The following is a 286,523-nucleotide window of genomic DNA, read 5'->3' on the forward strand; positions in this document are numbered from 1 at the left end:
AGAAAAAGAAGACGAAGAAGACGAAGACGAAGACGACGAAGAAGAAGATAAAGAAGAAGAAGACGACGAAGAAGAAGAAGACGAAGACGAAGAAGAAGAAGATGAAGAAGAAGAAGACGAAGACGAAGAAGAAGACGACGACGACGACGACGAAGACAAAGACGAAGACAAAGAGGAGGAGGAGGGTTGGATTTATATCCCCCATCTCTCCTGTATGGAGACTCAAAGGGGCTTATAACTCCCTTCCCTTTCCCCCCTCACAACAAACACCCTGTGAGGTAGGTGGGGCTGAGAGAGGTCAGAAGAACTGTGACTAGCCCAAGGTCACCCAGCTGGCGTGTGTGGGAGTGTACAGGCTAATCTGAATTCCCCAGATAAGCCTCCACAGCTCAAGCGGCAGAGCTGGGGATCAAACCCGGTTCAGGACACCTGCTCTTCCTCACTACGCCACTGCTGCTTTTTTTAAGAGTCCGTGTGTCCTCTGTTCTTGGTCTATTTAAAATGAGCTCAACACATAACATTGTTACAGACAGAAGTGGACGACCTGATGCTTATCAAGACACGTCCCACCATCGGAGGCACCCTGAGGTCACAGAGCTGGAAAAGCAAACAAAGGAGCTGGGATTGTGCGAATCTGCCGGCTTCCCATTCTCGTTGATGTTAAGAATTCCTTTCCCAGAAGCCCCTCTGTTCCCCCCCTTTGTTTTTTGGCTCTGTTCTCTGTGTTCACATATAGGACAATGTGAGGAAATGACGTGGCCTCTCCCCCCCAGGTGTGTGCGCGCCTGCCAGATGGCTCAGCGTGGAACCACGAACAATGAGAAGTCAAGTGGAGTCTTCAGACGCGTGGGACCTGGTTGGGAGGGCAGGCGTGGGGGGTGGGGGCCTCCCAGGATCCCGTCCCTGTCCTTGGAGGCTTTTGGCAGCGAGTCAGAGGAAGGGGCAGCAGGCCAGCTCTTAAACTGGATTTCATGCGTTTCCAAAAGACACTCGAGTAGCTTGCTCAGACCGGTCACGACCAGGGAAGTTGGCGTTAAACAGCAATCTGGTGCGTTCTGCTTTGACCAGCAGTGGCTCTCCCAAGGACTTTGGCAGAGAATGTGCCTCCTAACACATAGTGGGGGTGTAGCACCCACAGGGTTGGGGGGGTCAACTATCCCCGGATGCAATGGTGGGGGCGGCGCAAAACACCCCCTCCTCCCCTGCACCAACCCTAAAGAGCTGGGTTGGCGTGGGAGCAGTGGCGTATCTGCCTAGGGACAAGGGGTGCCCCTTGTCCCCAGGCACCACTCTTCTGGTCACTTGGGGGGGCGCAAAATCGGCCCCCCACGTGAACAGGAAGTCCTGCTATCTCGTCGTTTTCGCGTGCCTCGACCCGTCCCGAGGCACGCAAAAAACGACGAGGCAGAAGAACTTTCTGCTGCCTCCAAGCGCCCTCAACCCCACCCTGGACTCCCCTCTCCCTTCCTTCCCCCCTGCCGGCTGGGCTTCTTCCTGCTCCCCAAGCCCCACCCCCAGCCTCAGTGCTTATAAAAGAAGGTCTGCTCGGCCGGGACTGCAGTCTCTTCTGGCCTGCCCGGAGGGGTGGTCAGAAGAGACTGCAGGCTGCCGGCTGGGAGCCCAGCCAGCAGGGGGAGTCTGTGGGGGGGAGGTGGGCACCCTAGACCTTGCCCATGTCTATGGTGACATGGGCAGGGTCGAGGGCAGTGGGGGTGGAGCCTGGGGCATCAGGGGGCGGAGCTAGGGTGGTGTGGGGGCAGGGCCTGGGGGTATCCTGGAGACAATTTGTCTCCGGGTGCCATTCACCCCTGGTGGGAGAGGTGCCTAAAGACAGAACTGTGTGCCCGGCAGAGGTGCAGGGGGCCCCACCACGTTACAAAATGGCATGCACCTGGGCCACACACGCACACCCCCGAGCCTGGCCCCCGGCCTCCATGCAGGCTGGCTTTTGCCCCCCCCCCAGGCCTTGGGGACCGCAGGAGCTGGTCCGCAGAGAGGCAGGGACTAGACCCTGGGCTAGTCACAGTTCTCTCAGAACTCTTTCCGCACCGCATGCTTCACAAGGTGTCTGTTGTAAAGAGAGGAAGGGAAGGAGTTTGAGATTCCTGAAAGGTTGACAAAAGTGAGATATAAATCCAAATTCTTCTCCATGAAGCCCTTGAGATCTCCATGTTGAAAATCACTCCTGAGCCCATGTGACCCATTTGTGTATCAAAGTCAGACTGCTGGTATATTTATCTCAGACTCTTCAAACCAGCATTCGGCATCTGTGCTCCATGGGGACACCGTCCCGTTGTAGATGTCGAGACAAGTTTCTTAACTGTTTTGGACCCGAGGGGAGCCTTGAACCTCAGGTGGCCTTTCCCCTTTCCTTCCTTTCACCAAGAGACTTGCTGGAGCCCTCAGGTACGAAGAAGTTCTTCTGGCCATATGAATCGGAGCTGCTGCACAATTTGAGCTGCAAAACACACAATCACTGTTTCCTGGCTGAGAACAATATCCTGTGCTTCTGTGCAGCAGCACAATGCGAGGTTGTATGTTTTTCAAATCACAGACACCAGCATGTATTCCATTTATCAGCGGAGCTGGAAGTGGGGAAGAAGAGGCTGTCCAACTCCATATTTTAATTCCTCCTGATTCAGTTCTGTGAGATTTGTGGGTTGCATACAGATCCAGATCAGGGGAGCTATCTCTGGTCGAATCCCCACTACCGTCTTAGCCAGGTTTCAGAACACAAACTAACCAGGTTTGAGGGACGACCTCCCCATGGCTTGCGTGGCAGATTCCGTTTCCGGTGCTCGTTCTCCCCGTTAATCTGCATTCCGGCAGGACCTGGTTGCAAGTGGCACAGACCCCATTGACACGGTTCAGAGCTGATCCGAGGGGAGGGATGAGGGTTGAATTCCTGACTCGTTTCCCGCCCTGGAGTGTGACGCAGAATTCAGGCAACCAATCAGCGCTGCGATGCGCGCACAGCCTTTCCTTGGTTTTGTTTCCGCTTTTGCGATCAGCCAGCAGAAGGGGACGCAAACATTAAACAGTCAAACACATAACTTTGAATCGTTCATGGTTTACACAGGTAACGATTCACTGTTTGCACAGTTAAACAGTTAAACATTAGACTTTTACACGCTGTTTTTTTTTGATCACGCCCCTACAATGTCCTTTTCCGCAGTGGGAAAAGGTCCCGCCCCATCCAGGCACGCCAGCCAATCAGGGGAGACTGGCGAATCCCACCACTGGTCTTTCCCCCTACATGTAATAGCTAGGGAAGACTATCGAAATCTGTCGGTCCCGGGTTCAAATTAGACAAGGCTCTGAGAATTTTATATAAGATGTTCCCAAGTATGCTTTTAGTAAGAACATAAGAACATAAGAACAAGCCAGCTGGATCAGACCAGAGTCCATCTAGTCCAGCTCTCTGCTACTCGCAGTGGCCCACCAGGTGCCTTTGGGAGCTCAAATGTAGGAGGTGAAAGCAATGGCCTTCTGCTGCTGCTGCTGCTGCTCCTGAGCACCTGGTCTGCTAAGGCATTTGCAATCTCAGATCAAAGAGGATCAAGATTGGTAGCCATAAATCGGCTTCTCCTCCATAAATCTGTCCAAGCCCCTTTTAAAGCTATCCAGGTGAGTGGCCATCACCACCTCCTGTGGCAGCATATTCCAAACACCGATCACCCATTGTGTGAAGAAGTGTTTCCTTTTATTAGTCCTAATTCTTCCCCCCAGCATTTTCAATGAATGCCCCCTGGTTCTAGTATTGTGAGAAAGAGAGAGTACACTGTTGTGGAGAGGCCAGATTGTCGTGCCCCTGTTCAATGCATATTCAGTTGATTTCTTTATTATGAAACAGCATCAGAAATAAGCATTTAGAATTCTATTGCCAGAGCTAAGCATGACTGGCAATGTGGCCTCCATTCTACTCCACGTCATCCGCCATGTCACGTCACCCCACCCCTGACTACCAGTTCCCAAGGGGGGAAGGCACCCATCTTGGTCCAGAGATGAAGAAGCCGCCCTTGAGGTGGAGACTGACATAGACAAGCCTTTATTGGCATTCCAAAATACAATAAAACAATTGTCCATAAAAGACAGATAGATACAACTACCATTCAGAGTCTTATCAATAGTTTAGTCCAAATGGACTCATCAAAAGTGCCATTCCTATACACCTCTCCACAGACCAAACTGAAAACCCACCAACAGAGCCCAGGCATCACAACAGCATACAGTATCAACACTCCACTATAAAACACAGAGGGTCATTCCGCACATGCAGAATAATGCACTTTCAAACTGCTTTCAGTGCTCTTTGAAGCTGTGCAGAATGGCAAAATCCACTTGCAAACAGTTGTGAAAGTGGTTTGAAAACGCATTATTTTGCGTGTGCGGAAGGGGCCAGAGTTTGTTAGAGTGGCACCTAACACAGAACAAGGGATAGGGGGCAAGGAAGTGGGCGAACAATTGATTTGACTCCAATAGGTTGCCACAGCCTTCAGTTGTCACTCCATCTGGCAATCAATAACAAAACTACGACATCTCTCAATGAATCACCCACAGGTTATTTGACTTTGGGTGACCGTGAACCCACAGGTTACTGGCAGAGGTAGGCACTGTATACCTGTAGCAAATAGTTGATGTAACCAACGTTGTTATGATGATAGCAATCTAATGCTTAGTATCCATCTAGCGTTGCGTCTATAATCTTCAAAAGATACTTTGCTACGCTTTCGCAAAAGTAAGGATCTGGTTTCTCTTCAGATCACCCTCAAGGTCAAAACAACCAACATTCCACACTACTGACAGAGCGACAACAGCGGGTATCTAATGAACGGATAAGGCAGTGCCTGAGAAGCAAAGTGGAAAAACCTAAGCACAGCAGGGAGGGTGGGAATGAGGTTCCCACATCCTGGACAGGAGACAGAGACATGTCAGGATTAAACAGCGGCTAATCATGACACAGGAGCCACGTGGCATAGTGGTTAAGTGCTTGCACTGCCACTTAAACGGTCAGGAGTTCGAGCCCCCTGTGGGTCAGATATCCTGGCAGCTGGCTCATGGCCAACTCAGCCATCCATCCATTCCCTGGTCGGTAAATGAGTACCTAACTCATAGCTAGGGGGTAAAGAATAGTTGGGGAAAGCAATGGCAAACTACCCCACAAAAAAAGGCTTGCCTATGAAATCACTGCTTGCAGTGGTACCCCAGGGTCGGCCACGACTGAAGGGGAAACTTTACTTTAATCATGACACAGATTTGGTCCTTCCAACAACCCTGTAAAGTAGGTTAAAAGGGGGAGGGACTCGCACTACCTCTCCCCACATTGACCCATTTCTGAGGTCTGCTCAACTTCTGCGGGGTGGTCCTTCTTTTAGGGCAATCCATTAAGACTCTGTCAGAGTCACAGTCTTCATAGTGGTGCCCCCCCCTTTCCCCAGTGGTCTGCCAGAAGAGCTTGTGTAAAGTATTGTCTCTGGTTAGGTTCAGGAACTCATCTAAGATTATTCTGTTCCAGCATGGCTTTGGAGGGTAGCCTTCTGGCAGACAGTAGCATGTCTCAGGGTGTCAGAAGATTTGTTTTTCCCATGGGGTGTCGTGTGTTTATGGATATTTATTGTTTCGATTTATTGTTTCAATTTATAAACCGCCCCATCCCCTGGGGGCTCTGGGATATTGGGATATAGATTCTGAGTTGGACATGGGCAGTTTCTGTGCTGACTTGGGGTATGATTATCCACTGTTTGCTGTGTGTTTGCGTCATTTTTGTTTGAAAAAAAAGGTGCAGTGTTTATATTTAGACGCAGCAGCACATAAATATTTTATTTAGAATCATGGTGAGTGGTACTGTGAGATAAAGTGATCTTGCTCTGCCACCATTTTGCATTTGCTGTCACATACACACACACACACACACACACACACACAGACAAACACACACAGACACAGAGAGAGAGAGACAAACACACACACACACAGATAGAGAGACAAACACACACACGCACACAGAGAGAGAGAAACACACACACACACACACAGGCTCATTCCGCACATGCAGAATAATGCACTTTCAAACTGCTTTCAGTGCTCTTTGAAGCTGTGCGGAATGGCAAAATCTACTTGCAAACAGTTGTGAAAGTGGTTTGAAAACACATTATTTTGCATGTGCGGAAGGGGCCATAGAGACAGAGAGAGAGAGAGAGAGAGAAACATACACACACATAAACAGAGAGAGAGAGAGAAGGCCCGGTGGCGTAGAGCAATCACCTTAGCTAGGTGTAATGCCCTGCCTTCTTCCTTTAGCCTTGGACGCCACCTTGGAATCCCACATAAAGAAAGGAAATGCCCGTGTGGCATGGGTTCTGTGGAAACAGTATCTCATATGCTGTTGGATTGTCCCTTTTATGAGATAGGTAGGAAGAAGCACATAATCCCCTTCCTGCATGGAGTGAAGGCATTACAGATAAACAGAGAAGGTTATATATCTTTTAAGCAATACAACTACAGGCTGTTGGAGCCCGGTGGCTAAATTTTTAAATGGTGTTATTTTAACTCGTCAGAAATTGTAAAGTTGTAAAGGCTGTTATTATCTTGCTAAGCTAATCTTAAACAATCTATATGCCATTAAAGGTATTCGAAAATCGAAAAATCGAGAGAGAGAAGGTCTGCATGCAGAGCAATCACCTTAGCTAGGTGTAATGCCCTGCCTTCTTCCTTTAGCCTTGGACGCCACCTTGGAATCCCACATAAAGAAAGGAAATGCCCGTGTGGCATGGGTTCTGTGGAAACAGTATCTCATATGCTGTTGGATTGTCCCTTTTATGAGATAGGTAGGAAGAAGCACATAATCCCCTTCCTGCATGGAAGTGAAGGCATTACAGATAAACAGAAGGTTATATATCTTTTAAACAGCCACAACTACGAGCTGTTGGAAGCGGTGGCTAAATTTTTAAATGGTGTTATTTTAACTCGTCAGAAATTGTAAAGTTGTAAAGGCTGTTATTATCTTGCTAAGCTAATCTTAAACAATCTATATGCCATTAAAGGTATTCGAAAATCGAAAAATCGAGAGAGAGAGACAAACACAGACACACACACACACACAGAGAGACAAATACACACACATACACACAACTGAAGCCAGGGTATCTAGCTCTCCTTCCTTCTTTGTTCCTCAAGTCTTTTTTAAACACAGAACAGCAAGTATGTGGCGTAGCTAACATAGTGCAGTGGTCAGAGTGATGAACTACGATCTGGGAGACCCCGATTCGAATCCCTACTCTGAGATGGAATCTTGCCAGGGGACCTTTGGCCAGTCACACACTCTCAGCCTAAACCCACTCCGCAGGGTTGTTGTGAGGATAAAGTGGGGTAGAAATGAAGTAAGTAAATAAATAAAGCCTTCGTTAGAAATGAAGGAAATAAATAAATAAATACAGCCAGGTCGTGTAGTGGTTAAGAGCAGGTGCACTCTAATCTGAGGAACCGGATTTGATTCCCCACTTTGCCACTTGAGCTGTGGAGGCTTATCAGGTAAACCAGATTAGCTAGCTGGGCAGTGGCGAAACGCAAAGGGGACGGGGGGGGTGCGGAACGCACGGGTGCATGCCCCTGTGAAGGCGTTCCTGGGACGTTCCGGAGGTGTTCCAGGGGTGGGGTGGGGCATCCTGGGGGTGAACGGGGGGCTTGGAGGGGCGCAGGGCACGTGCACACTCTAGGTGCAGTTCCCCCTCACTCTGTCCATGCAGCTGGGTGACCTTGGGCTAGTCACAGTTCTTCGGAGCTCTCTCAGCCCCACCCACCTCCCAGGGTGCTTGTTGTGGGGGGGGGAGGGAAAGGAGATTGAAAGCCCCTTTGAGGTTCCTCACAGGAGAGAAAGGGGGGATATAAATCCAAACTCTTCTCTTCTTCTTCATGCACTGACCGAAGCTTGCGAGATGAGAGGGAAAGGGCATCATCGGTTCTGGCTGTGGGTGGTGCAGCAGGAAGGAGAGCGGAGCGGCCCACGCAGAACCCTCTTGCTGAACCAGCAGTGAACAAATAGGAGCGGTCCTCCCTTTTCACTTTTCCATCCAGCCAAAGAGCTCCTCTTCACCCTGTTGGGACAAACGCGTGGGCTGGTATCTATGGCTTTCTCTTCTGGAGCAAACAGTTCTCTGATCTACTCTTGAGGTTGCGAAAACCGGATTGGGCAGATGGATCCCGATCTTCCCTCTCCACCGTCCTGTTTGGAAGCCGTCCCGAGCACAGGTGTGATTCACAGAGAAAAAAACTATTACCTGCCAGCACTCTGGTTGTTTCGTCACGCCAGGAACTGGGGAGAGCCGCCCCGGGAAATTGGCAGACTATAGATTCGGGGCTGACTGGAGGACAGACTCCCGTGGTGGGGCTGGGGACCTTCTGGAATCATAAATGATCTCCAGACAGCCGAGAAGAAGAAAAACGCACAGTCATCTTCCCTCTGTTGAAATTTCCTCAAGGCAAGGACTTGGTTTTCAAAGGGTGTTGTGTACGCAATCGTATGATAATCACGTATGTTGACATGTTCCATTTTGTAGAGCTAATTGTCAAGAGACAACCCTGGCGATGGCAGACGAGCGATCTAATTTCGATGACTCGGTCTAATGCAACTACGTTTAAACTATAGTATTCCGGGAATTCTGTGGGGCGGATATGAGACTTGAGAGTCAGCGACCGGCTGGCCGAGTGTTACTCACGGGGGTCACTCCCATGGGGGTGTTACTCCCACGGGGTTAAGTGAGACAGTCCTTAGCAATATCCCAACTATGCTCAGTGTCAGTGGTGGGATTCAAATAATTTAACAACTGGTTGTTTACAAGCACTGTTTTAACCACCGGTTCTGCCGAGGTGGTGCGAACCGGCTGAATCCCACCACTGCTCGGTGTGTGAATGATAGTTTTCGAAAGTTTTGTAGAAGAAGAAGAAGAGTTGGATTTATATCCCCCCCTTTCTCTCCTGCAGGAGACTCAAAGGGGCTCACAATTTACTCCTTTCCCTCCCCCCCCCCGCAACAAGCACCCTGTGAGGTAGGTGGGGCTGAGAGAGCTCCAAAGAACTGTGACTAGCCCAAGGTCACCCAGCTGGTGTGTGTTGGGAGTACACAGGCTAATCTGAATTCCCCCAGATAAGCCTCCACAGCTCAAGCGGCAGGGCAGGGAATCAAACCTGGTTCCTCCGGATTAGAGTACGCCACTACACCACTGCAGGTGGAACAAGTAGGCGGAACATCAAGTTGCAGCTGATTTATGGCTACCCCAGAGGATTTTCAAGGCAAGAGATGTTCAGAGGAGGTTTGCCTCTGCGTAGCAACCCTGGACTTCTTTGAAGGCCTCCCATCCAAGTCCTAAACGGGGCTTAGCTTCTGAGTTCTGAAGAGGTTGGGAAATAAATGGAGATTTTTGTGGGCGGAGCCTGCGAAGGATAGGTTTTGGGGGGAGGAGGAAGCTCAGTGAGATACAGTACTGTAGAGCCCACCCTCCAAAGCACCATTTGCTCCAGGGGAATTGATCTTGGTTATCTGGAGATCTTCAGCTACCGCCTGGCAACACTGCTCCTCCGCCACCTCTGCCATTAGGCCTGATTTTGAATTCATTATATCTGCCATCGCAACAGAGGTGGGACCCAGCAGGTTCCCACAGGTTTCCGAGAGTAGGTTATTAACTATTTGTGTGTGCCGAGAGGGGGTTACTAATGGGTGATTTTGCCACGTGGTTTTGGCCTTAGTGACGCCCCTCCTCTCAGCAGTAGCGCGCAGAACTTGGAGCAGTCTAGCAGGAGGTGCACCGGCGTGCGTGGCAGCCTGCGCCTGCGTGCATTCGTTTCCCGCCCAAGGACCGGCACAGCGGCTGCGTCCTTGCCACAGCCCCGCCCAGGAATGCCCCGCCCCCGGAATGCCTGGCCACACCCCCGTCATGCCCTGCCCAGCCCCATTGGTGCTACGCCACAGTTTGAATCCCACCACCATGGGAACCTGTCACTAAAATGTTTGGATCCCACCACCAAGGGGCACTAAGTTTTCATTCCTAAAGACTTGAGCAGGGAAAATACCCTCTGTTGCCAAAAGTTTCATTTTTCAATAAATGTGAAGATATTTCAGAACATTCCCCTCTGCATCTGATTTATAATCAGATCTTTTTGACTTACCGTACCGTCTAACGATGCTCTTAAATGTCTTTTTTGCAAGCAGCTAATATTCCGGGGGGGGGGGGGGGGGTTCGCTTTATATTTGCACACAGTTAAACTGACCTTATTAGAAACAAGCACTCGTTGGCAAGACTTTCCCAAACTCATTAACAGGAGGCAGGCCCCCATCGTGCCCCGCCCAGCCCCATTGGCGCTACGCCACTGTTTGAATCCCACCACCATGGGATCCTGTTACTAAAATTTTTGGATCCCACCACTGGAACCATCCCCTCCACAGCCGCGACCCCAGATTCATTGGAACTTCTGAACTGAGGGAGTTGCCTTGTCCCAGATCAGAGCATTAGTTCATTCAACTTGGTATTGGCTGCTTCAACTGGTGGCAACTCTCCAGGAACTTGGGTGGAAGAAGATCTTTCCCAAGGTCCTCCATGGGATAATGAACCCATAAGAAGAGCCCCACTGGAACAGATCAGTAGTCCATCTAATCCACCACTGTCTCTGGTGGTCCAACAGGGCACAAAGGCCGAGGCCTTCATTAGAATATAAGAAGGGCCCTGCTCAATCAGACCAGTGGTCCATCTAGTCCAGCAGCCTGTCTCACACAGGGGCCAAACAGTTTATCGGGAGGCCCAACAGCAGGGCATACTGGCCAAGGAGGCCCTAAGGTTGCCTCCTGGCACTGGGATTCAGAGGTTTACTGCTACTGAATGTGGGCATTCCCTTCAGTCACCACGGCTAGTAGGCACTGATAGACCTCTCCTTCATGCATCTGTCTAATCCTGTCTTAAATCCACATACGCCTGTGTCGATCACCACATCCTCTGGCAGTGAATTCCATATTTTAGTCCAGTGATGGCGAACCTTTTCGAGACCGAGTGCCCAAATTGCAACCCAAAACCCACTCATTTATCGCAAAGTGCCAACACGGCAATTTAACCTGAATACTGAGGTTTTTGTTTAGAAACGCGTTACTCGGGAGTAAGCTTGGTGAAGCAAGCGTGCAATGCTTCAAATGGGTGAATCACGACCCTGGGAGGATTTACTCAGAAGTAAACCCCATTGCCAGCTTACTCCCAGGTAAACAATTGTGCCCAGGCCAGCCTAGATGTGTGTGTGGGGTGGTGGTGGTGATTTTCCGCCCCTTCACAAGACTCTGTGCACGTGTGCCCACAGAAAGGGCTCTGAGTGCCACCTCTGGCACTCGTGCCGTAGGTTCGCCACCGCTGTTTTAGTCACTCATTGTGCAGTAAAGACGTATTAACTTTTGCCCACTCTGAATCTACTGCCCAGTACCTTAATTAGATGCCCTTAAATTCTGGTATTTAGACTACCCACTGTGGACAGCGCTTAGTGGATTCTAGTTTGAATGTTTTCCATTAAAAACAGTAACAACCTGCAAACAGAAAATCATCACAGCAGGGAGAAAGATTCCTGTTGAGCTGATTTGCTGTTAGCAGGGAATTTTTGCCACACGGAAGCTTGCCGACATGTGATGCTCTACCTATAGCCTCAAGTAGCCCTGCCACTCTGCGAACCAAGCTGTCTTCCCGTCAGAGGAAATCTAGCAGCAGAGGCGTATCGGGGGAAACGGCAACCAGAGACAAGTCCTTCTCCAAGGAGCAGCAGTGGCGTAGGAGGTTAAGAGCTCGTGTATCTAATCTGGAGGAACCGGGTTTGATTCCCAGCTCTGCCACCTGAGCTGTGGAGGCTTCTCTGGGGAATTCAGATTAGCCTGTGCACTCCCACACACGCCAGCTGGGTGACCTTGGGCTAGTCACAGCTACTTGGAGCTCTCTCAGCCCCACCTATCTCACAGGGTGTTTGTTGTGAGGGGGGAAGGGCAAGGAGATTGTCAGTCCCTTTGAGTCTCCTGCAGGAGAGAAAGGGGGATATAAATTCAAACTCCTCCTCCTCCTCCTCCTTCTCTTCTTCTTCTTCTTCTTCTTCTTCTTCTTCTTCTTCTTCTTCTTCTTCTTCTTCTTCTTCTTCTTCTTCTTCTTCTTCTTCTTCTTCTTCTTCTTCTTCTTCTTCTTCTTCTTCTCCGGGCCCGACCCCCAGTGTCCCCCGCTCTCAGGTTGGGGCGCCTTGCTGAGCTCCTCCCCCACCTCTGTGCTGCCCGGATTTTGAAACCATGGGTGCTGGGGGCGGGGCTTAGGGGAGCGGGGCCACGCCCCAATCTCCACGTAGGCTAGCGGGTGGGGCTTGGGGGCGGGGCCATGCCCCAAGCCCTGCCCCCGGCCTCTGTGCAGCCGGAGCTTTTGAAAGCATGGAGGCAGGGGAGTTGGGGCTCAGGGGCAAAGCCCTGCTCCCCACCTTTGTGCTTTCAAAAGTCGGCCTGCAGGGAGGTGGAGGGGCACTTGGTGGTGTGCAGCTGGGGTACACTCCGTTTGGTCAAGTGGGGGTGCCAGGTGCCCCCCACACATGACCAAAAGGCATGCACCCAAGGACACGGGTGACCCCATGTCCCTAGGGCAGTACACCCCTGTCTTGCAACTATGGTGAGAAATGTCGAAAAGGCTAGAAAAGAATTGCAGCCACTCTTGAGAGTTTCACACTCAAAGTGCTCAGTAAACGGATCCCCTGAAGCCCTCCGTCCCCAGGACGCAAACTGTTGGCACCGGCCTCATTAAATTACACGCAGATTAAACAGACTCTCATTCCCTCCCCTTGAAATTTCAGATAACCTCTAACCCAGTGCTGAAGTAGCAAGAAACAGACACCCCAGGAGGGAAAATTTCACTGAATTATTGAGCGGGATCAACGTTCTGCTGACTCGGAAATGTTCTCGAGCTGCTCAGATGATCCCCGATGAACTTGAAAAGATCCAGCGCCTTTGAAAAGATTTTTCTGCCTTGGTTGGGATGGCATAAGTCAGTGGTGGCGAACCATAGGCACGGGTGCCAGAGGTGGCACTCAGAGCCCTTTCCGTGGGCAAGCGCAAACAGAGTCCCCCCCCACCCACATCTAGGCTGGCCTGGGCCGCTGGGATCGATTATTAGCATTAAAACTAAGACCTAGTTTTGGGGAAGCAGTGTAGGTATCCCTGTTAAGTGCTGTTAAACCCCACTGATTTTCATGCGAAGAACTAAAACACGATCCTTTACCTGGGAGTAAGCTCGGTTGCTGGCAATGGGGCTTGCTTCTGAGTAAACCCTCCTAGGGTAGTGATTCACCCGTTGGAAGAGTTGCACAGTTGCTTCAAAGCAAAGCCACCGACTACCACCAAGCTTACTCCCGAGTTACGCATGCTTCGGAGCCAATCGTTTTTTTCTAAACTAAAACCTCAGTATTAAATTGCCGTGTTGGCACTTTGCAATAAATAAGTGGGTTTTGGGTTGCAATCTGGGCACTCGGTCTCGAAAAGGTTCGCCATCACTGGCATAAGTGGATCTGAGGGGGCCGTGAATCACTGAACCTGGAAAAGTGACGGGCCCCGCTTCAGAATTCTTTCCCTCCTCCAAAAGCAGGCTTTTAAAAAAGAATGATAACATTTCATTTTGGAACAGTTGCAGTTAAAAACAATCACACCCCACCCCAAGTAACATTGCTCCGAACGCTATCTATCTGACCTCCGCAGCGATGCCCATCCAAGATTTCTCTGGATGAATTTTTCCAAGGCTTTGTCATGTTTACACGATCCAGGAGGGAGTGAGGTGGAATTCTTTAAGATAACCACGGCAGTGAGCATGTTTGGGTGCTTAAGGTAGCCAACAGGAGTTGTTATTGATTTGAAGAAAATGTGGATCAAAGCTTCTGATCTCAAAACATAACTGTAAATTTGTTATTTATGTAGTAAAGGTGTACGTTCCTGATGTTACAGTTCCTAGACACACCCAGAGAGGGGGAGGGAGTGAAAGAGAGTCATGGCACAGTGAGAGATTCCTAGAAGATTCTAGATCTGAGTCCAGGAGTGCAGATCAACTATGTCCCCTTCTGGACACACAAGGCGACTCAGGTTCAACTCGTGTCGGCGGAATCATACCTCAGCTCGAGTCCTCCCGTTCCTCCGCACAGCAGCTGACTCGTGTCTCTGGAGCCGAGCTCAGAGGGCGGGACCACCTCCCTGCGCTGCATTCTGATTGGTTGCTGAGTCCCCCGTTCTGCACATGCCCAAAGCTTTTCGCCGCCGCCACGAGTCTCCCGTTCTGCGCATGGGCAAAATACTGAGCTGTGATTGGCTAGATGGCAGAGTCGAGTCGACAGAGATTCCGCACTCAGCCGGATTCGGCTCAAGCGCAACCCGAGTTCGCCAGTCGACTCGACCCCCCAGTCAAGCTCGGAAATTCAACGGCGAGAGGGGGTGAGTCGAGTCAGACACGAGTCCGACGCTACGTCTGTGCGGAGGACTCGGGTCAGACTCAAGTCGATCTAAGGTTGACTCCTACAATGCGGAAGGGGCCAAGATTTCCCAGCTATAGGTTTTCAGAGTAAGATCTGACGAAGGGAAAGCTCATACCCCCCCCCCCAATCTTGTTGGGTTCAAATCTAACTGTTCAACTGCAGACCAACACAGCTACACCCTGAAACTAAAACATTCTGTTGATTATGAAGTTGCTCCGTTGCATTTATTTCCTTGAGACTTTGGGTAAAATGGCATTTTTAGTTAAGGGGCTTCAGGTACTGGGAAAAACCTTTCTTGGTCTAAGTGTAAGGGTCTGTTACTCCAGTCATCAAACAAGACTCAAGAAGGTTTCAAGAGCTTTATTGGAACTGTGTCAGCCCAAGGCTCAGATAGCCGAAACTGAAGTTTGGCTCTCTGGCCTCTGTATATACCTGTAAGTTGCAGAAAGATTCAACCCGTAACCCCCCTCAGCCTGGCATTCCCATAATATCAGCATTAGAAAGGACGGTGGGAACAGAGGCATTGTTTAGGACGGACAGTACACTCCTTCGGAGAAAGGCAGATAAGACTGAACAGTTAAGCTCTATTGACTAGTTACATGCGAGCAGGGGAGGCCTCCTTAGCCTCGGGCGATGATAATGGCCGAGCCATCTGTGACCTTGGTGTGGACGTGCGAGCTGCCAGGCCGAGCATGCCGCAGGCCTGACACTTAGGCCCCTTCCGCACACGCAAAATAATGGGTTTTCAAACCACTTTCACAACTGTTTGCAAGTGGATTTTGCTATTCCGCACAGCTTTAAAGAGCGCTGAAAGCAGTTTGAAAGTGCATTATTCTGCATGTGCGGAATGAGCCTAAGTGTCTAAATAGCTTCTGCTAGGCAGAAGACATATTCTTGAGCTAGATGACCAATTGGTGTTCTGACCTTGTAACAGGCAGGTCACGGTGTTTATGAGAGAGAACTGAACATGTGGGTAGAATGCATCCCACACGGAGATCCAAAAGGCCTGAACTGCCTTGTGAAGGGCACGTGTGCCCAAGAATATGACTGACAATCACCCATAATGCAGATCCATGGCAAATGTAAAATGGTTGCTCAGCCGGCGAGTTGGTATGAAAGAAGGAAGACCGGAAAACATTGCTCTAAGACAGGGGCCTTCAAACTATGGCCCTCCAGATGTTCATGGACTACAATTCCCATCAGCCCCTACCAGCATGGCCAAGTGGTAGGGCTCATGGGAACTGTAGTCTATGAACATCTGGAGGGTCATAGTTTGAAGATCCCTGCTCTAAGAGCTTCCTTTTCTGTGCGTCCTTTCGGTCTCCTATCACTTGTGCTGTTGGCAATTGATGGATGAATATTCTCCACGGATGAGAACTTTGTTTTGAAGGTGGTGCTTCTTGGCCACTTCCTGATTCTTTCAGAGATGCAGGTCATCTCTGGAGGCCACCCCCAACGAGCAACTGTCAGGCTCATGTGAACCAGCCTTCCAGAGTCTCTAAGTCATGCTGTTTCCTACGATATTGACGTTATTTCTGTCTCTTGCAGAGTGGTGCTACGCGTCGCAGCTGTGTCACAACCCAGGATGTAGAGGTAAGTTGAAAGAGTTTTGCCTTTTTAAAATCTCCCCTTGGTTAATCTGCCCGGTCTTGGACTAGGGCTAAATAATCCATCCTTTGTGGGACAGTCAAAACTATACACGTGCATCCGTCCCTCATACGCAGGCATGCATCAGGGGTGGCCAACCTATGGTGCTCCAGATATTTATGGACTACAATTCCCATCAGCCCCTGCCAGCATGGCCAATTGGTCATGCTGGCAGGGGCTGATGGGAACTGTAGTCCATGAACATCTGGAGCATCATAGGTTGGTCACCCCTGGAAGCTGAATAAGTGCTCCTGGGATAAGCCGTCCCACACCCCTCTCCACCCAAAAAAAAATCTGGGTCTGGGTGGAGCTAAATTGTATGTTATCATATTTATAAAACTGTGTTTTATTGTATTTATTTAGTGTTTTTAATTGTTCTTAATGTATTGATTGCATTTTAATTGTTGTTAGCCATTCTGAGCCCCGCTTAGTGGTGGCAGGGTGGGATATTTTTATCAAGACCCATACATCAACAAATAAAAGGAAAAGGCATTGAAAGGCTACCATGCTTTGGAGAGACATTGTAATGAGTGGACAGTGGTAACTTGGATTGTATTTATTTTGTGTTTTTAATTGTTCTTATTGTATTGATTGCATTTTAATTGTTGTTAGATACTCAATTCCAATTTATTACAGTCAAAGACTAGCAAATTACAGTCAAGGATCAACAAATTCTATACACACTCTCAACCTTGTAATTCCCAGTGTAATTGTAATTGTTAGACACTCTGAGCCCTGCTTTGTCGTGGGAGGGTGGGGTAGTTCTTTCAAGATACACAAACAAATAAATAAGTGGAAAAGGCATCAGGAGACCAACCATGGCCATTTCCCCACTTTGAAAAGAAAAGCAAGGCTTACCGGGCTTCGTTAACCGCGGGTGTTTCTGAGTGCACAGTCATGCTCCCCACTGCGCGCGCTCTGCGTGGGGTTTTGCAAGAAATGATGCGCGCTGAGGGGTCGCGAGGGCGGCAGAATTGGGGCGGCTGCGTTGTCGCCGCTCCGGTCATGGGGAGTGCCGCTGGACCCCACGTTACTTGGAGCGAGTAGCGTGCAACAAAAGGCGAGCGGGGAAACGGCCCATAACTTTGAGGGGTATCGTAATGAGTGCTAACTAAAGGGGAAAGAAAGAAGCCAAGAGGAGGATTGAAGTCTGGAATTTCAAGATCTTTGGCACGTTTTGGAGCCTTGTAAGGTGGGAACCTCTGGGTGGTAGATGAGCGATGAGGAGCGATGAGACAGAGTTGAAGTGACTAGTTGGTAGGAAGAGTCTTCTGTAACAGCTAATTCCAGCTAATTTCCTTTAAGAGCAGGAATCACTGTGAGCTCTTTACAAGCTGTCCTGGGCCCTACACCCTAGACCTGCCTAATTTTTTTTTTGCCTGGCAGGAAAGTAGAATCTGCTCCCAGGGCAAGGAAACAAGAACAAAGATTTCCTCTGTAGTCAAGGTGGGAAGAACTCCTACCTGTCACAGAGGACAATTATGGCATGTTTTAATTATGCCATTAAAGGTTTATATATATCGATGGCATCTTGAATCACACCCAAGGCTGAGAGCTTCCAGTAGAACTAACTCTGCTCTGACTTGTGCAGGGTGGGTCTCAGTAGGACTCTCCCATTCCAGAGGACTAGCACTTGTGCTAATTGTTCATGTTTGACATTCCTTCAGATTCTGGAATGTTCTTTGCGTTAATTAAACTGCATTGGAGTCTCTGAGACATCGGGTTGAGCCCTACTCTAGATGACAGATCCTGGCCATTGGACAAAACCTTTTTAAATTTATTTTATGTATTTATTTTTCGATTATATCCCGCCGTTCCCAACGGGGCTCAGGGTTGCAAACATCAATAAAACCACACAAATAATCATACAGTATAAAACCAATACCGATGCAACGGTATCATTTACACCCGGGAGTGACATTACAATGCTTTAGGAATTGCTGAAAAGTCGCTGGTAAAGCAGAGTTTTTGCACTGAATTTCTTACAATTCTAGGCCCCTTCCGCACACACAAAATAATGCGTTTTCAAACCACTTTCACAACTGTTTGCAAGTGGATTTTGCTATTCCGCACAGCTTCAAAGAGCACTGGAAGCAGTTTGAAAGTGCATTATTCTGCATGTGTGTGTTTTCTGCCAGAAGTAACATCATGCCGTTAGCCTAACACTCACTGACAGACATTTTATAACCTGTCAGCCCCCTTTTTCTCCCACTGACTCTCTGAGTTGTGGGGGGTGGGGATTCCCTGCCACTATCAAGGGGCTGGTAGCCCTCTAAACCATTTCTGTTTTGCCCCTGTTTGTTCCCCCTCCCAAACAGACCCCCGCAACTGGTTTGTGGTGAACAAAGAATGCGGAGGGAAGACCCAGTCCCCCATCAACATTGTCACCAACAAAGTGGAAACGGATTGGAACCTCACGCCCTTCAAGTTTGAAAACTATCAAAACGTACAGGAAAATAAATGGATCCTAAAGAACACTGGCCATTCTGGTAAGGAGCATTTATTTTCCTTTCTCGTCAAGGTCTGCATTGAAGCCGGGATATCAGGCAAAGGTTTTCAGCTTGGAAGTTCTGGGTTCGTATTTCACCTTTGCCTTCCGTGGCTTTGACCTGCAGGCTCTATTCCACCCGGGTCTCCCCCAGGGGTTCCCAACTTCTCCTAGAAGGGGTTTTTCTCTCTCTCTCAGGTAACTGCCACCACCTTTGTAGGAATTTCCCACTGGGGAGGGTCAAAGCTCCCCAGCTTCCTTTCCAGCTCTGAGGCCTGACCTCTACATTTCTCGATTCCCCTCTCCTGGGCACAACAGGAAAGATTTACAGCCACTTGCGCCTCTAGAGGAATAGCTACTTGCCAACTGCCAGCCTCCTCCTGGTACCAGAAGCGGAGTGAGGGGAAACTGCGCCCAGGGCACGTGCTCGCCCTGTGCCCCTGCCGCAGCACCGCCCGCCCCCACCCCAGAACACCCTGGAGCGCCCCCGCCATGCCCTGGCCATGCCTCCGCAGTGGCGCATGCCTGGGGTGTCGCTCCCCCCAGTCCCGTTGGTGCTACACCACTGTCCTGCACCCTCCTTTTACAATAGCGTGTCCAAGATGGTGAAGGTGAGCTGCTACCGGTATCCAACATTGGAAAGTATTTATTGTACTTGCTTGTACTTGAAGTGGATTATGTCTGTACTTGTTTTAATGAATTTTTGTCACACTCGGAAACTAATAAAGTTAATATCAATTTTTTTAAAAAAGAAAGTATTTATTGAAAAGAAAATGTTTACAAGCATTATTTGGAGTGCACAAGCTAATCTGAATTCCCCAGATAAGCCCCCACAGCTCAGGTGGCAGAGCGGAGAATCAAATCTGGTTCCTCTAGATCAGGGGTAGGGAACCTGCGGCTCTCCAGATGTTCAGGAACTACAATTCCCATCAGCCTCTGTCAGCATGGCCAATTGGCCATGCTGGTAGGGGCTGATGGGAATTGTAGTTCCTGAACATCTGGAGAGCCGCAGGTTCCCTACCCCTGCTCTAGATTAAAGTAAACCTGCTCATAACCACAACGCCACTCTCTGGGAGGGGCGATTGTCAACCATTGTGTCTCCCTCGGTCAGTGGTGGGATCCAAAAATTTTAGTAACAGGTTCCCATGGGGGTGGGATTCAAACTGTGGTGTAGTGCCAATGGGGCTGGGCGGGGCACGACGGGGGCGTGGCTGGGCATTCCGGGGTGGGGCATTCCTGGGCGGGGCTGTGGCAAGGACGCAGCCGCTGTGCTGGTCCTTGGGCGGGAAACGAAGGCACGCAGGCACAGGCTGCCACCCACGCCGGGGCACCTCCTGCTAGACTGCTTCAAGTTCTGTGCACTGCTGCTGAGAGGAGGGGCGTAACTAAGGCAAAAATCACGTGGCAAAATCACCCATTAGTAACCCCCTCTCGGTACACACAAATAATTAGTAGCCTACTCTCGGGAACCTGTGAGAACCTGCTGGATCCCACCTCTGTCCTCGGTCCTCCAACAGAAAATAACTGAGTACCTTTACTCTTTTTGGCCTCTGTCAGTCCAAGTGGACCTCGATGAGTCAGCAAAGATCTCATCCGGGGGCCTCGAGACAACATACAGAGCGGTTCAGTTTCACTTCCACTGGGGGAGCAACCACAGTCATGAAACGGCACCCGGATCAGAGCACACCATCGACGGGGAGCGATACGCCATGGAGGTAAGGGAACAAGTTATCGACAGCATGGGCACAGAACTCTTGATGTGTGGGGCGTGACAACTAGCTCAGGGTTCTACTCCATTTATTTCAACTTACAGTCAGAGACCAGCATATACATATACATAGCACGCTGTTTGATGTTAAAATATGATAAAAGTTAATAAATATTTGGTAAAAGTTAATAAATATTTGGTAAAAGTTAATAAATATTTGATAAAAGACTTGCGGAGAAGGTAAAAGCGTGCTTCCCTCACGCCTGCCGGAACCGGACGATGTTAAAATATAAACGCTGCTAACATCAATTCAAGAAAAAAATAGTTCCCTATTTACCTAAAATTCTCAAATCGCAAGTTACAAGTCAAGTCAATAACGTTCCAAGTTTATGTCAAAGTTAAAGTGTATATAAGTATAACAGAATTTTGTCTTTAATGAAGTAAAGAAAGAAGAAGGATGGATGGATGGATGGATGGATGGATGGATGGATGGATGGATGGATGGATGGATGGATGGATGGATGGATGGATGGATGGATGGATGGATGGATGGATGGATGGATGGATGGATGGATGGATGGATGGATGGATGGATGGATGGATGGATGGATGGATATACAAAATTAGGAATTAATTTGAGACTTAAGTTTAAGATTGTAATAACGAGGAAGCAAAATAAGTTGACGAAATGAAAACTATGTGATTCATGTATTTTTTTAAATATAATTTTGAAACTAATCAAGATTTATACCTGAAAAAAACACAATAACGTTAAAATACAAATTAAATAAAATCTATAAAAATGTTGGCCTTTTTATAAATTTAATTTTTTTCTTTCTTTTTTCTTTTTTTCCTTTTACTGGACCTCCAAGCAAACTTGGTTACTTTTTACCATTCAGGGCTCTACTCATTATTAATATGAGTAGCTCCAATTGTGTGCGAATGGTTAATTCATTGTTACTGAGGAACAGGTGTCAGGTTTCCTTCCGTGGACTATAAGCCTTTATCATCCCCTGCCAGCATCATGCCGGCAGGGGATGATGGGAACTGTAGTCCATAACATCTGGAGGGCTGCGAGTTTGACACCTATGCACTATGGAGACCTCTGTAGTGTTTTCAAGGGAAGAGATCTTCGGAGGGGGGTTGTTATTACCCGCCTCTGTATAGCAAGCTGGGATTTCCTTGGTAGTCTCTCATCCAAGCAGAGGCGTATCTAGGGAAAATGGAGCCCGGGGAAAACCTGGATCCCCCTCCCCCCCCGCAGGCAGCCAGGTCTACCACCCAGTGGCCAGGTCTACTGTCTGGAGCCCGTGCCGGCATCCAGGTCTATCACCCAAAGCTAGTGCTGGCGCCCGGGTCTATGTGCACCCGGGGACATGGGTTACTCCATGTCCCCATAGGCCAGTGATGGCGAACCTCTGGCATGGGTGCCAGAGGTGGCACTCAGAGCCTTCTCTGTGGGCACATTCAAACAGAGTCCCCCCCCCCACACACACACACATCTAGGCTGGCTTGGGATTGATTATTAGCATTAAACCTAAGACCCAGTTTTGGGGAAGCAGTGTAGGTAACCCTGTTAAGCGCTGTTAAACCCCACCGATTTTCATGCAAAGAACTAAAAGCCGCATCCTTTACCTGGGAGGTTCGGCTGGCAATGGGCTGCTTCTAAGTAAACCCTGCTAGGGTCCTGATTCACCCGTTGGAAGAGAAAGGTAACGTTGCTTCAAAAGCAAGCCACCAAGTTACTCCTCTGAAAGTAACGACACCTTCTAAACGAAAACCTCAGTATTCAGGTTAAATTCGCTTCTGGTTGGCACTTTGGCTTATAAATAAGTGGGTTTTGGGTTGCAATTTGGGCACAGTCTCGGTGTTGTTCGCTTATCACCGCCATATAGGCAGTATGCCCTGCATCTTTGGCTGATCTCAAGATAAATTCAAAACAGTGGAGGTGAAAACGGTGTAAACCCTTTACACCGCCACCGCTTTTAAACCCTTTACACCGCTACACCGTTGTTTTGGGTCTGGGTATGAACCTTAAGCACCTGGCATATCCAGAACCAGCCCTGCTTGGATTACACCAGTCTGGACTCTCCAAGTCAGGTCAAAGCGACATTAAAAACAAACAAAAAGAAAACCCTTGGGAAACTGATCTTTTTTTCTCCCTTTTTGCTTTTGTTGTAGCTTCACATAGTCCACATAAAGGACCAACACAAAGATATAGGAGAAGCCCTTTCAAATAACGGAGTGGCCGTATTGGGATTCTTTATACAGGTAAGGAAGGAAGGAAACACTTGTTTTAAAACAGGCAAAGGATCTGGTAACCTCAGCTGCCTCAACGTCACTCAGCACTGCAGATATCCTGGGGTTCGTGTGTATGATTCATAGCTATCATCTCTACAGAAGGTGATGTCAGGGGATGCCCTCAAATTTTCCTTGGAATATACTCAAAGGACCAGGTAGGAAATAGACAGTGTGGTATAGTGGTTCGATTAGTTCCAGCGTCACATCCTCACATCCAAAAGCGCCATTCCTCAGGAGTTGTGCTCGCGATAGTACGCGAGCTGCATCGCAGCTGCAATCTCACTTGTTTACAGCTTGAAGCCGCTGTTCTCTAATCTCGCTTCCCCAGCCAGGTTTTGGGAAAACAGCCGCTGAAGGCTTATTCCTCCCTTTCAAACGCCACTGATAATTAGCTAGCCGACAGGCCAGGGGACACGTCCCCTTGCCCTGCATCTAAGCTGTCGCTGCTGGCAGGCGGTCCCCTGGCTCGTAGCGACACCGAGGCCAGAGGACAAGGTGGGCTGCTGGGGTACGGCGAGTTCCGCGATGCTGCTCGCCCCCCGTCAACCGACCGCTCGCGGCGACGCATTACGTAACGCCGCACTCCACCCCCATCGTACCGCGGCGAAACAGCCTCCATGAGCCACAAGATTGTTGACCAGTCAGTCTCCTCCTCAGAGAAACCTACTCCACAGAGTCGTCGTTGTGAGAGAAAAGTGGAGGCATGCCACAGGACTCCTGGAGGAAAGATGGGATAAAAGTGGAATGGATAAGATTTCAGAAGTGATTCGATAGAAGTTAGATTGTTATGGGCACAGGATTAGAAACCAGTTTGCCAAAAAACTGGCATTTGGATTTTCAGTGGAAACCATAAAGGCTAGTTTGTGATTCTTGCAGATGGGAAAAGCCATGCCCAAGAACCAATTATAAAAAAAAACCTGGCAACCATTCAGTCAGTTCTGGAATAAACTAAAACCAGATGGACATGTTAAAAGATTAAATTGATTTTTAGATTAATTGATGATCATTAATTACGAGCATCTTTTCCCTTTCCTTTGCTGCTGTGTAAATTGATATTAAAATAATCTAATAGTTAATCTGTCTAGTGGTTGGGGATGAGGCTGTTGCTACTGCCGCAGATCCTTGCTGTGCCCATTGATCAAGAAAAGGAAAATAAATCAGTAGCACCAAGTATATACAGCCGGGATTAGATCAGACGTTTACTAAGTACAGTGTTTGTACTGGCACTTTATTAAATCTCATCGCATTTGCTATGGCCATTTCTGCACAGCCAGAGGCATGCCACCGGCTTAAATGAAGCCGTGGAGGTCAGACTGCACGCGATGATCCCGCAGGCAGCGCCTAACACTGTCACTGTTCAGTGTTTAATAGCTCCAGGGATGGTGTTTTTTCCACCTAAGGCGCTGTTATTTGGCCATGCGGAAACGGCCCAAGAGTGTTTATCTGTTTGCCTGGGCAGCAAGTAGGGATACAGACGGTGGCCTTGGTTGTTTTACCTCTATACACTGTATCCCAATGTCATTGTTACGATGGCCTTTGGCTATACACAATAAATGATCAGCTGGACTTTTATGAGAATCAGCAGTATAGAATTCCGCGGTTTCCGGTCTAATTGCTTTCTACCAGCATGGCCAATTCGCCATGCTGGTAGGGGCTGATGCCAGTAGTTCCTGAACATCTGGAGAGCCGCAGGTTCCCTACCCCTGAGCTAGAGAGAGGGAATCCACGAACCCGCACCACGATTAGCTGAATTTCATATGGGAAAGGTGAGGAAAGTTACAGCTGATTGATTGATGTTATTTATTTTTGTTCTTCTGTAGACTGGCGATGAGAACAAGGATTATAATAATTTAATTTCGAAGTTCCAAGACGTTCCCTACCATGGTAAGTAGCTGAACAGATCTGAAGTTACTTTGTTAAAGAAGAACTCCCGGAAGGGTGGACTGCAGCTACAAAATGGCAGCCACAGGAGGAGGAGTCAGTGACAAAGGGGTCCTGCAGGAAGGAGAGGGCCATATGCACAAACACAACCCCAGATGCAGAGGAGAAGAGTGGCAATATGCCTCAAACAACACAAGAGAGGAAAAAAAGATTTTTTCCCAATCTATATTAGATTTTCAATAAGGACAGATAAGGATCTTTGGAGACATGAATGGGCTAACAGATAAAAAAGTTAGGTCCAAAAAACCAAAGAAGGCAAAGTTTCTAAGAATGTATTTCATTACGTGGAACTGCTACAACTGGAAAACGTTTGGAGGACCACAAATCTGAATACTGAGGAATATACTTTCTTTTCCGACAGACACCAAACATAGTCAAGGGCTGATAGATGCTCAATATCAAAAACTGCAGTTATCCATCTAGAGAATGCAAAGATGCAGCCAAAAAATCTTTGTAAATCACAATCCGTTAGTAATAACTTTGCAACAGAACAGAGGCAAAAAGGGGAATATGGAGATTAAACGACAATCTTCTATTACAAGAAGACATAGTAAAAAATTTAGAAAAGATATAGAAGGTGCTCGCAGAGGCGTAGCAAGGGAGGGAAAGGGCCCGGTGCACCCTCCACCCCGTCCTGCCCCGGAACGCCCCGCTACCACACTCATTAAAGACACCCAGAAAGCATTGCGCATCCCCCCACCTCTGGGTGCTCGGGAGCAGCAGCAGCAGCAGCAGCAGCAGAAGGCCCTTGCTTTCACATCCTGCATGTGAGCTCCCAAAGGCAGGTGGGCCACTGCGAGTGTAACCTCAGCTTGTGGGTTCTGTGGGCAGTACTTGGAAGGAGCGTAAAAGAACTGTAAATTTAAACAAAACAGCTTTACTTCTTTACAAATAACATTAACCATCAACATTTAACATTACAATTCAAGGTCCTGTTCAGTTTGCATTTCAAGTCCTTCTAGTTACAGTCAACTGATACTGCCAAGTCCAATCTTCTTTGCAAGTGGGTTGGCTCCTGAAGACTCCAAGGGCTTGATGAACAGGATGCAACATGATGAAGGTTTCCAAGAGAACTCTCACCCATTACAACCACAAAAAGAAACCCTGAAACAATAAACTCCAACATTTACAACATAGCAAAAAATAAACTACCTTCCCAGTAAGTTCCCAACAATATTGGGTAGCTTACCTTAACAAGGTGTCAAGGGCTTATACAACCAAGGTCCCCGAGTCTGGTAGCCTTGTTCCTCTTGAAAAGAGCTCTCTGCAGCCTTTCTTGCTGCTCTGAGCTCTGAATTTTACTGGTTCAACCTTATTCTGGCATGGGGTTAAGCACGAAAGCAGCAGGAGTGCTGGTGTAACGAACCAGTAAAGTCCAGTCAAAAGCAACCGTGTTGTTCTTTATTGAGCTGGCATTCTTAGTCAGGAACAGGCAATGCGAGAACTAACACCCAGATCTCAAGCAACCGCTTATCCAGGGCATCAGACAGGCTCCCACCCAAAAGAATATAAACAAGGCAGGTTTTCACAGAGTTTCACACAGGCAAGCAAGCAAGTAAAGATAACCAAAACAGTAAAATTCCCCTTCCTGGGCGTTAAGCCAAAACCTCCGGCGAGAACCTCTCCAAGGTTGAACTGCAACCTTACACCTGGACTAGATGGACTCTGGTCTGATCCAGCAGGCTTGTTCTTATGTTCTTATGTTCTTAAGAATGTTTCAGCTTATACAATACAGCTGATATCCCTGTTGCAATGATTTGGGAAACCAGTAAGAGTTATTTGAGAGGGAACATAATAGCCATAGCTTCAAGCAAACAAATGAAAGAAAAAGAAAAGCAGAATTCAAATGCTGGAACAACAGCATAAAAATTGCCTTACAATTCTAATTGATATTAAGCAATTAAGAAATCAGTTAGTTATGCTAGACACTGGGGGGATATGAAGGAAATTAAATTTTGAAGGCTAAAGCATTTTGAATTTGCAAACAAACCTGGAAGATATCTGGAACATTATTTAAGGAAATAAACTGAAAAATGAATGATAACAGGAGTGAGGAAACAAGACTGAATCACTCATATAGAAAAAAAGAGATACAGGAACAGTTTGCTCTATTTAGAATTACAGTGGAACCTCGGTTTTCATTGCCTTCGGTTTTCATCGGTTTCGGTTTTCAACGATTTTTGCGAAAAATTTGTCTCGGTTTTCATCAATTTGCCTCGGTTTTCATCAGTTTTGGTTTTCATCGATTCTTTTTGGATGGATTACCCACAAAAACCGAGGTTCCACTGTGTACAAAAAGGATTCAGTAACAGAATAACAGGAGTATATGAACAGAACACATACTGAGAAGTTCACGTCTGAACCCAGGGATACATTGGATCAAACTATTATGGTTCAAGAAATATAACGAGCTACAACAAATGGAAAAAGACCAAGCAACGGGGCCAGATGGACTTGCAGCAATGTATTACAAGTCCTTGAAAGAAAAATTAATGGTATCATTGAAAAATGTAATGAATGAAATACTGAGAAAATACTGCGCTCATCTTGGCAGGAAGTCTACATAACACTGATAGACAAAGAAGGGACTGCTACAATCTGAATTGCCATTCCCATCCCCTATATTCCAACTGATCTAAACTGGACTGCCATCTTGCCATCTATTTGTACTCTATTTTATATTGTATTTATTAATTTTATGTTATCATTGGGTCTATATATTTGAATTTTATATGCTGTACACTGCCCAGAGCCCTTCAGGGGTGGGCGGTATAAGAAATCGAATGAATGAACGAACGAACGAACGAACGAACGAACGAACGAACGAATGAATGAATGAATGTACTGTCGAAGGCTTTCACAGCCGGAATCACTGGGGTGCTGTCTGGTTTCCGGGCTGTATGGCCGTGTTCTAGCAGGAGAGAATGCTGCTAGGACATGGCCATACAGCCTGGAAACCAGACAGCACCCCAATGAATGAATGAATGAATGAATGAATGAATGAATGAATGAATGAATGAATGAATGAATGAATGAATGAATGAATGAATGAATGAATGAATGAATATTGTTGCCAAACTGATTTTCAGGAAAAAAAAACATGCAACAGGGTTAAATCCCACAAATCATGTTCCTAGGAAATAAAACAGAGATGGCTTCTTTGCCCCTGTCTTCCTTCATCCCTAAAGAGGAGGATCTGTCCGAATACTATCGGTATAATGGTTCTCTCACCACACCTGGCTGCAGCGAGGGTGTCATCTGGACCTTATTTAAGGAGCCCATTATACTTAGCTCAACACAGGTGAGTCAAACCGCAAGGGGCGGAGTTACTTAGGGCAGGACCAGCCTGCAGCCGTTCCCACCTTTTTAAAGCCCCTGTCATCAGGGCTGCTATTTGTTAAGATAGGTGGTTAGTTTGTTGATGTTCAGAATTATGGATCATTCCCATCAGCCCCTGCCAGCATGGTCAATTGGCCGTGCTGGCAGGGGCTGATGGGAATTGTAGTCCACGAACCTCTGGAGCACCCTAGGTTGGCCACCCCGTTTTAGATCAACGAGTTTCAAGCAAATCAATAGCACCACCTTTCCGCGGTTTACAACCTCATGGGGCATTTTAGCACAATTTGGTGCTGTCCAATTAAATCGAAGTCAAATCAAGCCTGAACTGTACCTGGGAGCTAAAGTGTTGAAACACGCAGCTCAGTCCACAAGCCTCCGGCAGCCAGGGACAGCACCACTGCCGGGCTATCACACCGCCTGCAGAGGGCATTCAGGTGATGCGGGGAGGCAGAGAAAATAACCCAACCACCTTAAGGAAAATAACCCATTCGGGAAAATAACCCATTCGGGAAACGAACGCACGCAGGCGCAGGCTGCCACGCACACCGGTGCACCTCCTGCTAGACTGCTTCAAGTTCTGCGTGCTACTGCTGAGAGGAGGGGCGTAACTAAGGCCAAAATCACGTGGCAAAATCACCCATTAGTAACCCCCTCTCGGCACACACAAATAATTAGTAACCTACTCTCGGGAACCTGTGAGAACCTGCTGGATCCCACCTCTGATTTACACGCACAACTAAATCAAAAGGGGAATTCTTTGGGGGAAACCACTTCAGCACTTAAAAACTATGGAATGAGGTTGGCCCTGCATTGCAGTATGTCTTCTTAACCCTCCGCTAGTGGCCCAGGAAGAGGGGAAACACTTTAGCTATGAAATTTGGGATTTAAGGAGGAAAAACACAGTAGGAGTAGACACACTCTTCTCCAACCCCCTCCAACCCCCTCAACAAATCCAGTGGTTCCGAAGGGAAGGAAATAATTTTCTGATTGTCTGGTGGTTTTGCAGGTACAGGAGTTCTGGATGAAGCTGTACTTCAACAAAGATTTGCCTATGGAGGACAACTTTCGGCCAGTTCAGTCTCTGGGTGCCCGAACAGTCTACAAGTCAGACTCGAATGCCCTCCTGCCTCGGGCAAAGACATTACTTCTGCTTCCAGTGGCTTCGTACCTCTTGCTTTCTTTTACGCAATGAACCGTTTGATTTTGCTTGTTTAATTTGTCTCTGAATCCCGAGGGCACCAGTCTTTAAAATAGATGGCAGGAGCACGGCAAACACGCATCCACACACTTGGAAGAACCGGGGTCCCTTTTGGCCAGCCAGAGCTATAAGCTCACAGCTAAGATGCAGAACAAGGAAGCATGCTCCTAATTCCCCTATGCAGCAAAACTACGGCCATTTGAAGAGCCGGACATCAGAAACGGGGCCATAGAAAAGGAGGGGAAGGCGGCTCTAAACCAAGTCCTTGAAATGTAAAATTGCACATACATACATTTACGCACACGTGCAAACACGAACAGAAAGATTTAAAAATCAACCAACCCAAGCAACTCGGGAGCGCAGGCCCTATCCGAGATCAGTTTGCAAAGCGCTTCTTTATCTGGATCGGTGTTTCCCAACCGTTTCAACGTCACGGTACCCTTGACCTCGCTCTTCCTATTTCAGGGTACCCTTGAGGTTCGTTTTTTGCATTTTTTGCATTTTTTTTAGGGGGGAGCGGCAAGCAGGGGGAGGGGAGGGAAAGCAGCATTGACAACCACGTTGTTTGTTTGCCTAAACTCAACATGGATTGGGCGGATTTAAAGGGAGCAGCAGTGGCATAGGAGGTTAAGAGCTCGTGTCTCTAATCTGGAGGAACCGGGTTTGATTCCCAGCTCTGCCGCCTGAGCTGTGGAGGCTTCTCTGGGGAATTCAGATGAGCCTGTGCACTCCCACACACGCCAGCTGGGTGACCTTGGGCTAGTCACAGCTTCTCAGAGCTCTCTCAGCCTCACCCACCTCACAGGGTGTTTGTTGTGAGGGGGGAAGGGCAAGGAGATTGTCAGCCCCTTTGAGTCTCCTACAGGAGAGAAAGGGGGGATATAAATCCAAACTCTTCTTCTTCTCTTCTTTAAATCGATCCCCCCCAATGCACACCAAATCTAGGCAAATAAAACTATGCTGTTTTTCAATGTTGTTTAAAGGGAGCCCGTGAGGCTTCCAACCCCACCCCACCCTCACTTCAAAATCCATTTGATTCCGGTGGGGGGGCAGGCGGTAGCATTGTCGTGGTACCCCTGGGACGTGCTCATGGTACCCCAGGGTACCACGGAACCCTGGTTGGGAATCACTGATCTGGATTATTGTTTCCTTGCACCAAGATGATGGAAAAGTGGTGATCACGTTGATTTTTTTTTAAAGCAAATTGGAAATAGGGTCTCTCGATTGCTAGAAATGCTGAGCCGTGCCTCCTTCGGACAACCACTGTCCCATTTTCTGCACACAGCCCCATTCGAGGCGAAATCACCCGGGCTTTCACACAGCTTTAACGGCAGAAAAGATTATCTCTTGCTCGGCTCTAATTTTATAGCAAAAAGCTTTGTTCAAAAGTCAGGGAACGAGAATCCATTATGAAAGAAGTGAAATGGATATTTATACTCAAGGCGAATTCAAAAGACTGTATCGGTATTTTTGTATTATTTAAAAGCTTCGGGGGAAGTTGTTTTATTTTGGTCTGGGAAGCAATAAATAAATAACTGGAAGAATGCAACAGACTCCTGCTGCCTGGTTTCTGTCACTTTACATTCCTATTCACCCATATTTGATGTATAATAACAACCCAGTTAAAGAATACCTGCCTGGGTGTTGTGTTGTGTTGTGTTGTTTCCAGGCTGTATGGCCGTGTTCTAGTAGCATTTTCTCCAGACATTTCGCTCGCATCTGTGGCTGGCATCTTCAGAGGATCCTCTGAAGGTGCCGGCCACAGATGCAGGCGAAACGTCAGGAGAAAATGCTACTAGAACACGGCCATATAGTCCGGAAACCTCACACCACCCCAGTGATTCTGGCCGTGAAAGCCTTCGATAATACAATACCTGCTTGGTATGCAGAAAGGTACTGAGTCAATCGCTGTTATTGTCAGTTAATGGTTCTTAGATCTGGAAAGGGCCACAGATAGAGTACTATTGCCAGTTAGGTCAAAAAAAATGTCCCGAATAGCTCAAGAGCCGCACCAACTAGCCACAGAGTGAACTCCTCCAAAGTAGCCAGCCATTTTCTTCCAGGAAACTGATCTCTGTCATCCGGAGATCAGTTGAATTCCAGCCGATATCTTGGTCCCGCATGCAAGTTGACGGCAACCCTAGTTCCTTCCCCTCTTACACACAAACTTTCCAGCGAGAGCATGGGAGCATGGACACTGGCGTACCTGCATAGGGACAGGGGGTACCCTATGTCCCCGGGCGCCCCCCATTTGGTCACGTGGGGGGGGGTGCCACCATCTCAGGGCCGTTTGTGTGTTTTTAACATTTTTAGGGTTTTTTACGTTTTGGCCTGCAGGGGGCACATTTTTAAGGCTAGTGGCACCAAAATTTCAGGACACCATCCAGAGACTGTCCTGATCATGCCACCCAATTTTGGTGATTTTTGGTTCAGGGGGAGCAAAGTTATGGACCCCAAAAGGGGGTGCCCCCATCCCCATTGTTTTCAATGGGAGCTAACTGGAGATGGGGGCTACCCATTTGAGGGACCATAACTTTGGTCCCCCTGAACCTAACTTCACCAAACTTGGGTGGCATCATAAGAATAGTTACCAGATGATACCCTGAAATTTTGGTGTCACTAGCTTTAAAAATACACCCCTTACAGGCACCCCAAGAAATTTGCCCAAGATTCTTTGTTTTGCAGTGACTGCATGGAACTTCAGTGCCCAGCATTGTGTCTCTTCAGATCAGCAGAAAGGAAAATGTGAAATGGGGTTCCCCTAATACTAGTTCTGCAACATCAAAACCTTCCCTTGAGCAACTGTAACCTCTATCTGTGGGTTCTGTGGGACAGAGCTTGGAATGAATTTGTAACAACAACATTTAAAAACAAAACTGTTTACTTTCTTAACATATAACCTCAAACATCAACATTTAACATCACACTTCAAGGTCCTGTTCAGGTTGCATTTTCAAGTCCTTATATTTACAGTCTACTGATACTGCCAAGTCCAATTCTTCTTTGCAAGTGGGTTGGCTCCTGAAGACTCCAAGGGCTTGGTGAACAGGATTCAACATGATGAAGGTTTCCAGGAGAACTCTCACCCATTACAAACACAAAAAGAAACCCTGAAACAATAAACTTCAACATTTACAACATAGCAAACAATAAACAACTACCTTCCCAGTAGTTCCCAACAACACTGCAGTTACCTTAACAAGGTTAAGAAGCCCTTATTGGCATAGACAACAATACAACAATAATAAAAAACGGATTAAAAAGCATATACAAAACAGGAAACAAATGTTAGGTCGAAGGAAATCTACTGGCGTTTAGTAATTTCCAGGAGAAAGTCTGCCACTATCATACAGAGAGAAGGATCAGGGTTGTCCAACAAGTAGTGTAATCTAATTAAATCGGGGAGATGGGGTAAATGTAAAGGAGTAAGATTCACATACTTGGATCTGATTTCCTTGAATCTGAGACAGTGTAGTAATTGGTGGGCCAGAGATTCAACTGAGCCATTGTTACACGGGGACAATCTTTTAGCCTTTTCTTGCTTATTCAATCTGCCATGTAACAAGGCAGAAGGCATAACATTAAACCTGGCGAGCATTATGGCTCTCCTTTGAACGGGGTTTATTAAGCAATACAGGTAGTGTGCCAAGTGGCCCCGTTCAAATGGGAGAGAAAAATACAGGGGGGGACACGTTTTCTTGGCTGCGGTGATTAGGGTAGAGAACTCTCTATCCAATAGTTGACCTTTTACTTTCCTATAAGCTTCTGAATAGGACAAAGGGCAAAGTGAATCCACTGACAGTCCAATAGAGGCCATTTTTTCTTCAATTATGGAAAACCAGGGGGTGGAATGGGTGTCAGAGAGCAGACGGTGGACCAGGGAATTACAGTCCGAGAAAAAATGAATTCGCAGCCAGAATCTAAAAGTCCTCAGCCAAGCGGCTGATTCCAAGGAGTTTTGACCAGACAAAGGGCTGCATAGGGCACGCAATTTGGGAGTCCAGTTATCTTGTGAAACCTTAACAAGGTGTTAAGGGCTTATACAAATCAAGGTCCGAGTCTGGTAGCCTCGTCTCCTCCAAACTACATGAGCTCTGCAGCCTCTTGCTGCTTTGAGTCTCCACCCCTTTCTGGGTCAACCCATTATGAGCATGGGGGTTACACAACCACGGTACGAATTGGTGATGGTGATGTAAACGGCAAACTGGTGATGCAATTTGAATCATCATTGCAAAAGTCACCGAATCAGTATTGCCCACTGGAAACAGAACACGCACCCTATGCTCACCCACGTTTCCCCACAAGTCTTTGAATGTTGGAGGCAAACAGGAACAGAGTCTGAGCTCTGATATACGCCAAGAATTGGCTTTCGTTGTTGGTGTTGGTTGCATGCTGTTTCACCCAGCCAAGAGACGGGCACAATTCTTCAGAAAGTATGTTTAGACTTCAATCCACCGTCGGAACAGCCCACCTCGAGAATACAGCCAGCTCATTTATTTTATAAAGAATAAACTTCCTGTTCTGGGCCATTCTAATTGGCGCCAATTCGGGCCTTCGAAGGGCAGGTTGCGTGCGTGTCTTGCATCTCGTTTCCTTAGGACGTTTCCCCTGAATAACTTCCATGCGAGATACAATGTGAGATACAACTGGAACCAGGGATGAATCATCCCTCTCAAAGCCACGGTTAAAACAGAGACAGACGGGCAGGAAAATACCACACCTTCCCAGATAAGTGGACAGAAAAAGCTACCTTGCAGTGAAACAGAGCAGGGATCATCCTTCTCAGGAAAGCAGCAGTGGCGTAGTGGTTCAGGGCAGGTGTACACTAATCTGGAGAAACCGGATTTGATTCCCCGCTCTGCTGTCTGAGCTGTGAAGGCTTATCTGGGGAATTCAGATTAGCCTGTACACTCCCACACACACCAGCTGGGTGACCTTGGGCTAGTCACAGCTTTTCGGAGCTCTCTCAGCCCCACCCATCTCACAGGGTGTTCGTTGTGAGGGGGAAAGGGCAAGGAGATTGTAAGTCCCTTTGAGTCTCCTGCAGGAGAGAAAGCGTGGATATAAATCCAAACTCCTCCTACTCCTCCTACTCCTCTTCTTCTTCTTCTTCCTCCTCCTCCGCTGCTGCCGCCGCTGCTGGAACATGGACAATATATACCCCACTAAACATTCCCTTCTCGCTAGACAGTGTGTAACAGACTTCTCTCTGTGATACACCTCTGAAGATGCCAGCCACAGATGCAGGCGAAACGTTAGGAACAAGATCTACCAGACCCTGGCCACACAGCCGGGAATTATCATGTTTGTGGCTCTGCTAACGGGTGGGCTAAGCTGGGGAACTAAGATTAGCTTGTGCACTCCCCAGCTGGGAGACCTTGGGCTAGTCACCGCTCTTCGGAGCTCTCTCAGCCCCACCCACCTCACAGGGTGTTTGTTGGGGGGGGGGGAGGGAAAGGAGTTTGTAAGCCCTTTTGAGTCTCCTACAGGAGAGAAAGGGGGGGGGGATATAAATCCAAACTCTTCCATTGCCTACACTGACTTGCAGCAGCTGTCCAGGTCTTGGGCTGGGGTCTTCCATATCGCTTGTGACCTGATCCTCAACTGGATCTGCTGAGGACTGAACCTGAGATTTCACATGCTAAGCAGATGTGAAACCAGGGGGCATCCATTGAAAATGCTGGGGGGAAGAATTAGGACTAATAAAAGGAAACACTTCTTCACACAACGTGTGATTGGTGTTTGGAATATGCTGCCACAGGAGGTGGTGATGGCCACTCACCTGGATAGCTTTAAAAGGGGCTTGGACAGATTGATGGAGGAGAAGTCGATCTATGGCTACCAACCTTGATCCTCCTTGATCTCAGATTGCAAATGCCTTAGCAGACCCGGTGCTCGGGAGCAGCAGCAGGAGGAGGAGGAGGAGGCCATTGCTTTCACATCCTGCCTGTGAGCTCCCAAAGGCACCTGGTGGGCCACTGCAAGTAGCAGAGAGCTAGACTAGATGGACTCTGGTCTGATCCAGCAGGCTCGTTCTTATGTTCTTATGTTCTTATTTAATCAACCAGTCTATATTACAGTTGTAGACCAGCATAAGGTAGATAAGATACAAACGATTAAAAAGATAAGATGTTATTAAAACAATAAATATATCTCTAAAAGAGTCTGCTGGGAAAGGGGGGGACACAAGAAAGGTATAGGGACATAAAGAAAACGGAATAAGAACGTAAATACTAAAAAGAAAAATGTTTAAACACTAAAAAGGGTGGGTAGGCATTAAGGGACCAATGAAATTGGCAAATAGAGATGATAACTATAAAATCACAGTACATTCTCGTCAGAGAAGACCAATAAACACCGGCATAAAGCAATGAAATAGTACAGCAGGCCAGCTGTAAAAGGAAATAAAACATATCAGCATCTAAAGCAGGTAGAGCATGGGGGGGGGGGGGGCAGGACCGACGTCACCTGGACAGTCAACAAAGACGTCCTTCTGCACAGCTCTCGAGAGTGGACAGGTAAGGAGATTAGCACCATCTGCTCGTTTAGAATAACCTTGCCAGATGTCGTGTCGACGCTGTTCCTCAAAGAGGCAGACTCAGTTTTATTGAGAACTCACTGTAGATACACAACTGGCTGCTGCAGAAAGAAGGATTTCTAGACATTGGTAATACTGAAAAATTAATAGACAGTTGGGAAAATATAAAGATTGAGAAATATATGGAGTTAGAAAGAAAAGTGATATTGAAAGGATCTGCATTCCCCAGAGAAGCCTCCACAGCTCAGGTGGCAGAGCGGGGAATCAAACCCGGTTCCTCCAGATTAGATACACGAGCTCTTAAACTCCTACGCCACTGCTGCTCTCCCAGAAGCCCAGGTTATGACATCTGGTTCATACCTTCATGGTTCCTAGATTATGGTCTAGGAATCTACCATTTTGACCATTGTTCGGACTTAATTACCGTTTGATAATCAACAGAGCTATGGGTGAAAATTCAAGGGAAGGAATATCTCACCGAGGTCCCACGGCTGAGTGGACCCTCTGATACCACAACCACAGGAAAGATTTGGCAGCCTCAGCAAAATCACTTTACATCGTGTATTGTCGGAGGCGTTCACGGCCGGAATCACTGGGGTGTTGTGTGGTTTCCGGGCTGCAGGGCCGTGTTCTAGTAGCATTTTCTCCTGACGTTTTGCCTGCATCTTCAAAGGATCGTCTGAAGATACCAGCCACAGATGGAGGCGAAAAGTCAGGAGAAAATGCTACTAGAACACAGCCCTACAGCCCGGAAACCACACCCCAATTTCCATCATGTTTAATGTAACCTGCCATGTGGCAGAGCAGCTGCCGTGACCCCAACTGAGCTTCTGTTTTTAAACCTTAAAAGGAAGGAAGCTGGATATTCTCTTTAGCAGTGGCGTAGGAGGTTAAGAGCTTGTGTATCTAATCTGGAGGTTTGATTCCCAGCTCTGCCGCCTGAGCTGTGGAGGCTTCTCTGGGGAATTCAGATTAGCCTGTGCACTCCCACACACGCCAGCTGGGTGACCTTGGGCTAGTCACAGCTTCTCGGAGCTCTCTCAGCCCCACCTACCTCACAGGGTGTTTGTTGCACCAGGACATTGGTGCCTGCAGGGGGTGCATTTTTAGACATATCGGCACCAAAACCTCAGCGTATCATCAGGAGACTGTCCTTATGCTACCCACAAGTTTGGTGCAGTTTGGTTCAGGGCGGACAAAGTTATGGACCCTCAAAAGGGTAGCCCCCATCTCCTTAGCTCCCATTGGAAAGAATGGGAGATGGGGGCTAAGGCAGGTGAGCTAAGGCAGGTGTACTAAGGTGTGCTAAGGTGTACTAAGGCAGGTGTACTAAGTACTTAGTACTAAGGTGTACTAATGTGTACTAAGGTGTGCTAAGGCAGCTGTACTAAGGTGTGCTAAGGTGTACTAAGGCAGCTGTATTAAGGTGTATTAAGGTGTACTAAGGCAGGTGTATTAAGGTGTATTGAGGTGTACTAAGACAGGTGTATTAAGGTGTACTGAGGCAGGTGTATTAAGGTGTATTAAGGTGTACTAAGGCAGGTGTATTAAGGTGTATTAAGGTGTACTAAGGCAGGTGTACTAAAGTGTACTAAAGTGTGCTAAGGCAGGGGTACTAAGGTGTACTAAGGCAGGTGTACTAAGGTGTACTAAGGTGTGCTAAGCCAGGTGTACTAAGGTGTACTAAGGTGTGCCAAGGCAGGTGTACTAAGGCAGGTGTACTAAGGGGTACTAAGGTGTGCTAAGGCAGGTATACTAAGGGGTATTAAGGCAGGTGTACTAAGGTGCATTAAGGTGTACTAAGGCAGGGGTATTAAGGTGTAGTAAGGTGTAGTAAGGCAGGTGTACTAAGGTGTACTAAGGTTGGTGTATTAAGCGGTACTAAGGCTGGTGTATTAAGGTGTATTAAGGTGCACTAAGGCAGGTGTACTAAGGTGTACTAAGGCAGGTGTATTAAGGTGTACTAAGGTGTACTAAGCTAGGTGTATTAAGGTGTACTAAGGTGTACAAAGGCAGGTGTATTCAGGTGTATTCAGGTGTACTAAGGCTGGTGTACTAAGGTGTATTAAGGTGTACTAAGGCAGGTATATTAAGGTGTATTAAGGTGTACTAAGGCAGGTGTATTAAGGTGTACTAAGGTGTACTAAGGCAGGTGTATTAAGGTGTACTAAGGCAGGTGAACTAAGGTGTACTAAGGTGTACTAAGGCAGGTGTACTAAGGTGTATTAAGGTGCACTAAGGCAGGTGTATTAAGGTGTATTGAGGTGTACTAAGGCAGGTGAACTAAGGTGTACTAAGGTATACTAAGGCAGGTGTATTAAGGTGTATTGAGGTGTACTAAGGCAGGTGAACTAAGGTGTACTAAGGTATACTAAGGCAGGTGTATTAAGATGCATTAAGGTGTACTAAGGCAGGTGTATTGAGGTGCATTAAGGTGCACTAAGCCAGGTGTATTGAGGTGCATTAAGGTGTACTAAGGCAGGTGCATTAAGGTGTACTGAGGTGTATTAAGGCAGGTGTATTAAGGTACGTTAAGGTGTACTAAGATGTGCTAAAGCATGTGTACTAAGGTGTACTATTAAGGTGTATTAAGGTGTACTAAGGTGTACTAAGGCAGGTATTTAAGGTGTATTAAGGTGTACTAAGGAAGCAGTATTGAGGTGTACTAAGGCAGGTGTACTAAGGTGTATTAACGTGCACTAAGGCAGGTGTATTAAGGTGTACTAAGGCAGGTGAACTAAGGTGTACTAAGATGTACTAAGGCAGGTGTGCTAAGGTGTATTAAGGTGCACCAAGGCAGGTGTATTGAGGTGTATTGAGGTGTACTAAGGCAGGTGAACTAAGGTGTACTAAGGTATACTAAGGCAGGTGTATTAAGGTGTACTAAGGCAGGTGTACTAAGGTGTACTAAGGTGTGCTAAGGCAGGTGTACTAAGGTGTACTAAGGCAGGTGTACTAAGGTGTACTAAGGTGTGCTAAGGCAGGTATGCTAAGGTGTATTAAGGTGCACCAAGGCAGGTGAACTAAGGTGTACTAAGGTATACTAAGGCAGGTGAACTAAGGTGTACTAAGGCAGGTGTACTAAGGTGTACTAAGGTGTGCTAAGGCAGGTATACTAAGGTGTACTGAGGTGTATTAAGGCAGGTGTATTAAGGCAGGTGTGCTAAGGTGTATTAAGGTGCACCAAGGCAGGTGTATTAAGGTGTATTGAGGTGTACTAAGGCAGGTGAACTAAGGTGTACTAAGGTATACTAAGGCAGGTGTATTAAGGTGTACTAAGGCAGGTGTACTAAGGTGTACTAAGGTGTACTAAGGCAGGTGCATTAAGGTGTACTGAGGTGTATTAAGGCAGGTGTATTAAGGTACGTTAAGGTGTACTAAGGTGTACTAAGATGTGCTAAAGCATGTGTACTAAGGTGTACTATTAAGGTGTATTAAGGTGTACTAAGGCAGGTGTATTAAGGTGTACTAAGGTGTACTAAGGCAGGTGTACTTAGCACTAAGGTGTACTAATGTGTACTAAGGTGTGCTAAGGCAGGTGTATTAAGGTGTACTAAGGCAGGTGTATTAAGGTATAATAAGGTGTACTAAGGCAGGTGTATTAAGGTGTATTAAGGTGTACTAAGGCAGGTGTATTAAGGTGTACTAAGGCAGGTGTACTAAGGTGTATTAAGGTGCACTAAGGCAGGTGTATTAAGGTGCACTAAGGCAGGTGCATTAAGGTGAATTAGGTGTACTAAGGCAGGTGTATTAAGATGTATTAAGGTGTACTAAGGTGTACTAAGGCAGGTGTATTAAGGTGTATTAAGGTGTACTAAGGCAGGTGTATTAAGGTGTGCTAAGGTGTAGTAAGGCAGGTTTATTAAGGTGTACTAAGGTGTACTAAGGCAGGTGTATTAAGGTGTGCTAAGGTGTACTAAGGCAGCTGTACTAAGGTGTGCTAAGATGTAGTAAGGCAGGTGTATTAAGGTGTGTTAAGGTGCACTAAGGCAGGTGTATTAAGGTGTATTAAGGTGTACTAAGGCAGGTGTATTAAGGTGTGTTAAGGTGTACCAAGGCAGGTGTATTAAGGTGTATTAAGGTGTACTAAGGCAGGTGTATTAAGGTGTGTTAAGGTGTACTAAGGCAGGTGTATTAAGGTGTGTTAAGGTGCACTAAGGCAGGTGTATTAAGGTGTATTAAGGTGCACTAAGGCAGGTGTATTAAGGTGTATTAAGGTGTACTACGGCAGCATTTTTGATGTATCAGCACCAAAATGTCAAGTATCATCTGGAAACTGTCCTAATGGGACCCCCCCCCCCCTAGGTTTGGTGCAGTTATGGACCCTCAAAGGGGGTACCCCATCCCACATTCTTTGCTAAGGAGATGGGAGCTACCCTTTTGAGGGTCCATAACTTTGGACCCTCTGAACCAAACTGCACCAAACCCAGGGGTGGGGGGGTGCCATCATGACAGTCTCCAGATGATACCATGAAGTTTTGGTGCTGATTCATCAAAAAATGCCCTCCCTGCAAGAACATCTCGAAATTTGCCCAAGAATCTTTGTTCTGCATTGAGTTTTCTGCATCGCTGTCTCCTGTGTAAATCTTTATTAGTTTCAAAATTATAAAACACATTAAAAACACATAAATTACATAGTTACAATTTCTTCCATATTCTTGTATAACAAATCTTGACTTGTTTAGCTTCCTCATTGTTACATTCTTCAACTTAAATTTCAAATTAATTCCTAATTTTATATAATCATTCTTCTTTTTTTCTTTATTTCATTCAAAACTTGAAGGCAAATTTCTAATATACTTATATACATATTAATTTTGACATAAACTTGGAACTTCATCGTTATTTCTTCCCGCTATGTATATTTCAGCAGTGGGTCCCCACCTTGTCAGATATCTATCGCATAGATTTTTATTGATTATAGATGACAATTTATCATATCCAAGATATTCTATTAGTTTGTTCATCCAGTCTCTTTCCTCTGGTAACTCTTCACTTTTCCATTTTTTTGCAATTAATGTCCTTGCTGCAGATATCATATATTGAAAAAAATTTCTATGTTCAATTCTTATCCCTGGATCTGTAATATTTAATAAAAAAAGTTTCTTTTTTCAAATCAAATTGATATCCCAATATTTCTTGTATTTTTTCATGAATTCTCATCTAAAAATTTCTAATCTTACAGCAATCCCACCATATGTGATCATAATTGCCTTTATCCTTTAAACACCCCCAACATAAATCAGGTATATTTGGGTACATTTTTGCAAGTTTAGAAGGACATAAATGCCATCGATAGAACATTTTATACACATTCTCTCTGAGATTTATATTTTTAGTAAATTTTATATATATTTTTTCCATAATTGGTCCCATTGTTCTAATAAGATATTTTTTTCCAATGGATTCAGCCCATACTATCATATTTTTCTTAATCCTTTCGGGTTCCGTTTTTTGTGTTAATAATAAATCATATACCCTTTTTATCATGCCTTTCTCTTCTTTACATAAACTTTCCCACAATAGGTTTTTCTCTAGATTGAATCCTTTCTTTCGGTCTCTATTGAATTTTTCTTTTAATTGTAAGTATAAATACCAGTCGAATATCTCACATACTCTTTTAGCCAAACCATTCCCGCTGCTTCGAAATATAGTTGGAGATCAGGTAATCCTAATCCACCTCTTTCCATTTTATCACATATATTTGTGTAACTAATTCTCGGCTTTTTTCCTGCCCAAATGAATTTTATAATATCTTTTTTCCATACTTCAAAACTTTTTTTTGTGATGACAATTGGAATGTTTTGAAAATAAAAAAATCATTTTCGGGAGGACGTTCATTTTAATTATCGATATTCTTCCTAACAATGAAAATTCTAGTTTTGACCATTTTTCTAAATCTTTTTTTATATTATCCCAGGTTTTTTCGTAATTATTTTGAAATAGTAACGAATTGTGTCTTGTCAGTCTAACTCCTAAGTATTTTATAGTTTTTTCTTTTGTGAATTTAATCCCTTGTAATATCCTTTCTTGTTGTTTATTTGTCATGTTAAAAAACATGATTTTAGATTTGTTTTCGTTCACTTTCAAATTTGATTTTGCACTAAATTCTTCTAGTATTTCTTTTAATACTTTTATTGAGTTTTCAGGATCTTCCAACATCATGACCAGATTGTCAGCAAAGGCTCTAAATTTGCATTGCTGTCAATGGGGGTTGCAGGCGGGGGGGCACATTTCTGAAGGTACAGTCTCAAAACTTTCAGGGTCTCATCAGGAGACTGCCCTAATGATACCCGCCAGGTTTGGTGCAGTTTGGTTCAGGGGGGCCAAAGTTATGGACCCTCAAAACTGTAGCCCCCATCTCCTATTAGCTCCCATTGGAAACAATGGGGGATAGGGGCACCCCTTTTGGGAGTCCATAACTTTGGACTCCCTGAACCAAACCTCACCAAACTTGGGAGGTAGCATAAGGACAGTCCCCTGATGATATGCTGAAATTTTGGTGCCACTAGCCTAAAAACTGCGCCCCCTGCAGGCCAAAAATGGAAAACCACTAAAATACCCAAAAACGAACCCAGCATTTTGATGCCCCCCACAAGGTGATGCCCTGGGCAGCTGCCCACCTTGCCCAATGGGCATTACACCAGTGGGGTTGCGACAGTGTCCACTTCTGCAGGCGTATCTGCAGCTTTATTACACGGAGTGATCCAGACACAACTGGCACTCTAGCATGCCAGAAATACCTAATCCCAAACAGGTCGGTTGGATGGAGGAAAGCGCAGAACAGCGACTCCTGAAGAGACTCAGTGGGCAGCCTCTTTTGCAGGTGGGTGCTTTGCTAACTGGAGACATTCCCAGGGATGTGCTTTGCTCTGGCACACAGCTTGGGAACGGCTGCCTTTATCAAACACAACAGACACTCCCAGTTTTAATCAGTGAAGATTCCAAGCAGAGAACATATCCCTCTCTGAGATTTGCTCAGCCATCGATCAAAGGATTTGGATGTCCTGTACTGGTTTGAAACGTCCTAGATACACAAAATTTAAAGGGGGCAGAGATTGCACCATAAACTGCAGATTGCTTCTGGCTTCTTGTTGACACAGCAAGAAGAATTAGGTTGTCCTCGTCTGATGGTTTTATCCATCATCATAAAAATGTAAAGATACAGCGCAATTCTTCGGTATCACAGTAAGCGGAAGTCACAAAAAGTCCAAGGTTTTTGAGGGTTTTTTTTAAATGCTGAGGAAGAAAACTGCCCTGGGTCTGTCCTACAGAGCCCTTCGGGGGTTGAACATGAATATACAAATAGAGCACAAAATAAAATCAATAAATCTCAGATCATTAAATAAATCATAGTAAATGGCTCTATAGTCTTTGAATCATTAAAACCCCATTAAAAGCAGCGTATTAATATCAAATACAATAAATAATACAATAAGAGGCGACCTACTAACCAATCCCCTAAAAGAGGGGAGGGACGGCAGGATCCACAGATGTTAACGGGGGGGGCATCAGCGGCCAGCCTCCCCAAAGGCCCGGTGGAACAGCTCAGTCTTGCAGGCCCTGCGGAACTCGTTGAGATCCCGCAGGGCCCGCACAGCTGGAGGGAGAGCGTTCCACCAGGCCGGGGCCAGAGCTGTAAAGGCTCTGGCCCGGGTAGAGGCTAGCCCAGGAGTCTGCAACCTGCGGCTCTCCAGATGTTCATGAACTACAATTCCCATCAGCCCCTGTCAGCATGGCCAATTGGCCATGCTGGCAGGGGCTGATGGGATGGGGGGGGGGGGGGGCGGGGGGGGGGGGGGGGGGGGGGAAACCTGGGTGGGAGGGGGGGGGGGGGAGCGGGTGGGGGGGGGGGGGGGTGGGGGGGGTAGGGGGGGGGGGGGGGGGGGGGGGGGGTGGGGGGTGGGGGGGGGGGGTTTGTGGGGGGCCAGGGGGGCTGGGGGGCTTGGGGGGGGGGGGGGGGGGGGGGGGGGGTGGGGGGGGGGGGGGGGGGGGGGGGGGGGGGGGGGGGGGGGGGGGGGGTGGGGGGGGGGGGGGGTGGGGGGGGGGGGGGGTGGGGGGGGGGGGGGGTGGGGGGGGGGGGGGGTGGGGGGGGGGGGGGGTGGGGGGGGGGGGGGGTGGGGGGGGGGGGGGGTGGGGGGGGGGGGGGGTGGGGGGGGGGGGGGGTGGGGGGGGGGGGGGGTGGGGGGGGGGGGGGGTGGGGGGGGGGGGGGGTGGGGGGGGGGGGGGGTGGGGGGGGGGGGGGGTGGGGGGGGGGGGGGGTGGGGGGGGGGGGGGGTGGGGGGGGGGGGGGGTGGGGGGGGGGGGGGGTGGGGGGGGGGGGGGGTGGGGGGGGGGGGGGGTGGGGGGGGGGGGGGGTGGGGGGGGGGGGGGGTGGGGGGGGGGGGGGGTGGGGGGGGGGGGGGGTGGGGGGGGGGGGGGGTGGGGGGGGGGGGGGGTGGGGGGGGGGGGGGGTGGGGGGGGGGGGGGGTGGGGGGGGGGGGGGGTGGGGGGGGGGGGGGGTGGGGGGGGGGGGGGGTGGGGGGGGGGGGGGGTGGGGGGGGGGGGGGGTGGGGGGGGGGGGGGGTGGGGGGGGGGGGGGGTGGGGGGGGGGGGGGGTGGGGGGGGGGGGGGGTGGGGGGGGGGGGGGGTGGGGGGGGGGGGGGGTGGGGGGGGGGGGGGGTGGGGGGGGGGGGGGGTGGGGGGGGGGGGGGGTGGGGGGGGGGGGGGGTGGGGGGGGGGGGGGGTGGGGGGGGGGGGGGGTGGGGGGGGGGGGGGGTGGGGGGGGGGGGGGGTGGGGGGGGGGGGGGGTGGGGGGGGGGGGGGGTGGGGGGGGGGGGGGGTGGGGGGGGGGGGGGGTGGGGGGGGGGGGGGGTGGGGGGGGGGGGGGGTGGGGGGGGGGGGGGGTGGGGGGGGGGGGGGGTGGGGGGGGGGGGGGGTGGGGGGGGGGGGGGGTGGGGGGGGGGGGGGGTGGGGGGGGGGGGGGGTGGGGGGGGGGGGGGGTGGGGGGGGGGGGGGGTGGGGGGGGGGGGGGGTGGGGGGGGGGGGGGGTGGGGGGGGGGGGGGGTGGGGGGGGGGGGGGGTGGGGGGGGGGGGGGGTGGGGGGGGGGGGGGGTGGGGGGGGGGGGGGGTGGGGGGGGGGGGGGGTGGGGGGGGGGGGGGGTGGGGGGGGGGGGGGGTGGGGGGGGGGGGGGGTGGGGGGGGGGGGGGGTGGGGGGGGGGGGGGGTGGGGGGGGGGGGGGGTGGGGGGGGGGGGGGGTGGGGGGGGGGGGGGGTGGGGGGGGGGGGGGGTGGGGGGGGGGGGGGGTGGGGGGGGGGGGGGGTGGGGGGGGGGGGGGGTGGGGGGGGGGGGGGGTGGGGGGGGGGGGGGGTGGGGGGGGGGGGGGGTGGGGGGGGGGGGGGGTGGGGGGGGGGGGGGGTGGGGGGGGGGGGGGGTGGGGGGGGGGGGGGGTGGGGGGGGGGGGGGGTGGGGGGGGGGGGGGGTGGGGGGGGGGGGGGGTGGGGGGGGGGGGGGGTGGGGGGGGGGGGGGGTGGGGGGGGGGGGGGGTGGGGGGGGGGGGGGGTGGGGGGGGGGGGGGGTGGGGGGGGGGGGGGGTGGGGGGGGGGGGGGGTGGGGGGGGGGGGGGGTGGGGGGGGGGGGGGGTGGGGGGGGGGGGGGGTGGGGGGGGGGGGGGGTGGGGGGGGGGGGGGGTGGGGGGGGGGGGGGGTGGGGGGGGGGGGGGGTGGGGGGGGGGGGGGGTGGGGGGGGGGGGGGGTGGGGGGGGGGGGGGGTGGGGGGGGGGGGGGGTGGGGGGGGGGGGGGGTGGGGGGGGGGGGGGGTGGGGGGGGGGGGGGGTGGGGGGGGGGGGGGGTGGGGGGGGGGGGGGGTGGGGGGGGGGGGGGGTGGGGGGGGGGGGGGGTGGGGGGGGGGGGGGGTGGGGGGGGGGGGGGGTGGGGGGGGGGGGGGGTGGGGGGGGGGGGGGGTGGGGGGGGGGGGGGGTGGGGGGGGGGGGGGGTGGGGGGGGGGGGGGGTGGGGGGGGGGGGGGGTGGGGGGGGGGGGGGGTGGGGGGGGGGGGGGGTGGGGGGGGGGGGGGGTGGGGGGGGGGGGGGGTGGGGGGGGGGGGGGGTGGGGGGGGGGGGGGGTGGGGGGGGGGGGGGGTGGGGGGGGGGGGGGGTGGGGGGGGGGGGGGGTGGGGGGGGGGGGGGGTGGGGGGGGGGGGGGGTGGGGGGGGGGGGGGGTGGGGGGGGGGGGGGGTGGGGGGGGGGGGGGGTGGGGGGGGGGGGGGGTGGGGGGGGGGGGGGGTGGGGGGGGGGGGGGGTGGGGGGGGGGGGGGGTGGGGGGGGGGGGGGGTGGGGGGGGGGGGGGGTGGGGGGGGGGGGGGGTGGGGGGGGGGGGGGGTGGGGGGGGGGGGGGGTGGGGGGGGGGGGGGGTGGGGGGGGGGGGGGGTGGGGGGGGGGGGGGGTGGGGGGGGGGGGGGGTGGGGGGGGGGGGGGGTGGGGGGGGGGGGGGGTGGGGGGGGGGGGGGGTGGGGGGGGGGGGGGGTGGGGGGGGGGGGGGGTGGGGGGGGGGGGGGGTGGGGGGGGGGGGGGGTGGGGGGGGGGGGGGGTGGGGGGGGGGGGGGGTGGGGGGGGGGGGGGGTGGGGGGGGGGGGGGGTGGGGGGGGGGGGGGGTGGGGGGGGGGGGGGGTGGGGGGGGGGGGGGGTGGGGGGGGGGGGGGGTGGGGGGGGGGGGGGGTGGGGGGGGGGGGGGGTGGGGGGGGGGGGGGGTGGGGGGGGGGGGGGGTGGGGGGGGGGGGGGGTGGGGGGGGGGGGGGGTGGGGGGGGGGGGGGGTGGGGGGGGGGGGGGGTGGGGGGGGGGGGGGGTGGGGGGGGGGGGGGGTGGGGGGGGGGGGGGGTGGGGGGGGGGGGGGGTGGGGGGGGGGGGGGGTGGGGGGGGGGGGGGGTGGGGGGGGGGGGGGGTGGGGGGGGGGGGGGGTGGGGGGGGGGGGGGGTGGGGGGGGGGGGGGGTGGGGGGGGGGGGGGGTGGGGGGGGGGGGGGGTGGGGGGGGGGGGGGGTGGGGGGGGGGGGGGGTGGGGGGGGGGGGGGGTGGGGGGGGGGGGGGGTGGGGGGGGGGGGGGGTGGGGGGGGGGGGGGGTGGGGGGGGGGGGGGGTGGGGGGGGGGGGGGGTGGGGGGGGGGGGGGGTGGGGGGGGGGGGGGGTGGGGGGGGGGGGGGGTGGGGGGGGGGGGGGGTGGGGGGGGGGGGGGGTGGGGGGGGGGGGGGGTGGGGGGGGGGGGGGGTGGGGGGGGGGGGGGGTGGGGGGGGGGGGGGGTGGGGGGGGGGGGGGGTGGGGGGGGGGGGGGGTGGGGGGGGGGGGGGGTGGGGGGGGGGGGGGGTGGGGGGGGGGGGGGGTGGGGGGGGGGGGGGGTGGGGGGGGGGGGGGGTGGGGGGGGGGGGGGGTGGGGGGGGGGGGGGGTGGGGGGGGGGGGGGGTGGGGGGGGGGGGGGGTGGGGGGGGGGGGGGGTGGGGGGGGGGGGGGGTGGGGGGGGGGGGGGGTGGGGGGGGGGGGGGGTGGGGGGGGGGGGGGGTGGGGGGGGGGGGGGGTGGGGGGGGGGGGGGGTGGGGGGGGGGGGGGGTGGGGGGGGGGGGGGGTGGGGGGGGGGGGGGGTGGGGGGGGGGGGGGGTGGGGGGGGGGGGGGGTGGGGGGGGGGGGGGGTGGGGGGGGGGGGGGGTGGGGGGGGGGGGGGGTGGGGGGGGGGGGGGGTGGGGGGGGGGGGGGGTGGGGGGGGGGGGGGGTGGGGGGGGGGGGGGGTGGGGGGGGGGGGGGGTGGGGGGGGGGGGGGGTGGGGGGGGGGGGGGGTGGGGGGGGGGGGGGGTGGGGGGGGGGGGGGGTGGGGGGGGGGGGGGGTGGGGGGGGGGGGGGGTGGGGGGGGGGGGGGGTGGGGGGGGGGGGGGGTGGGGGGGGGGGGGGGTGGGGGGGGGGGGGGGTGGGGGGGGGGGGGGGTGGGGGGGGGGGGGGGTGGGGGGGGGGGGGGGTGGGGGGGGGGGGGGGTGGGGGGGGGGGGGGGTGGGGGGGGGGGGGGGTGGGGGGGGGGGGGGGTGGGGGGGGGGGGGGGTGGGGGGGGGGGGGGGTGGGGGGGGGGGGGGGTGGGGGGGGGGGGGGGTGGGGGGGGGGGGGGGTGGGGGGGGGGGGGGGTGGGGGGGGGGGGGGGTGGGGGGGGGGGGGGGTGGGGGGGGGGGGGGGTGGGGGGGGGGGGGGGTGGGGGGGGGGGGGGGTGGGGGGGGGGGGGGGTGGGGGGGGGGGGGGGTGGGGGGGGGGGGGGGTGGGGGGGGGGGGGGGTGGGGGGGGGGGGGGGTGGGGGGGGGGGGGGGTGGGGGGGGGGGGGGGTGGGGGGGGGGGGGGGTGGGGGGGGGGGGGGGTGGGGGGGGGGGGGGGTGGGGGGGGGGGGGGGTGGGGGGGGGGGGGGGTGGGGGGGGGGGGGGGTGGGGGGGGGGGGGGGTGGGGGGGGGGGGGGGTGGGGGGGGGGGGGGGTGGGGGGGGGGGGGGGTGGGGGGGGGGGGGGGTGGGGGGGGGGGGGGGTGGGGGGGGGGGGGGGTGGGGGGGGGGGGGGGTGGGGGGGGGGGGGGGTGGGGGGGGGGGGGGGTGGGGGGGGGGGGGGGTGGGGGGGGGGGGGGGTGGGGGGGGGGGGGGGTGGGGGGGGGGGGGGGTGGGGGGGGGGGGGGGTGGGGGGGGGGGGGGGTGGGGGGGGGGGGGGGTGGGGGGGGGGGGGGGTGGGGGGGGGGGGGGGTGGGGGGGGGGGGGGGTGGGGGGGGGGGGGGGTGGGGGGGGGGGGGGGTGGGGGGGGGGGGGGGTGGGGGGATATCTATCTATCTATCTATCTATCTATCTATCTATCTATCTATCTAAGCCCCACAGTGCTTGGGATCACAATGGTCATATTCTTATCACTGGACCTGTCTCATTTTTCTCAGAGGCACAAGAGTCAAGATGGGTTAAAGTAAATGTCGAAATGTTGAGGACAGCTTAGAATTTACTCCAGATAGTAACTTGAAGAGCTAATGCTGCCACCTTCTGGCTACATTGCTCCCTGTAATTATGGCCTTGTGCCTTTTCGATGACTTTGTGGTCAATCAAGTTTTGCAAAGGACAAGAGCAACGCATCCCAGCCCCAACTGAGCAGGGTAATTCAACAGGTGGAGACTGGAAGTATTTAGAACCTTCACTGGTGCAGAATGCTGAAGCCAGGATGCTGACTGGAGTGGGGAGAGCCAGTGCGGTTTAGTGGCAAAGCGCCAATCCCCTGATCAGACGGCAAACCACTTCCAAGTTTTCAAGGATCTTATTGACAAACATGCAGGGAATAAAGGAAGACGTTTCGTGCTTAAATACATTTTGGATTGGTCTGGATTTTCTGATCTTAGATTGTATCATTTTGGACAATGTACCAGACACTCTCCCACATATCCCTCCCTCCCTCCCTCTCCCTCCCTTCTCTCCCTTACATGCCACCCCTCCCTCTGCTAAGGTGGGTGGGCCATGTCCAGATGCTGGGCCCCCTCCCTTGCATGCCACCCCTCCCCTCCTTCCCCTCAGGTGGGTGGGTCATGATTAGATGCTGGGCCCCCTCCCCCTCCCTTGCATGGCACCCCTCCCCCTCCTTTGCATGCCACCCCTTCCTCACCTTCCCTTCCATGGCACCCCTCCCCCTCCTTCCCCTAGGGTGGATGGGTCATGTCTAGATGCTGGGGCCCCTCCCCTCCCCTTGCATGGCACCCCTCCCCCTCCCTTGCATGCCACCCCTTCCTCCCCTTCCCTTGCATGCCACCCCTTCCTCCCCTTCCCTTGCATGCCACCCCTCCCCTTCCCTTGCATGCCACCCCTCCCTCCCTCTCCCTCTGCTAAGGTGGGTGGGCCATGTCCAGATGCTGGGCCCCCTCCCCCTCCCTTGCATGCCACCCCTTCCTCCCCTTCCCTTGCATGCCACCCCTCCCCTTCCCTTGCATGCCACCCCTCCCTCCCTCTCCTTCTGCTAAGGTGGGTGGGCCATGTCCAGATGCTGGGCCCCCTCCCTTGAATGCCACCCCTCCCTTCCCTTGCATGCCACCCCTCCCTCTCCCCCTCCCTCCCTATGAGACAACTAATGCCCTAATTTCCACAAATATATGTCAAAGCATACAATCAGTCAACAATCCACATCAATGAAAGCTTCTCTAAGCTCAGTAGAAAATCCACAACGTATCCAGTAGTGTTTGGCTTCGGTAAATCCACCAGATAAATCTGTGAAGACTTGTGGGCACACATTGTGTACTGATATACGATCACTACTAGCGAATACCTTCATTTCCGGAAGGTTAATTCAGGATTACAACCAAATAACCTGGTAGCTGACAAGATACACGAGCTCTTAACCTCCTACGCCACTGCTGCTCCTTTCTCACCTTTCTTCATCCACCCAAAAGAGGAGAGGCGGATGCCCAGGCAAAGACACCCAGACGGAGCCCTTGCATTGCTAAGAGTTGGATGTTCCTGTATTTAATGTAAATTTATTTGTTATCTAGTAAACTTTTACACAACAACTCATTTGCATTTCTACCCTATTATTTGCGTTGCTAATTCATTGCAATACAACAGCCACTGATCCAGTTAAGTCACTTTGTAACTAGGTCAGTAGCTTTGTTCTGATCCAGTCTTACTAAGGACTTGCACAGTGTGCTGTGTGTTTTGTATATTTTGGTTGTGTTTTATTTTCGTTAACAAAAGGATTGTGTGTATGTAGTCTCATTATTATGAACAAAAACAACTATGGCACATAATTGCACTCCATTAGCCAATTAATACTACAACCCAAAAGTTCAGGATTATATATATTCCTATATAATCACATACTACAAATCAGTCTAAATCATACCCAAACAATAATGCAGAAATATACAAAACACACTAAAGCAATTTAACAACTCACAAAACAAAATCCAAAAATCCAAAATAGATTATTAGTTAAATTGATTTGCAATATATACGATTATACGATTCATTGAATTCTGGCTTATAGCATTAATTTGCTCATGGAGTGCAATTATGCACCATGGTTAATATTTGTGTTCAGTCATGGGACTGTATATATTAAAATGGGCTTCAATGTTAAACTATAATTAAGGCGTAGATTATTTCGTTAATGGTTCCTACATTGTCAATCACAATACATGTTTGGGAGTGTAACGGCAGTGGTAATATCACAGGCCTCTCCCTGATTACTGGGTTACTTTCCCTCCGCTTTTGCCTGGGAGACCCCATGTGGCCTAGTGGTTTGGGCAGTGATGGCAAACCTATCAGACCAATTCAGATGGGGAAGGGAGGGGGCTGAGTCTATCAACCCAATCCCAGACCTTGCTATCTTCATTGTTACTCCCAGGCTACAGACTTCTTTGTGACTCACATACCAGGCTACTCCATTCAGAGGGCCTCACCTTCTGACCTCATAGTATATATACTCCACTTGCTTTCCATTCCTACTATCAGATCCTCTGAAGATGCCAGCCACAGATGCAGGCGAAACGTCAGGAGAGAATGCTGCTGGAACACGGCCATACAGCCCGGAAACCACACAGCACCCCAATCAACGTAAAGTTCTTAAAGATACAGTATAACTCTTCCAACATTTATAACTAAACATAAATATCCACATAGTCATCCACCTAGTATCTTTAAGAACTTTGTAAGAGAAACGGATGATATGTAAAACAAATAGAAGCGTTACATTGATTGATTATGTGCAAAATCAATATATAACATTGGTACACAGCCAGAGTGCCACGTGTGTATCTCTTTGTTTATTTAGGCTACTGTTGACGTTGTACTCCTAGAGATAGTGGACACATGTCAAAAGTGACATGTCACATACTGTTGGGAGACATGCCAGCCCAAGAACTATTCTTCCTTTATTGGAGTTTGCCATTTTTGCAATTATTTGACATGTGATTGGACTGGTGTTGTTTTTTTTTAAAAAAAAAACAATATGTAAAGGATTGTTTTTCTTTTGTTCGGGGGGGGGGGCATGTTTGACAAGAGGAGTTTCGTCAGGCATTATCCAAACTTTTGACGCACTGAGCCCAAAAGGTTCGCCGTCACTGGTTAGAGTCAGACACAACCCAACTCAACCCAACATTTCCTTTCAGAGTTGTTGTGAGAATAGAGGGCATCTCAGCGCCTTGGAGAAAGAAGAAAAAGAAGGGAAGAGTTTGGATTTATATCCCACCTTTCTGTCCTGTAAGGAGACTCAAGGTGGCCTACAAGCTCCTTTCCCTTCCTCTCCCCACAACAGACACCTTGTGAGGGAGGTGGGGCTGAGAGAGTTCTGAGAGAACTGTGATCAGGCCAAGGACACCCAGCAGGAATGCAGGAGTGCGGAAACACATCTGGTTCACCAGATAAGCCTCTGCCACTCAGGTGGGGGAGTGGGGGAATCAAACCCGGTTCTCCAGATTCTCCAGAAGCCACCGGTTCTTAACCACTACACCACGCTGGTGAGATAAAAACCAAACGAAACATGAGGGTAACAATTTCTGGATGAACTTCCTGGCCACAATAAAGGTTGTTGTGATGCCAAAAGACTTATCGTGGTTTCCAGAGACAAAACTTCCCAGCGGAATTAGTTCACAACACAACAGCTGCATCCACAGTATTTAATTTGCTTGAATAATATAGGTACAGATAAACGGGCTCACTCCATATACAGTTAACTTGTACTCTCTTTTATACAGTTCATATCTCAATACATTAACACTTAAGCTTTTCATTTATTTACATGATACTTATGTACATTATCTTTCTAAATTCAGTGCATCGTCAATAAGTTTTATACAATAATTTACAAAGTGAATGTGGTTAATAGTTTTAACTTAATAAATTCACCTGCTAGTTTAGGAATTAATTTAATTTTTTAAAAAAATATCTCAACCAAAGGTAACAAAAGAATGACGGATTAAAACGACATTAGTAGTTCAAGCTACCTGTTTTTTAAAAAATTTGGGGGAGGGGAGAAGGACACGTTTTGAGAGGAAATGAAATCCGAAGAACATGTTCAGAAGAGAAATCCACAAGGGCATGAAAAGGAGGCTCGGGGTCACATTGAATCGAGAAATTTCACCATAAACGAAAACAATAAAGGTTGGCTTGTCTCCAAACCCACAACTGTCAGGGAGAAGATGGCATCTTGGGGTCAAACTGATATGAAAATGATTTCCTCCCTCAGGAAGAGCGTCCACACAAGCAGCAATGAAATCACTAAAGGTTGCATCCCTAGACTAAGTTTTGAACTGATGTTAGAAAGTGCCTGACAGATGTGTGGAATCAGTTAAAAAGAAAGAGAGAGACTGGTGTCTGGATGGGAGCCCAATTTCATTCCTGAAAGGACACAGAATCCCTTCCAATGAGTGGCTCCGATATTTACCCTTGCCTTCCCTGATGGAAACATTTTGCATGGATTTTGCGTGTTTTTGCGTGGAGAAATGTTTGACTGTCTTGCAGTCTGACCCACGGCAGTCCAGAAACGATTAGTTGCCTCTCCCAGTCTGCAAAATTATGTCTAACCCCGACTTCTCCCACTCCAGAACTCCACAGAGTAAGAAACTGTAATCCTGGAAAGGACTGTTTGCTCAAGAGTAATCCTTTTCAATAAGCGGCTTTTAAATGTGTGTTTTAAAAGAACAGGGGGGATATGGAGTAAGCAGATTAAGGAATCAAGTCCTTAAGGTTTCTAAAAAGGTGGCTGGAGAACTTACCTGAAGAGTCAGGTCGTAACTGACCTGGATTTTAGGGGAAGATTTTGGGGCAAGAACTAGGAGGAGTCAAACGTTCTCTGTGCGATCCTTCCTTGTAATTTGACACTTTCGACTCAAGCTCTTTCCCATTTACTCCTCCAAGGAAATGGCCAGACGTTTATCTGAAGAACAGAGTTGGCTGCTATGTGTTAAAAATTTTCTTTTTATATAACGTTGCATAATATTAATGCTAATCACAGTATAAAAGTGCTGACCGACTCCATTCCTTCTCCTGAAATATGGGCGACCCCTTTCGCTGCCAGATGGAATCCCGTTTCACCCGGAGTCTGACAAAATCTCTTGCCCCTTCAATCGGAAATAACCTTCCCAGTTCTTTCTTTTTTTAAAAAAAATAAGTAAAACCCTTTAGGCTTCAACGGAGGGTTCTATTTTCCTTTTGTTATTTCCAAAGTGCTTCAAAGGTGAACACAAATCTCGGGTGTTTTGCCGCTTCTCTTCGCCACGGCTTAGCAGTTTGGAACGTGAGATAAAACCTCACGCTCTGCGCCCTCAATTGCCCCTCCGACCGTGACTGCGATCAAAGGCTGCATCAACGCTAGCCAGGATTTGGGAAGGGGGTATGTAAACGGGAGAGACTGGAGAAGAGGCAGGATGCGTTTTGGCTTCCCAATCTGCTTAACTGTGGCAAGAGATCACAGCCACTCCACCAGTGTGATCCCAGCATTGGCTTTGAAAGCAAGGAACATTGGTGTGGTGGTCACAAGAATCTCCCATTGGAGCCACGGGGCTGGCGCCCCTTCAAGGGGGAACCTTTCCCATAGATTTCAGGGGATGCTTGCTACATGCAACCTGAAATTAAAGTGAACAGAAAAATCCTTCATTGTAAGCACGCCATTACACATGGGTGAACGCTCCACACAGACCTTTCCTCTTGGAGTTTAGGATTACCAACGCAGGTGATAGTTCACTTCCTCCCCCCCTGCACAGCTCTCGGGCTCCCAAAGCAGAAAAGATGAGAAAGCAGATCCCTCTGGCCACTCCTGCAGAGATACTACACAGCCCAAATGTCTAGAACATTCTCCACAGAGCAAGTCTGCTCCCGGACATTAACAGGTTGCCCACGACCGCAAGAGGAAGAAATTGGAAAGGTGGAAAACCGCGTGGGGAGCGACTCCCCAGCCCAGACGTCGCCTAATTTTGCCGTCCTGATCTGGCCACAAAAATTGAATAAGACTTCAGAAATAGGAGGTAGCCATTTCATGCTGTCAGCGGACAACACTACGAGTTCATCGTCTTGAAGCTAAACAGAGCCTGCTATTTTCCCTTTGCCTAAGAGCAATTTCACTGAAACCAAAAGAAAATCTCAACGTTACTCCCGGTCAGCACTTCTTTGAGGTTGTTTAAAATTTAACTAATTTTGGTCCCAGTTCGATGACATCAAACCAGTTTAAAGGCCAAAGGCAAGTTGTTGTTGTTTTTTAAAAAAAAAGACAGAAAGAAAAAGTCGACAAACGGATTTCGAGCACGCAGCGAGAGATCTGAACAAAACCAAACGCTACCTCATGATGTAAATTGCTATTTAATTTTAGCTACTTTGTTTTTCTTTTCTTTCTTCCTCTCTCTCTAGTTGTGCTTTCAGGTCACAAGAGGGAAAATTAAAAAAATAATAAAAACTACATTTAGCTCTTCTGTTTAGCCAAAACCGACTTCCGCCAAGAGGTACGGTCAGGGGACCGGGGGGGGGGGGGGGACGCAACCCCAGCAAGCCCCGCTCCGCTCACTGCAGAACACAGTACTTCCGGTAGTCCGACTCAAAGTCCTCGTCCATACTGCTTGTGTCTGCCATGTTCTTGCCGTCGATCTTGGGCAGGAACTGTGCGTAGTCCACCCCCTGCTGCTCGTAGAAAAGGATGTAGGCAGAGTCCGTGTCGATTTCATCGGGATGCAGTTCCTGCAAGAAAGGAAGCGTGGATTATTCTTCCCCCTTGCGATAGAAACGTTCACTTGCAAAAGATAATGCTACTCTTCTCAAACTTAAATTTATGCAGCATAGCAGGCATATGTGTGGCCTTCTCTTCCATGCCTTCTGACTGGCCCACCCCACTCGTTCTGAACAGAGCACTTTCAATCAACCTGAGCCTTGCTGGGGAAGGAGGCGTCTCGTTCTGCAAAGGGCGGAACCTCTTTGAGCAAAAGGCGTCCCAGCTTATGTAGCAGACCGGGTCGGGGAAAGGACAATCGTCATTATAGGCCCGACAGCTGGAGAACGGCGAGGGGAAAAAAGATAAAATCTGGGACACCCGCCCCTCAAAATTTTGTCCTTTGGGATTCTCTGAGCTGGTCTGCTGGCTTCCCTTCAACTACATTCAACATTCTGTACTCTTCGGACCACACACAGACCACTATCGGCTCTTTAAGGGGCCAAACCTCTCCCCCCGCCCCTGCTTTTCTCTTATGGTTACTTTACAAATGAATGTTTTCCTGCATACCTGGACTCCTCTCAAGTAAGAAGAAGGAGGAGGAGGAGGAGGAGGAGGAGGAGGAGGAGGAGGAGGAGGAAGAGGAGGAGGAGGAGGAGGGGAGTTTGGATTTATATCCCCCCTTCCTCTCCTGCAGGAGACTCAAAGGGGCTGACAATCTCCTTGCCCTTCCCCCCTCACAACAAACACCCTGTGAGGTAGGTGGGGCTGAGAGAGCTCCGAGAAGCTGTGACTAGCCCAAGGTCACCCAGCTGGCGTGTGTGGGAGTTCCCAGGCTAATCTGAATTCCCCAGATAAGCCTCCACAGCTCAGGCGGCAGAGCGGGGAATCAAACCCGGTTTCTCCAGATTAGATACACGAGCTCTTAACCTCCTACGCCACTGCTGCTCCAAAGCCCCTCTGAGGTGAACTCTATCAGGAAGTCTCTGGGGAAAGAAAGCGCTTACCTTGCAGCTGCTGTCGTTGTAACAGTACCACTTGTCGTTTGGGTTTTTGGCATAAGTGACATAGTGACCTCCTCCCATAATTCCTGAATGGCACTAGAAAAAAAGAAAGCCCCAGGTTACAAGGAGGGAAGAACTCTGTCTGACTTCCTCAAACTGACAACACCCAGTGCGCTTTCAGAATTGGTTCGACGCTTACAATGCAGCTGTTATGCCCTGCGGAATGGCCAACCTACGGTGCTCCAGATGTTCACGGACAACAATTCTCATCAGCCCCTGCCAGTGGAAATTGTAGCCCATGCACATCTGGAGCGCCGTAGGTTGGCCACCCTGAAATCCACCTTTAACGATACAAAGATAAAAAGAGCTCTGGTGGATACGTGGTCTCTTCATGAGATTCTTTATAAGCTTCTTAAAGATCACGCAAGGTCTACCTGGGGTCAGGCAAGAGAGAAAGAGAGAGAAGACACAAGTGACGAATGTTGAGACGCTGACCACTGGGAAATAGGGCCCACCCAATGGTGGGATCCAAAAATTTTAGTAACAGGTTCCCATGGTGGTGGGATTCAAACTGTGGCGTAGCGCCAATGGGGCTGGGCAGATTGACACGGCCGGGGTGTGCAGTGGCGGGCATTCCAGTGCCAGAGGGGCATTCCTGGAAGGCTGAGGGCTGTGGCAGGAGCAGCAGCCCTTCACGCTTCGATCCTTAAATGCCGGGGAAGCTTAGATGCACCTGGCGCCAGGCTGCCACGCACGCCGGTGCACCTCCTGCTAGACTGCACCTCCTGGTCACTGCTATTTAGTAGACGCCTTCAGTGATACGATGGTGGCCGAGGTCTTCTGGGTCAAAAGGCACTTCTGGAAAGCCTGGTTAATGCAGGGGACACCTTGCAAGCACAACACAAATGTTGCAGGGACGGCAAAGGGCTCAACCGGAGGCTTGAGGAAAGGGTTAGAACGGAAGAGGCTGGCAACGGGGAAGATGGCAGTGCCCTTCCACCCTCCCTTCCTCACTTCGAACGCATCAGACATCAAAATCTGTCATCTGGTTGGGTGTGGATTTGGGTTCCCTCCTTTCCAAAAGCCAATTTTTGCAGTTCTGTCAGGCAGACAAGAGTCCTCCAAGATTATCCAATTCAGATAAATTTATTGGATCCCGTAAGTAGCTCCCCGCTTTCCGGATTCGGGGTGGCTAATATCATAGCAATAAAATACATATAAACAGCTAATATAAAAAAATCTAAAAACATTCCAACAAACTAATCAGTCCAGTTAACCGAAGAGTCAGTATAAACATCCTATAGGATGTTGTCACTAATATCTCACAAAAGAAGAGAAAAGGCAGGGGAAAAGAACGGGAAAGAGGGAAAGGCTACGGGAAGGCCCGGTGGTATTTCAACTGCCTCAACCACAGGCCTGGTGGAACGCTCCACCTTGCAGGCCCTGCGGAATTGTGTGAGATCCCCCAGGGCCCTGATCTCATTATTAAGAAGAAGACGATGAAGAAGAAGAGTTGGATTTATATCCCCCCTCTCTCTCCTGCATCGAGACTCAAAGGGGCTGACAAACTCCTTTCCCTTCCCCCCTCACAACAAACACCCTGTGAGGTAGGTGGGGCTGAGAGAGCTCCGAAGAACTGTGACTAGCCCAACATCATCCAGCTGGCATGTGTTGGAGTGCACAAGTTAATCTAGTTCCCCAAATAAGCCTCCACAGCTCAAGTGGCCGAGTGGGGAATCAAACCTGGTTCCTCCAGATTAGAGTACACCTGCTCTTAACCACTATGACATTGCTGCTCTGGCTTGGCCTTGGTTGAGGTTAACCAGAAAACTCTGGGGTCAGGGATGACCATCAAATTGTTGTTACCAGACCTAAGTGCCCTTCAGGGAGCATAACAGGAGAGAGGGTCTCTAAGGTACATAGCTACTAGAATGTTGAGGGATTTGTACATACAAGCACCTTGAACTTGATCCATAAGAACATAAGAACAAGCCAGCTGGATCAGACCAGAGTCCATCTAGTCCAGCTCTCTGCTACTCGCAGTGGCCCACCAGGTGCCATTGGGAGCTCACATGCAGGATGTGAAAGCAATGGCCTTCTGCGGCTGTTGCTCCCGAGCACCTGGTCTGTTAAGGCATTTGCAATCTCAGATCAAAGAGGATCAAGATTGGTAGCCATAAATTGACTTCTCCTCCATAAATCTGTCCAAGCCCCTTTTAAAGCTATCCAGGTGAGTGGCCATCACCACCTCCTGCGGCAGCATATTCCAAACACCAATCACACGTTGCGTGAAGAAGTGTTTCCTTTTATTAGTCCTAATTCTTCCCCCCCAGCATTTTCAAGGAATGCCCCCTGGTTCTAGTATTGAGAGAAAGAGAGAAAAATTTCTCTCTGTCCACATTTTCTACCCATGCATAATTTTATAGACTTCAATCATATCCCCCCGCAGACGTCTCCTCTCCAAACTAAAGCGCCCCAAATGCTGCAGCCTCTCCTCATAGGGAAGGTGCTCCTCAATCATCCTCGTTGCCCTTCTCTGCACTTTTTCTATTCAATGCTCCATCTGGACCCAATGCAACTGGCAGAACATGGGTTGGATGTGTGCCCACCACTGGGTCCCCTGTCAGGACCCACGCTGACCAAATTATGTTCAATACACACGGCCAGCATTACTCATTGCGAGTCCTAGAAAAAGGGCGCTCTCCTCCTTGCTGGCTCAGAGGAAGAAGAAAAGTTGGATTTATCCCCCCCCCCCTTCTCTCCTGTAAGGAGACTCAAAAGGGCTGACAAACTCCTTTCCCTCCCGTCACAACAGACACCCTGTGAGGTGGGTGGGGCTGAGAGAGCTCCGAAGAACTGTGACTAACCCAAGGTCACCCAGCGGGCGTGTGTGGGAGTGCACAGGCTAATCTGAATTCCCCAGATAAGCCTCCACAGTTCAAGCAGCAGAGCTGGGAATCAAACCCGATTCCTCCAGATTAGAGCACACCTGCTCTTAACCACTACGCCATCTGTACACTCCTTTGGCACCACGCCCCTAACTTACCCCTGCCCTTCGCGCAGCTACACAACGGCAGAGACCCCTCCCCCTGCAGCCATTCTACGAGTCTCTGGCTTTCGGGCACAGTTGTGACTTTTGCGTGCACACACCTACCGAAATTGCATATAGGTTGTAGATGGGGTTGTTACAGACTTCTCTTTGGTTGTCTCCAAGCTCCTCCTCCCCGTAGGCTTCAAGCTGACCGTTGATGCTGCCATCGCTGTGCGAGTTCTGAGTGCAAAGGTAGCCGTTGGCTAAAGCCACTTCATTGTCCTGGGTGGGACAGAGGTCGTCCCGGCTGCCTCCCAGGATGTGCCCCCGGCTCAGGTTGTCTCCTTGGTCAGGGGTGACCTTCTGCTCTGGGTCGATGCCGTTCTCGCGCCCAGCATCCAAGTTCTCTTTGCTACTGGACAGTTTGCTCTTATGCAGCTGAGGAAGCCGAAGGCGCCCTTTGCCTCTTCCCAAAGTCCTCGGGCTACCGGTTGGGCTCATGGCTTTACTCGACTGGCAGCCAGCTACACATTTCCTCCCAGAAGATGGAGACGCTGGGAAAAGAAAGAGCACAAAGAGGCTGAGATGGACCAGTCACTGCCCCACTCTCCACACACACACACCCACACACACCCACACCAACCAACCAACCAACCAAACCATCCAACCAACCAACCAACCACACACAACCAACCAACCAACCAACCAACCACACACAACCAACCAACCAACCAACCAACCAACCAACCACAACCAACCAACCAACCAACCACAACCAACCAACCAACCACACACAACCAACCAACCAACCAACCAACCAACCAACCAACCCAACCAACCAACCAATCAACCAACCAACCAACCAACCACACACAACCAACCAACCAACCAACCAACCACAACCAACCACACACAACCAACCAACCAACCACACACAACCAACCAACCAACCACAACCAATCAACCAACCAACCAACCAACCAAACCATCCAACCATCCAACCAACCACACACAACCAACCACAACCAACCAACCAACCAACCAAATCATCCAACCAACCACACACAACCGACCGACCGACCGAACCATCCAACCAACCAACCCACTTACCCACCCACCCACCCATCCATCCATCTAACCAACCAACCAATCACACACAACCAACCAACCAACCAACCAACCAATCACACACAACCAACCAACCAACCAACCAACCAACCAACCAACCAACCAACCACAACCAATCAACCAACCAACCACCCACCCACCCACCCACCCACCCAACCAACCAACCAACCAACCAACCAACCAACCAACCCCACAGTTATGAGGGCATACTGGTCACTCTTGCAGTAAGAAAAATATTCGAGGGGGCTCTGAAAAAATATATACAAAACAGACAAAAACTGAAAAAACCAACCCTAATGACTCAACCAACAGCAGAAAGAGCCAGACACCGAGTGGGAAATCCTGCATACCTATCTCTTGCCCCTTCTCAAGGGACTTCAGGTTCATGGCACCTGCCTTCCCTGGAATCAAACCTTTCAGGTCTCAAAGTCACACCTGGTCAGGGGGAATGTCCCTTCCTATACCTATCTGCCATATGCTAATGAACCTTTTGTTCTCAAACTCTGTGCGTGGTAACACAGCTAAGTAGGCAACCACCCCTTGGGCTTCTGTGGGGGGGGGGGGAGGAAGGAACGGAGGCTCCAGGCAGAAGGCCATCACTTGGCCTTGAGACACTCAGAACTCCATCACAAAGCTTTCCACACCTTGTTGTCCTGCTAATCTGTGGGAAGATGGGAGGGGGTGCTCAAGGGGGAAAAGGAGGGAATAACAGCGTCTACAGGAATCAGGACACCCAACTCTGGCTTCCTGCAGTTTGAGTCCTTACTGACAACCCAATAAAGCAGGGGTGGGCAATTATTTTTTTCATGGGGCCGCATAAGAAACAGAAAATATTGTGGAGGGCCGGGCCAAAAGGCTGAACTCAATTCTGCATAATAGGGGCTTTAGTATTAGCGTGACAGAACCGGGTGCACAGATCAACTTGGAATCGAGTGGCGATGTATGCAGTTCTGCGTACAACACTATTTGGCACAAAGAATTAACTGCCCTGCATGGTTAGCTCCACTGTGACGAATCCGAAGCAAGTGGGAGACTTAGAGGTCCCTTGACCACCACTTTTCATCGGCTGGTGTTTTTTGAAAGCCCGGCAGAAGCAGGCAGCCAAGACATGCCTGGCGGCTTCTCGCTTGAGGGCTTTCAAAGGAGAGGAAACGCCCCAGAAGCCACTCTCTTAGCGAGGAGTAGCGCCTTTCTCAGAGGAGCCCTTTCGGTACGGTGGCAAGGTGAGGGGAGAAGGGGGAAGGTTAGCGGAAGAATGAGCAGCGCGGTTCTAAACAGGTCCTCTTAGGCCAGGGCCAGGTCTGTCATACGGGCCAGTCAGGGTCATCTGGCGGGCCGGATGATGCCCCCCGGGCCGTATAATGCCCAGGTCTGCAATAAAGGCTCCTGATTTTATATCCAGAGTCAATTTATTGATCACTGTGCCAAGACCTAACAGAATGGTCTCATCTACCCCGCTGTCAAGCCATGTATTTTGCATGGGAGTTGGGAACCTTGGGAGACTGCTTTGCTCTGCATTTCCAGGTGCCTTATCCCTGTCTGTGTTTTTATGCGAATTCCTGCCTGTTGCTCTTTTTACAGGGTAAGGGGGTGAATCGCTGTTCATACTGTCTCTGTATGCTGTAGCCCAGGGGTCTGCAACCTGCGGCTCTATAGATGTTTGTGGACTACAATTCCCATCAGCCCCTGCCAGCATGGCCAAGGGGCTGATGGGAATTGCAGTCCATGAACATCTGGAGAGCCACAGGTTGCAGACCCCTGCTGTAGCCAACCCCCAGATTCCTCTTTTCCAACCAAGCTTCAGCAACTTCCAACTCCCGCTTCTGCAATGAAGAAACCTTTGTACTTTTTGAAAGTGTTTCATTGTCTGGCCAAGGGAGTCTTGACGCCTGCCCCACTCCTTACTGTATTCCCACAACGACCCTGCAAGGCACAGAAAGCTGCTCCTGCTGCTGCTATGAATATTCGGGAGACTCGGGCAGGAGTTTCGCAGAACGCAACCAGGGACAACGTCTCTTAGAAGAAGATTTCAGCGTGGCAGAAGATGGGTAGAATGGTTTCCAGTTCAAATAGGAAGTACATCAACAATTCATTCAACAGTTGTGTTTAGCCCAACTGTGGCTCTGGCCGAGAGGCAGTCGCGCATCTTTAGCACACTGTTCACAGTCATGCCTTGTAAGGACTCCACCTACCTTTGATGGTGTTTAAGACGCTCGAGGGGTTGAGGGAAGAGGGGCTGCGGGTCAGAGCATCGCCCTCCCCCGCCCCGTTGCTGTGCTGCGTCTCTGCCCGCCGACACTCCTCCTGCAGGGTCTGGGGCAAGGCAAGGCTTTCTGTCGGTGGCGTCCGCGCCTTCTGCGACCAGCAGCTGGGATCTCGGGGCACCAGGAAAGCACTTGGGTCAAAACTCTCCCGGGGAAACTTGACGATTTTCTGGGATTTTATCCAGCGGCCATTGACAAACTGGAAGCGCTTCAAGTGGATTATCTGGGGGGGGGGGGGGCAGAAAAACAAACAAATGTTTTGTGGAAAACATGCTCCCCCCTGTATTTTTCTATCCCATTTGAATGGGGCCACTTGGCACACTACCTGTATTGCTTAATAAACCCCGTTCAAAGGAGAGCCATAATGCTTGCCAGGTTTAATGTTATGCCTTCTGCCTTGTTACATGGCAGATTTAATAAGCAAGAAAAGGCTAAAAGATTGTGCCCATGTAATGATGGCTCAGTTGAATCTCTGGCCCACCAATTACTACACTGTCTCAGATTCAAGGAAATCAGATCCAAGTATGTGAATCTTACTCCTTTACATTTACCCCATCTCCCCGATTTAATTAGATTACACTACTTGTTGGACAATCCTGATCCTTCTCTCTGTATGATAGTGGCAGACTTTCTCCTGGAAATTACTAAGCGCCAGTAGTTTTCCTTCGACCTAATATTTATTTCCTGTATTGTATATGCTTTTAAATCAGTTTTTATTATTGTTGTGCTGTTGTCTATGCCAATAAAGGCTTGCTAAGCTAAGCAATTGAGGGGCTGATGGGAATTGTAGTCCATGAACATCTGGAGCACCATAGGCTGGCCACCCCTGGTCTAACAGATCTGGCTTAGAACAAGACAGATTTGTGTATTATTAAAGGAAGGAGCTTTGTCTGCAGAAGGAGCCGCAGAAGGATCCCGAACACCAGGGGCAAGAAAGGCCCCTGCGTGTCTCCTGGGAGGGCTGCTCCCGGAAAGTACGGGGCTGGAGATCCCAGCGGCCCGACTCATAACCAGGACGCCACTTCGCGTGTTTTTGGAGCCCCGCGAAATGAGACGTGCTTCCAGGTGAGCTTCCGGGATTGCAAACGGTACCAGGATAGGGGGGAGCCTCCAGAGGTCCAGCTTCTTGGTGGCCAGGCAGTGAGTCTTGCACTTGGAGCAGTAGTACATCTCGTCCTCGCCGAGCTCCTCCTCACTGGTGAACGCCCGCAGGCAGCTGTCCAGGTTGATGGGCTCGGCCTGACCCCGCCGGCTCTGCTCCACACTTCTGTGCTCCTCCACAATCTAGTGTAGGCGCAGAAGGAAGAAGAAGAGGGGTTTAGTTTTAATAAGAAAGGCTTTCTCCTTTCTGGAACCCTGCCCTGTATACCCTGCCTTATGAAATATTGGATTTCATATAGTTTCTTATGCTATGTGCTGAAAAATGCCAGCTTCCTTGTTTGTATGGGTGGTTAGCAGAGTGTCCAAGCTGAAAGCAGGCCTCAGGCAAAAGGTCTGTTTAGCAAGATTAAATCAATGAATGAGTTACTCCAGAATAACTTGGAGGTCTCATTTTGTTTGTGGGCATGATCTTGATTACCACACCTTGCAAAGATACTGTTAAGACAAAGAATATGGAAAGCCACCTCAGTATCAGATACTACATTTCCCTATCTCTTCTGGAAACCAAGCCATCAACAAAGGGTTGCTTCTCTGCATCTCCTCTACCTTTGTCATGACTCTCCTAAAACCACTCACCTTATCCTGATCTAAATGTCTCAGCTAAATCTGAATATCCTGGGCAGTGACTCTCAAGAGTTAATCTGCATGGAAGCCTTTCAGCGTTTCCTCGTTTAGCTTAACAAAGCAATTCAGATTATCTGGGGAATTCAGATTAGCCTGTGCACTCCCACACACGCCAGCTGGGTGACCTTGGGCTAGTCACAGCTTCTTGGAGCTCTCTCAGCCCCACCCACCTCACAGGGTGTTTGTTGTGAGGGGGGAAGGGCAAGGAGATTGTCAGCCCCTTTGAGTCTCCTGCAGGAGAGAAAGGGGGGATAAAATCCAAACTCTTCTTCTTCTTCTTTATATTCCTGTGGAGCACAAAAAGGTTTGCAACAGGGAACCCCTGCTACAGATAAACACCCAGGAGACACACTCTGATGAAAACTACAGAAAAACGCGATCTTGCTTTATGTTTCTTTCGTACCCTTTCTTGCGATGTCTGGTAGCGGAGATGAAGCGCCGTAGGGTCCCAGTCGACAGCTATGTACGCGTTCCCAAGGAAAGCGCCCTCTTCAGTGCAATCAATTTTACAGCCTCGGCAAAACCTGCGCAGGAGAGAAGAAAGGGGCAACTCTGAACAGGAAGCACACAAGAGACGACAGCTGGACATTTTGGCCAGAGGTGGGATCCAGCAGGTTCTCACAGGTTCCCGAGAGTAGGTTACTAATTATTTGTGTGTGCCAAGAGGGGGTTGCTAATGGGTGATTTTGCCACGTGATTTTTGCCTTAGTTACGCCCCTCCTCTCAGCAGTAGCGCGCAGAACTTGAAGCAGTCTAGCAGGAGGTGCACCGGTCTGTAGCCTGTAGCACTTCTTTGTGACTCACATACCAGGCTACTCTATTCAGAGGGCCTCACCTTTTGACCTCACAGTATATATACTCCACTTGCTTTCCATTCCTACCATCAGATCCTCTGAAGATGCCAGCCACAGATGCAGGCGAAACGTCAGGAGAGAATGCTGCTAGAACATGGCCATACAGCCCGGAAACCACACAGCACTCCATATTTATTATCATTATCATTATTATTAAGGTGCTCATGGATTTGAATTTTGCCTCCCTAGGACAGGGGTCTGCAACCTGTGGCTCTCCAGATGCTCATGGACATCTGGATAGCCGCAGGTTGCAGATCCCTGCCTTAGGAAGACTGGCACGAAGGGTGGGGGGAAGGGGGGCTGGGGGGGGAGATTTACCTGTACCACGGACACCAAGCACACGAGTTGCCATCCTTCTGAACCACTCGTAGCGTAAATGGGTATTGGTACCCCATGCTGTCATCACTGGGAACAGACAATTAGATTATGTTATGATGGTTTTATCTTCTAAGACACGACAATGCTCAAGAAAGCGGCCCCTCCCCCATTTCAGCTTTACACCAGCCCTGCAAGGTAGGATCAGGCTGAGTCCCAAACTGGCCCCAGGTCATGGAGCAAGTTTCAAAGCGGAGTCAGGATTTCTAGAGGAACAGAATCTACTTGCCCTGTGCTGGTTCTTCCTTGCCACACTGATCCATGCAAAGGTCACCTCCAGATTGGACTACTGTAATTCACTCTACATAGGGCTACCCTTGGAAATATTTCAGAGATTGCAGATGATTCAGGATGCAGCTACCATGTTGCTAACAGGAACATCATGGCCAGTTCACATTTTTGCAGTTTTGGGCCAGCTGCACTGGCTACCAGTTAGCCTCCAGATCCAACGAAAGGTGTTGGCGTTGACCTTTAAATTCCTTAACGGTCAGTGACCCTCATACATATGGGATTGATTCTTCAATTACAGCCCCCTGCTCTCCCTTTGGTGATCCTCTAGGGCAGTGACGGCAAACCTTTACGAGACCGAGGGCCCAAATTGCAACCCTAAAACCCACTTATTTATTGCAAAGTGCCAACATGGCAATTCAACCTGAATACTGAGGTTTTAGTTTAGAAAAAACGGTTGGCTCCAAGGCGTGGTAGTCGGTGGCTTTGCTTTGAAGCAACCATGCAACTCTTCCAACAGGTGAATCACGACCCTAGGAGGGTTTACTCAGAAGCAAGCCCCATTGCCAACAACCGAGCTTACTCCCAGGTAAAGGATTTCACTTTAGTACTTCGCATGAAAATCAGTGGGGTTTAACAGCGCTTAACAGGGTTACCTATACTGCTTCCCCAAAATTAGGTCTTAGGTTTAATGCTAATAATCGCGCTCAGTGGCCCAGGCCAGCCTAGATATGTGTGGGTGTGTGTGGAGGGGGGGCAACTCTGCATGTGCCCACAGAGAGGGCTCTGAGTGCCACCTCTGGCACCCGTGCCATAGGTTCGCCACCACTGCTCTAGGGCCCTTCTCCGGGAGCCTGGCCCTAGGATGGCTCAGTTAGCTGTCTTAGTTGGGTCCCTATACTGTGGAATGCACTCCCAGATGCCGCCTGTGCTCTGCCAGACTTGTGTAGTTTCTACAGGGAAGGCAGGGCCAAATGGTTTAGGTTGGACTTTGGAGCGTACTCCACAAGTTCGTGGTGTCTTATAAGTAGGATGGTGCAAGCTACATTCTTTCAATGGGCTAATGGGAGCAGCAGTGGCATAGTGGTTAAGAGCAGGTGCATTCTAATCTAGAGGAAACGGGTTTGATTCCCCACTCCGCCACTTGAGTTGTGGAAGCTTATTTGGGGAATTCAGGTTAGCCTGTGCACTCCAATACATGCCAGCTGGGTGACCTTGGGCTAGTCACAGTTCTTCGGAGCTCTCTCAGCCCCACCTACCTCACAGGGTGTTTGTTGTGGGGGGGAAGGGAAAGAAGGAGGAGGAGGAGGAGGAGGAGGAGGAGGAGGAGGAGGAGGAGGAGGAGGAGGAGGAGGAGAAGAAGAAGAAGAAGAAGAAGAAGAAGAAGAAGAAGAAGAAGAAGAAGAAGAAGAAGCAGAAGAGGAGGAGGAGGAGTTTGGATTTATATCCCCCCTTTCTCTCCTGCAGGAGACTCAAAGGGGCTTACAATCTCCTTGCCTCCTTTGAGTCTTCTTACAGGAGAGAAAGTGGGATTTAAATCCAACTCTTATTCTTCTTCTAATATTTTAATGTTAACATTTTGTTAGCCGCCATGTTGTTTTGAACTTGTTTATACTATTTTAATATTGTATGTTGCCACGACACCTGTCGGGTGAGCAGCATCGAAATAAAATCTAATCAACAAATAAAAATGAATACTCTACGGAGCAGGTTCCCTTGCTGTCTCGGGCACCCATTTTAACAGCTCTGCCTCCACCCCTACTCGAGGTGGGGGGGTCCACTCACCAGTCCTGAGCATGGTTACTGGCTTCCTGGGGCGGGAGGGGACTCGCCAAGCGAGAAACCTGGATCCAGATGGCGTCGTACAAGTCCTTCTTTCGCGTGTGAACAGTACAAGGGACAATCAGGGGCATTCCGAAGAGGCTGGGCCGATTCTTCTGAGAGGAGAGGAAGTACAGTTCCGTCCGCATCTGTGTTTAAAATTGAAAAGATATACAGTGGAACCTCGGTTTCCGTTGGTAATCCGTCCGAAAAGAACCGATGAAAACCGAAACCGATGAAAACCGAGGCAAACTTTTCCATAGGAATCAATGTGAATCCAATTAATCTGTTCTAGGCACTCCAAAAAACATACCAAAAACACATTTTTTGGCGAATAAACATAGTGTTTTATGCTGAAAACAATAACAAACAATAACACTAGGAGCCGCTTCAGAGCCAGTGGACCAATGTTGACCAGAAAGCTGTCCAAAGAGGTCTATTTCTGACGCCTCTTTAAGATTTGTCTGAAATGGGGCAAGACATTGTCATTAAACAAGTTGCAGACACGGCCTGCAACAGTTTTGTCCGGGTGATTTTTCTCCACAAACCCCTGCACCTTACTGCAAATCGATGAAAACCGAGGCAAATCGATGAAAACCGAGACAAGTTTTTCACTGACAAAATCGATGAAAACCGAAACCGATGAAAACCAAAGGCAATGAAAACCGAGGTTCCACTGTATACATGTACAAGAAGATTTCATTAGGAAATGAAAAGAATGCATAAGGGATGGCACACGCACACATACTGTTTAGGTGCGGCTCTTTCTTGACAATCGTTCGGGGCAAAAAGGGCGCACGACTTGCAAGTTTGCCACAACACGGCCTTCCTCGAAACACATGAAACATTTCTAATGTCCATCGTTCCGGGCTATTTTTGAGCTGCGTTATGCGCACTTCTTAAAAAGTGCCACACTTATCCAATGCAACCAAACCAAACGAACCTCAAACTCTTCTGAGCTAATTACTTTTTTCTACTCTCTCCACAGAACAAAGCTCAGAAGACATTCCCACTTCATGGCAGAGAAGAGAGAAGAGAGGGGAATTGGTTGGGAGAAGCTGTTAACTGAAGGGATGAAGAGGGCTCATGATGGAGGGGGATGGGAGCATTCCTCGGAAAACAGATTGTAAAATCTTGGAAGATCATTTTTCCTCTGTCGCAAGCCCATGTGGGACTGCGCAGAGCCCACGCAGACGAACCCATTTGTTTCCGGAAAAACAAGAAACAAGTAAGGGAATAGCTATTGCCTGCTGCTGACCGTTCTAGAGAGAGCCCGCTAAGGAGGTTCTTGCGATATTCTCACACTCTGTGGATGAACGAATTTGTGAAACTACTTCCTACTGAGTCAAGCCACTGTTCGATCTAGCTCTCCCCGATGCAAGTTCAACACAACACAAGTTCAACACGCTATTCGAGCGGACTCCACTTACTGAAACTGGAAGAAAGGCCACTAGAGAAAGCAGTGGTCACAAACCAGAATCCTATTAGCCTAATCTCAAGGGAGCCTTAAACTCTTTTGAGAGGTTTATTCTGCCCTAGCTGGATTTGACTGCAAAGAAAACCTGGGATTGCTTGAAACTCATCACCGGGATATGCATCTATGAGGAATTCTAACCACTGAAAAGGGTGCATGCATGCTCACGACCATGCAAAAGCTCTTAGGAATGCACATATGCAGCCACTTTCTCAGGGGCGGAGCGAGGGGGAACTGCATCTGTGGCATGCACGACCCTGCTCCCCTGCAACGGCGGCACCCGCCCCCGCCCCCTGCGTTCCTACCGCAGCACCACCCACTCCCACCACGCCCCAAACTGGGGCACGCCCGGGGTGTTGCCCTCCCATCCCCGTGGGCACTACGCCACTGCTCTTTCTACTAACCATCTTTCTGTGGATGGCAATTATGTAGCCTATGAAGGGGCTGTCGGAAGGAGAGGGCCGGTGACCATTCACCACCCCATTGGAGAGGCCGTTCTCTGTCCTGCATGGCACGACTGTGTTTGGCACCCCGTTCGGGATCAGGGTGGGCCGGGGAAGATCGCCGTTCAACATCAGCATGCTGATCATCCCGTTAGCTGCTGGCCCGCTGCAGAAATCTGTGCCCAGGTACAAAAAAAACACACAATGTTACTGACTTTAATTTACCAGGCTGGTGCTAATTAAGAAATGCAAGGTGAGAAGTTTGATTATCATCCAGCTATGTGTGCTCCAGGGAGCCAGTGTGGTGTTGTGGCGAAGATCAGGTGCACGCTGACCTGGAGAACCGGGTTCAATTCCCCACTCCTCCACATGAAGCCTGCTGCGTGATGTTATGGCCCTGATCACCCCCCATATTATTATTGCCATAATATATTTTCCTTTAAAAATCATACTGGCAAAAGCCAGTTGCCAAAAGCACTCCTATGGGTGTAGGTAGCCGCATGATCACCTGACCACAGCCAAAAGGTCAAAACTACTTTAACACAAGCTAAGATAATGAGTTACTCCAGCATAACCTGGAGGTCTCATTTTGTTTGTGGGCATGAGCTTGATTACCTCACCTGGCAAAGATACTGTTAAAGACAAAGAATATGGAAAGCCAACTTGCTATCAGATACTGTCATTTCCCTATCTCTTCTGGAAACCAAGTTAGCAACAAAGGGTTGCTTCTCTGCATCTCCTCTACCTTTGTTATGACTCTCCAAAACCACTTAACCTTATCCTGATCTAATGTCTCCAGCTAAAATCCTGAATATCCCTGGGCAGTGACTCTCCAAAAGAGTTAATCCTGCATGCGGAAGCCTTTCAAAAAGCGTTTCCTCAGTTTAGCTTAACAAAGCAATTTTGGCCCCATTGTCCCCAGGTTTAGCAGTAGATGAGAGCTGACTAGATTTACCTCAAGAGCCCCCCAAACCCAGCACAGATGCTTGAAACTTAGTGTGATTGGTTCCTTTCCCACCAAGGAACGACCCACCTTATAAAAGTTTAGTTCACCTGCAACAGTTTGCTCATTGCCACATGTTTCTTGCTGGGGTGTTGAGACATGAATTCATCCCTTCATTTGGGTTTCTGTGTGCTGGCATGGAATCCCCTGCCTTCTACTTCTACTCTTCTAAGGAGAATGCGATTAGAGTAACGTTATTACCCCACAACAACCCCCATTCCCTTCTCTATCATCCAATCTATCTTTCAAACCGGTTTATATCCTAGGAAACTTGAATGTATGTGCCCTTATGTCTTACTGTGTGTTTGTATTTTTGAACAAATGTATATAAAACATTTAAATTCAATTTGGACTCTTGCTTCTCTGTGGAATATTCATTGCCAGAATTCCTTCCCCGTATTATACAGTCTAAAAGATCTCCTCTTGGCCCCTCTAAATGTAAATTTCGTTGTGCGTGCACAATGACAATAAAATGCTTATGCTTATGCTTATGCTTATGCTCTCCTGATCTGCCAATGTGAGTGTTCATTCCCCTTTGCTCCTTTTAAAACTATATGTGTGCTGTTACACTTTTAGCAGCTGGTGGAGAATCCCTTTTATAAAACCCTTGCCCCTGTTAAGGCCGTAACAGTGACCTTGACTCAAGTTATAGTTCTCTCCGACTCAGATCACACAAAGGCAGATGATGATAAAACAGTGATGGCGAACCTTTTCAAGACTGAGTGCCCAAATTGCAACCCAAAACCCACTTATTTATTGCGAAGTGCCAACATGGCAATTTAACCTGAATACTGAGGTTTTAGTTTAGAAAAATGGGTGGTTCCAAGGCGTGCGTTACTCAGGAGTAAGCGTGGTAGTAGTCGGTGGCTTTGCTTTGAAGCAACCGTAAGTTTTTCCAATGGGTGAATCACGACCCTAGGAGGGTTTACTCTGAAGCAAGCCCCGTTGCCAGCATCCGAGCTTATTCCCAGGTAAAGGATCGTGCTTTAGTTCTTTGCATGAAAATCAGTGGGGTTTAACAGCGCTTAACAGGGTTACCTACACTGCTTCCAGAAATCTAGGTCTTAGGTTTAATGCTAATAATCGAGCCCACCGGCCCAGGTTAGTTGGATCATGTGGGGGGGGGGCACTCTGTGCGTGCCCACAGAGAGGGCTCTGAGTGCCACCTCTGGCACCCGTGCGATAGGTTCGCCACCACTGTGATAAAATGATTGTGCACTTCTGCATTGCAGGGGGTTGCACTTGATGGCCCTGGTGGCCTCTTCCAACTCTACGATTCTATGACTACCAAGGAAGCTACTGGACATACTCTCTGAGGGGGGGAAGCAGAGAACTGAGGGACGCTCCCTCCCCATCATGACTGTTCCCCGGGGGGAGGGAGGGAAGGAGCACTCCGTTTCCAGGGAAGAAACGCTTGTGAATCTTTCTCTGGTGGCAGGACTGTACATAAGGCCACGACAATGAACAGGAATCTACCTAAGCAGGTTGACTTGGAAGTAAGCCCCATGTCATTGGATAAGGGTTATAGTCAGAAAAGTGTCCACAGGACTGCGTCCAAACTGATGGCTATTTAGTACTGATTTGCTGGGTATTTCCTGTAGCATTTTATGTGTTATGGGTCACTGCTCTGGGTGTTTCCTTAAGGACAGAGAAGCAGGACTACCAAGGTCCAACCCTCTCAGCCTCCGGGCGGAGCAGCCCCGTTCAACCATCCCTTGGCTTTGGAATGCCCAACAGGCAAGGAAATCCCTCTGCTTTCATTCTTTTAGGGAACTGAATTCAACCATTATTTAGAGTTGTGTGGTTTCCGGGCTGTATGGCCGTGTTCTAGTAGCGCTTTCTCCTGACGTTTTGCCTGCATCTGTGGCTGGCATCCTCTGAAGATGTCAGCTACAGATGCAGGCGAAATGTCAGGAGAAAATGCTACTGGAACACGATCCTCTGAAGATGCCAGCCACAGATGCAGGCAAAACGTCAGGAGAAAATGCTACTGGAACACGATCCTCTGAAGATGCCAGCCACAGATGCAGGCGAAACGTCAGGAGAAAATGCTACTGGAACACGATCCTCTGAAGATGCCAGCCACAGATGCAGGAAAAACGTCAGGAGAAAATGCTACTAGAACACGATCCTCTGAAGATGCCAGCCACAGATGCAGGCAAAACGTCAGGAGAAAATGCTACTAGAACACGGCAATGCACAGGCTAACCTTTGGCAATGCATTATTTAGAGTGATTTCTGCCCCGTGGCATACAGCCCTGCAGGTACGTTGATGCCACCTGCTCCCACGTGGGCTCCTATCTCACGCTTTTCTGTCAAGCCCTGTTTTTTCCTCTCTTCCCCCTTTTTCCAACCTGCATTTGCACAGCGTTAAGTGTGACACTGGCGAGCGTCTGAGCGTGCCCTCTCTTCAAGCAGAAGGTTCAACCATTTTATTTTACCTGTTTGCACTGGACTAGGAGAAGCCGACGTGGGGGATCCAGGGATCGGGACCTCGAACGCACACAAGCCGCTCCCTGAGCGAACCTTCTGGTTGTCTTGAGGGAAGTTCTTTGGGGGGGGGTGGGGAGGAGATAGGTGAGATAAGTCAGTATTACAAAACACTGGATACTTTTCATGTTTTCAAGTTCTGTGCTAAAATCTGGTCACCTGTTTCACGTGGGCCAGCTAGTACCTGGCTAGCACCTTGAAAAGCCAAGTGCCATTATTTACAGAAGAGATTTCTACCAGGCCTTTCTACTAAGTGTAGATGACATAATCCTTGAAACAAGACATAACCAATTGCCAAGCAAATACATTAAATCAGCGGTCTGCAACCTGCAGCTCTCCAGATGTTCATGGACTACAATTCCCATCAGCCCCTGCCACCATGGCCAATTGGCAGGGGCTGATGGGAATGGTAGATGGGGTGGTGGTGCCATTGTGAAGACACAAAGTGGCACCGTGGGGGTCTTGGGGTCCCTCCCTCTTCATCCCTACATAAGAACATAAGAAAAAGCCTGCTGGATCAGACCAGAGTCCATCTAGTCCAGCACTCTGCTACTCGCAGTGGCCCACCAGGTGCCTTTGGGAGCTCACAGGCAGGAGGTGAAAGCAATGGCCCTAAGAACATAAGAAAGAGCCTGCTGGATCAGACCAGAGTCCATCTAGTCCAGCACTCTGCTACTCGCAGTGGCCCACCAGGTGCCTTTGGGAGCTCACAGGCAGGAGGTGAAAGCAATGGCCCTAAGAACATAAGAAAGAGCCTGCTGGATCAGACCAGAGTCCATCTAGTCCAGCACTCTGCTACTCGCAGTGGCCCACCAGGTGCCTTTGGGAGCTCACAGGCAGGAGGTGAAAGCAATGGCCCTAAGAACATAAGAAAGAGCCTGCTGGATCAGACCAGAGTCCATCTAGACCAGAGTCCATTCTAGCATTGTGAGAAAGAGAGAAAAATGTCTCTCCGCCACAGTCCAGCACTCTAGTCCAGCACTCTGCTACTCGCAGTGGCCTACCAGATGCCTTTGGGAGCTCACATGCAGGAGGTGAAAGCAAGGGCCTTCTGCTGCTGCTGCTCTTGAGCACCTGGACTGTTAAGGCCTTTGCAATCTCAGATCAAGGAGGATCAAGATTGGGAGCCATAAATCGACTTCTCCTCCATCAATCTGTCCAAGCCCCTTTGAAAGCTATCCAGGTGAGTGGCCATCACCACCTCCTGTGGCAGCATATTCCAAACACCAATCACATGTTGCGTGAAGAAGTGTTTCCTTTTATTAGTCCTCATTCTTCCCCCCAGCATTTTCAATGGATGCCCCCTGGTTCTAGTATTGTGAGAAAGAGAGAAAAATTTCTCTCCGCCACAGTTGGGCCTTCTGTTATCACTGCCCGAAGCTGGGAAGGTTTTCTTTGCTTGCATGTAACTAGTGAATAGAGCTTGCCACTTCTCCTTATCGGCTGTTTCCTGGAGGAGGGACGCGTCTTTTGTTCTCGCAACAATACCTCTGTCCTCGCCACTGATCTTATGCTGATGTTTTGGGCATGCGAGGGAGGGGGGAATCTGGGATGAGCCAAGTGGCCATGTTCAGGCACATACTGAGGTTCAGGAGACAAAGCGCCAGCTGACAACAGTTCCAATAAAGCTCTTGAAACTTCCCTGAGCCTTGTTTGCTGACTGGAGCGACAGACCATTTACAACTTGCAAGCAAAGAGCTGTGATGTTACCTTGATGTTTGAGTTGAGCACTTCCGCCAGGAGGATTTGCTCCGGCTTCAGCCTGCACAGCTCGCTCAGCTGCTTCTTCAAGCCGGTGTACTTTTCATCCATGTTCAGCCTCAGTCCATACCGAAATGGGGTGGTGCCGTCTAGCTTAATTACTTAGAGAATGGGAAAAAAGAGTGTGTGTGTGTGACGAAAGGCACGTTTTTATAAAGACATTGTAACAGCAAAAACTGGGCTGGTTTGCCATTTCTGGGAGACCAGCAGGCGGCTGCTCACCACTTATCCAGTTGGAGCAGAACATTACACCCAAGACAGTGAGTAGCCCATGGATTGAACCCCTGATAATCCTGTCAATGTCAATTTACAGTTTTTAAAAAAGTTACGATGCAAAAAGTAAAAAGATGCAAAAGATGCAAAAAGCACCAAGAAAAAAAATTAGCAGGGCTTTCTTTCTTTCCATCCATCCATCCATCCATCCATCCATCTATATCCATCCATCCATCCATCCATCCATCCATCCATCCATCCATCCACCGATCGATCGATCGATCGATCGATCGATCGATCCATCGATCCATCCATCCATCCATCCATCCATCCATCCATCCATCCATCCATCCATCCATCCATCCATCCACCGATCCATCCACCGATCCATCCATCCATCCATCCATCCATCCATCCACCGATCCATCCACCGATCCATCCATCCATCCATCCATCCATCCATCCATCCATCCATCCATCCATCCATCCATCCATCCATCCATCCAAAGGAGTTTGTAAGCCCCTTTGAGTCTCCTTACAGGAGAGAAAGGGGGGATATAAATCCAACTCTTCTTCTTCCCGGCAGACATCAGGGCTCGATGGAACATTAGTCAATTCTGCAGGGACTGTAAAACCAATGTTTTCTGCCAGGCAGTCCCTGAGGACACTGGTCCCAAACTCCAACATCTTGGCCTCGAGTCCACACCCCTCCCTCTCATCCATAAGAATCATGGTGAGATGGATATAGATGGATGGATGAAAAGAAAGAAAGAAAGAAAGAAAGAAAGAAAGAAAGACAGAAAGACAGAAAGAAAGAAAGACAAAAAGAAAGCCCTGCTAATTTTTTTCTTGGTGCTTTTTGCATCTTTTGCATGGGTAAAAAAAACAGTGGGTATGGTATGGATACGCTGCCAGCTCTGTTATTTTGTATACCGGTAGATTTTAATCTATTAATTTATCACTATGTAATGACATGATGTCTTAAATATGTGTGCTGGCCACCCGAGCCCGGCTTTTTGGCTGGGGAGGGCAGGATATTAAATAGAACAACATAAACATTGAGACTCTTGAGTTTCATCATTTAACTAAAATCACCTGTAATCTCCAAGTGCATGTAGCTGTCCATCGGGAGGGGCAAAGATAAAAAATTAAAGGGGTCGAAGCGGACGCTGACGTGCCCACACGTCTTGCACTTCACTTGAGACCGCAGCTGCCCGTGGAAGAGGTCCACCACAATGGAACGGTTCCTTCGAAGGTGATTTTCCCAGGCCTGGAAGAGAGGGAAGGGCCGGGCAGAAAGACAGTTCAGTCCCGATGAGGAGATGCCAGAAACTTTTTAAAGGAGAAGGAGGCATGGGTAAAAATGGGTGTCCCCAAATGGGTTTTGGTAGAGGATGAAAGCAGGGTGATGGGGGGGTGGGGTGTCTGGTTGAGTAGGAAAATTTCAAGGGGGAGGGGGCTCCTAACTGAGTGGTCCTTCAGACCTGAAGAAACCAGTCCTGCCCAAGGAAAACTAGCCATTTTAGAGCTTCAAAGATGGATCTGAATAAAGGTTGTGTTTGTATTTCCATAGGGGAAGTGTCCGTGGCTTCTGTATCCCAGCATGCCTTGCTACAACCAGACAGTTTTCTTTTAAGTGTAAGAGGCACAATCTGACTTCAGCAGCAGTGGCGTAGGAGGTTAAGAGCAGGTGCACTCTAATCTGAAGGAACCGGGTTTGATTCCCAGCTCTGCCACCTGAGCTGTGGAGACTTATCTGGGGAATTCTGGGAATTAGCCTGTGCACTCCCACACACACCAGCTGGGTGACCTTGGGCTAGTCACAGCTCTGCGGCGCTCTCTCAGCCCCACCTACCTCACAGGGTGTGTGTTGTGGTTGGGGGGGGGGAAGGGCAAGGAGATTGTAAGCCCCTTTGAGTCTCCTTACAGGAGAGAAAGGGGGATATAAATCCAAACTCTTCTCTTTCTTCTTCTTCTTCTTCTTCTTCTTCTTCTTCTTCTTCTTCTTCTTCTTCTTCTTCTCCTTCTCCTCCTCCTCCTCCTCCTCCTCCTCATCTCCTCCATCTCACCTTAGAACTGCCGACAGAGCCTTCTACTTCATGTGCCAACTCTCTTCTTCTCCTCCCTCCCCCAAGTTTGGCTTTGGCTGACTTTCATACCTGAAACTAAAGCTCTGGTGAACTCAAAAGCAGACACAGTGCTTTGTGATTTGGGGGGACGATCCTAATAAGACCAAAAATGTCCCCATTCCCTCTCCTCCAATAGTTTTGCATATTCTGCTGCTTGTTGCCCAGGGTCATGAAAAAACCAGGGGCCCAACCTGATATTTAACACCCTTCATAATGCAGCTAAAATGACTCTGATGGGTTCTCTTGAGCAACACCAAGGAAGGCCACAGTCAAGAGGCTGGGGAAGGCACGAGACACAACAACCCTGCAGTCACGTACCTCTGCCGCTTCCCCCTCCATTTGGGGATTTCCTTTACCAACTGGATTGTTGCTAGCGGCCTCCACGTTTTAACCAAGGTCAGATGGCGCAGAGCTCTGACCTTGGCCAGATGTAATGTGTTACCTTCTGCTCTTAGACAGGGGGAAGGCTTGGTAATTCCCCATCATGAAAGAACGTGGCCCTGTGTAATTGGGGGTGAAAAGTCTGTTCTTCATGTTCTATTGCAGGGGTTTGCAACCTGCGGCTCTCCAGATGTTCATGGACTACAATTCCCATCAGCCCCTGCCAGCATGGCCAATTGGCTGATGGGAATTGTAGTCCATGAACATCTGGAGAGCCGCAGGTTGCAGACCTCTGTTCTATTGTATTGCCCCCTTTACAACAGGCCTAGGGCAAATATTTAGAGCCTTACAGGAGCAGCAGTGGCGTAGGAGGTTAAGAGCTCGTGTATCTAATCTGGAGGAATCGGGTTTGATTCCCAGCTCTGCTGCCTGAGCTGTGGAGGCTTCTCTGGGGAATTCAGATTAGCCTGGGGCACTCCCACCACCACGCCAGCTGGGTGACCTTGGGCCAGCTCATCACAGCTTCTCGGGAGCTCTCTGAGCCCCACCTACCTCACAGGGTGTTTGTTGTGAGGGGGGAAGGGCAAGGAGATTGTCAGCCCCTTTGAGTCTCCTGCAGGAGAGAAAGGGGGGATATAAATCCAAACTACTCCTCCTCCTCCTCCCCTCCTCCTCCTCCTCTTCCTCCTCCTCCTCCTCCCCCCCTCCTCCTTCTCCTCTCCTCCTCCTCCTCTTCATCTTCTTCTTCTTGATGGGTCTTGAAGAGCATGCTGACACTCAAATAATTATATTTTTGTTGAATGGGAATTGTAAGGAGATTCTGGAGCCTGTAGCAAACATTTTATGCTTTGTCACTGACAAATGTGCATAAATATTGTGTTGTTAGGCCAAGAAAGGTTAACTGAATTGAATGTACCTCTGCCGCTACTTCCCAATCTGGCCGGCCATCGCTGTCTTTCAGTTCTACATACGGCTTATCGTGAACTCTGTTCAGATCTTCGTGAAGGCCATCCAGGAGAAAAGCCAGGAGCTCCTGTGAGTCTTGTTGCTGGAAGCCATTAAACCTGGGTGCGTATTTAGCTATCGTCCACTGCAAAATGAAGCAAACGCAACCAAGGTTCTGGTTGTTAAGCTAGCCTGTCCTCTGCAATTCATTCAGAATAAAATTCAAAGGCAAGGTGATCGCTTTTGGCGGGACAGTCCCGCCTTAAACCAATTTGTCCCGCGGGGTTTTTTTTAACTGTCCCAATTTTTGGAAGGCTGCCGCACTGCCTTCTGGGGCGCTTCTGGTTCCCACCCTGTCACAGGGCGGGAAACAGGGGCAGTCTTACTTCAGAAAGGCAATCGCGGCAAGCCTCACAAGACAGCTAGCAGGGAGGCACTGCCTTTTGGGCGCCCCAGTTTCCCCGCCTCTGTGACAGAGGCGGGAAACGAGAACGCCTCAGAAGGTAGTGCTTCCCGCGGCCGCGGCGCATCCGCTCACTTCGCTCGGCCAGTCCCAGTTTAAAAAGGTGAAAATCTGGTCACCTTATTCGAAGGCCAATTCGAAAACACATTTCCCCCGCAGCTTTGAATCTGAAGTGGCACATTCCACTCTGGACTGTATCACATCCCCCTTTCCTTCGTGTGAATTACAGTAAAAGCCGCTTTGAAATGTTTTGGCCGCAGCATTGCATACGAGCTGCTCCAATTCAGGATTCTAGAATCTATATATATAAAAATCTATCAGTTCGTTTTTCTGCTGACAGGTAATCTCCCAAACTACTGGACCAATTGCTTTGAAATTTTCACACAACGTCGCATTCACATGTGGCCAGGTTTCCATACTGTTTCCATACCTCCTGTTGTGTACATGTCACAACTGTGCTATTTATTGTGTGCATGCCACACCTGTGACAGTTGGAACCACAGTTCTGTTCCGCAACAGCGCCATCTGCTGGCCGTCAAAGCAGCACCCTCTGATACAAGGGAACCAACCATGCCTTCCTTGAAAACCACTGCCTTATGGAGTGAAAGGGACGGGGTCCGCCATCTGGACATGGCCCACCCACCCTAGCGGAGGAAGGGGAAATTGAGGGAGGGTCCAGGGGTTTGCTGGACCAAACCTCTGAAATTTGAACACAACTTAGCTCATACCTCCCAGCGTGTTTTACGCTAGATCAGGGGTAGGGAACCTGCGGCTCTCCAGATGTTCAGGAACTACAATTCCCATCAGCCCCTACCAGCATGGCCAATTGGCCATGCTGACAGAGGCTGATGGGAATTGTAGTTCCTGAAGCTATCTGGAGAGCCGCGAGGTTCCTACCCTGCGCTAGATAATTGGCCTGCAAGGAAGGAAGAGTAGAAGGGACTTCAGGACCAGGCCCACCTGTACATGGCCCACCCACCCTAACAGAGGAAGGGGAATGTTAAGGAGGGACCCCGCAGGATTGCCATGCAAGGGAACGGGAGAGAGGGAGGGGAGCGAGGGGCCCCTTGCCTCTCCCCTCCCTTGCAATCAATGACACATGTTTGAACCGTTCACTTTCCCTTTTCTTCCTTTTCCACTTCACCAGACTCAGCCACAGCAACGCGTGGCCAGGCATGCTAGTTAAAACTAAAATGTGAGCCAGTGGGAAGAAGGGTCCCCAATTTTACAATTTGCTGTATGTGAATCACATAGAATTCTCACCCGTAATTTCAAGGGAGCAATGTTCTTCTGAGTTCCACTCCATAGCTCTTGAATTAGATCTCCGTAGCACTTGGCCATGTGGCCCTTCATACCGATCGGATTAGTCCTAGAATTGTGAAGAAAACGTAAAAAAAAAAGCATTAGTTTTGAGCTGCGTTTTTCAAACAAGGAAGAGACTGACACAACGAACCAACCTAGGCACTGTGTATTTAACCATTTAAAGAATTTACTGGCCACTTTTCTTCCTTATAGAGCTCAAGGCAGTCTACGATATATAAATAAAATACGGTACAAAAAGCAAACATAAAACCAAAATTTGAAAACAACAGTTTAGAACTGCTTTCGTCAAGTGAAGTGCTAAATAAAAGTGTCTTCAGCTGCCTACTGAAGATCAAAAGTGAGGGGGCCAAGATCATCTCCCTGGGGAGATTGTGCTACAGAACAAGGAGGTAAAATTCCAGAGTGTACCTCTTCAATCTCCAGAACTAAAAATGGTCATTTAAAACAAAGGGTGGGGGGAGGGTAGTGTCGCACATCAACATCCCCTCTGCATGGGAAAAGGCTATATTAGTTTTCTTGTGTGCAGATATATATATTTTTTAAAAAATGTGCACAAGCAGTAAAAATATATGTAATTACCTCTCCTCCCCAGTCTGCGTATAATCCAGCATTAAGCCTACGCAAGACAACACGAAGGAAACAAAGAACTCATCTGAGCTGCTAAGCCAGCTTTTAGAATCAAAGGAAGGCATATTATTTGTCAGGGAATTTTTTTGTTAACTAATTAAGACATTGACTCTCTGTGTATCTTTTTAAAAAATTGTTTTTATTAACTGGTTGTGGTGGGTTTTCTGGGCTGTGCGTAACAGTGTGTAACAGACTTCCCTCTGTGATACACCTCTGAAGATGCCAGCCACAGATGCCGGGGAAACAAGATCCACCAGACCACAGCCACACAGCCCGGAAAACCCACCACAATCAGTTGAATCCGGCCATGAAAGCCTTCGACAATACACTGTTTTTCTTAAGTTTAAAGTAGCATACAAAGAAGTAAAGTAACAATAAAATGACATGTAACTAGGAACAATGTGATTCGTAGCATCACACGATGCTACCCGTCTTACAAAGATTAAAATATCAAAATTCGGTTTGCAGTTAGAATTGTGAAAAAGGAAAAAGATAATTAAGCAGTGTGGCTTATAGCTAGTAAGAAAGGTGGAATATAGCAAAGAGAAAAGCATAAGGAAAAGAAAAACATAAAAGTTCATTAAAATTCATCAAACATCAAAATTAATTCATAATTTGATTCTAGGAATGACTTTCTAAATTATATAGGTTGTAGGTTACTAATTAATTCAATCTATCAGCTTATTTCATTTAATGATATATAATAGAATTTGTCTCTAAGTGTTGAATTGGGCTCATTTCTTAAACCATGTTTTGAATACAGTTTAGCACAGGGGTCTGCAACTTGCGGCTCTCCAGATGTTCATGGACTACAAATCCCATCAGCTCCTGCCAGCATGGCCAATTGGCAGGGGCTGATGGGATTTGTACATAATCCATGAACATTCGGAAAACTGTATGCCGGTAGACTCCTGGCTTTAACACTATATTACTTATATGTATTCTTGCTCCATTTAACATTTTTAACTCTCAGTGTATCTTTAGTGCATATTTTTGTGGTGTTTCAATACCTCCTTTCAGGATTTCAGAAACACAGAGCAACTTTCCCTTATTGCCCGGAGCCTTCCAAATTGTCGTTTACCCAACATCGCTTTTCATCATGGGTTAGCATGCATTTCATTTGTGTCTGTGTTCACATGTCCAGAGGTGGGATCCAGCAGGTTCTCACCAGTTCCCAAGAGTGGGTTACTAATTATTTGTGTGTGCCGAGAGTGGGTTACTAATTGGGTCTGCTTTTCCGTTAGAAATTCCACTAGGTCCAAAAAATCATAAAAGTCCTGTTGTTTCCTATGTGGCTGGTTAGCGAAGGTGGAAAACGGGGTAATTCTCCCTGTTGGGCTGTTTTAAAAACATGTTTTAGAAATATGGTCAAGTTCCTTGTTTAAGGAAAGTCTCCTCCTTTTGATTTCTAGAAACAAAATTAAGTATTCGAAAGTATTAAATATTTGACAGGCAGTCAATTAGAGAAGTAGTTGTTTCTGTTGCCGGTAGACGATAGGATTTGCTATAATGAGTTTAAATTTTCGACAGAAAGATACCAGCTGGAAATTAGGAACTTTTTTTTTTTACAGTAAGAGTTTTTTACAGTAACAAATTATTAATGCCGCCTCACTGGAATCCTCGGCCACTGTCATGCTCCCTACTTCAGGCTCCATTACGCTTAGCCACTGTTTGAATCCCACCACCATGGGAACCTGTTACTAAAATTTTTGGATTCCACCACTGCACATGCCCGTAAAATAACATACCGTGAGCAACATTAAATGGCCCATTGTGGCAGAAAGGCGGCTGACTGTTTGCAGTGAACAAATCCATTTGATAAAATCTCCCGTCCCTTTGGGACTTTTGGATTGTTGGGATAAGGTCATTTACCTGTTCAGCTCATACAGGTGTCTGCCCGAAATGAAATACTTTGTGAGAGGCTGTGTGTTGCTGACACACTGAATGCTGGAATTCATGAAGCAGGTGTTCCCGAGGTTGCTCAAACCGGTGGCACCCTTCTCAGTAGGGACTGGACAGAAAGAAAGAGAATTGCTGGCAAGGGAGCATTTGGCCACGGGATAAGAATTGGGGAAATGGAGGGAAAGTCAACAGAGGGGAAGGGGTTTGGGGTAGACACACAAGCACCTCAGGCTAAACAGACTTTCACAACCACAACCACACAATCTTTATTAGGCATTTAAAATAGAGCATTACCAGACATGTATAAAGTACAAATCAAGAGTACATTCAAAATGCAGACAGAAAGACTGTATGGCCTCTCGACACCTGCAGTCTGAGGTGGTACAGTCCGTTCACCTTGACGTTCCGGTTCACATGTAGACCAGTCCAGCGTGTTTAATTGGGGATGGGGCGGGGGGTTACTTAGTATACATTACTTAGAAAGTTCTGTCACTTAGAAATGTATACATTACTAAGTAAACATTACTTAGAAAGTTCTGTCACTTGTAAAAGAGATTTTGCTACTTTTTCCAAGAGCACGACATCTGCGTTGTTTAACAGAAGCCCCACAACAGAACTGTCAGAGTCTCTTTCCAGATTTTGTCTAGGGCCAGCCTGGGAGAGAAATTCCTAATGCCCACATATCTCGGACAGTCGAGTATAATGTAAACAGACTTTCTTTATAGCGCTCCACAGATGCTACACAAAGTGGTGTCACCAAAACCTGGAACTCTGCTTTGGACAGAACAAGCCCACATCAGGAAGCATGAGGTCTCTGCATCTGCTACGTGCAGGCAAAGGCTGCAAGGAAGACCTCCACGAATGGCCATGTGCGTCCATGTGTGTGTCGCTATCTCCCTCTCTCCTGCAACTGCCAACAAGCGGCTTAAACTGAATCAAAAGTGATATGGAACCAGAAGAGAAGAGACACACCGGCAGTCTGAATTTGGCTGAGGGGAAGCACCCACTTCCTGCATTCCACTGACCCTACTAAAAGAGCTGCAACCATCCCCCCGCCCCATCCCCAATTAAACACGCTGGACTGGTCTACATGTGAACCGGAACATCAAGGTGAATGGACTGTACCACCTCAGACTGCAGGTGTCGAGAGGCCATTTGTCAGTTTTAGGTTTTGTTTTAATATAGACAAGTTTAAAAAAACTTATAACCTAGCAAAGCCGTGGGGCAAAGTGGTTAAGACTGGTGGACTCTAATTGGGTTTGCTTCCCGACTGCTCCACATGAAGCCTGCTGGGTGACCTTGTACCAGTCACAGTTCTCTCCGAACTCTCTCAGCCCCACCTACCTCACGAGGTGTCTGTTGTGGGGAGGGGAAGGGAAGGAGTTTGCAAGGCCCTTTGACTCTTCTTACAGTTGAGAAAAGCGGTGCATAAAAGCCAACTCTTCTTCAGAGCAAAGGCGAGGACGGGCTAGACCAGTGGTTCTCAACCTTCCTAATGCCGTGACCCTTTAATACAGTTCCTCCTGCTGTGGTGACCCACAACCCTGACATTTATCCATTTTATAGATGGAGAACACTGTTGCAGAGAGTCTTGTGGGCTTACCCCTGTAGAAAGGTGAACCGCTCACTCCCCTGGGGGTGGGGTCATGACCCACAGGTTGAGAACCACTGGGCTAAAAGAATAAGTCTTCCTGTTTTGTTAGTTTTCTGCTTTCATTCTTTTAAAAAGGATGCAGGTCAAGTGTTCAGAAGTACAGTTCCCCACTCGCAGTCTGCAGTAATACAGTCCACTTTACTGCTAGCTGTATATGTGCATGTCAACCAGTCCCTAACTCCTGATTTGTTTCATGCTAACTCTTACCCTTGTGCCGATCAATTTTGCTGCTGTTTGCTATGAAGGACATCTCTTCTGGCCAGCTCATATCTTTGTTTCGGACTGAAAGAGACACACAATGCAGACAGTTCAGATGATGAGCACCCGTTACAATCCAGAACATAGTTGCAGAATGACTTCCGACCATCTCCCCAATTCCCCTTTGCAAAAAGCTACAAGGGCTCCCAGACCCTCAAACTTTCATGGACAAGAATGTTTCTGAACCAGAGCTCTCAGCTGCAACACCAGCAGGATTTCTATGCCTCAACTCTGAAAAGGGCTCACAAGAAGCTCTTATGAAATGAAAGGAAATATATTCCCTACGGTAGGGGTGGCCAACCTATGGCACTCCAGATGTTCATGGACTACAATTCCCAATTGGCCATGTTGGCAAGGCAATAGGGAATTGTAGTCCGGGGTGGAACATCTGTAGCCATAGATTGGCCACCCTCGCCCCACAGTCTCTTCTAAGAACTCCTAGGTTTTGAAGTCCAAGTTAGCTAGGGCCAGGGAGTGCTGATCCTTTGGCACTCCAGATAGCCCATGGACTACACTTCCCACTGGCCATGCTGGCAAGGGCTGATGGGAATTGCAGTCCATAACATCTGGCGTGCCAAAGGTTCACCACCACTGAGCTAGTTAATGACAGGTTGGACCTATGGAGAAGCTGTCTTCTCTTCAATGGGGCAAAGTCACCCGAGCTGGATAGGTCAAACCTATTACTTTCTATGAATTTTTTTTTACCACTGTCCTAGATTGTAGGGGGCAGTCCCTTTCAGAGCCTTGCTCCACTGGCACAAGTTTCTCATCACTTCAAGCCATAACCAATTATTAATTTTTTTTTACCTCCCATCTCAATGCCAACTTAAATATTACTCTCCGGGTGGGAAGTGGGTGACTTTGCCCCCCTGAAGAGAAGACGGCCTCGTGGTCAAGTCCAACCAGTTGTTCTCCTTCAGTGAGCGGCCACATCATCCAGAGCCTCCCTACTGTTTGAAGTGGGGCTATGCAAATTTTCTGCTACTTTCCCAGATTGTAGGGGGCCGACCCTTCCTGTTCGGATAGCCCTGAAGTTCAGCCAGGTGGCTGGCTCTGGAGCTCCACTGAAGTAGAACTGTTAAATTTGTTTGTCTGAGACTTTTATGGAAACAACAACTGAATGGAAAACTCCTGGCGTCCTTTTACCACTGTGCTATAGAGAGTGTCTTAACCTACTGCATCTGTGTATGGTTCTCCAGCGTAATAGTGGCAGATGGGCTACGCCTCCAAAGGGTGATCACTACTTTAACAGAGGGACAATCAGCTGCCCCTCTCCCTCCTTTAAAGAATTCTATAATTCCCCTGAAGCTTCCAAAGAAAGCCCGAAATATTCCTTTATGAGACCCGCCTCATCCAGCACACACTCTTTGAACTGTTACCATCTGGCAGACGAGATACAAGGTCTATCAAAACTAGGACAAAGAGGCCAGCTTGAGACAAATTCTACTCTAGAGCTGTGGCTATGCTAAACTCTGACCGGCTTGCAGGTTGATGTGAGCTTACAGGGCTGTGGAGGGATGGGGTGGAGTGAAGGGGAGGAAAGTGAGGATGGGGTATGAGTCTGAATCTGCGTGCATCGAGGGAATGCTGCTGTGAAATTTTAGTTGTGCAAGAACAATGTTTAACAATAAAATGCTTATGCTTATGCTTATGCTTATGCTTGTTTGTTTGTTTCTTAAATTTCTATATTCCTGATCCTCGGCGGCCCTCCGGGAGTATGCATGCAACATAAAATCTAAACAGTGGCTGAACGAGGAGCAAATCATACAACACAATAAACAACCACATAGGCTCCCATCCAATTAACAATCAATAAAACATTCTAAAACTTTGTATAAAACAGCGGTTAATAATTAATTAACAAATAAATAAATAAGCAAAGGAGGCATCCAAAAAAACCCCATTTAAAACTCACCTCTAAGAAGGAGGACGCATGAGCCCCTCAATACAGGGCACCCTGGTGTAACAGCGCAAAAGCAGAGAACAGAGAGTTAGTAACCGAGTTTTACCTCTCAGGTTCCCTTACACTTCATTCTTTCCTCCCGCTCGCCCTTTGCTCAACCAATCCCCCTAGTTTGCCCTCCCGCGTCACTGGATCCCTTATCCTTTCACTGAAAGGGTTTAACTAGGAATCAGTACTAAAGATGGACCTTTGCTTAAAATGCATTTTAAAAGTAATTTGCAATACAGGTGAACTTAAAGAACACCACCACCAAAATAGCAAAATATATTTGAACAAGTATGGTCTAAGGGTAATAACTGATGAGGGAAACATTTCAAAAGGTCTTGAAAAGAATGTGACAAATGAGGCCAGGTCTACTCATACTAATTTCAAAGGAGGGGCCGATCTGTTGCCCGGAGTCCAGATCTACTCCCAGCGATTCCCAGATAGTTAGACTAGCCCACAGCAACTCGCGGCTCTCCAGATAGTGCTCATTATGGATTCACAATTCCTATCAGCCACTTGGCCATGCTGCCAGGGGCTGATGGGATTTGGCAGTCCATGAACATCAGGAAAAGCCGCAGGTTGCAGACCCTGAGTTAGACCAATTGTCTGGAGGCCAGGCTCACCAGCATCAGTTCCAACACAGATGTACTGCTGATATATTGACTAAAACTAGTACGTGTCTCAGAATCTGGGACTGGGGCCTTTATTTTACCTTCTATGCTACCAAATATTTGCTCATCTCCTGTATGTTCAAGGTACTCCAAATGCGTGTGGTCCTCATCAGTCCACAAAAGAGTAAGGTAGTTCCTGTAAAGGAAAAGCGTGCAATCAAGCTAATAACTGCTTTCATGAGCTTCAAAAAAAGCAAAAACAACAACAACAAAAGAACAGAAGCAGTGCCTATAGAAGCTCTGGTGTAAGAAGTATTTGGGGGGCAGAGACAGACACGTGCAGAACCCCAAAAGAGGTTTCTTCATCGATATCCTGTTGTGTGGGCCAACACTGACCCTACATCAGTGGTTCTCTTTGTCCTTCCAACGCCACGCGACCAGCTTTTAATGTTAAAGTCTCCTCGCGTTGTGGCAGGACCCACAACCATATAATTGATTATAGAAACCCTGCTCATTGGCATAGACAACAGTACACAACAATAATAAAACAGATTAAAAGCATATAAAATACAGGATATACATGTTAGGATCTAAGGAAATCTACTGGCGCTAGTAATTTCCAGGAGAAAGTCTTTCACCACTATCCTACAGAGAAGAGGATCTGTATTGTCCAACAAGCAGTGTGTAATTCAATTAAATCGGGGGGATGGGGTAAAAGGAGGAGAGACTTCATGCATACTGACCCGATTTCCCTTGAATCTGAGACAGTGAAGAGTAATGGTAGGCCAGAGATTCAACTGAGTCATCGTTACATGGGCACAATCTTTTAGCCTTTTCTTGCTTATTAAATCTGCCAACCATATAATTATTTCTCCAACCATATAATTATTTGCGTCTCGGTTCCTAAGACCATCAGAAATATGTGTTTTCTGATGGTCTTAGGCAGGGGTCTGCAACCTGTGGCTCTCCAGATGTTCATGGACTACAATTCCCATCAGCCCATGCTGGCAGGGGCTGATGGGAATTGTAGTCCATGAACAACTGGAGGGCTACGAGGTTGCAGACCTCTTAGGCTTTTACCCTCTCCAAGTCGCTCGACTCTCAAAGGGTCGCAGAACCTGCCAGGTTGAGAATAAACTGCTGCCTTACATGATCTGAATCTTTGACGTGATGTGTACATCATCTGAAGCGGAAAAGAAACAAACAGCAGCGGCCTTGGCGCACAGACCCTGCAAGAATTTTGTTTTGTTTATTTTATAGGAGGAACCTGGGTGGGAAGGGATGACGTAGAGGCCCTTCCAGAAAATCTCCTTTTTATTAAGGATCGAGAGGAGAAATAACACAGTGATAGCTTAACCTATCGCATCGGCAATACCAGAGGTGGCACTTCAGAGCTCCTCTCTGTGGGCACGGTGCAAACAGAGTGCTCCCCCCCACATCTAGGGCTGGCCTGGGTTGCTGGGCCGGACATTAGCATTAAACCTAACACCTAGTTTTTTGGGGAAGCAGTGTAGGTAACCCTGTTAAAAGCCGCCAAGTTAAACCCCACCTCTGATTTTCATGCAAAAGAACTAAAGTACTCCATCCTTTATTGTGGGAGTAAAACAAGGCTGCTGGCAATGTGATTTCAGCTTATGGAATTAAACCCTCCTAGGGTCGTGATTCTCCCCGCTCGCGAGTTGCATGTAGTTGCTTCAGAAAACAAAGCCACCGTTATCGGATTAACACCAGTAATTGGTGCTATTCGAAGTAATTGATTTCAATGCTAAAACCTTATTATTCAGGTCCTCAGACGTTACCACGTTGGTTCTTTCGCGACAAATAAGTGGGCTTTGGGGTTGCAGTTCGGCACCGGGTCTCGGGGCGCGTCTCACCGTCACTGAAATAACATCTCAAGAAGCAGTGTGAATTCCTAAGCATCTCGGGTCACATTTGGTTGCCACGAGACATACAAGCCTGCTACCAAAAATGGCAGCACGTATGTCTGGTACGTCTTACAGAGTCTTGACGTTCCTATGATATCGAAGTTTTCTTTCCAGCTTTGCTTTATGTTGTTCATTTTGAAGGGCAGTGTGACGGCAAGACGCAGATAAACAATAGCAGGGCTGTGGCCGCCAGAAGTTCAGCTAGAGGTCATTCAGGCCTCCCAGCCGCTGCCCTAGCCTGGAAAGGCCACTGCCACACGGCCTGATGGGGTGGCCTTCCCAGGCTAGGGAACCGGCTGGGAGGCCTGGGTGACCTCCAGCCGGGCTGCGGCCGCCAGTGCCCCCTCCCCCCCCCTTCCCAGCTCAAGAAGTCTCCTCTTCACCCCAGGAGCCCAGGGCGGGGAGGAGAGCTGAGCCAGAGCTCTCCTCCCCACCCTGGTCTTCAGGGTAATGAAAGCCTTCCTCTTCCAGGGTAGGGGGAGCGAGCGGTTTTTTCAACAACTGGTTCGGCCGAACCGGGCCGAACTGTCAGAATCCCACTTCTGCCCTGGCTGACATGTTAACCGGCAGTCAAGTTTACATGGTTATGTCGAAGGCTTTCACGGCCGGAATCACTAGGGCAGTGGTGGCGAACCTTTTCGAGACCGCGTGCCCAAATTGCAACTCAAAACCCACTTATTCATCACAAAGTGCCAACACGGCAATTTAACCTGAATACTGAGGTTTTCGTTTAGAAAAAAAGGTTGGCTCCGAGGTGCGCGTTACTCAGGAGTAAGCTTGGTGAAGCAACTGTGCAATGCTTCAAATGGGTGAATCACAACCCTAGGAGGGTTTACTCAGAAACAAACTCCATTGCCAGCAACCGAGCTTACTCCTAGGTAAAGGATCGTGCCCAGGTCAGCCTAGATGTGTGTGTGTGGGGAGGTGATTTTCCGCCCCCCCCCCCATGATGAACTCTGTGTGTCTGTGCCCACAGAAAGGGGCCCATAGGTGTCTGTGCCCATAGGTTCGCCACCACTGCACTAGGGTGTTGTGTGGTTTCTGGGCTGTATGGCCAGGTTCTAGTACACTGATGGCGAACCTTTTCGAGACCGAGCGCCCAAACTGCAACCCAAAACCCACTTATTTATTGCAAAGTGCCAACACGGCAATTTAATACTGAGGTTCTCTCAGTTTAGAAAAAACCAGTTGGCTCGAGCTACGTGAAGCTTTACTTCGGAGAATATAGCTTGGTGGTAGCTTTCTGTGGCTTTGCTTTTGAAGCAACCGCGGCAACTCTTTCCAATGGGTGAATCAATGACCCTAGGGAAGGTTTACTCCAGCTCAAACAAGCCTCCCAGATTGACAGCAACCGCAGCCATTCCCAGGTGTAAAGGATCGTGTGCTTTTGTGCCCTCTCACATGTGAAAATCAGTGGGGTTTAACAGCGCTTAACAGGGTTACCTACACTGCTTCCCCAAAACTAGGTCTTAGGAGCAGCAGTGGTGTAGGAGGTTAAGAGTTCGTGTATCTAATCTGGAGGAACCGGGTCCACTCTGCCGCCTGAGCTGTGGAGGCTTCTCTGGGGAATTCAGATTAGCCTGTGCACTCCCACACACGCCAGCTGGGTGACCTTGGGCTAGTCACAGTTTCTTGGAGCTCTCTTCAGCCCCACCCACCTCACAGGGTGTTTGTTGTGAGGGGGGAAGGGCAAGGAGATTGTAAGCCCCTTTGAGTCTCCTGCAGGAGAGAAAGGGGGGATATAAATCCAAACTCTTCTTCTTCTTCTTAGGTTTAATGCTAATAATCGATCCCAGCGGCCCAGGCCAGCCTAGATGTGTGGGGGGGCTTAATTCTGTTTCATGCTGCCCACAGAGAGAGCTCTGAGTGCCACCTCTGGCACCCGTGCCATAGGTTCGCCACCACTGTTCTAGTAGCATTTTCTCCTAAACGTGGTATTCTGGGTGGTGTTCACCAGCCCTTTGACTGCTTACTGCCTGGAGACATCCTTTGTCTGGGTGGTGTTCATTACTCACTACCTTGATTATCGTGTTTTTCACCACTCTAGGCCTCTTGCCTTGAAAACTCTATGGGGTTGCCATAGGTTGGCTGCAGCCTGAGCCAAAAATAGGGGGGAAAGAAGCTGATACCTCCCGAGCCTTCATCAGCCCCTGCACATCCAATCACTGTGCGCAGTTTTCTGAAAACCCGCAAAAGCTCTGCTGTTACCTCACTGTTGTACAGCCACAAGCGCATGTCCTCCTCCTTTATCCGCAGCCTCTGCGACAGGTATTCGTGAATCTCCTTGATGGTCTGGATGCGGCTGAAGCATCCCGTGTAGGCCAAGACTCTCTTCAAGGGTGCGTTGGGAGAGGGGACGTTCCCTGCGTTGGCAAGAAGGTGAAGGCGGTCGTTATCGAAGGATGGGGAAGAGGGTGCCGAGGTGCTCGACTCAGCGGCTGGCAACAGACTGAACCTCCCCAACCCCGGTTTTATATATCCAGGTCTTGTCAGTTCCTCCTGTCTTAAGAGCGGCTTCTGACGGTCCCTTTCTTCCACCTCATCACAAGCAAGCAAAAACTACTGGAGCAGGAGTCTGCAACCTGTGGCGCTCCAGATGTTCATGGACTACAATCACTGGTGGGATCCAAACATTTTAGTAACAGGTTCCCATGGTGGTGGGATTCAAACTTTGGCGTAGCGCCAATGGGGCTGGGCGGGGCACGATGGGGCGCACGGCGCATTCCATTTAGAAGCGGGGCGCTGTGGTAAGACGCAGCCGCCGCGCCGGTCCTTGGTGGCGGAAACTTGAATGCACGTTAGGGCGCAGGAGCTGCCACGCACGCCCGAGTGTGCACCTCCTGCCTGTTGTGATCAAGTTTGCTCCTGCGTTCTCGCTTACTGCTGAGGAGGAAGGCGTGCAATCTAAGAGCGCAAAAAATCACGCGGCAAAATCCCCAATTAGTCACCCCCTCTCGGGGCACACAATACAACAAATTAGTAGCCCTGCACTCCGCCGGGGAACCTGTGAGAACCTGCTGGATCCCACCTCTCACTACAATTGCCAATTGGCCATGCTGGCAGGGGCTGATGGGAATTGTAGTCCATGAACATCTGGTGAACCAAAGGTTGTAGGCCCCTGTACTGGAGGATACACAACCACAGAAGCGGGCAGATGAGAGTCTCACCCAGAGCTTCCAAAGAACGTGGGAGTTGGTGTCACACGATCTGTAAGAGCGTGACTGAGGCACCAACACACTCACCAGATGCCCACTCTCACCAGCCTCAGTTTCCCTTCTGTAATATAGGGATAATCATACAAGCCTGCCTGGGAGGAGGGGAGGCATAGCGGGAGAGCAGCACCGACGGGCCTCACCAGCAACGATGAAGATGGAACGAAACAAGGTGCATAAAGAATCTTCTAATACGTAAATGATGTTTATTCAATGATCTGAATGCATTTCTCACCAAAACTCTTCCTCGGGGATCAAACCTGGCTTTCAGCAACAGCTCAAAAAGTTTCTTGGAATCACTCCTTATGCTCACAAAGGTGGAAGCCTTCAGACTAGTTAAGAATAGGCTCTTGGATCTTGATTTTCATAATTTGACTCGTGTGCTGCCAAGACAACCTGTTCTCTGGACTACATTATTAATCCCATGACAGCTGATGGAATTATGGCAGCATATCTTCGATCTTGCTGATTAATCCTTAACCCAGAGGAGAGCCTTTGGCTACTGCAAGATGCAATGTGCTGCCATCAGCTCTGCTGGAGGAAGAAGATTTAAGAATATGGAACGCTCTAAAAAGAGTTTGTTCTGTGGTGATAGGACTACAGTTGAAACACTTGACCATTCTCTGTTTCTATGCCCTAAATACAAAAAGATACGCATGAAATACATGAATTCCATCTTCTTGCAATGTTCTCAGTGGCAAGAGTGTTATAAGATACTCAATCTCCTGAACAGCTCTGATGTGCTCTTTTGTGAAACTGTTGCAAATTTTATCCTGGAAATTAGTAGTTTTAACTGCATTTCTTAACCTTGTTTTGTTTTCAAATTTTGTCCTGCTTTGTATGCCAATAAAGGCTTGTGGTGGTGGTAAGAAGTTTCTCCAACTGCGATAAATTGCTGAAAGCCCGGTTTGATCCCCCAAGGAAGCGTTTTAACATGAAACACATCAGCGTCGTTGAATAAGCAGTGGCGTAGCGGTTAGGAGCAGGAATACTCTAATCTGGAGGAACCGGGTTTGATTCCCCGCTCTGCCGCCTGAGCTGTGGAGCCTTATCTGGGGTATTCAGATTAACTTGTGCATTCCAACACATGCCAGCTGGGTGACCTTGGGCTAGTCACAGTTCTTCTGAGCTCTCTCAGCTCCGCTCACCTCACAGGGTGTTTGGGTGGGGGAAGGGAAGGGAAAGAAGATTGTAAGCCTCTTTGAGTCTCCTTGCAGGAGAGAAGGGGAGATATAAATCCAAACTCTTCTTCTTCTTGTGGGAGCAAGAAGAAAGGTAATAGGTAATTAGGAAGATATTTGATTGTACTGTAATTTTTAAAACACAAATAAAGAAACCGTTTCTGTTGTTAATTAAAAGTTAAAGGTGCATTACAGCTATCTGAAGGTCATTTCTTGAAGTCAAATGTGTTTTACAAGCTGAACCTAAAGAGCAGAAATTAATGCAGTCATTTCCTATAAACTGATTTGTGTGATTTTAACAACAATTTGTTCTAAATGCCTGCGTTTTTAAGGTGGACTTTTTAAGCAGTGTGCTAAGCAGTGTGCTAAGTATTATACAATCCTAAGTGGCATAACTATAGGTTTTATTTGGGGTCATGACTATGGACACTGTTCTTAATTGCCTTATACTTGCTTACAGGAATCTGAAGTTAGAAGAAGATAGTAACTTATCTGAATTCTCTACATTGTCCCACCTCCCTAATGGCAATAGAGCCCCCTTCCTGTGATGTCACTGACTCCTCCCTATGATGTCACTGGGCCTCTGTCCCAGCCCCAGCTCTCCCCTCCTCCAGGAAACTGGAAAGTTTATGTCCCTTTTTAGTCCCAGAGTAGTAGTCTGGCCAAGTCAAGAACCTTTAGTAGTAGTAGTCTGGCCAAGTCAAGAAAAGTAGTAGTAGCTAACTTGACCCCCTAGATCCATGGTGGCGAACCTTTGACACTCCAAATGTTATGGACTACAATTCCCATCAGCCCCTGCCAGCATGGCCAATTGGCCATGCTGGCAGGGGCTGATGGGAATTGTAGTCCATAACATTTGGAGTGCCAAAGTTTTGCCACCACTGCCCTAGATGGATATACTCAAGAGTAATATTTACAACCTAATCCTTGGTAAAAAGAAGTCATATTGAAGAAACTGATGGGTTGTACTTTTGTATATAATCCAATCCCTAACGATAAGATGTTGAGGACATTAATGGGCATATTTTAACATGGTTTTTATGACCCAGTCTCATGCAATAAGAATTTCAAATAAAGATGTTATGGGTATACTTTACAGTACTTTTACAACTGAATTCCTATCAAGGAACTACATTGAGGAAGTTGTTGGACATAAAGTTTATAACCTGGTCCCTACTAAGGAGCCACATTGTGGATGCCGAGGACAAGGTTTAACTCAGAGCATTATTTATAAAACGCTGCATTAAGGACTTCAGAGTCTTGGTTTATTGTTTTTTTTTTTTTAAATGAGTAGCATTTATTGAAACATTTCACGAAGCTCTGTGGGTTAAACACCCACACTGATAATGTTTATCTCCATGAACACACTCAATCGTATGTAATTTAATTCCACATGTTAAGTCACCTTTGGGATACACCCAGTGGTGGGATCCAAAAATTTTAGTAGCAGGTTCCCATGGTGGTGGGATTCAAACAGTGGCGTAGCGCCAGTGGGGCTGGGCGGGGCACGACGGGGGCGTGGCCGGGCATTCCAGGGGCGGGGCATTAATAATTTCTCTGTTACTGCAAAAAACTCTTACTGTAAAGTTCCTAATTTCCAGCTGGAATCTTTCTGTCCTTAATTTAAACTCATTATAGCAAGTCCTATCGTCTACTGCCAACAGAAACAACTACTTCTCCTCTAATTGACTGCCTGTCAAATACTTCATACTTTCAAATACTTAATTGTGTTTCTAGAAATCAAAAGAAGGAGACTTTCCTTAAACAAGGAACTTTACCATATTTCTAAAACATGTTTTTAAAACAGCCCAACAGGGAGAATTACCGTATATACTCATGTATAAGTCGAATTTTTCAGCACATTTTCAATGCTGAAATAGCTCCCCTCGACTTATATGCGGGTCATTAAAAATTTTGTGTTTTTACTTTGCCGGCCTGCAGGGGGCGCAGTTTTTATGCTAGCGACACCAAATTTTCAGGGTACCCTCATAAGACACTCCTGATGATACCAGCCAAGTTTGGTAAAGTTTGGTTCAGGGGGTCCATAACTTTGGACCCTCTGAACCAAACTTCACCAAACCTGGCTGGTCGCATCAGGAGAGTCTCTTTATGATACCAGCCAGGTTTGGTGAAGTTTGGGTCAGGGGATCCAAAGTTATTGATCCCCAAAAGGGTGCCCCATCCCCCATTGTTTACAATGGAAGCTAATAGTAGGTTTTTGTACTTTTAAAGTTATTGTTGAAACCATATTGTTCTTGTTGACCCTCTTTTGCACTTACAGAGCCAGTTTACTGTTTTTCTTTGAAATAAATATTCAAAAACATTGAACCTACTGATACCTCAATTGATGTAATTTTATTGGTATCTATTTTTATTTTTGAAATTTACCAGCAGCTGCTGCATTTCCCACCCTCGACTTGCTACATAATGCTGAAGTCAATATGTTTTCCCAGCTTTTTTGTGAGTAAAATTAAGGTGCCTTTCAGAGCTTATATCTTAAAGATGCGAGTCAATTTATACACGAAGTATATCAGCCGGGTATCCCGTTTCCTACCTTCGCTAACCAGCAACATAGGAAACAACAGGACTTTATGATATTTTGGACTGAATGGAATTTCTAACGGAAAAGCGGACCCAATTAGAAACCCCCTCTCGGCACACACAAATAATTAGTAACCCACTCTCGGGAACTGGTGAGAACCTGCTGGATCCCACCTCTGGATACACCTGTTGAATCTCCTGTCTTTTTTATATTGTTCGGGTTAGCTAGGCTTCTAGGTTGCCCTTTTAAGGACACTGGTGCACAGAGTGTTCCTGGCAGCCAGCTCTACAAATAAAAGAGAAAAGAAAGGTGGTTTTTGGTCTTTTTAAGCCTGCAAGCTCTTGGTATAAGCTTTTAATGAGGTCTGATATAATGTGTTATGAATTGTTGTGTAATATACTTTACCATGAGTTGTGATTTTTTTTCTAAATCAAGGCTCTGTAGAAGATTCTTTCAAACAGAGAACTGGGATTCTGTTTGGCTATAATCTTCATGCTAGAACAAACTGTGCTACAAAAGTCTTCAAAGCAATGCTTGCCTCTTACAGAAAAAATTCTCCTATACTGTTGTTGCTACAATAGGTTAAAAAAATATTGCATACTGTTAAAGATTTTTGTACTATAGGCTTAAAAATATTCTATGTGGTTAACATATAAGCAGATTTTGATATTTTAGCCGTTTCCGTGTGTTTATTTTGTAAGCTGTCTCGTCGTATTTGGGACTGTTTTGATCTTGATCTGATTTTAGCATGTTTAATGGCTAATATAATAGATGTCGCTTTAGCTGTACCATAAAATGGTAAAATATTAAACAATAAAAACAATGTTATAAGGCACACCAAAATAATAATACAGAAGAAGAAGAAGAAGAAGAAGAAGAAGAAGAAGAAGAAGAAGAAGAAGAAGAAGAAGAAGAAGAAGAAGAAGAAGAAGAAGAAGAAGAAGAAGAAGAAGAAGAAGAAGAAGAAGAAGAAGAAGAAGAAGAGGGAGGGGGAGGGGGAGGGGGAGGAAGAGGAGGAGGAGGAAGAAGAAGAAGGGGGAGGAAGAGGAAGAGGAGGAGGAAGAAGAAGAAGGGGGAGGAAGAGGAAGAGGAAGAGGAGGAGGAGGAAGAAGAAGAGGAGGAGGAGGAGTTTGGATTTATACCCTTCCTTTCTCTTCAGTAAGGAGACTCAAAGGGGTTTACAATCTCCTTTCCCTTCCCCCCCACACAACAACCTGTGAGGTAGTTGGGGCTGAGAGCTCCGAAGAACTGTGACTCGCCCAAGGTCATCCAGCTGTGTTGGAGTGCACAAGCTAATGTAGTTCACCAGATAAACCTCCACAGCTCAAGTGGTCCTTTTAGGTGGAGAAGCCGGGGATTGAGCTGGGGACCAAACAGATGCTGGACCACTGAGGCACAACCCTGCCCTTTATATAAGGAGTCGTCGTCGTCGTCTTCTTCTCCTTCTCCTTCTTCCACTGGCTACTTTGCTGGCAGCAGTTCCCGAAGACTTCGGCGAAAGGCCTTTCAACATCCCCTACTGCTTGATCCTTTTAACTGGAGATCTTGGGGGTCTTTCAACATGCCAAGCAGGCGCTCTGCCGCCACCACAGCCCCACCCATCTCCAGCCTCCAACCCAGACGTGGAGCTACCAGGGGACCGGGGGGATCGCACCGGGCGCACGCCTGGGGGGGAATTGCTCCCCGCCCCGCCTGCATAGTTCCCCCTGCCCCCCCCCCACACTGACCTTAGTTCAGCCTGAAAGTGCAGGCTGGAAAAGCGGCCTGTTCACTTGAGGCTGAAAAACGGCCTGGTGGGAACTACGCTTCCCAGGAGACCTTGCGAGCCCCAAGGTCTCCTGGGAAGTGTAGTTCCCACCAGGCCATTTTCAGCCTCAAGTGAACAGGCCGCTTTTCCCAGTCTGTACTTGCATGCTGAACTAAAGTAAGTGTGTGTGTGGGGGGGGAGTGCGCACCGAGCGAAGTATGGCCCAGCTACGCCTCTGCTCCAAGCACTTTCCGGTTTTTCTGGTTAATGGCAAAGCATTTTACCATGTCTTACATTTTGATGATCCTATTCTGAAGGGGGAAATGAATGCATGGTGCATTTCTGGGAAGCTGCAGAAATTGCTCCCCGGGCTGGCTGAACCATGTGCATCCCTTAAAGCCAAGGATCTGGGTGATGTTCACTCCTCTCCTTGCACATCCCCTCCCCCATGCTCCCTTAGCCATCAGTGGTAGCACCAACTTCGGCCATGATTCACACTAAACAGGGTTCCACTCTTCAGCACATTCCAACCTTGGTCAAGAGCAAGGCCTGGTGCACACTGAACATGGTCGATGATGGTGAGGAGAATAGAGGAGAACAGATTGACATGTGTGGAAAAGGATGGAGCTCACAGACCCAGAGTGATGCTGAATCTTCAGCCACAACAAAAGGGCCCTTTAAGGCCCTTTACAGCCTGGGGCCCTCATACCTACGGAACCGTCTCACCCCATATGTCCCGAGTCGTGCCCTCTGCTCTGTGGAGGCGAATCTACTGGTGGTCCCCGGCCCCTCCATGATGCGGCTGGCCTCCATGCGGGCCAGGGCGTTTACTGCCCTGGCCCCTGCCTGGTGGAATGCCCTTCCCCCAGCAGGTAGGGCCCTGCGGGACCTTGGAGAGTTCCGCAGGGCCTGCAAAACTGTGTTGTTCCACTGGGCTTTTGGGGGGGGGCGGCCGCTGAGCCCGCCCCTCGTGTTGTCCTGCACACTGGCTATTTATTGGACCATATGCCAATCCCCTCCTTTCCCAGGGTTTGATCACTGGGGTTGGGTGCCAGACGTCTAATCAATTATTTATTGAAAGCTACTGCTGCTGCCATAGTTTTATAGTTTTAAGGTTCTGTATATTTTAACTGGGGACATTCGATTTGTTTTATTGTATTGTTATTTCGATTCGATTTCGAATACCTTTAATGGCATATAAATAGTTTAAGATTAACTTAGCAAGATAATAACAGCCTTTACAACTTTACAACTTCTGACGAGTTAAAATAACACCATTTAAAAATTTAGCCACCACTTCCAACAGCTCGTAGTTGTGGCTGTTTAAAAGATATATAACCTTCTGTTTATCTGTAATGCCCTCACTTCCATGCAGGAAGGGGATTATGTGCTTCTTCCTATCTATCTCATAAAAAGGACAATTCAACAGCATATGAGATACTGTTTCCACAGAACCCATGCCACACGGGCATTTCCTTTCTTTATGTGGGATTCCAAGGTGGCGTCCAAGGCTAAAGGAAGAAGGCAGGGCATTACACCTAGCTAAGGGGATTGCTCTACGCCACCTGGCCTCAACCAGGAGATAAAGGTACTGGGCTACAATTAATCTATCCACAGGTATTCCCAGAGAGATCGGGGAACAGGTTTTATTAGCTTCCTCGTATTGTTATTTGTTGTACACCGCCCTGAGCCCTTTCGGGGTAGGGCAGTTTATCAAACCGAATGAATGAATGAATGAATAAATAAATAAATAAATAAAGGACTGCCTGTGTCCCTAAATGAAGGAAGGCAAGCAGGGGCCATGCAAGAACATTTTGACCCAGAAGCTGAAATGCCACCCAGCATCCTGTGTTTGCTCCTCCAAAATGTTGGCGAGAACCGCAAGTTTGCAGCCAGAAACTGATTTTTGTAAAGAATCGACATTTGCAATAATCAGTCTCTTATTGCATCGTGAACAGAATCGTGAACAGAGAAAAGTTTATGCAACAGGAATTTCCACCTCCCCTTCTCACAGAAGTCGACTGTGTGTCCTGGTACACAGCCTCTCAGGTTTAGGGCAGCCTCAAAAAACAGTACTTCACCGGGAGAGGAGAATCAGTTGAAATCACCCTCTGTTGGCAGAAGCAGTTTTCCAAGGATAGAAAACAACCCGATACGATTGTTTCTGATAGGAGACACAAGCTGATAGATTTTTGTTTATGCCATGCTGGCAGGGGCTGATGGGAAATTGTAGTCCATGAACATCTGGCGCACCATAGGTTGGCCACCCCTACCTTAAACGATCACTATCAATGTACGGTTTGACACACACGAGAGCCAACTGAAAACAATGTTGCGTGCAACTGTAACTCAAGGGCAAAAAAGTCTGCTTTGAACGTCGGCAAAGCAGTTCTCTTTTACCTGGACACATCAACGAAAAGATTCTTTCAATAACAGATGCGCACGTGCGCACACACACACACGCGCACACACACGCGCACACACGCACACACGAAGCATTTTTCTGCAATTAAAGAAGAGAGGATTAGGAATAAGATTACAGCAAGAAAGCATACCGGGTAGGGGACGCTCGAGATTAATCGTTGATTTTTTTTTTTAACAATCAGTGCAGAGCAAAACAGCGATTTCAAATTGTGATCCGACGAGAGCCCGCAAAATTTGAATTTGGAGACTTGACGGGTTGAGCGCAAAGCACACCTTCGATGCAGAGTTAAAATTTCGGCGGCTGGCTGGCAGGTTCTTCCATACAAATTTGATCACGCAAACAGTTGCTGATGATAAAAGGCTTGGGGGGTGGGGGGGAGGGGTGCTTGCAATGGACTTTTTCCTGTTGCAGGCCGTCAGAACGTTAAGACAGACACCCGGGGAGATTTGGCGCGAGCACAGAAGCAAACTCTTATTAAAAAGGTCCGTGTGTCAGCAAATGCTTCCTTTCCAGGAGCCCTAACAGGGCTAATAATTACAGGAATCTAGCAGGTCTTTCGTGCCAAAGGTGCTGCGAAGAATAGAGAGGGCTGGCTGGTAGGCAGACCGTGTTTCTCCTCGTGGCAGGTAGAAGTGCACTGAGGATGACAGGGCAGGGGTCTGCAACCTACATAACACCACGGTGTTTCAGAAGAGATAACCCTGCTCATCTTTCACCTGGGATGGGAAAGCCTCTTCTAAGATGGTATCTGGCAGCCTAACAATCCCCCGCCAGAGAAGAGCCATTCCTCCTCCTCCTCTTCCTCCTCCGCAGTGGTGTATCTACCTAGGGACAAGGGGTACCCCTTGTCCCCGGGCGCCACTCTTCTGGTCACGTGGGGGGCGCAAAATCAACCAGGAAGTCCTGCTGCCTCGTTTTCACGTGCCTCAACCCCGTCTGAGGCACGCAAAAATGAGGAGGCAGCAGCACTTCCTGCTGCCTCCAAGCGCCCTCAACCCCACCCTGGACCCCCCCCTCCCTTCCTCCTCCCCCCCCCCGCTGGCTGGGCTCCCAGCGGGCAGCCTGCAGTCTCTTCCAACAATCCCCTCTGGGCAGGCCAGAAGAGACTGCAGTCCCGGCCTCGGAGACCTGCTTTTATAAGCACTGAGGCTGGGGGTGGGGCTTGGGGAGCAGGAAGTCACACCTCTTCCTGCTCCCCAAGCGCCCCCCCCCCCTTGCCTCATTGCTTATAAAAGTAGGTCTCCGAGACCAGGACTGCAGTCTCTTCTGGCCTGCCCAGAGCCCAGCTGGCAGGGGAAGTAGGGAGGGGGAGGGGGGCACCCTAGATCTTGCCCATGTCCATGGTGACATGGGCAGGGTCGAGGGCAATGGGGTTGGGGTGGGGGGCAGAGCCTGGGGGGCGTCCTGGAGACAATTTGTCTCTAGGTGCCATTTACCCCTGGTATGCCCTCTGCTCCTCCGTGTTTGCTGTGAGACAAGCTAGTAAACCATCTCCCACCCCATTAAACTTGATTATTATCTTTTCAAAACTACAGACTTGGTATTTTCTTTCTTTCTTTCTTTCTTTCTTTCTTTCTTTCTTTCTTTCTTTCTTTCTTTCTTTCTTTCTTTCTTTCTATCTATCTATCTATCTATCTATCTATCTATCTATTTATTTATTTATTTATTAGACTTGATAGACCGCCCAACCCCCGGAGGGCTCTGCAGATTTATTAATAGTTTATCCAGTTTATGCTGATCAGCCTGTGTTTCCTACTGGTACCTGGGACGGCTTGATCTCAACAGATCTCAGAAGCAAAGCAGGGTCGGCCCTGGTTTGGACTTGGATGGGAGACCACCAAGGAAGTCCAGGGCCACTAATACAGAGGCAGAAAATGGCAAACCACCTCTGAACATGTCAGCTGCAACTTGACTGCCCCGCCCACCAGCCACAGCAGCTTGCCATACGATGATATCAAGTTGTGCTTCTGCAGCCGTGACTCGTGTCACCTACCGCGATCCATTTCAGGTCACTCAAAAGCAACTGCTTGATTAAAATCTAGGAGCTTGGCTGTGTGCGCGTGTGCGGGGGGGGGGGGCGGTTTGGCCCGGGTAAGCGTAACAAAGGCTATCTCGGGGGTGATGCCTTTGATACGAGCAAAAATCGCTGCACGTTTCATGAGCCACAAAGCAATCAGTGGAGCAACTTCTGTGATTTCGTGACATCAAGGGGCGGATAGGTAGACATCGACTTGAGACTGTCAGTGGATTCACTTTGCCCTTTGTCCTATTCAGAAGCTTATAGGAAATTAAAAGGTCAGCTATTGGATAGAGAGTTCTCTACGTGCTCCCCCCTGTATTTTTCTCTCCCACTTGAACGGGGCCACGTGGCACACTACCTGTATTACTTAATAAACCCTGATCAAAGGAGAGCCAGAATGCTCGCCAGGTTTAATGTTATGCCTTCTGCCTTGTTACATGGCAGATTTAATAAGCAAGAAAAGGCTGAAAGATTGTGCCCCTGTAACGATGGCTCAGTTGAATCTCTGGCCCACCAATTACTACACTGTCTCAGATTCAAGGAAATCAGATCCCAGGATGTGAATCTTACTCCTTTACATTTACCCGATCTCCCCGATTTAATTAGATTACACTACTTGTTGGACAACCCTGACCCTTCTCTCTGTATGATGGTGGCAGACTTTCTCCTGGAAATTACTAAACGCCAGTCGATTTACTTCGACCTGTATTGTATATGCTTTTTAATCTGTTTTTTTTTTATTACTGTTGTACTGTTGTCTATGCCAATAAAGGCTTGCTTCTTCTTCTTGTAATGTTGGGTCACGCACACAAGAGAAGGTAAGAGGACTGGGGGAGCAGAACTCCGAATGGGTAGAATGGCTCGCAGGAGCAGGATTTCAGGTTTGAAGGCTCCATTGCGCAGAAGACTCTGCACAAAACAAAAACGACGCCCTGCAAAATTTTCACGTGCTGCCTTTCTATCTGCAGGGTGCTTTTGATACAAAGGATATTCCAAAATCCCATAATCCTCTCCTAGCAGACCATACAGCCCATCCCAGCACTCTCTTCTCCTGCATGTGTGGATCCGGGCCCTTTTCTCAAGAACGGAGACATCTGAATAAACTGACCAAGATAATTTTAGGACATTCTAAGTCTGCCTGATACTGGGAATAATTAAAACTAATAAAATTAGGAAGAATGAGGACTAATAAAAGGAAACATTTCTTCGCGCGCGCGTGGGATTGGGGTTTGGAATATGCTGCCACACGAGGTGGTGATGGCCACTAACCTGGATAGCTTTAAAAGGGGCTTGGACAGATTTATGGAGAAGTCGATTTATGGCTACCTATCTTGATCCTCTTTGATCTGAGATTGCAAATACTTTAACAGTCCAGGTGCTCGGGAGCAGCAGCCGCAGCAGGCCATTGCTTTCACCTCCTGCCTGTGAGCTCCCAAAGGCACCTGGTGGGCCACTGCGAGTAGCAGAGAGCTGGACTAGAGGGACTCTGGTCTGATCCATCTGGCTTGTTCTTATGTTCTTATAAATACCGCCCCAGCCCTGACAGTCCGATGTGGAATAGTTCATACTTCCACTTCTTTGGGTAATTCAGCCCTTAGTCCACAGAGGAGGCACAGCCAATTCGGCACCTTTGCCATAAAGAGCCCAAATAGCTCGTGACCTGCTAGTCTTCTCTGCACAAGATGTCTGTGGTTGAGCGTTCCAAAATGCAACCTGGCGCCTGCAGCGGAACAGTCAACCAGGAAGAGGTCGAGCCAGCCAATTGGGCTAGCAGCGGAACGTCGTGTGGTTTTGTTAAAAGAAGAAAGCGAAGCGCCATGGATGTCGCGCGACCTTTGATAAGAGTTTTATGTTGGAGAGGCGTCAGGTGGGGAAAGCAAAGGGTTTTTTCCATCACCAGCCCAGCTTCCGGGTCTCACGGGAATCCCTTGCAAGCAGCCCGGGAGCCGGGGCCACAAGGGCGGCGGGGGGGGGGGGGGGCAGCCTCCCCACAAGGGCGGCGGTGGTGGTTCTTGCTGTATTCTTACGTTACCTCTCGGCAAATGGTGAGGAAACAGCCTCAGGCTCATCATACCCAGGTTCACCCAGATGTTGGACTGCTGCGTCCGGGTGGCCGGCTGCTGCCTCAGGAAGAGCAGGTAGCGAGGGAAGAGCTCGAGCTCGGGTTTGTTGTTCCGGCTGTTTTGGATCACCTGGGGAAGGAAGAGCGAAGACTGCTTTATTTCGAGAGCGCCGCGGGTTTTAAGACATTTGTCATTGTCGAAGGCTCTCGCGGCCAGATTCGACTGGTTGGGGTGGGTTTCCCAGGCTGTGTGGCCGTGGTCTGGTAGATCTTGTGCCTAACGTTTCACCTGGATCTGTGGCTTGCACCTTCAGAGGTGCATCACAGAGAGAAGTCTGTTACTTCTAACTAGACCAGTGGTTCGCAACCTGGGGGTCGGGACCCCTTTGGGGGTTGAACGACCCTTTCTCAGGGGTCGCCTAAGACTCTCTGCATCAGTGTTCTCCATCTGTAAAATGGATAAATGTTAGGGTTGGGGGTCACCACAACATGAGGAACTGTATTAAAAGGTCGCGGCATTAGGAACCAACCCAGACCTTTGCCAGTCCTCTGTGTATGCCCAGATACACCCAACGAACACGCAGCAAAACTGCTACATGACAATATCCAACGATCTGTCCCACAGCAGCTGGCTGGAGCCCCACCAGCAGACGGCTATCACCCACTGAGAACATTTGGATGACAGGAGAAGGGATCGAACGAGGAGCTGTCTCCAAGCGGCAGCATCTGCTCTGCTGCTGGGGTTCCCTCCCCGCACTTAAGACGGATTTGGTGTTTCTCGCCTGCAAAAGGTGCTTGTTTCCATGGAGAACGTGTGGGAGAGATCGCCGGGCAAAGCTAGGTCCTTTGGTGCTCTAGAGAAACAGTCAACCTCAAAGCATCAACGAGCTGCCGGCGTCCGTCTTTCCTCGCCGGATAAATATTGTCTGGCTCTGGGCAATTCTCTCCCTGCTCCCCATTTCAAGGCCCCCCATGAAAGATAGTGACACGCAATTCTATTTTATGCTGTTGTTTAAAAAAAAAAGGGAAGGTGTCTTCGTGATTCAGAACCAGTCTGCTAAGGGGTGTTGGGGGGAAGGACCTACCAAAAGTCTTGTCGGAATTGCTTCAATGACAATTACAGAGTTTCCCTGTTGTTTGGACAGAGCCTCTGGCTATCTCTTCTGGAAGGAGGGAGAGGGGTAGACATCAGCTCTCCTACATATTCAGAGGTTCATGCCATCTCTCCTTCCCCAGGAAACACAGACATGGATCCACACACCCCCACATACACATTCTAACATACTCCATCTACCCCCATTCATTGCTCAGTTGTTATAAGGGAGGGGTGGCCAACCTATGGTGCTCCAGGTGTTTATGGACTACAATTCCCATCAGCCATGCTGGCAGGGGCTGATGGGAATTGTAGTCTGTATACATTTGGAGTGCCATAGGTCGGCCACCCCTGTTATAAGGTATTTCACACCATCTTTATTTCTTCAATTTGAAGACTTAACTAAAAAACCGGATTAACTGTGCACATGCAGCAGAAGTTGTTGCAGACAGACGTTTCATGCTCTTTTGACCTTACATTTTGCCCACATTAGCGTTCCCATTTCCGCCTTCTACGCACATCTGTGCGCAAGCACACAGATGCCCCCACACTGATGCCAACCAAGAAAAAATACTCCCTGGTCTTCAAGGTGCCACAAAACACTAAAGAAGAAGAAGAAGAAGAAGAAGAAGAAGAAGAAGAAGAAGAAGAAGAAGAAGAAGAAGAAGAAGAAGAAGAAGAAGAAGAAGAAGAAGAAGAAGAAGAAGAAGAAGAAGAAGAAGAAGAAGAAGAAGAAGAAGAAGAGTTGGATTTATATTCACCCCTTTTCTCCTGTAACGAGCCTCAAAGGGGCTTACAAACTCCTTTCCCTTCCCCCTTCACAACAAACACCCTGTGAGGTAGGCGGGGCTGAGAGAGCTCCAAAGAACTGTGACCAGCTGGCGTGTGTGGGAGTGCACAGGCTAATCTGAATTCCCCAGATAAGCCTCCACAGTTCAAGCGGCAGAGCGGGGAACCAAACCCGGTTCCTCCAGATTAGAGTGCACCTGCTCTTAACCACTATGCCACTGCTGCTCAGCCACTGCTGAGAGAATGACTATCCCGGCCCCCAGCCCCCTCCCAGCACGGGAGCTCAAAGGGCCTCAATGAACAAAGTAGATAGGAAAGCGGATAGGATTTAGAGCAGATGAAAAAAATATACTGCTTCACTTGACAACTCTCCTCCCTTATTGTCCAGACCACTAGCCAAGGTCCACCTCCTTGCCCCAGTCTTCCATGTGGCAATCGAAGACCGGACTTTTTAATATTATGGTACCCTGCGTGTGGAATGCCTATCTGCTGGAGGACTGCCTGGTGCTTCCTTTATTTTCTTTTAGGCAGCAGGCCAAAATGTTTTAGTTCACCCCAGGCTTTTAATTATGGGATCGATTTCTTCATGCTATTTTCGTCCAGAAATGGATATATTTAGATTATCAGTGGTCTGTGTTTACGGACGATGGCGTTACATCGGGTTGGATTTCATTAATGATGCATTTCAATTAATCCCTTTTCACGTTTTGTTTTTATGATGCGAGACGCCTCGCGCCAGCTCTTGAAGAGGCAGCATCAACAATCACTAAATTTCACATCTCAAAAAGGATATCGAAGAGATAGAAAAAGTGCAGAGAAGGGCAACGAGGATGATCGAAGGATTGGAGCACCTTCCCTATGAGGAGAGGCTGCAGCATTTGGGACTCTTTAGTTTGGAGAGGAGACGTCTGAGGGGGGATATGATTGAAGTCTATAAAATTATGCACGGGGTAGAAAATGTTGACAGAGAGACATTTTTCTCTCTTTCTCACAATACTAGAACCAGGGGGCAAACATTGAAAATGCTGGGGGGAAGAATTAGGACTAATAAAAAGAAACACTTCTTCATGCAACGTGTGGTCGGTGTTTGGAATATGCTGCCACAGGAGGTGGTGATGGCCACTAACCTGGATAGCTTTAAAAAGGGCTTGGACAAATTTATGGAGGAGAAGTCCATCTATGGCTACCAATCTTGATCCTCTTTGATCTGAGATTGCAAATGCCTTAGCAGACCAGGTGCTCAGGAGCAGCAGCAGCAGAAGGCCATTGCTTTCACATCCTGCACGTGAGCTCCCGAAGGCACCTGGTGGGCCACTGCGAGTAGCAGATTGCTGGACTAGATGGACTCTGGTCTGATCCAGCAGGCTAGTTCTTATGTTCTTATGTTCTTAAAGCAAGGTCCATTAATGACTATTTATTTCATTCATGCCTGTCAGGGATTGTACCTAGTTGACTGAGATGTATTCGTAACTCAATGTATTCGCTACAAGTTATATGTAACCAGCCTGCTATATGTTACCACTGCTGTAACGGGACATACTTTCCTTGATCTTTACTTTATGGCTTCACATGCTGAGCAGCCTACCCCCGACACTTCTGGTCCCGTGGGAAATGGGATGTTTCTGTTGTCCCGTGGAGGCAGGAGGCCAGGTGGCTTTATCTCTATCTATCGCCGACCTTGGGGCGCCTCGGGTCCAAAATAACTTTCCAGGTGCTCAGGAGCAGCAGCAGCAGCAGCAGAAGGCCCTTGCTTTCACATCCTGCATGTGAGCTCCCAAAGGCACCTGGTGGGCCACTGCGAGTAGCAGAGAGCTGGACTAGATGGACTCTGGTCTGGTCCAGCTGGCTTGTTCTTATGTTTTTATGTTCTTATGCCTCTCTTAGCTACGGCAGCTCAACGAAATCTCTGTGTGCCAAAGGCAGCAACTGGTGCTGGGCGGCGGGGAGACAGCATAACGAGCCTCCAAGTTCTACCTGCAGAGCCTCCCAAGCGCATCTAACTGCTCTCTCTGTACGGCAGAAGTCGGACCACCGGCCTGATCTAGCAGGGCTGCTCCTTATGTACTTACTGGCCTTGGTAAAGACAGGTTTGCAGTGTACCAGTTGTAAAGCGCCCTCCAGACCGGCTCTGGCACGATTTCATAATGCTTCCCTTTAATTAACTGGGGGGACTGCCGGAGTCGGCCGCCTTCCAATGTCAACGATGGAGCCTTTAAAAAGGAAGAAAAGGGAAGATCAGGTCCTGGAGGAACTAAACCCCCAACCCACCCCCAAACCCCCAAAATCAAGCATGGCACAAGCGCTGGAGTTACAACATTACTGGAACCCCTACTGTACACAGATGGAAACGATGAAATGCCCTCTTTGTGAGGTCAAGTTGGCCCCGGCGTGGCCACCTTGTGGAGGAGAGGTAAATCTTGCTTAATTCTGGCAAGCTTCTAGGTTAGTCTATGGCAGACCTGGGCATTATATGGCCCGCGGGCCACATCCGGCCTGCCGGATGACCCTGACTGGCCCATATGACAGACCTGGACCTGGCCTAAGAGGACTTGTTTAGAACCGCGCTGCTTATTCTTCTGCTAACCCTCCCCCTTCCCCCCTCCCCTTGCCACTGCGCCGGAAAGGGTCTCTGAGAAAGGCCAATCCCCTCGCGCAGTGGCGTCTGGGGCGTTCCCCTCCTTTGAAAGCCCCGCAGAAGCCGGTTGCCTTGGCTGCCGGCTTCTGCGGGGCTTTCAAAAGCGCCTCGCCCCCCCTGCCTTGCTGGGGAGCGAGGCGCTTTTGAAAGCCCCGCAGAAGCCGGCAGCCAAGGCAACCGGCTTCTGCGGGGCTTTCAAAAGCACCAGTCGATGAAAAAAGTAGGTCAAGGGACTTAAGTCTCCCCACTTGCTTGATTGTCACAGTGGACAACTATGCAGGTAGGTTACGCCTGTGAGTCTTTGTGCTGAATAGTATTGTATGCAGAACTGTTGCCACTGATTCCAAGTTGATCTGTGCACCTGTCTGTCACTTATCAGCCCCTATTATGCAGAATTGAGTTCAGCCTTTTGGCCCGGCCCTCCACAATATTTTCTGTTTCTTATGCGGCCCCATGGAAAAAATAATTGCCCACCCCTGGTCTATGGGGTTTTTTGCCCTGACTGGAACAGGCCAGGCTAGCCTGACCTCATCAGATCTTGGAAGCTAAGAAGGGTGGATCCTGATCAGTACTTGGATGGGAGACCATCAATTCAATTCAATAAGCCTTTATTGGCAGATACACGATAGTATAAAAATACAGTTCCAGTTAAAAAGTGAATAGTAAAAAACTTCGCGTTTGTCATACATTCAGTTTGCAAAAACATTCTGACAAAAACTGTGCCACTATAAGGCAACAATGAAAATCCTGACAATTTAAAAGAGTAACTAGTTTATCTGATTCAGTATAATCAATCATAGAGTCTATGGCAGGGGTCTGCAACCTGCGGCTCTCCAGATGTTCATGGACTACAATTCCCATCAGCCCCTGCCAATTGGCCATGTTGGCAGGGGCTGATGGGATTTGTAGTCCATGAACATCTGGCGAGCCGCAGATTGCCGACCCCTGTTCTATGGCTTGGGATAACAGACTGGATCGGAGAACATGAGATCCTGATATCCAGAGAGAAGAACTATTTAAAGAAGAGCCATTGAAGTGAAACTTGAAATTCAGTTTGGAAACTATCTAGTGCAGGGGTAGGGAACCTGCGGCTCTCCAGATGTTCAGGAACTACAATTCCCATCAGCCCCTGTCAGCATGGCCAATTGGCCATGCTGGCAGGGGCTGATGGGAATTGTAGTTCCTGAACATCTGGAGAGCCGCAGGTTCCCTACCCCTGATCTAGTGTAAGAAAAAACAGTTGTGCTCCTAGAGGAGTAAGAAAAAGAATACTTTGCACAACAATTATTGGCTTGACAAAGGGCAAAACCTAATCTAGCGGTTTTATAGCCATACCTGACGGTGTACTTACTAAACATTTTTTGTATATTTGTGATAGTAAGATAATGTTAAAATGATACTCACTTAGTGAGTTGGAGTACGCATGGGTGTAATATTTGTGACAGTACCTGTTGTACACCTGCCTTGATTATTATGGTGGATTTATCATGAGAACTGGCGTCAGCTGAGAGTCCCTGTCCCATAAATCCCTATTTGTGGCTGCAAGTTTACCTTCATTGCCTCTTGAGTGATAAGAGGCAGGTTATCAATAGCTCCGGGCGGCTGGGGATTCAGTTGCGCTAACATGCTCCCGTTGGATCCAAGCAGGCACTGATTGTTATTATCTGAAGTGTTCAGTTGCCGAGGAAAACACACGTCGGGGCTGGAGGCGGAGCCATAGAGGAAGCCTGAAAAGGAGACAGGGAGATGGGGTGGAAACACAGAGGTCGGCAACACAGAACCGCCTTTTGGCGACGAGACGTTTCCATTTCGTTCAGAGACGTTTCTACAAGCTAAGTCTGAACCTATGGCGACCTCCTTCGAATCAGTGAGCAGGGAAAAAAAACCCTGAGTGATTTGGGCATTCTAATAATCCAGGTTGGAGGTAAGCAAATCTGCAAATAATTTTGGCGTGCCCTATGCAGCCCTTTGTCTGGAGTTAGGTCAAAACTCCTTGGAATCAGCCGCTTGGCTGAGGACCTTTAGATTCTGGCTGCGAATTCATTTCCTCTCAGACTGTAATTCCCTGGTCCACCGTCTGCTCTCTGACACCCATTCCAACCCCTGGTTTTCCATAATTGAAGAAAAAATGGCCTCTATTGACTGTCAGTGGATTCACTTTGCCCCTTGTCCTATTCAGAAGCTTATAGGAAATTAAAAGGTCAACTATTGGATAGAGAGTTCTCCACCCTAATCACTGCAGCCAAGAAAACGTGCTCTCCCCTGTATTTTTTTCTCCCATTTGAACAGGGCCACACTACCTGTATTGCTTAATAAACCCCGTTCAAAGGAGAGACATAATGCTCGCCAGGTTTAATGTTATGCCTTCTGCCTTGTTGCATGGCAGATTTAATAAGCAAGAAAAGGCGAAAAGATTGTGCCCATGTAACGACGGCTCAGTTGAATCTCTGGCCCACCAATTACTACACTGTCTCAGATTCAAGGAAATCAGATCCAAGGATGTGAATCTTACTCCTTTACATTTACCCCATCTCCCCGATTTAATTAGATTACACTACTTGTTGGACAATCCTGATCCTTCTCTCTGTATGATAGTGGCAGACTTTCTCCTGGAAATTACTAAACGCCAGTAGATTTCCTTCGACCGAACATTTATTTCCTGTATTGTATATGCTTTAAATAATTTTGGCCCTCTTTTTGACCTTAGCCAAAAGAAGGCTTGAACTGTCTTTTTATGTTAAAAAGAAAAAAGACTGGGAATTCTCTGAGACCAGCAATTGACACCACTAATGCCTGCTGTTCATCCATGATCTACCCCAGAGATCTTCAACGTCAGTGCAAAGGCGTTTGTCGAAAGTGGATGGGGCCAGGTCAGGCTTTTGCCCAGCAAGGCTTCTGATTGGCCACTGGAGCTCTGACTGAATGTGCAGATTTTTTTTAAAGGTTGCTTTGTCCGCAGTTGCTGTTACGGCATAAAGATCTTCACAGTGTGACCGACGGGAAACTGTAACGGCCATTTTGTGACTGTACTCACTGCTGTGTCAGAATCCCAAAGGGATTCTGCGAGCTGAAAAAGATGGGGCTCCCTGATTTACACAAGCAGCAAAAATATGAGGCTCATTTCAAACCAGCTAAATGCTCCTTGTCATGCTGCATGAACAGCATAAGGATATAAGGAAGAACATAAGAACGAGCCTGCTGGATCAGACCAGAGTCCATCTAGTCCAGCACTCTGCTACTCGCAGTGGCCCACCAGGTGCCTTTGGGAGCTCAGCTGCAGGATGTGAAAGCAACGGCCTTAAGAACATAAGAAAGAGCCTGCTGGATCAGACCAGAGTCCATCTAGTCCAACACTCTGCTACTCGCAGTGGCCCACCAGGTGCCTTTGGGAGCTCACATGCAGGAAGTGAAAGCAATGGCCTTCTGCTGCTCCCGAGGGCCTTGGGGTGATACTGAAGTGCAAAGGAGCACCTGAAAAAGTGGTTGGCCACCTGTACGTCTAGGCAATTATTTCCCAGGTGTTTCAGATGCGTCCCTCTCAAAGATTTAATTTCAAATAAACCTGGCTTATTGTGTCCGTTGGAGAACTCCCTAACCCGAAGAACATCAAATGCCTAACCCAGATTTATCTCACACATTCGTATCCTTCCCTTCCAAGTAGGAGCAGCCGTGGCGTAGTGGTTAAGAGCAGGTGCATTCTAATCTTGAGAACCGGGTTTGATTCCCTGCTCTGCCACTTGAGCTGCGGAGGCTTATCTGGGGAACCAGATTAGCTTGGGCACTGCAACACACACCACCTGGGTGACCTTGGGCTAGTCACAGTGCTTTGGAGCTCTCTGAGCCCCACCACCCCACCCCCACCACCACCTCACAGGGTGTTTTGTTGTAGGGGGGGAGGGAAAGGGGATTGTAAGCCCCTTTGAGTCTCCTTACAGGAGAGAAAGAGGGGATATAAATCCAAACTCTTCTTCAAACTCTCTATACAGGGCAGAGTCTGGGGTTCTCCCTTACCCATTTAAGAACATAAGAACATAAGAACAAGCCAGCTGGATCAGACCAGAGTCCATCTAGTCCAGCTCTCTGCTACTCGCAGTGGCCCACCAGGTGCCATTGGGAGCTCACATGCAGGATGTGAGAGCAATGGCCTTCTGCGGCTTTTGTTCCCGAGCACCTGGTCTGCTAAGGCATTTGCAATCTCAGATCAAAGAGGATCAAGATTGGTAGCCATATAAATCGACTTCTCCTCCATAAATCTGTCCAAGCCCCTTTGAAAGCTATCCAGGTGAGTGGCCATCACCACCTCCTGTGGCAGCAGATTCCAAACACCAATCACACGTTGTGTGAAGAAGTGTTCCTCTGATTAGTCCTAATTCTTCCCCCCAGCATTTTCAATGGATGCCCCCTGGTTCTAGCATTGTGAGAAAGAGAGATTTGATCCTTATAACCACCTCGTGAAGTTTCTTCAATTCAGAAAGCCACCCAGTGAGTTTTACGGAAGAGCTCCGGTCTCCCAGATCCTAGCCTGGAAGTCTACCTACGACGTTGCACGGGTGCACTTCAAACCTCTTTTCAAAACAATCGCCATGCTTACTCTTGCTAGTGGTCTCTGAGGCTTCTGTTGCCGTGGAAATGTTATCTGAACACTTTTCCTCCGTGGTACTGAAGCGGTTTAAACTGCCTGTTTTGTCTTCTCTCGGCTCTGGCGCAAGGGATGCAGGAGCCAGGAGCCAATTCTTACCTCCGTTTAAGATGGACGAGGGCGCTATCACAACAGGGTTGGCTTCCTGAAATTGGCAGAGAGTGAGAGAGAGAGAGAGAGAGAGAGAGAGAGAGAGAGAGAGAGAGAGAGAGAGAGAGAGAGAGAGAGAGAGAGAGAGAGAGAAAGAGAGACGGGAAGAAAAAAAGGGAAAGTGAACTACAGGCCAGAAAACGCTGAAGATAAGGCATCCCTATCCATAACCATATTCCATTAGGGATGAGGAAGTCTTAGTTCCAAAAAACGCAACTTGTTCTTGAGAAGGTGGCTACTGCGCCATCTAGTATTTCCTCCACCTCCCAAAGAATGCTGCTTCTCATTTCTGAAGAGGAAAAAAAGATCAAGTCACCAGCAGTCATGATCGGGGAAATGGAGTAGAGGCAACACCGCAGGGAGGTTGGCGAGGGAAGCATTTCGGACCCCTGCTGTTACGGCACCTGCCTCGGAAGGAGGAATCCTGGGACATGAAGGACAATAAAATAGCTGGAAAACCCCTTCCGGCCGCTGCAAAACCTTTCCTTGAAGATACCTCCACCAAAATCTGCCAGTGGTTACACTTCCTTCAGGCATTCATCCCAAGAAAATCTCTGAACATAAGAAGGGCCTTTTGGACCAGATCAGTAGCCCATCTAGCCCAGTATCTTGCCTCACACAGTGGCCAACCGGACCCTCTGGGGCTCCAGCAACAGGGCATAAAGGCGGAGGCCGTTGTTAAACGTAAGGGCCCTGGATCTAGTTGAGCATCTTCTCTCAAACAGTGGCCAGCCGGACCCTCTGGGGCACTTTAATTGGAAACCCTCTTGTGATTCGCTCTATCAGCTTAGCAGTTCAGCAGTAACCCCATCTCCCACACTTCAGCCTGACTTACATATTTGACATATTCCTTCCATTGCTGCCACCACTGGGATGCAATAAGAAACCAGTTGTGCCCCGGCTGGAGACCGTACCGGCTCTCTCGTTCTAACCAGCCCCTGAGCCAAAGAAAAAGAAAACATCCAATGGGCACAATAAGCAAACTTCATACTTGTAAAAAGTAACCGATTCAGTTCAGAGTCCTGGTTCACACAAGCAGGAGAAACAAGGCAACAGGAGGGCTGCGCTGTTCGAGACTGCAGGCAATGGATCCCACCTTCAAACAGCTGCGTCGCATCACATACTCCACAAACATAGAAAACTATCATATGTGGGGGGAAACTTCCACTCCTTGCCCCATGGCTGGTGATGTTGTAGAAGAAGAAGAAGAAGAAGAAGGTGGAGGAGGAGGAGGAGGAGGGGGAGGAGGAGGAGGAGGAGGAGGAGGAGGAAGAGGAGGAGGAGGAGGAGGAGGAGATGGGGATGGGGATGGGGAAGGAGGAGGAGGAGGAGGAGGAGGAGGAGGACGAAGAAGAGGAAGAGGAAGAGGAAGAGGAGGCGGAGGAGGAGGAGATGGGGAAGGAGAAGGAGGAGGAGGAGGAGGAGAAGGAGAAGGAGAAGAAGGAGGAGGAGGAGGAGGAGTTTGGATTTATATCCCCCCTTTCTCTCCTGCAGGAGACTCAAAGGGGCTGACAATCTCCTTGCCCTTCCCCTCTCACAACAAACACCCTGTGAGGTAGGTGGGGCTGAGAGAGCTCCAAGAAGCTGTGACTAGCCCAAGGTCACTCAGCTGGCGTGTGGGAGTGCACAGGCTAATCTGAATTCCCCAGATAAGCCTCCACAGCTCAGGAGGCAGAGCGGGGAATCAAACCCGGTTCCTCCAGATTAGATACACGAGCTCTTAGCCTCCTACACCACTGCTAAAGAGAATATCCAGCTTCCTTCCTTTTAAGGTTTAAAAACAGAAGCTCAGTTGGGGTCACCATACCTAATGATCTGACCTTCCTCTTCTGGAGTGGCTGGCCTTAATCCTAAGACTATATGGCAGACCTAAATGGGGGGAAAGAACAGGATGTCAAACGAACACCAAGTGCAAACACATAACAGACCTGATCATTTGAAAAGTGACTGTGAGTCCGGTTATTTCATAGGCCCAGAACCACTGTTCTCCAGATAAACCATTCATGAGCCCATAGTCCCATCAGCCCCTGCCAATTGGCCATGCTGGCAGGGGCTGATGGGAATTGTAGTCCACAAACATCTGGAGAGCCGCAGGTTGCAGACCCCTGCATTAACTGTTCTGCATTATCACTGCAGCCACTGGCTGAGCACCTGAACGATCTTCAGCTTCCAGGGGACCCCCCCCCAGATGTGGGGGGGAATTGGCCTCTGCGACACATGCGTGCGCAACTGTGGTGGCGCCCCAAAGAAAGGTTCGCAGGAAAAAGTTCAAATGAAAAGGTATTCCCACATTGTGCAGATTTCACTGCAAGTGACAGATCTACCTAGCTGAGGATTAAGGCTCAGCAATTCTGTGTCCTGCAAGGCATCAAGGGGACTGATCGCTGCGTGGATCAGGGTAGGACCAAATTTCTCTATGCCCTGGGCACCACCATAAACACAGAATAATATATCATACAAGCCTTTTAACGACTCTGAGCATCTAGAGTTGCCTTTCCCCATTACTGGGAGATTTTGTTTCGTTTTCTAACAGGCTAGCGTTCAGCAGTGGTATGCCTCATTTCCACCGCCTCATTTGCATGTTCACCCAGCCTCAAACAGAAAACCAGTGGTGGGATCCAAAAATGTTCGTAACAGGTTCCCATGGTGGTGGGATTCAAACTGTGGCGTAGCGCCCATGGGGCTGAGCGGGGCACAACGGGGGTGGGGGCGAGCATTCTGGAGGCGGGGCATTCCTGGGCGGGGTTGTGGCAAGGACGCAGCCGCTGCACCGGTCCTTGGGTGGGAAACGAATGCACGCAGGCGCAGGCTGCCACGCACGCCGGTGCACCTCCTGCTAGACTGCTCCAAGTTCTGCGCGCTACTGCTGAGAGGAGGGGCATAACTAAGGCAAAAATCACGTGGCAAAATCACCCATTAGTAACCCCCTCTCGGCACACACAAATAATTAGTAACCTACTCTCGGGAACCTGTGAGAACCTGCTGGATCCCACCTCTGCGGAAAACCCCTGCAACTACACGACTTCGGTATAATCTGCACAGGCAAGTTGTATTGTATTTTGAAAATAAAACTGCTTCATCTCGGGGCCCCAGTAGTATTGACAATTACTCCAGTTTCTAAAGAAGTTGCCCACTTTTCTAAAATTTTGGGGAACAGTGCCGAGAAGGGCCTTAGGCGGCGCGTCAGAGAGCCACACGTGGCTCCCGAACGACTGATTATTTTTATCTATACATAAAATGTGCATTCTTCCTTTATGCAGCGCAAATAATGGATCAATCAGTCCTCTGTTTACAATCAATTGCACATTTTAACATAAATGGACATTCACATACAACAATAAAAGTCTTGAGCTCATTCCGCACATGCAGAATAATGCACTTTCAAACTGCTTTCAGTGCTCTTTGAAGCTGTGCGGAATGGCAAAATCCACTTGCAAACAGTTGTGAAAGTGGTTTGAAAACGCATTATTTTGTGTGCGCGGAAGGGGCCTTGGTCAGGCTTCCTGATTCTATGTCTGTTTTGTAAGCCAGGCAGAGATGGAAACGTTCCCTCCCCCCTTGCTTGGCCAAGATATCCTCCCCAGCTTCCGAGGAAACGGCTGCTATTTAGAACACAGGTTTTCTAACATAAAAGTTAAGAGAAATCGTAACTGCACAAATTGCCCCAATCCCACCCCCCACCCAAAAGAGACAGATTTACGTTTTTAAGGTTTGGGGAGGTGACAAGTGAAACTCAGCACTAGTCAGGCAAGAAGACGGCACCCTGCTCAAGTTTGTGCTCCAGTGAAAGGAGAGGGAACTTGAAACATGCCAGGGCGCAAGAGCCAACCCAGGCCTTGGCATTCCACAACCGCAAATATGTCGGCAAAGTCGGCACGGCGGCCGCACAAGAGAGGCTTCCGATGGTGCAAAACGTACCTGGAAAAGTAGGTTTAAAAATTCGTTGGCAAGAGCGCTCTTCACACTCCAGATCTGGTAATCCTCCAGAGTGAGATGGCCGAGCTGAAGCAACAGACAGAAGGCGGAGTGTGAGCGTTTCGTCAAGGATTTGCCCCGGATCTCCCTTCCTGCCTCTTTCACACCTGTGCAGTCATGGCCCATAGGAACCTGGCCCCACCACTGAGGTCTCAGCAGAGGAACAGCACTATGTGCTCCCCTCCCGCTGAGGTGAAACGACAACCAATAACACAGGGCCTGTTCTGTCTTGCTTTACTTTCAAGAACAGCCCGTTTCCTAAGAGGTCATGAAAACAAAACACCCTGTTTACAGTGATGCTGCTGGACCAATATCACTCATGCAGTTGAACATTCCTTAATTCAGGAGTCTGCAACCTGCGGCTCTCCAGATGTTCATGGACTACATTTCCCATCAGCCCCTGCCAGCATGGCAGGACTGATGGGATTTGTAGTCCGTGGACATCTGGAGAGCCGCAGGTTGCAGACCTCTGCTTCAATTAAACACAATTTTAGGCCATCTTTCATAGGGTGCCTGAGGCAGTTGAGTAAACAACACAAATGTTAAAACAAGTTTTGAACCACATCTAGATATATACAAAATGACTAAAACAAGACACACAACTGAAGTCCGCGACCTACATTTCTATTAACCCAGAGAACCTCATCATGGTTAAGTTCCAGCTGGTTCACCCTCATCCTGCCCAATAACTGACCCCTAAGCGCTGATTCAGAAAAGCAACAGCATCATTAGATACATTGCTGAAGGCTTTCACGGTCAGATTCAACTGGTTGTGGTGGGTTTTCCGGGCGGTGTGGTCATGGTCCGGTGGATCTTGTTTCTAACGTTTCGCCTGCATCTGTGGCTGGCATCTTCAGAGGTGTATCACACAGAGAAGTCTGTTACACACTGTGTCCAGTGACACTTCTTTTCTCAGTAACACACTTCTCTGTGTGTGGCGTAGGAGGTTAAGAGCTCGTGTATCTAATCTGGAGGAACCGGGTTTGATTCCCAGCTCTGCTGCCTGAGCTGTGGAGGCTTATCTGGGGAATTCAGATTAGCCTGTACACTCCCACACACGCCAGCTGGGTGACCTTGTGCTAGTCACAGCTTCTTGGCGCTCTCTCAGCCCCACCCACCTCACAGGGTGTTCGTTGTGAGGGGGGAAGGGCAAGCAGATTGTCAGCCCCTTTGAGTCTCCTGCAGGAGAGAAAGGGGGATATAAATCCTCCTCCTCCTGCTCCTGCTCCTCCTGCTCCTGCTCCTCCTGCTCCTGCTCCTCCTACTCTTCCTCCTCTCTGTGATACACTTCTGAAGATGCCAGCCACAGATGCAGGCAAAATGTTAGGAACAAGATCTACCAGACCACGGCCGAACACCCCAGAAAACCCACAACAACCAGCATCATTAGAATTTGCTTCGAACTAGAGGAAGTGGAACCCTGAACTAAGCAGAACTGAGCCAGCAGGTCAAAATTCATGGTCTTAAGAGTCAACTTGAACATAACACAATAAAATGTTCACGACATGACGGCCATGGCACTCAAAGGTTTCACTGGTTGTATCCGAACCATGAAAATACGGTTTAAAGAGCAGATGGTCCTTCTGTGACGAACAGGGAAAAGTACATAAGCAGCTTCCTACCTTGGTGGTGTCGTGCATCTTCAAGACACCCTCTACAATGTCAGGTGGATTCATGTGGAGCTCCTTAGAAAGAGGAGAAAAATGATCACAAGGATACGAGACCAAGAGTTTCAAGAGTCAATCCTGTCTACATTACAAAGCAGAAATATTCTGACTTTATAGCATCTCTGGATAATCCAGATTCCAGTCCAGCAGCAACCCAGAGACGAACAATATTTTCGGGATTTAAGTTTTCAAGAGAGAAAGCTCTGAGGTGCTGTGTGGTTTCCGGGCTGCGTGGCCGTGTTCTAGTAGCATTTCCTCCTGATGTTTCGCCTGCATCTGTGGCTGGCATCTTTAGAGGATCTGATGGTAGTAAAGCAAGTGGAATATATGGAATAGAAGAAGAAGAAGAAGAAGAAGAAGAAGAAGAAGAAGAAGAAGAAGAAGAAGAAGAAGAAGAAGAAGAAGAAGAAGAAGAAGAAGAAGAAGAAGAGGAGGAGGAGGAGGAGGAGGAGGCAGGACGAGGAGAGGAGGAGGAGGAGGACGAGGAGGAGCGACAACTTTGGATTTTTACCCTGCCTTTCTCTCCTGTAGGAAACTCAAAGGGGCTTACAATCTCCTTGCCCTTCCCCCTCACAACAAACACCCTGTGAGGTGGGTGGGGCTGAGAGAGCTCCATAGAGCTGTGACTAGCCCAAGGTCACCCAGCGGGCGTGTGTGGGAATGCACAGGCTAATCTGAATTCCCCAGATAAGCCTCCACAACTCAAGTGGCAGAGCTGGGAATCAAACCCGGTTCCTCCAGATCAGAGTGCACCTGCTCTTAGCCACTGCTCTTAGCCACTACGTCACTGCTCTTTCTACCACAACTGCTCTTTCTTGCCTTTGCGTCAACGAAGGAATAATTAAAAAATCTCTTCTTTGCTTAGTCGCCTCAAGGCAGAGGCGTAGCTACAAGGGAACTGGGGGGAGCACGTTGCACCCGGCGCGCGCCTGGGGGCAGCAAAAAATTCAGGTTTTTTTGTATTGTTTAGTACTTTTTAGTTTTTGGCCTGCAGGGTGCGCAGTTTTTAGGCTAGCAGCACCAAAATTTCAGGGAGGTTTCGGGGGACTCTCCTGATGATACCAGCCACGTTTGGTGAAGTTTGGTTCAGGAGATCCAAAGTTATGGATTCCCAAAGGGGTGCCCCCATCCCCCATTGTTTCCAATGGGGATGGGGGCTACACTTTGAGAGTCCATAACTTTGGACCCCCTGAACCAAACGTCACCAAACCTGGCTGGTATCATCAGGATAGTCTCCTAACAATACCCTGAAATTTTGATGCTGCTAGCCTAAAAACCGCACCCCCTGGAGGCCAAAAACTGAAAAAAACACTAAAAAATAAAAAAAACGCAAACAAACATGGGAGGGCAGCAAAACTCAGATTTTGCACCGAGCTCCATTAGAGCTCTATTTTCCCTAGCTTAGGGATGGCGAACCTTTTTGAGACCGAGTGCCCAAACTGCAACCCAAAACCCGCTTATTTATCGTAAAGTGCCAACACGGCAATTTAACCCGAATACTGAGGCTTTATTTTTAAAAAAACCGGTTGGCTCTGAGGCACGCGTTACTCGGGAGTAGGCTTGGTGGTAGTCGTTGGCTTTGCTTTGAAGCAACCATGCACCTTCTTCGAATGGGTGAATCACGACTCTAGGAGGGTTTACTCAGAAGCAAGCCCCATTGCCAGCAACCGAGCTTATTCCCAGGTAAAGGATCGCGCTTTAGTTCTTTGCATGAAAATCAGTGGGGTTTAACAGCGCTTAACAGGGTTACCTACACTGCTTCCCCAAAACTAGGTGTTAGGTTTAAAGCTAATAATCGAGCCCAGCGGCCTAGGCCAGCCTAGATGTATGTGGGGGGGGCGATCCCCCCCCCCCACGATGAACTCTGTTTGTGTGTGCCCACAGAGAGGGCTCTGAGTGCCACCTCTGGCACCTGTGCCATAGGTTCGCCATCACTGCCATAAGTCAAGCAAATAAATAAAAATGTGTGCAGTCTAATTTTCTTGGATGTTTCCAGGGCTGTGTACACTCAGTTCATTATTGTGGGAGCTAGCGTAGCAGAGTGGTTAAGAGAACGGACTGTGATCTAAGAGAGGTCACTGATTCAAATGGCACTTTAGCCCCAAATTCACCCGGTGGCCCTTGGCAAGCCACGCTCTGCCCTGTCCCTTTTGTCTTCAACAGCATTGTGCATTTTCCTGGTCGCCTGTACCACACACAGATCACCTTGAGGCAGAGGAGTAGCTAGGGCAGTAATGGCGAACCTATGGCACACGTGCCAGAGGTGGCACTCAGAGCCCTCTTTGTGGGCACGCATGCCGTTGCCCCAGTTTGGGCACTCGGCAGTGGCATAGCTTCAAGGGGGAGAGAGGTGCGCGATGCACTGGGCCTGCACCCCTGCGGGGACATGGCGAGAGCATTCCAGGAGCATGGCGGGGGTATTTTGGGGCGTTCCGGGGGCATTCTAGGGCAGGGTGGGGGTGGGCGGGGGCGTGGTAGGGGCGTAGGGTGCACGTGTGCCCTGGGCGCAGCTTCCCCTCGCTCCACCCCTGGCACGTGGTCTCTAAAAGGTTCGCCATCACCGGCCTGGCATTATTGAAAGTCTGAACTTAAAGGGAAAGTCCTGGATGTTCAATGACCTTACAAAGTGGGGGGAAAGGAAACCAATTAATTCAACAGAACCCAAACTATTGAGCTGGTGTGCTAACTTTCAACCGCAACAACCCCCCCCCCTCCTTCCCCGGAAAAACATTTATAGTTTAAATGAAATGGAACAACATTTGATTAAAAATGGCAAGTGTGTGCAACTCTGTGTGACTTTCAGAAATTCCCTTTGCAGTTTCGGGCCTGGAAAACACAATTATAGTCATCTGCCTTCCACCACATAAATGTTATTTACAAGTGAAAAAAAAATTATAATTCTTTTTTATGTTGTTTTCAATAACTTGGGTCGTTAAGCAAATTTAAACGGAGGCACCGGAGGTTCACAATAATATGTTTGCTGTCTGCCGTTCACCCCACCACACTCCCCAAAATTAATAACTTTTTGCCAGTTGTTAAACAGGGCTATTTTTCATGCCTATGTCAGAGTTACTCAGAAGGGTTTTAATAAAGAAGCCAGCAGAAGTAAAAAAAAACACAGCAAAGTCGACCAGCAGGGGGCGCCACACAACGAAACACTCCTGCGATCTGTCTTGTGGAGTTTAAAGCACAGGTGTCAAACTCGCGGCCCTCCAGATGTTATGGACTACAGTTCCCATCATCCCCGCCAGCATGATGTTCGCAGGGGATGATGGGAACTGTAGTCCATAACATCTGGAGAACCGCGAGTTTGACACCTATGGTTTAGAGCATTTGGCTTTTTGAATGATCATCATCTGAAAGTCATCTGTGTCTTTAAAAAAAAACAACCCTCCACATTTGTTGAAACTTTAAAAAAGAGAAACAACAGAGTGATTTTCAGGGATTAGCCAAAACCTTGCTCAACTTCAAGGGGGGGGGGGAGCGGAGGAGGGGGGGAGGAGGAGGAGGAGGATGGATTTATACCCCAGGTTTCTCTCCTGTAAGGAAACTCAAGGTGGCTTACAAGCTCCTCTGCCTTCCTCTCCCCACAACAGACACCTTGTGAGCAGCAGTGGCGTAGGAGGTTAAGAGCTCGTGTATCTAATCTGGAGGAACCGGGTTTGATTCCCAGCTCTGCCGCCTGAGCTGTGGAGGCTTCTCTGGGGAATTCAGATTAGCCTGTGCACTCCCACACACGCCAGCTGGGTGACCTTGGGCTAGTCACAGCTTCTCGGAGCTCTCTCAGCCGCACCTACCTCACAGGGTGTTTGTTGTGAGGGGGGAAGGGCAAGGAGATTGTCAGCCCCTTTGAGTCTCCTGCAGGAGAGAAAGGGGAGATATAAATCCAAACTCCTCCTCCTCCTCCTCCTCCAGGGGTGCAGAAATCTAGAAACGAACCTCAGCCCTGGGCAAGCTTGGCACCCACCATCTGGCCCTGCAAACGTCTTGGGGCCGGCTCAGCTATTCATTCTGGGAGCAAGACTACAAAGGGTAACATCCCTGTCCTGCCTTTGGCCCTGTGCGCTCTCCGTGTGTCCTGCCTCTCCTCTGCTCTCCGTGCCTGCCGAATTTGTGCCATGCATGTCATAAACCGACTTCTTTTGACGACTTGCCGAACACAAGAGAAATCCGAGGCACATAATGAATGATAAAACTCCGCAGAGGGAGGGGGAGAAGAGACTCTCCCTCATAATTCCCTGAGCCCCCTAAGGCCTTTGATAGAAAATTCGGGGGGGGGGGGGGGGGGAACAGCAGCTGTTGCTTGGCAACTGGCTTAGGCCTTTTGCAAGCAGGGTCATCGATGTCTGGGGGGTTATTGGCACTGGTTTCCAATCTGAAAAACTGTAGACGAGAACGTCCGCCTCTCCAAACGCTTGGGGCAACACTATTCCTCCAAGCAACAGTCTGAAGGGCAAGAAGAACATTTTGTTGGTCACGCTAGGTGGTCAGGCTCTGTAACGGGAAGGGCAGAGCAGTTCTGTAGCACACGCCAGAGAGTTACATCGCAGGCCCCAAACTAAAAGATTTCAAATTGAGTGTAGAATCTCCTGACCACATTTTCTCTCTTACAAGTGGAAATGATGGGCAAACTTCTTGCCACGCCTTAACCTACGTTTGGGGAAAGAGGACGAAGAAGAAGAAGAAGAAGAAGAAGAAGAAGAAGAAGAAGAAGAAGAAGAAGAAGAAGAAGAAGAAGAAGAAGAAGAAGAAGAAGAAGAAGAAGAAGAAGAAGAAGAAGAAGAAGAAGAAGAAGAAGAAGAAGAAGAAGAAGAAGAAGAAGAAGAAGAAGAAGAAGAAGAAGAAGAAGAAGAAATAGTAGTAGTAGTTGGGATTTATATCCCCCCTTTCTCTCCTGTAAGGAGAGTCAAAGGGGCTGACAATCTCCTTGCCCTTCCCCCCTCACAACAAACACCCTGTGAGGTAGGTGGGGCTGAGAGAGCTCCGAGAAGCTGTGACTAGCCCAAGGTCACCCAGCTGGCGTGTGTGGGAGTGCACAGGCTAATCTGAATCCCCCAGATAAGCCTCCACAGCTCAGGCGGCAGAGCAGGGAATCAAACCCGGTTCCTCCAGATTAGATATGTGAGCTCTTAACCTCCTGCGCCACTGCTGCTCCTTAGGGTGACCCGGTGGGGTTTTCAAGGCCACAAACATGGTTTGCCACTGCCTGCCTTGGACTTCCTTGGTGGTTTCCCTTCCAACATCTGACAGATCAGGCATCACTACTCTAAATCCATAACTCCACAGAAGCAATTTGATCGACTCAGGGACTGCCAAGCTTCGTGAGTTCAGCCGGCATGAAGTTTTGCTTCATGCAGGAGCTGAGAATTATCGGGCGGCTGAAAAGGATCACCCTCATCCCGCCCCCCGCAGCAGCGATGGCGAACCTTTTCGAGACCGAGTGCCCAAATTGCAACCCAAGACCCACGTATTAATCGCAAAGTGCCAACACAGCAATTTAACCTGAATACTGAGGTTTTCGTTTAGAAAAAACGATTGGCTCCGAAGCATGCGTAACTCGGGAGTAAGCTTGGTGGTAGTTGGTGGCTTTGCTTTGAAGCAACTGTGCAACTTCCAACGGATGAATCACGACCCTAGGAGGGTTTACTCAGAAGCAAGCCCTATTGCCAGCAACCGAGCTTACTCCCAGGTAAAGGATCGTGCTTTAGTTCTTCGCATGAAAATCAGAGGGGTTTAACAGCACTTAACGGGGTTACCGACACTGCTTCCCCAAAACTAGGTCTTAGGGTTTAATGCTAATAATCGAGCCCAGCGGCCCAGGCCAGCCAAGATGTGAGTGGGGGGGGGGCGCGACTCTGTGCATGCCCACAGAGAGGGCTCTGAGTGCCACCTCTGGCACCCGTGCCATAGGTTCGCCACCACTGCCCTACAGGCAGAGGCGCACTGGTTCTCTGTTACTTCAGTCCGCCCAAAAGACAGATATTCAATACAACGCAAACAAAACACACGGCCACAGCCTCCTGTCAAATCATTCTTGATTCAGGGAGGTCATGGGGGCCAGATAAGCGGCATCAAGGGGCTGGCGTTCTACTGGTCACAATCTGGCCGCACAAAATTAATACACTTTAACAGCAAACGGATCTGTTCCAAAAGATGGGTCTCTAAATAAATCCACAAACACACAAAAAAACCCCAAGAACAGAAGCCAACCAGCTAGGAAATATTTGTTTCCCTCTTTCCCGGGCCTCATAAATTCCAAGACAAATTGCACTGTTTCACGGCACTTACAATTCCTGCCGAAACAGCCAGCAGTGACTGTAAATCCCATGACAAATACAGATATTTCAGAGAGCCATAAAGTTCTACAGGTTTTGGCAGAGCAACCAGCCACACTTCCCATAATGCGAACCCAAATAATCAGATTTTCTCAGCTTCCTTGCAAAATAAAAACAGACGGGATTGGTTTCTTCTAACAATGCAATTAAACAGCAATATAACAAACCTTTTAAACTGAGATCAGCAGCACATGTACATAGGACCGTGGTGGCGAACCTTTGGCACTCCAGATGTTATGGACGACAATTTCCATCAGCCCCTGCCAGCATGGCCAATTGGCCATGCTGGCAGGGGATGGTGGGAATTGTTGTCCATAACATCTGGAGTGCCAAAGGTTCGCCACCACTGACATAGGAAAACACAGAGGCAAGAAAAAGTGTTGAAACAGAAATCAGGGGTACGGTGCAACCAATACAACTGCAGCCTGGAAATTTTCCATCCCAGCCTCTGAGGCTCCAAGGGTCAGCTGGGAATCTGGTACCACGTTCACTTGCAAAACGTGAAGGGATGTCACAAAATCCAGCACGATGGACAACCATCTGAAATATCCATCACGGAGGCTGAAGCCAATGTAGGATTGGGGTGTTGTGTGTTTTCCGGGCTGTATGGCCGTGTTCCAGTAGCATTTCCTTCTGACGTTTCGCCTGCATCCGTGGCTGGCATCTTCAGAGAATCTGATGGTAGTAAAGCAAGTGGAGTATATATACCTTTACTACCAGAGCAGCAGTGGCGTAGGAGGTTAAGAGCTTGTGTATCTAATCTGGAGGAACCAGGTTTGATTCCGAGCTCTGCCGCCTGAGCTGTGGAGGCTTCTCTGGGGAATTCAGATTAGCCTGGGCACTCCCACACACGCCAGCTGGGTGACCTTGGGCTAGTCACAGCTTCTCGGAGCTCTCTCAGCCCCACCTACCTCACAGGGTGTTTGTTGTGAGGGGGGAAGGGCAAGGTCTAAAATAAAAATATCAACATCAACTTATTCACAGTTATACAGATACAACTCACTTTCTCTCAATCTCAATTTTAGACTGACAAGGTTCTCATGTAGCAGAAATGGATTTGGAGCTGGATTACTCATGTCACCAATGAGTGTAAATGACTCTTCCTGAAGCTGAGGTGGTCTCATTTAGCAGAAATTTATAAAAGAGCATGTAGGTAACAATTAGGTCTCTATATCAGGTTAGGATGAGATATTTCAACTCAGATTGAGAGAAAGTGAGTTGTACATGCTTAACTGCGAATAAGTTGATTTTTACTTGAGACTGACAAGGTTCTCATGTAGTAGAAATGGATTTAAAGCTGGATTACTCGTGTCACCTATGAGAGTAAAAGATTCCTCCTGAAGCTCAGGTGTTCTCATTTAGTAGAAATTTATAAAAGAGCATATAGATAACAATTAGGTCTCTATAACATGTTATGATGGGATATTTCAACTCAGTTTGAGAGAAAGTGAGTTGCATATGTACGGAACATTGTTGAAAACTCATGGTGTGAATATTATATATTATAATAGTGATAGATTTATTTGAATGTTATTTGAATTTACCTTTACAGAGTACCCATATGAAGCCAATATAATTACATCTACAACGTGTGAGGCTGATGAAGCCATCGAAAAACGCGGATTAGGCGCAATGCGTTTTCGACAAGAAATGATTGTATTTACAACCAATGAAATATGTAAAAAGTATGAACAGTGATATAAACTCATGTATATAAACTTGTAAATATACGTATTTGAAATATTGGTTATAGCCAGAGTGCAACAGTGGTGGTACTCCCCAGGAGGATGCCATATCATTGTCACTCCTTATGTTTCTCACCGCTATGTGCCCGCAGGTTCTCTTCGTCCACTTCCTGGCTGTCTATGAGTGAAGTTTGCCAGGATAGCTCAATAGGGACAGCCGGCATTGGCTTCCAGTCGAGTTCCGAATCATCTTCAAGGTATGGGTGTTGACCTTTAAGGCCTTGAATAGCCTGGGACCCTCGTACCTTCGGGACCACATTACCCCATGTGTCCCGGCTCGGCCTCTGCGTTGAGCAGAGGCCAATTTACTGAAGGTCCCTGGCCCCTCAATGACGCGGCTGGCCTCCACTCGGGCCAGGGCCTTTACGGCTCTGGCCCCGGCCTGGTGGAACTCTCTTCCTCCAGCTGTCCGGGCCCTGCTGGACCTTGGTGAGTTCCACAGGGCCTGTAAGACTGAGTTGTTCCACCGGGCCTTTGGAGAGACCAGTTGCTGAGTGTGCCCCCCCACCCCCACCCACTCCATATGGGTCCCTTAACATCATTGGGACCCACCGTTCTCCCCCCTCCTCCTCCTCCTTTTTGGGAGGGTTTAAGTAAGGGTTTTTCGTGGGATGCCAATGTTATGAAATAATCGCTGTTTTAATGGGATTAATTTTTATAGTTCACGGGGCTTGAGTATTAACTATAGGTTTATTTGTTGACTAGTTATTTATTCGCTCCTCTTGTGATACTTGTGTTTTATGATGATTTTATGTATGATGTTGTACACCACCCAGAGCCCTCTGGGGGTAGGGCGGTATACCAAATCAAATTGATGATGATGATGATGATGATGATGATGATGATGATGATGATGATGATGATGATGATGATGATGATGATGATGATGATGATGATGATGATGATGATGATGATGATGATGATGATGATGATGATGATGATGATGATGATGGAGGAGGAACACAAAAACGGACTCCGCATTCCGATTTGCAAACTTATTTAAATAACTGACCATAAGTGTTTTGGGGGAGGACGTCACAAAGTGATGGCTACTACCCCGTTTCCCCGAATATAAGACATCCCCTGAAAATAAGACATAGTAGAGGTTTTGCTGAAGTGTGAAATATAAGGCATCCCCCGAAAGTAAGACGTAGCAAAGTTTTTGTTTGGAAGCATGCCCGACGAACAGAACACAGAAAAATAAGACATCCCCTGAAAATAAGACATAGCGCATCTTTGGGAGCAAAAATTAATATAAGACACTGTCTTATTTTCGGAGAAACACGGTACCCCAGCTTACAAAGCACAGTTTTAAGAACTGAACTCACAACAGCTGAACTAAGTCTTATCGAATATCCAACATTCTCCCCAGCATCTATTTGTACATCCAGAAAATATATTGCTTCTGGCTTCTCCAACAGACAACAGAGTTAAAAGGGGATTGGCGGACTTGGCCCTGTCCGCCCCACCTATAATGCCAGAGTCGTCCAAAGGTACTGAACAGTACAGGCAGCTGACTGAACACCGCATGATGAATAAAGAAGTCTGGCTGCAAGTAATTTAGAAGAGAAGACATTTGGTGGCAGAACAAGTACTGTACAAGTAGAATTCTGGCTGCAAGTAATTTAGAAGAGAAGACATTTGGTGGCGGAACAAGTACTGTACAAGTAGAAGTCTGGCTGCAAGTAATTTAGAAGAGAAGACATTTGGTGGCGGAAATAAACCTATAGTTGAAGAACAAGTACAAGCATCTATATTTGCAGCATCACAATATCCAGGAAGCCTTAAGGACTGCTCAGTTACGCGGCAGTGACTTACAGTGCGTGACTCCAGCCAGAGTCTGGTAGAAGGTGGGGGTGTCGCTGTCATCCGTGAGGGTCACGTACACTCCTCCAGACAGCAGCCAGCGGGAAAACGTAAAGGACTCTTTGTTGTGCAACAGCCAGTTCCTGAATTTGTCATAATTTACCTTCTCACCCTGTAAAACAAAAACACATTTAAAAAAAATTAAGCAAGGTAGGTTATGTTAGGGCACTTCCACAGAAAACACACGGCCAAGGCAGCTCATAAGACAAGCAAATACAAGGGAACCAGAAACATCACACATAAAAACCAGGGATGTCCTAACTGTCAGGGTCGCCCGGGTCTAACGGAGTCAGCTTCAGACAGTGAGAAATCGTTGCCAGGCAAGCAGGAAGTGCCGTTCTAGGCTGATCTACCTTCATTTCTGCCGCTCTGCTACCAAAACACATCTCTGAGGTGAGAAACTGCCCAAGTCCTCAACAGGCTGACAGTTCAGTATCAATTCTGTAATATGCCTTCAGTCTAATGCAACTGGACGTAGCCTGATCATGGCGCAGCATAAAAGTCAAATGTGCAACCTGTGAGGCTGTGGGTCCAATTTTGCCTCGACCCACAAGACCGCTTGGAGGCTTTTGACAAGCAACTTAGTATATATGGTTACTATTGTGACCCTTGTTATATATTGTATAGATCAGGGGTCGGGAACCTTTTAGACTCAAAGAGCCATTTGGGCCCATTTTCCCCGGAAAAGAAAAAAAATTCGGCGGAGCTGCACCCTGGGACGACCTCTGTGGGGGGGCGGCCGGAGGCGCGGAGGCCGTTTTTTTCCTCTTGGGGGGGAGGGCAAAGCGGAGGCTGCTGTTTGGACTCTGCTGCTCTCTTGTTGCTGTTTCGGTTGGTTTCACTTCTTCACCGCTGTTGCGGCTCCCTTCCTTCTTCGACCTGTCAAAAAACTCTGCGTTGCCAACCCAGGGCTGAGCTGTTTCTTTGGGATTTTGGGCGAACGGCTGGCGCTGGCTTTTCTCTTTGGGCGGCGTGGCTCGAGGCCACTTTCTTCTCTTTCCCCCAGCGGCTGGCAGGTCGCTTTTTTTTCCGGGCGGTGAAGGCGAGGTCAGCTTTCTCCGGGGGCTGGCACGGAGGTCATTTTACGGCTGGAGTCACAAGGTATGGAGGCCTTCCATCTACGCACGGGCGCAGTCTCATGCTGGGGAAGGGGGCTGAATCCCACGCTGCCTGGTGGGAAGGGGCGTGGAGTCAGCACCACAGGCTCTAAAGAGCCGTTTGCGGCTCGCGAGCCGCAGGTTCCCGACCCCTGGTATAGATAGTGTTGTGCACTGCCCAGAGCCCCTTGGGGATTGGGCTGTCTATAAATTTAATGAATGAATGAATGAATGAATGAATGAATGAATGAATGAATGAATGAATGAATGAATGAATGAATGAATGAATGAAACTCTCTGTCTCTCTCTCAGTCTGGCAGATGCACCTCAATGTGGGGAAGTGCATACAGTGATCTACCTCGTAAGGACATTGGAATGATTACCAAGATACCTTCTCACAGTCACAGGGCTATTGAAATGCTGCCTTGACCTTCCAAGCCAGGCTGCTGAGTCATCTACGTCTGCCTACTCTGAGGGCTGGTGCCTCTGCAGGGTCTCAGACGGTTATCTTCCACAGACTGGAGATCCTTCAACGAGACACACCAGAAACAACTTTCTGTTGGCAAAACAAGATGTCTGCTCACCCCAACAATAACCTGATTATATTTTGGAAACAGCTGGGAAGCCTTGGGTGGCTGAGGTCAAGCAACGCGGGGCCTCTTCCATTCCGTTCGTCATCAGCCTGATCACGGAGCTGGGTTTATCTGCTGCAAAACTACACAAGGCCAAGGGAGTTGCTGAAACTTTCACTGCTCCAGTGATGCGAGTTCTCCAGAAATATATGACTCAAAAAAACACATTTCCAGAAAATTCTCCAAAGCCTTAACTCGAACAAGATTTGAGATTGGGTGGTCTTAGCCAACAGGGTGAACTGTCCTGGGCCCTGTGCTTTCGAGGCAGGGGACAACTTCATAAGAACATAAGAACAAGCCAGCTGGATCAGACCAGAGTCCATCTAGTCCAGCTCTCTGCTACTCGCAGTGGCCCACCAGGTGCCTTTGGGAGCTCACAGGCAGGAGGTGAAAGCAATGGCCTTCTGCAGCTGCTGCTCCCGAGCACCTGGACTGTTAAGGCATTTGCAATCTCAGATCAAGGAGGAGCAAGATTGGTAGCCATAAATCGACTTCCCCCAGCCCCATCCGCACAGACATGGAGAGGGAAGAGCAGACTTCTGTTACCATTTGCACCTGCACTGTCTTGGGCTCAGGCAGCTGGCTTCTGGTGCCAGCGGTGGCTCTCACCCCTGCACAGGGGGGGGGGGATTCCTTGCTTGGCTCCAGTGGGGGTGGTGGCAGTGATTCTAGAACCCCACCCAGGACTTTTGCCCAAGACTCCAGAATCACGGAGTCACCTCCGCCCTGCCCCGGATCTGATTTAGCATGTTTATTATTGTTGTTGTTGTTTTATTGATACAAAAACAGTTATACACAGCAAACAAGACCAATATGCTGGATTTTGTATTACATCACACGTCAGACACTTCCCAAGCATCTAGGACTGTGTGATGTATCGACGAATAATGCGTGCAGAGCCGAGTAGGGTGGCCTTTTGCAGCTGACATATGGTGATTTTGTCAGCACCGATTGTTTTTAAGTGCCATTATTATTATTGTTATTGTTATTATTATTATTATTATTATTATTATTATTATTATTATTATTATTATTATTATTATATAATTCGATTTGATAATGATAATGATAATGATGATGATGATGATGATGATGATGATGATGATGATGATGATGATGATGATGATGATAATAATAATTCGATTTGATAAACCGCCCTACCCGAGAAGAATCAGAGTGATGTACAACTAAAACAACAACAACCATAATAAAAACAAATCGAGATAACCCCAGTTAAAAAATACAAAACCTTAACAACTATAGCGCAGCAGCATCCTACAGTTAAATAGTTGAAACTACTTTAATAATAGAGGTGTCTGGCATCACACCCCAGTGGTCAAAACCTGGGAGTGGTCAAATTCTGGGAGGGGGCTGGCAGATGGTCAGGTGTACAACCAGCGAACAGGGCAAGAAGAGGGGTGGAATCAGCGGCTGGTCCCCCCACTTCCTACTACTTCCTACTACTTCCTACTACTTCCTACTAAAAAAAATTAGTAGTACCCATGTTTATATTATACCCCGCTAGCAACAAATAATTGGACTGAAATGTTTGGATTAGGAAAAAATAAAGTCAATCAAGCTTCGTTTAAATGTTACATTCAAAGGCAAAGGTTTACACTGAAACTGTTTTCATTGGAATAATACTTGGAAAAATTTTTTAAATGCAATAGAATGTGTTTCCATTACATTGCATAAAAGGTAAAGCTAGTCCCCCGGGCAAGCAATAGTCTGCAACCTGCGGCTCTCCGGATGTTCAGGAACTACTATTCCCATCAGCCCCTGCCAGCATGGCCAACTGTAGTTCCTGAACATCTGGAGAGCCGCAGGTTGCAGACCCCTGCAATAGATCATTACTGACCGATGCGGTGACGTCATATCACGTTTACGAGGCAGACTATGTTTATGCCCTTGCTGCTCATCTACACTTGACCTCCCGCAAGTTGGGCCCTAATTTTACCAATCTTGAAAGGATAGTAGGCTGAGGCCACACTGAGTCGGCCTCCTGAAGCCGACTTCCATCGGAATCGAACTCAAATCAGGAGTGGAGCTTTAACTGCAGTACTGTAGTTTACCACTCGGTGCCAACGGGCGCCTATGTTTAAGAAAAAATACTCCATTACACTGAAATCTGTGGATACACTAATAGTAGCACAAAAGACAACTGCACATGATAATACTAAGGACCGGGCTCATGTATTTCATAAGAACATGACAGAGCCTGCTGGATCAGACCAGAGTCCATCTAGTCCAGCACTCTGCTACTCGCAGTGGCCCACCAGATGCCTTTGGGAGCTCACATGCAGGAAGTGAAAGCAATGGCCTTCTGCTGCTGCTGCTGCTCCCGAGCACCTGGTCTGCTAAGGCATTTGCAATCTCAGATCAAGTAGGATCAAGATTGGTAGCCATAGATCGACTTCTCCACCATCAATCTGTCCAAGCCCCTTTGAAAGCTATCCAGGTTAGTGGCCATCACCACCTCCTGTGGCTGCATATTCCAAACACCAATCACACGTTGCATGAAGAAATGTTTCCTTTTATTAGTCCCAGACAGAATTTTAATTTTCCATGATAGCCAGTGCGCACATCAGTTTCACTGTCAATCACCACAGAATCACCTCCATTATGGGTTACTTCCATACCAGTTATGATGATTTCCGTATCCTTTCAACATGAGAGAAGACATATAAAATTAGAACTTTAGTTTGGGTTTTTGATTTGTCCTGATTCATAGGACTTCTTGACATGATTTTTCCTTTTATGGCTGTAAGATTTATGGCTACAGATTTGAGGGTCCATAACTTTGGCCCCTCTGAACCAAACTGCACCAAACTTGGCGATTATCACTAGGGCAGCCTCCTGATGAGACCCTGAAAGTTTTGAGACTGTACCTTCAGAAATGTCCCCCCCCCCCAGCCTGCAACCCCCATTGACAGCAATGCAGAAAACTCAATGCAGAACAAAGATTCTTGGGCAAATTTCTGGGATGTTCCTGCAGGAGGTGCATTTTCGGACGTATCAGCACCAAAATTTCAGGGTATCATCTGGAGACTGTCATGATGGCACCCCCCAAGTTGCTGTCAATGGGGGGGCATCCAACTCAGGTTTTGCCCAGGACTACAGTTTGCCACGTTACGCCCCTGCATACTCCCGCCCCGCGTAACACTCACTGTGTTTCGGGAAGAACCCCTTCAACGCAAAGCTCTCCCCCACCCCTTCATTATAATCCACACACAGCTGCAGACGCCCTGATTAAATCCTCGCATCTATTTTCCCAGCAGACCAGGTAGCTTGCTTTTCAAACGCAGGGTCTGCCGCGCGCTCAAATTAAATCCCAGCCTCTCCCCCACCCAACCCCCACCCCAAAAAGAGCAGCCCTCAGCAATAAGAGGCTGCACGCTCTTGTTTCTAACCCTTTGGCACAAGGTGCTCAAACTGTGCCCGAAAAACTCTTATCAGTAACATGCAGCTTCGCTAAGCACTAATGCGTTCCACGCAGCGAGCAATTTAGCTGCTGTATTCCCTTTAATGCAATTATGTCAACAAAGTCCGACAGGTACTTCTCTCCTTCTCGCTCTCTATTTTTTTAATTATTTATTTATGGATATTAGAAAGCCTGCACTTCGCCCGGGAGAAAGAAAATGGGTGGGGGGGGGGGGGATATGCATAATGTGAAGGAAATCTTCCCCACTACATGAGTTTGATGGCTCTTAATTTGTTACCTGTTGGAGCTCTTGAAATGGTAGAAAATCTTCGTGTTTCACAGGTTTCAGTCTTTAATGGGGCTCTTGAAACAAGCAAGAGCTTAATTTATGGGGAAGGAGGCAGGAAGGAAACTAGGCTTCCCAACGCAGCGTGTTGTCAGGAGGAGCTCTCAAGAGGATGGCACAGGAAGGGAACGGGTGCTGCCCTCAAGACACAGTTGAGTTACGCAGCTCTGTGGGGTTTCCAAGGGGTCACGACCCTGGTATTCCTTGGTGGTCTCCCATCCGAATACCAACCAGGGCTGACCCTACTTAGCTTCTGAGATCTGTTGAGATCAGGCTAGGCTGAGCCATCCAGGTCAGGGCACCCTTGGGAAGTCCCAGATCTAAATGTCCCCTTCCTCTCCCAGCTGGTACCAAGCATCTATAGCAAGGGTGTGCAACCTGCAGCTCTCCAGATGTTCATGGACTACAATTCCCATCAGCCCCTGCCAGCATGGCCAATTGGCCATGGCCAATCAGGGGTCTGCAACCTGCGGCTCTCCAGATGTTTATGGACTACAATTCCCATCAGCCCCTGCCAGCATGGCCAATTGGCCATGGCCAATCAGGGGTCTGCAACCTGCGGCTCTTCAGATGGTCATGGACTACAATTCCCATCAGCCCCTGCCAGCATGGGCAGGCCATGAACATCTGGAGAGCCGCAGGTTGCAGACCCCTGATCTATAGCTTAAATTCCTAAGGAAAAGGGAGAAATGAACAATATGGGGAACTCCACATCCAAATCAGCAGACTAGAGACCTCTGCTGACGTGTAACTTCCCCCCAGCAGTGAGCAGAGATTTCTCTGTGGCAGGTAACAAATGAGTAGCCTCTTCAGTTCCTATCCGCTCGGGCTCCAGGGGAGGGGGACGGGACCAAAACCTGCCGTCACACATGGTTCTGTTTAAGAAAGAAGTGTGGTGGGGGGGCGGGGGGATAGCAACCCTTGTTTTTGATGGACAAAACAAAATAATCTCCAAAGGAAACGATGAATTCTTTCCCACCAAACTCACACAAGCAATGCAGCAGATACAGCTGCTTCGGGCCTCCCCCGGAAGGAATACACACAACAGGAACATAGAATTTCTCTGCCATCCACAGCTGGAGACAGAAACGTCCTCCTGAGATTAAGAGGCCGTTGAAATCCAGCAGAGAAGGTTACAGCGGTCTGTTTTCGTTTCGACAGAGGATGCCGTGGGATATTTCTGTAGGACAGAAGACTAGGGATGCGTATGTTAGAGAGGCACCACTTCACCTCCTCTGGGATTCTCGCCGAAGCTGAGCAGGGCTGACATTTTGAGCCGGTTTTTTCATTAAGATGCACAGCCGTGGCTCTGCATGATGGGAAACCGAAATGCTACAAAAATCCCGAGAACTGATTCGGCCACCTGCTTTCCAAGGAGCAAAAACCTTCCTGTTTGGTTGAACGCAGTGGATGACTCTTTGAATACGGTTCAATCAAAAAATTTTCGTACAATCATGGGCCTTCCAAATTGCGTATGTTATGCAGCTCTCTGCTTAGAACTGGGCCGAAATTCACGGGTCTACAGGGCTTGGTCGAGGGCCTTTAAATTTTGGCTGCACTTGCATTATACACATAACAAGCACTCTCTGGTTCACCTAATACTATCAGATACCCAGAGTAATTCATGGTTCTCACTGATAAGAGGGGAAGATCGAATCAATTGGTATACCCCTTGACTCCCTTCTACCTTTAACTTGTTCAGAATCATATAAACTATTAAAACAAAAATTGTTGGTGAGAGAATGGAACTATTTAACTCTGGCAGCGAGGAAAACTTGTTCACCTTTACATCTATCAATCCCCTTACAACAAAGGAAAGAAAGAGAAGAATGCAAAGGGCAGGAGCAGCCATTAAGGAGGGCTGGCCTGTGGCCCACTTTTAAAAAGATAACTATAGAAGGAATTTATGCCTTTAAAGAGACAACTCTAGAAGTGTGGTTTGGAGTAAACAATTTGTATAGTTTACGGCCTTTACAGCCTTGGCCCCAGCCTGGTGGAACACTCTCCCTCCAGCTGTCCGGGCCCTGCGGGACCCTAATGAATTCCGCAGGGCCTGCAAGACAGAGCTGTTCCGCCGGGCCTTTGGAGTGTCCAGTCGCTGATATGCGCGCGCCCCCTTTACTCATTTACTTTTACCATTCTTTTGTTTACATCTATGCTACCCTCCTAAGGAGGAGTCTGGCCGTTCCCTCTTTTCGGGGAGGCTTTTTAATTAATCGGGTTATGGGACGCCTGTTATTATTGTATTGACCGCTGTTTTAATGATTTTAATGGATTTTAATACATGTAATAATTGTTTATTTCGTTGCAAGCTGGATATATGTTGATGTTGTTGTACACCGCCCAGAGCCCCTAGGGGATGGGGCGGTCTACAAATCTAAACAATAAATAAATAAATAAATAAATAACAGAATGGCCTCCTATCTGTATAGTCTGACCAATCCAGATCAGAGAAGAGTTTTTTCACTCGCTCGCTTCGATGTTTTATCTTCTGCCATACTACGAGGTAGATATAACAATCTAGAAATGTGCAAAAGGGTGTGCTCATGTGATGCAAATCAATTAGAAACATTAACTCACCAATTATTCCGTTGTCCTAAATCGGCAAGTATTAAGAGTCAAATACTCTAGGTTGCTTTCTATGATACCTAGCGAGCTGGACGAACTAAGCAGACTATTGTTCTTATTAAATAATTCTGATGCTACATTCTGTAAAATGGCTGCGAACTTTCTGCTGGAAATATCCCACAAGCAACAGTATGTATGAATCAACTTCATTTGTTATATGTTGCAAGTTTGCATTTTGATGCAATTTAGATGTGATTTTATACTGTTTATGCCAAATAAAGGCTAAATGAAAAAAAAAGATTTCAGCAAAAGGATTCAGGTAGGTCAGTGGCAAGGATGGAGGGCAGAATGGAAGAACGTCAAAGATGGTTGAACCAGTGAGCCCTGACTGAGAGGTTAAGAAGAAGGGTTCTGTTTATTCGCTACCTAGAACCTGGCTTCCATTTAAGCCTTTTGTGAGATCCAAAATAACCAGACTGAGGCTTTCACACTTTGGTCACATGATGAGAACGACAGCTGGATACTTATCGGGAATGGTCCTTCTCTTCTGAGCCAAGAAGGACATCTTGTGGGTGTTTCTTACCATCCAACCAGGGATAGGGCACTAAGTTCCCTTGAACAAGGCTCTCTATAGAAGCCTTGCTGTAAGCTTGCTTCTGCCTGGGGGCAACAGGTGTATTTCCTGTTGCTTCTGTATGCCTGGTCTACTGCCGATCTCCAGCCTGTTTGCCTGATCTCCTGTGCTGCGACCTGTTGGACTGACCCATGACTACATCTTTGCCTGCCGCCTGCCTTGACCCATCGGACTGCCTTCTGACTACACTTTTGTCTGCCGCCCGTTCTGTCCCGCGAGACTGCGCCTGACCACGCCCTGCCTGCCTGCAGCACACATGTAAGCCTCCACTGTGAAACCATCCTTTGTAGATGAGACAACCATTACATCAATAGAAGGGGATCTTTAGGATCTAACTCCCTAAGAAGAAGAAGAAGAAGAAGAAGAAGAAGAAGAAGAAGAAGAAGAAGAAGAAGAAGAAGAAGAAGAAGAAGAAGAAGAAGAAGAAGAAGAAGAAGAAGAAGAAGAAGAAGAAGAAGAAGAAGAAGAAGAAGAAGAAGAAGAAGAAGAAGAAGAAGAAGAAGAAGAAGAAGAAGAAGAAGAAGAAGAAGAAGAAGAAGAAGAAGAAGAAGAAGAAGAAGAAGAAGAAGAAGAAGAAGAAGAAGAAGAAGAAGAAGAAGAAGAAGAAGAAGAGGAAGAGGAAGAGGAGGAGGAAGAGGAGGAGGAAGAGGAAGAGGAAGAGGAAGAGGAAGAGGAAGAGGAAGAGGAAGAGGAAGAGGAAGAGGAAGAAGAGGAGGAGCAAGAAGAAGAAGAAGAAGAAGAAGAAGAAGAAGAAGAAGAAGAAGAAGAAGAAGAAGAAGAAGAGTTTTGATTTATATCCCCCCTTGCTCTCCTGCAGGAGACTCAAAGGGGCTTACAATCTCCTTGCCCTTCCCCCCTCACAACAGACACCCTGTGAGACAGGTGGGGCTGAGAGAGGGCTCCGAGGAAGCTTTGATTCTTCCAGCCTCAGGGGAATTTGGGAACTCCATGCGGGCTCGAGAGCCGCATCGCGGCTCTTCTGCCCTTGCACTGTGGCTCTCCATCTTTAGCTGAGCCGCCGGCCCCATCCTTGCCCGCCATGGTCAGGCTTCTCCCAGCCTCGGCCGCTTGTTGGAGCTGGGCCGGGCGCTTTCCCGGAGGTCGCCGGCAGGGCCGAGCCGCCCGGCCATCCTTGCCTGCCCTGCAGGCAGCAGGGCGGGCGCATCCATGCACTTCTCAGAATTAGAAGAGTAAAAGGTAAAAAAAAACAGATATACATAGTGTTATCTTTATTTTAAATGTCAAAAATTATTTGCGGCTCCAAGTGTTTTCTTTTCCCATGGAAAACGGGTCCAAATGGCTCTTTGAGTGTTAAAGGTTCCCTACCCCTGGACTAGCCCAAGGTCACCCAGCTGGCATGTGTGGGAGTGCCCAGGCTAATCTGAATTCTCCAGATAAGCCTCCACAGCTCAGGCGGCAGAGCGGGGAATCAAACCCGGTTCCTCCAGATTAGATACACGAGCTCTTAACCTCCTACGCCACTGCTGCTCCTATGCTCCTATGCTTCAATGAGGACGAGAACCCTCTTCATACTACATACCCACTACCCGCAGTGTAGCATTTATTTGATTTTAGCCCATTCTTGTATCGGTTTTAGTTACTTTTGTAGGCTGCCCTAAGCTTGGGTCTGGCTGGGAATTGGCCAGCGTGTAAATCAGGGGACTGCAACCTGCGGCTCTCCAGATGTTCATGGACTACAAATCCCATCAACCCCTGCCATGCCAATTGGCCACGCTGGCAGGGGCTGATGGGATTTGTAGCCCGTGAACATCTGGAGAGTGTTGGAAGAAAGGGACTTTACGCTGTTTCCTGCCTCATCCTACAGAGGGGGGTTTTACTAGCGAGCTAGTGGCTAGATAGGGACTTGGGAATTTGTCACCTTTACTCTATCATGCTGACTCTATCCCTTTGATGTAGACTGATACTCTTAGGGACTTCCTTTCCTTACTCCTCGCTCTTCTTCTCTGAACCTCTCCATCTTACCTTCGCCATGCCTAGGGAGAGGACGTGTCTCCTACGCATCCGCCTCCATCCAGCTAGATTAGAATAGATCCATGGTGGCGAACCTTTGGCACTCCAGATGTTATGGACTACAATTCCCATCAGCCCCTGCCAGCATGCCCACTTGGTCGTATTGGTAGGGGCCATGGGAACTGTAGTCTATAACATCTCGAAGCGTACTTATCAAAGGTTCACACCACTGTACCGAAATAGATAGTGAACCTATCTCTCCACCTTTCTATCTAGAATGGAGTTCACTAATAAATACTCTTTTCATTACATTGGAAACTACAAATGACTCTGACTTTCTTTTGCGTCTGAAGCTCTCTCTAGCAAGCTCAGCCACACGTGTGTGCCCAGGTAAGCCTCCCTGTGTTCAGCCTCTGTGCTGCTCTGCTACTTTTGCGAGGGAAACACACGCACCAGGTGTGGTTCTCCCAACAGAGAGCAGACCTCTGGTGTAAAAAGAATGGAATGGATTAAAAAAAAATAAAACCCAAAAGCTGAGCACTGAATTCTGAATTCTCTACCCTAATCACCGCAGCCAAGAAAACGTGCTCCCCCCTGTATTTTTCTCTCCCATTTGAACAGGGCCACTTGGCACACTACCTGCATTGCTTAATAAACCCTGTTCAAAGGAGAGCCATAATGCTCGCCAGGTTTAATGTTATGCCTTCTGCCTTGTTACATGGCAGATTTAATAAGCAAGAAAAGGCTAAAAGATTGTGCCCATGTAACGATGGCTCAGTTTAATCTCTGGCCCACCAATTACTTCACTGTCTCAGATTCAAGGAAATCAGATCCAAGTATGTGACTCTCACTCCTTTACATTTACCCGATCTCCCCGATTTATTTAGATTACACTACTTGTTGGACAACCCTGATCCTTCTCTCTGTATGATAGTGGCAGACTTTCTCCTGGAAGATTTCCTTCGTCCTAACATGTATGTCCTGTATTGTATATGCTTTTTAATCTGTTTTTATTATTGTTGTACTGCTGTCTATGCCAATAAAGGCTTGCTTCTGAAAAACTAGGTGACAGATTCCATGCTGGGTGGGTGAGCAGCAGACCCGTGAGAAATACCAGCAGCTCTCCGTACACTTCAACCATTTGTTATCGGCCGCCTGCCTGAACTGATTAAGCTGGAAAACTCTCCGTTAGGCTTATGAAACTAAGTGCGCTGCATGCTGAACCTTTGGTAAATAAAGTGCTTTCTGGCCGAGTGTGGAATTAATGGTGCCGGGATATTACTTTTATTGACGTTCTCAAGCGCTATGATTTCAAAGGCATTTGTCGGCTGAATGGCTTACCTCTTGGCAGGGCTGACGTTCAAACGTCCCCCGACTTTGTGTTGTTGGGAATTCATTTCTCTCACTTAGACACTACATGGCCACTAATCACGCCAGCCCAACTTGGGGAGCGGCGAGGGGGGGGGGGTGACTTCTCCCTCTAGAAGCTAACAAGCTATCTGCAGCTGCTGTTTATAGACCACCTAAAATTGTGCTGGGTGCTATATGAATTAACGCCCACAGGGAAGTCACACCGCCAAGGGCTCAGCATTTTACGACACGAAACGCCCAAGGGAAAACGGATAGGAAGGTGGAAGAATGCCCAGGGACCTCAGCTTTTGGTTTTGAACAGAGCAAACATCCAACTCTCACGCCTGCAAACCTCCAACTCTCACACCTTGAAGAAGGCAGACGAAAACGCGGTAATCAGCGCGACGCGTTTGGGAAGTACAACGGAGCGGATTGAAATATATACAACTGAAAACGATGAGAAATTTGACTGCCCTTCAATTGGGACGGTATTTATAAGAAATTCAAGCCACCAATCCAGGATTTTCACTAATTGTTATGAACTTGTATCACAGTCACAACGGGTGACATGGACGCAATAATATTTACAAGATTGTGGACATTGTTGGTTTAACAAATATATGATGATGGACTTGAGAGAAGGTTGTCTTGTAATAAATTGTGGCATGAATTGGATTTAAAGTGGAGATATATATGTGTTATGGAGATATAATAGTTTGAGAAGTCTAACAGCCAACAATTTGGCATACTTTACAAGTAACTAACAGGTAATATAAATTGTTTGAGCCAGCGCCGATGTGCCACGCATGTTTGTGTATCTTATATTGTTTTGAACGTAGCACATTCATTTCATAGATTGTCCATTCTTACAATGCACACGCCTGGAATAAATTATTTTGCTTCACTCCTGTAACTGTTGCTGCTGCAGAAATATTTTATTTGTACTGTGAAGCTCACACAGCTTTGTTTGTGAACTAGGCTCCGGGGGGCCTTGCTTAAAACTGGAGCCAATCTGGTGTGGAAGTAGGGGTGGGTAGCGTGGTGGCCAAGTTTGCAGATGATGCCAAATTATGCAGGGTGGCGAGAACCGCAAAGGATTGCGAAGAGCTCCAAGCGGACCTTGATAAATTAGGTGAGTGGGCTAAGAAATGGCAAATAAGAACATAAGAACAAGCCAGCTGGATCAGACCAGAGTCCATCTAGTCCAGCACACTGCTACTTGCAGTGGCCCACCAGGTGCCTTTGGGAGCTCACATGCAGGAGGTGAAAGCAATGGCCTTCTGCAGCTGTTGCTTCGAGCACCTGGACTGTTAAGGCATTTGCAATCTCAGATCAAAGAGGATCAAGATTGGGAGCCATAAATTGACTTGTCCTCCATAAATCTGTCCAAGTCCCTTTTAAAGCTATCCAGGTTAGTGGCCATCACCACCTCCTGTGGCAACATATTCCAAACACCAATCACACGTTGCGTGAAGAAGTGTTTCCTTTTATTAGTCCTAATTCTTCCCCCCAGCATTTTCAATGGATGCCCCCTGGTTCTAGTACTGTGAGAAAGAGAGAAAAATTTCTCTGTCAACATTTTCTACCCCATGCATAATTTTATAGACTTCAATCACATTGCAGTTCAATGTCTTGCCCCATATCCCCTTCAGGGATAGGACGGGATACTAATCAATCAATCAATCAATCAATCAATCAATCAATCAATCAATCAATCAATCAATCAATCAATCAATCAATCAATCAATCAATCAATCAATCAATCAATCAATCAATCAATCAATCAATCAATCAATCAATCAAGATAGATAGATAGATAGATAGATAGATAGATAGATAGATAGATAGATAGATAGATAGATAGATAGATAGATAGATAGATAGATAGATAGATAGATAGATAGATAGATAGATAGATAGATAGATAGATATAGTAGGCTTCACAGGAAGGAGCACAATCGAACCCAGATCGCCAGATTAGAGTCTGTTGCTCTTAGCGGCTATACGACACTGGCTCTCACGTTCAATTTGCTGTGTGCAAATGAAGTGCCAACAAGTCAAGTCTGATGCCATGGCACCCTTATGAATCAACGTCTTCCCAAACACCTATTGTTCAGGATGGCTTTTTCCTATTTGAGATTTCACGATCTGCTACCAGTGATGTGTATCAGCGCATTCCTCTCTCAATGCCTTTGTATTTTCAGAACTGGGGCAGTGGAGGATGCACTACGTATCAGATTGCCTGCTTTATGATAGCCTGAGGAGCAACTTCATCAATAGGTTATTGCCCAATATCCTAGAGATGACAAGATACTAAATTTGTTGTTATCCGACATTGAACCATATACAGTGGAACCTCGGTTTTCATTGCCTTCGGTTTTCATCGGTTCTGGTTTTCATCGATTTTTTCCGTGAAAAATTTGTCTCGGTTTTCATCGATTTGCAGTAAGGTGCAGGGGTCTGTGGAGAAAAATCACCCGGACAAAGCTGTTGCAGGCGGTGTCTGCAACTTGTCTAATGACAATGTCTTGCCCCATTTCAGACAAATCTTAAAGAGGCGTCAGAAACAGACCTCTTTGGACAGCTTTCTGGTGCGACGTTGGTCCACTGGCTCTGAAGCTGGTCCTAGTGTTCTCTGTTACTGTTTTCAGCATCAAACACTATGTTTATTCACCAAAAAATGTGTTTTTGCTATTTTTTTTGGAGTGCCTAGAATTGGATTTACATTGATTCCTTTGGAAAAGTTTGTCTCTGTTTTCTTCGGTTTCGGTTTTCATCGATTCTTTTCAGGCGGATTACCAACGAAAACCAAGGTTCCACTGTATAACTGAAAGAGTTGTGCTTTTTGCATAGGCCGCCAGAAAATTCAGATTGCAGATGACCTGGTAATTGTTATCGGATACAGAGATTTGGAGTAATCTTAATTTTGTTTTAAAGGCTGAAATCTTGGTTTGAACCCATATTTACCACTGTGAAGTACATACATGTTGTGTATTTAAGTTTGTTGTTTGCGGATTGCAAAGGCCAATGCAATAAAATTTTCCATTACATTACCCAAACATAAGACTTGGGCCAGAAGATAAGCCGAGGCACTTGCAGAAGACCAGAGAACGAGAGATTAGTTACAGGTTATGCAGGAATAAACAGAAGCAGTGGCATTTTATAGCGATATGTGAAGTGTCCCAAGCTTTTATGTACCTATTAGGCAAAGCTCCAGCAAAGATTTTGGAAGATGGACAAGGCAGTAAAAGGGGTTCAAAAATATTTCTCTTTCAATTCACAAAAACCATAGGCAATACCTCTGAGAAGCATTTCTTGACCGTTTCCGGGACTTTTCCATCGACCCCTTGGAGCATCTTCTCCATCTCTTCAATGCACCCACATAGCTGCCAGATTCGTTTGCAAAAAGGCTGAAGATGTCTGGGGGGGGGGGGAAGCGCAGAAACAGGTAAACCAGTCAAGGTCGAACTGCGGAGGTTAAAATCTCCTAAAAACTCGGCATCCGTATAAAGGACCTGCTTTGTTGAGTATGATTTCTCAATGATTTCTACCCGCATCGGGGTCATTTACATCCCCGAAATCTTAGCTGTGCAGAATTTCATCTCCAATGTGACTCCAATGTGACTGTGACAAAAGTGATACATTTCTCACTCTCACACACACACACACACACACACACACACACACACACACACACACACACACACACACACACACACACACCCTCTCTCTCTCTCTCTCTCTCTCTCTCTCACTTGCTTTCTCTCTGTCTCTCTCTCACACACACAAACACAGAGGCCAGTTATGGATGGGGCTCCAGGAGGCGCGGGGTGAGCACTGAGAGCTGCAGCGCATCCGGGCAAGATTTCTTGTCCCAACACACTTGCCCCCTGCTGCGCACCAGGAGTGGAAGCACATCGCAACAAGATTCCTTGTCCCGACGTACTTCCTCTCGCCCCAGTGGTGTTTCTCGTTTTACCTGTGGAAAGCAAGAGTACATCTAGCGCCGGGGTCTGCAACCTGCGGCTCCCCAGATGTTCAGGGACTACAAATCCCATCAGCCCCTGCCAGCATGGCCAACTGGCCAACTCTCCACTCGCCGGATGCACTGTCACCATCTTTCCTCTCTTTTGGCCATGCTGGCAGGGGCTGATGGGATTTGTAGTCCAGGAACATCTGGAGAGCTGCAGGTTGAAGACCCCTGATCTAGCGTGACTTTTCACGCTAGAACAAGGCAACAGCTGGCTGTAGGCAACCAGCCAGAGAGAGACAGAGGCCCGTTCCGCACAGGCCACTAAGACGGGCGTGGGGCCAGTAAAAATGCCATTGTGAGGAAGAAGATCGCACAGCGGCCGTCGCTGCAGCAACGTTTTCCCACAACGGTGTTTTCTCGACTCTCTCATTGAGCGAGTCTTTTTGAAAACGCCGTCTTCCATCCGGTGCCGATCGAACGGCATCATGTGGAAGTCGGCGTTTTCCCCGCACTGCTCCCAGTGCCCTTTTACCTCCTGCCGGCTCTGGTTGCTCTGCGGAGGCTGGGGGACATGCCTCCCGGCCTGCAACCCTGGAGGCATCGCCACGGGGGCATGTCCTCTGGCCTCCACAGAGCGACCAGAGCCGGCAGGAGGTAAAAGGGCACCGGGAGCAGCACAACCCATGCGGAGGCCACGCCGCCAGCTGCTGGGCCAGTGCACCCCCACTCACAAAAGGCCAGAGAAAGACAGAGAGAGGAGGAGGAGGAGGAGGAGGAGAAGAAGGAGAAGGAGAAGGAGAAGGAGAAGGAGAGGAGGAGGAGGAGGAGGAGGAGGAGGAGGAAGAAGAAGAAGAAGAAGAAGAAGAAGAAGAAGAAGAAGAAGAAGAAGAAGAAGAAGAAGAAGAAGAAGAAGAAGAAGAAGAAGAAGAAGAAGAAGAAGAAGAAGAAGAAGAAGAAGAAGAAGAAGAAGAAGAAGAAGAAGAAGAAGAGTTTAGATTTATATCCCCCCTTGCTCTCTTGCAGGAGACTCAAAGGGGCTGACAATCTCCTTGCCCTTCCCCCCTCACAACAAACACCCTGTGAGGTAGGTGGGGCTGAGAGAGCTCCGAGAAGCTGTGACTAGCCCAAGGTCACCCAGCTGGCGTGTGTGGGAGTGTACAGGCTAATCTGAATTCCCCAGATAAGCCTCCACAGCTCAGGCGGCAGAGCTGGGAATCAAACCCGGTTCCTCCAGATTGGGGGGGGTGGGGGGGGGGGGGGGTGGGGGGGGGGGGGGGAGGGGGGGTGGGGGGGTGTGGGGGGGGGGGGGGGGGGGGGGGGGGGTGGGGGGGGGGGAATACAGAAGAAGAAGAAGAAGAAGAAGAAGAAGAAGAAGAAGAAGAAGAAGAAGAAGAAGAAGAAGAAGAAGAAGAAGAAGAAGAAGAAGAAGAAGAAGAAGAAGAAGAGGAGGAGGAGGAGGAGGAGGAGGAGGAGGAGGAGGAGGAGTTTGGATTTATATCCCCTCTTTCTCTAATGCAGGAGACTCAAAGGGGCTTACAATCTCCTTGCCCTTCCCCCCTCACAACAAACACCCTGTGAGGTAGGTGGGGCTGAGAGAGCTCCGAGAAGCTGTGACTAGCCCAAGGTCACCCAGCTGGCGTGTGTGGGAGTGTACAGGCTAATCTGAATTCCCCAGATAAGCCTCCACAGCTCAGGCGGCAGAGCTGGGAATCAAACCCGGTTCCTCCAGATTAGATATATGAGCTCTTAACCTCCTACGCCACTGCTGCAACAACAAACCTTTTGCTATGGGTTAGTACACACATTTTATAAAGTAACCCAAAGGAAGAGTGCAAGATTAAAAGTCTGAGAATCCATCAAACAGCTTCCCTCCACAATTAATTTCTACCGTTGTTAAAAACTTTTTATGCTGCCTTTCCATGTTCGCGTATGCCACACTGCAACTTCCTTGTTGCCTTCACTGCGGCTGATCCGGGATCATTAAAAAATGAAAAGATTTGCGTGGTGATTTGCGCCTGTGCAAAACATCGCTTGACGTCACAGTAGGCGTGGAGAGGTGTCAGAACTCATTCCCGTTGCAAGCAAGAAAGTGAAGCAGAAAGCGAAACGAACAAAAATCTATTGCTGGAAAATGGGATTGGGTCCCATCAATGGCAGGAATTCAGGATGGTCACCTTTGTGGAACTGGGATCGGGCGGGTAGGGTATTATACATACAGACAAGAGTCAAGGCAGCCGCATGCGCGCACCGCCTTCTGGAGGGCTGCTGTTTCCCGCCCTGTCACAGGGCAGGAAATGGCAGCGCCCCAGAAGGCCGTGCTCCTGTGGCTGCCGCACTGCCTTGCGCCCCAGAAGGTAGTGCGGCAGCCTTCCAAAAATCGGGACAATTGAACTAACCCGTGGGATGCGGGACAAATTGTTTGAAGGCGGGACTGTCCCGCCAAAAGCGGGATGTCTGGTCAGCCTACACTAATGACAGTGCTCTCCTCCAGCGTAAGGAGACTTCAGCTGACACTAGTGGAAACATCTATTGTCAGTAGCACAGTCTGCTGTACCTAAACCCTATCGAACATTCTTCTTAAGTAAAATCTAGGATTCTTTAAGAGAGACCAGAGGCTAAAGGAACAGAGGTTATGATTACACATAACCATAACATTAAGTCATCACATTAGAGAAATCTTTGGCACTTTCTGATGATCTGCTTCTTCTCAGGTTAGACCTTTTAAAAAATTATTCTGTGCACTTGTATGTAAAAAATGCAGTCTTTTGATAAAAAACAATGTGTAAGTATTAAATTGCCGAGGTTTTATGCATCTTAATATTGCCATTTGAACAGTAGTAGTAGTAGTAGTAGTAGTAGTAGTAGTAGTAGTAGTAGTAGTAGTAGTAGTAGTAGTAGTAGTAGTAGTAGTAGAAGAAGGAGGAGGAGGAGGAGGAGGAGGAGGAGGAGGAGTTTATATTTATAACCCCCCTTTCTCTCCTAAAGGAGACTCAAAGGGGCCGACAATCTCCTTTCCCTCCCTCCCCCTCACAACAAACACCCTGTGAGGTGGGTGGGGCTGAGAGAGCTCAGAAGAACTGTGACTAGCCCAAGGTCACCCAGCTGGCATGTGTTGGAGTACACAAGCTAACCTAGTTCGCCAGATAAGCCTCCACAGCTCAAGTGGCGGAGTGGGGAATCAAACCTGATTTTGTAATTTTGTTCCTTGAGATATAAGTTGTGATGTTATGCAGATGTAATTTTTTTTATGCCTAATAAAGGTTTTGGATTTGGATTTGAGCAGATGTAATTTATTTTTATTTTATTCTGGCCTAGGGCCGTATAAATAAATTCATTGATTATTAAGAATTTCAAAAACTAAAACAGAGGAAAAACCCAAAAAAATACTTAGCAAGGGGAAGACTCCTGATTTTGCTTGCACTAAGTATAATAAACACACTTAAAACATTACTACTTGTTTCTTGATTCAATTATAAAATTAATTCTTAATTACTATTACTAATAAGCTTCACACTTTGCTCTATTATATCTATGTTATTCTTCTCCTCACAGCCACAAATCACCAATTCATTTTTTCTGTTTCGTGCAAAAAGTCTACCAAGGGGGATCCAATTATCCAAGAATTTAAATAAGTTCTTTTCACAATCTGGAGAAGTTTAGCCACCGCCACCAACTTCACAAGTCATTCTTCTGTTGGAGGTAGAGATGAAGTTTTATATACAATATTCTTGCTGCTGGTGTCATATGTAAAAAACAAAGTTCCAATTTCTTTCCATGCTATCTGTCCATTTGCGTATTAGCCTGTTTTAAGTGTGTTTAGGAGCAGAAGTGGCGTAGGAGGTTAAGAGCAGATGTACTCTAATCTGGAGGAATGGGCTTGATTCCCTGCTCTGCTGCTTGAGCTGTGGAGACTGAACTGGGGAATTCAGATTAGCCTGTGCACTCCCACACACGCCAGCTGGGTGACCTTGGGCTAGTCACAGCTTCTCGGAGCTCTCTCAGCCCCACCTACCTCACAGGGTGTTTGTTGTGAGGGGGGAAGGGAAAGGAGATTGTCAGCCCCTTTTGAGTCTCCTGCAGGAGAGAAAGGGGGGATATAAATCCAAACTCTTCTTCTTCTTCTTAAAACCTTCTGAACGGTTGAATCAACTCCTTCTCAACATTACTTACATTTTGCCTTCTCTTCATCTCGGCCCCGGGTCAGGAGGACTAAGCCCACGATCAAGTTATTGAAATGCAGTCCTTTGTTTGTGCCGCCAAAAGAACAGTATATGACCTGTAAGGAAAAGACAGAGCAGAAAGATTCATGTGGGCAATTCTGTGCTGTTAGAGGGTTGCAGAGGAGTTCCATGTGGCCGCTACAGTCCCCCAGATCATAAACATCATAAGAACTGATCCAGAAGATCGGATCAGGACCCTGCTCCACCAGAAGACGGAAGATCCGCACAAGAAGAGTACTGAGCTGATGCTCAGCCATTCCCACATGCTACAGCCAGAGGTGGGATCCAGCAGGTTCTCACAGGTTCCCGAGAGTAGGTTATTAATTATTGGTGTGTGCCGAGAGGGGGTTACTAATGGGTGATTTTGCCACGTGATTTTTGCCTTAGTGCCTCCTCTCAGCAGTAGCGCGCAGAATTTGAAGCAGTCTGGCAGGAGGTGCACCGGCGTGTGTGGCAGCCTGCACCTGCGTGCATTCGTTTCCCACCCAAGGACCGGCGCAGTGGCTGCGCCCTTGCCACAGCCCCGCCCAGGAATGCCACGCCCCCGGAATGCCCGGCCACGCCCCCGGAATGCCCCGCCCAGCCCCACTGGCGCTATGCCACAGTTTGAATCCCACCACCATGGGAACCTGTTACTAAAATTTTTGGATCCCACCACTGGCTACGGCGCTTCTCACACCAATGTCTGCTGCGCCCCATACATGAAATGTTCTTTATATGTACCAAGGTTAAATCCAATAAGAATACTTTTCCTGACACTAACTTGCCAGGAAGTTATTTACAGCTAATAGCCCTCTTGTTGAGAACTACGAGCTGCAAATAGTTCAAGAGGGAGATTGTTACGAAGAGGTTTCAACGGAGAATTTGTTACTGTAAACTCAAATAATAAGAATTATATTGAGGAGCTTGAAGAAGAAGAAGAAGAAGAAGAAGAAGAAGAAGAAGAAGAAGAAGAAGAAGAAGAAGAAGAAGAAGAAGAAGAAGAAGAAGAAAGAAGATGATGAAGAAGAAGATGAAGATGAAGAAGAAGAAGAGGAGGAGGAGGAGGAGGAGGAGGAGGAGGAGGAGGAGGAGGTGGAGGAGGAGGAGGAAGAAGAAGAAGAAGAAGAAGAAGAAGAAGAAGAAGAAGAAGAAGAAGAAGAAGAAGAAGAAGAAGAAGAAGAAGAAGAAGAAGAAGAAGAAGAGTTTAGATTTATATCCCCCCTTGCTCTCTTGCAGGAGACTCAAAGGGGCTGACAATCTCCTTGCCCTTCCCCCCTCACAACAAACACCCTGTGAGGTAGGTGGGGCTGAGAGAGCTCCGAGAAGCTGTGACTAGCCCAAGGTCACCCAGCTGGCGTGTGTGGGAGCGCACAGGCTAATCTGAATTCCCCAGAGAATCCTCCACAGCTCAGGCGGCAGAGCTGGGAATCAAACCCGGTTCCTCCAGATTAGATACATGAGCTCTTAACCTCCTACGCCACTGCTGCTCCCTTGAGAAGGCATCACGAGGTTAACCAGAACTGGAGGTCAACTAGCCCCACCTTTTGTGTTTATTTTGAAACAGCTGCTGATTTATGAAATGCTATCTTGCACTCATTTCAACATTGAGTATAACTTTATGAAATTCTGCATATCGTTATGTAAACTATTCTTTATGAAAGTGTTTATGAAATTGTTTGTTTCACATTGTGGTCAAAATCACCCACGTTGTTGTGGTTTAAGCCACTGGATACAGACTGTATTATTTCACTAACTTGCAAGCGGCATAAGCCAGTGGGCTATGGTGGTTGGACAAGAGGCAGGGAATCCAAGGTTCAAATTCCCACAAACCTCACAGAGCGACCCAAGGCAAGCGACTGAATTGTCATCTAAGCTACTACACAGGGTTGAAGTGAGGGTTCAAAAGAGGATAGAAGACCTGTGTGCCCTGCCCTCGGTTCCTTGGAAGTCTGGATGAAGTTGTAATGAAAGAACTACCAAGCAAGCTGCCCAGGCAAGAGAGAGAGAAAAGAGACCTCATTGCAAACTGCCACCCCCTTCCCACAGAACCCAAGGAATTCGGGCTGTTGTGGGTTTTCCAGGCTGTGTGGCCATGGTCTGGTAGTTTTTGCTCCTCGTGTTTCACCTGCATCTATGGCTGGCATCTACAGAGGCGTGTCACGGTAAGTCACAGTGCCTCTGAAGAGGCAAGCCACAGATGAGGCTGTGAAAGCACTACCCTGGAACGCCCCTGCCATGCCCCCGCACTGGTGCACGCCCGGGGAGTCCCCGCCACCCTGCTAGCAGTTCACCGCTTCTCCCCTCTTTTGCCTGCTAACTGAAAGCCTCTCTTCCCTGCCTCCCCACCAGTGGCACCCAGAGCGGGTCGCAATATTTAAACAGTCTAAAAACACACACAGCGATGACAACCATTTTAACAACCAAGCCCACAAACAGCATTCCAAGCCAAGAAGAACCTCAAGACGAGATTATAGGCCAGCGGTGGCGAACCTTTGGCACTCCAGATGTTATGGACTACAATTCCCATCAGCCCCTGGCAGGGGCTGATGGGAATTGTAGTCCATAACATCTGGACTGCCAAAGGTTCGCCACCACGGTTATAGGCCAAGGCCTGAGAGAACAGAACCAAACATTAGGGTCAGAAGTAGGTTCTGGTGCAGCCCAGAATGGAAGGGGCATCTCCACCAACTTCGGCAGTGTCACAAGTCATTCTTCGGTTGGAGGTAGAGATGAAGGTTTACATACAACATTCTTGCTGCTATTTATAGTTTGTAAACATCACATATATCTCATTTCCCCCCCAAGCTGTCTATCTGTTTGTATATTAGTCTTTAAAAGCTTCTAAATTGTTGAATCAACTCCTTCTCAACTTTGTTTGCGTTTTGCCTTCTCTTCATCTTACAGGTGGAAGCAAGTGACCCAAGTTCCAGGGGAATGTGCTAGGCCAGGAGTCTGCAACCTGTGGCTCTCCAGATGTTCATGGACTACAATTCCCATCAGCCCCTGCCAGCATGTCCAATTGGCCATGCTGGCAGGGGCTGATGGGAATTGTAGTCCATGAACATCTGGAGAGCCACAGGTTGCAGACCCCTGTGCTAGGCGACATGGAAACAGGTGGTATGTGGGTGCCACACCCTTTCAGAACATCACAGGTTTACCTGCACTCTGGATTGATGCTGTAAAGAAGCTGAGAACCAGTGAAAACCTTTCAGGGTAGACCAGGGCCGGAGTGAGGGGGCACGCGTGCGCCCTGCGCCCTCTCCACACCCCCTCCGTTACCACCACCACGCCCCCAAATCGGCGTATGCCCGGCATGTGGCACACACACCCGCCCAGTGGTGGGATCCAAAAATTTTAGTAACAGGTTCCCATGGTGGTGGGATTCAAACTGTGGCGTAGCGCCAATGGGCACGATGGGGGGCGTGGCCGGGCATTCCAGGGGCAGGGCATTCCTGGGCGGGGCTGTGGCAAGGACGCAGCCACTGTGCCGGTCCTTGGGCAGGAAACGAATGCACGCAGGCGCAGGCTGCCACGCACGCCGGTGCACCTCCTGCTAGACTGCTTCCAGTTCTGCGCGCTACTGCTGAGAGGAGGGGCGTAACGAAGGCCAAAATCCCGTGGCAAAATCACCAATTAGTAACCCCCTCTCGGCACACGCAAATAATGAGTAACCGACTCTCGGGAACCTGTGAGAACCTGCTGGATCTCACCTCTGCCCCCGCCCCCTTGACGTTACGCCACTGGGGCAGACGAGATGCCCTGTTAGCACTCCTGCCTCCCATCGCTAGGTGAGGGGACTACTTAAGCAGTCTTTAAAAGAAAGCTCCACCTACAAGAGGAACCTAACCTCAACATGACCAGCGCACACATGTTTCTGGGGATATAATCACTGGGCAAGGACAGCTGTTGCTGGTTCCCCAATGAGCACGCTCGTGCTCCCATCAGCTCCATCTTAACCCAGAGCAACAAGATTTTCTTTCCCCTGAAGAAGGCATGACTCATTTGCGTACACACACACACACATACACACGCACACAGCATATTACTTTTCAGGTTGACGCTAGGTAGTTATTTATAGACCTGACAGTCAAACAAGAAGTCGCTGCAGGACAAATCTCTCCGGCTTTTAATAACTTTTTGAGCGGCTGCCTTGCTTATCACAAAGCAGCCAGCAACGGAATCATTTCGGGTACCTGAAGGCATAATTATCCCAGGCAGCCACCTAGGACTTTGGTTTGGGGGGTGGGGGGGGGTTGCACCGTTAATGGGAGCGGGTGGCTGCTGCTGCTGTTGCAAAATTCAGGGCCGGACTCCCTGAAATATCAGAACTGGCACATAAGAAATGAAGAAACCTTTGTAGCCCTGGCAACTGTAAACAACTAATTTTTGCAACTCCATTCCGCCCCTGATTTCCTGTGGCTGATAAACATCGACTGCAGGCAGCAAGGAAAAGCCCTCACTTTGGAACAGACTTGCGCACGCAGCCGGCGGAGAAATTGGGGTGGATAAAAATCGATGATGCTTTGAAATTAACAAAGTCGGATCTTTTATTTCAATTGGATTTGGGGGGGGGGAAATCTATCGGAAATAGTTTTAAACCAGGGGTCTGCAACCTGCGGCTGTCCAGATGTTCATGGACTACAATTCCCATCAGCCCCTGCCACCATGGCCAATTGGCCATGCTGGCAGGGGCTGATGGGAATTGTAGTGCATGAACCTCTGGACAGCCGCAGGTTGCAGACCCCTGATTTAGAGCCCGGGACCACTAACAGACTAGATGCGGCTGAGCATGAATGTGCTTGAGCATAAAGCTCTCTGCCACAGCCGGCCAAGGGTTTAACAGCTCACTCCCCAGAGCACCCGTCTCCTGTTTGTGGAGAAGCACCACGCATCAACGGGCACCACCCAGTCGACACTTCTGCCAGATGTGCAGGTCCAAGTCTGAGCAAAGGCAAGTGGACGCTTCTCGCTTGACTTGCGCAGTGGGATCTCCTGCAGTCTGCGTGGAGATTGGGGCAGAGCGCATGAGGGGCTGGCCAGCCCCGAACCAAGCCGCTTTAGCTTACTGCAACTACACAGTCAATTCAATAAGCCTTTATTGGCAGATACACGATAGTATAAAAATACAGTTCCAGTTAAAAAGTGAATAGTGAAAAACTTCGCGTTAGTCATACGTTCAGTTTACAAACTTCTGACAAAAACTGTGCCACTGTAAGGCAACAATGAAAATCCTGACAATTTAAAAGCGTAACTACTTTATCTGATTCAGTATAATCAATCATAGAGTCTATGGCAGGGGTCTGCAACCTGCAGCTCTCCAGATGTTCATGGACTACAATTCCCATCAGCCCCTGCCATCATGACCAATTGGAGCACCATAGGTTGGCCACCCCTGCCCTACATCACCCTCTTCATTGGGAGACAGCGTAGTATAGCAGTTAAAGGCTACAATTGGACTACAATTTCCAATTGGCCATGGTGGCAGGGGCTGATGGGAATTGTAGTCCATGAACATCTGGAGAGCCGCAGATTGCCGACCCCTGGTCTATGGCTTGGGATAACAGACTGGATCGGAGTTCTTGGTACAATAAGCAGTTCAGGAGAATGTGTGGGATGGAATCCAGCTGTCCTATACTACAGGTACAAAACCTCTTATCGCTTGGGAGACCTTTAAGTCTTCCTCTGTGTAGCGGAACATAAGAACATAAGAACAAGCCAGCTGGATCAGACCAAAGTCCATCTAGTCCAGCTCTCTGCTACTCACAGTGGCCCACCAGGTGCCTTTGGGAGCTCACATGTAGGATGTGAACGCAATGGCCTTCTGCAGCTGTTGCTCCGGATCACCTGGTCTGTTAAGGCATTTGCAATCTCAGATCAAAGAGGATCAAGATTGGTAGCCATAAATCGACTTCTCCTCCATAAATCTGTCCAAGCCCCTTTTAAAGCTATCCAGGTTAGTGGCCATCACCACCTCCTGTGGCAGCATATTCCAAACACCAATCACACGTTGCGTGAAGAAGTGTTTCCTTTTATTAGTCCTAATTCTTCCCCCCAGCATTTTCAATGAATGCCCCCTGGTTCTAGTATTGTGAGAAAGAGAGAAAAATTTCTCTCTGTCAACATTTTCTACCCCATGCATAATTTTGTAGACTTCAATCATATCCCCCCTCAGCCGCCTCCTCTCCAAACTAAAGAGTCCCAAACGCTGCAGCCTCTCCTCATAGGGAAGGTGCTCCAGTCCCTCAATCATCCTTGTTGCCCTTCTCTGCACTTTTTCTATCTCCTCAATATCCTTTTTGAGATGCGGCGACCAGAACTGGACACAGTACTCCAAGTGCGGTCGCACCACTGCTTTATATAAGGGCATGACAATCTTTGCAGTTTTATTATCAATTCCTTTTCTAATGATCCCCAGCATAGAGTTTGCCTTTTTCACAGCTGCCATGCATTGAGTTGACATTCCCATGGAACTATCAACTAAGACGCCTAGATCCCTTTCCTGGTCTGTGACTGATAGCACTGACCCCTGTAGCGTGTATGTGAAGTTTGGATTTTTTGCCCCTATGTGCATCACTTTACATTTTGCTACATTGAACTGCATTTGCCATTTCTGAGCCCGCTCACCTAATTTATCAAGGTCCGATTGGAGCTCTTTGCAATCCTTTGTGGTTCTCACCACCCTACATAATTTGGTATCATCTGCAAACTTGGCCACCACGCTACCCACCCCTACTTCCAGGTCATTTATGAATAGGGCACTGGTCCCAAAACGGATCCTTGGGGGACACCACTCCCGACATCTCTCCATTGTGAGAACTTCCCATTTACACCCACTCTTTGTTTCCTGTTTCTCAACCAGTTTTTAATCCATAGGAGGACTTCCCCTCTTATTCCTTCATTGCTGAGTTTTCTCAACAGTCTCAGGTGAGGAACTTTGTCAAAAGCCTTTTGGAAATCCAAGTAGACAATGTCATGATGGAGATGGCATGATGTTAAATCTAGCCAGCATATAGGCTCTCCTGTGTATGGGATTTGTGAGCGCTGTAATATAATAGGCTGGGTATCCCTGCGTGAAAGGAATTGACATATTCGTTGGCGAACAAGATGTATTTGCCAAGCTCTGCAGCAACTACACAGTCAAGGAATTTAAGGAATGGCTCATGTGCCGCCTCTCGGTGCCACCCCCACCTTGCTTTCCAAGAACCAGACTGTGGGGCAAGGGGGAGAAACACACTCTAATCTGGAGGAACCGGGTTTGATTCCCCGCTCTGCCACTTGAGCTGTGGAGGCTTATCTGGGGAACTTGATTAGCCTGTGCAGGTGGAGTCTAATCTAGAGAACCACGTTTGATTCCCCACTTCTCCACCTGAGTGGCAGAGGCTTATCTGGTGAACAAGATGTGTAGGAGCAGCAGTGGCGTAGTGGTTAAGAGCAGGTGCATTCTAATCTGGAGGAACTGGGTTTGAGTCCCCGCTCTGCCGCTTGAGCTGTGTAGGCTTATCTGGGGAATTCAGGTGGTCCCACACACACCAGCTGGGTGACCTTGGGCTAGTCACAGCTCTTTGGAGCTCTCTCAGCCCCACCCACCTCACAGGGTGTTTGTTGGGGAAGCGGATTGTAAGCCCCTCTGAGTCCCCTTACAGGAGAGAAGGGGGGGTATAAATCCAAACTCTTCTTCTTCTTACAAATAAGCACTCACTGAAACACGAGTACTGGCTAATTCACATTCATTTAACATCATTTATACCTTGCCTTCCCAAAGCAGCTTGTACCATCCTCCTCTGTTTTATTCTCACAACCCCCCTACCAGGTAGGCTAGGCTTCAAATCTCCGTTCATCCGCCAAGCTTGCTAAGCGCCCTCCGTTCTATTCCAGCATCCTGATCTACCTGGCAGGGCTGTTGTGAGCAAGAGGAGAGTCAGATATGCCACTCTGCGCTCCATGGAGACGTTTGAGCGATGCATCGACGTGGGGTGGGCACAGAAGGACGCACATGCAGTACGGACTTTATCAAAATCAGCACAGGTGGCTCTCCCCTGTGACCCGTGCTGTGGATGCGCTGAAAACAAGCTTGCTGCAGGGATGCAAACGGTGTTCCCCTCCGTTGGCTTCAGAAGCAAGCAGCACTTTAAAAGTTAGGCATCGATACCCTCTTAAGATTTCCCTGCACTGACAGAAAAAGCTGACGCCTTTAAAAGAAAAAGAAAAACCAGCCGGCGCTGCAATTAAATGCGGTTGCCCGTTCACAGTTGCGGGAAAGGGAAGAGCAGGAAGCATCCAAGCACCCTTGTCAAGAAGCCACTGCCGAGCAGAGTGCTGGGAAACAGCCGCCTGTGAGACAACAACGCCTCTAAGCAACCTGAACACAAGGCTGCCTGCTGTACCTCTGCATGAGTCACTGTTCTGCCTTGGCTTCCCTCCCACCAGGACCAGTTGCGGGTAGTGTAAAGTTGCTGCTTAGCCTTGGAAGGTTTTCGTCTGACCAGGTTGGCGGGACGCCCAGATTGGGGAGTATCTGTAGTTTCTAGTATCTGTATCTCCTGTTTCTTTTGCCTGCCTGCGTGAAAGTGTTTCAATGTGGTTTTCGGATTGGGAACTGCAGGTGTTTATCTTACTTTGGCGGGAACTGGTGGGGTGCCCGTAAAAGAGGCTGTTCGAACGTTGGGAGGTCAGTTCCCGCATTGCTTCTGATCGACTTAGAATGCCAGCTCAATAAAGAACTTGAAAAGTTACTTTTGTCCTGGACTTTACTGGTTCTTTACAGGCAGCCAAGCCTCCACTGGTTATGAGTTGATTCTTCATTTGCTACCTGCTTGCAGAGACTTCACACCCAGAACAGCGGCCCGCAGAATCGCAAAAGGCACTCCCAGAGGGACACACGGTCAGTATTATCTACTCCAGGGGTCTGCAAACTGTGGCTCTCCAGATGTTCATGGACTACAGCCCCTCCCAGGAATGCCCCGCCCCCGGAATGCCCAGCCACGCCCCCATCGTGCCCCGCTCAGCCCCATTGGCGCTAATCTACAGTTTGAATCCCACCACCATGGGAACCTGTTACTAAAATTTTTGGATCCCACCACTGATCAGCCCTGATGGGGATTGTAGTCCATGAACATCTGGAGAGCCAGTTTGCAGACCCCTGGTCTACTCGGACTGGCCAGCAGCTCTGCAGGGTCTTAGGCAGAGAGAGGTCTTTAAGATCACCTGATCCTTTTTAACTGGAGATGCCAGGAATGGAACCTGGGACCTTCCGCAGGCCAAGCAGTTGCTCTACCCACTGAGCCACGGCACTGGGCAACTGCAGTCAGAGCCGTAGCAAGGGAGAACTGCGCCCAGGCCACCCGTGTACCCTGTTCCCCTACCACGCCCCTGCCTGTCCCGGAACGCCCCTGCCACACCCTGTAACGCCCCCTCCACGGTGCGCCCCCAGTGCGACACACACTCCCTCCTGTCCCCTTGGTGATACGCCACTGACTGCAGCCTTTCAGCTGCAAGAGTGAGCTGTGTCTTCACTTACTCCAGGAAATTTGGGAGACCTTGCTTTTAGAGCAGCAGTGGCGCAGGAGGTTAAGAGCTTGTGTATCTAATCTGGAGGAACTGGGTTTGATTCCCAGCTCTGCCGCCTGAGCTGTGGAGGCTTCTCTGGGGAATTCAGATTAGCCTGGGCACTCCCACACACGCCAGCTGGGTGACCTTGGGCTAGTCACAACTTCTCGGAGCTCTCTCAGCCCCACCTACCTCACAGGGTGTTTGTTGTGAGGGGAGGAAGGGCAAGGAGATTGTCAGCCCCTTTGAGTCTCCTGCAGAAGAGAAAGGGGGGATATAAATCCAAACTCTTCTTCTTCTTCTTAGTAGATGAGCACAGTTTAAGATATACTGCACTCCCAGACCTATTCGCCTCTGAATGGTATCAATTACTCAAATAAAAAAATCTACCCCCAGGTTAACTATTTGAAGATCTTTGTATGTTGTCACCCAGAGAGATATTCCAAACCTTAAAAAGCAAACTTTTAGAACAGGAATTCCATATCTTATTGGGGCAAGCAAATAAATCATGCTCACCCCTTTCTGTCAGAATAGTACCTGAATGGGGGCACATGGCTGAATATCTCGAATTATTAAGTGAACTTCAACAGAGACGGATTGTTACAAGGGCCAGATGCAATACTTTCCCATCTGCCATTACGAAGGGTGGCTATTTATCTATCCCTTCCCAAGATCGGGTTTGTCCACACGGTAAAAACCAAGTGGAGACTCTTGCTCACATTATACTCAACTGTCCGAGATACGTGGGTATTAGGAATTTCTCTCCTTGGCTGGCCCCAGACAAATTTGAAAGAGACTCTGACAATTCTGTTGTGGGGCTTCTGTTAACACAGACGTCATGCTCTTGGAAAAAACAGCAACATTTCTTCTACAAGTGACAGAACTTTCTAAGTAACATCTAATGCCAGATGCAGTTTCTCTGTGTTTTGATCATATTCTTGCTTTGTGCATCACAAACGTCTGGTAATGTTCTGGAGCTTATTTTATGTGCCTTATAAAGGTGGTTGTTGTTAGTGGATGGAGCAGTAGGAATAAGTCACGGGGACTTCTCAGACAGACAAGCTATTCCAAGGCAGGCAAGTTCCAGCCCTTTGTCGACTAATTCATTTTATTTTATTTATTTATTTGTTAGTTTTATATACCGCCCTCCCCCGAAGGGCTCTAGGCGGTGCACAACATATAAATCAAAGTAGAGCACAGTTTAAAACATAACAAATACAACTATAATAACATATATATGGCTCTAAAGGATTAAATACATCTAAAGGATTAAATCTGGACCACTCTGACAACCACTACGTCGGACTACACAGAGAAGCCACTGAAATCCACAAACACATGGACAATTTCAACAGAAAGGAAGAAACCATGAAAATGAACAGAATTTGGCTGCCAGTGTTGAAAAACTCTAGAATCAAGACAGTGACTGATCAGCTCCACACAAACACAGGACAACTATAGACTATAGCAATCAAAGGGAACAAAGACCAGGATACTTCTATTCAGATCCATTCACCTATTGACCTTGCTATCTTCATTGTTACTCCCATGCTACAGACTTCTCTGCGACTCACATGCCAGGCTACTCTATTCAGATTGCCTCACCTTTTGACCTCACAGTATATATACTCCACTTGCTTTCCATTCCTACCATCAGATCCTCTGAAGATGCCAGCCACAGATGCAGGCGAAACGTCAGGAGAGAATGCTGCTAGAACACGGCCATACAGCCCGGAAACCACACAGCACCCCAACAATTAAATAGTTAAAACACAGCATTACAGTAAGTTACTAAGACTGACAGAGGAGCACAGTGACAACATTTTGGTTCAAGCTGAAGAAATCTGTTGCACCGATTCACATAGTACAGAGAAGAACTTTGGGTGAGGAAGCCTGATCCAAACTGGACTACTGCAGTGAGCCTGGTATGGGGTTGCCCTTGAATCTTGCTTAGAAGCTGATGCTAATGCAAAATGTCAAACAGCTAGAATGATCATAAGAACATAAGAACGAGCCTGCTGGATCAGACCAGAGTCCATCTAGTCCAGCTCTCTGCTACTCGCAGTGGCCCACCAGGTGCCTTTGGGAGCTCACAGGCAGGAGGTGAAAGCCTTCTGCTGCTGCTGCTGCTCCAGAGCACCTGGTCTGCTAAGGCATTTGCAATCTGAGATCAAGGAGGATCAAGATTGGTAGCCACAGATCGACTTCTCCTCCATAAATCGGTCCAAGCCCTTTTTAAAGCTATCCCGGTTAGTGGCCATCACCACCTCCTGTGGCAGCATATTCCAAACACCAATCACACGTTGCGTGAAGAAGTGTTTCCTTTTATTAGTCCTAATTCTTCCCCCCCAGCATTTTCAATAGATGCCCCTGGTTTCAACGAATGCCCCTGGTTTTCAATGAATGCCCCCTGGATCCTCTGAAGATGCCAGTCACAGATGCAGGAGAAACGTCAGGAGAAAATGCTACTAGAACACGGCCAGACAGCCCGGAAACCACACAATGCCCCAGTGATTCTGGCCGTGAAAACTTTCAACAATACACAGATAGAATGATCTGTAGCATTAGCCGCAGGGAACAGAGAGAATGGGTTTTCATGAGCTTGATCTGGTACCCATTTGCTCCTGAATGAAAGACGCTCAAGGTTTGAAGGTAGGGAGTTCAGGTGTAAATCAGGCAGGCGCTCTCTGCAGTGGCCACTAAACCAGTGGTGGGGTCCAAAAATTTTAGTAACCGGTTCCCATGGTGGTGGGATTCAAACAGTGGCGTAGCGCCCATGGGTCGTGGCCAGGCATTCCGGCGGCGGGGCATTAATAATTTCTCTGTTACTGCAAAAAACTCTTACTGTAAAAAAAAAGTTCCTAATCTCCAGCTGGTATCTTTCTGTCCATAATTCAAACTCATTATAGCAAGTCCTATCCTCTACTGCCAACGGAAACAACTACTTCTCCTCTCATTGACTGCCGGTCGAATACTTAATACTTTCAAAGACTTAATTTTGTTTCTAGAAATCAAAAGAAGGAGACTTTCCTTAAACCAGGAACTTTACCATATTTCTAAAACATGTTTTTAAAACAGCCCAACAGGGAGAATTTATCCCGTTTTCTACCTTCGGTTACCAGCCACATAGGAAACAACAGGACTTTATGATCTTTGGACCTAATGGCATTTCTAACGGAAAAGCAGACCCAATTAGTAACCCCCTCTCGGCACACACAAATAATTAGTAACCCAATCGCGGGAACTGGTGAGAACCTGCTGGATCCCACCTCTGCCCTAAACCGTGGAATCGGCAGTCTACCCAAGCGCATCAGGACAGGGAGCCGGGCCTTTTCAGTGGGCCGGAAAGAGTGATTCACTTTTCAAGGCTGCCTTTCGCGAACTGGTCTTTGAACTGTGGCATTTCTTGGCTGCCGCGCCGAATCTTCCGCTCTTTGCTTTCTAGAGGGCTTCTCGGATGCTTTGGCTGCCTGGAGAGTCGTTGCATCCCAAGGCGAGTTTGACGTTTCCTAAGCAAAGAAATGGATCCTCGCGCTTGGCTGGCATTCGTGCGAGCAGAATCACTCCACATGCTCAGCTTCCCACCCGGAAGGCCTTGTCAAACAGCCAGGCTAGATGCTGCAAGCAGCAACGCGAGGCAGAAAAATCTTCTGAGGTTGTCATTTTTCCACGGACAATTTTCTGCCCCCTCCGTACATAAACACAACCTCTTTATAACTGTCATGGCTGTTGTGCTGTTAATCAATCACGATGAATAGGAGCAGCAGTGGCGCAGGGGGTTAAGAGCTCGTGTATCTAATCTGGAGGAACCGGGTTTGATTCCCCGCTCTGCTGCTTGAGCTGTGGAGGCTTCTCTGGGGAATTCAAATTAGCCTGTGCACTCCAACACAGGCCAGCTGGGTGACCTTGGGCTAGTCACAGCTCTTCGGAGCTCTCTCAGACCCACCTACCTCACAGGGTTTTTGTTGTGAGGAGGGGAAGGGAAGGGAGTTTGTTAGCCCCCTTGAGTCTCCTACAGGAGAGGGTATAAATCCAACTCTTCTTCTTACTACTACTACTACTACTACTTTTTGTTTTAAGAAGAAGAAGAAGAAGAAGAGGAAGAGGAGGAGGAGGAGGAGGAGGAGGAGGACTTTGGATTTATATCCCCCCTTTCTCTCCTGCAGGAGACTCAAAGGGGCTTACAATCTCCTTGCCCTTCCCCCCTCACAACAAACACCCTGTGAGGTGGGTGGGGCTGAGAGAGCTCCGAGAAGCTGTGACTAGCCCAAGGTCACCCAGCTGGCGTGTGTGGGAGTGCCCAGGCTAATCTGAATTCCCCAGATAAGCCTCCTCAGCTCAGGCGGCAGAGCGGGGAATCAAACCCGGTTCCTCCAGATTAGATACACGAGCTCTTAACCCCCTGCGCCACTGCTGCACCTTGTAAAAGTGGTATATGAAGCTCTGACAAACCTCAGTCACCCAAGGGGGGGTGGGTCTGAAAACGAGACCGCCTCCCAGTGCATAATGCAGCAGGACGCAGGATCCAGGTAAGACTGGCCCGGATTGGTTGGCTGGGCATTTGCTTTCTTTGGCTACCTTTCAGGAACAAGCCGACGGAAAACTGGAACTTAAATTGGGATGACTTTTCGCTTTCGCTTTCCTCAAGAGTATAGAGCAGTTCCTCATTTTTCTCTCTCTCTTGCGTGGAGAGTGGTGGAAGTGCTTGCATCAGACTTGTTGGAGTGCTGCTGGCAACTTCCTCAAGCACTCAGAAATGCAGTCACAGTCCCGTGCAGGCTGGGCACTTAAGGCTTCAACACAGGTTCCAAACCAGGGGTCTGCAACCTGTGGCTCTCCAGATGTTCATGGACTACAATTCCCATCAGCCCCTGCCACCATGGCCATTTGGCTGATGGGAATTGTAGTCCATGAACATCTGGAGAGCCCCAGGTTGCAGACCCCTGTTCCAGAGGTGGGATCCACCAGTTCCCGAGAGGGGGTTACTAATTATTCGTGCGTGCCGAGAGGGGGTTACTAATTGGGTCTGCTTTTTCCATTAGGTCCAAAAATCATCAAGTCCTGTTGTTTCCTATGTGGCTGGTTAGCGAAGGTAGAAAACGGGAGAATTCTCCCTGTTGGGCTGTTTTAAAAACATGTTTCAGAAAGATGGTAAAGTTCCTTGTTTAAGGAAATCTTTTGATTTCTAGAAACAAAATTAAGTATTTGAAAGTATTGCCATTTGGACAGGCAGTCAATTAAGGTAGAAGAAACTGGTTGTTTCCTAAGTTGCATGTATACGATAGGACTTGCTATAATGAGTTTAAATTATGGACAGAAAGATACCAGCTGGAAATTAGGAACTTTTTTTTTACAGTAAGAGTTTTTTACAGTAACAGAGAAATTATTAATGCCCCGCCCCCGGAATGCCCGGCCACGCCCAGGTCGTGCCCCTCCCAGCCCCATTGGCGCTACGCCACTGTTTGAATCCCACCACCATGGGAACCTGTTACTAAAATTTTTGGATCCCACCACTGCCCTGTTCCAAACAAAGCTCCATCTACCCCCCCCCCACCCCACCCCCCGCAGTTTCACACCCTCCAGCACACTCTCAAAACACAAATTAGGGTTGCCAGCCACCAAGACGGGCCTAGAAATCTCCCAGAAGGACAACTCCAAACAATACAGATCAGTTCTCCAGAAGAAAATGTCCGCTTCAGAGGGAGGACTTCATGCCATTATCTGCTGCTCCCCGTGGTTCCACCCACAGATCTCCAGGAATTTCCTACCCTGGAGTTGGCAAGCCTGATACTAGGCCAAATTCCTTCTCAGATTTCCCCCCACTCAGACACTGCCCACAAATCTCCCAGAATTTGGCAGGCCAGAGTTGGCAACCATAAAGCACGTATGGCGTCACGCCTCTGCCTTCGTTCAAATCCTTCCTCAAAAGTCATCTCTTCTGAAAAGCCTTTGGCTCCACGTCACGTTCCTCCTTTTGAAGAAGAAGAAGAGCTTGGATTTATATCCCCCCTTTCTCTCCTGCAGGAGACTCAAAGGGGCTGACAACCTCCTTGCCCTTCCCCCCTCACAACAAACACCCTGTGAGGTAGGTGGGGCTCAGAGAGCTCCGAGAAGCTGTGACTAGCCCAAGGTCACCCAGCTGGCGTGTGTGGGAGTGCACAGGCTAATCTGAATTCCCCAGAGAAGCCTCCACAGCTCAGGCGGCAGAGCTGGGAATCAAACCCGGTTCCTCCAGATTAGATATGCGAGCTCTTAACCTCCTACGCCACTGCTGCTCCTTTTGACACTTTTCTCACATCATAAGTTCCTTGGGACATTGACCGGTTTATGTAAACAACCACCCGGGGAGTTTGAAATATTATTCCAGCCTTCTGTCAAACACCCTTCTCGTCCAGGACTATTTATAACCTTCACCAAAGATCCCACGTTCCGTGGCTGGCAGCCAGCAGGCGCAAGCAAAGCTTCATGTGCACGCTGGGTCTTTCCCACCATCTCATTATCCCCAGCCCCACTGCACAAGCAGAAAGGCAAGAACAGGTCCAAGCCTTGGCCCAGAGTTTAGAGGAGCATGCAAATTCTTTAATGAAAAAAGCATACTGAGTTATCTATGAAAATAGGAAGGTACCGGCTGTGGATCTTTCTTGCAAGACATTAGCAAGAGATGTGGCACAAACTGCCAAGGAGGACCGGCAAGGAAGGAGCGGGAAGGGGGAAAGAATCTGTTTCATTTGTGAGACATTCATCCCATCCTCTTCCAAGGAACAGTGCAAATGGTTGATACGCACACATTTTCATCCTCATCCTCCTCACAGCTATTTTTCGAGGTCTGCCTGAGACCAAGCAACTAGCCCAAGGTAAGTTTCAGACCCTAAAACACAGGGGTCGGCAACCTGCGGCTCTGGAGCCACATGCGGCTCTTCGTGTCCTTGTACTGCGGCTCCCTCATCTGGCGCCTGGGAAGGAGGGGAAAGGACGCAAGAGGGAGGGAGGGAGGGAGGGTGGGTGGGAGGGAGGGGAGAAGGAGAGAAGAGGGAGGGAAGAAGGAAATGAGGGAGGGAGGGAGGGAGGGAGGGAAGAAGTGGGAGGAAGGGAAGGAAGGGAAGGAAGGAAGGAAGGAAGGAAAAGGAAGGAAGGAAGGAAAAGGAAGGAAGGAAGCAAGGAAGGAAGGAAGGAAGGAAGGAAGGAAGGAAGGAAGGAAGGAAGGAAGGAAGGAAGGAGGCACGCTCGCCGTGTCCCAAGTGCAACTTGCCATTGTTGGCGTCGCCGCCGCTGTCTATCCCGCCCGCTTGGGTGGGATACACGGCAGTGGCGATACCAATGACAACAAGTTGCACTTGGGACACAGCGAGCGCGCCTCCTTCCCCACCCCTTCCTTCCTTCCTTCCTCCCTCCCCCCTCCCTCCCTCCCTCCGGTGTCCTTTCCCCTCCTTCCCTCGTCTGGTGCCTGCTGTCACCTGCCCGGCTGGGGGCGTCCTCCATAAGTGCAGCCGCCCCTGCAACTTACTCTGTCCTTCAGCTTGAATGGTTGGCTAGCAGGCTGAAGGCGGGGCTTGGGGAGGGCAGGGAGGGGAGGGGCTTGGGGAGGCGGGGCCACGTCCCTATGGCTCTAGCAGGTGTCTGAACGCCGGTCTTCCTGGACCTAAAGACTATACTTCACAGGATCATACAGGGATTCTCACAGCCGCTTCAGGCTGCTGAAGCTCGCCCGCCCCCACAGATCTCCTTTTCATCACCTTGCCCAAACGTATCACTCAAACCATAAGATCTAGAAACCTGCTTTGCCTTTCAGGAGGCCAAACTCTACGCCACAGATCCGACTCAATGTGGAATGGAAGAAGACGGCGCATCCCTTTGCTCAGAGGTGGGATCCAGCAGGTTCTCACCAGTTTCCGAGACGGGGTTGCTAATTATTTGTGTGTGCCGAGAGGGGGTTACTAATTGGGTCCGCTTTTCCGTTAGAAATTCCATTAGGTTCAAAAATCACGAAGTCCTGTTGTTTCCTATGTGGCTGGTTAGCGAAGGTAGAAAACGGGATAATTCTCCCTGTTGGGCTGTTTTAAAAACATGTTTTAGTAATATGGAAGAGTTCTTTGTTTCAGGAAAGTATCCTTCTTTTGATTTCTAGAAACAAAAAAAGTATTTGAAAGTATTAAGTATTTGACAGGCAGTCAATTAGAGGAGAAGTAGTTGTTTCTGTTGGCAGTAGACGGTAGGACTTGCTATAATGAGTTTAGATTATGGACAGAAAGATACCAGCTGGAAATTAGGAACTTTTTTTTACAGTAAGAGTTTTTTACAGTAACAGAGAAATTATTAATGCCCCACCCCCGGAATGCCCGGCCACGCCCCTGTCGTGCCCCGCCCAGCCCCACTGGCGCTACGCCACTGTTTGAATCCCACCACCATGGGAACCTGTTACTAAAATTTTTGGATCCCACCACTGCCTGAGCTACTGGCTCAGTTCTCCCTGCAGACTGTTGCCTTCTCAAACCCAAACATGCGCAAGAGGCAAGACAATCATAATTGCTTCTCAGGCGACAAAAAAAAATAAAATCATTAGCCCATTTCGCTTGAGATAAATAGGCTGCGCTTAGATCTGACTTCAGTTAATGGGAAATGCCAAGATACCTAATCATTCATACCAGAGAAATCGATAGCTGTGTACATCACAGATGGCCTCCAGGTTGGAAATGGCTTTTTTTTTTTAAAGAAAAAGATCCCATAATATGAGCAGCTGTTGTGTTTTTTTTTCAGAGATATTATGAGAAGGTGCCGGTTCCTTCTGAAGTTCTTCTGCGGCAGCCAAGAGGGCTTGTTGCTTCCCTTGAGTAAAAGCCCAACCATCGAGGTATCTGCTTGGAGGACAATTTCCCATCAGAACTTAGATTCAGTGCTGCTACTGAATGCATTCTACTATCAGATTTTTGAGGCTTGGACTAGACCAGGAGTCTGCAACCTGCAGTTCTCCAGATGTTCACGGACCACAATCTGACTAGAGATGCTTGGAGCTGAACTGGGTTGAATTTTGGACGCTCTGCATGCAGACGGCCCTCTCTGCTACTGAGTCATGTACTGGACAGCCTCTGTTCATTAGCCTGTTTGGGAGCCCCTCAGTGCCTGTGACAGCCACAAGAAGGGAAGTGGCCCAGCCCCCTGGAAAGCCAAAAACAAGTTACTCATTCAGTAACTTGCTGACTTCCTTGTTCTGCTCATGGTCCAAAAGGTTCAGCCTTCACATGTGATTGTAGCTTGTGGCCGCCATTCCCCCCTACACACACCAACAAGCAGATTGTTATTGCGGCGCTTGCTTCTCCTGCTAAGTAAGGGGGGAAAACAGATGCCACCAGAGCAAATGAGGTACTTCTGCAATGACAAAAGAAGGAAAGGAACTACATGTTTTCGCAGAAGGACGCTGGAAGCACCAAACATCCCATTTTCAGCGATCGCCGGCAATTTCTTTGAGTCGCAGCTAAAAACACACCAAGGTCACAGGCAAGAATCCAGAGCCCTCAAGCAGCGAAGAAGAAGAAGAAGAAGAAGAAGAAGAAGAGGAGGAGGAGGAGGAGGAGGAGGAGGAGGAGGAGGAGGAGGAGGAGGTAGGTGGGGCTGAGAGAGCTCCGAGAAGCTGTGACTAGCCCAAGGTCACCCAGCTGGCATGTGTGGGAGTGCCCAGGCTAATCTAAACTCCCATGTCACCAACCTAGGAATCCCACAAGCCACACATTCGATCTGGGTACTCCAGTGGCATAGTGCTAACGGAGTGTGGGGGGTGCGCACCAGGTGCGTGTCGGGGCGGGGGCATGGCTGTGGAGTGGAGGGGGTGTGGAGGGGCGGGAGTGGGTGGGGGGTGTGGCGGGGCGGGGCGGGGCGTAGGACGCATGCATGCCCCGGGCACAGTTCCCCTTCGCTCTGGCCCTGGCATACCTTATCATATATTCCCACTTGGTTCCACGTAAATATTCTAAGATAATGCATATAATGAAGCCAACTGAAGCTAAAAAAAAAAAATTGAGGACATTTGTGGGAGAAAGAAGAGTTGCAGTTCTTACCCAGGAGCAGCAGTGGCATAGGAGGTTAAGAGCTCGTGTATCTAATCTGGAGGAACCAGGTTTGATTCCCAGCTCTGCCGCCTGAGCTGTGGAGGCTTCTCTGGGGAATTCAGATTAGCCTGTGCACTCCCACACACGCCAGCTGGGTGACCTTGGGCTAGTCACAGTTTCTCGGAGCTCTCTCAGCCCCACCTACCTCACAGGGTGTTTGTTGCGAGGGGGAAGGGCAAGGAGATTGTCAGTCCCTTTGAGTCTCCTGCAGGAGAGAAAGGGGGGATATAAATCCAAACCTCCTTCTTCTTCTTCTTCTTCTTCTTTGAGGCCAATAATGTGGAGAGAAAGCTACCGAGTCCCGAGGCTACCCAGAGAGCTTCACGTGGGATCAGAACCCAGCCTAACACTCTTAAGTATGCTGGCTCTTCAAAATTATATGGGAGGGGGGGAGTCAGAGGGGGAATTTCATAAACGCAATAAAAATTAAAAGAGCCTACAATGACAACTTTGTGCATGGAGGACTTTAAAATTAGCTCTCACCCTCAAGGCAAGAATGTGACGTGAACGTTTCTTCATCCAGATAGCACATAAAGTAGAAAATGCAAAGCTGCCTCCGTTCAAGAGCTCCTCCTTCGTTTTGTCAGCTAGCCATTTCTTGCACGCCTCCCAGGCATGGCTGCCACCTGGCCGAAGAGATTCTGGACCATCATCTTTTGCTCACAAACAAATCTCTTCTGTCTTTACAAGGATTTATAAAGCCACAAACCCCCTCACCAGTTCTCACGGGCAGGTGTACCTCCCAGACACTAATATCCTCTCCTGAGTGCTCGGAAGGACGGACGGACGGACGGACGGACGGACGGACGGACGGACGGACAAAAGAACGAAAGAAAGAACGAAAGAACAAACCAACGAACGAACGAACGAACGAACGAACGAACGAACGAACGAACGAACGAAAGAAAGAAAGAAAGAAAGAAAGAAAGAAAGAAAGAAAGAAAGAAAGAAAGAAAGAAAGAAAGAAAGAAAGAAAGAAAGAAAAACCTTGAAGGCGAGCAGGGAAAAGGCAGAGAACGTCTCAAGCCCCACAGCATGGGCAGAGAACTGGAGAAGAGGCAGGAAAGGGTTCGGAAATGGCATCTCTCCCCCCATGCTGCACTGCAGTTATTTAAATATATGTTTGTATCCCTCCAACTCTCTTTGCCATGACTCACAAGACAACTTCCAAGTCAAATGAATATGAAAATGGGTTATACAAGCACGAAGGCAGCAGCAAGAAAGCAAAATCCTATATCTCGAAGAAAGTATAACATTTATAACAAGGGAAAACTGGAAAAATTGAGAAATACTTCTGCACATTTACAGGAACAGTTATCACTGTGATATTCCTTATTCTATTTTACCACCACTTATCTTACAATATTGGTAAACGTAATTACTGTTTACTAAATATTGTACATAATATCTAATAATTAATGCTAAGATTTATTAAGATAATTACCACTTAATGCTTCTTCTATCACTATTCAATGCTCGTAATGGTCATGATCATCATACATTGTTTAGTGTCATTATACTATTGTCAATAATATTACATGTATACTTATTCTTCTCTTTTTATTTTAACACAACTGTAAATGATACATTATGGTTCCTATTTCTCTTAATTTTCTGTTCTGTTTATGCTTACAAAAATAAAATAAAAATAAATTGGGAAAAAAAAGAAAGCAAAATCCTTCCAAAATATCTACCCAGATAAAAGACTCACTGAAAGGAGACAGACATCAATATGAACCCAAAGCATGGAAAAACATCCAGAATTAGCTGGCTGTTAAAGGTTTTCTGGGCTTATCTAAGGCTGGCATCTTCAGAGATCTTCAGGTGACTCGCAGTGACATGCCTCTGAAGATGCCAGCCACAGATGCAGGCAAAACGTCAGGAGAAAATGCTACTGGAACACGGCCATACAGCCCGGAAACCACTCAACCCGCCAGTGTATCATAGCACTTTCTAATACATGCGCAGATGAACAACCTTGAAATTTACTATTCCCAAATGTAGCATGTTGCAGAGTTCCATGAACTTATCTACTGAACTGGTTGTTGTGGGTTTTCCGGGCTGTGTGGCCGTGGTCTGGTAGATCTTGTTCCTAACGTTTCCTAACGTCCCTAACATTTTGCCTGCATCTGTGGCTGGCATCTTCAGAGGTGTATCACAGAGGGAAGTCTGTTACACACTGTGTCCACCGTGTCACACACTGGACACAGTGTGTAACAGACTTCCCTCTGTGATACATCTCTGAAGATGCCAGCCACAGATGCAGGCAAAATGCTAGATCAGTGATGGCGAACCTTTTTGAAACCGTGTGCCAAAATTGCAACCCCAAACCATTTATTTATTGCAAAGTACCAACACGGCAATTTAACCTGAAAACGTAGGTTTTAGTTTAGAAAAAACGGTTGGCTCCGAGGCGTGCGTTACTCGGGAGTAAGCTTGGGGGTAGTTGGTGGCTTTGCTTTGAAGTAACCGTGCAACTCTTCCAACGGGTGAATCAAAACCCTAGGAGGGTTTACTCAGAATCAAGCCCCATTGCCAGCAACCAAGCTTGCTCCCAGGTAAAGAATTGCACTTTAGTTCTTCCCATGAAAATCAGTGGGGCTTAACAGTACTTAACAGGGTTACCTATACTGCTTCCCCAAAACTAGATCTTAGGTTTAATGCTAATAATTGAGCCCAGCGGCCCAGGCCAGCCTAGATGTTGGGGGGGGGGCACTCTGTTTGCGCGTGCCCACAAAGAGGGCTCCGAGTGCCACCTCTGGCACCTGTGCCATAGGTTCGCCACCACTGTGTTAGATCTACCAGACCACGGCCACACAGCCTGGAAAACCCACAACAACCAGTTGAATCTGGCTGTGAAACCCTTTGACAATACATTATCGACTGAAATTTGTGATTTGGTCTGACATCTGATCCATTAATTCACCTGCTCGGTACAGAGGAAGACAGAGCCAGGAAACATTTTTCACACTCCTTGACATTTCACACTCCATCATGTCAAGGCCCGGGGATCTCCACTCCAGAGAGGTCAAAAGTGATCAGGGCATTTTCTCATTAAACATTCGCAAGCCCTCAAGAGCCACTAATAAGAGGTTTCAAGAAGCAGCAGCTCCAGATGAACCAAGAAGAAGAAATGAGCAAGAATTACGTAAGCAAAATGACCTCTTTCCCTCTCAGCTGTGTGGGTGCTTCATTTTTTGAGAGGAGGACGAGAATGTCACACTACATCTTCTGGCGAGAATGACTATTAATTACAGGTGAAATATCCACTATTAAAATGGGGAGGTAGTCTTCTATCCTACGAGGAACTCAGAGGAGTGAAGTGCAAGTTGGTCACATAGGTACCGTATATACTCGCATATAACCCGAATTTTTCAGCACATTTTTTTGTGCTGAAAAAGCCCCCCTCGACTTATACGCGAGTCAGGTGTATTTTAAAAAATATTTTAGGGTTTTTACTTTGTCGGCCACCAGGGGCGCAGTTTTTAGGCTAGCGGCACCAACATTTCAGGGATCTTTCAAGAGACTCTCCTGATGATACCAGCCAAGTTTGGTAAAGTTTGGTTCAGGGGGTCCAAAGTTATGGATCCCCAAAGTGGGTGCCCCCATCCCCCATTGTTTCCAATGGGAGCTAATAGTAGTTGGGCTACATTTTGAGGGTCCATAACTTTGGACCCCTTGAACCAAACTTCACCAAACCCGGGAGGTATCATCAGGATAATATCTTGCTGATAGCAGCCAGGTTTGGTGATGTTTGGTTGAACTAAAGTGGGATCCCCAAATTTGCCCCATCCCCCATTGTTTCCAATGGGAGCTAATAGTAGATGGGGCTACATTTTGAGAGTCCATAACTTTGGACCCTTTGAACCAAACTTCACCAAACCCGGGAGGTATCATCAGGATAATCTCTTGCTGATTGCAGCCAGGTTTGGTGATGTTTGGTTTAGGGAGTCCAAAGTTATGGATCCCCAAAGTGGGTGCCCCCATCCCCCATTGTTTCCAATGGGAGCTAATAGTAGATGGGGCTACATTTTGAGGGTCCATAACTTTGGACCCCCTGAACCAAACTTCACCAAACCCAGGAGGTATCATCAGGAGGATCTCCTAAAGATACTCTGAAATGTTGGTACTGCTAACATAAACATTCCTCCCCTGTCCAAAAATCCAAGCAAAAAAATTTGAAGGATTTTAACTCTTGTGTTTTAGCTTGGTTGCTGGTTGAGCTAAGGTTTTTGTACTTTTAAACTTATTGTTGAGACCGTGTTGTTTTTGTTGACCCTCTTTTCCACTTACAGAGCTAGTTTACTGTTATTCTTTGAAATAAATATTCAAAAACATTTAACCTACTGATGCCTCAATTAATGTAATTTTATTGGTATCTATTTTTATTTTTGAAATTTACCAGTAGCTGCTGCATTTCCCACCCTCGACTTATACGCGAGTCAATACGTTTTCCCAGTTTTTTGTGGTAAAATTAGGTGCCTCGACTTATATGCAGGTCGACTTATACACAAGTATATACAGTATTTCACTTTCCTCTTAAGAACCTAAGAAATCACACTTATTTTCCCCACTCCCCCATATCCTCACAACAGTCCTGCGAGATAGACCAAGTCGAGACAGCATGTGCAGCAATCTAGAATAGATGACGCCCAGGCAAACCCTCTCCAAAATATCCTTTTCTGCAGGTCTGCAAAACATAAACCAGGTCTGGCTAGACTAGAGTCACAAAACCACAGGGAATACAACTGGGATGCTGAGGTGTTCCCAAGCCCGGCCTGACTGTCAGTGAGTGATTGCTTCCTTCTGGGGAACTTTCTAAAAAGCCCATCTACAAACTCACACACAGACACACACACACGCTCACCCCCATAATCCTACAAATGATGGGAGAGCTTAAGCCAGAACAATTTTTTTTTCCAGAAAAGAATAAACATAACCCAACATAACTTCCCCCTACATGCACACACAAAGGATTGGGGAAGAACAGATGAATACGGAAGGCAATAAGGCAACAGGCACTCACTCACACTTAACAAAAAAGGGACGGAATAAGACAAAAACACAGGTTCCTGACTGGTCTATCAAGGAGCGGCTGGAGTTCCTTGCTCTCCCATTTTTGAGGTAGAAAGAATACTGGCTAAGATGGAGTCCAGGGACAGGAAGTAGAAAAAAGTTAGTTCCTGCCTCCCAGAGATAGGGGTATGAAACCACCCACCAAGATGGCCTACGCTTACAGGAGAACAGCAAGGTTTTAAAATCTGGGAGAGCCAGTGATTGTTTAAGTAAAGACCTGGGTTCTTTTCTCCAATAACTCCAACCAGCTGAGGTTGTTATTGAAAAACAGAAACCAATCATTGTTATTGAAAAACAGAAACCAAAGAAATAAAACATAAATGCAGTTAAGAGACTGCTTGGCTGGTTATATTCCTTTTGGTTCCTTTGGTCCCCATTCCGGGAACCCATGGCCCAGAGATGCTTCTCTGACCACGTCTCAAGGTGGAATTCAAAATCCTGTTTTCCCCTTCTCAGGAAAACTCTGTTCAGGCCACGAGGTAATTTAGGCCTGTCTCCAGGAGATCAAAAGGCAAAGATGCTTTTTCACAGTCATTTGTGACTTCCCTTTGCTGTAGGGATAGCATCGTTCCATGACAGGCCCGTTCTTTTTCCACTGAGGGGTGCAGCTCTAGTCAATCATGGACACTACCTTCCATCAAACAGCACCCCTGAGAAAAATTCCGTTGGGCAACCAAGAGTTAAATTCTTACAAGTAAAAGATGAACATAGGAAATCCCAGCTCGGAGGGTACTTATCAAAGGAACATATTACTGTACCAAAAAGCAACTCGGGCTCTGGCACGACTAATCCGCAGTTAACGCAATGAGAGATATTTCGGATGGTGTCAAGGAGTTGGCTTAGAATAGGATGCCAGTGTGTTACCCTAATCACCCCAGCCAAGAAAACATGCTCCCCCCTGTATTTTTCTCTCCCATTTGAACGGGGCCACTTGGCACACTACCTGTATTGCTTAATAAACCCCGTTCAAAGGAGAGCCATAATGCTCGCCAGGTTTAATGTTATGCCTTCTGCCTTGTTACATGGCAGATTTAATAAGCAAGAAAAGGTTAAAAGATTGTGCCCATGTAACGATGGCTCAGTTGAATCTCTGGCCCACCAATTACTACACTGTCTCAGATTGAAGGAAATCAGATCCAAGTATGTGAATCTTACTCCTTTACATTTACCCCATCTCCCCGATTTAATTAGGATTACACTACTTGTTGGACAATCCTGATCCTTCTCTCTGTATGATAGTGGCAGACCTTCTCCTGGAAATTACTAAACACCCGTAGATTTCCTTCGACCTAACATTTATTTCCTGTATTGTATATGCTTTTTAATCCGTTTTTTATTATTGTTGTACTGTTGTCTATGCCAATAAAGGCTTGCTATGCTATGTGTTGCTGCAAAGAATTTTGTTTCAATTTATAAGTTTGACTGTTCAATTCTCATATGTTCTGTTTAGAAATCTTGCAAAATGGTAACATCGCTGTTAACATCTAATGATTTTTTCCAAATTTTTTAAATGTTTATGATCTGCTGAGCCGTCAAATGCAGGGCAGACAAGTCCATAGGACAGCTGTGAGCAGTTTGGCCATGGACAGGAATGCACAACCTTGCATGATAACAACTCCCAAACTTCAACTGGTAGTTCATGCATCCAGTCATTGACAGATTGCCCTCTCTGTCTGTCAGCCATCCATCATCTTTTGGACTGGGTACACTTGGCAGGTTTTGCAACCTGGCTTCAAATTCCTGCCTACCAGTTGCCTAGAAATGCTTTCCTTCTTGGTTTTCATCACTTTTTGTTGTACTGTTGTCTATGCCAATAAAGGCTTGCTTCTGAGGATGCCAGTGTGAAACAACTGTTTCCACAACAGATTTAAAAAAACCCGTGCCCGAGCCCCACCTGCCCTCTCGGAAAAACAGTAATTACCTCTGCCACCTTTGGAGGGACGCCATCTCCGAGCACTTCCCTTACGAAGCAATGCTGGCTCATGTAGAACGAGAGTCCGCAGGTCCTCTTGAAAGCATCTTTCAGCCGCTTCAGCTCGATATCCGTCACTGCGTTGAAGAAGAAAGGACAGAAATCGCCGTCAGTGAAGTGCCTCGCTCACAAAAATAAAGTTAGCTGCTTTTTAAAAGGAAAGCATTCTTTGCCCAGCGCCCTGCAACCAGAAGAAAAGGTTCAGAAAAGAGTCTCGGCAGGGAATAGGTGATACCGTCGCCCTCTCGCATGCACGGGAGGCATCGCTGGTTGGTCAGCTCGCGAGCTTCCTGACAGCTCTGCTATTTTGAAGCAGATTATGAAACTATCTTGCTCGCTGCACTGTCAAAAGGCTTTCATAACCAGAATCAACTGGCCGCTGTGGATTGTCGAAGGCTTTCACAGCCGGATTCAACTGGTTGTTGTGGGTTTTCTGGGCTGTGTGGCTGTGGTCTGGTACAGGGATCTGCAACTTGCGGCTCTCCAGGTGTTCATGGACTACAAATCCCATCAGCCCCCGCCAGCATGGCCAATTTGTAGTCCATGAACATCTGGAGAGCCGCAGGTTGCAGATCCCTGTAGCAGACCACAGCGACACAGCCCAGAAAACCCATAACAACCAGTTGAATCCAGCTGTGAAAGCCTTCGATATGGCCAATTGGCCGTGCTGGCAAGGGCTGATGGGAATTGTAGTCCATGAACATCTGGAGAGTTGCAGGTTGCAGATCCCTGTACCAGACCACAGTCACACAGCCCAGAAAACCCATAACAACCAGTTGAATCCGGCTGTGAAAGCCTTCGACATGGCCAATTGGCCATGCTGGCAAGGGCTGATGGGAATTGTAGTCCATGAACATTTGGAGAGCCGCAGGTTGCAGACCCCTGGTCTGGTAGATCTTGTTCCTAATGTGGTCTGGTAGATCTTGCTCCTAACAGTGTGTAACACAGTGTGTAACACACTTCTCTCTGTGATACACCTCTGAAGATGCCAGCCACAGATGCAGGCGAAACGTTAGGAACAGCATCTACCAGACCATGGCCACACAGCCCGGAAAACCCACAAGAACCACCTGGCTGTTGTGGGTTTCCTGGGCTGTGTGGCTGTGGTCTGGTAGTTTTTGCGCCCAACATTTTGCTCGCATCCACTGCTGGAATCTTCAGAGACAAATCACAGTGAGACGTGTTTCTCTTTGTGGTTATGTTTCTCTCTCCACAGCACGCCACACAGAGAAATACATCTTACTGCGACATGCCTTTGAAGACGCCAGCCATGGATGCAGGCGAAACCTGGAGAGCAAAAACTGCCAGACCCCAGCCGCACAGCCCGGAAAACCCACAACAGCCAGTAACTCACTCATTCACATAAACACACACGCCCACAGAAACAAGGACAATGGGATTTTGAATTGGGTGGAGAAAAGATTCACAACTTATTTTTTTTTAAGCTTCATTTTTTTCTTCAAATTATGGTTTTCTCCCTCACAGTACTACACTTGGAGCTGCAGTCATTCAACACCAACAAGTGTGGTGTAATCCAGAACTCTCAACACAGGAATGTCAACCTTCCAAAGAACTGAAAATGTCTCGATTTCCAGTATTCGCTGCGTGTGAGACGAAGACATTCAACAATACAGCATGTCAGCCCTCTAACCTGGAGGGCATATCACCCATCTTCCCCATGGACAGCACTACAATGGCTCACAACAACCAGGACTACTAGAGAGATTTACGGCCAAGACGCAGGCTTCCGTAATGTTAAGGAAACACAGAATCTGATTTAAATAATGATTTAAGGCCTTGCGCGGCCTGGGACCTCTGTACCTGCGGGACCATCTTGCCCCATATGTCCCAAACCGGCCTCTGTGCTCTGCAGAGGCAAATTTGCTGGTGATCCCTGGCCCCTCCATGATACGGCTAGCCTCTACCCGGGCCAGAGCCTTTACAGCTCTGGCCCCGGCCTGGTGGAACGCTCTCCCTTCAGCTGTGCGGGCCCTGCGGGATCTAAACGAGTTCCGCAGGGCCTGCAAGACTGAGCTGTTCCGCCGGGCCTTTGGGGAGGCTGGCCGCTGATGCAATCCCCCCCCCCCCGTTAACATCTGGGGATCCTGCCGTCCCTCCCCTCTTTTAGGGGAATGGTTAGTAAGTCGCCTTCTGTGTATTATTTATTGTACTTTGATACTGATACGCTGCTTTTAATGGGGTTTTAATGATTTAAAGTATATAGAGCCATTTTATTATGATTTATTTAATTATTGAGATTTATTGATTTCTTTTGTGCTCTATTTATACATTTATGTTCACCGCCCTGAGCCCTCCGGGGGAGGGCAGTATACAAATATAATTAATTGATTGATTGATTGATTGATTGATGTTCATGGGTGTAATGGAAGACAGAAGGGTGGACAAACAATATAGTTATATGTATAAAATAATGATCAAAGCAGCCCATGCAACAATAGCCTTGGGCTGGAAAGAAAAGAAAAAATGGACATTTTAGAGATGGTTAGAATATATCTGGGAACAAGGGACACTTGATATTTTCGATATATTAACCAAAAAATAAGATGTGGCAAGAGAAACAGAATGAAATTTTGAAGATATGGATAATATCTGTGGACTGGATGAAAGAAGCTCGAGTCGACGAAGAAATATGGGAGAAGAGGCTACAGAGAATGAACTTACTGCTGGGGTGCTGTGTGGTTTCCGGGCTGTATGGCCAGAAATTTAGTACCAAGAATCCTCTCCTGGCGTTGCTTCGCCTGCATCTAGAGTTGGCTGGCATCTTCAGAGGATCTGATGGGAAGGATCCCATCAGATCCTCTGAAGATGCCAGCCACAGATGCAGGTGAAACGTCAGGAGAGAAATGCTAGAAATAGAACAGGGGTAGGAACCTGCTTGACTCTCCAGATAATTAGGAACTACAATTCCCATCAGCCCCTACCAGCATGGCCAATTGGCCATGCTGACAGAGGCTGATGGGAATTGTAGTTCCTGAACATCTGGAGAGCCGCAGGTTCCCTACCCCTGTGCTAGAACACGGCCACACAGCCTGGAAACCACACAGCACCCCAGTGATTCCGGCCATGAAAGCCTTCGACAATACATTGAACTTACTGCTGTTTGTGTGACAAAACTATGAAGAAGAAGCAACAGGGGGAGGGAGAAACGGGGGGGAAAGTATCGTTTGAAAATGTATGAAGAAGAAAATTACTATAAACTGTAAAATTCAAAGGATACAATAAAAATTAAATTAAAAAAAGGAAACAGAATCTGGGGTGGAGATACTGACCACACGAAACAATTTTGGGGCAATAATTGGGGTTTAATTGGCGGGGGACAGAGCGAGGCTTTCAGAACCACCTGATGTAGCACACTAGCAATTTCACTTAGGAACAAAAGTCCACAAGGCATTGCATGCAACCACAGCCTTGAGTGCGCTCAAAATAGATTACTGCCATGCACAGAAAGAGACGGCAGGCAACTCCTTGGGCACAGCCACCGCGCCTGCGAGCTCTTGTCTGGATTCTGAAAACGTTTGCTTTTCGTGCCGAGGCAGGACAGCCATTTGAAAAGCCCCCGAAATGTTGTTTGGCAGGGTGTTTTGAACGGAACCAGCGCGCAACCTTTAAAAGCGGGGAAGAGCCTGGAGCTTGGATCGGGACGAGAGAAATACTGGACCACTGCCCAATGTCGAGGTGCTGGCTCTGCTTGGCAGAATACTATGAGGAAAGCGACTGCCAGTTCTTAAAGGGTGGCATCCAATGAATCGGTTGCTGGAATAGTCTAGCCCAGGGGTCCGCAAGCTATGGTTCTCCAGAAGTTCATGGACTACAATTCCCATCAGTCCCTGCCAGCATGGCCAATTGGCAGGGCTGATGGGAATTATAGTCTGGAGAGCCATAGAAGAAGAAGAACAAGAAGAAGAACAAGAAGAACAAGAACAAGAACAAGAAGAACAAGAAGAAGAAGAAGAACAAGAACAAGAACAAGAAGAGGAGAAGTAGAGGAGGAGGAGGAGGAGGAGGAGGAGGAGGAGGAGGAGGAGGAGGAGGAGGAGTTTGGATTTATATCCCCCCTTTCTCTCTATAGGAGACTCAAAGGGGCTTACAATCTCCTTGCCCTTCCCCCCTCACAACAAACACCCTGTGAGGTAGGTGGGGCTGAGAGGGCTCTGAGAAGCTGTGACTAGCCCAAGGTCACCCAGCTGGCGTGTGTGGGAGTGCACAGGCTAATCTGAATTCCCCAGAGAAGCCCCCACAGCTCAGATGGCAGAGCTGGGAATCAAACCCGGTTCCTCCAGATTAGATACACGAGCTCTTAACCTCCTACGCCACTGCTGCTCCTCTGCAGGCCACTGGTCAAAAGCAAAATACGCACTGACATCCCTCCCAAGCTAGCTGCCTCTTCTGCAGTGGCATACCTAGGCAAACTGGCATCCTGGGCAAAACCTGAGTTTGATGCCTCCCCCCCAAGGGCAGAGCAGCCAGGCCACGGCACTCACCCTTCCTGGACGGCCCCAGCAGCCCAAGCTCACCGGAGGCAGAGCTCCCCCGTCCTCCTGCTCTGCCTCTGGTGGCTTGTGGGCCACCGTACAGAGTGGGTGTGGCTTAGTTAGAGTGGGTGTGGCTTAGAAATCAGACGCCCCCAAGTGACTAAAAATTTCTGTGCCTTGGGCAGCTGCCCACTATGCCCAATGGGCGGTACGCCACTGCTCTTCTGTGCGCTGTTCAAATATTTTTGTTTTATTGGAGCAGACGTTCAGATGCTAGCAGTGAAATTCCACCACTACCACCACCACCCCGATACAGACTCAATTCAACCAGGAAGGCTGATCTTGAGAGTGTTCCTGCTGGCACAGATGGACGGAGGCTGGCTGAACAAATTAGATTTTTGTCCCCGGGAATTGAAATCTTTCCATTCTAATCGCAGACGGTCTCCCGGGAGCACGAGGGAACACACGAACTCTGCAGTCTCCACTGCCATTCCCTGATCCCCCGAGAGACAGTCGACAAGGCGCTTCAAGAGCCGGTGATAAATGCCTCCAAATGTATTCCCAACCCCACTCGCAATATTTATGAAGCTTCAATTTTTAATTTGTTGTAAGAGCCTGAGCTTTGGGGACGCAAAGCATTGTCATGAAGCACCGCAGCTCAGGGCCGAGCAGATAATTCAGCACCGAAGGCCAGCGTTAAGAGATGGATTGCAAACAGAAGGGGTTGCTGCTCATCTGCATATCTGGAGTTTCGGGAAAGGGATGCATCAAGAGCATTTCGTTTTCGCAAACCCAGCCAACACCAGACTGCAGGCAGAGGTCACACAGGGCCCGCCCCAAACTGGCAGGCTTGCAAACCCCTGTTCCAGTTTCTTGAGGAAATGCGGACGAAGTGGACGTCCGGGCCCTGCAGGACCTTGGTGAGTTCCACAGGGCCTGGAAGACTGAGTTGTCAAGCCGGGCTCTTGGTAAGCCTGGCCGCTGAGGGCGTCCCCTCCCCTCCTACTTCAGGTAGTCCCTATTACATCTATGGGACCTGTGGTGGGATCCAAAATTTTTAGCAACAGGTTCCCATGGTGGTGGGATTCAAACAGTGGCGTAGTGCCAATGGGGCTGGGCGGGGCACGACAGGGGCGTGGCCGGGCATTCCGGGGGCGGGGCATTAATAATTTCTCTGTTACTGTAAAAAACTCTTACTGTTAAAAAAAGTTCCTAATTTCTAGCTGGTATCTTTCTGTCCATAATTTAAACTCATTATAGCAAGTCCTATCGTCTGCTGCCAACAGAAACAACTACTTCTCCTCTAATTGACTGCCTGTCAAATACTTAATACTTTCAAATACTTAATTTTGTTTCTGGAAATCAAAAGAAGGAGACTTTCCTTAAACAAGGAACTTTACCACATTTCTAAAACACGTTTTTAAAACAGCGCAACAGGGAGAATTATCCCGTTTTCTACCTTCGCTAACCAGCCACATAGGAAACAACAGGACTTTATGGTTTGGGGACCTAATGGAATTTCTAATGGAAAAGTGGACCCAATTAGTAACCCCCTCTCGGCACACACAAATAATTAGTAACCCACTCTCGGGAACTGGTGAGAACCTGCTGGATCCCACCTCCGTATGGGACCCTCTGTTCCTCTCTTCAGGGGTGTTTTTTTAGATTGTTGGACGCTATCTATGATATCTTGTATGCTGCATTTTTAACTGGGTTTAGCTATTTTAATGTTAGGAGCCATTTTATATTTTATATTTTATATTTATTTTTTCTGATCGTGCTCCTTCTGTTTGTTATGTTGTTTCGGCTGTACCCCGCCCAGAGCCCTTCGGGGGTGGACGGTATATAAATTCAATTATAAATAAATAAAATAAAATGAATAATCCGAAATGCCAAACATGGTTTTAGGACCCATTGATTTCAGAAGGCCTCTGGGAAGAAGAGCTCAGTCCAGATGTAAGTGCGGGCCAGTCTTCATGGCACAAGCCACGGGAGGCCTAGTCGACCTGCGTCCGAAAGCCTCTTTCAAGGAAGAGAAAATCCTGATTGCACACAAAAGGGAGAACTGCTCTTGCAGGCAAAACATACCCCAGTTGCCCAAATGCTCCATACCAGTAGTCATAGACATGAAAGCATTTTCTTCTCAGACTTCTGCAAAGTCAGGAGCCTAACTATACGGCACTGATGCAGCACAGGTTCTACCATGTAGCTCCCTGAAGGGGGTTAAATTCTCTCGAGCACATGGCACCACCTAGCAAAACCACCCCTTCCCATACTCAAGAAGTTGATAACATAGAGGCTTCTACAGCCCCCGCCTTGTTTCCTCTACCACACCACCCGTACGCCTATCTTTTGGTAGGCTGCAGCCTTCAGTATATGTCAAACAGAGGTGACCCTTCAAGCCCACGCTGAGCTCAAAATACATTGTTCTACTTCTTCTTGGGCTGTATTCCCCTTGAGGGGCTCGCACTGACATTTTGTTCACCAAATGGCTCGATTTTGGGCATTTTCAGGGGTAAGGTTGACAGCACGCATGTCCTCAGCATTCATCCATCGTTTCTTTGATCTTCCACGTGGGCGGTGGTCTCCAGGGTCAAAGTTTAGGGCACTAGCACACTAAATTAAGGAACCTAGGAAAGAGCCCTGCTCTTCCTGCTGAGGCAGGAAAAATACTGGGGGGAAATGGCCACCTGAGTCTCCTACAGGAAGTGACAAAAAGGTTGTTCCTGCCTCCCTGAGAATGGGTTGGGAAATCACCATCAAGATGTCCTCCGACTCCAGGAGAAGAGTCGCCCAAGCATCCACCGGAGCATCTTCATTTCCATCACATGAAGAGTCTGTTCATGTTGGCGGGTTGCTGGCCAACATTTTGTTCCATATAGGACCACAGGGTGGATAACTGTGGTGCCCATGTTTGCCTCCAGGTTCTCTGTTCAAAATCACAAGGAACGGAGTTGGCACATCTCATCCACCAGTTGCACAAGAAGTCAAAGAGGAATGTAATATACAAAATGATTTTAAAAGTATATATGAATGGGGTTCAGGCTCTCCTCCCACGTGCGGACACACCTTTGATGTCCCTAGCCCACCGGCGGATTCTTGAACAAGGGCCTGAATCCGGCTCCTGGGATTTAAACTGAGCTAGACAATAAAATCGTTTTCTCTGCACCCGTGAAACACCTTCTGATTCCTCAATCCGGCAGCCGCTCCACCTTCAGATGCACCAACCTTAATTATTAATACAATTCTCGCCAATGCAGCCAACTCGGCTTTGCATATCAAACGGCAGCATCTTTCATTCTGAACGCTTTACAGATGATATATGAGAATGGCTGGAGGACAAGGGTCTCGTCGCGGGACAGCTCCCAGAGAAACCCTGAACTCGATTCGTGGGACGGGGAAGAGTTCAGTCTTTCTTTCAGCGCAGACAGCATGATATCCTCAGAAGAAGAAGAAGAAGAGTTTGGATTTATATCGCCCCTTTCTCTCCTGCAGGAGACTCAAAGGGGCTTACAATCTCCTTGCCCTTCCCCCCTCACAACAAACACCCGTGAGGTAGGTGGGGCTGAGAGAGCTCTGAGAAACTGTGACTAGCCCAAGGTCACCCAGCTGGCGTGTGTGGGAGTGCACAGGCTAATCTGAATTCCTCAGATAAGCCTCCACAGCTCAGGCGGCAGAGCGGGGAATCAAACCCGGTTCCTCCAGATTAGATACACGAGCTCTTAACCTCCTACGCCACTGCTGCTCAGGGAGCAAGTTTCTGTGCAACAGACGAACGAATGAATCCAAAATGAGGAGCAACCAAGAAAGAGCTACAGGTCTGCAGCCAAAAGAAGGGGACTGATTAATCAAAGTGCCATTTTTCATCTTCTCCGCAATTTCTGATCATGTGACGTGTTCCAGCTGGTGGTCTTGCCTCGTTCCTCTAAACCTGAGTACCGCCCTCGGCTTGCTAATCTGGAGAAACCCTTTCATCCTTGTCTAGTGGACTTATAGCAGTGGTGGCGAACCTATGGCACGGGTGTCAGAGGTGGCACTCAGAGCCCTCTCTGTGGGCACAAGCAAACAGAGTGCCCCCACACACATCTAGGCTGGCCTGGGCCACTGGGCTCCATTATTAGCATTAAACCTAAGACCTAGTTTTGGGGAAGCAGTGTAGGTAACCCTGTTAAGCACTGTTAAACCCCACTGATTAAACCCCACTGATTTTCATGTGAAGAACTAAAGCACGATCCTTTACCTGGGAGTAAGCTTGGTTGCTGGCAATTGGGCTTGCTTCTGAGTAAACACTCCTAGGGTCGTGATTCACCTGTTGGAAGAGTTGCACAGTTGCTTCAAAGCAAAGTCACCAACTACCACCAAGCTTACTCCTGAATAACGCACGCTGGAGCCAACCGTTTTTTCGCTAAAGCCTCGCTTTCAGGTTAAATTGCCGTGTTGGCACTTGGCGATAAATAAGTGGGTTTTGGGTTGCAATTTGGGCACTCGGTCTCGAAAAGGTTCGCCATCACTGACTTCTAGGGACAGCATCTTCAACCTTACTAGAAAAACTATTTAGTGACGCCCCATTGCAAAGCATCATTTCCTGCGACCCCCCCCCCCCCCCGCCAGACCCCATTGCACGATTTCTGCCCCCTCCCCCACCATACTTATCTGGTTACCAACTTAGTCTGAATTAAAGCCAGCCAAAATCTGTGATAAACTCAGCAACGCACAAAGCTAACCATCTGCAAGGCTGCGGTCTTCATGGATAACATTTTCAATCCGGCACAGATCTTCCATTTCAGATTCACTGGCTAATAGAATCGTATCGGTTGCTGTTCGGTAGGATGTTACAACCAATAGTTGCAGAATATTGCCAGCGATTGTATCTAGTTGATTGAGATGCATTCCTACCTCAATGTAGAAATATATGCAACCAGTCTGCTGTAAGTTACCACCGCTGTAAAGGGACATTCTTTCCTTGATCTTTTCTTTATGGTCGGAGGCTTTCACGGCCGGATTCAACTGGTTCGGGTGGGTTTTCCGGGCTGTGTGGTTCTGGTTCTGGTGGGTTTTCCAGGCTGTGTGGTTCTGGTTCTGGTGGGTTTTCCACGGCCACACAGCCTGGAAAACCCACCAGAACCAGTTTTCTTTATGGCTTCACATGCTACATAGATAACTGGGCTTACCCCTTACATTTCTAGTCTCATGGGAAACGGGATGTTTCCGTTGTCCTGTGGGGGCAGGAGGCCAGATGGCTTTATCTCTATCTGTCGCCGACCTTGGGGCGCCTCGGCTCCAGAATAACTCTTTCTCACATTCTTTGGGAAAATGGGAAGGGGGATTAATTCTGAATAAAGGGGATAGAAAACACCAGGCTTGCCAGAACTGGCTTCTTGCAAGCTGGGTGCTTCATTGCCTTCCAATAAACGCTGCTCATCAACAATCCAGAGTTTGTTTATTGATTCAACTACGAACACAAACCAGCTTTTCTTTTTTGAAAAAAGAAAGGCTGGGCCTGCTGCTCCAGGCTGATTAGCAAATCTAAACAGTTGGTTGTCACACAACTGTTGTCACACAGCCTTCCAACCACGAGCCAAATACTCCAATGAAAGGTAAGCGTAAGATGAGATATTCCTCATCCTCCTGTCTCTCAATTTGCCGCAATGTTAGATTTCATATTTCTGACGGCAGCAAAGTTCTTAAGGACTCTGTAGTCATCCTGAAGATATATATATTGCGGGGGGGGGGGGGGGAGCCAAAGTGCATCTGCTTTGAATGCAGATACATCCCCTATGGCAGTGATGGTGAGCCTTTTTGAGACCGAGTGCCCAAACTGCAACCCGAAACCATGAAGCAACCATGCAACTCTTTGAACAGGTGAATCACGACCCTAGGAGGGTTTACTCAGAAGCAAGCCACACTGCCAGCAACTGAGCTTACTCCCAGGTAAAGGATCGCGCTTTAGTTCTTTGCATGAAAATCAGTGGGGTTTAACAGCACTTTACAGGGTCACCTATACTGCTTCCCCAAAACTAGGTCTTAGGTTTAATGCTAATAATCAAGCCTAGTGTTCCAGTCCAGCCTAGATGTGTGTGTGTGGGGGGGGGGTGATCCCCCCCCCGATGAACTCTGTTTGTGCGTTCCCACAGAGAGGGCTCTGAGTGCCACCTCTGGCACCCGTGCCATAGTTTCGCCATCACTGCCCTATGGAGTGTTGTGTGGTTTCTGGGCTGTATGGTGGTGTTCTAGTAGCATTCTTTCCTGATGTTTCGCCTGCATCTGTGGCTGACATCTTCAGAGGATCCCCTATGCTTTCAGAACAAGAGATGAAATATATATACACATATATACACATATGTATATATACATATATATATATACACATATCCCCTATAAGAACATAAGAAAGAGCCAGCTGGATCAGACCAGAGTCCATCTAGTCTAGCTCTCTGCTACTCACAGTGGCCCACCAGGTGCCTTTGGGAGCTCACAGGCAGGAGGTGAAAGCAATGGCCTTCTGCTTCTGCTGCTCCCCAGCACCTGGTCTGCTAAGGCATTTGCAATCTCAGATCAAGGAGGATCAAGATTGGTAGCCAAAGATTGACTTCTCCTCCATAAATCTGTCCAAGCCCCTTTTAAAGCTATCCAGGTTAGTGGCCATCACCACCTCCTATCTTTTCATCTCTTCTCAGTTACGGGGCCGTCACACCGTCACACACATTATCTTTCTCTTTCCAAAAAAAGCTTAAGGCATTCTCCACTTGACAAGCTACCAGAGCGATTTAAAGGTACCACTCCCCTACAGACCAAGTGGCAGTCTGGAACAGGAGGCTGACACTGATTTTGCATCAACGACCCACGGAATCCACAGGTCTTACGTAGTACGCATTAGAAACCATCTCCCCACCCCACCCCCACCCCCATGCATATAAAAGGCTATCTAGTCACAGCCAAGGTATGGTAACCCCCTAGGGTTTTCAAGGCAAGAGACATTCAGAGATAGGTTGCCATTGCCTGCCTCTTTGCAGCAGAGGTGGAGTGAGGGGGAACTGCGCCCAGGGCATGCACGCACCCTGCACTCCTGCCATGCCCCCACCCCGCCCCGTTGGCGCTACGCCACTGCTTTGCAGTGACCCTGGACTTTCCTTATTGGTCTCCCAACCAAGTATTAACCAGGGCCAACCCTCCTTAGCTTCCAAGATCTGACGAGGTTGGGTTAGTCAAGGCTATCCAAGTCAGGGCTCTCTTCTCAATACCTGGAGGAAATTAAATTGGCCTGAGGCCAAGTTGCTTTGTTTTGCTTTTGGCCTTTGAATTCTGCTCATTTCCTGAAGACACTGAGGTGGTAAGTGGGTGAGCACACTTTCTGTGTGACGGTGTCACACACACTGCGACACAGAGACACAGAGAGTGTGCTCACACTGTGTTGCGCGCAGAACAAAAGTGCGCCGTGTGTAGCTGTATAGTCCCCAGCCAGCAGATACACAAGACTGTCACACACATGCTTGTGTGTGTGCTGTGTGGGGACTACACAGCTACACACAACAACAGTGACTGATGTGCAATAAAAAGCCATGTGTGCAGAGGTGGGATCCAGCAGGTTCTCACCAGTTCCCGAGAGTGGGTTACTAATTATTTGTGTGTGCCGAGAGGGGGTTACTAATTGGGTCCGCTTTTCCATTAGAAATCCCATTAGGTCCAAAAACCATAAAGTCCTGTTGTTTCCTATGTGGCTGGTTAGCGAAGGTAGAAAACGGGATAATTCTCCCTGTTGGGCTGTTTTAAAAACATGTTTTAGAAATATGGTAAAGTTCCTTGTTTAAGGAAAGTCTCCTTCTTTTGATTTCTAGAAACAAAATTAAGTATTTGAAAGTATGAAGTATTTGACAGGCAGTCAATTAGAGGAGAAGTAGTTGTTTCTGTTGGCAGTAGACAATAGGACTGGCTATAACAATGATGGCGAACCTTTTCGAGACCGAGTGCCCAAATTGCAACCCAAAACCCACTTATTTATCGCAAAGTGCCAACGCGGCAATTTAACCTGAATACTGAGGTTTTAGTTTAGAAAAAATGGTTGGCTTCGAGGCGCACGTTACTCAGAAGTAAGCTTGGTGAAGCAACCGTGCAACGCTTCTAATGGGTGAATCACGACCCTAGGAGGGTTTACTCAGAAGCAAGCCCAATTGCCAGCAACCAAGCTTACTCCCAGGTAAAGGATCGTGCCCAGGCTAGCCTAGATGTGTGTGTGTGGGGGTGGTGATTTTCTGCCCCCCCCATATGATGAACTCTGTGCACGTGTGCCCACAGAAAGGGCTCTGAGTACCACCTCTGGCACCTGTGCCATAGGTTCGCCATCACTGGGCTATAATGAGTTTAAATTATGGACAGAAAGATACCAGCTGGAAATTACAGTAAGAGTTTTTTACAGTAACAGAGAAATTATTAATGCCCCGCCCCCAGAATGCCCGGCCACGCCCCTGTCGTGCCCCGCCCAGCCCCATTGGCGCTACGCCACTGTTTGAATCCCACCACCATGGGAACCTGTTACTAAAATTTTTGGATCCCACCACTGCATGTGTGCAATAGTCCTGGGGAGCCCTCATCCTGAAGAACTGCCCAAACTAAGCATGTAAGGATCTGGATCAGCGAATGGGTGGGCGACCGCATGGATGCTCGCTGAAGCTGGTGTGAGCATTCTGAAAGAAGAGAGAAATATTTTCAGAGCCTGCGTGGTAGAGTGGGAGGTGTGCAAGATGTACAGGCTAGCTCATTTCGCAGAACGATCGCAAGGATAATACAGAGCCACCCGCACAAAGGACGTTCTGAATTCCTTGGAAGAAAGGCGGGGCACAAAGGCAAGGAATGGCAGGGATGTGCCATTTAGACATAAGTTAATAAAAGGAAACATTTCTTCATGCAACGCTTGTTGGGAATTTGCTGCCACAGGAGGTAGAGATGGCCACTAACCTGGATAGCTTTAAGAGGGGCTTGGACAGATTTATGGAGGAGAAGTCGATGTATGGCTACCAATCTTGATCCTCCTTGATCTGAGGTTGCAAATGCCTTAGCAGACCAGGTGCTCAGGAGCAGCAGCAACAGAAGGCCATTGCTTTCACATCTGCTCGGGGGGAGCAGCAGTGGCGTAGGAGGTTAAGAGCTCATGCATCTAATCTGGAGGAACCAGGTTTGATTCCCAGCTCTGCCGCCTGAGCTGTGGAGGCTTATCTGGGGAATTCAGATTAGCCTGTACACTCCCACACACGCCAGCTGGGTGACCTTGGGCTAGTCACAGCTTTTCCCAAAGGAACCTGGTGTAGCAGAGTGCTGAACTAGATGGACTCTGCTCTGATCCAGCAGGCTCTTTCTTATGTTCTTAAGGCCATTGCTTTCACCTCCTGCCTGTGAGCTCCCAAGGGCACCTGGTGGGCCACTGCGAGTAGCAGAGTGCTGGACTAGATGGACTCTGGTCTGATCCAGCAGGCTCTTTCTTATGTTCTTAAGGCCATTGCTTTCACATCCTGCCTGTGAGCTCCAAAAGGCACCTGGTGGGCCACTGCGAGTAGCAGAGAGCTGGACTAGATGGACTCTGGTCTGATCCAGCAGGCTCTTTCTTATGTTCTTAAGTTCTCGGGTTCTTGTGTGTGGCACTGGATTGTGGCCCTAAATATAGGTCTAGTGGCTCAAACAACCTTCTTGTTAACAAAGATCTAACAGCATCATATTCATGCACAAGGACAGATGCTGCATGTGGGCATTTCTCTCACTTTCGCTAAAAATGGTTCAGGGACAAATAAACTTTCTGCAGAGAGAGGCAACTGTTGCAAAAATATTTCAATCATGTAAATTAATACAATTAAAAAGGGGGGGAAATTTTGCAACTATTTCCCTCAATTCATTTTCTAGTTTCTTAGGGATGGAGTCTCAGCACAGTGGAGGAGAATACACTTTGCAAGCAGAAGAGTGGAACTGAAGAATGAAGAAAAAGAAGAAGAAGAAAAAGAAGAAGAAGAAAAAGAAAAAGAAGAAGAAGAAGAAGAAGAAGAAGAAGAAGAAGAAGAAGAAGAAGAAGAAGAAGAAGAAGAAGAAGACTTTATTTACAGTCAATGACCAGATATATTACAAATCTCCAAAATATCCACAACAAAACAAGAATGCAGATCTCTCTCCCGTATTCCAGCACTATCCATCTACCGTGTTTCCCCGAATATAAGACAGTGTCTTATATTAATTTTTGCTCCCAAAGATGCGCTATGTCTTATTTTCAGGGGATGTCTTATTTTTCTGTGTTCTGTTCGTCGGGCGTGCTTCCAAACAAAAACTTTGCTATGTCTTACTTTCGGGGGATGCCTTATATTTTGCACTTCAGCAAAACCTCTACTATGTCTTATTTTTCGGGGATGTCTTATATTAGGGGAAACAGGGTATATATCATTATACTTTGTAAACACACCAAACAGCATAAAAATACTAAACTAAACAGAAATATCTAAGGGGGATACCATGTTCAGATCATTTTTTCTTTTTCATAATGAATAGACAGAATTTTGCTACCCATTTAGTAATATTCTCCTTCTTATCTTGTGAAGAGTGAAGGAATCCATACTATTTAGTGGCAATCTTCTGCCACGCAGAGTCCATGCATTACCACAGATCCTCTGAAGATGACAGGCGAAACGTCAGGAGAAAATTCTACTAGAACACGGCCATACGGCCCGGAAACCACACGACACCCCATTACTACAGAGTTGGAGAAGCTGAGTCGACCATCTACAGGGGAATGGGAATGCAGAATGAATGCACAACATTTCTCATCAGAACGGGCAGCCCACTACGCTTCCGAAACCACACAGCTCGGGAGCAGAATCTGTGCTTCGCATGTAGACGGATTCCGGATTCATTCCTCGCTATCTTCAGAGGAAAGGGTCGGGCCGGGCTCAGAAAAGCTTTCAAGACCCTGGACAGTGGAAGATGCCGCTTGCTTTCAGAGAGGAAAATACTGGGCGGTATTTGCAGCCTCGCCATTTCGGAAGCAGTGCGTTGATTTATATTCGTAGAGGTTGGAGAGACATAAAAACCACCTGATTTGCATCCAGCCCCTTCTGGCGTAATTTTCTTCGCAGACGGTATTTTAATAGATGTGCTGCTTTGTGTTTACATACTCAAAAACGGTATTGATTCAAGTCTGAGCCTGCAAGGCGCATTTCCACGCAAACACTTCCATATTCTGATTTAAAGCCCATTTTATGGTTGCCGTTCTCTTGGCCGTCCTGCCGCTGCAAATGCAGAAGAACAGAGCTGGCCCCGGGAGGCTCCGGTCGCCAGATGAGCATGGGACGATTCCAGATGTCACGCCAGATCACTGCCCCATCTCACTGCGGACAAAAGGCTCTTCATGGCATAGGGCAGAATGGGGATCAATCAGACTCTTTATATCTTATTATAAACCCCTGCAGGTGGCCAGAGCAGGGGTCTGCAACCTGCGGCTCTCCAGATGTCCGTGGACTACAAATTGGCCATGCTGGCAGGGGCTGATGGGATTTGTAGTCCATGGACATCTGGAGAGCCACAGGTTGCAGACCCCTGGGCTAGAAAAACATTGGCCTCAGTTGAATAGCGCCCCCCCGGGGGGGGTGCGGCGCCCCAGACGGAACAGCAGCGGAGGCATGGCGGGGGTGTTCCAGGGCAAGGGCGCTGCAGCAGAGGCACAGGGCGCGTGCATACGCCCCAGGCGCAGTTTCCCCTTGCTCCGCCTCTGCTTGGCCTCCTTAAAACGTACGGCCAACACACTTGCCCAAAGTGGTCACGCTTCAGTGGGGAATGGAGGATTCTAGCAGAGCAAACGGCCAATTTACCCACCAGCTGACATGCAAAACAAAGATTCTACAGGGAAATGGAAAATCCTTCCTACATGTGCATTTTAACTGCACGGGCAGTTTAATTGTTCCTTGTAGCTGTTTTGCATTTCAAAAGCTTGTTTTAATGGTTTTATTTGGTGTTTTTTTTAACACTAGTCTACACCAGGTGGAGGAGTGGTCTAAAAGGGTTTCAAACAATTAAATAAGTAAAACAAACTTTCCCAAAGCAACAGCACTTGCCCCAAAATGTGACTCGTCTTCTATTGCCCTCTGCTATTAATACAAGCCCTCCCACCCCCCACCCCCCTTCAAAATGTCATGCTGATAATCTTGCAGTGATTTACAAAACAGTTGAAGTGAGAATCGGGGCTCTGCTGTGCCCCTTGTACTCTTCAGGGAAAGCTTGAACTCTGCTCCTTCCTGAGCTTAATCAGGTTGAAACGAAATCCCACAATCTCACCTGAAATGTCCTCTGTCCTAACAGACCTTTAGCCTACTCAGTCTGCAAGATCAATTCGAAGTTGACACACAAAGAATGTGGCTTGCACAAATGGATAACCATATGGATTGTTAAAGCATATAAACACCTATCTGATAAAAATGTAAAGGAATCCCATTAGTAAGAGCGTGGCCCTGTGGCACCCCTTCTCCACTGTCAGGCCACGCCATTCTTGGCCTGCCAGAACGCATGTACCTAGACCAGCCACAGCTGGGCATGCCATCTCCGCTGCCCCAAGGTCATGGGGCCTCTTTTCTTTGTTCGCATGTAACTAGTCCAGAAGTCTGCAACCTGTGGCTCTCCAGATGTTCATGGACTACAATTCCCACCATGGGAATTGTAGTCCCTGAACATCTGGAGAGCCACAGGTTGCAGACCCCTGAACTAGTCCAATAGAGCTTACCGAGTACTCCTTATCTATCTTTCACAGGGAGTAACTTCGCCTTTCCCAAAACAATGAGTCTGTAGTACTGCCTTTCTCATGCTGATATTGGGGGAATGCAAAGGTGCGGGCTTTATGGGTTGAACCTAACTGTAACCTTAAGGCAGTGATGGCAAACCTTTTCGAGTCCGAGTGCCCAAATTGCAACCCAAAACTCACTTATTTATCGCAAAGTGCCAACATGGCAATTTAACCTGAATATGGAGGTTTCAGTTTAGAAAAACGGTTCACTCCGAGGCGTTGCTTGGGAGTAAGCTTGGTGGTAGTGGGTGGCTTTGCTTTGAAGCAACCGTGCAACTCTTCCAACAGGTGAATCATGACCCTAGGAGGGTTTACTCAGAAGCAAGCCCTATTGCCGAACTTACTCCCAGGTAAAGGATCGCGCTTTAGTTCTTCGCATGAAAATCAGTGGGGTTTAACAGCGCTTAACCGAGTTACCTACACTGCTTCCCCAAAACTAGGTCTTAGGTTTAATGCTAATAATTGAGCCCAGCGGCCCAGGCCAGCCTAGATGTGTCTGTGTGGGGGGACTCTGTTTGCAAGTGCCCACAGTGAGGGCTCTGAGTGCCACCTCTGGCACCTGTGCCATAGGTTCGCCACCACTGCCTTAAGGTATATACTGGGGCTAGGGAGTTGGAATCCCAGATTCAGCTACCTGGCCGTTGGGCTGACACAGTTCTGAATAAAGCTCTTGAACCTTGCCTGAGTCTTGTCATTGACTGGCGTACCAGACCCTTACATCCACTCACACAGAATGCACACTACCCTCCACTCCAAGGGTGTCAATCATGCGGCCCAGGGGTCAGATCGAGCTCCTGAAGAGGGTTTATCAAGCCCACAAGCCAGCCGAGGCAACCTCACCCTGTCCCTGGCTTGACCTGACAAGCCTTCTGCGGGCTCGCCAGTCCAGGCACCCTTCAGGCTCACCAGCCAATGCAGCGCCCTCCTTGTGAACCCGGTCCAAGTCACATTTATGACACACCCGGCCCTCGTAACAAACCAGTTCGGCGCCTCTCACTCCCTGTCTCTCAGGTTCAATGTACACACAGGCCAGGCCCTCACACTCGCCACCCTTCCTTCCCATCCCTTTTAAAAGGTCGAGAGCGCCACGGCCACTTCTCCTCTGACTGGTTTAGACAAGCAAAGCCAAAAAAAGGTTTCCCTACTATGGAGAACAGATGGCACAAGTGGCAGGAGCACCACTTTGGCCAGATCCTTCGGCTTTGAGGGATGGAAGAGGCTCCAAAACAACACAACAGCGAGCATTTCTGCATCTGCACACTGAAAACTGCAGAAACTGTACACCCTGTATTATTGCTCCCTTCATAACCGGGTCAGAACAAAGCTCCTTTCAACCTTATTGATGGACGTAGAGTGCTGGACAGACCAGCCAAAGACTGTTTATCTGTTAAACAACGAATCCAGGGATGCTCTAGACCAGTGGTGGCGAACCTATAGCACGGGTGCCAGAGGTGGCACTCAGAGCCCTCGCTGTGGGCACGCGCAAACAAAGTGCCCCCCCCCCATCTAGGGTGGCCTGGGCCGCTGGGCTCGATTATTAGCATTAAACCTAAGACCTAGTTTTGGGAAAGCAGTGTAGGTAACCCTGTTAAGCGCTGCTAAACCCCACTGATTTTCATGGGAAGAACTGAAGCGTGATCCTTTACCTGGGAGTAAGCTCAGTGGGACTTGCTTCTGAGTAAACCCTCCTAGGGTTGTGATTCACCCATTGGAAGAGTTGCACGGTTGCTTCAAAGCAGAGCCACCGACTACCACCAAGCTTACTCCTGAGTAATGTGCGCCTCGAAGCCAACCATTTTTCTAAACTAAAACCTCAGTATTCAGGTTAAATTGCCATGTTGGCACTTTGCGATAAATTAGTGGGTTTGGGGTTGCAATTTGGGCACTCGGTCTCGAAAAGGTTCGCCATCACTGATCTAGACTAGAGCAAACGGCCAGTTTTTTATGCACAGTCGAAAAGGAACAATCTTAATTTTGCTTTGTATGTTATCTTTTGATTTTTTTTGTATCTTGTTTTGGGTCTTTGTACTATGCCATTAAAGGTTATCTGTTTTTCTGTTAAGTGGCAGGAGCATCCCCCGACCCCCCCCCCCACCCCCACCCGACTATACTTGAGGATCCATACAAATTCGGCTGGGCTCGGCACGCCACGCCAATCCAACCTGTCCTTGCAAAAAGAAAGCAAAAGGCCAGCGGCACCTTCAAGACGAGCATTTGTTTCAATATGAATTATTTATTTCAATGTTTTTATAGCAATGTTAGCTTTTGAGGTGCCGCTGGGTTTGTTTCTTGGTCACAGTAGCCAACCATTCAGAAGAAGCCAAGCCGAGCTCTGTTCTTTACTCCCAGCTCCACAGAGACCCGAAAGGGCAGCGCTTCCAAAACGGCTGCCTGGTGAGGAGCGACAGGTGAGGACTAGAAAGCAGGGGATGGCCACCGCGCACCCTCCCCTCTAGATCACTTACCTATTTTAAAAATATTTATCAGGCAAAGTAAAACTTTGTCCAGGGCACGAAACTAGGGGTGGCCAACCTATGGTGCTCCAGATGTTCATGGACCACAATTCCCATCAGCCCTGGCAATAGGCCATGCTGGCAGGGGCTGATGGGAATTGTAGTCCATGAACATCTGGAGCGCCATAGGCTGGCCACCCCTGCGCTAAACAAGAAAAAGTCACTGCAACACACCAGTCAAGTCAATTGTGACAAAAATTAACGGTGAAAGTTGAGGGAGGAACCCAAAATCCTTCCTTGATCGAGTTCATTTGGAAGCAAACTCCCAACAGCTGGAGAGACGAAGCCAAACAAATTCCAGGCACCCGAAGCCTGGCAAATAAAGGCGGTCTGCATTATTGCTGCCCTGTTTGCCAAAGTTAAACACAGAGCAGCAGGCACTGGAAGAGTCATTTGCTATAAAAGAAAACTGTACACATATTAACTGCAGCAAGGCAAACAATAAAAAGCTTCTATTGCGAGGCTCTGAAAATCGTCACCCTCTTATGCATGCCGAGGTGAAGGTCACATTTTTCACATGCCACAGCTCTTCATAGGAGCTCAGCTCGCTTGCAACGCTGATGGGCTGATGGGAATTGTAGTCCATGAACATCTGGAGAGCCGCAGGTTGCAGACTCCTGAGCTAGCAAATGCCACCCTTATAACACTGTTCTCCTGAGCTAGCAAATGCCACCCTTGTAACACTGTTCCGTGGCATTCCAACATGAGGCCAAGAAGAGGTTGGCAGAGCCACTAAAGGCCTGGCACGGTCTGATGGAACCATCCAAGTGACATGCCTCTGAAGATGTGGGTGAAACGCTAGGAGCTAAAACTACCAGACCACGGCCCCCTAGCCCAGAAAACTCACAATAGCCAGCAGAGTCAGAAACTCCTAAGGAAAACTTCGGCAATTTGTCTCACTCCTTTCGGATATGCCTTAAAATGGGGGGGCTGAAAGGCAAAGCCCTCTTCAGGCTTCAGTCCAAGAAAGAGAGAGGCATGAAACCTGTTGGAAAACATACCCCGCTGAGCGCCGCAAAATCTGGCTTCCACACCGTCCCTTGAAGGCAAAATACTAAAAGACAGCTTTGCACTGCCTGAATTTTGAACGTCAGGTTTTTCTTTTAAACTAGGACAGCAATGGAGAACCTTTTTGAGACCGAGTGCCCAAATTGCAACCCAAAACCCACTTATTTATCGCAAAGTGCCAACAAGGCAATTTAACCTGAATACTGAGGTTTTAGTTTAGAAAAAATGGTTGGCTCCGAGGCGTGCGTTACTCAGGAGTAAGCTTGGTGGTCGTCGGTGGCTTTGCTTTGAAGTAACCGTGCAACTCTTCCAACAGGTGAATCACGACCCTAGGAGGGTTTACTCAGAAGCAAGCCACATTGCCAGGAACCGAGCTTACTCCCAGGTAAAGGATCGCGCTTTAGTTCTTCGCATGAAAATCAGTGGGGTTTAACAGCACTTAACAGGGTTACCTACACTGCCTCCCCAAAACTAGGTTTTAGGTTTAATGCTAATAATCGAGCCCAGTGGCCCAGGCCAGCCTAGATGTATGGGGGGGGGGGGGGCTCTGCTTGCGCGTTCCCACAGCGAGGGCTCTGAGTGCCACCTCTGGCACCCGTGCCATAGGTTCGCCACCACTGGGATATGCCTTAAAATGGGGTGGCTGAAAGGTAAAGCCCTCTTCAGGCTTCAGTTCAAGAAAGAGAGAGGCAGGAAACCTGTTGGAAAACATACCCTGCTAAGCGCCGCAAAATCTGGCTTCCACACAGCTTTGCACTGCCTGAATTTTGAACGTTGGGTTTTTCTTTTAAACGAGGAGGATTAAGATTTCCTTTATCCCAACCCAGCCACGGAATCCTGCTAACGAAAGAGTAACAGGTATGGTCTCAATCTTGTGGGGCACAAATCAAATCTCGAAAGACTGACTTCTCTTCTCTGTAATCAACGGCTCGGCGTCTCCCCCAGGAACCCGCGTCCTAGTTATACATGGAAATGGCTGCTTCGTTCAGGATGCGACTGCAGGTTGCTGACCCAGACCGGTTTAAAAGGAAGGGGGATCGCCCACGGAAGAGAACAGAAGATGGGCGAGAATAACGCCCTCCCCAAAAACAGGGCAAATGAAAAACACACACAGGAATTCTGATGGTAAACTTCTACGTCGGTGGTGGCGAACCTATGGCCCGGGTTGCCAGAGGTGGCACTCAGAGCCCTCTCTGTGGGTACGCGTGCACAGAGTTCGTCATATGGGGGGGGCGGAAAATTGCCCTCCCCCCACACACACACATCTAGGCTGGTCTGGGCTGCTGGGCATGACGTGTAGGTAACCCTGTTAAGTGCTGTTAAACCCCACTGATTTTCATGGGAAAAACTAAAGCGAAATCCTTTACCTGGGAGCAAGCTCAGTTGCTGGCAATGGGGCTTGCTAGGGTCGTGATTCACCCGTTCGAAGCGTTGCACGGTTGCTTCAAAGCAAAGCCACTGACTACCACCAAGCTTACTCCCAAGTAATGCACCCCTTGGAGCCAACCGTTTTTTCTAAACTAAAACCTCAGTATTCAGGTTAAATTGCCGTGTTGGCACTTTGCGATAAGTAAGCGGGTTTTGGGTTGCAGTTTGGGCACTCGGTCTCGAAAAGGTCACTGTTCTAAGTAAATAGACTTCTACTGTGTGGAAACTTTCCAGGAATCATTAAGAACTGCCAAAAAAAATATACAACAGAATTCAAATACCAAAGGCAACATCAGAATTATAGAGTGTTGATTTTAGCGGATTTTTGCACATTTCAGATGCATGGAATTTACATAATCCACATTTTATGTTAATGTTTACGATCGGTGCCAAATGAAAGCTGGGGCATGTATGTTAGGGTTATTTGCAACGTAATAAACTTCTAATTGTTTAGCCTGTGAAAAACCCTGGCTCAACCAAGCAAAACTTTGGCGTCAAGCTCCACAATTATGCAATAACGCAACATAGCTCTTGGGGAGCCTTGATTTGTGAACCTTTCAAATATTCCCCGCCCCCTTCCCCCGCTTTACAAAGATTGCTCCACTGTAACAGGCTAAAGCTTCACTCAGGCCCAACTTGATACACCTAGGAAAGATTCAACTTGGTTTGCTGTACCGTCTGACTTGAAGACAACTGGCCAACCCACAGTGGCTTGAATCGTGTTCCCCCACCTCCACAGGAAGCGACGCCATGGGAATGGCAGCGAATTCATTAACCGTGTTGCAAGTTGATGGAAAACACAAACCAACCTGCAGATTTAGATTGTGATTTGCTGGCTGTACGTTCAGCGGCTCAAACCAACCGTGGTTTGAATTTGACACCATGGTTAGAACAAACCATGACTTTTCCACTGAGCTGACAAGACATTCATTCGTTCGTTTAACACTCCACTCTGTCCCATCGAAGAGTGAAGCAGCTAGCAACATAAGCAAGCAATAAAACTACGTTAACATAATAATATAACATACACAATCTAATAAACAATATACATATGGGTGCTGTGTGGTTTCCGGGCTGTATGGCTGTGTTCTAGCAGCATTCTCTCAGCCCCACCTACCTCACAGGGTGTTTGTTGTGAGGGGGGAAGGGCAAGGAGATCGTAAGCCCCTTTGAATCTCCTTACAGGAGAGAAAGGGGGGATATAAATCCAAACTCTTCTTCTTCGTCACAACTTCTAGCATCAGCTGCACCCAGTCCTGACTCGGCACTTTCCCTGCGGCTCCGATTTGTTGTTGTTAAACTGGCCATTATTGGTTTAGAGAGCCGGCATGGTGCTGGACTAAGACCTGGGAGTGTTTGAATCCCCACCGTTGCCACGGAAGCTTTATTTATTTATTAGCTTTATGCCCCGCCCTCTCCTGACAAGACGGGCTGATCACAACAATTGATTCCACACTAGTAACACATATCATAATGACAGTATTAATCCCTTGGCGCAAACCAGAGAGGGGTAAAGATTCAGCGACAACACAGCAAAGGAAGAGGAAAAGGGAAGAAAGGGGCAAACAAAGGAACGGGGGCAGGGAGGCCAGCCAGGAAGGATATTTATTGATTGATTATATTTATAGATACCGTGTTTCCCCGAAAATAAGACAGTGTCTTATATTAATTTTTGCTCCCAAAGATGCTCCGTGTCTTATTTTCAGGGGATGTCTTATTTTTCTGTGTTCTGTTTGTCGGGCGTGCTTCCAAACAAAAACTTTGCTACGTCTTGCTTTTGGGGGATGCCTTATATTTCGCACTTCAGCAAAACCTCTACTACGTCTTATTTTCCGGGGATGTCTTATATTCAGGGAAACAGGGTACCATTGCTGTCCTCAGCCATAGGTCTGGCAGAATCTTACAGGCCCGGCAGAATTGTAAGGATGACTTGCTTGGGCAGAATTGTAAGGATGACTTGCTTGATTCTCACTACAGGGGGTAAGGATGAAAAATCAGGACTTGATCAATTGGGCAGCCACACACAGCTCTGGGATGCAAGACACAAGGCAGGTCGCTTCAGATTTCCAGCTTATTAGGAACTAGCGGGGCACCCGTGCTTCGCTACGCATACTTCATCACAGGCTCTCTATGAATTTCGGGGTGACATTCAACATACTTCTTTACAGCCTGTTTGTGAACTTTGGGGTGACATGCAGCATATTTCCTCACAGCCTGTCTGTGGACTGATGGGTTTGTTTTCGCATATGTTGCAGCAGCTTCCTGTAGTTGTCTTTTTCTAATGCAATGTGTTATTGCTCTCTTTCACCTGGTGGCCTCCAAAAGACATCCTGTGGAAGCAGCCGTTGTATTTTCGGGATGCAGAAAGGAAGTGTTCTGCCACTGGATGCTGAGGAGTGAGAAGGCTGGGAAGAGGTTCAGGGTAGGGTTGAAGGGCAGGGAGCTGGACTGTACCACCACTGCAGCACATTCCTGGGGACTCATCCCGCCACTTCAGAGCATGACACCAAGCACAGGGTGATCAGAGGCCGAGAGCAGTAAACTTGTCTGCACAGTAATCAATCTGATGTCCATATGCAAAACCCGACAAATGTTTAGTAATCCAAGGTGACAGTGTGGTTTGTAATCTGTTTTGATTGTATTTGGCTGTAGCGGTGTTGTTAATGTGACGGTGAGTGGAGGAGTGCTTTTTCACAGCCTGTCTGTTAACTTCAGGGTGACATTCAGCATGCTTTTTTGCAGCCTGTTTGTTGAAGCTGGTGGTGTTGAATTGTCACCGTTAGAACGTTTGTGCAGCATGTCTGTGGACTGAGGGGCTGGTTTGCCCTTGGAGTGTTCGCGCAGATGGCCAGAGATGAACAGTTAAAACAGTAAATGCGTAATAACTCGAGTAAAACTGAATATTTTGAAAAATCCTCTCTTAGTGAGCACCTAAACCACATAATGAACCGGTGTGCTAAATTTCAACATTGTAGGTTCAGTGGTTTTTGAGTTCTGTGCATGAGTCAGTCAGTGAGTCAGTGAGTGGTATTTCACGTTTATAGATATAGATATGGAAGTTATTCCATTGTCATGCAGTAGATGGGCAGCCGACAGTCTCTGCAGCAGCTAATCTAAACAGAGATAGACACACACACACACACACACACACAAATGTTTATCTTCAAAAGAATCCCTTATTCAGGCAACATTTCTACCACTGGACAACTCTGCAGTCCCCACAGGCGAAACGTTAGGAACAAGATCTACCAGACCACGGCCACACAGCCCAAAAATTCTACCACAATCAACTTTCCCAATGCTTGAAAGCAACTCCCAGGTTCCTGAACTGGGCAAGAATATCTGGAGAACTCCTATAAATGACCAGGAAGTGTAGTTCCAGCAAAGAATCTTCGTTGTGAAACAGTGCCAAGCCTGTATTACAACAGTCTGAAAGAATATAATCCTGAGAGTGAACACACATCCCCTTTGTCAGTGCCAAGTTTCACTTATGTAGATGTCCCAGAGATTCTTATCTATAAATGTCTTCAGTTGAATAATGGCCACAAAGAGAGAAAAGAAACTGCCCTTCTTTACACGTATGCTCGTTTGCACGGTTTACAGGTTTGATACTTCGATCTGGACCCTGTGGGTCTGAAAAAAATTGGCAAAGGAGATTTGAAATTGAACAGGGAGAGCAGCCGGGGGAGGGGTTAGTCCACAGGTGTCGAACTCGCGGCCCTCCAGATGTTATGGACTACAGTTCCCATCATCCTCTGTCAGCACCATGCTGGCAGGGGATGATGGGAATGGTCCATTGGATACTTACTGTGAAGGGGCCTTCTACTGGAGAATAGGGGAGCATCTGCATGGGGTGTTTTCCAGCTGCTGCTCAGGGAAGGCAGGATGAAGAATTTCGTCACTTCCTGGGCGGGGCTGGACACCCCTCTCTCCTCCAGTTTAACTTCCTGCCTTGCCAGAGACAGCAGCACTTCTGACTAGCTCCATCAATCTGGAGGGCTGCGAGTTTGACACCTGTGGGTTAGACATTCATGCTGGTTTTTCAATATAGCCCTTGCACACTGAAGGAGACGCATATTCCCGGTATTGCCCGCCTCCCCAATTGGTTGATGGGAATCGCCCACAAGATGTCCTCAAAGCTCAGAGGGAAAACTGCTTCCATGTTCCCAAAGGCCAATAAAATCCTGACCCAGATTGCCCGGGCTAGCCTGATCTCATAACATCTCAGAAGCCAAGCAGGGAAAGTCTGGGGCTGCTACGCAGTGGCAAAACCACCTCGGCACATAAGTCAGCTGTGACTTGACAGCAAGAAGAAGGGGGGGGGAAGTCTACACAATCTTGGTCAGACTTTTGGTCATGGGCTTGATTTTTGAGAAGGGACAGAGCAATCTCCAACCTGTAGAAAGCCCCACATGCAGTGGCGTAGCGCCAAGGGAGCGGGGCGGTGACTGTGTGATGCACTTGGCGGTGCGGGACGCAGTGGGCATGTGCCAGTGCGGGGGTGTTCCGGGGGTGTTCCGGGACGGGGCGTGAGAGGGGCACGGGGCACACAGGTGCCCCCGGCACAGCTCCTTCTCACTCCGGCCCTGCCCACAAGAGAACAGCCACACTGAAAACATGTCCCTTCTCCGGCCCCAAAAGGCAGAAGAGAGTGTAGGCTGGGGATCAGCTCCCTGTGTGCTTCAAACAGCCCTGGACACCTGCCAAATGTGCCAAGCATAAACAGGTAGGAGGTAAGGAAGCTCGCAGGCCATTCCTTTGCTGCACTGCCCAAGCAAGTCACCCAGCCTGTCAGACATGCCTCCTGCCCAGCAAACAAGCAATATTGAAAAAACTTCGTATTTACACAGTGGAGTTCCAAATATTCAGAGCGCTCCGCACACGTTCTCTCGGTAACCTTTGCAGCCACAGACGTCAAAAACATCAAGACTGCCAATACGGAGAGGCCTCAGCAGGGCTGGAACGAGAGGGAACTGCGCCAGGGGCACGCATGCGCCCCACGCCCCTGCCACACCCTCGCACCAGCGCACACCCGGCGCATCACGCCCTACGTCCCCCTGGTGCTACGCCACTGGGCCTCAGCAACCAGGGTCATGAGAGTGGAACCTACTGCTCAGTCTCTTAACCACTACAATGTAACACCTCATTTGGAGCAGCAGTGGCGCAGTTGCTAAGAGCAGTGGGTAAGAGCAGGTGCACTCTGATCTGGAGGAACCAGGTTTGATTCCCAGCTCTGCCGCTTGAGTGGTGGAGGCTTATCTGGGGAATTCAGATTAGCCTGTACACTCTCACACACGCCAGCTGGGTGACCTTGGGCTAGTCACAGCTTCTCAGAGCTCTCTCAGTCCCACCTACCTCACAGGGTGTTTGCTGTGAGGGGGGGAGGGCAAGGAGATTGTCAGCCCCTTTGAGTCTCCTACAGGAGAGAAAGGGGGGATATAAATTCAAAACTACTACTACTACTACTACTACTACTACTACTACTACTACTACTACTACTACTACTACTACTACTACTACTACTACTACTACTATTCTCTCAAAGCAAAACACAGCTTGGCAATTTGTGGGCCAAGAGGAATCTTCCTTGGAAACCGGATTTAGCTAAATGTCTGCCAGTTACTGCCCCCCTTGCAAGAAGGGCAGCGGACATGGTGACCCGTGTAGCTGCTTCCTCCTTTATTAGTCCAGCCTGAAAGGGCTGGTGCAGAATGCAGAGTGAGACCTAACCTGACAGGCCATGAAGACACGGGAGCTGCTTCAGCACATTGGGAGTGCTTGCAAAATACATGATGATAGATGTGACAGTCTACAGAGGCCCTGTCCATAGCTGGCCTACAACGGAAGAACTCCTCCCCACCCGACATCTGCCCCAGCCCCAGCCGTAGTAAAGGAATTGGGGTTTTTTACTGCACCAGGATCAAAACAAGGAATTTGCACTGAATGTAGGCGCGCCTGTAACGCATCAATCACAGCATCCAGGAAAAGTGCGTCATGACTATATATACATAACTAAGACGTTCAACAATGTGCACCACCGGGCTTTTCGTTTTCTTCAACCACAGGTCTTTGGCATGACAATGGAAAGAAAGTGAATAAAGCAGACGGCAGAGCTGCAAACTTTGAGCGGACCACAGAGGGTGCAGTGGCGTAGTGGTTCAGAGCAGGTGTACACTAATCTGGAGGAACCAGGTTCGATTCCCCGCTCTGCCACTTGAGCTGTGGAGGCTTATCTGTGGAATTCAGATTAGCCTGTGCACTCCCACACATGGCCAGCTGGGTGACCTTGGGCTAGTCACAGTTCTTCTGAACTCTCTCAGCCCCACCTACCCCACAGGGTGTTTGTTGGGGGGAGGGGGGGAGGGAAAGTCCCTTTGAGTCTCCTACAGGAGAGAAAGGGGGGATGTAAATCCAACTCTTCTTCTTCTCCTTCTCTTGGCTACCAATCTTGATCCTCCTTGATCTCAGATTGCAAATGCCTTAGCAGACCAGGTGCTCAGGAGCAGCAGAAGCAGCAGCAGGCCATTGCTTTCACATCCTGCAGGTGAGCTCCCAAAGGTACCTGGTGGGCCACTGCGAGTAGCAGAGTGCTGGACTAGATGGACTCTGGTCTGATCCAGCAGGCTCGTTCTTATGTTCTTAAGGCCATTGCTTTCACCTCCTGCCTGTGAGCTCCCAAAGGCACCTGCTGGGCCACTGCGAGTAGCAGAGTGCTGGACTAGATGGACCCTGGTCTGATCCAGCAGGCTCTTTCTTATGTTCTTAAGGCCATTGCTTTCACCTCCTGCAGGTGAGCTCCCAAAGACACCTGGTGGGCCACTGCGAGTAGCAGAGTGCTGGACTAGATGGACCCTGGTCTGATCCAGCAGGCTCGTTCTTATGTTCTTAAGGCCATTGCTTTCACATCCTGCCTGTGAGCTCCCAAAGGCACCTGGTGGGCCACTGCGAGTAGCAGAGTGCTGGACTAGATGGACTCTGGTCTGATCCAGCAGGCTCTTTCTTATGTTCTTAAGGCCATTGCTTTCACATCCTGCATGTTAGCTCCCAAAGGCACCTGGTGGGCCACTGCGAGTAGCAGAGTGCTGGACTAGATGGACTCTGGTCTGATCCAGCAGGCTCTTTCTTTTAAGAACATAAGTATCCTCTTTAACAAAGAGGACCAGAGTATCCTCTTTAACAAGAAGCAAAGCTGGATTCTAGCCCCCCAAAATCACAATCCACTAGCCAGGTTTTACAGGTGCCACCTGACGCCATCTTCCTTTCACAGCCGCCGTAGACCATTTCACAAAGACAAACACTTCCCAGTAGAGTTCCACTCACCTACTCACTTGTGGCATGCAAAACAGAGCTTCCAAGAAATCAGCCAGTAAAGTCTGATAAAAAGCCAGTTCTCTTTTCTTAAGTCACAAATTACTACACTGGATGTGCGTGGGCAGGCAGGAGAATTAAAATCTGGAACTCCTAAGCACTTCTCTGCTAGGCTGTGACATTAAGCTTTGGGGCAGGGGGAAGGCCCACCGGACAGCATCTGTTTCCTTCTGCACGCATTCAGTAACCAAAAACCCACAATCATGATGCAGCTGCGATTTGCGAAGAGCACCCAAAACGTTCCCATTCCGTTCTCTTCATTTCCGTGCCCCTCTCAAACAAGGGAAAGAAGAGTTCATTGTGGCCTTGTCACAGGGAAGAAAAAGAAAAGCAACAAGAAGCAAGGAAGAGTGAAGGAAGACAAAATTTTAGTAACAGGTTCCCATGGTGGTGGGATTCAAACTGTGGCGTAGCGCCAATGGGGCAGGGCTGGGCACGACGGGGGCGTGGCCGGGCATTCCGGGGGTGGGGCATTCCTGGGCGGGGCTGTGGCAAGGACGCAGCCGCTGCGCCAGTCCTTGGGCGGGAAACAAATGCACGCAGGCGCAGGCTGCCACGCACGCCGGTGCACCTCCTGCTAGACTGCTTCAAGTTCTGCGCGCTACTGCTGAGAGGAGGGGCGTAACTAAGGCAAAAACCACGTGGCAAAATCACCAATTAGTAACCCCCTCTCGGCACACACAAATAATTAGTAACCTACTCTCGGGAACCTGTGAGAACCTGCTGGATCCCACCTCTGATCCCAGCCTCAGAGAGGAAAAGAAGCAGCGGTGTAGGGAAGCTGGAGCCAATCTCCGGAGCAAACGAAGCCACAACGGAGGGTACATCTGGCAATCTAGAGCATGGCCCCAATGTACAGATGCCCCCTGGATGTGACCTCCCCCTCAAATTTTCATTCACTCACCAATTAGGTTAATTAGGTTAATTGGGTTCATTTTGCCCTAACCTAGATTGGCCAGGCTAGCCCAATCCCATCGGATTTCAGAAGGTCAGAAGGGTCGGCCATGTTTACTATTTGGATGAGAGAGTGCCAAGGAATACCAGAGGGCGTTGTGGGTTTTCCGGGTTGCGTGGCCATGTTCCAGTAGCATTCTCTCCTGACGTTTCGCCTGCATCTGTGGCTGGCATGCAGTTGGCCATGCTGGCAGGGGACGATGGGAATTGTGGTCCATGCAGTTGGCCATGCTGGCAGGGGATGATGGGAATTGGAGTCCATGAACATCCGGAGTGCCATAGGTTCACCACCACCATGAAAGCCTTCGACAATACAATACCAGAGGCACTACGCACAAGCAGGCAATGGCAAACCATCTCGAAATATCCCTTGCCTTGAAAATTTTTGCAACTTGCCGGAACTTTTCACGACCACCTGTTGTTCCTGTCCACTTTCAAAATGGTTTATGGTGGGTGGCTCCTAACCCTTCCTTCTTGGCCAAAGGCAAGTTTCTCTAGTCATTCCGTGACATTCATTTGATGCCCTTTTCTGGCCCCAATAATAACTGTTCTGGCTTCTGTGACCCACCGGCTCCTTCGTTCTGCCCACTCTATTTTGAAGTGGCTTTACCAGAAGGACTTAGTCGATGCAAATTAACTTTGCATCCTGCTTGGCTTGAAGGTCTGGCAGCAGTCAAGGAAGCCTGCGTGCAATTAGGGCTGAATACTTGGTTCAACATAAAGAACAAAGTTCAGCCCTGCATCTTAGGCGGAAGTGCAGCAAACCTGTTTCCGTTGCTGCAAATAGTGCCGATTCACTATGCATCAGAGTATGATATTTAAGTATCGCTTGTGTCAAAACCATTATCGCCTGCCCTGGTAATCACTGACCTTTGTAAAAAATATTGTTTATATTGCTCCAGATGGCTATCAGCAAGACTTCCCTTATTGTAAAGTTGCACCCGCCATTTTGTTTCTTGCGGCACGAGGGGAAAGGAGAGGGGGCAAATTCCTTCCGGAAAGCGCTACTTGCAAATGTCAGGTGCCGCAACTACAAAGGCACGGCCTTGCTTTGAACGCTAATGTCGTTCATAACATCTGTTTGCTTCCACCTCTGATTTTAACGGAGCACAAAGCGGCTTCAGTAGCCACGTACTCCAAAGGTCAGCAAGGTTTTATCCTGAAACTCAAAGAGAACACGACAAAGGCTTTTTAAAAAAAATTAAAAAGACTCTTTTGCCTCTCTTCCACAGTAATGCTTCGATGTTTATGCTTCGGATCCGTATCCCAACCTATCGCAATTTTCAGGACATAAAACCAGGCCACAGAAACAAAGGCAAGCGAGTCGGGCAGGTGACCACAGGCTGCAATAGCTCAACACATCTCATACCGCTTTTCTCAGGCGCAACCTGAAGATGCCAAGCCAGAATAGAACAGGAAGACTTCCTGGTTCTGATGCCACTATCCAAGGCTGAGACTGCACAGGCCAGCATCAAAACCCTTAAGCTCTATGCAGAAACTTGGGGACGGGAGCCCTTGGAAGCCCATCAAGGGTCCCCCAATGGAAACACTAGTAATGGCAGATAAATGTCCCTGAAAGACAGCTGGCTGTTTCTCAGCTCTTCTGCTGCAATGCAATTGTAGGGAGTGTCCCAAAACACGTACTCTGTCCACAAGATGGTCTAGCCCAGTGGTGGCGAACCTATGGCACGGGTGCCAGAGGTGGAACTCAGAGCCCTCTCTGAGTGCCTCCCCCCACCCCCCCACATCTAGGCTGGCCTAGGCTGCTGGGCTCGATTATTAGCATTAAACCTAAGACCTAGTTTTGGGGAAGCAGTGTAGGTAACCCTGTTAAGCGCTGTTAAACTCCACTGATTTTCATGCGAAGAACTAAAGCGCGATCCTTTACCTGGGAGTAAGCTCAGTTGCTGGCAATGGGGCTTGCTTCTGAGTAAACCCTCCTAGGGTCGTGATTCACCCATTTGAAGAGTTGCACAGTTGCTTCACCAAGCTTACTCCCAAGTAACGCGCACCTCGGAGCCAACCATTTTTCCTAAACTAAAACTTCAGTATTCAGGTGAAATTGCTGTGTTGGCACTTTGCGATAATTAAGTGGGTTTTGGTTTGCAATTTGGGCACTTGGTCTCAAAAAGGTTCGCCATCACTGGTCCAGCCTGAACCATGCCCATAGCAAACAGATCAGGCACAGAAACTTCATGGTCTACTAGTGAAACCCCAGGCTGTTTCTGTAGACCAGGGGTCTTCAAACTATGGCCCTCCAGATGTTCATGGACTACAATTACCATCAGCCCCTGCCAGCATGGCCAAGTGGTAGGGCTCATGGGGATTGTAGTCTATGAACATCTGGAGGGCCATAGTTTGAAGACCCCTGCTGTAGACCACCAAGATGTCTACCTGCGGTTCTTGCAACAGGCAGTGGACTGAGTGGCTCTTTGATCCATCAGAGTGTGTTCTCGGGATCACATAGATCCATTATGCCTTAACTGCGACGCATCCTGAGCAAGGGAACTTTAACACACTCAGACCAGCAGAAAGACGCCGCCTGAAGTCAGTCTGAGAACATGCCCCTGAAGCTGCTGCAGCTGCCTGGGGACCTAAAGTAGACAAGTTGTTGTGGAAAGGGGTTCCCTGAAGCTAGACAGTTTCACAGTCCCTCTTCTAGATGGATCAAAGTCAACAAATGCAATCTGGTGGAGCAGGAGTGGAGTGAGAGGGAACTGCCTCCACGTGTACGCTCTGTGCCCCTGCCGCGATGCCGGCCACCCCGGAATGCCCCCGGAACGCCCCAGCCATGTCCCCACCCAGCCATACGCCCAGGCCATTGCACTTCCACCACCACCACCCCCGCCCCATTGGCACTATGCCACTGCGGTGGAGGAGAGTAGGATGACAAGAAACAACTTCTGGGTACCTTGCTGGCTCACTGGTTGTTAATTGTATAGTTTACTCCCGAACCTGATTTTGTGTTAGTTTTGTTGTACACCGCCCGGAGCCCCTCGGGGAGAGGGCGGTATAAAAATCTAAATATTAAATAAATAAAATAAAAATGTCAGGTTTGTAAAATACATGCCTTCTAGGGCTGACAGTGGATAACTGGAAGAGATTTTTGAAGGTGGAAGACGTGGTTCTTTTATGGATCTCAATGTACCCCACTACCGAACAGCTTACTTATGAAAGCATGCTAGTTAGGTTCTGTGGGTCAATATGGATATGGATTTATTTGTAAAGCTAGCAGCGATGAACTCTGGCTTTCTTGAAATGCCTGCTGATATTTGACAGTGCATGTAGAATCAGTCTTGCAACATAGGTATGCAAAAACCGTGTTATTATTGTAGATTTCACAGCTGCCAGATCTTTAGCTGGTTGTTGGACTTCATTACAATTCAAGCCTCACCCAGAGGCCTAGGAAGTTGTAATGTATCGGCGTAGTATGTTATTGTTATTTTATTGATACCAAAACAGTTATACACAGCAAACAAGATCAATATGCTGGATTTTGTATTTACATCACACGTCGGACACTTCCCAAGCATCTAGGACTGTGTGATGTATCGACGAATGATGCGTGCAGAGCCGAGTAGGGTGGCCTTTTGCAGCTGACACATGGTGATTTTGTCAGCGCCGATTGTTTTTAAGTGCCATCCAAGGTCTTTAGGCACTGCACCCAGTGTGCCGATCACCACTGGGACCACCTTTACTGGTTTGTGCCAGAGTCTTTGTAGTTCAATCCTTAAATCCTCATATCGTGTAAGTTTTTCCAGTTGCTTCTCATCAATTCTGCTGTCACCAGGAAGTGCAACATCAACTATCCACACTTTCTTTTTTTCCACAATCGTGAGGTCAGGAGTATTGTGTTCCAAAACTTTGTCAGTCTGAATTCGGAAGTCCCAGAGTAGTTTTACGTGTTCATTTTCAGTGACCTTTTCAGGTTTGTGATTCCACCAGTTCTTTGTCACAGGCAGATGGTAGTTGTGGCACATCTGAGCAACAGTATTATGCCTCTGCTTGTAGTCCGTCAGCGCGATCTTCTTGCAGCAGCTAAGTATGTGATCTATTGTTTTGTCGGCTTCCTTGCAGAGTCTGCACTTGGGATCTGTAGTCGACTTTTCAATTCTGGCTTTGATGGCATTTGTTTGAATTGCTTGTTCTTGGGCTGCAAGAATCAAGCTCTCAGTCTCCTTTTTCAAAGTTCCATTTGTGAGCCACAACCAGGTTTTTTCCTTGTCAATTTTGTCCTCAATTTTTTTTAGGAGCTGTCCATGGAGAGCCTTCTTTTGCCAGTTTTCTCTTCTGCTTTGCAGTGTATTTTTACGGTATTCACTCTTTGTCTTTTGCACTTTGAGCAGTTTTCTGCTGTTGACTTCCATCAATGTTGGTTCTTCACTGTTTTTCACATAATCTGCCAGTGCATGTTTCTCTTCTTCCACCGTTTGTTTCACTTGCAGAAGCCCTCTACCTCCTGATTTTCTGGGTAGGTAAAGTCTGTCAACATCACTACGCGGGTTGTTATTATTATTATCATCATCGTCGTCGTCGTCGTCATTGTTGTTATAGATTTCACAGCTGCCAGATCTTTAGCTGGTTGTTGGCCTTCGTTACAATTTGAGCCTCACCCAGAGGCCTAGGAAGTTGTAATGTATCGGCGTAGTATTCATGCGGATCCCAGCAGGGCTGCCTTCGGAATTTGACAGATGTTAATTTTGTCAATTCGAAGATGTTTCAAGTGCTGCCCTAGTGTTTTGGGGATGGCGCCCAGCGTGCCGATTACTACTGGGACGACCTCAGCTGGTTTGTGCCATAGACGCTGAAGCTCGATTTTCAAATCGTGGTATCTAGTGACCTTCTCGTGTTCTTTTTCTATTATCATCATCATCATCATCTTTTCCTAGCATGTCAAATCATAATATTTTCCCTAACCTTGCTAGGAAGTATTTATGCATTCCATCTTGCCTGTCTGCCCCTCCCCTTAGAGTCAGAGCTAGTAAACTATGCGTTGGGGGAAGTCTGGTTGAGCCTGCTCCGCTGAACTCTGTCACTGATGATGACTCAGATCTAGGAATTTGGAGGATGGATGACCTCACTGCTAAAGTGGAATTGGTTCGGTTTTAAACAAGGCGGGACCTCTTTATCGCTCTCTATTTCTGCATGGCCTTCTACCCAACGGGCTGCATGCGATCTCTGGGGGCCCATGCAGTCAATATCAACCCAAGTCATTTTCAAATGGCCTATACAAAGAGCCATCAAAACCCAGAAGTTCTGAACCCTGCCAGCACTCTCACCCTAACCAAGCAGTGACAAAGAATACCCAGCTACCGTGTTTCCCCGAAAACAAGACAGTGTCTTATATTAATTTTTGCTCCCAAAGATGCGCTATGTCTTATTTTCAGGGGATGCCTTATTTTTCTGTGTTCTGTTCGACGGGCGTGCTTCCAAACAAAAACTTGGCTACGTCTTACTTTCGGGGGATGCCTTATATTTCGCACTTCAGCAAAACCTGTACCATGTCTTATTTTCAGGGGATGTCTTATATTCGGGGAAACAGGGTAGTATTTTGCTACTTTTTATATCAGAGGTGGCCAACCTGTGGTGGTCCAGATGTTCATGGACTACAAAGCCCATCAGCCCCATTGGCCATGCTGGCAGGGGCTGATGGGAATTGTAGTCCATGAACATCTGGAGCACTGTAGGTTGGCCACCCGTTTTATACATTCCGTGCTAATAACAATAACACAGCGCTACACGTTTTACTTCATTTCTGTTTCTGATAAAAACACTGTGCAAATAAAAATAGTTTAGAATAGCAATCGATGCTGCACCCGTGTACTGTATGTACAAAGAACCATCAAGTTGCAGGCAAGTGAGAAACAGAGATGGTTTCCAAGATCTGATGAGATCAGTCTGTATCATGACACCTTCCCTCACCACCAGTAGTGGGATCCAAAAATTTTAGTAACAGGTTCCCATGGTGGTGGGATTCAAACTGTGGCGTAGCGCCAACAGGGCTGGGCGGGGCACGACGGGGGCGTGGCCAGGCATTCCGGGGGCCGGGCATTCCTGGGCTGGGCTGTGGCAAGGATGCAGCCGCTGCGCCGGTCCTTGGGCGGGAAACGAATGCACGCAGGCGCAGGCTGCCACGCATGCCAGTGCACCTCCTGCTAGACTGCTTCCAGCTCTGCGCGCTACTGCTGAGAGGAGGGGCGAAACTAAGGCCAAAATCACGTGGCAAAATCACCAATTAGTAACCCCCTCTTGGCACACACAAAAAATTAGTAACCTACTCTCGGGAACCTGTGAGAACCTGCTGGATCCCACCTCTGCTCTCCACCCATGTATTCCTACTCGATTGTCATTATTATTACACAAATTACACTCAAGGTAAATTTCACATTTTCTCAGAAAAGGATTTATGCTCAGATTAGTGAGCGGTACTCATGACTTCAACTGATAGAAAGGGTGGCTCCAGTCTTGGGGGGGGGGGCCTTGCGCAGGGCCTCTGTTTATTTTGGGGCACCCAACCAAATGTTTTCGATCTTGGGGGGGTCTCCTTTTCCCTTTTCCCTTACTGATTTACTGAATGGGATATAATTTTTGAGTTTTTGACTTATTTTAAGATATTCGGTCGCCACTTATATTTTAACATGTTTAATGTACGTTTTATGGTCTTATATGCTGGAAGCAGTCCTGAACCAGGAGGTAAAGGGTGATGTATAAACTGAATAAATGAATTCAAATGAATTAAACGAGTTGAGTTGAGGAGTTGAATTGAGTGGAGTGGAGTTGTGGAGTGGAGTGGAGTTGTGGAGTGGAGTGGAGTGGTTGAGTTGTGGAGTGGAGTGGAATGGTTGAGTTGTGGAGTGGAGGTGGAGTGGAGGTGGAGTGGAGGTGGAGTGGAGGTGGAGATGGAGTGGAGTGGAGTGGAGTGGAGTGGAGTGGAGTGGAGTGGAGTGGGGTGGAGTGGAGTGGAGTGAGTGAGTGAGTGAGTGAGTGAGTGAGTGAGTGAGTGAGTGAGTGAGTGAGTGAGTGAGTGAGTGAGTGAGTGAGTGAGTGATGAGCAAAAGGCCTAGCAAGCAGATTAAACACACGCTACATCAATTTGGGCAGGGGACCTCTTGTTTGTGGAAATACACCTCAGCCTTCAGTGGTCATGAAACAAGAGGTAGAAAGTTGCTTTGATCAAGGTTCACCATATGTTGAAAGCCTAGCTGGACCATAATTTGTGGGCCCCACTAATGAATAGTCATTGCTTTTGCAACTCAGTTTACTGTGCCAACCTGAGATAAAAACTTCATCTTGATAAGACAGTGTGCCCTATTTCAGTCTCAAAGATCAGCTGAGAGTAAACTCCCAATGAGACCAACCTGCAGGCAAAGATCACAACATAAAGGGCATCCAATCTGATACCCTGGGTGAATGTCCTATAATTACAACTATCCTGGAATGTGATGTTTTTTTTCCAGCACCAAAGAAGTTGCCCAAGACCTCCTTTTCTAGAGGGCTGGGCCCGACACAAGGATCTGGAAACTTCTTAGTTTTCTCCTTCTGCAGAGCGGCTGAGTCTAGATAAGAGCCAAACAACTCTTTGTAGCCAAAACTGAATCTGAATCTAACTGGAAGAAACCACCAAGTTTCCTCCTCCCACACAACTGCTCAGAATATTAAGGGATATGAAAGTATTTGCTTCTCAAAGACCCCAAAAGAGACTCCACTGGGGTGGTCCTACAGACAGGCTGAGATCTGTATCACATTCTGGATATTACATTTTTATCTCATCCTTCCTCCAAGGAAGTCGATCTAGGGCTACCAATCTTGATCCTCCTTGATCTCAGATTGCAAAGGCCTTAGCAGACCAGGTGCTCGGGGGGAGCAGCAGCAGCAGCAGAAGGCCATTGCTTTCACATCCTGCATGTGAGCTCCCAAAGGCACCTGGTGGGCCACTGCGAGTAGCAGAGTGCTGGACTAGATGGACTCTGGTCTGATCCATCAGGCTAGTTCTTATGTTCTTAAGGCTATTGCTTTCACATCCTGCACGTGAGCTCCCAAAGGCACCTGGTGGGCCACTGCGAGTAGCAGAGAGCTGGTCTGATCCAGCAGGCTCCTTCTTATGTTCTTAAGGCCATTGCTTTCACCTCCTGCATGTGAGCTCCCAAAGGCACCTGGTGGGCCACTGCGAGTAGCAGAGTGCTGGACTAGATGGACTCTGGTCTGGTCCAGCTGGCTCGTTCTTATGTTCTTATGTTCTTAACTTAAAACACATCTGAAAACCCAACTTCTCTACAAAATCCAGGCGCCTTCATTTCTACTTTCTTACAGTCAGAGGGGGAATTAATGTGCAGGAATTGCAGATCGCACAACGCCAGTCAAAAACAAAACACAAGGACAGGGGAGGGGAGGGGCCAGGGAAAAGGAGGCCAACCAGATGGAATGCCGGAGCAGCCTTCAGCGACAGGCCTTGTGGAACAGATCCATCTTGCAGACCCTGTGAAACTGTGGTAAGTCACACAGGACCTGAGACTCCACCAGACTGGTGCCAGGACCAGTTGAGGGCAGCCAGACAGTCTTCGGCCCAAGAGAACTGCTTCGAAGGAGGGCATTTCCATCAGGATCCACAACAACAAAAACATATACCCCGTTTCCCCGAATATAAGGCATCCCCCGAAAGTAAGACGTAGCAAAGTTTTTGTTTGGAAGCACGCCCGACGAACAGAACACAGAAAAAATAAGACATCCCCTGAAAATAAGACATAGCGTATCTTTGGGAGCAAAAATTAATATAAGACACTGTCTTAAGAACATAAGAACATAAGAACAAGCCAGCTGGATCAGACCAGAGTCCATCTAGTCCAGCTCTCTGCTACACGCAGTGGCCCACCAGGTGCCTTTGGGAGCTCACAGGCAGGAGGTGAAAGCAATGGCCTTCTGCAGCTGTTGCTCCCGAGCACCTGGTCTGCTAAGGCATTTGCAATCTCAGATCAAAGAGGATCAAGATTGGTGGCCATAAATCGACTTCTCCTCCATAAATCTGTCTTATTTTCGGGGAAACATGGTAGTTCAAAATATGGGTGACTTTTGACTCAGCCGCACAGTGGTTTCCTGAAACCGCAGCGGGTAATTTCTCTCACTTTGCTGCCACCTTCGCATTCTCTTCGTTTCACCCTGAGTGGCCTTTTCTCTGTCTCTCATCAAGGATGTCAACCGGGCTATTACGGGGCTGCCAAGAAATCAAGTCTTTTCTGTGAGCGACCAACCCAGAACAAATGCCTCAAGAGGCCAGTAACTGGGCACAGTATCCCTAGCAACAGGCAGCAGTTCAAAACCGGTTTCCCAGAATTTCCAAAAACAAGGACTATGAAGAGGGGTTGCATTTGGGGCGGGGGGGCACAGTTCTTTAGGTAAGAGCAGCAGTGGCGTAGGAGGTTAAGAGCTCGTGTATCTAATCTGGAGGAACCAGGTTTGATTCCCAGCTCTGCCGCCTGAGCTGTGGAGGCTTCTCTGGGGAATTCAGATTAGCCCGTACACTCCCACACATGCCAGCTGGGTGACCTTGGGCTAGTCACAGCTCTACAGAGCTCTCTCAGCCCCACCTACCTCCCAGGGTGTTTGTTGTGAGGGGGGAAGGGCAAAGAGATTGTAAGCCCCCTTGAGTCTCCTGCAGGACAGAAAGGGGGGATATAAACTCGTCCTCGTCCTCGTCCTCCTCCTCCTCTAATTAGAACATAAATGACCAAGGCAGTACCATCTCCACCTGAAGCACCGTATCAGCTACACATTCTGGATTTCAATTTCCTTTCAATACACTTTCCTTTCAATACCCTTTCAAGATGGAAACTTAACAAGGTTCAGGTGCCACTATCAGACAAACTGGCAAGGCCTTTGGCTCACGTGGACTACTCCCAGTGGTGGGATCCAAAAATTTTAGTAACAGGTTCCCATGGTGGTGGGATTCAAACAGTGGCGTAGCGCCAATGGGGCTGGGCGGGGCACAACGGGGGCGGGGGCGGGCATTCCGGGGGCGGGGCATTAATAATTTCTCTGTTACTGGAAAAAACTCTGTAAACAAAAAGTTCCTAATTTCCAGCTGGTATCTTTCTGTCCATAATTTAAACTCATTATAACAAGTCCTATCGTCTACTGCCAACAGAAACAACTACTTCTCCTCTAATTGACTGCCTGTCAAATACTTCATACTTTCAAATACTTAATTTTGTTTCTAGAAAGCAAAAGAAGGATACTTTCCTTAAACAAGGAACTTTACCGTATTTCTAAAACATGTTTTTAAAACAGCCCAACAGGGAGAATTATCCCGTTTTCTACCTTCGCTAACCAGCCACATAGGAAACAACAGGACTTTATGATTTTAATGTCAGGATTATGCTGACTGTGTTTGATGTTTTCTGTGAGTGAAATGCAAATGTTATTGCTATTGCAATGTCCCTCTCTTACTTCCTCTCAACAACCTCCGGGCACCGGTTTACCTCTTCAAAGAGGTGTGAAAGGTTCCCAAGTCCTTTGATGTGTTGTAGTATTGTCGCAGTAACCATTTGGTGTGGCCTGCAACGGGGGGAGGGGGGCTAGTGAAATATAGTAGCGAGATCTGAGCGTCCCGCTCAGATCCAACTTTAGTATGTTACTCTTCGTATCTAGAATAAACGGAAAAGCGGACCCGATTAGTAACCCCCTCTCGGCGCACACAAATAATTAGTAACCCACTCTCGGGAACTGGTGAGAACCTGCTGGATCCCACCTCTGACTACTCCTACACATCCAGCCAGTGTTCCACCAGCTGCACAGGCTCCAGTTGGAGCTCTGAAACAGGTTTGAGGTTTGTATGCTGTCCTTCAAAGCCCTAAACTACCAGAAACCTTTGAATCTGCAGGACTGCCTCTCCTAATACATTCCCCGAAGAAAGTTTGCTCAGCAAGGGAGAATTTATTGCTGGTCCCTGGCCCGAGAACTGTCCGGCTGCCCTCCAGCGAGACCAGAGCCTTCTCAGTCTTAGCCCCTGTCTCGTCTGTTGCGACACTCTGTCAAATGAGACCCAGGCCATGTGAGGTGAGGGAGCAAGCTTGCTTTCTGCTGCTCCAGAGTCTAGGACCAGGAGTAATGGGTTCAAGGTGAAGGAAAACGGTCCATTGGATACTCACCGTGAAGGGCCCTTCTCCTGGTAGGTTACGGGTGTTACCGCCGCAGGAAAATAAACAAATATTTTCCTGAGTCAGGTTGCCTGGCTACACCGGCTCCATGCCCGGACACGGAGACTTGTGTGTTTCAGAAATCGCCATAAGGTTCGCAAAGAACGTATATGTATGTTTGTGCCAATGCTATATGGTTTCCCCTCTTGTTTATGCCATTCTAGGATGTAATAAATGCCCCTCTTTAGTTGAATTATGATGTGCCTGCAGTTTAGGATTTCAGTTTAATAAGGTTCTCCAGTTAAGTTTAAGGTTTTGTTATTGTTAGATTTAGGAAAGCCTTGCCAATAAGTATGTGTGTTTGTCCCCTTAAAGTTTCCCTAATGTTTAAGTTTAGAAATGTTGTTTTTGAAGTTTGTGTCTGATGGCCAAAGCAGTGGCCAGAAAAGTTTGATATTGAGGGACAAGAAAGTTGGCTCTGGAATGCAGCTGAGACCAACGCCCAGCCGACTCCTTGACAAAGACAAAGACCCTCTTTGGACTTGCAAATCGGATCTGTTGCCAGCACCCAAAGGTCCCCTGGCCATTGGAAGACGTGCAGGGACCACCATTGGACAGTTTGAACTTTTCTTTGTTGCAGCGATGTGGGGCGGGAGCCTCAGGGCATTACTAGAGGAATCAGCCATCTGATAAGGGACTTAGCTGGGTGCGGCAGCGAGCCCACCTGGAAATTTATGAATAGAAGTTATCTGCTTTCCATTCAGCACCAAAGCGAGATCTCGCGGGAAGACGGCTGACAGCGGGATTTGGTAATCCCATTCAAAGTTGTAACTGTATCTTGCTTTTGATGTGTTTGTTTTGATTGGTGTTTTGGTGAGGGACTTGCCGCCTCACCTCCCACTTCCCTGCCCCTTTGCCCCTTTGAAGTTTTGGGAATAAAAGTTCTTGCACTGCGTTGCAAGGGCACGATTCTCCTGACCGAGCTGTGACCGCCACTGGCAATAAAATCTTTTGCTTGAAGAATGTCGGCTTCCTGCGCCACATTACGTTGCTGAGCTGAGCTGAAATCACTTATTGTTACCTGGCAAACAGCAGTAACACGAGGACATCTTGGAAGTGGGTGATTCCTCTCAGAGCTCCAGGTGCCATCTTTCATTCTCAGATGTTTTAGCAATGTGCTCATGGTTCAAACGGTGGCTTGTTCGAGGCATGGAGGAGGACTGTGTGCAATTTCCAAGTTGGGAAATGATGTCGGATATGTTCATCTCTGAGGCTTGCTCCACGAAGAAACCTTTTCACATGGGGATGAGAGGTTGTACAGTACCCTTCCAGGTTCGTTACTACTGACGCGATAGTCGCCACCTGCCTGCGGAGCGTGGGAGATCTCAAGCTGGATTGAAGTCCATCTTGAAGGAAGCTCAGTACATCACCCGTGGCCGGAGCCGTGGGATTGTGCTTCTTGCGTTGGCACCATCTTACAAATGCCTTCCAGGTGGCATTGCATATTCTATTGGTGGAAGGCAGAGGTGGGATCCAGCAGGTTCTCACTAGTTCCCGGGAGTGGGTTACTAATTATTTGTGTGTGTCGAGAGGGGGTTACTAATTGGGTGCGCTTTTCCATGCCTCCCCAAGAGGCATCCTGCCTTTGAACGTGAAGGTTCCATATAGCAATTGCGACTAACAATGTAACTCCCTGAACTGGGTTAATCCCTTTCAGGTACTGCAATTCATGGATTCTCAGCCTTTCGTACCTTTTATCTCACCAGTCTCTATCAAAGAACCTGTGTGTTTCACCATTGCTGTGTTCAGATTTGTGAGTTGGGGCATGTTCTATAATGTGATGATGATTTAGAAATGACCTGGTGCAAAAAAACTTTTGGGGGTTGTGGTGGGGTGGCTGCCCATGGGGGGGGGGGGCATCCAACTCAGGTTTTGCCCAGGGCTCAGGTTTGCCTAGGTACGCCTCTGCCCCCTTTGCTGAGGGGGCCAAGGAACCTGTTACTAAAATTTTTGGATCCCACCACTGGTGGAAGGTCTCCTGGATGCAAGAATGGTGTCTGTAACTTCCAGACTGTACGATTTCACAGTCAGCTCTCGCCTTTCAGTCTCCACACAGTCAACTCAGATGCAACATTTCCTCTCCAGCCTTGTTACAGGGTCGGTTTGGGAGTTCCCCTCTTTCGGACAGAGCATGTCCACATGGCCCAACTTGCATTGAAATGCTCGAACGTATCTTGTTCTACTGCCCAAAATATAAACCTCGGGGAAGCCTTATTGTCACAGTTCATACGCAACTGCTCGCCTAAAGCTAGCACCTTAAAACTACTCAACAGTAACGATCCCTTGATGCTAGGAAACACAGCCCAGTCTCTGCTGCAGGTTTTGTTGGTAAGAGAAACCTAATCTGTCTCGTTATATTTGCCTCTTCTGTGATTTTATCCTTGACGCTTATGCCTAATAAAGGTCTTTTGATGTTTGACTAAAAGAAAAGCAAGACAGTCTCTAAGCGCTTCTGCTCTCCCTAGAGGCAGGAACAGAACTGGAGGAGAACAGGGCGGTCTCCTGCAGACCATGGAGGCTGAAAAGTTAATTGATAATCCTGCCTCCCTGATTGGTTGCCGGAGAATATCCAGATGTCCTCTGGCTCAATGGAGAATAGCCTCTGGCGATCAGGTTTCCCCCTTTCAATTTATACACTCAACTCTGTATAAGTGTGAATTGTTAGAATTGTTAGACATAGAGGTCCCCCATGTTCCTGTGGAACTGTATTGTGGTTGGTAAATGTTGGATCGAGCTTCCTTCAGTCCCACCTTCAGTTGTCTTAGCTGAAGTGGTGTTTTTGTCTGCCTGTAAATATCCAAGTGGCTCTGAATACTCCGTGTGTGATATTCTCTGTGTTCGGAAAGGTGCTCTGTGCCAGTTTTAGCATTTTGTTTTCACGTGAAAAAAAAGGTCATTTACATAATGAGACAAAAAGCCTTTTGGCAAAAGCGACTCTTTGCAGAACAAACCATTAATGCAGGATTTTACACGGAGTTTTTCTTCAAAGCACAGTTTAATTTGCTGTAGTTGGGACGTTCTTCCAGCAAGGTAACGGGTGAACTGAAAGCGTTCTAGCTTTAGCGCGGAGGCAGAATGTCACGCTGTTATACCTTCCTAGGCAATTCGTTCCTGAATGCTCCCCACCGAACATACACATGGCCATCCACACAGAATGCTAGATCAGGGGTCTGCAACCTGCGGCTTTCCAGATGTTCATGGACTACAATTCCCATCAGCCCCTGCCAGCCCATGGGCACACAAGGTTAAGGGCAGCAGCCCACTGCAAATCCCCCCAGGGAAGTTAATGGCCAATCCACCCTGACATCCTCTGTTACAGAAGCTGGCTGAGACAAGAGAGACAAGCCCATTGTGAGCCTAAAAGCTCTAGGTCAGAGGTCAGCACCTTCCTTACGAGGAGAGGCTGCAGCGTTTGGGACTCTTTAGTTTGGAGAGGAGACGTCTGAGGGGGGATATGATTGAAGTCTATAAAATTATGCGTGGGGTAGAAAATGTTGACAGAGAGAAATTTTTCTCTCTTTCTCACAATACTAGAACCAGGGGGCATACATTGAAAATGCTGGGGGGAAGAGTTAGGACTAATAAAAGGAAACACTTCTTCATGCAACGTGTGATTGGTGTTTGGAATATGCTGCCACAGAAGGTGGTGATGGCCACTAACCTCGATAGCTTTAAAAGGGGCTTGGACAGATTTATGGAGGAGAAGTCGATCTCTGGCTACCAATCTTGATCCTCCTTGATCTGAGATTGCAAATGCCTGAGCAGACCAGGTGCTCAGGAGCAGCAGCAGCAGCAGAAGGCCATTGCTTTCACATCCTGCACATGAGCTCCCAAAGGCACCTGGTGGGCCACTGCGAGTAGCAGAGCGCTGGACTAGATGGACTCTGGTCTGATCCAGCTGGCTTGTTCTTATGTTCTTAGGTGTTCATGAACTACAATTCCCATGTAGTCCATGGAATTTGTAGTCCATGAACATCTGGAGAGCTGCAGGTTGCAGGCCCCTGTGCTAGATGAACAGTAGATTGGCCAACACCAACCTTCCCACACCTTCATTGTTCTCCATGGCAACATGAGAGGGCATTTGAAGGCATGGACCCTGACCTGCAGGAGGAAGTAACGAAATCAACTCGACCAGCCTCATTCGCTGCTTGCCACATTAAGTCTTGTATACCTTCATGGCACCGTAAACCAAAGCCGCACAATGAGAGGACGCTGCATTTTCATGCCAAGCCCTTCAGGCTTCCGCTTGAAATGTTCCGATGCCGCCACACAGATGGGCAGAGAGGCAGGACGTTTCCCTGTTATTTGACATCAGTTCCTATTGCCCACCTCATTCGTCGCCGAGGCTAGTTGTGGGAGAATGCATCTCAGTATTTGTAACAAGCCCTGACCAGACTGGCCCAATGTCACAGAGGAGGCAGAGGCTATGGTTGCGCAGAGGAGGCAGAGGCTACGGTTACCGAATAAAAGAAGTGCTTGCAATGCTGCTATGACAGGCAGAAAGCTCTGTGACATGGAGCCAAGTCCTGCTTCTCAGATTCAGTTCTGTGCGGGATTTAATGTATGGCATTTACCTGCATCACTCTCCTGGACACACGTCTGTCTTTAGCCAGCAGGTAAAGACTCTGTTCCTTTTTTTTTGGCGCGCTTTCAATGATCTCTTCTTCCTGACCAATATCTTCAAACGCGCTTTCTATTTTTTGTATTTCTTTTAATGCTTTAATGATATACATTTGCAAAGGGGGCTGATTTTAGTAGTTTTAAAATTTTTATCGTGTGGATTTCAAAGTTAAGCCACCTTGGTGGCTGCTGTCAGGACATAAAGGTAGGAAATAAATATTGTCAACAAATAGAATAAATAATGAGATTCATCATACCCTAGCCATACAATGCCAACTGGATGCCCTGGGTCTTTGCAGCAGGCACACGGGACAAGGATCACCTGTTCCAGCATACCTGAGGGACCGCCTCTCCCCATATTGCCCCGGTAGGCCCCTCCGCTCCTCGGAGGAGGACCTACTCGTGATCCCTGGCCCAAAAATGATCAAGCTGGCCTCGACGAGGGGCAGGGCCTTTTCAGCCCTGGCCCCTACCTGGTGGAACAGGATCCCTAGGGAGATCAGTGCCCTGCGGGACTTACAGAGTTCCCGCAGGGCCTGCAAGACGGACCTGTTCCGCCAGGCGTTTGGCCAGCCTGGTTAAAAATACATCTACCATGTCATCTGGCCTCCCATGGGCACAAGGGAGGGGGAGGGGGTAGCCAGACGCCATCCACATTTTTAAATGGGTTCTGTTTTTATGTAATTGATATTTAAATTATGTTTTAATGTACCTTGTTGTGAACCGCCCTGAGCCCTCAGGGGGAGGGCGGTATATAAAATTAATAATAAATAAATAAATAAAATGAGCCCGTTCCTGACACTGAGGATGCCGCTGCAGAGCGTGAAGACACGGTGGAGCAAGCCCTGGCTCCTTGCGAGGAGGTGCAGATAGCAGAGCCAGCTCCAAGCCCTTCCCTGCAAGCCAAGGCAGAGCCTGATGCTGTGCAGCTGGGAGAGCCGTCAAGAATCTCAGAGGAGCTCAGCAACAAGCCAGCTGCGCAGAGGAGGCAGAGGCTATGGTTACAGAGTAAAAGGAGAAGTGCTTGCAATGCTGCTATGACAGGCAGAAAGCTCTGTGACATGGAGGCATCTGCATCTAAGGAGGACGGAGTTCTTGCAGGATCCCAGCCTCAGTAACCAGAACTCCCTATGCAAACCCTGAATTGGGCTTGTCTCTGCCTGGGAGCAACCAGTGTACTTCCTGGTAAGCTCCATGTGCCTGGTCTCCCTCTGACCTCCGGCTCTCAGCCTGCCTGCCGGCCTGCCTGCCTGCACCCTGTCTCTGGACTGCCTGTACCTGCTGCCTGCCCTGACTCTGGACTGGTTGGTCGTGCCTCACATGCTGTCCATCTTAACTCTGGCTCACCCAGCCACACTTTAGCTCCTACCTGCCTGCAGCACACAGTCTTCTATAATGATAGACACAGCTGCACAGTTTTATCCTGCGTAGAAACATCAGCTTCTAATACTGACCCAGCAAGGAGATAATTTGCTGGAAAGACAAATAAAAAAAAATATTTTTAAAAAAATGCTTTCCTTAAGTTAGCAAGTTCATCGACAAAAACTGAAAGCTTTTTCAACTAGGTGCCTGTTTTCCCTTCGGTCCATAGACTATGCTTCAATATTGCCTATTAATTGCCAAGTTTCAGCGGAAGAGCCTTCTGTGTTCTATCCAATATTTATACCCGGGGAAAAAATAGAACTGCTGTCACTCACAATTTAATGATAGCGGGATCAAGTTTGAATTGCACCTACGGTTTGTCAAATTACACACAGTCATACTCTGCTGTTCAAAGGGGAGTCTCCTTTTCGCTTGTCCAAACACAACAAAGATCTTCACCCGAGCCCTGCAATAATTTCTCTTGAGTATCTCAATAACACTTGAAAGGATTCTTACTAACTCTTGCAGTGATTCGTTACACTGATTTTATTTGTGTCTCTGTGTTAATACAATATGTATATCTGTAAATATATCAGGCCCCTGGATAGCTTTAATTTGCTTGTGTTACTGTAATAGGCTTTGAGCAAACAGAACATGGGATACAGAAGTACAGCAAATAAATATATACACAAGGAGGGGTTGAAAACACTTCTTCAGTTCACGGATACTCTCTTATTAGGTAACGCAGTTAGACCAACGGACCTGAAGTGCAGTCCGACGTGGCGTTTACTCCAATCTAAATGCATTGAAATAAATAGGCTTGGACTGGTGTAATTTTGCACACAATTGCACTGACAGAGCCGTAACAAGGGCTTTGAGCTCCAACGCACTCAATAAAATCCTAGTCAATGATGGCGAACCTTTCTGAGACCGAGTGCCCAAACTGCAACCCAAAACCTACTTATGTATCACAAAGTGCCAACACGACAATTTAGCCTGAATACTGAGGTTTTAGTTTAGAGCAAATGGTTGGCTCCAAGGCGCGCGTTACTCAGGAGTAAGCTTGGTGGTAGTCGGTGGCTTTGCTTTGAAGCAACTGTGCAACACTTCGAACAGGTGAATCACAACCCTAGGAGGGTTTACTCAGAAGCAAGCCACATTGCCAGCAACCGAGCTTACTACCAGGTAAAGGATCATGCTTTAGTTCTTCCCATGAAAATCAGTAGGGTTTAATAGCGCTTAACAGGGTTACCTACATTGCTTCCCCAAAACTAGGTCTTAGGTTTAATGCTAATAATCTCCCTGAAATAATTACACTATTATCACATGACAAACTCTGTGCACGCGTGCCCACAGAGAGGGCTCTGAGTGCCGCCTCTGGCACCCGTGCGATAGGTTTGCCACCACTGTCCTAGATAACAGATGCAAGTCTGGATCATGTCTAGCAACACGGCGCACAGCAAAAAGCTCACACTGCTCCTAAGAACCAAAAGTGCACCATTATATATTTTCTTATCTTAGTGCAGGGCAGGCCACCTAAGAAAATGTGAGGCCGTTTTCCAGGAAAGTGCAATCATCTATTTATACACATCAGAGTAACTGAAGCCATTTTTAAAAAACTGCCGCCCCTGCCCGGAGAAACGTACAATTTACATTTCAACGAAGAGGCTGAACGGAAGCAAATGTGGCCATTGACCAAATGTGGCCATTGACGGCTGGTGCTATTAGCAAGCCGTTTTCTCCATCTGGGCCTTTCCGTGCCACAAGCGAAAGAGGCTTTTGCCTAGCAGAAGTCACCATTTTATTCTTTATCTTTATCTACCTTTAATAGGCATAGATAGATCAAGATTTACACAGACACATTCTGCAGTGTCAAGTATAGTTCAATAGCAAGAAAATAGTCCACATAACTTGATGGTTGACTTCAAGGGATTCAGATCACTTCAGATTTTTTTTTAAAGAAATACCCAGAGCAAATGACAGTAAATACCCCTACACAGCAATGTAAAAATACAATCTAATCTAAAACTGCAATACAAATAGATCTGTTTAGCAAGTTAAAAGCAAAACAATACAGCAATAGGTATCCTACCATGCCTAAATATTAGACAGTGTGTATCAGTTAGATTGGAGAAGATACCTATCTTTTATAAGAAGTTCTGCGTTTGTTTGATGTATCATATTTGATATTTAAACATTTGATTCTGTGCCAAATAATAATGAACCAATTTGGTTTAGTGTACTGGTATAGTATGTTTTTTTTAAAAAAAAAACACACAGTTAAAAGTAATAAAATGGGAATAAGTTAGCACTTTAAAATGGTTGTCAGGTATAGAGCTACCATACGTGTTGTATGAGCATTGTAATCTCCAAGAAGAAAACGTATGGCAACAGTAGGGTTAGAAATTTTCCTCGCCACTAATAAAGGGTGGATTAATCTGAGACACACATCTGCATTTATTTGGCACTTTAGGACAGTGGTGGTGAACCTTTGGCACTCCAGATGTTATGGACTACAATTCTCATCAGCCCCTACAAATGGCCATGCTGGCAGAGGCTGATAAGAATTGTAGTGCATAACATCTGGGGTGCCAAAGGTTTGCCACCACGGCTCTAGGAGGACATGGGTAAGAGAGTCAGTGGAGCCACAGCGACAGTGTCTTTGTTGTTTTGAAATTTGGTGATACCTTCCGTTGGTAGAGGCTGAAGGAAACTATTGAATCGGGCTAACATAAATGCCCAACGGTGGGCAACCGGTAAAGTAGATGCTAGGTAATTGGCTATAACTCCGTACTTGGGAAGGATGCCCAAAGCCCGAGGAGAACAGACTGAAATTTTTGTTGAATAGAAAGCCATGATCACCATTTTATTCCTGCATGTTTGCAGCACAGTCCTGGGGCACAGGGAGTGGACGAGGAGCTACCCCAGCATGTCTCCAACACAGTGTCTGGGCTGCACCGTGACAACGCCTTTCAGAAATTGATGTGTGAAGGGGCAACCACACTCTGAGCAGAGGTGAGAATCCTGAGGTCCCGACTCAGGACGTCCAGTCCAGTGGCATCTTAGAGTCATAGAGTTGGAAGAGACCCCCAAGGGCCATCAAGTCCAACCCCCTGTGTGACGGATTAGGCCCAGATTAAAGGGTTAATTTTTAGAACAGTGATGGCGAACCTTTTTAAGACCGAGTGCCCAAATTGCAACCCAAACCCCAGTTATTTATCGCAAAGTACCAACCGGGCAATTTAACCTGAATGCTGAAATTTCAGTTTAGAAAAACACGGTTGGCTCCCTCTTCCTCTGCCCCGCCCGCTCGAGCAGGGGCCAGCCTGCTCTAGCCTCCAGCAAATCCTGCATGCACCGCTCTGTGCCTCTCTAGCATCTCTGCCTCTTCTGCACACACACACACCCCTCGGGAGAAGTCACCTGAAGCACAGGCACCAAGTCCACCAGCCGAGTCCTCCCTGGTCACCACGGTGCGCGCATGTTGTGCTCAATAGCCCACGCTAGATATATGTGTGTGTGCCCACAGAGAGGGCTCCAAGTGCCACCTCTGGCACCCGTGCCAACAGGTTCGCCATCACTGTTTTAGAAGGAGCAGAAAAGCTGGCCTTAGCAACACTTCATGTAAACGTAGACACCTCCTAATTGGCTGGCACGGACGCAGTTAGCCTAGAGCCACAGGTGATATAAAAGCAGGAAGAAGCCTGTCAGAAGGGGGAGTTGGGGAATTGAGACTGGGTGGAGAGGGAGAGAGAGAGTTTTGAGTAGTCAGACACAGATCGTGTCAGCCCACAGATCTGAGATCTTGTTCAGAGGCAGTGAGGCCAGTGAGAGACAAGAGAGAGGAAGGCTAGGTGGCCAGATTCTTCTAAGACAGCGGTCTGCAACCCGCGGCTCTCCAGATGTTCATGGACTACAAATCCCATCAGCCCCTGCCAGCGTGGCCAATTGGGGCTGATGAGATTTGTAGTCCATGAACATCTGGAGAGCCACGGGTTGCAGACCCCTGCTCTAAGGCTCATTCCGCACATGCAGAATAATGCACTTTCAAACGGCTTTCAGTGCTCTTTGAAGCTGTGCGGAATGGCAAAATCCACTTGCAAACAGCTGTGAAAGTGGTTTGAAAACGCATTATTTTTGCGTGTGCGGAAGGGGCCGAAGTGATCTCCGAGAGACTGAGAGGAAGCGTCAGTTAATACCAGAGGCTAGGGGTCTACGTTGGTGGGAGACGAAAGGGAAACTTATTACATGGAGACCCTCCAAAGCCAGTGTAAAATCTCTTTGGAGATAAGGGTGGGCGTTTTAGCGGTGGGTTCGGGGCTGTATGTGGAAGGTTTGCCCTTACAGAGTCACCTGAGCGTGTTAACACTAACGTCTGTATTGAAAGCTCACTGAAACTGCTTGCTCTGTAACCATTAAGAAGTACCTGCCTAAAGCGATGCTTATGTACCTCTCTGAACCACCATCCTGAGAAGAGAAGTTGGTAAATCAAAATTAATTTTTGTGTTTTAAACTCTCGAGAGCCGCTCCATACGTTCCGTTTTGGTTCAGTTTATGGTGGCAGCGTTTAAAAACTATAGAGTAGTTTGCCCCAACAGGATGTTCTGTTTAAAGGCCTATGGGTGCGTGAGTTGTAGGTAGCTGAATTTGTTGGCCTAAGGCACTCCTCTCAACTCACACACCCATAGGCCTTTAAACAGAACATCCTGTTGGGGCAAACTACTCTATAGTTTTTAAACTATACCAATCACATAGATACTACTACCCTGACATCATGCACAAACTATTCCAAAATATGGGTGCTGTGTGGTTTCCGGGCTGTCTGGCCGTGTTCTAGCAGCATTCTCTCCTGACGTTTCGCCTGCATCTGTGGCTGGCATCTTCAGAGGATCTGATAGTGGGAAAGGAAAGCAAGTGGAGTATATATACCTGTTTGGAGTGTCCAGGGTGGGTGAAGAAACATTGTCTGTGAGTAACAAAGAAGGCAACCAGGTCAATAGTTGAGGGCATCTGAATAGAAGTATGAGTAACAATGAAGTCTATAGCATGGGAGTAACAATGGAGATAGCAAGGTCACTGGTGGGAGTATCTGAATAGAAGTATCCTGGCCTTTGTTTCCTTTGTCTATGGTCATCCTGTGTTTGTGTGGAGCTGGTTGACCATAGGATGAACACAGGATGACCTGTTACTCACAGACAATGTTTCCTCACCCACCCTGGACACTCCAACAGATATATATACTCCACTTGCTTTCCCAACATCAGATCCTCTGAAGATGCCAGCCACAGATGCAGGCGAAACGTCAGGAGAGAATGCTGATAGAACAGGGTCATACACCCCAGAAACCACACAGCACCCCAGTGATTCCAGCCGTGAAAGCCTTCGACAATACATATTCCAAAATATTCCCCCCAAAGACCTGACATGTTTTGAGTCCCACTGGATCTTTTTCAGACTGCCACGGGGAATGGACCAGAGGTGCCGTTTCAGCAGGGGCGGCTGCCTGCCTCATAAACACTCGGGATGGAGTGGCCCATTGTTTATCCTGCCTGTAGGCCTTGGGATTTTATGAAGGTTACCGTTAGCCCAGAAATAAAAAGCTAGCCTGAAAGTAATAGTCAGCCGAGGCTTAAAAAATAGGGCACACACCCCAGCTTTCCTAACACTTCCTTGCCTGCAGGAGATCCGTGCTCTCGACAGCACAGGCAGCCAAGAGGCAATGCAGAAGCACACCCGCCAACCTTACAATTAAATGCCCCCCCCCCCCAGCACAGTAGTTGAAACCTGCCACAAGTTCACATGCAAGGCACACTGTGAGGCAACATCTATCCTCCGCTGCCTACAGAGCCAATGCCTGGCAGGGCGCAGCAACGCTAAGAAGGGACTGGTGAGTTTTCTATGCACGCCCTCAATAAGCAAACAGGCAAGTCACCCAGCTGAGCGTCCAAAGCAACCATACAGCTCACCTCAAGCATGGCGGCTCAGAAGAACCCTTAGAAACCGGAGAGGAGAAACGACCCCTGCATGCTGCACGTGGGAATCTGTGGTTGAGGATGCGAGTAGCAGGGGGTCGGGCACGCTTTTGAAGAAGAAGAAGAAGAAGAAGAAGAAGAAGAAGAAGAAGAAGAAGAAGAAGAAGAAGAAGAAGAAGAAGAAGAAGAAGAAGAAGAAGAAGAAGAAGAAGAAGAAGAAGAAGAAGAAGAAGAAGAAGAAGGAGGAGGAGGAGGAGGAGGAGGAGGAGGAGGAGGAGGAGGAGGAGGAGGAGGAGGAGGAGGAGAGGAGGAGGAGAGGAGGAGGAGGAGTTTGGATTTATATCCCCCCTTTCTCTCCTGCAGGAGACTCAAAGGGGCTTACAATCTCCTTGCCCTTCCCCCCTCACAACAAACACCCTGTGAGGTGGGTGGGGCTGAGAGAGCTCCGAGAAGCTGTGACTAGCCCAAGGTCACCCAGCTGGCGTGTGTGGGAGTGCACAGGCTAATCTGAATTCCCCAGATAAGCCTGCACGGCTCAGGCGGCAGAGCTGGGAATCAAACCCAGTTCCTCCAGATTAGATACATGAGCTCTTAACCCCCTACGCAACTGCTGCTCCGGTTTTGCATGGTTGCTCCGTTTTTGCTTTTATTCTGCTTTGCCACGGCTGGCAATCTTTTCAAAGATCTTTTTGACATGAAGGACACCAATCCCAAGGGCAAGAAGTTGGATGGAGTTCCTCAACTCCATTGTGAGAGCGAGCCCTTTAAGATGGACCTGATTCTGCACGTGAACATACAGATCTATCTGCACTGACCTGGGTGATAAATTCCGCCTCGTGATGGCCAACACCTTGTATGATGGGGGACCTTAGATGATGGGGAATACAACCAGTGATGGGATTCAGCAGGTTCAAACCACTTCAGCAGAACTGGTTGTTAAAATGGTGCTTGTAAACAACCAGTGGTTAAATTATTGGAATCCCACCACTGAATACAACCCCACTGATAACCAACCCTCCAGGGCCAACCAGTTTGAGTAAGTGATGTATGGGAAGGTGTACAGGATCAAGAAGAAGAAGTAGAAGGAGGAGGAGGAGGAGGAGGAGGAGGAGGAGGAGGAGGAAGGAGGAGGAGGAAGGAGGAGGAAGGAGGAGGAAGGAGGAGGAGGAGGAGGAGGAGGAAAAAGGAGGAGGAAGAAGGAGGAGGAAAAAGAAGGAGAAGAAGGATAAGAAGGAAGAAGAAGGAGGAGGAGGAGGAAGGAGGAAGAAGGAGAAGAAAGAAGGAGGAGGAGGAGGAGGAGGAGGAGGAGGAGGAGGAGTGTGCTGCCAGCAGGCAGGGTGTGGTCAGATCCAGCCTCACAGGGCAATGCAGGCAGGGAGCACAAGTGTGGTCAGGTCACAGTCCAATGGGTCAAGGCAGGTGGCAGGTAAGGCATGGTCAGGTCACTGTCTAATAGGGCAGGGCAGGAGCAGGCAGACAGCCCCAGGTCCAGATCACAGGAGTCCAAGCAGGCAGGTGGACTGAGAGCTACAGCAAGGACAGGAAGATCCAGCAGGAAGTGCACTCATTGCCCCCAGGCAGAGCGAAGCCTAAGGCAAGGAAGCTCTGGTGACTGAGGCTGCCATCCTGCAAGAGCTCAGACCTCCTCAGATGCCTCCATCTCGCAGAGCCTTCTGCCGCACCTGGCAGAGAAACAAGCCCTCCTCCTTGCCACTCTGGCGAAGGAATCACCGGTCACCCCTGACATTTCAGGTAAGCTGGGAAGGGTTGCATTTTGTGTTGGCTGCAGTGCACAGCATCTCCTGCAAGATGCTCAGTTGTGGTTTCGTTCCCCTCATTAAACAAAGGGGGGGTTCATTAAAAAAGAAAGAGCCAAACTATAAAATGCAATTGCTTGGCTCCAGCACAATGTGTTTTGCATATCACGAAGTAAATCCCGAGACGAAATTCTTAAAATCACGATGGGGCTCTCACTAACAGTAGCCATACCATAAATTAATTGCTCCCAAGTCTTATGTTAATATTACGCAGCCCAAACCCCAACAAAGGGAGCAGCGCAAATAAATCCACAAGTGGTACGAAGCCACCTTATCCGCCCTATTCTGCCTCCAAAATCCAACTTTCACGCAAGCAAAATCAAATTGAAACCACGAATCTTTATTTCTGCTATTAGATGTTCCCTCTCAGTGGGTTTTCTCATGACTTTTACACAATTTTTAACATCTGTCTGTGTCTGTGTCTCTGTGTTTCTCTGTGTGTGTGTGTGTGTGTGTCTGTGTGTGTGTGAACTGCATAAAACAGCTACAAGAGAAAACAAACTGGGAACTACAGCAATTGCCCATTACTTATCTACACAAATAATGTCTGCCCTCGAATCAAAGTGCACCCACAACACAACAGAGTGGCAAATCTCCCAGGCCCAATCGCCTGGCAGTTTTGCACCTGTCCCTTCTCCAGGTGAGTATTTCCAAGCATGACCAAAATCCACATTTTTCTCCCATCCCACCATGACTTCCCTATTTTACAATGTCGTATATTCCCAACTTGAGCACTTTAACATGGGTGGATTCTTTTCTCCTTTTTTAAAACTACTTAGAGAAAAAGCCACATACTGGAAACGCAACAGACACAGAAAGTATAAAGTCCAACTCTCTAGTAACTATTTCCTAGCACTGAGCACTGCTCGGCCGTGCTCACTGAGAGGCCTAGACATTGAACGGAGCTGTAGCTGCCAGCGCTGAAAACATTTCTAGTCTAAATTGACACTTGTCCAGACCCAAACAATGGCTGATTCACGCACTTTAGAACACCATCAAGGCTAATTTAGAACCAGGTCGTTGAACTCTCTACTGAGAGCAGCAGCATAACTCCAAGGTGCACTGCATTCCTCCGAAATCTTTTAGAGAGACACCTGAAGAGCGGCTCTTCACCTGAGGCCTGTTGCGCTCCAGTTGCCAATTTCAGTCCCAGTATGGTTATGAATATTTCACCCCACCAAAATGGTCACACGGGACATTCTGGCAGGTGAACATTAAGCAATCCTCCCTCTAGCCCCTTTTACCCTTCGGAGCACAGCTCAGAGAGAAAGTGCAGCTTTGGGGAAGGCCGAGAGTCCAGAAGGCAAAGTCAGCCACCACCACCCCCGCCCCACAGCGACCCGATTTCACTTCATGTGATTGTTTAAAGGAGTCAGGCCCATAGACACATGCTCAGGTGTAATTACTAGCATGAAAACAATTGCATCCTGTCATCCAGGTGTTAATCCACACCTCAAGCGCAGCTGCGAGAATATACACCAGAGGTGATAACTGCGCAAGAGAGGTGGCAAAGCGACAATCAGGAACCAACGGGAAAGGCAAAGGAATTCAGCAGCTGTCAGACCAGGAAGTAAGATCACCTAACGTCACTGCCTGTGTGCCAAGCGCCGGGCAATGCAGCCAGCTAAACCAGCGGTCTTCTAAAGCAGGTGACCCTCCAGATGTTTATGAACTACAATTCCCATCAGTCCCTCCCAACATGAGCACTGGCGATACTGGCAAGGGCTGGTGGGAATGGTAGTTCATGAACATCTGGAGGGCCGCGAGTTTGACACCTGTGTTCTAAAGCATAGGTGTCAAATTCACAGCCCTCCAGATGTTATGGACTACAGTTCCCATCATCCCCTGCAACCATCATGCTGGCAGGGAATAATGGGAACTGTAGTCCATAACATCTGGAGGGCCGCGAGTTTGACACCTGTGTCTAAAGGGATGTTGGGGGGGAGAGATAGTAAAGCAGCAGCAGCAGGAGCTGTCCACCCCACCCCTGCATCACAGTTAAGACTAATAAACGCATCCAAGAGGGCAAAGAGGCAGGGCGCACTCTGGCACGCGTACGAGAGCCAAGTGACCCAGAGGGTTGTGGTCAGATGCTGCTCGGACCTCTGGGCCTTCGGAGAAAGCCCAAGGATCAGGCCGAGGTGGCAGCCGAGTGATTCACGCCGTTCTGCCCTGACAGACACTGACAGCTCCGCTGGCGGAGAGGAGGCCGCACGGTGCCGGCGAGCTCCCTCCTTGCCGACGTGATCGCCCAAAGGACGTGCGCTACCTCGCCTCTCTCTCACACCGAGCACACTGCAGCTCCTCCAAGATTCACCCCCAGGAACGGCCTGAAAGAGATTCATATCCCTCTGTCTCTGGGCAGGTCTGGGGACTCCGTCTCTCACCAGACCAAATCCCTTTGAGCCCAGGCCTCTACCTTCTCGGGAACAAATGGCACCTCCCTGCGGTGCAGTCCTGTTTTCCCAAAGAATCACCGGAAAATGCGCCCTGTCCAGGGACTCCCAAACCACCAAGGTTCTCTCCCCCGACAACACACCTTTCTATATGTCCCTCGTGTGCCCCCCGGACCATCTCTGTGCCACCCAAACGGGGTCCCTCGCTTTCACATCACCCCAGCCGTGTGGAACTCCTTCCCTCGGGACTTTCCTTGCTGTCATTCCCCACCTCTCCCCCATCTCCGTCAACAGCACCGCCGCGAAACCCTACCCTCAAAGGCTCCCCCCGTTCGCCGCCACCCTCGGGAAAGGCCTGTCAACACCTTCGCCACCATAGCCCCAAACTCCGCTCTCCCCCCGCCACTAAATTTAACTTCACGCCTTCCGCCTGCCGGATCACCTGGAGCGCCCCACACATCCAGCTCACGGTCCCAATCCTGTTCACGTCAGCCCTCCAGCCGATCTGTAGCCCCTTCATTCACCCTACAAACAATCCCGAGCTTTTCGTCCCAAACCCTACAGGAAAGAAGAGTTGTTGTTTTTTTGTATCCTGCTTTCCTCAACCTTAAGAAGTCTCAAAAGGGAGAGGTGGCAGGCAAGGGAAGAAAGAGAGAGAGGGGTGGCATGCAAGGGAGAGGAGGGAGGGGGGGCGGCATCTGAACATGGCCCACCCACCCTACCAGAGGAAGGGGAGGGGTGGCATGAAAGGGAGGGAGGGGGAGACGCCTTGTGAGGCAGAGGCAGAGAGACTTCTGGGAAGACAGTGACTGGCCCAAAGTCACCCAGCAGGCTTCACGTGCAGGAGTGGCAAATCAAACCCGGTTCTCCAGAGCAGAGTCCACCTCTCTTAACCAGTACACCACATAAGCTCAACCGCTTTCACCCCATTCCCCAAAAACCAACTCTGCTGAGTCAATCCTGTTTCTGGCAACGCGTCCCCTGCCTGAGTGGCCAGGCTTCCTATTGCTACAGTGACCTCTGCAGCCCCCATTCCCCCCCCCACACACACACCAATGCTGACCCCTCGCAGTTTGTACAACTACAACCGGAGGCACACAACGAAGATTGGGACTCACCAGCCAGACCAGTTATGGCTTCAGACTACAGAATCAATTCGTCCAGGATGTGCCCTGCCAGGCGCCACCTCATCATACCGATGCCCCGAACAACCGTCAATCTGGCCTACGCCCCAAACAGCCCCCAAGGACCCCTGCCCCACACCGGTGAGCCCCCAACAGCCAGCGGCAATACCCCTCAATGCCCACCACAGCAGAGCCACACAAATCCTGCCAGGGCCAATCCAGACCCAGGAACGCCTCCCGCACCGCCATGATGCCACCCCCAACCCTACATCTTCTACTGCACAGGCGTCAAACTCACAGCCCTCCAGCTGTTATGGACTACAGCTCCCATCATCCCCTGCCAGCATGATGCTGGCAGGGGATGATGGGGACTGTAGTCCATAACATCTGGAGGGCCGCCATGATGCCACCCCTAACCCTACATCTTCTACGGCACAGGCGTCAAACTCACAGCCCTCCAGATGTTATGGACTACAGTCCCCGCCATGATGCTGGCAGGGGATGATGGGGAATGTAGTCCATAACAGCTGGAGGGCCGCCATGATGCCACCCCCAACCCTACATCTTCTACGGCACAGGCGTCAAACTCACAGCCCTCCAGATGTTATGGACTACAGTCCCCGCCATGATGCTGGCAGGGGATGATGGGGAATGTAGTCCATAACAGCTGGAGGGCCGCCATGATGCCACCCCCAACCCTACATCTTCAACTGCACAGGCGTCAAACTCACAGCCCTCCAGATATTATGGACTACAGTTCCCATCAGCCCTGCCACTCGGCCATGCTGGCAGGGGCTGATGGGAATTGTAGTCCATAAACATCTGGAGGGCCATAGTTTGAAGACCCCTGTGCTATAATGACCCCCCACTCACAAGGCCTTAAATCTCCCCCAACCAACAGACCCCCCCTCCCACACGCAACGCAACATTCAGCTCCTTCCCCCTCCCCCTTCAGGGTCGCCCCAACCCCTCCCACGGGCCCAAGCCCCCTCATTTGCATGCCCACTTTGCATACGCCCCGCCCACCGCTCACCCCTCCGCAGGGCCTCGTCGTAGGTGAGGAAGCCGATGCGGGACTCCTTGTTGCCCATCGCGCCGCCTCAGTCCATGGCCGGCGGCCGGACCCCGCTGCCGCCCCCCGAGGCCGCTGCTCCGTGGCTGTCCAAGGCCGGCCCGGCCCTCCCGCCGCCCCTAACGCCGCGGCCGCCGCCGCCGAGCTGTCCGGAGAGAGAGGCTGGACGCCGCGGCCGCCTCCATGCCGAGTCACGTGACGGCGCCGACGGCTGGCCCCGCCTCCGCCCCCTCCTCGCCTTTCAAAGCCGGCCCCGCCTCTGGGGGGGAGGGAGCGGTCACGTGACGGGCGGAGCGGCGATAAGGAGGCGAGAGGAAAACAGAGGCGAGCGCCAAAGGGGAAGGGAAGCTGCTGCGCGCGAGACTTCCGGGTTCCGTGTGGACGCCGCTCTCTGCGTGCGCTGTTAGAAGAAGAAGAGTTTGGATTTATAGCCCCCCCTTCTCTCCTGTAGGAGACTCAAAGGGGCTGACAAACTCCTTTCCCTTCCCCCCACTCACAACAAACACCCTGTGAGGTGGGCGGGGCTGAGAGAGCTCCGAAGAACTGTGACTAGCCCAAGGTCACCCCACAGGTTTCATGTGCAGAAGTGAGCCAATTCAGCAGATAGTGCCTGCCCAACTTGCACCACAAGTCAGAAATCCTGACCCAACATACCAAAATCATCTTTGGCACAATGAAGTCAGCACCCGTCAGTATGGCCTGCAATATATTCTAAGAAGAAGAGGAAGTGTTGGATTTATATCCCCCTTTCTCTCCTGTTGGAGACTTAAAGGGGCTGACAATCTCCTTTCCCCCACACACACACAACAAACACCCTGTGAGGTGGGTGGGGCTCAGAGAGCTCCAAAGAACTGTGACTAGCCCAAGGTCACCCAGCTGGCGTGTGTGGGAGTGCATAAGCTAATCTAGTTCACCAGATAAGCCTCCACAGCTCAAGGGGCAGAGGGGGGAATCAAACCCTGTTCCTCCAGATCGGAGTGCACCTGCTCTTAGCCACAACGCCACTGCTGGCAGGTATAATCCGGCTCTCGCACACGGGTTATAAAGGAAAGGTCTCCCCTGTGCAAGTGCCAGGTCGTGACTGACCCCTTAGGCCATAGGTGTCAAACTTGTGGCCCTCCAGATGTTATGGACTACAGTTCCCATCATCCCCTGCCAGCATCATGCTAGCAGGGGATGGTGGGAACTGTAGTCCATAACATCTGGAGGGCCACAAGTTTGACACCTGTGCCTTAGGCAGACTATGCTTATGGGGTGGCTTGCCATTGCCTTCCCCAGTCACCTACACTTTGCCCCCTCAGCAAGCTGAGACCTCATTTTACCCACCTCGGAAGGATAGGAGGCTGAGTCAACTTTAAGCCACTTGAAACTGACTTCCCTCAGGATCGAACTCAGGTCATGAGCAAAGCTTGGACTGCAACATTATAGCTTATCACTCTGCCCCCACAGGGCTCCTTAAAAAGATTAAGGTAGTCTCTTGTGTAAGCACTGTACCATTCCTGACCCATGCAGTGAAATCACATCATAACATTTACTAGGCAGACTATGTTTACAAGGTGGTTTGCCCACTGCCTTCGCCCAGTTGCCGACATTTTACCCCCCAGCAAGCTGGGGGCTCATTTTACCAACCTCAGAAAGTTATAAGGCTGAGTCAACCTTGAGCCTGTTACCGGATGAAACCGATTGCCCTCAGGATCGAACTCAGGTCATGAGCAGAGCTTGGACTGCGCTACTGCAGCTTACCACTCTGCCAGGGGGCTCTATCCATAACTGTCCCCAGACTCAACTTAAGGCAGTGATGGCGAACCTTTTTGAGACCGAGTGCCCAACTTGCAACCCAAAACCCACTTATTTATCGCAAAGTGCCAACACGGCAATTTAACCTGAATACTGAGGTTTTAGTTTAGAAAAAACAGTTGGCTCCAAGGCGTGTGTTACTCGGGAGTAAGCTTGGTGGTAGTCAGTGGCTTTGCTTTGAAGCAACTGTGCAACTCTTCCAACAGGTGACTCATGACCCTAGGAGGGTTTACTCAGAAGCAAGCCCCATTGCCAGCAACCGAGCTCACTCCCAGGTAAAGGATCGCGCTTTTGTTCTTCGCATGAAAATCAGTGAGGTTTACCAGCGCTTAACAGGGTTACCTACACTGCTTCCCCAAAATTAGGGCTCATTCCGCACATGCAGAATAATGCACTTTCAAACTGCTTTCAGTGCTCTTTGAAGCTGTGCGGAATGGCAAAATCCACTTGCAAACAGTTGTGAAAGTGGTTTGAAAACGCATTATTTTGCGTGTGCGGAAGGGGCCTAGGTCTCAGGTTTAATGCTAATAATCGAGCCCTGCGGCCCAGGCCAGCCTAGATGTGTGTGTGTGGTGGGGGGTGACTCTATTTGTGCGTGCCCACAGAGAGGGCTCTGAGTGTCACCTCTGGCACCCGTGCCATAGGTTCGCCACCACTGACTTAAGGTATCGGCTTTGACGTGCAAAGTCCTTCATGGCTCTGTGAAGCCTCAGGTTGGCTTTTGGGAGCAAGGTCAGCCCCCCCTGCTTGAGGTCAGGCAGACTCCACCTCTCCTGGCTTTCTGCAAACTCTGCCAAATGGAATTATTCAAGAGGCTTTTCCATGCAGGCAGTAGAGTGCCGCTGCACTAAACAATTCACAAAGTTACTGTAGGGACTGTGATCTATACTACTGCATGTAGCTTGCTGGAACTGGGATCCAACTCTGCATCGTTTAATGGGCCATATTGTTACCGCCACACGAAAATAAAGAAATATTTTCTTGAAGACAGGTTGCCTGGCTACACTGGCTCCATGCCCGGACGTGGAGACTTGTGTGGTTTAGAAGCCTCCATAAGGTTCACAGAAAACACATATGTATGTTTGTGCCAATGTTATATGGTTTCCCTCTTGTCCGTGCCTGTTTAGGATGTAATAAATGCCCCTTTAAGTTGAATTTAGGATGTGCCTGCAGCTTAGGATGTTAGTTTAGTTAGGTTCTTCAGTTAGCTTTAGGTTTTGTTATTGTCAGATTTAAGAAAGCCATGCCAATAAGTATTTGTGAAGTCTTGCCTATAAGTATAAGTAGATGTGTTATCCTTTAAGGTTTCCCTAATGTTTAAGTTAGAAATGTTATTTTTGAAATTTGTGTCTGATAGTAAAAGCAATAGCCAGTTAAGGTCTGATATTGAGGGACAAGGAAGTTGGCTCTGGAATGCAGCTTAGACCAACGCCCAGTTGACTCTTTGATAAGGACAAAGACCCTCTTTGGACTTGCAAAGCGGATCTGTTGCCAGCACCCAGAGGTCTCCCAGCCGTTGGAAGACATGCAGGAACCACCATTGGACAGTTTGAACTTCTCTTTGTTACAGCAGAGTGAAGCGGGAGCCTGAGGGCATCACTGAAGGAAACAGCCAGCTGGTAATAGGATCAGCTGAGTGCGATAGCAAGCCACCTGGATTTACAATAGACGCTATCTGCTTTCCATTCAGGACCATTGCGAAATCCAAGACGCCTGACAGTGAGATTTGGGTTTCCCATTCAGAAAAATGTAATTGTATCTTGTCTGTAAATTGTCTTGTTTTACGATTGGCATTTTGGGTGAGGGACTTGCCCCCTCACCTCCCCTTTGCCCCCTTTGAAGTTTGGGAATAAAAGTTCTTGTACTGCGTTGCAAGGCGCGATTCTCTCCTGACTGAGCTGTGACCACCATCTGCAATAAAATCCTTTTGCTTTGAAGAACGCCTGCTTCCTGCGCCTCATTAAGTTGCTGAGCTGAAATCACTTATTGTTACCTGGCAAACAGCGGCAACAATATTAATGTATCTGCTTTGCTTCAGTTCTCTTGCTAGACTTCTGGTTGGCCCTACAGCCCTAGTCCCATCTATAAAGATTGTATTGACTCACTGGGGCGGTGTGTGGTTTCCGGCCTGCATGGCTGTGTTCTAGCAGCATTCTCTCATGATGTTTCACCAACATCTGTGGCTGGCATCTTCAGAGGATCTGGTGAAGATGCCAGCCACAGATGCAGGCGAAACGTCAGGAGAGAATGCTGCTAGAACACGGCCATGCAGCCCGGAAACCACACAGCACCCCAGTGATTCCGGCCATGAAAGCCTTCGACAATACATTGTATTGACTCACTCCGTGTAATCTATCTTGAGTCCAAGTGCAAAAGGAAAACCATAGTAAAAAAATTTTAAATAATGTATTGCCAGCCTTCTTTAATGACACTTGAGGGGGATTAGTTAAAGCAATGCAAGTGGGCAGGGTAGGACACCCATATGTCATGTAAAAGTATATTCTACAACACATGACATTTTCTACCTCTTCTAATGTATTTCAAGGAGCCGTGGACCACTTGGATCAGCTCCGGGCCACCTAGAGCAGCCTCCTGGCTAGACAACATATTCATTACATTGTGGAAGGCTTTTATGACTGGAATCAACGGGCTGTTGTGGGGTTTTCTGGTCTGGTAGTTTAAGCTCTACATTTTCACCTGCTTCTATGGCCGGCATCTTCAGAGGCACGTCATGGTGAGATGTGTTTCTGATTGTGGTTATGTTTCTCTCTCTACACTATGCCACAGTCAGAAGTACATCTCACCATGATGTGCCTCTCAAGATGGCAGCCATAGATGCAGGCAGTGGTGGGATCCAAAAAATTCAGTAACAGGTTCCCACGGTGGTGGGATTCAAACTGTGGCGTAGCGCCAATGGCGCTGGGCGGGGCACAATGGGGGCGTGGCCGGGCATTCCGGGGGCGGGGCATTCCTGGGCGGGGCTGTGGCAAGGACGCAACCACTGCGCCGGTCCTTGGGCGGGAAACGAATGCACGCAGGCGCAGGCTGCCACGCACGCCGGTGCACCTCCTGCTAGACTGCTTCAAGTTCTGCGCGCTACTGCTGAGAGGAGGGGGGTAACTAAGGCCAAAATCGCGTGGCAAAATCACCCATTAGTAACCCCCTCTCGGCACACGCAAATAATTAGTAACCAACTCTCGGGAACCTGTGAGAACCTGCTGGATCCCACCTCTGGATGCAGGTGAAAAGTTAGGAGCTAAAACTACCAGACCACAGCCTGGGAAACCCACAACAGCCAGCATATTAATTGCTGGCAGTCCATGAATAACTCCGCCCAGTAACGCAAGGCTGCTTTGGAGAAGAGAAGCCTGGGTAAAATCTTATCCAACGTGGCCAGATTGCCCGTTGCAGATATAGACTGCAGTCTTACAAATAATTTCTGGGGGGCAAGCCCCACTGACTGAAAAGGATTTATTTGTCGATAGACCTGTTTAGGATTGTATCCTCAGTCACTCAGCTGTAATAGCAGGAGAGCAAAGTTAGTATATTTCACAAAGAATAACCCTTATAAGAGCAGCAGTGGCGTGGGAGGTTAAGAGCTCGTGTATCTAATCTGGAGGAACCGGGTTTGATTCCCAGCTCTGCCGCCTGAGCTGTGGAGGATTCTCTGGGGAATTCAGATTAGCCTGTACACTCCCACACATGCCAGCTGGGTGACCTTGGGCTAGTCACAGCTTCTCGGAGCTCTCTCAGCCCCACCTGCCTCACAGGGTGTTTGTTGTGAGGGGGGAAGGGCAAGGAGATTGTCAGCCCCTTTGAGTCTCCTGCAGGAGAGAAAGGGGGGATATAAATCCAAACTCTTATTATTATTATTTCTTATGTTTCGCTTTTTCATACTTTGGTTCTCCTAAGCAACTATATCACCTAGAAATATCTGAATATCACAGACTTCCTACATATTGGAAATGCTGCTGATATAACCTGTATATAGCTATTGATTGTAACAAATAAAAATCCTGACTTGTGCACAAAAGCAAAAGGTGATCGCGCCTTTAACGCCGAGCCTTTAACGCCAAGCAAGAGCCTGGACAGAAATAGCCTCTTCAGTGCCAACACCAGACTTTCGACCATAGTTTTATTTCTGCATCAGCATTCACGCCCTTCTTTAGCTGGAATGAGTAGATCATCGCTGAGCAGTCATTTTATCTAGGAAGTCTGGGAGGAAGGAAAGCAAACGGCAGCGTCAAGGGGACCGTGAAAGACAATGATGTAGAAGCCAAATCTCAGCAAGAAAAAGACACAAATCAGGCATCAAACAAGCAAATATTTGCACACATCACGGCTAGCAGTCATAGACTGTATAATTTGTTGGTTTACTAAATGTGCAATATGTATATTAAAAGGGCTGTGTCCAGAGGTGGGATCCAGCAGGTTCTCACCAGTTCCCGAGAGTGGGCTACTAATTATTTGTGTGTGCCGAGAGGGGGTTACTAATGGGGTCTGCTTTTCCATTAGAAATTCCATTAGGTCCCAAAATCATAAAGTCCTGTTGTTTCCTATGTGGCTGGTTAGCGAAGGTAGAAAACAGGATAATTCTCCCGGTTGGGCTGTTTTCAAAACATGTTTTAGAAATACGGTAAAGTTCCTTGTTTGAGGAAAGTATCCTCCTTTTGATTTCTACAAACAAAATTAAGTATTTGAAAGTATTCAGTATTTGACAGGCAGTCAATGAGAGGAGAAGTCGTTGTTTCTGTTGGCAGTAGACGATAGGACTTGCTAGAATGAGTTTAAATGATGGTCAGAAAGATACCAGCTGGAAATTAGGAACTTTTTTTTTACAGTAAGAGTTTTTTTTACAGTAACAGAGAAATTATTAATGCCCCGCCCCCGGAATGCCCACCCCGCCCCCGGAATGCCCCACCCAGCCCCATGGGCGCCACGCCACTGTTTGAATCCCACCACCATGGGAACCTGTTACTAAAATTTTTGGATCCCACCACTGGCTGTGTCCCAGTAATGCCATATGTTTCAGTAATCTTCAAGTAAGTCTCACATACAGACCAGGATGCATTCACAAGAACTAATCAGCCCTTTTGCAATTGCGTCCCTAATCTTTAGAGAGAGCTACTGACTAAACATTACATATTGAAAACCCAACAGAAGCTGATGCGACCAGCTTCTGGCTATATTCTGGCTTCGAAAATCTTCAAAGGCTCGTGAGTGCGTGGTATTTTCAACGAGTGTGTGCAGGTCACCTATAGTCATATAAACTTGCTCTTACATCCATCAAGTCAGACTTCTTTTGGCTTTGCACAGCTTTCTCTTGCTGCAAAAAATCAGGCATCAGGTAAGCTCATGCAGGCGTCCAGTGCAATCCTATGCAGAGTTACACCAATCAAAACCCATTGGCATGTATCGTATTAGACAGGTATAAACACGGTTTAGGATTGCGCTGTTCATGCTAGTGGGGTTGTGTCGTTTGGGAACCGGCGTTGTCTGGTCTTTGCATTGCCCTAGACCCGCTGCAGTTTCTCTATTTACACGGTAAACCGGCCCCTCCCGCCTTTTCTACGTCACTTGACAGAGAGAAGGGGCGGGGCTAGCTGTGTTGTGGTTCGATGCCAAAGGCGGGGCGGGGGCGGAGTCGCATCGAGCCGTCTTTTGTCATAGAAACGGAATGGGGGGGGGGGGGGGGGGGGCTGAGATAGAAGAGGGAAGGCTAGAGCGTCTTCCAGGCATATAAATGCAACGGCCTTCAGGTGTGAATTGGAGGTGTTATTCTAGCCCTGGGCACATCTATGGTGGAAGCCTGTACTTTGGGGGAAGGAGGGGGCATTTCACAGGTCCAAAAAGGATGATGATGATGATGATGATGATGATGATGATGATGATGATGATGATGATGATGATGATCTTTTTTTATTTTATTAATTATTATTATTATTTTATTAATAATGATGATTATTATTATTTTATGTTTTAATTTTATTTTAATAATAGCAATTTATTATTATTATTAATAATGATGATGATGATAATAATAATAATAATAATAATAATAATAATAATAATAATAATAATAATAATAATAAGGCTTGATAAACCGCCCAACCCCCGAAGGGCTCTGGGCGGTGTACAATGAGACATAAAACAGATACAATATAAGGTCTCATGAATACAATATAGCGATAAAACACTAAAATTAATTAAAGTACATTATAGCAGCAATTCCAAAAATTACAGATAAAAATACATGCACAGATGCATGCACAGAATAGCTTAGGGACTTCTTATACTAACAATATTGGGGGAGGGGGGGTTGAATTGGTTTACAGCACACTTTTCACTCCTTTACACTGGGGGGGGCAACCTATGGTGCTCCAGATGTTCATGGACTACAATTCCCAAATGGCCATGCTGGCAGGGACTGATGGGAATTGTAGTCCATGAACATCTGGAGCACCAGAGGTTGGCCACCCCTGCTGTATGCTACAGAACATGGCAGTAGATAAATCATTTTAAAAAAAATAAAAACCTAAGAACCTGTGCTGTGCAGGCAATATTTTTTTTTAAATTTTTAATTATGTTTCGAAATATATTAGATCGGGGGGGAAAGACAAAGTACTTGAAAGTAGTTGAAATTGACAACATGAGAAACATCTACCCACAATTATATTAAGTACAGATTACATAACGGATCCCAATATAACATTTTCAGACTACTAGAGAAACCTTATAAGGTCATAGAATCTTTGTTATTTGTTTGCCAGCTCCAAAGCATTTTTACTAGTCCAGTTATTATATCTTAGTCATTATTAGTTTTCAATCCTCGGGTTATCTTGTTTTTACATAATTGATTCACATATGTATAAAAAAAGACCCCATTTCTCATCGGATTCACGTTTTTACAAGATTGGTTCATTTGGCCATAGTAGCATATTCCCTAATTTTATCTTCCCAACATTCCACTATAAGACCTTTATCAGATTTCCAACTGGTTGCAATTGTTACTCTTGCAGCAATTAGTAAAAACCAGCACAGTTCATTCCATTTCTCGGGAAGATTTTCTGGTAGTATACCCAACAGCATCGTTTTTGCAGTGATAGGAAATTTATATTTAATTGTCTGCTCTATAGTCTTATGTATTTCTTGATTTTTTGTTTACAAGTCCACCACATGTGAATAAACGTTCCAGCCTCCTTATTACATTTCCAGCAGATTCCATCATGTTGTTTAGTTATCTTCTTAACAACTCCAGAGGTAATATACCATAAAAAAACATTTTGCACTAATTCTCCTTCAGCATCTGACTTGCAGTAAATGTTTTTAAGCAAGCCTTTATTGGCATAGACAGCAGTACAACAATAATAAAAACAGATTAAAAAGCATATACAATACAGGATATACATGTTAGGACGAAGGAAATCTACTGGCATTTAGTAATTTCCAGGAGAAAGTCTGCCACTATCATACAGAGAGAAGGATCAGGGTTGTCCAACAAGTAGTGCACAGTAAATGTAATATTTTTAGACCATAATGATTCCCATTGTTGAAAAGTTATCTCTTCCTTGAAATTTTGCATCTATTTTATCATGCATGTTTTTACTTGTTCTGTTTCCATTTTCAGTACAATCTTGTACCATCAAATGTTGCTTCTGTGTTACCATCTCTTTTTCAAAGTCTCTTAAATCCCGCAGTGTTCCTCTCTGTGACCTTAGTTCTCTTTTGAGTCTGGATTATGCAGGCAATATTTAACAGACTACCAACTTCCACACAAACCAACAAGACCTTCCTTAGAAGTCCTTCAGTATTTATTCATATTTTTAAATTTTAGAAACACTTACATGCTCCACTCTCCCTTAAAAATGCTTAAGACCAGTCCCGAGAAAATTAAAAAGTAGTTACAAAATCAGTCAGATTACTGGAAGATGTGAAAATTGTGAATCAACCACCAGATCTGAACATATAGAGACATCCTTATTTACCTGTCTTATTTATAAGTTGGGGTCTTCAATGAATCACAGGAATAATTTAGAAATCGTGTCATCTCTTCAAAATCTCTCCCTCCACTTTGGGATGCAATACATTCTCAAGGCTTCAACAGGCTAATTTCACACACACACACCTTTTTAACTGACTCTCAACATTCTTTGCCTCCCAAAGCATGCTCAAACCTCATCAGTCCATTTTTTAAAAGTTGTGTTTCTTTTGATTAATTTACAAAGTCATTTTTAACATCCAAAGGGTTCTGCAAATACATAGGCAAATACATAGTCTTGTCAGTGGGTAATCCATTGCGCAGTTTTAATGATGTACACAGAAGTCAGCCAGTTCACTATTCGATATAATGATTTAAAATATTATCAACTTGTTCTCCCTCAAATAGATCATTTAAAGCATCTTGTTGTCAGTCTATTGCATTTTCCTTCCCCCTCTTCTCTAGAAGTTCATACTGTTAGATATAGTCCTTCCTTCTGTTACCGCTGCTGCTCGGGTAACAATAAGTGATTTCAGCTCAGCAACGTAATGAGGCGCAGTAAGCCGCCGTTCTTCAAAGCAAAAGGTTTTATTTGGAAGCGATGGTCACAGCTCGGGCAGGAGAATCGCGCCCTTGCAACGCAGTGCAAGAACTTTTATTCCCAAACTTCAAAGGGGCAAAGGGGCAGGGAAAGGGGAGGTGAGGGGGCAAGTCCCTCACCAAATACCAATGAGAAAACAAATAATACAAAAGCACGATACAGTTACAACTTCTGAATGGGATTACAAAATCCCGCTGTCAAACGTCTTCTCGCAGGATCTCGCAATGGTGCTGAAGGGAGAGCAGATAACAGTCCATTCAGAAAATCCAGGTGGGCTCGCTACTTCTTTATCAGATGGCTGTTCCCTTCAGTAATACCCTGAGGCTCCCGCCTCTCATTGTTGCAACAGTTCAAACTGTCCAATGGTGGTCCCTGCATGTCTTCCAACGGCTGGGGACCTCTGGGTGCTGGCAACAGATTTGATTTGCAAGTCCAAAGGTTAACGATAACATTGCTACGGAGTCGGCTGGGTGTTGGTCTAAGCTGCATTCCAGAGCCAACTTTCTTGTCCCTTAACATCAGCCCTTACAGGCTACTGCTTTTGCTATCAGACACAAATTTCAAAAATAACATTTCTAAATTTAAACATTAGGGAAACCTTAAGGGATAAATACATATGCTCATAAGCAAGACTCTCCTAAATTAACAATAACAAAACCTTACACTAACTGGGGGACCTAGTCAAACTAAAATCCTAAGCAGTAAGAAAATCATAAATTCAACTCTAAAGGGGCTTTTATTACATCATGAAAGGGCATAAGCAAGAGGGAAACCATATAGCATTGGCACAATCATACATAAGCGATCTCTGTGAGCCTTAGGGAGGCTTCTGAGCCACACAAGTCTCTGCGTCCGGGCATGGAACCAGTGTAGTCAGACAACCTGACTCAGGAAAATATTTTGTTTATTTTCCTGGGCGGTAACACTTCTACTGATTTATACAAATACAAATGTTAACAAATTACACACTGGCCCAATTCTGTTTCGTATCGCTCAAGCTAGTGCCTTCCAAGGTGGCGTATATCAGAGGGATCGCCATTTTCAAAGAAGGAGAAGGACAAGTCTCAAGATGCCTTCAAACACAATCCTCAAAAGGTCTACTAGAAATCCTTCTCAGCAGTGGTGGGATTCAGCCAGTTTGCACTGGTTTGGTAGAAGTTTGTTATCTTTTTTTAATGCCACAGACCTGGTCTGGGGGCGGGGGGGGGGGGGAGATGAAACAACAGCGCTGGAAACAATGGAATGTCAATGTTATCTGGCCTGCTTGTTCAAAGGGAACTAATATTGGTAGTTGTAAACTGAGCAAGGAACGGGAAACCACCTTCAGTCTTAAAGGCGCCCAGATTCCCAAGGGTATAGCAGAGCTGGTCTGTTGCAAGAAGTACATAAAGGGGTCTTGAGGTCTGTGACAATTATCAACATTTAGCCTTGTTTTAATGCAAGCGAACTGCAGCACACAAGGAGTTAAGTGAGGACTGCTTGTGACTGGCTGGCTGCGAAAGGCAGAATTCTAAAGGCTGTGTGATGAGATTTTTAGGGAGTTCTAATCTGAGTGGCAGGGTGAACGGATGTGTGTGTGTGTCTCTGTGCCAGTGGCGTATCTGCCTAGGGACAAGGGTTACCCCTTGTCCCCAGGCGCCACTCTTCTGGTCACGTGGGGGGGGCGCAAAATCGCCCCCCGCACCCTGCTGTCTCATCGTTTTCGCGTGCCTCGACCCGTCCATGTGGAATCTGCCTAAGAGTGGGTTTGGAGCATCCCATTTTTCAGGTTTGTGTTGCCAGTTGGTGACGGCGCGCTCTAGTTTTGTGCATTGAAATCATTCTGCACAGCAACTTCAGAGAAGGGCAACAAGGATGATTGAGGGACTGGAGCACCTTCCCTATGAGGAGAGGCTGCAGCTTTTGGGACTCTTTAGTTTGGAGAGGAGACAGCTGAGGGGGGATATGATTGAAGTCTTATCAAATTATGCATGGGGTAGAAAATGTTGACAGAGAGAAATTTTTCTCTCTTTCTCACAATACTAGAACCAGGGGGCATCCATTGAAAATGCTGGGGGGAAGAATTAGGACTAACAAAAGGAAATCTTCACGCAACGTGTAATTGGTGTTTGGAATATGCTGCCACAGGAGGTGGTGATGGCCACTAACCTGGATAGCTTTAAAAGTCATTGGACAGATTTATGGCTACCAATCTTGATCCTCTTTGATCTGAGATTGCAAATGCCTTAGCAGACCAGGTGCTCGGGAGCAACAGCCACAGAAGGCCCTTGCTTTCGCATCCTGCAGGTGAGCTCCCAAAGGCACCTGGTGGGCCACTGCGAGTAGCAGAGAGCTGCACTAGATGGACTCTGGTCTGATCCAGCTGACTCTTTCTTATGTTCTTAAGGCCATTGCTTTCACCTCCTGCCTGTGAGCTCCCAAAGGCACCTGGTGGGCCACTGCGAGTAGCAGAGAGCTGGACTAGATGGACTCTGGTCTCATCCAGCTGGCTTGTTCTTATGTTCTTATGTTCTTATGTTCTTAGATTCTGTTGTTTTGAACCTGATGGTTCTGGATTTTTTTTCTACATGACAACATGACAACAGGCAGGTTGGTAATAAACGCCTGCTCTTCTGCGAGGCTGTGCAGATCTGTGAAAATCGCCCGCAGGTCGTGCTGCAGAAATCGCATCAGGCTCTGACACCTTTGCCTTTGTCCTTTGTTCACTTTTGCTTCGGAATTCAGCCTCCCAGGACAAACATCTTTATCCACCCCCAAAAACACGCGGTGGAAAGTGGCAAGATAAGGAGGCCGTTGCTTTATTTTAAGCAAACATTTCCACTACAAGAAGATAAGATTAAAACCAGCCAAGTCTTACAGGCAGCAAAGAGGGCCTCCAGCTGCCCAAGAAGTAGTAGTAGCGAGTAGGCTTTTCCTCAATCTCCAGGGCAAGATGATCGGAAGAAGCTAAGATGAGACAGCAACCAGAGGATAAGGCAAGTTGAGGGTGATTTGGAATTTCTCAGTGCTGCTCGTTCAACACGAAGAAACACCATAAAATACCATAACCTCGCAAAAATAGTCCTTGTTAGATAGCGAAAAAGGAATAGAACTCCAAATAATAAAAGAGGAGGAGGAGGAGTTTGGATTTATATCCCCCTTTTCTCTCCTGTAAGGAGACTCAAAGGAGTTTACAATCTCCTTTCCCTTCCCCCCTCACAACAAACACCCTCTGAGGTAGGTGGGGCTGAGAGAGCTCCGAAGAACTGTGACTAGCCCAAGGTCACCCAGCTGGCATGTGTGGGAGTGCACAGGCTAATCTGGTTCAGCAGCTAAGCCTCCACAGCTCAAGTGGCAGTCCCCCCTCACTCCGTCCCTGAACTGCCCACAGACTGGCCCATGACAAAGACTTTGGATATATTCCCTGCCTTTCTCTCCTGTACCCAGTCTCAAAGAAGCTTACAAACCCCTCCCCTTCCTCTTCTCACAAAAGATACCTTGTGAGGTCGGTGGGGCTGAGAGAGTTTTGAGACAACTGTCATCAGCCCGAGGTTATCCAGCAGGCTTCATGCAGAGGAACAGGGAATCAAACTGGTTCACCAGATTAGAGTCTACTGCTCTTACCCAGTATACCACGCTGGCATAATGTCAGTCACTGGCTTTACGGAGTTGCTGACACAAACTTTATACATAAGCAGTGGCTATGCAGTAGAGTTGAAGGATATTGGGAAATGATTTCTGGAGCTATTTCTCAAGGAATAGGCAAAGAGTTACCTTCCCTTCCCTCAACGTTTCCTGTTGCATTATACCAGTGATGGCGAACCTATGGCATGGGTGCCAGAGGTGGCACTCAGAGCCCTCTCTGTGGGCACGCGTAAACAGAGTGCCCCTCCACACACACACATTTAGGCTGGCCTGGACCACTGGGCTTGATTATTAGCATTAAACCTAAGACCTAGTTTTGGGGAAGCAGTGTAGGTAACCCTGTTAAGCGCTGTTAAACCCCACTGATTTTCATGCAAAGAACTAAAGCGTGATCCTTTACCTGGGAGTAAGCTCGATTGCTGGCAATGTGGCTTGCTTCTGAGTAAACCCTCCTACAGTCGTGATTCACCCGTTCGAAGAGTTGCATGGTTGCTTCAAAGCAAAGCCACCAACTACCACCAAGCTTGCTCTTGAGTAACGCACGCCTCGGAGCCAACCATTTTTTCTAAACTAAAACCTCAGTATTTAGATTAAATTGCTGTGTTGGCACTTTGCGATAAATAAGTGGGTTTTGGGTTGCCGTTTGGGCACTCGGTCTCAAAAAGGTTCGCCATCACTGCATTATACAGACTTTCTTCCCAAAGATACTCAAGAATTTGTTTTAAATAACATAACCTCCCAAAAATAGCCCTTGTTAGATTGTGGGAAAAGAACAGAACTCCAAATAAAGAGGAGAGGTTGGAGAAACTGAGGGAATGTATGCAGCTGAGTACAGTTGAGTGTTTGTTTATTTATTGAAACTGTCCTGGCTTTCTTCTTAGTTCAAAGGAGTTTACAATAATAATCACGTGGTAGAAAAAATCAACCTGATTCCGATTAGGATGGTTAATTGAACCTAACTGAACATCTGTGTGGTTCATTTATAGAACTGAAGAGGAGCATGGGAAGTTTTTGTACCCATCTTTTTTTTTACTGAATAAAACAGTTATTTTTTAAAATAAGCTTCAGTCATTTCACTTCATCGGGAGGAAGAATAAACCAATTTGTTTCAGAGCTTTGTGCATTTCCGTTCATTTCAGGGCTTTGCGTCACCTCACAACCAAGAAATGGGTACAAAAGGAACCACCGCTGGGATGGGAACATCCTACACCTGTGGTGGCGAACCTTTGGCACTTCAGATTTACGGACTACAATTCCCATCAGCCCCTGCCAGCAAGACCAATTGGCCATGCTGGTAGGGGCTGATGGGAATTGTAGTCCATAACATCTGGAGTGCCAAAGGTTCGCCGCCACTGTCCTACACTGACATCCATTCTCCGGGCACCCCCCACCACGCCGGGGGCAGGGCTTGGGGGGGTCCTCTGGCTTCCTTGGCCCCACCCATGTTGATAACAACATGGGTGGGGCTGAGGGTGCCAGAAGATGACCAGGAAGACGCCAGAAGACGACCAGGAAGACGCCAGAAGACGACCAGGAAGGCGCCAGAAGACGACCAGGAAGGCGCTACAAGACGACCCACGTGACCAGGAAGACAACAGGCAACAGGACTTCCTGCTGCCTTGTTGTCTTCCTGGTCATGTGGGGAGGGCGATTTTGTGCCCCCCACGTGACCAGATCAGTGGTGCCTGGGGACAGAGGGTACCCCCTATCCCTAGGCAAATACGCCATTGCCTATACTCTTTAGATGCTTGGTGATAATTGCTCCTTCCCTTATGAAATTTTATTTTACAAATGGCATGGGGGCAGATTGCAAATGCCTTAACAGACCAGGTGCTCGGGAGCAACAGCCACAGAAGGCCATTGCTTTCACATCCTGCCTGTGAGCTCCCAAAGGCACCTGATGGGCCACTGCAAGTAGCAGAGAGCTGGACTAGATGGACTCTGGTCTCATCCAGCTGGCTTGTTCTTATGTTCTTATGTTCAGATGTCTTCAGCTGTCCACGTGAAAATTTTGTAACAGGCCCAAAGAATCCTGCTGGGAACATCCACCGTAATTCTTGAAGATGATCTCAAATGAGTCTTGATCCCCTCAAAATACAAGCAATCTGTGGGAAGTTGCCGGAAGTTCAGAAAGCTTCGGTAACTCCGGGCAGAGGTGTCTTGACTCACCTGCCAGGGCAACAGACGAAAACATGCACAGGTAATCTTGCGTAATGCAAAATCTTGCATAAACAAAGTTGGGAGTAGCTGACCCATTTTTGACAGGTGGCTCTGTAGCACAATCGGTTTCAGCCCTCGTGAGTTGAACATACATCCTAGAAGCTGTACAAGAAGAAGAAGAAGAAGAGTTTGGATTTATATCCCCCCTTTCTCTCCTGCAGGAGACTCAAAGGGGCTAACGATCTCCTTGCCCTTCCCCTCACACAACAAACACCCAGTGAGGTAGGTGGGGCTGAGAGAGCTCCGAGAAGCTGTGACTAGCCCAAGGTCACCCAACTGGCATGTGTGGGAGTGCCCAGGCTAATCTGAATTCCCCAGATAAGCCTCCACAGCTCAGGTGGCAGAGCTGGGAATCAAACCCGGTTCCTCCAGATTAGAAACACGAGCGCTTAACCTCCTACACCACTGCTGCTCCTAGGACATTGATCCTGTTTTCTGAAACCTGGATACTGACTTAGCAGCCTCGGGGGTGGATCTTGCCCACAAGATAAGATTATCTTGCTCCTATGTTTGGCTTTACCAATCTTTTCCAAAGCAAGGTGTGGCAAAAAGTATGCCTGTACAGGTAGATTATTTGCTGCATTTCTAAGAGGAACTTCAAGTCATTTGAAAAAAACAGGAAGAGCTGGAAAAAGCATAGAAAAGGACAAGCTAAAAAATCTAGGACTATTAGGTTTAGGGAAAAAATAACTAGAAAACAGAATAGGAATCTATATAATCATGTATGGGGTACAATAATTGGAGAAAGATAACTTCCCCCCCTCTGTTCTGGCTCTTTCTTAAGTTCTTATGTTCTTACAACAACACTTTCATTATTGAGGTGCTGTGTGGTTTCTGGCCTGTATGGCCATGTTCTAGCAGCATTCTCTCCTGACGTTTCGCCTGCATCTGTGGCTGGCATCTTCAGAGGATCTGATAGTAGGAAAGCAAGTGGAGTTAGCTTTAAAAAGGGCTTGGTAGCTTTAAAAAGGGCTTGGACAGATTTATGGAGGAGAAGTCGATCTATGGCTACCAAGCTTGATCCTTCTTGATCTCAGATTGCAAATGCCTTAGCAGACCAGGTGCTCAGGAGCAGCAGCCGCAGAAGGCCATTGCTCTCACATCCTGCCTGTGAGCTCCCAAAGGCACCTGGTGGGCCACTGCGAATAGCAGAGTGCTGGACTAGATGGACTCTGGTCTGATCCAGCAGGCTCGTTCTTATGTTCTTATGTTCTTATATATACCTGTTGGAGTGTCCAGGGTGGGTGAAGAAACATTGTCTGTGAGTAACAAAGAAGACAGCCAGGTCAATAGGTGAGGGCATCTGAATAGAAGTATGAGTAACAATGAAGTCTATAGCATGGGAGTAACAAAGAAGAGAGCAAGGTCAATAGGCGGGAGCATTCATTGTTACTCCCATGCTGTAGACTTCATTGTTACTCATACTTCTATTCCGATGCCTTCACCTATTGACCTGGCTGTCTTCTTTGTTACTCACAGACAATGTTTCTTCACCCACCCTGGACACTCCAAACAGGTTTATATACTCCACTTGCTTTCCCAACATCAGATCCTCTGAAGATGCATTCAGCCACAGATGCAGGCGAAAAGTCAGGAGAGAATGCTGCTAGAACACGGCCACACAGCCCGGAAACCACACAGCACCCCAGTGATTCCGGCCGTGAATGCCTTCGACAATACATTCATTATTGCCTGGCTGTTGCAGGAGGTTCTTTTCTTTTTTCCTTTTGTGTGTTGCATATGCGCTGCTACACAGGTGCAGCCGACAGGATTGTGGGATAATCAGCATGACCACGGGGGTTCGTTTCTGTATGCCTGCGCAGCTACACATTTGTTGAAAGGAAATTAAAAGAACAAAAACAAAGAATGATCTCTGCGTGAAAGCGTGAAAGCAACCCAGATCGTTTCCATGGGCTCCAATCGCTTCCTGAACAGGTGAAGGGAGAATGAGAAAAAGAAAGACAAGGTTCCTTTATGACTGCAGCTCGGTGAAGAAGAAGAAGAAGAAGAAGAAGAAGAAGAAGAAGAAGAAGAAGAAGAAGAAGAAGAAGAAGAAGAAGAAGAAGAAGAAGAGGAGGAGGAGGAGGAGGAGGAGGAGGAGGAGGAAGAAGAAGAGGAAGAAGAGAAAGAAGAGGAAGAGGAAGAGGAAGAAGAAGAGGAGGAAGAAGAAGAGGAAGAAGAGGAAGAGGAAGAAGAAGAAGAAGAAGAGGAGGAAGAGGAAGAAGAGGAAGAGGAAGAGGAAGAAGAAGAAGAGGAAGAGGAAGAAGAGGAGGAAGAGGAAGAAGAAAAAGAGGAGGAGGAGGAGGAGGAGTTTGGATTTATATCCCCCCTTTCTCTCCTGTAGGAGACTCAAAGTGGCTTACAAATTCCTTTCCCTTCCCCCCTCACAACAAACACCCTGTGAGGTAGGTGGGGCTGAGAGAGCTCCGAAGAACTGTGACTAGCCCAAGGTCACCCAGCTGGCGTGTGTGGGAGTGCACAGGCTAATCTGAATTCCCCAGAGAAGCCTCCACAACTCAGGCAGCAGGGCGGGGAATCACATCCGGTTCCTCCAGATCAGAGTACACCTGCTCTTGACCACTATGCCACCGCTGCTCTTAACCACTACGCCGCATACAGAATCCACCAATGGCAAACCATCTCTGTTGGTCTCTTGCCTCAAAAACTGTTCTGTGTTGCCATTTGACAGCACTCCACACACACAAGAGCAGAAAAGAGAAACCAAGGAATACCACAAGAGGTAGGTGGAAGGAACATCCCGTACTTGGGTAGCTGCCTCAGGGCAGCAGCGTGGCAAGTGAGCATTTGAAACCGGAGACTTCTGAGCAGCTTTGAAATGCGAGAAAGAGCGCCAGTGGGGATCTGGGAGCGCAGGAAAAAAGGCCAGAACAGTTCACTGACCTTTAGATGCAAAAAAGGAAGGACGGCAAAGTCTGTCTGAAGTTAACTTCTCGCAAAGAGAAATCGAGAAAGTTTTACAGAGGAAAATGGAAGGCCTTCGTGTAATTCGTCCATCCCAGCCACAGAAAGCCTCGGATGCGTTTCCAAGACAGGACAGGAACCGCTTTCAAGTCTGACACCAGCTGGAAAGTGAACAGGGATGCCCTGCATATTATTCAAGGGCATAGTGGATGATAGCAGAGTGGATAGGAGAGAAAGGCTATTGTATAAAATAATGATAAGAGCTGTACATGCAGTTATAGCATTGGGTCGGAAGGATAAGAAAACATGGACGATACAGAAATGGTTAGAATCAGAGGTGGGATCCAGCAAGTTCTCACCAGTTCCTGAGAGTGGGTTACTCATTATTTGTGTGTGCCGAGAGGGGGTTACTAATTGGGTCTGCTTTTCCGTTAGAAATCCCATTAGGGTCCAAAAATCATGAAGTCCTGTTGTTTCCTCTGTGGCTGGTTAGCGAAGGTAGAAAACAGGATAAATTCTCCCCGTTGGGCTGTTTTAAAAACATGTTTTAGAAATATGGTCAAGTTCCTTGTTTAAGGAAAGTCTCCTTCTTTTGATTTCTAGAAACAAAATTAAATATTTGAAAGTATTAAGTATTTGTCAGGCAGTCAATTAGAGGAGAAGTAGTTGTTTCTGTTGGCAGCAGACGATAGGACTTGCTATAATGAGTTTAAATTACGGACAGAAAGATACCAGCTGGAAATTAGGAACTTTTTTGTTTACAGTAAGAGTTTTTTACAGTAACAGAGAAATTATTAATGCCCCGCCCCTGGAATGCCTGGCCACGCAGAGGCAACACCACCTCTAAAATTCTCTTGCCGTCAAAGCCCTCTCCAGATGTTCATGGACTACAATTCCCATCAGCCCCAATTGGCCAGGCTGGCAGGGGCTGATTGGATTTGTAGTCCATGAACATCTGGAGAGCTCAGGTTGCAAACCCCTGCCCTATGGGGTCACCATAAATTTGCTGTGACTTGATGGCCTTTTCCACCACCAGTATTGCTTGTACGCTGACCTGGATGGCCAAGGCTAGTCCAGTCTCGTCAGATCTAGGAAGCTAAGTAGGGTTGCCCAGGTTGGTACTTGTATGGAGCCCACTAAAGAAGTCCAGGGTTGCTACAGAGAGGCAGGCAATGGCAAACCGCCTCTGAACATCCCTTGCCTTGAAAACTTTACAGAATCCCCAAAAGGCAGCTGCAACTTGGTGGCAAATATATATACATAATTTCCATTTTGGTTGGTAATCCTTTGGGACCTCTTTAACCTGACACAGTTGGAACCCCATCATGTCTGAACCTAGCTCTGTATTCGAGGAACAGCTCAGCCCATGGACCGTGACCTGAGCGGCTATCTCGCCAACAAGACTCGGTCTCTCTCTCCCCCTTTCCTTCCCGAGAAAGGGCTTCCTGCCCTTCAATTGTCCTAGCAACTCGGAATCAATTTGCCTCAGGAGTGACATCACAAAAGTCGGGCTACAGTCAAAGCACCCACACATCTCACTGCAATTCACAAGTTGTTTTCAACTTTGCCGCAATGGAGGTTCTCAGGAGCAGAGAAGGAAAATGTGGGATTAGGGTGGCCGAGAAGCTTCCTGTAAGCGAAGGAAATGCCAGAAAGGGAGCGGCTCTAGGCGGCCGGAAGACCAGCCGGGGCTTCCAGGTGTGGTAAAGGATATTCCTATATAGAATTCTTCTTTATCACTATCATTTGTAATTTCATATACTTTAAGGCACAGGTGTCAAACTCGCAGCCCTCCAGATGTTATGGACTACAGTTACCATCATCCCTTGCCAGCATGATGCTGGCAGGGGATGGTGGGAACTGTAGTCCATAACATCTGGAGGGCCGCGAGTTTGACACCTATCCTTTAAGGTAACAGATATCACCAACGTTCCTATTTTATAAGAAAGAAATGGAAAGACAGAGACTTTGGTCCACCTAAAAATTATTCAAGACTCGTAATTGCTCAAGACATGGGACACAGATGTAAGCTGTTCCATAATTATGGGGCTGCCACCAAAAAGACCCCGCTCTCACGTACCCACCAGATGAAAGTTTTATACCTCACTGCACTGTCATTTACACAAAGAAAACTCCCGGCATCTGCACTTTGAGAGCACTGCTGAATAATGTGCAGCTAACAATATTCTAACTGGGAAAAGTGCTAGAGCAGAGGTGGGATCCAGTAGGTTCTCACCAGTTCCCGAGAGTGGGTTACTCATTATTTGTGTGTGCCGAGAGGGGGTTACTAATTGGGTCCACTTTTCCGTTAGAAATCCCATTAGGTCCAAAAATCATGAAGTCCTGTTGTTTCCTATGTGGCTGGTTAGCGAAGGTAGAAAACGGGATAATTCTCCCTGTTGGGCAGTTTTAAAAACATGTTTTAGAAATATGGTAAAGTTCCTTGTTTAAGGAAAGCGTCCTTCTTTTGATTTCTATAAACAAAATTAAGTATTTGAAAGTATTAAGCATTTGACAGGCAGTCAATTAGAGGAGAAGCAGTTTCTGTTGGCCGTATACGGTAGGACTCGCTATAATGAGTTTAAATTATGGACAGAATGATACCAACTGGAAATTAGGAACTTTTTTTACAGTAAGAGTTTTTTACAGTAACAGAGAAATTATTAATGCCCCGCCCCGGAATGCCCGGCCACGCCCCCAGAATGCCCCGCCCAGCCCCATTGGCGCTACGCCACTGTTTGAATCCCACCACCATGGGAACCTGTTACTAAAATTTTTGGATCCCACCGCTGCCTAGAGCCATTTCAGTGAGCATTCTGCCCAAGAGAAGTGCAAACAGGAAGGAATTTCACCCCATCATGCTGATAAACGTTAAAAAAAAAAAAGCCTTGAATTTAAATCTTAATAATTATGGCATTTTAAGATACGAGGCTGTAACAGCTAACCTGCAAAGTGTGATTCTTTGTAGGTGACAGAGAGCTCACTCCCAACTGGTCAGGTAAATAAGGCGGCAATCAGAGAGTCCTCCACCAGAGCCGTGTCATCTGGAAACTCACTCGTCTGTTACACCGATGGACTCACGCAGGACACCTTCAAAATAGTGAGACCTTCTGTTACTTTTACGGCCAGATTCCTGAGCAACTTGTCTTTTGCAGTGAAGGAGGAGAGAGGGTCCAGGGGCAGATGAATTACCAACACGTTCCTTAATTTACAAAAGCTGGTTTATGGAGGGACACAGGCAGATTTATGTACTACCTAGTTGATCAAGAAAGTGCATCTGGTAGCAATTGGCCTTATAACGTTATAAATAGGGGATGCCCTCTTCTGGGCCCACTGTAACGAACCAGTAAAGTCCAGTCAAAAGCAACTGTGTTAAGTTCTTTATTGAGCTGGCTTTCTTAGTCAGAAACAGGCAATGTGGGAACTGGCACCCAGGACTCAAGCAGCCGCTTATACAGGGCATCAGACGAGCTCCTGCCAAAAGAATATAAACAAGGCAGGTTTTCACACAGAGTTTCACACAGGCAAGCAAGCAAGTAAAAGATAACCAAAACAGCAAAATTCCCCTTCCCGGGCGTTCAGCCAAAAGCCCCAGCGGGAACCTCTCCAAGGTCGAACTGCAACTTTTCACCACCATGAGCACCCCTTGTTAGTGTCTAAAGGGAGTATAGCTAAGTTTCTTCCTAAATGGGAACCAAAGCAGCTTATTCTCACAACAACCCTGTGAGGTAGGTTAGGTTGAGAGACTGTGACAGTCGCAAGGTCCCAATGAGCATCCATGGTAAAGGTGGGATTTGAGCTCAATTATCCCAGGTCCTAAATCCCCTCTATCCATTGCGTTGGTTCTGTTTTAATGACCACTGTTTCCAGCAGCACAGAAGAATGAAGTGTTGTGTTCTATCTTTCACAAACAAGTGGAGGGTTTTTATTTTTTCCTTTCTATAGCAAGCCTTTATTGGCATAGACAACAGTACAACAATAATAAAAAAACAGATTAAAAAGCATATACAGTACAGGAAATAAATGTTAGGTCAAAGGAAATCTACTGGCGTTTAGTAATTTCCAGGAGAAAGTCTGCAACTACCATACAGAGAGAAGGGTCAGGATTCCCCAACAAGTAGTGTAATCTAATTAAATCGGGGAGATGGGGTAAATGTAAAGGAGTAAGATTCACATACTTGGATCTGATTTCCTTGAATCTGAGACAGTGTAGGAATTGGTGGGCCAGAGATTCAACTGAGCCATCGTTACATGGGCACAATCTTTTAACCTTTTCTTGCTTATTAAATCTGCCATGTAACAAGGCAGAAGGCATAACATCAAACCTGGCGAGCATCATGGCTCTCCTTTGAGCAGGGCTTATTAAGCAATATAGGTAGTGTGCCAAGTGGCCCCGTTCAAATGGGAGAGAAAAATACAGGGGGGAGCACGTTTTCTTGACTGTATTTTTTCCTTTTTGCCCTCCAGTGCAAGGAATATCTGAGGCCCTTCAAGAAGTGTCTACGGAAGCTGAATCTGTCCAAGGACTTGCCAAAGGAGAAGAGGGTCAGCTGCACCAGAAAAAACCTGACCATCCTTGGGGACCACATTAACATGTTCCTTCAACACTACTGCAAGACGTGGGAACTCAAGCACTGGAAGAAGTAAGGCGTCCATGGGAAATCAAGGCCAGCTACTCCACCTTTTTATCTCCACAGCATTACTCTAGACCAGCGGTTCTCAACCTGTGGGTCGCGACCCCTTTGGGGGGGTCGAATGACCCTTTCACGGGGGTCGCCTAAGACCATCGGAAAACACATATTTCCGATGGTCTTAGGAACAGAGACTCAAATAATTTTATGGTTGGGGGCAGTGGTGGGATCCAAAAATTTCAGTAACAGGTTCCCATGGTGGTGGGATTCAAACAGTGGCGTAACACCAATGGGGATGGGCGGGGCAGGACAGGGGCGTGGCCGGGCATTCCAGGGGCGGGGCATTAATAATTTCTCTGTTACTGTAAAAAACTCTTACTGTTAAAAAAGTTCCTAATTTCCAGCTGGTATCTTTCTGTCCATAATTTAAACTCATTATAGCAAGTCCTATCGTCTACTCCCAACAGAAACAACTACTTCTCCTCTAATTGACTGCCTGACAAATACTTAATACTTTCAAATACTTAATTTTGTTTCTAGAAATCAAAAGAAGGAGACTTTCCTTAAACAAGGAACTTTACCATATTCCTAAAACATGTTTTGAAAACAGCCCAACAGGGAGAATTTATCCCGTTTTCTACCTTCGCTAACCAGCCACATAGGAAACAACAGGACTTTATAATTTTTGGACCTCCAACTCCTCCTCCTCCTCCTCCTCCTCCTCTTCTTCGGATGCAAAAAAGGGGCAGCCCGAAATACTGCCCTGCCAGGATTTATTCCTCTGGCTCAGAAGTTCCCAGTTTCTTCCCCGCCTTCTTGGGTGAGTGGGAATTTGAACCCTCTTTGATCCCAAGTCTCACACTGGTTCTTACGTCACTCCCTAGGTGGCCAAATCCAGGCTAGGAAATTTCTGGAGATTTGGCGTGGAACCTAGGGAGGGTTTGGTTTGAGAAGGGAAGGGAAGGGAAGGGAAGGGAAGGAAGCAGGGCACAGGGCCTTAGAATCCACCCTGACCTCTCCTGATCTCTGTAGTCTGGACATTGGTTGTAATTCCACGAGAATTCCAGATCCCTGTCTAGATGTTGGTAACCCAACACCTACAACAGTGCACTTGGGACACAGAAGCAGAGGTGGGATCCAGCAGGTTCTCACCAGTTCTCGAGAGTGGGTCACTAATTCTTTGTGTGTGCCGAGAGGGGGTTACTAATTGGGTCCGCTTTTCCATCTCCACGCCCTCGCCTCCCCGAGAGGCATCCTGCCTTTGAACGTGAAGGTTCCATGTAGCAATTGCGACTAATAATGTAACTCCCTGAACTGGGTTAATCCCTTTCAGGTCCTGCAACTCATGGATTCTCAGCCTTTTGTACCTTTTATCTCACCAGTCTCTATCAAAGAACCTGCGTGTTTCACCATTGCTGTGTTTAAGAGTGCAATGTCAACATTAGCCCAAATAAACTCAAAAATACACACGTTGCACTCTGGCTGTGTCTAATCTTATATATTAATCTTATATATAAGTTCCATATACCTACAGAATTGATACATGGACTATATGGAACTGAAGTTTTGTTTCTGAATAGAGAATTGAATGGACTAAGTGCTTATTTCTGTTTAGTTATAAGAGTTGGAAGACTTATGCTGTATTTTTAAGAACCTTGTCAGAGAAATAAGGAAATGTAAATACAAATAGAAGTGTTGAGTTGTTCAATTCCCCTCCCCCTCTCCTTCCTCCCCTGCTCTTTTGCACATACCATCTGATGCACTTTACCACCTTATTATCCTCCCAGAGAGGAACCTGACCTCTCCCTTTCTTTTTACTGGGGTGATCTTAATTGAATTGGTCATAGTAGGGCACCTATTATGATATTAACAGCTGTTTTTAAGTAGCTTTTAATGGATTTTAGTATTATATTGTTGTTATCGATTTAATTAATTGTATATGTGAATGTTGTGCACCGCCCAGAGCCCCCAGAGGATGGGGCGGTTTATAAATCGAAACAATAAATAAATAAATAAATAAAATTATATATAAGATTAATATATAAGATTAGACACAGCCAGAGTGCAACGTGTGTATTTTTGAGTTTATTTGGGCTCACCATTGCTGTGTTCAGATTTGTGAGTCGGGGCGTTTTCTATAATGTGATGATGATTTAGAAATGATCTGGTGCAAAAATATTTGGGGGGGTCGTGGTGGGGTGGCTGCCCATGGGGGGGGGCATCCAACTCAGGTTTTGCCCAGGGCTCAGGTTTGCCTAGGTACGCCTCTGTACCCTTTGCTGAGGGGGGCTGGCGAGGGAACCTGTTACTAAAATTTTTGGATCCCACCACTGCACAGATAGTTTGAGCTCTCCTCCGGTGCTGCTAGATAGCCGTAAAGTATGGCCTCCTCTCTACCTTCCCGTTTTATGAAATGGTCCTGTCTCCGCCGCCTGCTTCTAGGATGCTGTGGAGATTCGTGGCTCTCTTCTCAGCGCTCAGCGAGAAGCAACTGTGCAAACTCTATCACTACAGCAAGACCAACCAAGCATCCAAGTTCCTGGTAAGATTCAGAAAGTTAAGCTAAGAACGGCCACCGTAAACAGTAACCTGGCAATGTACAGGAGGAAGGCAGAGATTTTCCCCTGGCTTGCTGAAGATAGCTGGTCCAGAAGTACAATTTATGATTTTATGAAAAACTGAAAAGCATTTTTAAATGCACATAATGTATTTAAAACAAGTAAATAAACATATAAACACATCTAGAGAAGAAGAGCTGGATTTATATCCCCCTCTTTCTCTCCTGCAGGAGACTCAAAGGGGCTTACAATCTCCTTGCCCTTCCCCCTCCCTCACAACAAACACCCTGTGAGGTAGGTGGGGCTGAGAGAGCTCCAAGAAGCTGTGACTAGCCCAAGGTCACCCAGCTGGCGTGTGTGGGAGTGCACAGGCTGATCTGAATTCCCCAGAGAAGCCTCCACAGCTCAGGCGGCAGAGCGGGGAATCAAACCCGGTTCCTCCAGATTAGATACACGAGCTCTTAACCTCCTATGCCACTGCTGCTCTCCCTACACAGTTGGGCTGCTGTTTGCTGACCCTGTTTGAGGCTTCCAACCAAGTCGGCTTCAGCGTGTTCCTTCAGCATATAACACACGGCCCAGTGGCATAGCTGTCTACTCCTCTCCCCCAATTGTTCGGCAGGCAGTTGTTTAAATAGACCAGAGGTCTGCAACCTGTGGCTCTCCAGATGTTCATGGACTACAAATCCCAATTGGCCATGCTGGCAGCGCCTGATGGGAATTGTAGTCTGCGAAGATTCGGAGAGTTTGGTTGCTGACCCCTGAAATAGACCATTAAGGGCGATTCCGCACACGAGTAAAATAGGTTCGACCCAGTTCCCTGAGAAGGGTACTAACCTAGGTCGAAGCCATTGTTGTTCCCCACTGCAACCAGCTTGATCCCAGCTCGGAGGGCGGGATCATCCTGTGCCTCTTCGCTGCTCCGTTCCGATTGGCTACTGTTCTACGGCAATGTGTTCCGTCTATCCCCACACACGTTATAAAAAAAAACTTCCACAGGAATGGAGGGATGAAGGGGGTGTTTTTTGATTGGCCAGCTATACGCATGCCCGAAACACTCAGCTGTGATTAGCTGAATGGGGGACTCCTGGCACCAGAGATTCCACACTTTACTGGAATCGAGCTGTGTTCGAGCGTGGTTCCCTGAAAAGTAGTCGTTCCCAACTGGAGTCGGAAATTTGACAGTTACACGGGGCGAAGCTGGTACAAAACCACGTCGATCCCAGTGGTCGTGCAGAGCACTTAAGTCGAACACAGCTCAAACTTAGGTTGATAACGCAAGTGTGGAATCGACCTTCGTCAATCACAAATTGTATAGATCACTCATAAGTGTTATGGGTTTAAATCCTACCTTTCAGCGCGAGTTGGGGGGCAGCGTTTTTTGTGCATGCAAAGTTTCGGAAAACACCAATCCAAGCCTGTATGCCAGACGATCCAGGCATTCCATGCCAAACTCAAAAGACCCAAAGATGATATGTAGGGTGCCAACCTCTAGGTCAGTGATAGTGAACCTTTTTGAGACCAAGTGCCCAAATTGCAACCCAAAACCCACTTATTTAACCCAAATTGCCCAACACGACAATTTAACCTGAATACTGAGGTTTTAGTTTAGAAAAAACGGTTGGCTCCGAGGCATGCATTACTCGGGAGTAAGCTTGGTGGTAGTCGGTGGCTTTGCTTTGAAGCAACCGTGCAACCCTTCCAACGGGTGAATCATGACCCTAGGAAGGTTTACTCAGAAGCAAGCCCCATTGCCAGCAAACGAGCTTACTCCCAGGTAAAGGATTGCGCTTTAGTTCTTTGCATGAAAATCAGTGGGGTTTAACAGCGCTTAACAGGGTTCCTTACACTGCTTCCCCAAAACTAGGTCTTAGGTTCAATGCTAATAATCGAGCCCAGCGGCCCAGGCCAGCCTAGATTGGGGGGGGGGGACTCTGTTTGCGTGTGCCCACAGAGAGGGCTCAAAGTTCCACCTCTGGCACCGTGCCATAAGTTTGCCACCACTGATCTAGGTGGTACATGGAGAGGTCCTGGAGTTACAACTGTTCGCCAGCCAACAGAGATCAGTTCACTTTGAGGAAATGGCTGCTTTGGAGGGCGGAATCTACGGCATTAAACCCAACTGAAATCCTTCCCTTCCCCAAACCCTGCCTTTCTTAGACTCCACCCGCAAAATCGCCAGGTCTTTCCTGGTCCCAAGCTGGCAAACCCAATGATAGCTTGTGTGTGTGTGTTGAATAAGCTTTGTGTGTGGGCGAGTGTAATCACAAGAACATAAGAATAAGCCAGCTGGATCAGACCAGAATCCATCTAGTCCAGCTCTCTGCTACTCACAGTGGCCCACCAGGTGCCTTTGGGAGCTCACATGCAGGATGTGAACGCAATGGCCTTCTGCTGCTGCTGCTGCTCCCGAGCACCTGGTCTGCTAAGGCATTTGCAATCTCAGATCAAGGAGGATCAAGATTGGTGGCCATAGATCGGCTTCTCCTCCATAAATCTGTCCAAGCCCCTTTTAAAGCTATCCAGGTGAGTGGCCATCACCACCTCCTGTGGCAGCATATTCCAAACACCAATCACACGTTGCGTGAAGAAGTGTTTCCTTTTATTAGTCCTCATTCTTCCCCCCAGCATTTTCAATGAATGCCCCCTGGTTCTAGTATTGTGAGAAAGAGAGAAAAATGTCTCTCTGTCGACATTTTCTACCCCGTGCATAATTTTATAGACTTCAATCATATCCCCCCTCAGACGTCTCCTCTCCAAACTAAAGAGTCCCAAACGCTGTCCCAAACTAAAGAGTCCGAAACGTTTTTATTAAGACTGTAAAGACTGTTGTTAAGCCGCCCTGAGCCCTTCGGGGGAGGGCGGGGTATAAATCGAATAAATGAATGAATGCATGAATAAAAACAAAAAGTACATTAAAAGGCTCCCAATTTCATCTTCACGTTCATCTCCAGTAGTTGCCACCCAGCCTGCTTCTCTGCCTAGCAAGCCAAGGTGCTTGCCTGCAAATAATTTGTTCTTCTGCTCTTTGTTACTGGCAAACTGCACAAGACTTTGGGAGAAAGAGGGATCAGTCTGTATCTCCTCCTGGAAAATAACCCAGGAGCACAGACCCCCTCACCAGTGAACTCCAGATATTGTCCATTGAACGGGGCGTTGTGTGTTCCTTATTTCTGCTATGCGAGCATGGAATTCGGTAAGCCTACAGATTTGTCGTGGCATTCTAAGAATTTCACGTGATTTCTTAAAGACGGGTTTCTAATCCCTGTGGTTTGCAGAGCCTCTAACGCACGAGGCAGAGCTAGAGAGTCCCCAGAACTCAAGAGAAGCCATAGGAAGTTGTCGAGTAAAGTTGCCAACTTCCTGGCGGGGCCTGGATATCTCCCAGAATTAGAAGTGATCTCCAGAACACATAGGTGAATTCTGCACAGGATGTTATAAACAACATTTGGGGGGAGAACTTCACACAGCTCTCTCCCCCAAAAGGAGTTCAGCCCGTTATATTCCTCTCAACCCGGGATTTTCAAAAATCGCTAAACCAGTGACCAGTGAGCAAATGCCAGCAGACAGGAAACACTTCATTTCTTCTGCCCAAACCTCTTACTTCTGTTTCTGCCGCTTGCGCCTGCCATTTTGTGTGGGGATTGATCTATGAAGGAGGCAAATGCTAGGCTATTTTCCTAGCACACCTTTATGGCAGACACACAAAGGTCCAACAACCTCCTCGTGTTAATATCCCAAACAACAGTTGGCATAGCAGTTGCACAAATTCCTTGTCAACACAGCGCACCATTGTTACCGCGCTGCCTGGTAACTTTTAATAGCTCCAGACCAACCAGCTCTCGGCAGCGCAGGGGAACAGAAATGGGACCCGACACAGCGAGTATAGTGAAATAATAAAAGAGTTTATTGAGATGCTGACCAACGTGTCAGCACCTCTGCACCACAGCAACTGCGCTGCCTAGCAGCTTTACAACATCTTAAAAACACTTTCTCCTGTCAGAGTCCGGGAGAATACAGGACAGCCTACAACCATTCATTCACAAAACACCTGACAACCAATCATACATCTACAAGTACATGGGAACCAATTAGAGTCCAGCGGGCAGTCCCTTCTCGAATTTCGCGGCAGAAGCAGGGCGAGGCGATGTCGTAGGCACTGGCGGGGAGAACACAAAAGAGTCCTTTGGGTGCTTGGGGTCAGGAAACGAAACTTAACGATGTTGGCACCCTTATCTGCCTGCTGGTGGGATTAGGCAGATGGAGGCGCTTCTTCCGGGGTCCCTTTTGTCAACGTCCATTCAGGGTTTTACAACAAAGGCTCATTCCGCACATGCAGAATAATGCACTTTCAAACTGCTTTCAGTGCTCTTTGAAGCTGTGCGGAATAGCAAAATCCACTTGCAAACAGTTGTGAAAGTGGTTTGAAAACGCATTATTTTGTGTGTGCGGAAGGGGCCAAAAGGACATGCCCAGGTGGAGCAGGGGTGGACTCCTGCCCTGAGCCAAGGAGGTTCCATGCAGACGCAAATACAAAAGACAGCTATAAGTCCTGCTTTCTATCTAATACAGTTTGTTCCTACCTATCTTTTACAGGAATAAAACATCGTTCCATCTTTATTCCAAACAAGACCAGAAATGGAATAAAATCACTTCTGGCTCCTCTATCACCATTAATGAAGCCACATCTGACCGTCTTTTTTTCTTTTCGGGCTCCAGGATGAGGTCCTTCTTGACCCTGTTCTGGGGCTTTGCTCAATTGCAGTTTTTTCATGAGCTCGTTTGAACTTAGAAGCGTAGTAGACGGTCCATTTCAGACGCTAAGTAGGAAACAGCCCATCTGAGCGTTCCCAGCTTAGAACCGATATTGCTGCACATTATTTACTGTTTATGTCTGCTCTTAAAACACAAAGGATTTCCCCAGATTCTCAGACTTGCGATTCCTTTCCTGCACCTTCCACAGGCAAGCATAAGCTAAATTCAGGGTTGCCAATTTCCTGGTGACACCTGAAGTTCTCCAGAAATTACAGCCACTTTGCAGATCACAGAGATCCGTTTCCCTGAAGGAAATAGCGGTCCGTAGGCCATCACATTCCTGCTGATATTCCTCTCCTTCAAACATTCCTAACTCAGAGGTAGTTACATTGCAGGATTGTTTCAATTGTGTTTCCTGGGAATTAGTGTGGATTGTAATTCTTTACAATGGAGGCAGGAGCTGCCATTTTTTAAAAAATAATAAAATTTATTGAAATGTTAAAAAGAAGAGGTGGTTTACACAGATGTGTAACAAAAACTTAGACCATATTTGGTTACAATACCACACAAATATCTAACATTATAACTCTCATTATAACTCTCATAGGAGCAGAGTGGCGTAGGAGGTTAAGAGCTCGTGTATCTAATCTGGAGGAACCAGGTTTGATTCTCCGCTCTGCCGCCTGAGCTGTGGAGGCTTATCTGGGGAATTCAGATTAGCCTGTGCACTCCCACACACGCCAGTTGGGTGACCTTGGGCTAGTCACAGCTTCTCGGAGCTCTCTCAGCCCCACCTACCTCACAGGGTGTTTGTTGTGAGGGGGGAAGGGCAAGGAGATTGTAAGCCCCTTTGAGTCTCCTACAAGAGAGAAAGGGGGGATATAAATCCAAACTCCTCCTCCTCCTCCTCCTCTTCCTCTTCCTCTTCTTCTTCTTCTTCTTCTTCAACAAAATTAAAAGACTTCCTTGCTGTACTTCAGGAGTAATGTTCCTTTGATTATTCATTAATCCTTCCTTAATGGATAAGTTCTTTGGTCAACTTCAATAGTATTGTTACATTCCTAAGTGCTTTAAACATTTATATGTAACCCTTCCAATCTATCTTTAAACTTAATTCTGAGATTAATTAATCTATTACATATCTATTTCCTAATTTCAAATATAAAAAGTGTTAATGTATTTAAAAGAAACATTCAAAATTAATTGTTATTCTTCTTATTATTTTTAAATTAAGAAATTTGGGGAATCAAACCAGTGGTGGGATCCAAAAATTTTAGTAACAGGTTCCCATGGTGGTGGGATTCAAACTGTGGCATAGTGCCAATGGGGCTGGGCGGGGCACGACAGGGGCGTGGCCGGGCATTCCTGAAATGAGGCATTCCTTGGGCGGGGGGCTGTAGCAGGGCCCTTGGCCACATGCAATGCCGATCGCCAGGCTGGAGAGCGAATGCTGCGCAGGCATGCAGCTTGCCATCGCACGCCGGTGCAACTCCTGCTAGACTGCTTCAAGTTCTGCGCGCTACTGCTGAGAGGAGGGGCATAACTAAGGCCAAAATCACGTGGCAAAATCACCAATTAGTAACCCCCTCTCGGCACACACAAATAATTAGTAACCTACTCTCGGGAACCTGTGAGAACCTGCTGGATCCCACCTCTGGTTGCGCCCCACAGCGCCACACGTGGCCTTGTGCTGAAAAGGCTACCTCAGGGGCCTCCAGACTTCTTCAGTTTGCTCGAAGCTTTGGAATTCGGACACAGTGTAGTATAATAGGCACAGCTGCAAAAAAAACATTATAATAGGCGGGGTCGGGCTCAAAATGGCGGCTACAGCTTGCCTTCAGTCACACAGAGAAGACCCTTGTGCTTGGTAGTGGCTGCACAGAGATGCTTTTAAAAATCTACACCAATCCAATCTCCAAAAGTCCATCAGAAGCCTCGCTGGGCAAAAGCCTCACCTGGCCCCACCCCTTTCCTGAAACTACTGGACAGGTATCAGGAAAAGAGGAGCGGCTCCAGTATGTTGGGAATCTGGCCTGCTCAGACTGGGGGAGGCTTAATAGGGTCTGCACAGAAATCTCCCACATCCCCTACAACCTGATGCTTTTAGCTGGAGAAGGTAGGGATCGAACTCGGAATTGTCTACATGCCAAAGAAGAAGAAGAAGAAGAAGAAGAAGAAGAAGAAGAAGAAGAAGAAGAAGAAGAAGAAGAAGAAGAAGAAGAAGAAGAAGAGTTTGGATTTATCTCCCCCCTTTCTCTCCTGCAGGAGACTCAAAGGGGCTGACAATCTCCTTGCCCTTCCCCCCTCACAACAAACACCCTGTGAGGTAGGTGGGGCCGAGAGAGCTCCGAGAAGCTGTGACTAGCCCAAGGTCACCCAGCTGGCGTGTGTGGGAGTGTACAGGCTAATCTGAATTCCCCAGATAAGCCTCCACAGCTCGAAGCGGCCAGAGCAGGGGAATCAAGCCGGTTTCCTCCGAGATTGAATCACGTGAGAATGTAGCCTTCTACGCCACTGCTGCTCTGAGAGAGCTCAGAAGAACTGTGACTAGCCCAAGGTCACCCAGCTGGCGTGTGTGGGAGTGCACAGGCTAATCTGAATTCCCCAGATAAGCCTCCACAGCTCAGGCGGCAGAGCTGGGAATCAAACCCGGTTCCTCCAGATTCGATACACGAGCTCTTAACCTCCTACACCACTGCTGCTCTGAGAGAGCTCAGAAGAACTGTGACTAGCCCAAGGTCACCCAGCTGGCGTGTGTTGGAGTGCACAAGCTAATCTAGTTCCCCAGATAAGCCTCCACAGCTCGAGTGGGGAATCAAACCCATTTCTCCAGATCAGAGGGCACCTGCTCTTAACCACTACACCACGCTGGCTCTCATCAGATATGGGTCTTTTGAGGATAAAGAAACCATGGACAAAAATGGAGAGAGGATGGCGCTTAGTGGGCAGGCCAAGAGACAAAGAACAGAACTTCCAACTGGCGGTGTTGCTTTCTTATAAAAACCAGAGTCTAAAAAGCCCTCTCAATAAGTGATCGGCCCTGTGTATGGGTTTTGTTTCAGAAGGCTTACCATCTTGTGGAAAACCCGGATTTAGGCACCCTGCGTGAAAACAACCACCTATTGAAGCTGCGGGACTCCTGGGGTCTCTGCGGGGATGAGAAGAGGCAGGAGAAACGGACCCAGGTGTGCCTGCAGGTGCCAGGGGGTGACAGGCCTGCAGGAAAGAGTATTAAGAAAAGGTAAGTCAAGAGAACGAAGGGGGATTGGCTGCTCCGTTCAAGGCCGAGGAGGGAGGCAATGAGCGAGAGAAGTGAAACAGGACCAGAGGTGGGATCCAGCAGGTTCTCACCAGTCCCCGAGAGTGGGTTACTAATTATTTGTGTGTGCCGAGAGGGGGTGACTAATTGGGTCTGCTTTTCCGTTAGAAATCCCATTAGGTCCAAAAACCATAAAGTCCTGTTGTTTCCTATGTGGCTGGTTAGCGAAGGTAGAAAACGGGATAATTCTCCCTGTTGGGCTGTTTTAAAAATATGTTTTAGAAATATGGTAAAGTTCCTTGTTTCAGGAAAGTCTCCTCCTTTTGATTTCTAGAAACAAAATTAAGTATTTGAAAGTATTAAGTATTTGACAGGCAGTCAAGTAGAGGAGAAGTCGTTGTTTCTGTTGGCAGTAGACGATAGGACTTGCTACAATGAGTTTAAATTATGGACAGGAAGATGCCAGCTGGAAATTAGGAACTTTTTTTCTTACAGTAGGAGTTTTTTCCAGTAACAGAGAAATTATTAATGCCCCGCCCCCGGAATGCCCGGCCACGCCCCCGTCATGCCTCGCCCAGCCCCATGCGCGCTACGCCACAGTTTGACTCCCACCATCATGGGAACCTGTTACTAAAATTTTGGGATCCCACCACTGAGCAGGACTGAATGAGGCCAACTTCTCTCAATGCAATTTATTCATTTGAAATTTGAACCTCTTCTCCCACCCCCCCTCCCCGCCGTTCAGTGGGGAAGCAAAGCAGCCTCTAGTGTAAAACACAACGGAAAACCATCACATGCTATAAATGGTTGAGTTCAGTTTATTTGACAGTGAAGTTACCTGCCCTCACCAAATGAATCCACCTGGGGTGGAGGAGTCAGAACAGGTAAGGCAACTTCCCCCTTGATAACGCCCCAGCAGTGGCGTAGGAGGTTACGAGCTCGTATATCTAATCTGGAGGAACCGGGTTTGATTCCCAGCTCTGCCGCCTGAGCCGTGGAGGCTTATCTGGGGAATTCAGATTAGCCTGTACACTCCCACACACGCCAGCTGGGTGACCTTGGGCTAGTCACAGCTTCTTGGAGCTCTCTCAGCCCCACCTACCTCACAGGGTGTTTGTTGTGAGGGGGGAAGGGCAAGGAGATTGTAAGCCCCTTTGAGTCTCCTACAGGAGAGAAAGGGGGGATATAAATCCAAACTCTTCTTCTTCTTCTTCTTCTTCTTCTCCTTGTCATGCGGCTTCCTGTGATGGGTTTGCAGATCTGGTGCCATTACACGGGCATTCAAACGATGAGCTCCAGAAGGCTGAAAAACCATGTGGTACCCAGTCTCAGAGAAGGGTCTGCAACCTGCAACCAATGGGCCAGGCTGGCAGGGGCTGAAGGGACTTGTAGTCCGTGAACATCAGGAGAGCCGCAGGTTGCAGATCCCTGGCCTGGCAGAACTCACCGCACAGTCCCATAGGCAGTGGCGTAGCGCCAAGGGGACAAGGTGGGGCTCGATGCACCGGGCGCCCACCGGTGCAGGGGCGTGGGGGGGGGGTGTTCCAGGGCGTGGCAGGGGCGCAGGATGCAGGCATGCCCCGGGCGCAGTTCCCCCTCGCTTTGCCCCTGCCCATGGGAATTATGCATGGGGTAGAAAATGTTGACAGAGAGAAGTTTTTCTCTCTTTCTCCCAATACTAGAACCAGGGGGCATCCATTGAAAATGCCGGGGGGAAGAATGAGGACTAATAAAAGGAAACACTTCTTCACGCAACGTGTGATTGGTGTTTGGAATATGCTGCCACAGGAGGTGGTGATGGCCACTCACCTGGATAGCTTTAAAAAGGGCTTGGACAGATTTATGGAGGAGAAGTCGATCTATGGCTACCAATCTTGATCCTCCTTGATCTCAGATTGCAAATGCCTTAGCAGACCAGGTGCTCAGGGGCAGCAGCCGCAGAAGGCCATTGCTTTCACATCCTGCAGGTGAGCCCCCAAAGGCACCTGGTGGGCCACTGCGAGTAGCAGAGAGCTGGACTAGATGGACTCTGGTCTGATCCAGCTGGCTTGTTCTTATGTTCTTATGTTCTCCCCTCTTTCTCTGCCATGTGCGAGGAATGGAGAGAATCTGGCCATTGAAGCAGACATGGGCGGGGTTACCCATTTCAGGATGGGGTCCGGAGTTCTCCTGGATTGACAACTGATCTCCAAATAGCAGAGATGAATTCCCCAGGAGGGAATGGCCATTTCAAAGATCGGACTGTAGGGGATTCTGAGCCTTCTGAATTCCATTCCATCTCCAAGCACTGTTCCCCAAATCCAGTGGTGGGATCCAAAAATTTTAGTAACAGGTTCCCATGGTGGTGGGATTCAAACTGTGGCGTAGTGCCAGTGGGGCTGGGTGGGGCACGACGGGGGCGTGGCTGGGCATTCCAGGGGCGGGGCATTGCTGGGAGGGGCTGTGGCAAGGATGCGGCCGCTGCGTCGGTCCTTGGGTGGGAAACGAATGCACGCAGGCGCAGGCTGCCACGCACGCCGGTGCACCTCCTGCTAGACTGCTTCAAGTTCTGCGCGCTACTGCTGAAAGGAGGGGCGTAACGAAGGCAAAAATCACGTGGCAAAATCACCAATTAGTAACCCCCTCTTGGCACACACAAATAATTAGTAACCTACTCTCGGGAACCTGTGAGAACCTGCTGGATCCCACCTCTACCCAAATCCCCAGTTTTCCCAGCCCTACCTTATAGGGCTTTCATTTCTCCAGGTCCGGTAAGTCTTTGCTGATTAGAAAGAAGGAAAGCCCTGGCAGACACCCGTCCATCAAAAAGCCCTTCGATGCTCAAGCTTCTAGCATTGTCAAAGGTGATGCAGCGGAATTTTCTTTACCGCCGGAAGCAGCCCTTTGAGGCCACCGGTATTTGTAACAGGACGTCAGAAGCATTCCTGGCCAAACTGAGAAGCCAACGCTTTGCTAAAGTTCACCGATGGCATCTCAGCAAACAACTGAAGCAAATACCCCATTGCTTTGTTTTTGGCATTTATTAAATCTGTTGTCGTCCTGTACGGTTTTGACTTCGTGCATGTGACTGTAACTTGGGAGGAGATTCTTGTTGGTAATATCCAAGAGTTTGAAATTCTCTTGGAATAAGCCTAAGTGGCATCGGAGGTTAAGAGCTCGTGTATCTAATCTGGAGGAACCGGGTTTGATTCCCCGCTCTGCCGCCTGAGCTGTGGAGGCTTCTCTGGGGAATTCAGATTAGCCTGTGCACTCCCACACACGCCAGCTGGGTGACCTTGGGCTAGTCACAGCTTCTCGGAGCTCTCTCAGCCCCACCTACCTCACAGGGTGTTTGTTGTGAGGGGGGAAGGGCAAGGAGTTTGTAAGCCCCTTTGAGTCTCCTGCAGGAGAGAAAGGGGGGATATAAATCCAAACAACTCCAACTCCTCCTCCAACTCCAACTCCTCCTCCAACTCCTCCTCCTCCAACTCCTCCAACTCCTCCTTCAACTCCAACTCCTCCTTCAACTCCAACTCCTCCTTCTTCTTCGGATTTGGGTAACTTCCCCAAGAAACAGGGCGTAACATTTCCCCCTCTGCTCCCCCAATCCAGTTGGTTTAGACAGATAATACAAACATCTGGCACAGCCTTCTGAAAGGCTAGGGAAAGGCTCGGGGATAGAGTCTCTGCTTTGCGCGTAGGAAGTCCTGGGTTTGGCATCTCCAGCTGACAAAAAGAGCGGGTGGCAGGTGATGTGGGAAACCTCTTTCTTTGAATGCCTCCCAGAGAGGCGCAGTTAGTCAGAGGAGCTGATGCGTCCCCAGGGGTCTGCAACCTGCGGCTCTCTAGATGTCCATGGACTACAATTCCCATCATCCCCTGCCAGCATGGCCAATTGAAGAGCCGCAGGTTGCAGACCCCTGTCCCGGATGGACCAATTGACTGCAGCTGTGAACTGCTCAGTAATCGCTTGAGTCCGAACTAAAATAATCTAGCGGTGACCTCTAGTGTCCATTTCTATTCTCTTCCTGGACACACTTTTCAGATTCTCCTATGAGTGATGGCGAACCTTTTTGAGACCGAGTGCCCAAACTGCAACCCAAAACCCACTTATTTATCACAAAGTGCCAACACGGCAATTTAACCTGAATACTGAGGTTTTAGTACAGAAAAAATGGTTGGCTCCAAGGCGCACATTACTCATAAGAACATAAGAAAGAGCCTGCTGGATCAGACCAGAGTCCATCTAGTCCAGCGCTCTGCTGCATAGCGGTATTATTACCAGGTGCCTTTAGGAGACTCCACAGGCAGGATGTGAATGGGGGGGGGGGGGTGGGGGGGGGGGGGGGTGGGGGGGGGGGGGGGTGGGGGGGGGGGGGGGTGGGGGGGGGGGGGGGTGGGGGGGGGGGGGGGTGGGGGGGGGGGGGGGTGGGGGGGGGGGGGGGTGGGGGGGGGGGGGGGTGGGGGGGGGGGGGGGTGGGGGGGGGGGGGGGTGGGGGGGGGGGGGGGTGGGGGGGGGGGGGGGTGGGGGGGGGGGGGGGTGGGGGGGGGGGGGGGTGGGGGGGGGGGGGGGTGGGGGGGGGGGGGGGTGGGGGGGGGGGGGGGTGGGGGGGGGGGGGGGTGGGGGGGGGGGGGGGTGGGGGGGGGGGGGGGTGGGGGGGGGGGGGGGTGGGGGGGGGGGGGGGTGGGGGGGGGGGGGGGTGGGGGGGGGGGGGGGTGGGGGGGGGGGGGGGTGGGGGGGGGGGGGGGTGGGGGGGGGGGGGGGTGGGGGGGGGGGGGGGTGGGGGGGGGGGGGGGTGGGGGGGGGGGGGGGTGGGGGGGGGGGGGGGTGGGGGGGGGGGGGGGTGGGGGGGGGGGGGGGTGGGGGGGGGGGGGGGTGGGGGGGGGGGGGGGTGGGGGGGGGGGGGGGTGGGGGGGGGGGGGGGTGGGGGGGGGGGGGGGTGGGGGGGGGGGGGGGTGGGGGGGGGGGGGGGTGGGGGGGGGGGGGGGTGGGGGGGGGGGGGGGTGGGGGGGGGGGGGGGTGGGGGGGGGGGGGGGTGGGGGGGGGGGGGGGTGGGGGGGGGGGGGGGTGGGGGGGGGGGGGGGTGGGGGGGGGGGGGGGTGGGGGGGGGGGGGGGTGGGGGGGGGGGGGGGTGGGGGGGGGGGGGGGTGGGGGGGGGGGGGGGTGGGGGGGGGGGGGGGTGGGGGGGGGGGGGGGTGGGGGGGGGGGGGGGTGGGGGGGGGGGGGGGTGGGGGGGGGGGGGGGTGGGGGGGGGGGGGGGTGGGGGGGGGGGGGGGTGGGGGGGGGGGGGGGTGGGGGGGGGGGGGGGTGGGGGGGGGGGGGGGTGGGGGGGGGGGGGGGTGGGGGGGGGGGGGGGTGGGGGGGGGGGGGGGTGGGGGGGGGGGGGGGTGGGGGGGGGGGGGGGTGGGGGGGGGGGGGGGTGGGGGGGGGGGGGGGTGGGGGGGGGGGGGGGTGGGGGGGGGGGGGGGTGGGGGGGGGGGGGGGTGGGGGGGGGGGGGGGTGGGGGGGGGGGGGGGTGGGGGGGGGGGGGGGTGGGGGGGGGGGGGGGTGGGGGGGGGGGGGGGTGGGGGGGGGGGGGGGTGGGGGGGGGGGGGGGTGGGGGGGGGGGGGGGTGGGGGGGGGGGGGGGTGGGGGGGGGGGGGGGTGGGGGGGGGGGGGGGTGGGGGGGGGGGGGGGTGGGGGGGGGGGGGGGTGGGGGGGGGGGGGGGTGGGGGGGGGGGGGGGTGGGGGGGGGGGGGGGTGGGGGGGGGGGGGGGTGGGGGGGGGGGGGGGTGGGGGGGGGGGGGGGTGGGGGGGGGGGGGGGTGGGGGGGGGGGGGGGTGGGGGGGGGGGGGGGTGGGGGGGGGGGGGGGTGGGGGGGGGGGGGGGTGGGGGGGGGGGGGGGTGGGGGGGGGGGGGGGTGGGGGGGGGGGGGGGTGGGGGGGGGGGGGGGTGGGGGGGGGGGGGGGTGGGGGGGGGGGGGGGTGGGGGGGGGGGGGGGTGGGGGGGGGGGGGGGTGGGGGGGGGGGGGGGTGGGGGGGGGGGGGGGTGGGGGGGGGGGGGGGTGGGGGGGGGGGGGGGTGGGGGGGGGGGGGGGTGGGGGGGGGGGGGGGTGGGGGGGGGGGGGGGTGGGGGGGGGGGGGGGTGGGGGGGGGGGGGGGTGGGGGGGGGGGGGGGTGGGGGGGGGGGGGGGTGGGGGGGGGGGGGGGTGGGGGGGGGGGGGGGTGGGGGGGGGGGGGGGTGGGGGGGGGGGGGGGTGGGGGGGGGGGGGGGTGGGGGGGGGGGGGGGTGGGGGGGGGGGGGGGTGGGGGGGGGGGGGGGTGGGGGGGGGGGGGGGTGGGGGGGGGGGGGGGTGGGGGGGGGGGGGGGTGGGGGGGGGGGGGGGTGGGGGGGGGGGGGGGTGGGGGGGGGGGGGGGTGGGGGGGGGGGGGGGTGGGGGGGGGGGGGGGTGGGGGGGGGGGGGGGTGGGGGGGGGGGGGGGTGGGGGGGGGGGGGGGTGGGGGGGGGGGGGGGTGGGGGGGGGGGGGGGTGGGGGGGGGGGGGGGTGGGGGGGGGGGGGGGTGGGGGGGGGGGGGGGTGGGGGGGGGGGGGGGTGGGGGGGGGGGGGGGTGGGGGGGGGGGGGGGTGGGGGGGGGGGGGGGTGGGGGGGGGGGGGGGTGGGGGGGGGGGGGGGTGGGGGGGGGGGGGGGTGGGGGGGGGGGGGGGTGGGGGGGGGGGGGGGTGGGGGGGGGGGGGGGTGGGGGGGGGGGGGGGTGGGGGGGGGGGGGGGTGGGGGGGGGGGGGGGTGGGGGGGGGGGGGGGTGGGGGGGGGGGGGGGTGGGGGGGGGGGGGGGTGGGGGGGGGGGGGGGTGGGGGGGGGGGGGGGTGGGGGGGGGGGGGGGTGGGGGGGGGGGGGGGTGGGGGGGGGGGGGGGTGGGGGGGGGGGGGGGTGGGGGGGGGGGGGGGTGGGGGGGGGGGGGGGTGGGGGGGGGGGGGGGTGGGGGGGGGGGGGGGTGGGGGGGGGGGGGGGTGGGGGGGGGGGGGGGTGGGGGGGGGGGGGGGTGGGGGGGGGGGGGGGTGGGGGGGGGGGGGGGTGGGGGGGGGGGGGGGTGGGGGGGGGGGGGGGTGGGGGGGGGGGGGGGTGGGGGGGGGGGGGGGTGGGGGGGGGGGGGGGTGGGGGGGGGGGGGGGTGGGGGGGGGGGGGGGTGGGGGGGGGGGGGGGTGGGGGGGGGGGGGGGTGGGGGGGGGGGGGGGTGGGGGGGGGGGGGGGTGGGGGGGGGGGGGGGTGGGGGGGGGGGGGGGTGGGGGGGGGGGGGGGTGGGGGGGGGGGGGGGTGGGGGGGGGGGGGGGTGGGGGGGGGGGGGGGTGGGGGGGGGGGGGGGTGGGGGGGGGGGGGGGTGGGGGGGGGGGGGGGTGGGGGGGGGGGGGGGTGGGGGGGGGGGGGGGTGGGGGGGGGGGGGGGTGGGGGGGGGGGGGGGTGGGGGGGGGGGGGGGTGGGGGGGGGGGGGGGTGGGGGGGGGGGGGGGTGGGGGGGGGGGGGGGTGGGGGGGGGGGGGGGTGGGGGGGGGGGGGGGTGGGGGGGGGGGGGGGTGGGGGGGGGGGGGGGTGGGGGGGGGGGGGGGTGGGGGGGGGGGGGGGTGGGGGGGGGGGGGGGTGGGGGGGGGGGGGGGTGGGGGGGGGGGGGGGTGGGGGGGGGGGGGGGTGGGGGGGGGGGGGGGTGGGGGGGGGGGGGGGTGGGGGGGGGGGGGGGTGGGGGGGGGGGGGGGTGGGGGGGGGGGGGGGTGGGGGGGGGGGGGGGTGGGGGGGGGGGGGGGTGGGGGGGGGGGGGGGTGGGGGGGGGGGGGGGTGGGGGGGGGGGGGGGTGGGGGGGGGGGGGGGTGGGGGGGGGGGGGGGTGGGGGGGGGGGGGGGTGGGGGGGGGGGGGGGTGGGGGGGGGGGGGGGTGGGGGGGGGGGGGGGTGGGGGGGGGGGGGGGTGGGGGGGGGGGGGGGTGGGGGGGGGGGGGGGTGGGGGGGGGGGGGGGTGGGGGGGGGGGGGGGTGGGGGGGGGGGGGGGTGGGGGGGGGGGGGGGTGGGGGGGGGGGGGGGTGGGGGGGGGGGGGGGTGGGGGGGGGGGGGGGTGGGGGGGGGGGGGGGTGGGGGGGGGGGGGGGTGGGGGGGGGGGGGGGTGGGGGGGGGGGGGGGTGGGGGGGGGGGGGGGTGGGGGGGGGGGGGGGTGGGGGGGGGGGGGGGTGGGGGGGGGGGGGGGTGGGGGGGGGGGGGGGTGGGGGGGGGGGGGGGTGGGGGGGGGGGGGGGTGGGGGGGGGGGGGGGTGGGGGGGGGGGGGGGTGGGGGGGGGGGGGGGTGGGGGGGGGGGGGGGTGGGGGGGGGGGGGGGTGGGGGGGGGGGGGGGTGGGGGGGGGGGGGGGTGGGGGGGGGGGGGGGTGGGGGGGGGGGGGGGTGGGGGGGGGGGGGGGTGGGGGGGGGGGGGGGTGGGGGGGGGGGGGGGTGGGGGGGGGGGGGGGTGGGGGGGGGGGGGGGTGGGGGGGGGGGGGGGTGGGGGGGGGGGGGGGTGGGGGGGGGGGGGGGTGGGGGGGGGGGGGGGTGGGGGGGGGGGGGGGTGGGGGGGGGGGGGGGTGGGGGGGGGGGGGGGTGGGGGGGGGGGGGGGTGGGGGGGGGGGGGGGTGGGGGGGGGGGGGGGTGGGGGGGGGGGGGGGTGGGGGGGGGGGGGGGTGGGGGGGGGGGGGGGTGGGGGGGGGGGGGGGTGGGGGGGGGGGGGGGTGGGGGGGGGGGGGGGTGGGGGGGGGGGGGGGTGGGGGGGGGGGGGGGTGGGGGGGGGGGGGGGTGGGGGGGGGGGGGGGTGGGGGGGGGGGGGGGTGGGGGGGGGGGGGGGTGGGGGGGGGGGGGGGTGGGGGGGGGGGGGGGTGGGGGGGGGGGGGGGTGGGGGGGGGGGGGGGTGGGGGGGGGGGGGGGTGGGGGGGGGGGGGGGTGGGGGGGGGGGGGGGTGGGGGGGGGGGGGGGTGGGGGGGGGGGGGGGTGGGGGGGGGGGGGGGTGGGGGGGGGGGGGGGTGGGGGGGGGGGGGGGTGGGGGGGGGGGGGGGTGGGGGGGGGGGGGGGTGGGGGGGGGGGGGGGTGGGGGGGGGGGGGGGTGGGGGGGGGGGGGGGTGGGGGGGGGGGGGGGTGGGGGGGGGGGGGGGTGGGGGGGGGGGGGGGTGGGGGGGGGGGGGGGTGGGGGGGGGGGGGGGTGGGGGGGGGGGGGGGTGGGGGGGGGGGGGGGTGGGGGGGGGGGGGGGTGGGGGGGGGGGGGGGTGGGGGGGGGGGGGGGTGGGGGGGGGGGGGGGTGGGGGGGGGGGGGGGTGGGGGGGGGGGGGGGTGGGGGGGGGGGGGGGTGGGGGGGGGGGGGGGTGGGGGGGGGGGGGGGTGGGGGGGGGGGGGGGTGGGGGGGGGGGGGGGTGGGGGGGGGGGGGGGTGGGGGGGGGGGGGGGTGGGGGGGGGGGGGGGTGGGGGGGGGGGGGGGTGGGGGGGGGGGGGGGTGGGGGGGGGGGGGGGTGGGGGGGGGGGGGGGTGGGGGGGGGGGGGGGTGGGGGGGGGGGGGGGTGGGGGGGGGGGGGGGTGGGGGGGGGGGGGGGTGGGGGGGGGGGGGGGTGGGGGGGGGGGGGGGTGGGGGGGGGGGGGGGTGGGGGGGGGGGGGGGTGGGGGGGGGGGGGGGTGGGGGGGGGGGGGGGTGGGGGGGGGGGGGGGTGGGGGGGGGGGGGGGTGGGGGGGGGGGGGGGTGGGGGGGGGGGGGGGTGGGGGGGGGGGGGGGTGGGGGGGGGGGGGGGTGGGGGGGGGGGGGGGTGGGGGGGGGGGGGGGTGGGGGGGGGGGGGGGTGGGGGGGGGGGGGGGTGGGGGGGGGGGGGGGTGGGGGGGGGGGGGGGTGGGGGGGGGGGGGGGTGGGGGGGGGGGGGGGTGGGGGGGGGGGGGGGTGGGGGGGGGGGGGGGTGGGGGGGGGGGGGGGTGGGGGGGGGGGGGGGTGGGGGGGGGGGGGGGTGGGGGGGGGGGGGGGTGGGGGGGGGGGGGGGTGGGGGGGGGGGGGGGTGGGGGGGGGGGGGGGTGGGGGGGGGGGGGGGTGGGGGGGGGGGGGGGTGGGGGGGGGGGGGGGTGGGGGGGGGGGGGGGTGGGGGGGGGGGGGGGTGGGGGGGGGGGGGGGTGGGGGGGGGGGGGGGTGGGGGGGGGGGGGGGTGGGGGGGGGGGGGGGTGGGGGGGGGGGGGGGTGGGGGGGGGGGGGGGTGGGGGGGGGGGGGGGTGGGGGGGGGGGGGGGTGGGGGGGGGGGGGGGTGGGGGGGGGGGGGGGTGGGGGGGGGGGGGGGTGGGGGGGGGGGGGGGTGGGGGGGGGGGGGGGTGGGGGGGGGGGGGGGTGGGGGGGGGGGGGGGTGGGGGGGGGGGGGGGTGGGGGGGGGGGGGGGTGGGGGGGGGGGGGGGTGGGGGGGGGGGGGGGTGGGGGGGGGGGGGGGTGGGGGGGGGGGGGGGTGGGGGGGGGGGGGGGTGGGGGGGGGGGGGGGTGGGGGGGGGGGGGGGTGGGGGGGGGGGGGGGTGGGGGGGGGGGGGGGTGGGGGGGGGGGGGGGTGGGGGGGGGGGGGGGTGGGGGGGGGGGGGGGTGGGGGGGGGGGGGGGTGGGGGGGGGGGGGGGTGGGGGGGGGGGGGGGTGGGGGGGGGGGGGGGTGGGGGGGGGGGGGGGTGGGGGGGGGGGGGGGTGGGGGGGGGGGGGGGTGGGGGGGGGGGGGGGTGGGGGGGGGGGGGGGTGGGGGGGGGGGGGGGTGGGGGGGGGGGGGGGTGGGGGGGGGGGGGGGTGGGGGGGGGGGGGGGTGGGGGGGGGGGGGGGTGGGGGGGGGGGGGGGTGGGGGGGGGGGGGGGTGGGGGGGGGGGGGGGTGGGGGGGGGGGGGGGTGGGGGGGGGGGGGGGTGGGGGGGGGGGGGGGTGGGGGGGGGGGGGGGTGGGGGGGGGGGGGGGTGGGGGGGGGGGGGGGTGGGGGGGGGGGGGGGTGGGGGGGGGGGGGGGTGGGGGGGGGGGGGGGTGGGGGGGGGGGGGGGTGGGGGGGGGGGGGGGTGGGGGGGGGGGGGGGTGGGGGGGGGGGGGGGTGGGGGGGGGGGGGGGTGGGGGGGGGGGGGGGTGGGGGGGGGGGGGGGTGGGGGGGGGGGGGGGTGGGGGGGGGGGGGGGTGGGGGGGGGGGGGGGTGGGGGGGGGGGGGGGTGGGGGGGGGGGGGGGTGGGGGGGGGGGGGGGTGGGGGGGGGGGGGGGTGGGGGGGGGGGGGGGTGGGGGGGGGGGGGGGTGGGGGGGGGGGGGGGTGGGGGGGGGGGGGGGTGGGGGGGGGGGGGGGTGGGGGGGGGGGGGGGTGGGGGGGGGGGGGGGTGGGGGGGGGGGGGGGTGGGGGGGGGGGGGGGTGGGGGGGGGGGGGGGTGGGGGGGGGGGGGGGTGGGGGGGGGGGGGGGTGGGGGGGGGGGGGGGTGGGGGGGGGGGGGGGTGGGGGGGGGGGGGGGTGGGGGGGGGGGGGGGTGGGGGGGGGGGGGGGTGGGGGGGGGGGGGGGTGGGGGGGGGGGGGGGTGGGGGGGGGGGGGGGTGGGGGGGGGGGGGGGTGGGGGGGGGGGGGGGTGGGGGGGGGGGGGGGTGGGGGGGGGGGGGGGTGGGGGGGGGGGGGGGTGGGGGGGGGGGGGGGTGGGGGGGGGGGGGGGTGGGGGGGGGGGGGGGTGGGGGGGGGGGGGGGTGGGGGGGGGGGGGGGTGGGGGGGGGGGGGGGTGGGGGGGGGGGGGGGTGGGGGGGGGGGGGGGTGGGGGGGGGGGGGGGTGGGGGGGGGGGGGGGTGGGGGGGGGGGGGGGTGGGGGGGGGGGGGGGTGGGGGGGGGGGGGGGTGGGGGGGGGGGGGGGTGGGGGGGGGGGGGGGTGGGGGGGGGGGGGGGTGGGGGGGGGGGGGGGTGGGGGGGGGGGGGGGTGGGGGGGGGGGGGGGTGGGGGGGGGGGGGGGTGGGGGGGGGGGGGGGTGGGGGGGGGGGGGGGTGGGGGGGGGGGGGGGTGGGGGGGGGGGGGGGTGGGGGGGGGGGGGGGTGGGGGGGGGGGGGGGTGGGGGGGGGGGGGGGTGGGGGGGGGGGGGGGTGGGGGGGGGGGGGGGTGGGGGGGGGGGGGGGTGGGGGGGGGGGGGGGTGGGGGGGGGGGGGGGTGGGGGGGGGGGGGGGTGGGGGGGGGGGGGGGTGGGGGGGGGGGGGGGTGGGGGGGGGGGGGGGTGGGGGGGGGGGGGGGTGGGGGGGGGGGGGGGTGGGGGGGGGGGGGGGTGGGGGGGGGGGGGGGTGGGGGGGGGGGGGGGTGGGGGGGGGGGGGGGTGGGGGGGGGGGGGGGTGGGGGGGGGGGGGGGTGGGGGGGGGGGGGGGTGGGGGGGGGGGGGGGTGGGGGGGGGGGGGGGTGGGGGGGGGGGGGGGTGGGGGGGGGGGGGGGTGGGGGGGGGGGGGGGTGGGGGGGGGGGGGGGTGGGGGGGGGGGGGGGTGGGGGGGGGGGGGGGTGGGGGGGGGGGGGGGTGGGGGGGGGGGGGGGTGGGGGGGGGGGGGGGTGGGGGGGGGGGGGGGTGGGGGGGGGGGGGGGTGGGGGGGGGGGGGGGTGGGGGGGGGGGGGGGTGGGGGGGGGGGGGGGTGGGGGGGGGGGGGGGTGGGGGGGGGGGGGGGTGGGGGGGGGGGGGGGTGGGGGGGGGGGGGGGTGGGGGGGGGGGGGGGTGGGGGGGGGGGGGGGTGGGGGGGGGGGGGGGTGGGGGGGGGGGGGGGTGGGGGGGGGGGGGGGTGGGGGGGGGGGGGGGTGGGGGGGGGGGGGGGTGGGGGGGGGGGGGGGTGGGGGGGGGGGGGGGTGGGGGGGGGGGGGGGTGGGGGGGGGGGGGGGTGGGGGGGGGGGGGGGTGGGGGGGGGGGGGGGTGGGGGGGGGGGGGGGTGGGGGGGGGGGGGGGTGGGGGGGGGGGGGGGTGGGGGGGGGGGGGGGTGGGGGGGGGGGGGGGTGGGGGGGGGGGGGGGTGGGGGGGGGGGGGGGTGGGGGGGGGGGGGGGTGGGGGGGGGGGGGGGTGGGGGGGGGGGGGGGTGGGGGGGGGGGGGGGTGGGGGGGGGGGGGGGTGGGGGGGGGGGGGGGTGGGGGGGGGGGGGGGTGGGGGGGGGGGGGGGTGGGGGGGGGGGGGGGTGGGGGGGGGGGGGGGTGGGGGGGGGGGGGGGTGGGGGGGGGGGGGGGTGGGGGGGGGGGGGGGTGGGGGGGGGGGGGGGTGGGGGGGGGGGGGGGTGGGGGGGGGGGGGGGTGGGGGGGGGGGGGGGTGGGGGGGGGGGGGGGTGGGGGGGGGGGGGGGTGGGGGGGGGGGGGGGTGGGGGGGGGGGGGGGTGGGGGGGGGGGGGGGTGGGGGGGGGGGGGGGTGGGGGGGGGGGGGGGTGGGGGGGGGGGGGGGTGGGGGGGGGGGGGGGTGGGGGGGGGGGGGGGTGGGGGGGGGGGGGGGTGGGGGGGGGGGGGGGTGGGGGGGGGGGGGGGTGGGGGGGGGGGGGGGTGGGGGGGGGGGGGGGTGGGGGGGGGGGGGGGTGGGGGGGGGGGGGGGTGGGGGGGGGGGGGGGTGGGGGGGGGGGGGGGTGGGGGGGGGGGGGGGTGGGGGGGGGGGGGGGTGGGGGGGGGGGGGGGTGGGGGGGGGGGGGGGTGGGGGGGGGGGGGGGTGGGGGGGGGGGGGGGTGGGGGGGGGGGGGGGTGGGGGGGGGGGGGGGTGGGGGGGGGGGGGGGTGGGGGGGGGGGGGGGTGGGGGGGGGGGGGGGTGGGGGGGGGGGGGGGTGGGGGGGGGGGGGGGTGGGGGGGGGGGGGGGTGGGGGGGGGGGGGGGTGGGGGGGGGGGGGGGTGGGGGGGGGGGGGGGTGGGGGGGGGGGGGGGTGGGGGGGGGGGGGGGTGGGGGGGGGGGGGGGTGGGGGGGGGGGGGGGTGGGGGGGGGGGGGGGTGGGGGGGGGGGGGGGTGGGGGGGGGGGGGGGTGGGGGGGGGGGGGGGTGGGGGGGGGGGGGGGTGGGGGGGGGGGGGGGTGGGGGGGGGGGGGGGTGGGGGGGGGGGGGGGTGGGGGGGGGGGGGGGTGGGGGGGGGGGGGGGTGGGGGGGGGGGGGGGTGGGGGGGGGGGGGGGTGGGGGGGGGGGGGGGTGGGGGGGGGGGGGGGTGGGGGGGGGGGGGGGTGGGGGGGGGGGGGGGTGGGGGGGGGGGGGGGTGGGGGGGGGGGGGGGTGGGGGGGGGGGGGGGTGGGGGGGGGGGGGGGTGGGGGGGGGGGGGGGTGGGGGGGGGGGGGGGTGGGGGGGGGGGGGGGTGGGGGGGGGGGGGGGTGGGGGGGGGGGGGGGTGGGGGGGGGGGGGGGTGGGGGGGGGGGGGGGTGGGGGGGGGGGGGGGTGGGGGGGGGGGGGGGTGGGGGGGGGGGGGGGTGGGGGGGGGGGGGGGTGGGGGGGGGGGGGGGTGGGGGGGGGGGGGGGTGGGGGGGGGGGGGGGTGGGGGGGGGGGGGGGTGGGGGGGGGGGGGGGTGGGGGGGGGGGGGGGTGGGGGGGGGGGGGGGTGGGGGGGGGGGGGGGTGGGGGGGGGGGGGGGTGGGGGGGGGGGGGGGTGGGGGGGGGGGGGGGTGGGGGGGGGGGGGGGTGGGGGGGGGGGGGGGTGGGGGGGGGGGGGGGTGGGGGGGGGGGGGGGTGGGGGGGGGGGGGGGTGGGGGGGGGGGGGGGTGGGGGGGGGGGGGGGTGGGGGGGGGGGGGGGTGGGGGGGGGGGGGGGTGGGGGGGGGGGGGGGTGGGGGGGGGGGGGGGTGGGGGGGGGGGGGGGTGGGGGGGGGGGGGGGTGGGGGGGGGGGGGGGTGGGGGGGGGGGGGGGTGGGGGGGGGGGGGGGTGGGGGGGGGGGGGGGTGGGGGGGGGGGGGGGTGGGGGGGGGGGGGGGTGGGGGGGGGGGGGGGTGGGGGGGGGGGGGGGTGGGGGGGGGGGGGGGTGGGGGGGGGGGGGGGTGGGGGGGGGGGGGGGTGGGGGGGGGGGGGGGTGGGGGGGGGGGGGGGTGGGGGGGGGGGGGGGTGGGGGGGGGGGGGGGTGGGGGGGGGGGGGGGTGGGGGGGGGGGGGGGTGGGGGGGGGGGGGGGTGGGGGGGGGGGGGGGTGGGGGGGGGGGGGGGTGGGGGGGGGGGGGGGTGGGGGGGGGGGGGGGTGGGGGGGGGGGGGGGTGGGGGGGGGGGGGGGTGGGGGGGGGGGGGGGTGGGGGGGGGGGGGGGTGGGGGGGGGGGGGGGTGGGGGGGGGGGGGGGTGGGGGGGGGGGGGGGTGGGGGGGGGGGGGGGTGGGGGGGGGGGGGGGTGGGGGGGGGGGGGGGTGGGGGGGGGGGGGGGTGGGGGGGGGGGGGGGTGGGGGGGGGGGGGGGTGGGGGGGGGGGGGGGTGGGGGGGGGGGGGGGTGGGGGGGGGGGGGGGTGGGGGGGGGGGGGGGTGGGGGGGGGGGGGGGTGGGGGGGGGGGGGGGTGGGGGGGGGGGGGGGTGGGGGGGGGGGGGGGTGGGGGGGGGGGGGGGTGGGGGGGGGGGGGGGTGGGGGGGGGGGGGGGTGGGGGGGGGGGGGGGTGGGGGGGGGGGGGGGTGGGGGGGGGGGGGGGTGGGGGGGGGGGGGGGTGGGGGGGGGGGGGGGTGGGGGGGGGGGGGGGTGGGGGGGGGGGGGGGTGGGGGGGGGGGGGGGTGGGGGGGGGGGGGGGTGGGGGGGGGGGGGGGTGGGGGGGGGGGGGGGTGGGGGGGGGGGGGGGTGGGGGGGGGGGGGGGTGGGGGGGGGGGGGGGTGGGGGGGGGGGGGGGTGGGGGGGGGGGGGGGTGGGGGGGGGGGG

The 286,523-nt window shown here is 50.2% G+C and overlaps 4 protein-coding genes across 4 annotated transcripts in view; 2 read left to right on the forward strand and 2 right to left on the reverse strand.

Annotated features, from left to right (window-relative positions):
* The window catches only part of CA4 (carbonic anhydrase 4), a 64,696-nt gene extending 34,874 nt beyond the window's left edge, over nt 1–29,822 (forward strand). The window contains exons 2-8 of the mRNA XM_048518469.1: nt 16,051–16,095; nt 18,468–18,638; nt 20,195–20,352; nt 22,527–22,616; nt 24,467–24,530; nt 27,725–27,888; nt 28,933–29,822. Coding sequence (XP_048374426.1) covers nt 16,051–16,095; nt 18,468–18,638; nt 20,195–20,352; nt 22,527–22,616; nt 24,467–24,530; nt 27,725–27,888; nt 28,933–29,118 — 878 coding nt within the window. The 3' untranslated portion in view covers nt 29,119–29,822. The remainder of the gene's footprint in view (nt 1–16,050; nt 16,096–18,467; nt 18,639–20,194; nt 20,353–22,526; nt 22,617–24,466; nt 24,531–27,724; nt 27,889–28,932) is intronic.
* A 22,447-nt stretch (nt 29,823–52,269) lies between these two features.
* On the reverse strand, nt 52,270–119,489 carry USP32 (ubiquitin specific peptidase 32). Its single transcript, XM_048518858.1, has 26 exons — nt 119,433–119,489; nt 117,754–117,837; nt 115,643–115,704; nt 114,671–114,773; nt 113,785–113,830; nt 110,598–110,773; nt 108,481–108,621; nt 104,542–104,659; nt 91,549–91,703; nt 87,517–87,610; nt 84,806–84,880; nt 82,915–83,053; nt 80,356–80,461; nt 78,601–78,774; nt 76,270–76,444; nt 74,911–75,062; nt 73,152–73,260; nt 69,669–69,883; nt 67,755–67,939; nt 65,685–65,771; nt 64,916–65,036; nt 63,820–64,011; nt 62,656–62,950; nt 59,459–59,889; nt 56,308–56,400; nt 52,270–55,332 (listed from the first exon to the last, which is right to left on the reverse strand). The coding sequence occupies exons 1-26, from the start codon at nt 119,484–119,486 to the stop codon at nt 55,159–55,161; spliced, it is 3,756 nt and encodes a 1,251-aa protein (XP_048374815.1). The 5' UTR covers nt 119,487–119,489; the 3' UTR covers nt 52,270–55,158.
* A 2,323-nt stretch (nt 119,490–121,812) lies between these two features.
* Nucleotides 121,813–236,628, reverse strand: LOC125445920 (ubiquitin carboxyl-terminal hydrolase 32-like). Its single transcript, XM_048519358.1, is given in 8 exon segments — nt 121,813–121,853; nt 127,634–127,747; nt 129,376–129,535; nt 144,742–144,819; nt 144,822–144,862; nt 149,586–149,691; nt 176,261–176,388; nt 236,391–236,628. Coding segments are annotated over 8 exon segments (726 nt in total). The 5' UTR covers nt 236,449–236,628.
* A 20,515-nt stretch (nt 236,629–257,143) lies between these two features.
* LG16H17orf64 (linkage group 16 C17orf64 homolog) lies at nt 257,144–273,661 on the forward strand. The gene is made up of 6 exons (XM_048519359.1): nt 257,144–257,269; nt 258,540–258,671; nt 260,039–260,214; nt 262,645–262,744; nt 270,578–270,756; nt 273,520–273,661. Exons 1-6 carry the CDS (start codon nt 257,144–257,146, stop codon nt 273,659–273,661), a joined length of 855 nt encoding a protein of 284 aa, XP_048375316.1.
* The last annotated feature ends 12,862 nt before the right edge of the window (nt 273,662–286,523 follow it).

This window comes from Sphaerodactylus townsendi, linkage group LG16 (assembly GCF_021028975.2).
Source record: "Sphaerodactylus townsendi isolate TG3544 linkage group LG16, MPM_Stown_v2.3, whole genome shotgun sequence".
Taxonomy (NCBI): Eukaryota; Metazoa; Chordata; class Lepidosauria; order Squamata; family Sphaerodactylidae; genus Sphaerodactylus; species Sphaerodactylus townsendi.

What these genes read in the sequence shown, in the direction of transcription:
- USP32 (XM_048518858.1), bottom strand. Translation starts at nt 119,486, where the DNA reads ATGAATCCACCTGACATTGTAGAGGGTGTCTTGAAGATGCACGACACC. An exon ending in GGAAGGAATATGTCAAATAT is followed by an intron (nt 113,831 to 114,670) that starts GTAAGTCAGGCT and finishes TGCCAATTTCAG; the next exon opens with GAAGCCAACCCTGTTGTGAT. An exon ending in ACCTGTCTTTACCAAGGCCA is followed by an intron (nt 104,660 to 108,480) that starts GTAAGTACATAA and finishes TTCCTTCCCCAG; the next exon opens with GTGATCCAAAACAGCCGGAA.
- LG16H17orf64 (XM_048519359.1), top strand. Translation starts at nt 257,144, where the DNA reads ATGGAGGTTCTCAGGAGCAGAGAAGGAAAATGTGGGATTAGGGTGGCC. An exon ending in ACCAAGCATCCAAGTTCCTG is followed by an intron (nt 262,745 to 270,577) that starts GTAAGATTCAGA and finishes GTTTTGTTTCAG; the next exon opens with AAGGCTTACCATCTTGTGGA. An exon ending in GGAAAGAGTATTAAGAAAAG is followed by an intron (nt 270,757 to 273,519) that starts GTAAGTCAAGAG and finishes TCATTTCTCCAG; the next exon opens with GTCCGGTAAGTCTTTGCTGA.